The sequence below is a fragment of the Myotis daubentonii genome, chromosome 11, assembly GCF_963259705.1.
Source record: "Myotis daubentonii chromosome 11, mMyoDau2.1, whole genome shotgun sequence".
In the NCBI taxonomy this organism is placed as follows: Eukaryota; Metazoa; Chordata; class Mammalia; order Chiroptera; family Vespertilionidae; genus Myotis; species Myotis daubentonii.
The window spans coordinates 37,221,120-37,509,477 of NC_081850.1; the positions used below are offsets into that span (position 1 = coordinate 37,221,120).

The 288,358-nt window shown below is 42.7% G+C and overlaps 2 protein-coding genes across 2 annotated transcripts; one reads left to right on the forward strand and one right to left on the reverse strand.

Annotated features, from left to right (window-relative positions):
• The first annotated feature begins 19,111 nt into the window (after nt 1-19,111).
• Nucleotides 19,112-193,977, forward strand: PGM5 (phosphoglucomutase 5). Its single transcript, XM_059656830.1, has 11 exons — nt 19,112-19,858; nt 44,586-44,748; nt 47,855-48,001; nt 52,348-52,473; nt 56,387-56,577; nt 57,165-57,319; nt 123,418-123,533; nt 144,689-144,824; nt 148,648-148,831; nt 168,499-168,633; nt 192,472-193,977. The coding sequence occupies exons 1-11, from the start codon at nt 19,598-19,600 to the stop codon at nt 192,559-192,561; spliced, it is 1,704 nt and encodes a 567-aa protein (XP_059512813.1). The 5' UTR covers nt 19,112-19,597; the 3' UTR covers nt 192,562-193,977.
• A 4,559-nt stretch (nt 193,978-198,536) lies between these two features.
• TMEM252 (transmembrane protein 252) lies at nt 198,537-203,036 on the reverse strand. Its single transcript, XM_059656832.1, has 3 exons — nt 202,685-203,036; nt 198,871-199,312; nt 198,537-198,645 (listed from the first exon to the last, which is right to left on the reverse strand). The coding sequence occupies exons 1-2, from the start codon at nt 202,960-202,962 to the stop codon at nt 199,075-199,077; spliced, it is 516 nt and encodes a 171-aa protein (XP_059512815.1). The 5' UTR covers nt 202,963-203,036; the 3' UTR covers nt 198,537-198,645; nt 198,871-199,074.
• Nucleotides 203,037-288,358: the final 85,322 nt, after the last annotated feature.

Here is a 288,358-nt window from a genome sequence, read left to right on the forward strand (position 1 = left end):
TTTTCTTATTTTGAAAAAAGTAATTTTCCATACGTGGGAATAATCTTGTTTAAGCAAGGATAAGTCATAGATGAATCCATCTATGCCTTTTCTCTTGGAGGAATACATCTGTGCCTTTTGGTGTGAACTTCATGAAAAAGAAACAAAAAAGCCCACAAGGCACACTACACACACACACACACGCACACACAGTATGTGTGTGTGGAATTTCCGGGAAACCAAAGGGCAAAATCTTTTTCTTTTTAAAGAAGACACCTATGATACCAGCTAGCCAGCACAGCCACATGGCACAGGAAGGAATTAATTATAGTCCTAAAAGAGGGAAAAATGCATCTGGTGTCAGATTAACCCCAGCAAACAGTTTTGCTTAGTTTGAAATACTCTGACTCAAAAGCATGCTGATTTCAGCGTGAGAAATAGATGTGTATGACGACGTCTCAATAATCAGAATGTAGTGGTTGCATCTTAGGTGGACGAAATACAACATGGATAGGTCTTAAAAACATAATGTTGAGTGCAACAATGAGAAAAATAAGGATTTATGATGCCATTATGTAATCTGAAGCCACATACACACACCAAACATCCCAGCCTATTCTTGTAGAGATATGTGTATATTTACTAGAGAAGTTGCCTAAGAGGTAGGGGGGCATCAGTGTTAGGATCAGAGATAAGAGAGAAAAAAATCTATAATAATAAAAGCGTAATATGCTAATTAGACTGGATGTCCTTCCTTCCAGACAAAGGTGTACCTCGGCAGAGGTGGCAGAGACCCCCGGCCGTGGCGGTGGCGGGTGGGGGGCTGGGGCCAAGGCCCTTGCATGAACCTCTAGTAAAAATATAAGAGAGGGGCTATGCACAGGCTGATAATGATAATGTGCTATGAGTTGAATATGATTTTTAAAAGGAGAAATCTTTTAGTTTGTGTTTTCTTTGTTGCCATATAATCAATCTGATGCAAAGGCAAAGAACTTGCAGGCAAACATGTACTCCTCATGGTAACATGGGTTTCAGGGAATTCCTCAGAGCAGTTTTGGGTGGTGGCTTCCTGAGGGGAAAACAAAGAAGCTGTGGTTTCAGCCACATGTCAGAATCAGGGCACCACCTGCTTTATAACTTCAGGGGACCCCCTTCACACGCTGATGACTGCCTCCTGCCCACCTGGGTGGGACCTGAGCCTGACTCCCTCAGGGCTCTTCCAGGGCTGTATCCCAGGATATTTTTACAACTTACGTTTAGACCTCGTTCTGGTGGAAAAGTTATTTTATGAGAACAAAAACAAGCAATTTGGGAACATTTTTACAGTGAGAGAAATATGATTATATGAGAGCACAGATGAAACACTTTACTTTTTTTTTTTTTGGTTCATGATGGTGAGAAGGCTAAAAAGGGCTAATTCTAAAATCAAGTAACCCTGATATTTTGGGGGCTAGCAATTGGAATCCATGCCAGCAAGTAACCTATAATAAAGTCATTGCCTCCTTCCCAGAAACTGGTCTTGCAGAACCTGTTACAGAGGCCATAAAACTGTGAACAGTGCACTGCTCTGGAGGAGGGTTATTAACGCTGGCACGAGGCCAAACCATCAGATATGGCCTGGAGACCCCCCAACTTCTGATGGCCTTCTTGCAAGGCCCGTGAAAAGGACTGGAAACATAATCCATATTTTCGGGACAAAAGAAGCCCCCTGCATGTTTCTATACTCAGATTTGGAAGCTATTCCCTGAGTCCACTGGTGTAATTAAACAGTGTCCCTCCATTTCTTTAAAGCGTCACTTGGTTTTTCTTGGGTCTTCTGCAACAATGGTGGGATAGGAAGAACCTTAACTCGCCTCCTCCAATGGACTTAACAAATATACAACTATATATGGGACAGTTCCCTCTGAAAGGGACCTGAAAATCAGGTGATCAGAGCCTCCAGAACAAAGGATAAAAGATTGCATGGAGATGGAAGGAGAGGCAGAGATATCCTCTTGCGCAGGGGATGTAGGGGTGTAGGGGCCGGGGGTGACCCACATCCCAGTAGCTACGATCCACAAACAGGAGGGATTTCAAAAATACGGAGGCTTTTCCTGAGGAGAGAGGGAGTCTAGTTCCATACCCCTTAGATTCTACACACGAGAGACAACTCCTCCCCCCCCCCCAAAAAAAAAACACATCAAAAAACAACAAAACAAAACGAAACAAAACAAAGCACCTGGGCTTTGTCTACCTTAACATTTTATAGTTAAACCTTTTTTACCCTTAAGATGCTTGCTTCAACTACAGCTTGTATGTGGGGCTAGAAAAGTTCTTGGAAAGAGTTGAGCGTTGATCTTGTATGGTCCATCTAGCTAGCAGGGATTCTCTAAATGTGGTCCTGGCAACAGCAGCATTAGCATGGAACTTGTTAGAAATGCAAAATCTCAGGCTCCATGGGGATCTCCTGAACCAGAATCTCTGGGAGTGGGGACAGACTATCTGGTTTAACAAGCCCTCCAGGTGGTTCTGTGGCAAAGTTCTAGGATCACTGATCTAGAACTGATCCCTGTGTTTTAATGTGGCTGTACAGCCTTTCCTCACTTGTAACCTGCCATCTTTTTATTAGGACTAAATTACCTAAGCCAAACCCCAGACACTTACATTGGAATCCCTTGGAGGCAGAGCCTAGGCATCAGTATTTCTTATGTCTCCACAGATGGTTCTCATGTACTGAGAACAAATGACTTACCCTCCTCTGGGCTTCAATTCCCTTACCCATCAAATTACAGGACTGTGCAGGCTCTCTTTAGAGAACCACTGATCTAGACCAGGGCTTCTCAAACTTTAATGTGCACCTGAATCAACTGGAATCTTGTTAAAATGCAGAATCTGAATGAGTAGGCATGGGGTGGGGCCTGAGCTTCTGCATTTTTGAAAGCCTCCAGGGCACACTGATACTTCTAGATTGCCAACCATACTTGGAGAAACAAGGATCTGGGAGCAGGGGAAAGAGCATTAGCTGAGGGGTCATGGTTGTCTTTCTGTGGATAAATATTTAAAAAATTTAATAGCTGTGAATTTATTGTTAGGAATACTTTACTTAGAGCAAGTGTTGTGGCCTTTGATAGATAGCAGTGATAAAGCTGGCTTTTAGGAGTAAGCCCATTTAAATAAATAATAATAGAAGTATATGACAGAGCAAAATTATGAAGATAGGATGACTCAAGTTTTGGAAATGCTGAGAAGGCAGATGCAAAAAGAGCTATGATGTTGATTGGCTGAGTGAGACTATATGTTGAATCATTTATGGGGTAAGCATTCTGCAATACTTATGGACTGGGTTGCAGAAGTCATTATTCAAAAAATATTTATTGAGTGCCTGCTTTGCACCAGTTACTTTTTTGGTCACTGGGGGGAGAGACAGAAACTCATTATGTCCACAAGAAAATTATAAGAGGATAAGAGGTCATGAAATAAATGTCTGCACTTTTCATTTAATATTTCACTATAAAAATGAAAAAAATGTCTTGTTCACTAACAGCCAGGAAAGCTGTCTTAACATAGTAATTCATTCATACACAAATCAAAATCAGGGTGAAGGAAAGTTCTGGCAACTTCTCCTGGATAGAGCATGTTTACTGGACATGGGGAAAGGAGTTGGTTTGCTTCTTTCCACATGGGCTAATTTCTTGAACTAGCTAAATGGTCTTTATGTCCTATGCTACCAGGATGCCTTGTGACAGCCCATGTGGACAGAGCTCAATGAGTGTAAAAAAGAAGTCACTGACTCTGATTCAAAATAAAATTTCTAAATAATGAGGCAGGAGCACAGCACAATTCAGTGATACCTGTGATCCTGGACCTCTGTCCTTGAACATGAATGGGAACTGCCAACTGGTCATTTTCCCTCTTATTTCTATACGACATTGGGAACAAATGACTTACCCTCCTCTGGGCTTAAATGCCCTCCCCCGTCAAATAACAGAATTGGGCAGTCGCTAAGTTCTCTTTAGGCATAGCATTTTGATACATATGATTTTAAAGTTGAGAAGGTCATCTAATGGAGAGTATATGGGGAAGACTGGGGGGAGGGCCCTTATTAAAGGTGTAGGCAGACACTGAATTGTAAGAATTGCATTTTACAAGAATATCTTTGCCGAACCAAGGTTTACAGAGAAATAGGCACGTTAAAAATAAAATAAAACAAGACTTTGTTTGAACTTAATAATAATCTGATTCTTTTCTTTGATTTGAGGAGGTTAAGGCTGTTGAGAATATGACCTGAATTAGGTCGACCCAGCCAGAGTGAAGGTATAGTCAGTGTTTGATGGATTTAAATAATGTAGCCAATGAAAAGTATAATTCAACTCTTTGTCACCAACACACATATAGGAATGGACACACACGCACTTCCCAGTCTTAACTGTGAGGCTTGTGGAACTGGAATGCAGCCATAATTGCTTGTGCCTGTCCACTCTGGCTTGCTTGAATGCAGAGGGATGGAGAGGACCTTCCTAGCCACGTCTCCCTTGCTTCTAACCTGCCATCTGGAGACAGAGGTCTGAGATTGATCTTACTTAACCAAGAAGGAGCCAAAGGGAGGATGGAGGTCTGATCGATGGCTTTGTTGCTTGATGTGGAAAAGAAACAGACTGGCAGAATGTGTGTATAATCCCTAAGGAGGAAGTGTCTTTGTGCTGTATTTCTTTTTGACCTGAACCCCCAAAAGCAAGTTAGTTAGAAATTGGAAGAGGCAGTTCCAGAGTCTGGATTTATTTGAGTTGGGGGAGGGGGAGGGAAAGCCTTGATTACAAAGGAGTAAATGCTTTAGGTATATGCACCAGATATAATGCAGGATTTCCTGGTCTGTCTAGGCACCAGGAGCCTCTGATGAAATCAGTTATCTCAATTGGGAGTTACTCCTTATCGTGTAGCAGAGCCTGATATTAAAATTTCCTGCCCAGGAGTTGCTGGAATCCGTGTGTTCCCTTCATGTGATGACAAAATGATTGCACTAGCTTCCTGTCACCAGCATAATCTTTCTGCAGAGACTGAGGGAGGTCAGTCTTTCTGATGAGCCAGGTCCCCAGCTTGCTTTTCCTTGCTGACACAAACCAGCTTGGTTGCACTTAACAGCTCTTACTGTAAGTGGTGCTGTTGGACCATTTCCTCGTGTGCACTTCCTTTTGGTACCATAAGTGCATTCAGAGGATGATTTGATATCAAAAGAATGGTTCCTTGTGACTAGTAGAATAAACTTTCTTCATATGATACTTTCTTCTTACTGTCCCCTTCTAGTTTGCATGCCTGAGATTTCTCTTACGTGCAATAAAAAATTAATAAAGCAGTACAGATGATGTGGTGGTGCCCACTGGAAATGTCTGTGTTCAAGTGTAAGAGGAAAGTGGAGGGCTTGAGGATGCCTAGCAGCTGTGGTAGCCAACGGTGTAAATAGATAGTGTAGGGGAAATTGGGGGAGTAGACTACAAATTACAGAAAGCGAGTTGATCATTTATACATAAAGGAAGTAATAAAAGGAAGCCCGGAAAGGTGCAGGAAAAGGAGGAAAGATTTGCCTTGATGATTAGCCAGGAGAGGCCATTATGGGCTAATTCCACATGGGAAAGCACTGTAGTACGTATGCATGTTTGTGTGTATCTGCATGTAAGAGTATTATTTGTATAATCAAAAAATGGGATTACTTACTTTTCTCTCGTGGCTCCTTTCGTAAGTCACTGTCCCCTGGCAGGCCTGGTTACTTTTTCCCTAACACAGAACGACAGCTGAGCCTTATAACCCTGGCTCTAGGAAGGTTATGCTATGTAAACATTGCATCCGTAAGTAGCTCACTCCTTAGAGAAAGTGTCATATTTAAAAACTGTGACTCCTTTTTAACTTGCATTCTTTATTTCAGAACAATAAGGGACATTAGGCTTTTATTTTATTGGAGGAGTGAGCTTAGTGGCTGATGTAATTGATAAACTTGTTTTTCCTCCATTGTCATCAGCCAAGTTTTTGTGGCACTAATAAAAGGAGAACACTGGGCCTAACTGGTTTGGTTCAGTGGATGGATTGTCGGCCTGTGGACTGAAGGGTCCCAGGTTTGATTCCGGTCAAGGGCACATGCCAGCTTGATCCCCTGGTAGGGGGCGTGCAGGAGGCAGCCTACCAATGATTCTCTCATCGTTGATGTTTCTCTCTCATTCTCCCTCTCCTTTCCTATCTGAAATCAATAAAAATATTTAAAAAAAGGAGAACACTGGATTGGTACCCCCTGCATAGCATACTGGGACCAGTTTTTACAGATTGCAAATGCAGGCGCTTTGGTCTCGGGAAATCTGGCAGGAGAGGGTGGTATACCTCTTTCCTTCTGCCACACTTTTGGTGAAAGGAATTAGACTTTTAAGTCAGGAAATTCAGCAAGATGAGTTAGAACTTTGCACAAAAGCAGTGCAGGAATTGCAGCTGGTTGGACATATGATATGGAAATGTCTTGCTAAATCAAGGTCGGTGGAATGTTGCTCTCCTGGCGGGCTCCATTTCTCCTCTTGCTATCTGTGCATTTCATGTAGAATGGAGCAAGCAGGAAGCATCAGCATCACTTGCTTATGGAAAGACCTGATGATTCAGATGTTTTTCATTAGGAACTGGGTGTGGGCTTTTTTCAAGTTAAACTAAAGCTGCAGTTCTAGCAGGAAGAGCCTCCCCTATCTGTGTTTTCTGTTTCTGGATACTCTTCCTTGGAGAGCCAGATTTCAGCAGGAAGGGTTGTTAATGGTGGGTTTTGTGCAATGGAAACCCTATGGGAAGAATAGGAAAACGGTAGAAACAGGAGGTTATGTCATGGACTTCAGCACTTTATTTAGAAGCAACACATTTTAGCAACACATTTTCCTAATGGATGACTGATTTTTCTGGTTGTGCAAACAGTATCCAAATTATCAGGCAAATATTTGGCTCAGGAACAAATATTTTTACCATATTGAGCCAATCACCTGTGCTTCCCAAGGTAAGGTGACTTTTCCTTTCCCTCCATCTTGTGATTTGTGCCTGTTGGGAGTAAGCTTCCTGTGGGTCCTGCGGATTGGCTTCACTGTTACCCGTAGGAAGCTCTAAACATCCTTTTCAGACAGAAACACACTTTGGCTAATTGTTCCTGAGTTCACATTTGGTTGGTTGGTTTGTTTTTGCCCCAGGATGCATGGGGCTTTCCTGGGGGAGAGCTAGCTTTGCTATATCAAGAACTTGAGGCTGGGGGAGGGGGAGTGCTGCTCAGGACTAAGCATACAAACTGGCAGGTGTTTAGGTGGGCGATCTTGGTTAACTCAGAATCTTCAGATTCTCATGGGGGAGAATTAGCCACCCACACTATGCTTGGCAATGTGTGCCCTTGGTTGAAACAAGACCCAGACTGAATGTTGGATGAAGAGACCAAATCAATATTCATCATCATTTAAAAGATTTTTTTTTATTGATTTCAGAGAGGAAGGGAGGGAGATAGAGATAGAAACATCAGTGATGAGAGAGAATCATTGATGGGCTGCCTCCTGCACACCCCCTACTGGGGATCGAGCTGGTAACCGGGCATATGCCCTGACCGGGAAATGAACCAAGAGGTCATGGTTCATAAGATGACACTCAACCACTGAGCCATGCTGGCTGGGCTTCATTATCACTAAAAACAACTTAGATTGGTTGAAAAAAATCTATCATAGATCTGATCACAAATTAGTGACTGAACCTGAGAGAACAGAGTTAGGGCAGGTTCAAGGGGAAGCCATTAGGTAGGTTTTCTTTCTCATATGCTATCGTGCCTTTCAGTTTCTTATTCCCATTCCTTAAGGATGCCCCCTGGCCACGCTCTCAGACCCTTTCTTCAGTGCCTGGCCTGTGGAAGAGGAACCCACGGTTTCACAGTGTTAGGATATATTTAGCCTCCCAAGATTTCTATTTTAGTTAGGGAACTCTAGGATAAGAGCAGGTCACTCTAAGCTCTTAGTAAAAATCTGAAATGGTAGAATTTCTTATGAAAAGGGGAGATATTTTTGGATGAAAGAACTTTCCAAATGAGCCTGTTTCTTTGATGCTTAAAATATGCCTTCAATTAAATTAATTCTTATTCTTCTTTAATTCAGATAATACATGCCATAGTTAAGAGATTTGAATCCAAAATCTGCCATTAACTAGCTATGTGACCTTGGGCAAGTCACTTAATCTCTCCAGGCCTCAATTTTATCACGTGAAATGGAAGAAATAATAAGCTTTTCAAAGAGTCTTTATAAGCTGCAAATGAGGACACACACACACACACACACACACAATCTCCTTGTTCTGATAAGCATTAGGATATTCTGTAACATTTAGTTTCCTCCAGGGAAATCAATAGAGACTGGGATGGAATACTTTTTGTTTTGTATTTTTTGAATTTTTAGCCATATAAATGTATCACCTACATAAAAAATTAAAATTAAAATATCTATAAATTACTTACCAGGAATTTGTTAATATAAAGAAATGTCACCTTACTGGTGTCTCGTTTATGCAGTACAAGTCACTGATGAGCGAGTGCTTCACAGAGCTGATCTCATTTCATCCTTACACGTGTTGTGTGAAGAAGGTGCTCTAGACTCAGTCTAGATCAGTGGTTCTCAACCTTCCTACTGCTGCGACCCTTTAATACAGTTCCTCATGTTGTGGTGACCCCTAATTTCATTGTTACAAATTGAACATAATTAAAGCATAGTGATTAATCACAAAAACAATATATAATTATATATGTGTTTTCCGATGGTCTTAAGCGACCCCTGTGAAAGGGTCGTTCGAACCCCAAAGGTGCCGTGACCCACAGGTTGAGAACCGCTGGTCTATAGGGTTCATGGTTGGGATATCAAAGTAAGGGGCTTTGGCAGCTGTAGTCTGTATACATAATAACTTTAAAATATTTTTACTATAAAATATTTCAAACATACAGGAAAATATAGAGTAATATTTTTCTGTAATTACTTGGAATGTTCTTAAAGGGTGGCCATAGAACTTATTATCCATATTGGGATACTTTTAAGAGAGAAGGGGTTGCTGTTGATAGTTATCCTGGGATTACAGATGTAAATTCAACAGCTCTGGGCAAACTGGGTGGTGTGGTCACCTGGGAACCAAGCATTGCCAAGTTGAAGTACCCCCTGCGCCTCTTCCTGGCCCATGTCCCACCCCCTTTCCCTGCCCCAGACAACCATGATGTTGATATGGATGTGCATACTGTTCACAGTTTATGCTCAGACTACATATATGTGTTATAAACTATACAGAGTGCTCCTATTTGTGTTTCTAAATGTCCCATAAATGGAATCATATGTTCTCACTTTTTTAAACCGTAAGGCATTTTTCCTTCTTTTCCTGGACAATTAAACAAACTAGGGCCAGGGAATAATGATGTATTAGCTAAGGTTCTTTTGATTGAAAGCAACAGAAACTAATTGTGACTAGCTTAAACCATGAGGGATTTAATGAGGAATATTGGGGCACCTTAAGCATCCATAATTGAGAAAGAGGAGTTTCAGAGTAGCTCCTGGGATATGAGTGACATGTAGCTTTTGAATCGCTCATGCACCCATCATCGATATGGTCAAACCACAGTGGCCCTAGTCTCTGTATGTCTGAGCTCCAGTAGTCAAATTCCAGAGACAGTGAGGGAGAATCCAATTGGGCCAGGCATTCTTTGCTGGGTCAACCCTTTGTATATCATCAGGAATGGAAGATTATGTAATAAGGTCATAACAACTGAGAACTCACCTCACAGGACTGGGACCCCCAGAGATAGGGAAATTGTTAGCTGGGCAACTAAAGAAGTGACAATCACAAGTGAGCAGAGAAAATTTGGAGAGGAGAAGGAAAGCTCTATGGTTATGGTTTCTTCTGAAAAGGAGCAGAGGCAAAGTGTTTCCATTTGGGAATTGCTTCCGTGAATTTCTTGGGAATTTTACATGGACTCCCAAATTCTTGAGAACAGTTGAAATCAAGAAAATTGGATAAAGTATTGTAATTCTCCTGTGAGAATTAAGGCTTATATAATCTGTGTAGAGACCTGACTGGTATGAAGAAATCCACTGATTTGAGATTGAGAGCAAGAGCAGGAACAGTTGATGCACGGATCTGAAGGTCAAGGTCGACATTTCTGGGAACGGGGACAGGAGCAGTAGGAGAGAAGAACTAGTCAGTCTTTCTGTATCTGTTTCTCTCAGTGTGCTTTCATGTCTCTGTCCTCTGCTGATAGCGAGTAAATGTTAATAAGTTTACAGGCATAGTATACTTTTCACAAATCCTGTGAGTGCTGTTGTAAGAAATACCAAGTTTTGGAAGCAAAATATGTCATTAAATTGGCAATTCTGACATCTGCTTCTCTGTGGTGCTCTTACATTTGCCAGGAGACCCAAATATTACATTATTTGAATTCTGTTGGAGAGAACAATTGATGTTTTGTGGGGTTAAGAATTTCATTTAAAGAGTGATAGTCTTTAAATATTTGTGGTATTATCTTCCAATTTTTAATTGATCTTAGCATTTATCTTGTTAGTGTTCATTTGTTTTTCAAAATGTTTTCTATTACACTGTATCTTTATCAGGTAGATACAATTTTTATATGTTATTGGATTTTATAATCTTGTCACAATATGTTGATTCATAGTATTAGCAAACTGTCCACTTGTTATTATATCTTTTCTTAACAGAAGACCATGAAAACTTTTCATATAGAAAAGTTTTACAGAATAATTCTGTGTTTATTATTTTTTTAATTTTCACCCAAGGATATTTTCCTTGATTTTAGAGAGGAAGAGAATGAGAATGAGATAGACAGAGATAGAGAGAAACATTGATGTGTAACATTGATCATTTGCCTCCCATATGTGCCCCAACCAGGAATTGAACCTGCAATCCAGGTATGTGCCCTGACCAGGAACTGAACCCAAAACCTTTTTTTTTTTTTTTAAACAACTATATTGTATTGATTTTTTACACAGAGGAAGGGAGAGGGATAGAGAGTCAGAAACATCGATGAGAGAGAAACATTGATTCAGCTGCCTCCTGCACATTCTCTACTGGGGATGTGCCCGCAACCAAGGTACATACCCTTGGCCGGAATTGAACCTGGGACCCTTCAGTCCACAGGCCGACGCTCTATCCACTGAGCCAAACCGGTTAGGGCTGAACCCGAAACCTTTTGTTGCACAAGATGATGCTCAACCTGTTGAGCCACCTGACTGGGCTGTGCTTATTCTTATGCTTTCCTGTTATTTTTCAAAAGCATGTAAGTAAAGTGTTATGAAATTTCAGAATAACATAAATTCAGGAGGAATTTTCAGATATTTCATTTACTTATCCCATAATCCCAATGATTAATATCTGTCAGAAGTTTGGACAGTGAAAGGGAATACCATCCTCTATTGGATACTTGGTAGAGTTAAATGATAAAATGTTATTGTGAAGCCATTCTCACTAATGATGCCCCTAAGTCAGACATGTTGGAGGATCTCAGATACATAAAGAGAACTGCTATCAGATAAAAACCTGGTTGATTTCAGTTCCTTCTGAAAATGGGGAAAATCAGTTCCATGAGAATTGAAAAGTGATCACTTCCTAGGTTCTGAGGAAACATTAGAAATGGGGAAGAAAAATGCCAAAACAATGAAGGTGCTTTTGGCTTCCCTTTGAAGTTGATAACCATGTTTTAGACCAGGTGTTGGGCAAACTTTTTGACTCGAGGGCCACAATGGGTTCTTAAACTGGACCGGAGGGCCGGAACAAAAGTATGGATGGAGTGTTTGTGTGAACTAATATAAATTCAAAGTAAACATCATTACATAAAAGGGTACGGTCTTTTTTTTATTTTTTTAGTTTTATTCATTTCAAACGGGTGTAGTTTGCCCATGGCTGTTTTAGACCATAAAAGCCCAATCATTGGCACTACTTTTGGGTTAAATTAGTGTGTCCTGAAAACACTATGTTAAAATGCAGTTGTGTTCACTATTTACTTGAGTTGATTTTCAGATTAATGTGTCCTCTGTATATGTGCTCTGTGGAAATGAACCTTTCCTGGAAGAGTCTCATGGAGAAAATTGTTCAGGCAGGGTACATAGAATTGTTGGGACCAGTGTTCCTGACAAATAGGTAAGTAACATCTGAGCTAGGCCTGGGCTGGGCTAGGGACTTGAGGATGGCATGTGCTCACAACTCCAAAACTGACTGGCTTTGATACCGTAGTATTTCACTGTCAGTCATGCAAATTCACCCAGACTTCATAGTTAAAAAAATCCATTCATAAGGTAGGAATACTTATGCTCTGGTTTCTCTTCAGATCGCATAAGGTAGGAATACTGGACTGTACAGCATACTTGTTATTTAGCTCCATGATATATAAAATAGTTTTTAAGAAATTACTTTATAGCCCTGGCCAGTGTTGCTCAGTTGGTTGGAGCATCATCCCATACACCAAAAGGTGGTGGGGTGGATTCCTGGTCAGTGCATATACTCAGATTTCAGATTTGATCCCCAGTTGGGGCACATGTGGGAGGCAAACAATCTTCCTCCCTCCCTCCCTCCCTCCCTCCCTCCCTCCCTCCCTCCCTCCCTCCCTCCTTCTCTAGAGAAAAAAGAAAGGAAAAAAAAGAAAAAAAATGACTTTAGCTAGTAATGCTAAAATATTTATTCAGATATTAGTCATATATTGGGGATCCCTTTCTAAAATCTACCATACCAAAAAAAAAAAAAAACCCAAAGAAAAATTTCACGTAGGTTATGATTGAAAATGACTAATGAAATATAATTTATAGAAAATATATTTCTTTTTAATGAATACCTAAATTGTATTACTTTAACAAAATTCACCTATTAAAAGAGTATAGAGTTTCCTTTAGAAAAGTAAATATTTTTGCCTTTTATAACAGGAGGAACTTTGATAAGGCTTCCTAAAGTTTTTAATAATCTGTTACTATATATCATTGATGGTTCTAGATACTTTGGGGGACACCTGGAAATTAAATCTTCATCTCTAGTTGATCAGTCTTATTATTTTTAGGTAAAACCGAATTAAAAGGAAACTATTGGCTTTCCAAAAACAATATTTACAAGTTAGTCAATTAACATCAAGTGCTTTTCAAAGTTGGGGCCAGTGCATGAAGGCCAGGAAACTACACCCACATTATTTTGCCCATTGGCTTCTTGTGCTGGCATTGGGAGGCTGATAAGCAGTCCTTCAGGATTCCTAGGCATCCTGTGGCACCTCCAAAAACAAACCACACAGGAATGGGAATTCCCATGTGTTAGGCTGACAACTCCTTTTGCACTGTTACAAAGTATTTAAGGGTCAATGCAAATAAATTTTTTAATCCTTAACGCTAGTTCCCTATTTTGCCTATGATGTTATGCTAGAAAATGTGCTGAAAAGGTAGTCAGACATAGTTCATTCTTGCTCTCAAAGACAATACTACCGATACAAAGATTAAGAATCATTATATTATATTATACTATTATATTATTTGTAATTATTATGGTAATAATAAATTTAGTAAATATAACACCAATAAAAATTATTTTTAATAATAATAATGGTAATAACAAAATAATCATTGTAGCAATCACTTATTAAGCCCCTATTATGTTCCAGGCACTGTGCTGAGCAATTTCCACATATTAGCTCTTTGAATATGATCATCAACCCTAGGAGGTAGGTAGCATTATGTCCATTTTTCAGGTGCAGAAACCTAGCTTTAGGGAGAGAAAGCAAGTTGTCCAAGGCCACATATGTAGTCACTGATGAAGGTGGGAAAAAAATATTTGAAGTCCAAGATGTGGGAACACAGGAACAAGTGCACTAGACACACATGAGACAAGGACCTTTACATCACTTGAACATTCCCTTAGTGGCCTTACAATGAAGGCAGTAGAGAAGCAGCAAATTCTGTTGGGATTGCTGTGTGTTATTTCATTTGGACATAGTGAAAGGGAACAGAAGGCTTAGTGGAAAATGGTATTTTAGGAGAAATCTAATGGGCTTTCTCCACCACCCAAAGGTGTTTGGGCAGATTAAAAAGGGAACTGGTGCTTCCTTAGAGGAATGACTGCCTCATGACATTTTCCACCTGCTTTTCTGGCGCTTGTCCTGTACTTTTGGCATTTCTTCGGCTCTTAGAGTCAATGAGTCAACAGCATGTTTTTAGCATTCCCTGTGTGCACTGAAGTAGACTCCAACTCAATAGGAATACTTAACTACCATGACCAAATGTGTGTGCCAGCCTTCTCTGTCAGCCAGGGCATCCGAGGTGGGGGTGGGAGGGTGGAAGAACAGAACATATAAAATTATATATAAACTAGAGGCCCGGTGCACAAAAATTTGTGCACTCAGGGGGGTCCCTCAGCCCAGCTGTGCCCTCTCACAGTCTGGGACCCCTCGGGAGATAACAACCTGCTGGCTTAGGCCCGCTCCCGGGTGGCAGAGGGCAGGCCCAATCCCTAGGTGCAGCCCCTGGTCAGGCTCAGAGCAGGGCTGATTGGGGAGTTGGGGCGCCGCCCCCTGTCATGCACAGAGCAGGGCAGATTGGGAGGTTGCGATGCCACCCTCAGTCACGCTCAGGGTAGGGCCGATTGGGGGGGTTGGGGCACCGCCCCCTGTCACACTCAAGGCAGGGTCGATGGGGAGGTTGCAGCGCCACCCCCTGTCACGCACAGAGCAGGGCCAATCAGGGGGTTGGGGCTCCTTACCCTGTCACGCACAGAGCAGGGTCGATCAGGGGGTTGGGGAGCTCCCCCCTGTCACTCATAGAGTAGGGCCTATAGGGGAGTTGGGGCACCGCCCCCTGTCACACACAGAGCAGGGTGGATCAGGGAGTTGGGCGCCGCTACTGTCACACTCAGGGCAGGGCTGATGGGGAGGTTATGGTTCTACCCTGTCACACACAGAGCAGGGCCTGAGCAGGGCCCGTGGGGGCGGGGGATTGGGGCGCCGCACCCTGTCACACACAGAGCAGGGCCAATCAGGGGGTTGGGGCGCCGCAGCCTGTCATACACAGAGCCGCAGGGCGATCAGGGGGTTGGGGAGCTCCCCCCTATCAGGCACAGAGCAGGGCTGATCAGGTGGTTGGGGTGCCTTCCCCTGTCACGAACAGAGCAGGGCGGATAGGGAGGTTGTGGCCCCGCCCCCTGTCACACACAGAGCTGCAGGGCGATCAGGGGGTTTGGGCGCTGCCACCTGTCACGTTGATCCCGGTGCTGGGAGGCATATTACCCTTTTACTATATAGGATAGAGGCCTGGTGCATGGGTGGGGCTGGCTGGTTTGCCCTGAAGAGTGTCCTGGATCAGGGTGGGGGTCCCCACTGGGGTGCCTGGCCAGCCTGGGTGAGGGGATGATGGCTGTTTTCAGCTGGTCACACACCCTTCAGGGTGGGGGTTTCCACTGGGGTGCCTGGCCAGTCTGGGTGAGGGGCTGAGGGCTGTTTTCAGGCTGGCGGGTGACGGAAGCTCCGAACCGCTCCTTTTTTTCTTTTTTATTCTGGGCCAGGTTTAGCTCTGAGGCTCCAGCTCTTAGGCCTCCGCTGCTGAAAGAAGGTATCTGGTTTGTGTGCGTTCTATAATCGAAACTCTGTATCAATTCCAGCTCTGAGATCTCGGCTCGCTGAAAGCATGTTTCTGGGGTTTTGTTTAGCTTCTATATTTGTTACAATGTTTGAAACTGCAGGCTCAGAGGCCGGCAAGGCAGGCGGGGAACGTTGGTTTCCTCCATCACTGAAGCAAGCAAACCTCATGTTAGTTTCAAGCTGCCTGGCTGCCGGATGCCATCTTGGCTGGCAGTTAATTTGCATATCTCCCTGATTAGCCAATGGGAAGGGTAGCGGTCGTATGCCAATTACCATGTTTCTCTTTTATTAGATAGGAGGATATATATATGTAAGTCATTCTAAGTCTCGAAATCACTCAAGGGTTTATATTTCTTTAATATGTTTTTATTGATTTCCGAGAGAGGAAGAAAGAGGGAGAGAGATAGAAACATCAATGATGAGAGAGAATCATTGATTGGCTGCCTCTTGCACGCCCCCTACTGGGAATCGAGCCCACAATCTGGGCATGTGCCCTGACCAGGGAATTGGACAGCGAACTCCTGGTTCTTGGGTTGACACTTAACCACCACGGAACCACACCAGCCAGGCTCAAGGGTATATTTTTTTAATTGGGTGATTTTACCTGCTCCCTTTTGCAAATTCTAGTAACTTTCTTAATAGAAACCTGACAGAAATTAATCTTTTAACAGTGCTTCATGAGTAAAAAAGAGAATCATTGAATGATTTATCTGGAAGGGACCTGAAAGATCTAAAGTGTTTCATAGAATATTAATGTCCTTGATATGTTTTGGAAAAGGGCCCCAGAGATAAAATTTGGAAAATCTGGGTTAAAGTTGAGTATTCTTTCCTATGGAACTTCAGTCTTTAATATGCTAATATGCTTTGTGAATCTATAGGATAGGGGATAAAGTATGTAGTGTTTTAACACTTATTTTACCCTAAATTCTCTTTTTGGGAAATGCTGATCTTGCTGAACCAGCTAGTGTTTTCTCTACATGAAGGTGCTGGCTGACACCTTTTTTTTTTTGAGAGCAAGGAAGTCCCAAGGGAAAGGGAGGACATATCAGATGCTCCTGTTTCATGCCAAGAATTCTCAGTGAGATGCCTTTCTCTAGACTAGAGGCTCAGAGAAGGCTGAAAGGGATCTCTAGGCAAACAGAGCTGCCCTTCATTGTGACCCATGCTGCCAAGAGCTCTGAGTCAGTTCAAAGGGGTGACCAATCCCTAGAATCAGGAAAATGTATTTATCCCTGACCTAGCCCACCGAGGACACACAAATGGAAAGGGCGATGTCACCACTGTAGTCACAAAGGTAGTCTGAGTCTCTTTCCTTAAGCAAACTGGTCTTGTGAATTTAGGTTGGGAAGCATGAATTTTAAAAAAAGTTAAACTAATGTCTTTTCTGTGGGACCTCTCAGAGCTTTGAATATGAAAATGTGCATTGTGAAGCTCCAAGAATGGGGTAGAATGTGCAGGATTCTAAGAAGTTACTTAGCCACGAAATTCTTGTTTTGTGCAGTATTTGGTAGGCACTCATGTTCTGAGGAAAACCCTTTGAGAAACACTGATCTAATCTGACCTTCTCATGTTACCAGTGAGCAACTATGGGCAAGACATTTCTTATCTATGGGGCCCTCTCAGGTTCCATTCTCTATCACTGTGACAAATTTATTCAAATTAACTGGACCAAATTTGGAGGTAGCTTTGAAGATATTTCTTTAGTTATAAAACTTTCTTTTGTTTCAAGGGCAAATTACTCTATATATCTTTAGTTCCCATTGTCAAAGCCTACAGATTAATTCCACCAATCTTTTAAAATATCACCTATGCCCAAAACCCTTTAAGTACAGTGGTGGTCTACAAATATATAGACCGTAATTCTTGCTACTCATTAATAATGATAAATGCAACATTTATGGCAATAATATAAATACCTAATATTTGTCCAGCACTGTACTAAGTATTTTAATCCTACTAACAATTTATGAGGTAGGGATTATAATAATGCCCATTTTACAGTGAGGACACAAGGTGAGGAGAGGTTAGGGGATTATTCCAAGGTCACATACAGCTAGAGGTGAGAAGATATACGCAGAAAGGTATAGCAACATGGGAAACATTCCTTATTAGTGATACAAAGTGCTATGTGAATTCAGAGAAAAAAATAATTTTCAAAAGACTTGATCAGTGAAAGTGTGAAGGATGTGGTGAACAATTGTGATTTGGTCATCCATTTCTCTTCCCTCTGGAGCAGTGGTCGCCAACCAGTGGTCCATGGTCGTTGGACCACTGGTGGTCCGTGAGGTCCAAAAGGTTGGTGACCGCTGCTCTGGAGCATAGCACCTCCTTCCTTTGGAGGAATCGTTTTCCCTTTCACTGTGGGGTTCTTTTCTGGTAATATAGTTGGGCACATTCCCTTGTGCTGGGCTAATCAGAGTCTTTGGGAATTTGGGGGTTTGAACTAAGCAAAGTGACTTTCCTCTTGACTGGTAAAACTGAAAAGTCTTGTATGAGATGTGCCTGACTTGTCTTTAGATGTGACTGCGCTTTGTTGGGACAGGATGATGGAGATATCAAGACTGAGGCAGGTGCTGAAAGTGGAGAGATGAAGTCCTGGAGGTTTTTTGGGCAACTGTAGGCTTGGGGGCTATGTCTTTACTGGGGTAAAGGCCTTACCACCTTTTCTTCCCTGGGAATAATACTGTCCTTTTTTGCAAAATGAAATGTTATTAGAAAGTGATTTAAAAACCCCACATTATAGAGATATGCACAGATCCTTAGAAGGGCTGAGGTCTGTCTGGTGCTAAGCCAAGGCTCTCTCAACCACAAATTCAGGGGAATGGACTCTAGGGTTTTATTTTTTTTAGTCTGTTCTTTATTTACTCCTATTTTCTATGGGATATTTCTTGGTTTTGGATTTCAGGTGAGCTTTAAGGAGACGGGGCAGACCATCTCTAGCCCCTGCAGAATGAGAGGATCCCTGGAAAGGACCTAACCGTTCCTAGTACCCAGTCCTTATTTAATTTGAGTTTGTTCATTTCTGGTAGGATATTAAAAAGAGCTCAGCAATATGGGCAAATACAGTGTAGGACAAGCCTGTTTCTAAGCATAAGCTGGGCTAGTGAGGGTGGGAAGGGCAAGAAGAAGAAAATGTGTGTCTGTGTTGCTGTTGTTGCAACCACCACAGGAAGAAATGTTTTCACACTGCAATGTGGGCTATCTGGAGATAGCCAGGGGAAAAGTGTTGATGGCTGGGCGGGCCCTACTGGATGGAAGGGCCTGACAGTATGTGATTCCCTGCAACAAATGGTAGTGGTGGAGGGTGTGTACACACAAGCACACACACACAGCACCCAGCCTCCAATTTCATCGCTGGCAGAAGATAACAATTCTCAGCTTGCCTTTCCAGGGTTATTTTTGGCTAGGGCTGTTGCTGATGGCAAAAGTTTCAGTCCCCTCACCCCACCCCCACCCCGGCTCCCTCCCTAGTCCTTGTTACAGCGAGAAACTTGTGCGAGTAAACTGCTCACTCCCAGAGGACGAGGAGACAGGGTTGTTGGTGAAAGGGGAGAGGATCCCAAATCCTCCCCCAGGTCTCACCACCCCCGGGTTATTTTCTAGCGGCGGTGGGCCCCGGAGACAGTCCATTGCTGGGGAAGGCTTGGGTCAGACACAAGAATAGGAGCCGCCAGGGGACGGGGTAGCTGGCACTGGGAACAGGTTTTGGGGACAACACCCCGAAAGTGAGTCCAGCTGGGGGGGAAAAACTGCGGGCCCCTAGGGCCATCCAGCTGGAGAGGAAGTTTGTTGGAAGGTAGAGGCCAAACTTTGCTGGGGCAGCGAGGGGCCGCTTGGAGAGGATCCACTGGTCGGTGCCGCGGGAGGGCGCAGACTGCAGGCGGCTCGGGGAGGGGGCCGGGGCTCGAGGCGGAGTTCGGCGCGCCGCCAGGTTGGTGGCCCCCCCTATCCCCCGGGCAGCAGATTCCCTCCGGCTCCCGGGAGCCGCGGCAGGACCGGACAGGAGCCGCCATGGAGGGAAGCCCCATCCCGGTGCTGACCGTGCCAACGGCACCCTATGAGGACCAGCGGCCCACTGGGGGAGGGGGGCTGCGGCGGCCCACCGGGCTTTTCGAGGGCCAGCGCAACTACCTGCCCAACTTCATCCAGAGCGTGCTGTCGTCCATCGACCTGCGCGATCGCCAGGGCTGCACCATGGTGGTGGGCAGCGACGGCAGGTACTTCAGCAGGACGGCCACGGAGATCGTGGTGCAGATGGCTGCGGCCAACGGGGTGAGTTACCTGGTCGTCCCTCGCTTCCCACTGCTGTCCCAAGTTTTCGCCCGCGTCCCCTTCTGCCTGCCGGCTCGGCACTCTCCTAGCCCAGGTCCTTCCCCGCAGTGTCCCACTGCCGGAAGCCGGTCCATCACCGCCACTCTCAGCCTCCCGGGTGCACCCAGGACATTGCCCTATTTGCAGTCATCTTCTTCCACCCTAAAGTTTGGGTCTGCCAAATTTAACAGTAGTGTTGTCTCAGAGCACACAGCAGTGTTGATCCCTGACGTATTTGGCAAGTTCAAACGGTGAAAGTTTTTAACATCGTTGGTTCATGAATCCAGTGAAATTATTTTATGATTAATTTGATTCGGATGGAAATGGTGTAGGGATCAATTTGATGCTGTGCAGCCTGGGCTCAGTTTCCTGGGTACATTTTTAAATGGTCAGAAATAGATTTGCAATGCCTTTCTTAAAGCATTTCCCAACTTCTCTCCAAGATGCCCTTTGGCATTTGACCACATTTCATGCCTTTTCTCCCTTAGCGTTTCATCCTCATTTCCTCTCCATTCTCTCACGACCTCTGCAGCCTTCTTTTGCAATTGGAATTCTCAGACCCCTCTGCCCCCCTTCCCTTCTCCCTCCTTCCTTGATATCCTACTACTAGAAGCACCGGTTGCTATATCCTCATATCCCTATTTTCTTCCCAATCCAGCGGCCTCTCAAGGACTTTCACAAGAGAGATAACCAATTTCAGAGATTTCTGAATTCTATATGGGAAACATTGTCTTAAATAGTAATTTCAGCCTTGTTAATGTGGTCAGACCCACACACATAGAACTTTCCTTTAAGTGAAATCTCTGCAGATGTATGAGTGCGAACATTTAAAAAAGTGAAACTAAACAATTGTCTGGCATTTGGATTCCTTCCTTCCTTCCCCTCTCCCCACCCCATTGTGTGTGTGTGTGTGTGTGTGTGTGTGTGTGTGTGTGTGTGTATGTGTGTGTCAGAGAGAGAGAGAGATCGCCAGTTGTAGTTGTCCATGCTTCATGTTTGTCTACTATAATTTCCCCTTCCCAATGCTTCAGGGATGAGGAAATAGTTTTTTTTTTTTTTTAAATAACCAAAACCAATTGGGAGAAACATGGCCAAAGGGTGAGTTGGGTTGTGGAATTGTGATTTCCAACCCTTAGCAGACAATGATGCTGGAGATAAAAGACTTGAATTTCTCTCTGGCTCTCACTTGGGATTGGTGAAAATTGGCTAGAATCAGGGATTTGCAAAGAGGTTGACAAATGGTCTTTTACTCTTGCCTGACAAAGCTGTTCCTGTGGAATAATGGAGAGTAATGAGCCTTGGGAGAGCTATGGCAGCTCTCATACTCCTTCCAGTTTTTTCCACGGATGAGAGAAACATAGCCTGTCCAATATTTATTGTGGGTCAGAATATTTTTGAAGCTTATAGTTGTTGATTTGCATGGGCAAATTATTATGCTTTATTATTTCTTGGCACACTTTACTATAAGGATGCTTCAACCTCTTAATACAGTGGTTTCTCTGGTAAACACATTTTATTAACTTTGAACAAAGTTTATTTTAGGGGATAGTTAGCATAAGCTAATATATGCTTAAAATAGAGTTAAATGTAACCTCACAGTGGTTATGAAGAATCCATATAGAAGTCCATCTCTTAAATATTCTGAAAGGACTACTTCTAAGGCAGGTGGGCATGGGTGAAGAGAATGGTGGATATTTATCAAAATTTCAAACAGCTCATTTTAACAGATCTTATCCTTATTTTGTTCAGTTCTTGGGGACTTTTGCTAAAGCGAAGTGAATAATCAGAAGGCTGGCTTCTGGGAAAGGCAGTTTTGATAACTGTAAGCAAAATTGGTCTTGAGTAATTGCAAATTGGTGGGAATGGACTTGTCTCCTAATTTGGACTGTTGAGTTATATTCGGGAACGATGAACTTTGATTCCAAATGCTTTGACCTTTTTTGATTTCTTATGAAATATTCAATAAAAGGCTAGAAAATAATAGAAAAATAGAGTTTCTTCTTTTTAATCTGACTGGAATCTGACGGGGGGCTGCATTCTCTCTATCTGAAAAATCTTGGTTTTTACTAAAAATGTTAATTTTACAAAACAATTTTTTATAAAAAAACAAAAACTTTAGTTCTTTGATTCTATAATTGATGGAGGAGAACAGAAGTTTGGAGTTTATAAAATGATAAACTATATTACCAATGTTTTAATATCTCATAAACTTTGAAATAGATTATCAGATATATCCCTGTACAATTTGGGATTTCCCATTTTTATTATAAAATTGTGAAATTTTTAAACTTTTGGAAAAGTAGAGAGACTAAATAATGACATTCATATGCCCATACCCTAAATTGTTAACATTTTTTCTATACTTATTTCATCTCTTTAGGGAGTAAAGTATTTTAAAGTATACTAAAGAAAATTACATTTTACTTCTAAATATTTTAATATGGATCTCTAAAAAAAAGGAGAACATTTTCTTTGACAATTACACTTTCATTCCAAACAAAATAAAAAGTGATTTCTTTGTATCATTTATTACCAAGCCCAGATTCAGATTTCCTCACTTATTTTAAAATGCTTTTATAGACGGTTTGATCAAACTGGTTTATTCTAATCAATAAACTCACATTGCATTTGGTTATTTGTCTTAAGTCTCTCTTAACCTAGAAAATATTTCCCTCTTTATTTTTATTTTGTTAATGAAAATTACTTGTTGGAGAGACTAGGCCAGTCAATTGTCCTATAAAATCTCCCCTCTCAGCCCTCCCCCCCCCCCCCCACTTTTTTGGAATTTTTTATTTCTTTCTTGATGGTGTCATTTGACTTTTTACTATATTAATTTATTACTATACAAATTTACTATATTAATTTGTACTATACTATTTTATTTGTTGAACTAAAAATTAGTTACAAAGACTTAATTAGATTCGGGGTCAACAATTTTTTTACAAGAATATTTTATAGATGATGATATATGTTCATGTTGTATCACATTAGGAAACATAATCTCGGGTTGTTCCATTATTCGTGATGCTGAGATGATTACAGGGTTATTGTGGTGATTGCCTGTAGCTTCTGTTATTTCCCGTCTTGGGACTAGCAAGTAGCCTGTAGAGTGAACTAAGTACCATGTAAATATTTGTTTCCTTATCAACTTTAATCCATTTGTTTTAACATCCATGAGTGATCCTGGCTTGAGTAAATTGTTTCATTAGGGGTTTCAAAATGTTGATTTGCTAATTCTCCTATTCCTCCTGCATGTTTTAGTTGGCATTTTACTATAGATTGGGACAGTTTCCTCACAACCGGGCCATTTCGTTATCCTGTAATAGAGTTCCCTCTGGAAAGCAGAATATATATTTATTTCTCTCTTTACATCACCAGTTTTCATAGTAAGATGTGGTGAAACAGCAACTTCCATTGTTGTACATGACTTTTGTTTTGTTTTACTTTCACATTTTTAACTATTGCTATGGACACCAGGATTTTTATAGAATCAATTTGAATGGATTTGTGAGTGAAAAGATACTTCTTTACCTGTTTTTGTAGTCTTTATGTGGCTATGTGAATATACCTAAAAATCTCTCTAGAAGTATTTTAATTCCCCTTTAAAAATACAAACAATGTCATACTAAAAAAGAAAAATAATTACTGAGTACAAAGAGTAAATTGTATCATTTAAATGAATTATGACTAAACTTAGTTTGTAACTAGTTGATTTTTTATTCTCTTTCTATTCCCATCTGCTTCAGATCCTCTTTAGGGGTTTAGATTCTCTATATACAAATTTATTCTAATCTCTTATGAGTTCAAGAGCTAAATACAACATAATGGCTACAAGAATGCCTTTGCCCTTCTCTGGGTAGATCCATCTAGCTAAGAGCATTCTCTCTCTCTCTTTCTCCTCTGTGTTATAATCTTTTTTTTTTAGTCCCAAACTACCTTTATTATTGGACAATAATAAAGCCCTGTATCTGCCTCAAGATCTTTCTGACTTTTTCTAAAGTTTTCTCTCTCTGGAAATGACATTGTATATCAGCACTGTCCAGTAGAACTTTCTGTGATGATGGAAATATTCTGTAATCTGCACTGTCCTGGCCACTAGCCACATGTGGCTGTTGAACACTTGAAATGTACCCACTGAAGAACTGAATTTTACATTTAATTTAATTAATTGAATTTTAACTTTAAATAGTCACAAGTGGTTAGTAGCTACCATACCAGACAGTGCAGCTCTATAACTTAACATTTAAAGTACGTGTGTGTGTGTGTGTGTGTGTGTGTGTGTGTTTGTTTAATGGAGCCAGAGTATTACAGTCAAAGCAATAATAGGTTAAGTAAAGGTAAGTCATCAAATACGACAAATACGTATTTGGCAAACCCAAACCAGACGATAGCCTAGGAGATAATGAGGTTTGGTAGAGAAAGCACTGAATCAGCATCTGGAACTCTCCCCTTGATTTCCTACCTCTGCCTTGCAGGTTATAGGACAAATGCTTTAGCTTCTCAAAATACCTAGAAACCCCTTGTTTCTTCCTCTATAAATTGGGTATGACAGCATCACTGAATTATCCTGGGAGTCAGATAGTGCACTGCATAGGAAAGCATTTAGAAACATCCATAGCACTAAGATAATTAGTGGAGTATTATTAAGGTCAACCAAATACATCTCAGGTAATAATAATCTGAATGCGTGTACTGAATAAACCATGCAATGGGCCCCTTTGCAAACAATTTATATCTCTTGTTTCATGTTTTAGTCAAGAGAAAATCCACTTGTTGACTAGCCATATACAGTATTGGGCATATGATGATGAGCAGCAACAACAACATTATTATCGAGTTACAGCATTCAAGAGCTGCTTAATGCCTTTTGAAACCCTTTTGAGGTGCAAGCTGAAGTGCAAGGGCATGAGGAAAGCTGGGTCAGAAAGAGACTTGGGTGTGCCTTCTAGCTAAGATGCTTGCACAGGTTATATTTGATTCTAACAGAACATGAAAAGGTAGTTCCAAAGAATGAGAATACATTTGCCTTGGCATTTATTAGACTACTAGAGGCCCGGTGCACAAAATTCGTGCACAAGTACAGTTCCTAGGCCTGGCCTGCGATCAGGGCCATCTTTCCCAGCTGCCTGCAGCGGGCCCTGCCGCCTGCTGCCACCCACCCCTGGTTCTCCGTTCGCCATCAGGTGATCGGTGCCTGACGGCTGGGCGAAGGGACTGAGAGGTCGGTTGTTCCCGCCTGCTTGCTGGCTCTGCCCCCACCACAGGTGGCCATCAGGCAATCAGAGCCTGCTGGCCAGTGAAAGAGACCAAGAGGTGATCAGTGTGCCTCATAGTGACTGGTCCAGCGATCGTTCTGGTCGTTCTGCTGATAGGGCCAATTTGCATATTACCCTTTTATTAGATAGGATAGTACACGGGTGGGGGCTGGCTGGCCTGCCCTGAAGGGGGCCTGGATTGGGGTGGGGGTACCCGCTGGGGGGTGGGGCCGGCTGGGGCGGGGGTGTGGGCAGTTTGCAGGCCAGCCACACCCCTGGCTTTGTCAGGAATGACGTCTGGAATGATGTCCAGAAGACATCTGGTTTATCCAGTCTAATTAGCATATTATCCTTTTTTTTGTATAGATATGGGAGACACACTTTGGAGTAGAACCAAAGACAAGGAAAATAGGCTTGGAAGGGGAGCAGAGTGGGATATGGTGTTGGGTGGAAAGTAGAGAGGGAAGAAAAAGGAAGCAAGAGAAGGAAACCAGTGCTTCAATACATAAGGCTTCTTTCCTGGAATGGATGTGGAAATCTGGGGTTGGCTGGCTCCAGGTTTTTTTTTTAATTTTTTTTTTATTTTTATTGCTTAAAGTATTACAAAGGGTATTACATATGTGTCCTTTTTTTTCCCCCCGCCCTTGACAATCCCCTGGCCTCCCCTACCCCCCAGTGTCTTATGTCCATTGGTTATGTTTATATGCATGCATACAAGTCCTTCGGTTGATCTCTTACCCCCCTCCCTCCTGCCCCCCAACCCTCCCAGCCTTCCCTCTGCAGTTTGACAATCTGTTTGAGGCAGCTCTGCCTCTGTATCTATTATTGTTCAAAAGTTTATAATGGTCTCTATTATCCATGAATGAGTGAGATCATGTGGTATTTTTCCTTCATTGACTGGCTTATTTCACTTCACTCCAGGTCTTATCTCTTGAAGTGAAAAAGAACTGAGTGGTGATTGCTATGTATTTTCTATTGGTTTTTGCTACAGAATAGGTACAGGTGGCTGGAATGAGCTACTTTGGCCCAGATGTTAGGAAGGTTTATAATCTCTCTATATAAAAGTCTAAGCAACTGGCTAACCGACTGACTGTCCAGTAGCTATGATGTGCACTGACCACCAGGGGGCAGACACTCAACGCAGGAACAGAAACCACAGGCATGGAAACATGGAACAGACTCATGAGTCTCAGAGGGAAGGGGGGAGGGGGAAAGGTGGGAAGAAATTAACCAAAGATCTTATATGCATACTAGAGGCCCGGTGCATGGATTCGTGTCCCTGAGCCTGGCCTGCGGGGATCGGACCGAAACTGGCTCTTCAACATCCTCTGAGGAGTCCATAGGCCAGGCTGAGGGACCCCACCACTGCATGAATCCATGCACTGCGCCTGTAGTACATTAGAACTCTAAAGAGCCTTCCATCACTCTATCTTGCTTCCCTTCCCAAATCCCCATTAGTGGAATTGGGAAATCTATTATATGAGCAGCAGCAACTTTTAGGGAGCCTATGGTTCCATCCATCTATGTTTGGGCCAGTTCATTCTTAAATCTTTAGCCTCAAGTCCTCATTTACTTTTTGTGTGTGTGTGTGTGTGTGTGTGTGTGTGTGTGTAAGTAAAGGGAATGGGAGAGGTTTTGAGAACAGCTGGGCCCTCCCAGTTGCTGGGGTGGGTTATTTTAAGCTTTGTTTAATGTGTCCAGAGACCCAGATGGCATTTTTAACTAAGCTGCTTTAGTAAATCTTCTAATAAAGCATATGATGTTTATTGAAAAGACAGACACACATCAGCAGCATTATGTGTGAAACTTGCCCTGAGAATTTTCTATGAAACATCTGTTTTCTTGGAGCCATTTGTGAACTCTGAAGTTTGCTAGTTTCTGTACAGACATAAAGAGTAGAAGTTGGAACCGATTTTTGAGGAATCTCAGCACAGGTATTGGCTTCACTAATCTTAACGCACATCTCTTGGTCCTTGGCCACTCTTCTTTTAGACAACAGTAACATGAACAAATGCTGTAATAGAATTTGAATAGGATTATTGGGGAATGATAGGCAGGGGAAAGAAGGTCTAAATTTCCCAGGGGTTTTTATATAGAAGATAGAAAGCTAGGGCTACAATGTTCTTTGTTAGCCTACAGCCTTGACAATTAATTGCAAACACTCAAGATTTGGCCAATATGCCTTAACTGTTTATACTTGCATAGCCAAAGGGAAAGTTTTAGGTTCTTTCATCTGACTTGATTCTCATTAGTTATGAATAAAAGGATATTTAGAATATACACAAGACTTGCTAAAATCCACATTTTCTGAGTTCTTGGATATCTTTCATCTCTTACATCTTTAGTGACATCAAATTTTGGACTAAAGTCTGTATTTGTATGAAAAGTTTCAGGAATATTCAATCCACAAAGAAATTCTTTTTATTGGCAAAAAGTCACAGAAGTTTTTCTTTCCTTTCCAAGTCTCTAATAGGTGCTTTGTACAAATATAATATTAAATTATTGCCAGTATATTTTTCTCCTCTGATAAGAGTCCTGTTTTGCAGCTGGCAGAGTTGGGGGAGGGTATCTAGTTTTGCATTTAGGAATTTCTAGTGGAAAGAGAAAAGAATTTGAAATCATAAAGACCAAAGTTTATCCCATTTGACAAAAGACCCCACAAAATATTGGGAGGAGAGTTTTACTACAAATGATTAATGTCTACAATACATGAAAAGAGTTTTCCAATAAGAAAATTCAAACAATTAAAAGAAATATTGTCAACAACACAAACACATGAAAAGGGGATCAACCTCATTAATAAACAAAGAAATATAAATAAGAGCAACCCATCAGTTTGGAAAAAAATAAAAATACTCAGAGTTTGGTGTGGGTGTGGAAAATGGTCATGTATGTACACTGTTGGTGGAAGTTAAATTAATACAACTTTTTGCTTAGGCAGTTTTGCAGTATATATCTAAATTAATAGAGTTCTTGTTTAAAAATTCAGGAGTCCCTTAGTCTACAACTTTATCCTGGAGATATTCCTAATACAAATGTGCAAACGTCTCTGTATAGGAATGCTCACTGCAACATTTTGCTAAAGAAAAACTTGGAAACAGTCTATATGTTCAACAGTAGAAAACAAGTATATAATTTATGACACAACCTCACCATAGATACATTAATATTCATAAGCATAGGAGGTGGATCTATATGTGGCATGAGGAAGATGTGAGTGATAGTTTGTTAAGTGAATCAAAGTAATTAGTAGAGTATCTTGTGTAGCATGATCCCACTTTTGTGTATATAATTTAGGCACAGAAAATAAGGTTGGAAGAAGCACACTCCAAACAGTTAACAGTGAATATATCTGGGGTCTGTGGGTGTGTATGGAGAATTCTTTTCATTTCGACTGCATATACTTCTCTCTGTTAACTAATCATATATCTATATGAATTGCTTTCATAATTAAACATGTCAATAAAGAATAACGAATGCTGGGGTCCAGTTCTGTGTCCATGTTCTCTTGCTAGGTTCTCCAGGTTCTTCAGCCAGGTTCTGTGGCCATGTTCCCTCGCTAGGTTCTCCAGCCAGGTTCTGTCCAGGTTCTCCAGCCAGGTTCAGTCACCAGGTTCTAGTCAGGTTCTCTTGCCAATTTCTGTAGTCAGGTTCAGTCCAGGATCTTTTGCCATGTTCTCTCGCTAGGTTCTGTCTCTAGGTTCTGAGGCCAGTTTCTGTCCAGGATCTTTTGCCATGTTCTCTCCAGCGAAGTTCTTCTGTCTCTAGAGAACGTTCTGTGTAGGTTCTGTGCCTAGGTTCTGTCTCCTAAGTTCTGTCTCTTGCTGTCTTGTTACATCTATATTTATACCAGTTGATTCAATCCTATCAACCTCTATTACAAAGGTTAGGGCGTTTCTTATCTCCATTCCAGGGAGTAAAGATTATGTAGCTTAAGCATGATTGTTCATAGTTAAAGTGATTAATTACCCGCCTGGCACTTACTTAAGGGGTTTTATTCCCTCCCTAACTTCAGGGCAAAATCCCTACCTGGGGAAACAACCTTTCTCGGAGACCTTGGTTAAGACACATAGTGCCAAGAAGGTGAGCAAACATATTAAGAACAGTATGCCATATATGCCAGGTCCTTTGAAACAGCAAGCATGGACTGGCTCCCGGCAAACGAAGAAAAAAGAAGAAACTCTGGATTTGAGTCATGGTACTACCATTGGCAACTTGTATGCCCGTGAAGTCACCTAGCCTTCTTGGGTTTGTTTTCTCATCTGTAAAAATAGGGAAAGTAATAATACTTGCTCCCATATCTTCCAGGATTGTGGGAGGATTGAATGTGGTAATGAATTATTATCAATTATTTTATTCACTCATATTACCAAACTATTTTCCTCTGATTAATGTAAAAGGACATGTGCATATGGGCTTTTTAATCTCCAGAGCTTTACTGATCAGAGGTGCCTGTGCATGTGGTGATCACATTTGCTTTGGTGAGGCTTCCTCTTGACTTTTGGTATTCCTTCCCAGTGCAGGTGTGCACGCACACACAGACACTCCTGCACCCACTCTCTGCCATGGTACTTGAGGGGACAGCTGCTCTGGCATAGACTGTTAACTCAACTTAAGGGACTTATTTTCTTTTTTAGCATGGTCTGTGCATTATATCCTGTTACGAATTAGTAGTGTCAGTGCCAAACTCTTCTACCTTAAACCTTTCTGAGGCTCAGGCTGTGTTAAGAGCATCCCCCCAACCCGCCCAGCCACCCCACTGTCCCCTCCTGAGGCCAGATCTTAGTCTGCTCATTACAGGATTTTTAAGCCTAATGGACTGGGCCATGTGAGAGATTACTGAGAGGAACAGACCAAGCAGGGGCTAAGAGACTCCAGGCTAATCTGCTGAGTAGTCTGAAAATGCACAGCTGCAGGAGTTGGTGATGCTTTAAAATACTTTGTCAGGCTATTTGTTAGGGCGCCTGCTTCTGTGGCCCTGCCGAATGCTTGCTTAGGAGGCATAATCTTTTTTGGACAGGAGCTCCCAAATGTAAAGTGACAGATGCTAATGTGGAATATAATACAGAAGACCCAGCTTTGCTGTCATAAATAACGGTAAATTGTTTAATCTTGCTGAGTTGTAAATCTATGATAGCCAGATGTCTTTAGTTCATTGGAACATACTATAGGAGGTGGGGGCACTTAGCAAATGGGCAGTAATGATTAACCAGCCAGACAGAAAGCGGTCTGATGGAATTTATTTGAAGAGCCATATAAATGTATTTTAATTGATGTGACAACTACTCATGGAAGAACACATAGCTATAAAAAGAGACTTTTGTTTTTGTTTTGGAATATATATATTCTATGTACAGAGGTACCAAAGATACTGAGTTTTTGTTTTGGAATATGTGTGTGTGTGTGTGTGTGTGTTTGTAAAAATCATTACACAGTAAGTTCTCACTTAACATTGTCAATAGGTTCTGTAACTTTAAGTGAAATGACATATAAGGAAACCAATTTACCATAGGCTAATTGATATAAATAAGAGTTAAGTTCTGTGGCGTCTCATTGATGTTATAATGAAATGATATCGAACAAAATGGATGTTATTCTAGGACCTGCTGTATTATAAAATTTTTATATACCTATAAAGGTGCCAGATGTAAAGTATTCTTAAAAATTTAGGTAGTTTTTCAAGTAGCATATGAGTGTGCATCTGTGCATAGGACACCCCTCCACTCCTGCAAAGAGATATATATTCTTCCCTGGATATATTCAGGAGGAAGATAGAAGAGAGTTCCAGATGTCAGAAGTTTTTGAAGGCTTTATAGAATTGAAGGAGGTGACTACATGTTCCCAAATGATCTATGTTTCTATGATAATAAGTAGACTGATGCTAGAGTTGGATGGACCAAGACTAAGAAATATAAGCAATTTAAGTCCTACTGTTCTAGGCAGGAAGCTATGTTGCAAGGAAATCTTTCTGCAGTGAGCTCAACAACATGGGTAAGTTAGCAGGCCAGCCTAGTATACCCCAGTGGACAATGCAAGTCAGAGGCATGGCTGGGGGAAATGTCAGAAGATCCATGTCAAACAAGGATGCAGACATGGTCCTGTCACTCCTTACCATGCACTTCAGTAGTCTCTTAGTGATTAGTTTTGGTGGTTAAAGAAGAAAGAAGCCATTATTGTCATGTAGGCATGTTTCAACTAGTTTTTTTAATTTAATTATTGGCACACTATATTCAGTTTATTCCACAGTATGAGTTCAGTCCTCAAACATTTTTTTAGTTGCACATATAAAAACTTTAAGTGAAAGAACACCTTTTTATTGGTCAATAAATGATAGTACATTTAAATAATGGAAGACTATATAGCCACTAAAACCATGTTATGGAAGAATATTTAGTGATAAACAGATTTTAGGGAAGGGCTAGTTATATTAAGTGCAAGATGTAGGCCACACAAATTTTTTTTGTAAAAAATCATAAACATAAAATGAAAGGGAAGGAGGGAGAGAGAGAGAGAAAGAGAGAGAGAAAAAAACAAAAACAGATAGACAAAAGACAAAGGATACACACAGAGATGTTAACAGTAGTCATTTATAAGTTTACAGATGATTTTTATTTTTCCTCTTATGTACTTCCTAAAGGTTCAAAAAAAGGAACATGCAAATATATATTTTTGTAATTAGAAAAATATTACAAGTTATTAAAACAATAACAAATTCATTCAATTGCTATGAATTAAGAAATTCATAATTAAGAATTAAGAAATGACACCAACAAGGAATGTAAGTGAAATGTATTGAGAGTTTATTGGGTGGCAGGTATTGAACTGGAGCTCAGCTGTATTGGCTTTCATCTTCCATCCTGTGATCATTTAGATCTTATACATAATAAAACTGAGATACAGAGGGATTCAGAGTCTTGTCCAAAGTCACATACCTAATAGGTGGCAAAGTCAGTTTTTACATCCTTTCCCATTGGATACCAAAATCTCAACTTATCTCAGGGCACTGAACTCTGCCTCTTGACCTAGGTAGATTCAATGGTTCTCATCCTGATCCCAGTGGGGTTGGTCAACTCATGAAATGGCAGCAAAGAGGGCCCCTTCTTGTTTTAGTGAACCAAACCCTATACCTTAAGGTAAATATTTCAGCATTTTCCAAGCATTGAATTGCCTTATCACCAGAAGGAACCTGAGCTCCAATTCCACCCCCTCATTTGGCACCCGAGGAAAGCCAGATTGCCTGATCCTTTCAATGATGTTTTGAGAACTGGTGGGCTGATTGAGGAACAGAACTTGGGCCAAGCATCTAGGTACCTGTAAATTGTCTGAACTTGTTCAGATGTTAGGAATCGAGTGTGAAATCCATCTTGGGTTGGGTCAAATGGACTCTTGTCTCTTGCTTCCAGCCCCTGAGTGTGCGTGTAAAGACATCCAGGGGGACGGGAAGCTGAGGATGAGTTTGGGTGCTCCCATCTGGTCTCCATGTAACAAAGCATTTTACAGCACAATTATCCATGAGCAGCTGGAGAAGTCCCTTGGTGTTTGGATAACCACATCCACATCTTGAATTTGTTATGTCTTGAAATTCCACTTAGCCATCACCTGCTTACTCATGTGCAGCACTGCGTAAGGGCTGGCTCTCCTCTTTGACAGCTGGGACAGAAAGGCTGAAGCCTTGCCATCCATGGCAGTTTAGCTTTGGACTTGCCTGTGTGTTTTTTGTTGTTTTTTTTTAACCGAGAAGACAGGAAACAGGCATCTCTGTGTGTATGGCTTTCCATGCACTTTGTAGATGGATGTGGTGGTGGCTGTGTGGTCCTGTACAACACTCTATCTCTGGACCATCAAGGAAGTTTCTGTTTATTGCTCTCTTCACTCTCTCTGTTCTTGTTGGGAATATGACACAATGAATGGAAGACATTGAGGAATCTCATGTTTACTTTTTCTTCTCTGTCTTTGGGACTCTTTTTTAAAAAATGACTTACTTAAAGTGAAAAGGTAATCATCAAGGGGACGTCTTATTTAAGGGAGTTCACACATGAAAAGAGTCCTGCTTTTTTTTTTTTAATATATTTCTCTATTGATTTCAGAGAGGAAGGGAGAAGGAGAGAGAGATAGAAACATCAATGATGAGAGATAATCATTGATTGGCCACCTCCTGCATACCCCCCACTGGGGATGGAGCCCGAAACACAGGCATGTGCCCTTAGCCGGAATCGAACCCGGGACCCCTCAGTCCTCAGGCTGAGGCTCTATCCACTGAGCCAAGCCAGCCAGGGCAAGAGTCCCGCTTTCATTAGTTACTGGGGAAAACTTATCTGGAGTCAGAATTCTGCATATACTCTGAGATTCTAACCTGTGGGTTTAAATTGTACACTGCTGCTCGCTAGGATTTTAATTTGAGCTAATTAAAAACTGAAAACATACTAAATCTAATTTAGAAGAGTAGTTGGTAGCATTCTGAAAAGAAGGATCCATCAGGAATAAAATCATTAACAAAATTAGTTGTATATGTACCTGGTATAAAGAAATGAAAGTGCTGAGAGAAAGCTTTGTGTAATAATTTTTTTCTTTCTCAGGACACTAGTCTGTGGCATGTGGAAGGGCATGTTAATTCTCTCTGCACCTCCTATGCCCACTCATGGGTGGAACAAATAATGGTACAATCTAGGTGAGGTGAAAGGGTTGATGAAAGGCATTGGTATCGCATTAGAAGGATAGACCCAAAGAGATCATAGGGAACTGCACCATAGGAATAATGGTGATTGCATGAACTTGTTCCTACCTAGTCATGACTTCTAAATGCTTAGGGAAGGGGAGACATAGCAGGGAGATTTGCCTTATGTCAGGAGTGGAGCTAAGACTCATATCTAGATCTTCTAACTGCAGCAGCCACAGGAAACCAATATAGATTTTGCATTCCTTTATATATATACTGTTTTAGTTTCCTAGGGCTGCTTTGACAAATTACCATAAACTTGGTGGCTTAAAATAACAGAAACTTATTCTCTTACAGTTCTGGAGGCTGATAGTTGAAATTCAGGTGTCAGCAGAGCCATATGCCCTGCAGAAGTTCCAGGGCAGCATCACTTCATGCTTCTTCCAGCTTCTGATGACTGATACATTCCCTAGCTTTGGCTGTACCACTCCAATCTCTGGGTCTGTCCTCACACTATCTCCTCCGCTGTGTGCTTCTCTTTTGTGTCTGTTTAAATAAAGAACAATGTACTATGACTTTCATAATAGAAAAGGTCCTAGATAATCAACCTGCCATCAGGTCACTGACTGATGACCCTGGGAATGGTGCCATATTAGGGACTCGGTGTTGGTCCCTGCTGCTAGCAGATTGGGCCCTCAGCAGTGGCTGCAGTCAGGTTGGCCTTGGTAATTCTAGAAGTCTATGCTGCTGAGCCCATGTATAACATTCTTCTGCCACAAGGGCCGCTGTATTCCTGAGCTCCTTAGGCAATGACAAGAGTGGCTGGGAAAAGAGGATGACTAGTATTCACAAAACAGATCATTCTATTCGCTTGATTCTTAAAACCCTCCTCTGCTGAGGTTACCTTTTGGTAAGCATTCACATGCGACACAAATACATTCAGAACTTTCCATATCTTTCCTTTGCAGCTCAATCACTCATTCTCCCCTATCTTCTCCAGCACTATTGTGCCTCAGTACCTCTTAACTAGATTTATATATTTTGTCCAGTACTCTTTTCCCCCCTGCTATTTATAGGTTAATGAACAGGTTTGCATAAGTGAAATTTCCAAATAACTAAAATTTAATCTGTTAAACCTTCAATTATAACTAAGTTGTTTCAGGTTAAAATTTTATTCAAGTGTATTTTTCCACTTTAACCTTTCAAAAAAAGAAATAATTAAAATTTAATAAGATAAAAATTTACCTATGGTCTCTTTTACTTAACAAATAAATCATATATACGTATTTCTGTATTTTTCTAAGTTCTGTCCCCAAAGTGTACATAATTTTACCTTCCTGTAATAGCATAAAAGTGACTTTGTATTCTGCATTTTTGATTTAGCATGAAAACGTTGTCTGTGTTTCTTCGCTAACTGAAAGAAAATATAAGCTATTATAGCAAATAAAACTGAAAGGTACCCCATTTTTATTGCCTTAAAAATAATACAAAGTTATTTCTTATTCACATCATAGTCCACTATGGATGTTCCTGGTGGGCAAAGACTCTTGTCTATCCAGTAAGGCAGGTTCCTTCTACCATGTGGCTCCGGCATCTCCTAGAGCCACGTGGTCACCTATATTGAGTCTGTGGAAGGAGAAATAAGCGGTGTAGAAAAGGCATGTATCCTTCACATCCTTAGTTCAGGAACTCATATTACTTCTATTCTCATTCTCACACTAGTTTAACACTCAGTGTGAAAACTAGTCATGTGGCCACACCTAGATGCAAGGGTACATCTACATAATAGAGCCCCTGTCTGGGCAGCTGCTCCTCAGCAACTCTATACTATGGAAGGGATCATAACTTTTTGTGGATTACAAACCAAGTCTGCCACAGCTGCACAAGTTTTATAATTACCCTTTTAAATGGCTGAAGAATATTCCATAAGTCAATACATTATGCTTTATTTAGTAGGTTCTTAATTATTAGACATATATAAAGATTGCTTTTAATTTTTCACTTCTAATGAATACCACTATAGGAAATATTTACACACATATACCTCTTTCTGTTTAAAGATTATATCTTTAAGAATGATTCCTTAATCCATTTTGAGTTTATTCTTTGTATGGTGTAAGAAGGAGATCTAGTTTCATTTTTTTGCACATATATGTCCAATTTTCCCAACAACATTTATTGAATAGACTGTCCTTATTATATGCTTTTGCCTCCTTTGTTAAATATTGATTATAAAAGCATGCATTTATTTTTGGGCTTTCTATTCTGTTCCATTGATCTATATGTCTGTTTTTATGTCAGTGCCATGCTGTTTTGATTACTGTGGCCTTGTAGTATAGTTTGATATCAGGAGCATGATTCCTCCAACTTTCTGCTTCTTTCTCAAGATTACTGTGGCTATTCAAGTTCTTTTTGGAATACTTGTTCTACTTCTATGAAATACACTATTGGTATCTTGATAGGGATTGCATTGAGTCTGTAGGTTGCTTTGGGTAGTACAGAAATTTTAATGATGTTAATCCTTCCTATTCATGAACACAGTATATACTTCCACTTATTTGTATCTTTTTCAATTTCTTTCTTCAATATCTTATAATTTTCCAAGTATAGGTCTTTATATCCTTAGTTAAATTTACCCTTAGGTATTTTATTTATTTTGATGCAATTGTAAATGATACCATTTTCTTAGTTTCTCTTACTGATAGTTATTGGTGTATACAAATGCAACTGATTTTTGGATATTTGTTTTGTATCCTGCTTTACTAAATTCATTTATCAGGTCTAGTAGTTTTTTTGTGGAATCTTTAGGTTTTCTATATGCAGTATCATGTTTTCACATATGCATGTCTGCCTATTGAAATCATACATATGTGGCCTTACAGGAGGAATCCTGGATGCAGAAGATTTCCCTACATCTCATGTGAGAGAATCCCTGAAGTCTTTATGTGTAAGCACATAGAGACCCTTTCACTGACTAGCAGCTGCTCAGCTTCCTTCATCCATGTGGATCGGGATTGGTGGATCCCATCCCTTCTCCATGGACATTAGTGGTCTCTCCAATTCCAGACTATTTCATCAGTGCTCTGCTAGGTAGTCTCAAAAATTCATCTTTGAACAATTGTGCAAGGATTTCTGTGGGGTAACCTCCTAGGAGGAGCACTGCCAGGTGCAGGTGTGCACCTGTGGGACTTTGGCAGGCCCTGCTCACTGTTCTCCCAGAGGGTAGCCTTTCCCCCTTCTCCCCAGGGGACCTGCTGGGGCCTCTGCTGCCTCATTTTTTCCCCAGGGTTGATTGCCACCAGACCAGAAACCTGTCGGTCTGATGGTGACAGTGTTCTCTCCCCAGTGTTGACAGTGGGTGTGTCCCCATCGTGGAGGTCAGGTATCTCTGACAGGTAGAGGTGGGTGCATTGCCTCTCATTGGAAGTGTGTTTGCCCTTTGTCCCTTTAGAAAGCATCCACTTTTAAGAGTTATCTGCACCACAGGAATTTTAAACCTTTCTCTGGCCTTGGGTTGTGAGGAATGCTTTCCAGGTTGTGGTTTGTCTTCCCAGATTTCTTCATTTTTCTCCTTTTAGTTTTGGGCACAGGAAGAACCAGCAGTTACCTGATTGGCTTTTGGCTCTGGGATCACACTTAGCACAGTGGTCTCTACCACGGTATTATACACATACTTAGGAAAAGGGGCTTCTTTCCCCCAACCTCCTACATCTGACCTCAGATCCACATGGGATTTCCCTTTCAAATAACAAAAATGATATTTCAGATAAAAACCAACAAAAATATGTGAGCAGACACCTATTGTAATATTCTATGTATAGGGAACATACAGCACATGTAACAGAACAGAGACAGAAAGCAGACCAGGGGTTTCCAGGGGCAGGAAGAGAGGAGAGTGATTACTGTTGGTGCAGTGTTTCCTTTTAGGAGATGGAACATCCTGCAACTAGATGGTGGTGATGCTTGCACATCATCGTGAATGTCCTTCATGCTCAAGAATGACACCATTTAAAATGCAAACAATTTATTTATTTATTTATTTATTTATTTATTTATTTATTTATTTATTTATTTATTAAATTGAATCACCCCATGGAGAAACAAAGCATAAAAGAAAAATAGAGAAAAAGAAAAAGACCCCCAAATACCCTGAATAATAAAAATTAAAAAATAAAGCTGAATTACCCTATGAGAATAAATAAACAGAAAAAGGAAAGAAGAAGAAAAGGTCAGCGAGGGCGGGTAGCACACGTTTTTCTGAGGGGAGATAGCGAGCAGTCTCAGCCAGCAGCTCTGGAGCTGGCCCTGCTAGGTTTTCAGGAGGCAGCTCCTCCCCTGAAGCAGGACCCAGGGCAGGTTCCACGGAGGGTTCCTCATCCAGGGGTGGTGGGGTCAGTCATGTCTGTAGGTTCTTCCCAGGCCGGCTCTGGCTCCACAGCTATAGCTGGAATAGCTGCTGGAGGTGTAGAGGACCTCTGTAGCTTCCATCAAGCTCCTCTGTCTGGACTTCAGGTGTTACTGTAGGAGCCTCCTCTGCCTCCTGGGCCGGTGCTGGGACTATGAGAGGAGAAAATATCACCCCTGTGCCTGCTTTTCCATATGCCCTTTCCTCCCCCCAAGGACATAACAGAAGCCAGAGCCTTCCAGAGAAGCCACAGCCCAGGACCCACCACAGGACATGCTCCCCACCTGCACTCCAGCAGGTGGGTGGTCTGGAGCCAGGCTTTGCCCCTGGCCAGTCTCTGGGGGTGCTCCCTGTGTGTCTGGCACTGAGCCCTCCCCATAAGCTCGCATGCACCTCCACCTCCTAGCCCACCCAGACCTCCTCACCCTTGGGCTCTGCCCCCTGGGGCTGCAGGTCCTCTGGCCCAGTGTGATTCACATGGGCCTGGTGTTCCAGGTAGGCATCACACATTGGGAACCTCTTACGGAGCCTGGGGGGCTCCAGGAAGGAGTTGCAAAGTGCGATCCGCCTTTGCTGATTGAGCAGCTTCCAGGACGGAGGTCTGCGGAACCTGATGGCCTTCTGATGAGGACTCCATCTCTGGGCACTCAAAGTCCCTGGCTCCCCAGACCCCCAGCTGGCCACATGCACTGCGGGCCTGCTCTGGCCCTCAGTAGTATGGTCCACCTGCCCCTCAATGGTGAAGGAAGGGCTGTGGTCTTCATGGACCAGCTGCTGCTCCTCTGTGACTTCAGTTGAGCTCTGCAGTGACAGTGACCAGCAGCCAATCCAGAGTTCTGAAGGCCTGCCCTGCCCTAGTCGCTGATCCTCCTGCCCACTGGACCTTCTGCTCCTGGATCAGGCCCAGCCCTGTGTCTGCACAGACCTCCACTCAGGGGAAATGAGAGTCACCTCCAGGGCTTGGGATAGACCTCGGGCAGAGGGCGCCACCACACTCCACACCCACCCAGTGAGCCTTGACCTGGGGTGTGAACATGACTTGTCCACCAGGCTTCTGACCTCCCCTACCCCCACCTGTTCCTGCTCCTGGCAGGCCCTTTCTGTGTGACCTCCCCTTCTGTACACACACACACACACACACACACACACACACACACACACACACGGAGGGGACATCGGGCTGCTCATTAGGATCAGAGTGGTGCCCTGGCCCACACAATACCGCCCAGGACCTCCCTGTGTTACCTCTGGCTTCAACCGTGTCAAGGGCAATAAGTGTCTGGGCTAAGCCCTGAACCAGCAGTGACTGCTGTGGAACATACTCTCATCATTGCCTCTCTCGAGGCCCCGGCCTCGGAACATGGGGGGAGACAACATGAAAACATGGTGTCCTTTCCAATGTCTCTATCCAAATGAGATGGGAAGTGGCAGTTATAGAATGTGGCTGCCTGTTACTAGGGGTCCAGGTTCTGTTGGGCATTGTGAAGAAGTGAGGTCACCCCTGGGTCCCCTACCCCAGGCATCTCCTCAGGAAGAGCAGTGACCTCACTTTCTGACAAGATCAGTGACCTCACTACACTGAGCAGTAACCACACTGCACCAAGAAGTACCATGGCCTCCAGAGTCCTTGGGGATCATTTGTGGGAGAAAGCCAGACCCAAGCCTCATGTTGGGCTGAAATAAATTGAAATACATAGTGCACACACTTAGCTAGCCAGGGACACTAAAACTAACTTTCTTTTTTTAAAGAGAGGCTGAGTAGGGGGAAACACATGGAGATTTTTTTAAAAATATATTTTATTGATTTTTTTTTACAGAGAGGAAGGGAGAGGGATAGAGAGTTAGAAACATCTATGAGAGAGAAACATCGATCAGCTGCCTCCTGCACACTCCCTACTGGGGATGTGCCCGCAACCAAGGTACATGCCCTTGACCAGAATTGAACCTGGGACCCTTCAGTCCGCAGGCCGACGCTCTATCCACTGAGCCAAACCGGTTAGGGCCTAAAACTAACTTTTAAATTGAATTTGTTTATTTATTGCAGTGACACTAGTTAATAAAATTGTATATGTTTCTTTAGTACAGTGATGGCGAACCTTTTGAGCTCTGCGTGTCAGCATTTTGAAAAACCCTAACTTAACTCTGGTGCTGTGTCACATATGGAAATTTTTTGATATTTGCAACCATAGTAAAACAAAGACTTATATTTTTGATATTTATTTTATATATTTAAATGCCATTTAACAAAGGAAAATCAACCAAAAAAAATGAGTTTGTGTGTCACCTCTGACACGCATGTCATAGGTTTGCCATCACTGCTTTAGTACAATTCTATAATACATAATCTGTATATTGTATTGTGTGTTCACCACCCCAAGTCAAGTCTCCTTCCATCACCAGTTATCTTCCCTTTCCCCTCTTCTACCTCCCCCAGCATCCTTTCCCTCTGATAATCACCATAATGGAATATTACTTGTTTGTAAAAAAGAGGAAATCTTACCCTTTTACATAGCATGGATGGACCTGGAGAGTGTTATGCTAAGTGAAAGAAGCCAGTCAGAGAAAGACAAGTACCATGTGATTTCACTTATATCTGGAATCTAATGAACAAAATGAACTAACAAACAAAATAGAAACAGACTCATAGATGTCAAGAACAGACTGACAGCTGTCAGAGGGGAGGGGGCTTGGGGGCTTGGTGAAAAAAATGAAGGAATTAAGCGAGAAAAACCTGAGACACAGACATCAGTGCCAGAGAGAAAGTGGAGTTGGGGGAGGTAGAAGAGAGTAAAGGGGGAATAGATGGTGATGGAAGGAGACTTGACTTTGGGTGTTGAAAACACAATACAATATACAGATGATGTGTTGTAAAAAAATATTAATTCTAAAAGATAGGATATATAGAAATCAATGAATAAAAGTTAAAATACTTTTTCAGGTTCTTGAAACCACACACTTGAGGGAAGTTACTAACTTGTATTCATTATTGTATCTGTACGGTCTTCTACATTGTGTGTAATAATAAAATGAGTTGAGTGACCAAATAAATTTTAACAAGAGCATGTAGAACATAATTTATTATGGCTCTGGATAATAATATGAATGTAATTATCGTCCTATGTCTTTCCTGTCTTAATACACGGCACCAGCATTCATCCAAATCTAAAGGTAGAAAGCTGTGCAAGAAATTACCATAAAATTTAGTGGCTTAAAACAATAAATATTATTTTTTACAGTGTTTGAGAGACAGAAGGTGGGTTGTTCTGACTTGGGGACTCTAATGAGGTCACAGTCATATATTGGTGGGGGCTTTGTCATGTGAAGGCTTGACTGGGGGCTGGAGGATACACTGCAAGATGGCTCACCTCCACGCTGGCAAGTTGGTGCTGGCAATTGGTAGGAGGTCTACACAGAGCTTCTTGTGTGGTGTCTTCATGACATGCTGACTGGTATCTTCCAGAGGGAACAATCCAAGAGAGCAAGGCAGAAGAGGCATTTACAGCCTCCTCTAGGAAGTCACACACTCTCCCTCTTCAATGTTCTAATCACCCAGATCTGCCTCATTCATTGTGGAAGGGGACTGCCCAGAGGCATGAATTCCAGAAGAAGGGATCATTGGGAGCTATCTTGGAAGTTGGCTACCAGAGCTCCTCTCTTTCATATTTCATTCCACACACGTCTTCTATTTATTCTCCTTCCAAAAATATATCTCATATATAATCACTTATCTTCATCTCTATTGTCTCTAGCCTAATCCAAGACATTATTCACAATCAGCTCTGCTATAATAGCCTTTCATCTGATCTTTCTCCTTCTGCTCTTGTTACTCTCCAATGCATTTTCCATATAGCAGCCATTCATTCATCATTCACTCATTTTTTTCAATTCATTCAACATATTTATCTTGTACTTACATGCTAAGTTTGTTTTAGAATTTTAAAATATATAGCAGTGACTAAACAAAGTCCTTAGAACTTATATATAGTGGGAAAATACATAAATTGGAAGATATTAGATGATAATATGTGTAATACAGAAGAATAAAGCAGGGTAAAGTAAACAGAGACCTGTATGGGAATTAAGGACTAATGGGTGCTGTATTATATACAGCTGTCAATAGTGCTATCTCTGATTATATTGGACAGAAGTGAGGAGGCATGTGAATACTTGGGTAAGAGTGCTCTAAGTGGAGGAAAAGAAGGCAAAGCCCATGCTTGGTGTGTTTGAGGAACAGCAAAGCAGCCACTGTGGCTGAAGCAGGGAGTGGGAGGGAAATGGCAGGCCATGGGGACCAGATCATGTAGGGCCTTGGAATCTATGATGAAGACTTTGGCTTTACCTTGGGTTGGTGGGGAACAAGAAAAGTCATGGGAATGTTTTGCTGACAAGGTAGAACTTGCTTTTTAACAAGATCATCTGAATTGCTCAGTCCATGATCTTTTAAAATGTAAATGGTATCAGATCACTTCCATTGCTTAATACCGTTTGATGGATTCCCATTGTACTTAGAATAAAATCCAAGCTCCCTTAGCTATTATTATTATTGTTGTTATTAAAATTGACACTCCATTATTTTCTGTCATAGAATTCTGCTGTCTCCCTTCCTATTAAGTATCCAATAATTGTTATTATTATTATATTTATCCTATATAATAAAGAGATAATATGCAAATTGACCATCACACCCTTGCACAAGATGGCCGCCTTCATGTGGTCACAAGATGGCCGTCAGGGGAGGGCAGTTAGGGGCGACCAGGTGAACAGGAGAGGGCAGTTGGGGCGACTGAGCCAGCAAGGGAGGACAGTTGGGGGTGACCGGGCTGGCAGGAGAGGGCAGTTGGGGGCGATTGGGCTGGCAGGGGAGTGGTTAGGGGGCAATCAGGCTGGCAGGCAGGAGTGGTTAGGGGCAATCAGCAGGCAGGCAGGTGAGCGGTTGGGAGCCAGCAGTCGGACATCCCCTGAGGGGTCCCAGATTGAAGAGGGTGCAGGCTGGGCTGAGGGACAACCCCCCCCCCCAATGCATGAATTTCGTGCACTGAGCCTCTAGTTTGTTTATAAGCTGCTGCATCCACTCAAAAATATACTATGGAGATGTTGTGGTATGTGGGTCTTTTCCATACTAAGTCATCCCAAGAGTGCTTTGTTTTTGGAGTTCTTGTGTTTGCTCGCTATAGGGTATATTTTTTCTGTATCTTCCCTCACTGTCATATTTGGCCAATGACCTACCTCTAGCCATGTTATTTTGGATGCCAGGCTAACTGCTGTTGAGCTGGATGCTAAAGCTTGCCTTGGTTTGTGGGCTACATCAATACTTCTCAAACTTTAATGAATGAATGAATTATCTGGAAGGAGGAAAGGGGATCCTGTTAAGATACTGATACTTATTCAGTAGGTCTTGAGTGGGCCTTGAAATTCTGCATTTCTACCAAGCTCATAGGTGATGCTCATGCTGCTGGTGCTATGAGTGATGAGGTGGTTTGATCACATAGCTTGTTTGAGCATTGGAATCACCCCAAAAACTACAAACTCCTGGATACCTCCCTTCTTCCCGAAGGTTCCAATATAATTAGACTGGGATGCAGTATGGTGAATTAGAGTAAGGTGAATTTTCTAGGCTTCATTAGTGATTCTAATTTGTAGCAAAATTTGAGAGCTGCTGGATTGGATGACATTGGGTCCTATTTTAAAACAAAGCATACCAAGTAATACTCTGCAGAGCTGTATTCTTTTTTAAAAGTTAGTTTTATAGCTATAGAAAAAGTCTGGCCACACTAATGGATGACTTAAAGATCTCTGCCTCGCACACGATTGGGTAGTGTCCCCAACATCCTCAGCACAGCTGTCACAAGGTCTAGACTTCCTGCCTTCAGAAGAGGGTTGTTCCAAGTCCAGTTAAAATATGCCCACTGACAACAAGACTATATAAATCAGGTCCCCTCCTGTATGAACTTATGCTGAGGCAGAGAATGGGATGAAGCATAGAAATGCTCCATTTCTTTTTTTCTTGTAATTTCTAGCATGTTAATGTACATTTTTGGAGCCAGCAACTAAGAACTTCTTGTGTGGTTCAAACTAACCCTTTGGTCATCAAAAGCAGATGTTTCAAACTACTGAAGATCAATGAGACAGTTCCAATTTACAGATTAATTATATGACTGCTAGATATGGGTGTCTCAAATGGTCTTGGAGACATTGGGCAGAAGAGAAAATGCCCAAGCTCTGTCTTCTTTCCCTCTCCCCTCACACCTGCCCACTCAGTTCCTTTGGCCAGGTGATTTACTGTGTGTTAGTAGAGCCTGGGGCACTTTCCTGTTGAAATGTACTTCAATCCCATGTATTAGGATTGTTTTTTTTTTTTCCTGGCTGGTCTAGATTGGACGACTGATTATTGGACAGAATGGCATCTTGTCGACACCTGCTGTTTCCTGCATTATCAGAAAGATCAAGGCAGCTGGTGGAATTATCCTGACAGCCAGCCACTGCCCTGGAGGACCCGGGGGAGAGTTTGGAGTGAAGTTTAATGTTGCCAATGGAGGTATGTGGTTCAGAATATGCCTTAATCATCATGATCTCTTTCCTCCTTTATGTTACCACAGTCTTACAATGACCTCCTGATGGTTGACAAACAGGGCAGAGAGGAAGTAGCTCAGAAAAATCTAGTGAGGTGCTTGTATTAGTCAGGGACCTCCAGAGAAACAGAACCAATGGAATATCAAGGATTGGCTCAAGTGATTATGGGGAAAGAAGCAACTTTGAGGGGTGCGAATGGAAGTTTTGGGAATAGTTGCCTATGTCTGTTCGAAAAGAAGTAAGAAGAAAGGTTGCCTGCTAAATTCACGAGGCAAGAATAGAGACGGGTTTTGGGATAAATCAGTGATTCTCAACCTTCCTAATGCCGCGACCCTTTAATACAGTTCCTCAAGTTGTGGTGACCCCCAACCATAAAATTATTTTCGTTGCTACTTCATAACTATAATTTTGCTTCTGTTATGAATCGTAATGTAAATATCTGATATGCAGGATGTATTTTCATTGTTACAAATTGAACATAAAGCATAGTGATTAATCACAAAAACAATATGTAATTATATATGTGTTTTCCGATGGTCTTAGGCGACCCCTGTGAAAGGGTCATTCGACCCCTAAAGGGGTCGTGACCCACAGATTGAGAACTGCTGGGATAAATGGAGATGTTTTCTAAAAGGTACTCTGGGAAATTTGTTGAAGATTCTTGAGAAGTGAGGACCAGGGTGAAGTTAAACCCGCATTCTTAGGATAAGGCAGTCTGTATAACTCCATGACTACCTTCAGCAATGTATGGGAGTGTCAGCAGTGGGAGCAGGTAGGTGTTTGGGGAATGATCAGGTGGGTGGGCACGGCAGAGCATCAAGAGGGCTGGTGGTGGTTAATAGTGTCTGAGCTGACATCAGACAACTAAGATTCAAATCCAGCCTCTGTCAATTAATAGGTATGTGACCTTGGTTAAGGTCACCTCTTCCAATTTCTGTTTCCCCATTTGGAAACTGAGGGTAATAATAACACTTCATCTGCTTTTTGTGAGTGCCAAATTCCATATAAAGTGTGAGATGTGGTATATGTAAATTTCAATAAATGTTGGCTTGTGTTACTGGGCTAACAAAGGCATAGCTCAAATGGTGGATCGTAGGATCCTGCCTGGAATAAGACACCAATGAAACTAGAATGGACTGATGGCCTGGGATTAATTAAGTGATGAAGAAAGAGCAGGCTCAGCAGAGGTACAGAGTAAGATAGAAGGAAGATAAGGAATTTGTGGGGTAAGGATACTCATGTTTGATATTTTTGAAGGAAGGATTTCAAGAGACATTATTACTTAAGTTATGACTGTACCAGGCATCAACTAAAATGAAGAAAAAAATCATTGGAGTAGAAGATGTCAAGGAACTTGGAAGTTGTTAAGGAACACAGGTGGCTGATGAGCTCTGAGGTTATCTGTGTGGGTGACTGGTTGAAAATTACCATCTCATGCGGTAGAACTTGTTTTACTTAAAAAAAAATCAGTGTACTTTGGCACTAAAACTCAAATACAGACTTAAAAACTGACAGAGACAGCACTATAACATGTTGTGGTGTCCCGAAGATGGGGATATTTATGCATTCTTTAATCTGGTGAGCATTAGTTTTGCATAAAAAAATGCAAAAACCAAATAAGATTATTTACTTTTTATGTTTTGTAAAAGGGTAAAGTTGATAAGGAATATGTTTATTACTTTGTGGTCCTTATTTTTTCTATATGACAAAAAGAATGTCAGTACAGTTTACTAGGCTCTATTCTTTCCCACCTACTGGAATGGCGCTATTGCTATTCCTTCCCCACCCCCAGTTTTATTGAGGTGTAATTAATATACACAAAACTTGCACATATTTAATGCATACAATTTAATGAGTTTAGGGACTATTCCTTTTCATATGTTCAATGAGCATTTATTGGGAGGCAGTAACAGTGTTATGCCCTAAAGTAGTACTGTCAAATAAAAACAGGTTGTGAGTTACATATGTATTTTAAATTTTTCTGATAGCCACATAAACAAAGTAAAAAAACAACAGGTGAAATGAGTAATATATTTTATTTAACCTAATATATCCAAAATATTATTATTTCAACATGTTACTATAAAATTATTAATACAATGTATTATAGTTTTCTACTAACTCTTCAAAATTTTGTGTGTATTTTATAATCATAGAACATTTCAAATTAACTATCATATTTCAAGTGCTCAGTAGCCACATGTGGCTAGTGGCTATTGTATCAGACAGTGCAGCTCTAGGATTGGGATATAAAATAAGTCAATAAGTAATTTGTGTTCAGTAGAAAGTTAAAATATAGTTGGTGAATGAAATGAATACCCAAAGCTATCTTAATATCTCTCTCTCCCTATCTGCCATCTATTTCTCTATAATTTATATTTTAGATCTTTCAATCTACTTATTTGATTCTCAGACTTGTTGCAAAAAATGTAAAGTGGCTTGTGTTAAGTCATAAAAGTTAAAAAGACAAGAAAAACTAAAGGAGGACAACTATTATTTTTATGTTCAGTTAATTTAAAGTGGTATTACAACTAATGTATGGGGTATTTTGAGTTAAATTCATTTTAAAAACGTAGGAGTCACTAGAGAGTATGAGTTGGGGAAAATAATTTACCCTGGTAAATTCACACATCCACGAGGCAACAGACCTGGGAGTAGAAATCATATGTTTTCCCCTCTAAGTGCACTTGGGAAGCTGCAGTTTAATTCTGGAATCCCTCACTTCTGTCAAATGCATATCCTGTTTGTGTCTCATATCCTGAATAAAGCTGATTACATAACCGGGCCTCCCTGGCAGGTGTGAAACTATTTTTAGGGAAGATGTATCCTAGCTTAGAAGTAGATTCAAACAAACAAACATGTAGGTTATGCACCTCCATTGAATAGGTGAGGCTGACTGAATTTCTTCCTCAGTGGATGTATACAACACAAGAAATAATTGAACTGTGGACTGTTGTCTGTTTAGAGAACAAATGAATCTTTCTCCTTGTTGGTAGAGGAGGAGGTAATATTTCTCTAATGAAAAATTTAAATAAATTTATGTTTGGTGATGCATGATTTTCAAATTTTAGGTCCTGCACCAGATGTTGTTTCAGACAAAATCTATCAGATCAGCAAAACAATTGAGGAATATGCTATATGTCCTGATCTTCGAATCGACCTGTCTCGACTAGGAAGACAAGAATTTGACCTGGAGAACAAATTCAAACCATTTAGAGGTAATAGACTATGTTCTGAAGAAGTCAGAATAACTCTGTGGGTGGGTTGACTGGTTTCTGCAGGGCAGTGTACATGGGAAAGTGATTGAAGTATCAATCTTTGGAGTGACGCTTGATAAATAGATATAATCTGAATGTAGTGTAGAGGAAAATGAGAACAGCCAAGATATTCAGAACTGGCAACTTTCTAAAACCACTTTCCAAATTCTCCATCATTTTCCACATAGGGAAAGTTTCAGGGCTGACACTTTTTCATTGTTCCAAGAATAGGATGTGAATTGTGGAAAGTTGTCTTTGTTTTTCTAGCACTTAAGGTGGAGATGCCCAAATACCTTAGATAATTAATGGGAGACCCAACATGGTAGTGAGGCTGTAATTTCCCATGAAGATAAAACCATGCAGTTCATCTTGATTCAATGAACAATTACTGGTTATCTGCTCTCTACCAACTCTGTGTTAGTAAATTTTACAAATTCAGTAAGTACCTACTGGATTTAGGCAAGTGGTTCAAAAATTAGAGAACCAGAATGGTATTGTCAAAAATAGTATCCTGTGTCGTTACATGAATAAAACCTCTGACATACTCAGATTACAACCTTTTATTTTATATTGCACTATATAACAGAATTACTGCCATTTATGTGCATATCATTTCCCCCCTCTTATTTTTATCTTGATATTTTTCTTTTTTCCTCAAAGTCATACAAGTAGCAATAAAGCTAATATTTCTTTTTTTACTCATTTGGTATCCCTGTAAGCTTAAATACAGTTAAGATGGTACCCATGTTTTACAAGTAATTTGACTTAGCTAAAAAGATGAAATACCTGGTTCATAGCAGCATGGTATTGTAGGGTCAGAAGAGCTTGAAATGAACTGTTCAAGGGTCACATTTTTGGGCCAACTCTTACATTTTTCTTGAAAGATTTTGAGTTAATTGTTTACTTATCAGAAATCAATGCAAAGCCATATGATACTTACTGGAAGCAACAGAAGCCTGCTTTTATTAATCTAGTTGGGAGCATGTCAAATCAGTGTGTGTGTGTGTGGGGGGGTGCACACACATGTGCATGCACATGTACACCCCCACCCCCCACTAGGCTTGGAAGAACTGGGCAATAAGATGACTGAGAAAAATCAGGCAGTTCCATCAAGAAAAAGTTTTATTGATTGATTGATTGTAACTTCACAATTTTATTTAGTTGTTCAAGAGACCAGGTCTTTGATGAACTCAGATTCATGTCCATTGCCACAGCCACATTGCTAATTTGATGAGTTTTTTTAAAAAATGCTATGGATACCAGGAAGTGGTAGAGAGATCCCCTGGCTTCCCAAAAGCATGTGCACATAATTGTTTGGGATAATTGTTGTGGTATGTTCTTGCTGTTTTAAATGTTGAGCAGGGCTTAGGTTAATTGGAAACAAATAAATCCTTGGCATTTCACCTTAAAGGATCAAGAGCATGAACTTTGTGGAGTGAACTTTTAAATTTCACTGAATTCTATTTGTTTTCTTGTTTTTTACATTTCTGTTTGGTACTGTGTGTTATCTGCTCTAAATACAAATGTATTTAGGCAAGTGGTTCAAGAATTAAAGTACCAGATTGAAATTGCCAAAAACATTATTCTATATTTTACAATGAGTAAAATTTTTACTATATTCAAGACATGACTTTTTATTTTATAGATTAATATTTTATTGTGGTTATACTAGAGGCCTGATGCATGAAATTCGTGCAAGGGGCTCGGCCCTTGCAGCCCTGGCCAGCCCTTGCAGCCCCTCACAGCCTGGCTTCGTCCGGAAGGTTGTCCAGATGCTCATTCTGCTGTTTGGTCTAATTAGCATATTAGTTCTTTACTATATAGGATATATATAACAAAGTTTATCATTTTAACCATTTTTAGGTGTTAAGTTCATATAGATTAATTTTTAATTAATTTATTTTAAGGATTAGTATCTTCTCCCTGTCAAAATGTGATTAAAAACTGTGTTCTTTAAAAGTAATGACATTATATTTGAATGGACCTACATAGTACATTGATCTAAGTGCAAGGAAAAATAATTTTGCATATTTGACCAGAGGAAGAGAGTTTCATGTTACATATTAAAATCTCTTCCATTAAAAATGGCATGTGGGTTTACTGAAAATTATTAAAGGTGGATTGCTAATATTCTTAGTGCATGTTTAGGTATTTCAGGATTCCAAAGAAGCATGTGTTTGAAAACTTTGAAAAACAACACATGTAAGTTTCAGAATTAACGAATTTAAAGAGTTAGGCTCATGAACAAAATCTTAGTGTATAAAAGTCAAGTAGGAGCTTTTCTAGGATAAGTACTTTCTGAGTATTATTATGTAACTAGAGGCCCGGTGCACAAAAATTTGTGCTCGGGGGGGGGGGGGATCCCTCGGGAGATAACGCCCTGCTGACTTAGGCCTGCTCCTGGGTGGCAGAGGGCAGGCCCAATCCCTGGGTGCAGCCCCTGGTCGGGCTCAGAGCAGGGCCGATTGGGGAGTTGGGGTGTCGCCCCCTGTCATGCACAGAGCAGGGTGGATCGGGAGGTTGCGATGCCACCCTCAGTCACGCTCAGGGTAGGGCCGATTGGGGGGGTTGGGGCACCGCCCCCTGTCACACTCAAGGCAGGGTCGATGGGGAGGTTGTGGCGCCACTCCCTGTCACGCACAGAGCAGGGCCAATCAGGGGGTTGGGGCGCTGCCCCCTGTCACTCACAGAGCAGGGCCCATCAGGGTGGTTGGGGCTCCTTACCCTGTCACACACAGAGCAGGGCTGATCAGGGGGTTGGGGCGCTGCACCCTGTCACACACTGAGCCGCAGGGCAATCAGGGGGTTGGGGAGCTCCCTCTTATCAGGCACAGAGCAGGGCTGATCAGGGGGTTGGGGTGCTTTCCCCTGTCACGAACAGAGCAGGGCGGATGGGGAGGTTGTGGCCCTGCCCCCTGTCACACACAGAGCAGCAGGGCGATCAGGGGGTTTGGGCGCTGCCCCCTGTCACTCTGATCCCAGTGCTGGGAGGCCTCTCGGCTCCGCTGATCCCGGTGCTGGGAGGCATATTACCCTTTTACTATATAGAATAGAGGCCTGCTGCACGGGTGGGGGCCAGCTGGTTTTCCCTGAAGGGTGTCCTGGATCAGGGTGGGAGTCCCCACTGGGGTGCCTGGCCAGTCTGGGTGAGGGGCTGAGGGCTGTTTTCAGGCTGGCGGGTGACGGAAGCTCCCAACCGCTCCTTTTTTTCTTTTTGTTTTATTCTGGGCCAGCTTTAGCTCTGAGGCTTGGCTCCAGCTATTAGGCCTCGGCTGCTGAAAGCAGGTATCTGGTTTGTTTGGGTTCTATAATCGAAACACTGTTTCAACTCCAGCTCTGAGATCCCGGCTGGCTGAAAGCAGGTTTCTGGGGTTTTGTTTAGCTTCTATATTTGTAACAATGTTTCAAACTGCAAGCTCAGAGGCTGGCAGCGGCAGATGGGGAACGTTGGAGTCCTCCGTCACTGAAGCAAGCAAGCCTCATGTTTGCTTCAAGCTGCCTGGCTGCTGGCCGCCATCTTGGCTGGCAGTTAATTTGCATATTGGCCTGATTAGCCAATGGGAAGGGTAGCAGATGTATGGCTAATTACCATGTTTCTCTTTTATTAGATAGGATGATCACTAAGTTTGAAAAATGTAATGTATTCTGGTTTTATTTATTTGTCAAATAAATGGAAAAGACGTGTTTTGGATTCCTGGTCATTGGGTGGTGTTGGACACTGGAGTACATTTGTGTTTGATGAGGATTTCTCATATCTGGCATTCACTCTTGAATTGGTACTAGATTGGGCACACAAGAGACTTCACACAAACTCAGGAATATATCCCTCATCCTTAATTTCGAACCTGAGTCTGTTTGGCACAATGGCATTTGGAAAATAGGAGTCACTGCTGAGGTCACTCCTTGATTTGTTTCATGCCAGCTGAGTCATTCTTTGGCCAACCCCATAGGAGAGCCCACTGAGTATGCCAAGATGCCTTTCAGCACTGAGGTGGGTGCAGTTTTTTGGGGGAGGTGGTAGAAACAGGACACAGTTTTAACTACTTTATTCTTGTGGTTGATTTTTTACTTGCAAAGGAGAATTTAAAACTTGATACTATTTATATCCATGTAACCTGAAAAGTTTATAGCATCTTAATGTGTCTTAGTTTGTGATTTTGTCTGTAAATGGACACTTGGCTTCCCACATAATGTGTGGGGTTATGATGGGATTATGATTAGAGATCCATATATTAAGGTAGTAATTCATTTTTATACTTCCAAGTCTTCTTCATGGTCACAGTTTTCCTTTGCTTTTTTATCCTTAGTGGAGATAGTGGACCCAGTGGATATCTATCTCAATCTCCTTCGGAACATCTTTGACTTTAATGCCATCAAAAGTTTGCTAGCTGGGCCTGGCCAACTGAAGATCCGAGTTGATGCTATGCATGGAGGTAAGCTTGGGGGCTTTTACCATTTGGTGGGCAAGAAATGTTAAGGAGACCTTGACCCATGTGGGGTTTCTGGTATTATGAGGAATGGTGCGTTTGTAGGTATTCATATAACATATGTATTTTCAGTTATTTGGAATGCTCTGGTAGACTTCAGGGCTCTAATTCCTTTGTTTGATGCAAATGAAAACAAAGCTTTGAACAAATAAGTCCGCTGTCACACTGTGTTTGCTCCTAATAAGGTAGATCTGCTATACCTGGTTTTAGGAGGGTGCCTTATGTACTAGGTGACCTGTGGGGACCAGTGGCACACAGTCTCCCTGATCATTGAACCCAGTGTTCCATGAGTGTCCGTTGTGTGGGTTGTGTGTGCCCTCCTGTTGTAGATGAGCCTTGATTGCTATTGGCACATCAGTGGGTGAGGTTAACCCTCAGGCTGACTGGCTGTGAAGACTGGCCATGACCACAGGGTATGTATGAGCTGCTGTGCTCAGGCTGACCCTATAGAGTGGGATTTGCCCCAGTGGGCTCTGGTGCCTGCCGAGACCACCGTTTGGGGGTGCTGCTTGTGGAGTTAATTGGATAGTGCTTTGTTGTGGTCTGAAGCCAGCCACGAGGTGTGTTGGTTCTGGGGCCTCTTGGGAACTGCTCCAGTACAGGCCAAAATCAGCTGCTGCCTGTAACTGGCCTGGTGCTACTGGTAGGAGCTACAAAGTGATTCAAGGTTGGTAGCTAGCTACGTGTGCTAGGCCTGGAAGTGCGTGGGAGAAGCCACACTGCTAACCGTGGCTGGCTGCCACCAGCACCATGCCTGGGCCCACTCAGCAGAAGGCACAGGGCACCCTAAGCCCTGCCCATTGCCCATAAGGCTCAGCCACTGAAAGAGTCAGGCAGTATGAGGTGGATCCTGTTAATCTGGAAAATTATGCCCTTTTATTCTGGGAAATTATTTTGAATTACTTCTTGGATGATTTCCTTCCTTCCTTTCCTTCCTCCTTCCCCTCCCCTCCCCTCTCCTCCCTTCTCCTCCCCTCCCCTTCCCTCCCCTCCCCCCCTTCCTTTCCAGAATGGCTGTTGTTTAGATATTGGACCTATAGAACTGATATTCTCATTATCCTGTTCTCCACCGCCCCCCCCCCCCCCCACATCACCACCATCCATTTATCTTCTCTTTATTTTGTGATACTTTCTGGGAAATTTAATCAACTTATCTCCAATTTCTTCCATTAAGTTTTTCAATCCCACTATCACATTTTTAATCTCTCCCAATTGTTTTTGTTTTCCAAATAATTTCTTTTTAAAATAGCTTCTTATTCATGTTTCATGAATGCCATATTTTTTAAATAAGTCAGGTTTGCTGAGGTATAATTTATATATATGCAGCAAAATTTATACCTTGTAGGTATACAGTTAGATGAAGTTTGACAAATATAAATAGTTATGTAACCAATATGACAATCAAAATATAGAATATTTCCCTTCAAAAAATACCTCTGTGGCCCTTTGAAATCAAACCCAGCCTCTAACACTTAGCCCCTGGCAATCACTCATCTGCTCTCTGCCTACATAATTTTGCCTTTTTCAGAAGGCCCCATGTAATATGTCACTTTTTTCTTCAGGCTTCTTTCAGTCAGCATAATGTTTCAGAGATGCTTTCATGGTGTTGTGTGTATTAGCAGTTATTCCTTATTTTGACTGAGTAGTTGTGCATTGTAGGGTAGTACTATTTGTTTATCTATCACCAGTTCATGTAATTAGGGTTATTTCTAGGTTTTGGCCATTATAAACAAAGCTGCTACAAACATTTGTGAACAAGTCTTTGTAGGGAGATAGGATTTCATTGTCTTGGATAAATACCTAGAAACTGCCCAACTATTTTCCAGAGTGGCTGTATCATTTATATTACCAGGAATATATGAGGGCTCCAGTTTTTCTGTGTCCTTATCAATGCTTAGTATTGTTAGTCTTTTCAGTGTTAGCCATTCTAACATAACTTGTTGATCTCTATTAGGATGCTAGAGGCCCGGTGCACGAAAATTTGTGCATTGGAGGCAGGGGCAGCCTGGCCTGCCCCCTCTCACAGTCTGGGAGCCCTCAGGGGATGTCCTACTGACAGCTTAAGTCAGCCCTAAGCCGCAATCTGGCCTCCCTCTGCGGTAGGCTACCATGCTGATCAGGGGAAGGCGCCGCCTCCATCACCCTGCTGCTACTGCCACTGCCGGCCATGGTGGCTGCAAGGCCTAAGCCCTGGGCCTCGCAGGCGGTGGAGCTCATGGCTGCCTGAGCCCCAGGCCTCGCAGCCGCTGTGGCTTTGTCTGGATGGACGTCCTCCCTAATTAGCATATTACCCTTTTATTAGTATAGATTACTGACACATATTTTAGAAGTTTTCTTCTCTGTATAGTTTCTGTTTCCTTCAGATTGCTCTTTACTCTGTTTTAGTCTCATGTTAAATGCATTCCTCAAAAGTTTGGTGATCCTTGGCTCTCTGACATGTTTAGAAGTGAGGTACTAAAAATCTGTTGGGCTCTCTGAGCCCATGTGTGGAGCTTATCCTCCGTGGACTTTAAGGCCTTCTGTCTGGGCTGTTTTGTTCTTTCCAATTAGGCTGGTCATATCCACAGGAAAGGATCTTTCAGGTTCTTTCCTTAGTGTTATCTGGCCAGAGGAAAGAAAGCTTCTCTTTCTAAATAGTTTGAGTAATATTTCTGGGTTTGAGCCTCACTGCCTAGCTATGTGCCCATCTCTGAATCATCATTCTGGCAGAGGAATGAAGGACACTGATTGGGCAGATCTCAGTCACCTCCCCAGCTTTTGGAGAAGTAGGACTTAGCCATACCCAGATCACATGAACTGAGATGGGAAAGGGGTAAACTCTTCCAAGGAAACCCAAAATGTTGCTACTAGAGGAAGGGGAAATGAGTGCTGGGCAAGAAAAATCAAGAGCTGCCTCACTATTTGAGATTTGTATTATATTAATGAAGAATAAATGGAAAGCAATCCTTTTCATAAATTTCAGCTAACAGAATTACCTGCTGGTCTCCAAACATGCTGTGTATTCTGTCTTAGGCTCTATTTCCTTACTGATAATGTTCTTTTCATTTGGATGGCATCTCCTTCCTCACCCCTATCAAATTTATGTTCTTCCTTCAAGTCCATGCAGAAATGCTGTCTCCTTCTGGAAGCCTTACCTGTGGCCATTGTTTTTCTTAAGCCATTCAATCTGATGATTTTATAAATACACATGAATTGTGCTTGTCTTACCATTGTAGTTGCTCACCTGTAGATTTGACTCATACCACTACTAGATTAAGAACCCAGCAATGCAGGAACCATGTGCTTTGAGTCCCTTAAATATGATCCCCTCCATTTCTATGGGAATTTCATGTTAGGCAATCCATAAATAATGTGTTTAACTGGAAAACTCTATTCATCAGCATTTATTTTATAAAATGTGCTTAGTTTTATATGCTTCAGTGGTCTACAGTGTTTAATTATACACTTGGCAGAGTTACAACAATTGCAGAGATAAAGAACATTGCTAGAGCCTTTTAGTGCTTTTGCATATATTTAGCTAAAGCTTTTAATACATAAAAAGCAAAAGACAGTGAATCATTATTAAATAGTTGATTTCTTTCTAACAAAAGTTTGGAAAAGTTTTGGAGAAAAGTTTCATGTAACTGGATTATTGAATAGATCTTCTCTGTGCCTAACAAGCTAACTGGCACGTAGTAGATGCTCAGTGAATAGTAATTGATGTAAATATTATTCTTGTTGTGTCTTGAGAAAGCTGGTAGAATTTATATATATTTGTTGTTACTAAATAGTCATCCTTGTTCTAATAAAACACTCTTGGTGGTGGTGGTTATGGTGGGGGTTCTGCAAAGATTTTACATTGCTGTGTATCTTTTTTTAGTTATGGGACCCTATGTGAGAAAAGTCCTGTGTGATGAGCTAGGAGCCCCAGCCAATTCTGCAATAAACTGTGTTCCCCTGGAAGATTTTGGTGGGCAGCATCCTGATCCAAACTTGACATATGCAACGACCCTTCTGGAAGCTATGAAAGGAGGGGAATATGGATTTGGAGCTGCATTTGATGCTGATGGGGTAAGCAGAAATGTTTTTTGCCTGCTGACCCTTTTGCCATGTTAATGAACCAAGCATTGGAAACCAGAGAATTAATGAACCCATCTGGGGCCGACATGTATGGGGCATATGAACTCTAACTAGCACTGTGTCTGCTCTTCTGTTTAATAAGTATTGCAACTTAGCCATTACTGTTCTTAGTTCCTGGTAAACATTATGTTATGAGAAGGTTGTTTCTTTTAAAAAAATATTCATGCAATAAATCTTTATTTATGGCTGGTTTTGTTGAAAGTACCATGTTAAGAAACCAGCTGGTTTAGCTGTCACCCCTGTTTTCTATTATGTTTGGGGGACTATGTGAATTAGGATATGGAGGCTACTGAAACCTGAGGTAGCCATCCACATTTCAATAGTTGTGACACATTCTTAGTTGCGTCAAGATCTTGGGGCCTACAATATTCAGGGATTTAAAAGAAGGTTTCCCATGCCCTCTTTGGCCTCATTCAAGTTGTTTTAAATATATGATGGCAGTAAAGTGGTGATTATGGGAGTGGGCTGCTAGTAGCAGTTGCATCTGTCTGATCATTTTCATACATTCTTTCCCACAGGATCGTTATATGATCCTAGGCCAAAATGGCTTCTTTGTGAGCCCTTCTGACTCCCTGGCCATCATTGCTGCCAACCTCTCTTGCATTCCGTATTTCCGTCAGATGGGAGTCCGAGGGTTTGGGAGGAGTATGCCCACCAGCACGGCCCTGGACAGGTAAGCAAGGATATCATTGTGAAAAACTTCATGGTAGGCCCTGATATCAATGTTTGCTTTCCCGCTAGCGATGACTCATTCTTCCATACTCTGTTGGGAACTTGTGGAACTTAGAGACAAGTTCCTGGGTAGGAAAATGTAGAACCAGGTGGGCTGAATTTGATTCTTGGTCCTGTCACTTCTTAGTTGTGGGATATGAGGATAATAATAGTATCATCCTTACATAGATTGTTATGAGGTAGGAGAGAGGTGTTTCATGTAAAACATTTAACAGAGTGCCTGGTACATAATAAATACTTCATAAATAAAACAATTAGTAATTAATTATTTAGTATTAAAACAATATGTAAGTGAGGTGTGAAAAGAACATGGGTTTTCAGGTCAGATAATATGTTAACCTGCTGGCTTGTATTCTTATTAGGTTTGTAAAAGTAGGGATGATCAATTATAGGTTTGTTGTGTCTTGTAAAACAAGGAATTTCAGAGTCTAATATTTTCAAGCAGCATATATTAATATGGAAGCAGTACTTGTTGGAAAGTTAGAAGACACAACAAATAAGTAAATGCAAACATCATATCCCTTTCCCTGAGTTACCTATGTTAATAGAAAATGTGTATTTGCTATAGGGTCTCCTTCTATACATATATAATATACATAAGTAATTATAATCATATATAAATGCATAATATATAATATGTGTAATACATCATATAATTGCTTTTTGGTAATACCAAAAAGTGATTTGAAATGCCTGATAACTTGTTTTTCCTTTTCCATCAACAATCTTCAGCTTTGTATTAATATATTTTATGTCACCTAAAACCAAGATTATATTCACATTTCCCCTAGGTGTCCCCAAAATGTCTTTAATGGATTTGTTGCTCAAAGCAAGATCATACAAGACCATACATTGCATCTGGTTGCTATGTCCCTTAAGTCTTTTATAATTTAGCACAATCCTTTTCTCTTGTACTTAATGACAGTGATTTTTGAGGAGACCTGACCAGTTGTCCTGCAGAATCCAACCTTCTGGATTGGTGTGGTTATTTCCTTATGGTGTTATTCATTTATTCATGAGGTAAAATTTACATACAGTGAAATGAGTCATCTTAAGAGTACTATTCAGTGAGTTTTGGAAAATGTATTTTCCAAAGTCATTGCATGAGTTAGTAGTTCATTCCTTTTTGTTGCTGTGTAGTATACCAAGGGATGAATAGATCACAATGTATTTTTCCAGTCTCCTGTTGCTGGACATTTGGGTTGTTTTCAGTCACTAGCTATTGTGAATCCTGCTGTGATGAGCATTTTTATACAAGTTTTTTTGTGGACACATCTTCGTTTTTCCTGGATAAATATCTAGGATTAGAATACTGATTGTAGGTTGACATATGTTTAATTTTTCAAGAAACTGCCAAACAATTTTCCATTTTTACACTCTTAATTGCAGTCTATGAGAGTTCTAGATGCTTTATATCATTATTATCATTTGGTGTTGTCTTTTTTATTTTAACCATCTGGTGAGTATAAGATGCATTTATTTCGGTTTAGATTTGTATCATCTTCATCTCTAGTGATGATGTGCTTATTTTCATATGCTTATTGTTCATTTTAGTAACTCAATGTATTTACTCAATTAAAAAATTGGGTTGTTTGTCTTTTTGTTATTAACTTATAGAAATTCTTTATATATTATGGATAATAAGGCTTTTGTGAGATATATGTATTACAAATATTTTCTCCATGCCTGGTGCTTGCCTTTTCATATTCTTAATGGTATCTTTTGATGTGTATAACTTTTAAATTTTAATGAACTTCAATTTATCATGTTTTTCTTGTTTGGTTAGTATATATTTTTTTGTCCTCTATAAGAAATCTTTTCTTCATATACACAATGGAATACTATGCTGCTATAAAAATGAAGGGACTTTTACCTTTTGCAACAGCGTGGATGGAACTGGAGAGCATTATGCTAAGTGAAATAAGCCAGTCAGAGAAAGATAAATACCACATGATCTCTCTCATTTGTGGATTATAGAGAACAACATAGACTGATGAAAAGGGACAGACCCAAAGACTGAGAAACAGCAATCAGGCTATCAATCCCCACAAGGAAAGTAGGGGAGGGCGGGGGTAAGGGGAAGAGATCAACAGAAGGACTTGTATACATGTATATAAGCCAAACCAATGGACATGGACAACGGGGGGATGGGAGCATGAGTTTGCGTGGGGGGGGGGGAGGTTGGGGGTTAATGGGGGGGATGAGGACACATTTGTAATACCTTAACTAATAAAAAATAAATAAATAAATAAATAAATAAATAAATCATCTCTTAAAACTGACAAAAAAAAAAAAAAAAAAAAGAAATCTTTTCTTACCCCAAGGTCAGAAGATTATTTCCTTTGTTTTCTTCTAGAATCATTGCAGTTTTAATTTTGATATTTTTAAGTCTTGATGATTTTGAATCAATTTTTGTGTGTGGTGTAAGGCAGGAGACAAAAAGTTTACTTTTCCCCCATATCCATTTATTATAACCCTAAATTGAAAGGCATTTTCTTTTCCTTTGGTACCTTTGTTAAAAATCAGTTGATCATATATATGTGGGTTTATTAGAGGATTCTCTATTCTGTTCCATTGATTTATTTGTCTATCCTTATGTCAATATTACATTGCCTTGATTACTGAAGTTTTATTTATTTTTTTATTACTGAAGTTTTAAAGTAAATACTGCAATCAAGTGACTCCTCCAACACTTTTTCTTCTTTGTCCTTAACAAAAAAAAAAAAAGTGTGTGCTCTAGGTCCTTTGCATTTCTGTATACATTTTAGTATCAACTTGTCAATTTTTACAAAAGCCTGTTTGAGATTTTGATTGGGATTGTGTTAAATCTATGGAGCAATTTGGGAAAAATTGCATTTTAATAATACTGAAATTTCCAGTCCAGGAATGTGGCATGTCTTTTAATTTATTTAGTTTTAATTAATTTCTCGTGCATACATTTGAGTTTACTTTTTCATACAGATGTGTTATAGTTTAGTGTAGAGATCTTACCTAATTTTTCTTTAAATTTATTCCTGAGTATTTTTATATATTTTAATGTTATTGTAAATGGAATAGTTTAATGGATTTAATTGTCCAGTGTTTTGCTGCTAGTAATTTAGATATACAACAAATTTTTGTAAACTGATCTTGTATTCTTCCAAAAGATGGGAAAATAATCACACACCTTTTGGATGTCCCCTACTTTATTTCTTTTCCTCAGGTGATAGTGATATCAAGTCCATGATGATCCACCTCAGTTTAAAATTCTTGCCTAGCAGCACCAAAGAGAAGGGTATATGATTCTATGTTGTTGTTGTTTTGTGTTGTGTTTTATTTATTTATTTTTTTTATTTTTTTTTTATTGCTTAAAGTATTACAAAGGGTATTACATATGTATCCATTTTATCCCCCCGCCCTAGACAGTCCCCTAGCCTCCCCTATCACCCCGTGTCTTATGTCCATTGGTTATGCTTATATGCATGCATACAAGTCCTTTAGTTGATCTCTTACCCCCCTACCTCCTGCCCCCCAACCCTCCCCGGCCTTCCCGCTGCAGTTTGACAATCTGTTTGAGGCAGCTCTGCCTCTGTATCTATTATTGTTCAAAAGTTTATAATGGTCTCTATTGTCCATGAATGAGTGAGATCATGTGGTATTTTTCCTTTATTGACTGGCTTATTTCACTTAGCATAATGCTCTCCAGTTCCATCCATGACGTTGCAAATGGTAAGAGTTCCTTTCTTTTTACAGCAGCATAGTATTCCATCGTATAGATGTACCACAGTTTTCTAATCCATTCATCTACTGATGGGCACTTAGGCTGTTTCCAGATCTTAGCTATGGTGAATTGTGCTGCTATGAACATAGGGGTGCATATATCCTTTCTGATTGGTGTTTCTGGTTTCTTGGGATATATTCCTAGAAGTGGGATCACAGGGTCAAATGGGAGTTCCATTTTCAGTTTTTTAAGGAAACTCCATACTGTCTTCCATAGTGGCTGCACCAGTCTGCATTCCCACCAGCAGTGCACAAGTGTTCCTTTTTCTCCACATCCTCTCCAGCACTTGTCGTTTGTTGATTTGTTGATGATAGCCAGTCTGACAGGTGTGAGATGGTACCTCATTGCTGTTTTGATTTGCATCTCTCGGATGATTAGTGATTTTGAGCATGTTTTCATATGTCTCTTGGCTTTCTGGATGTCCTCTTTTGAAAGGTGTCTATTTAGGTCCTTTGCCCATTTTTTGATTGGATTGTTTATCTTTCTTTTGTTAAGTTGTATGAGTTCCCTATAAATTTTGGAGATTAGGCCCTTATCAGATATGTCATTGGCAAATATGTTTTCCCACACAGTGGGTTTTCTCGTTGTTTTGTTGATGGTTTCTTTTGCTGTGCAGAAGCTTTTTATTTTGATGTAGTCCCATTTGTTCATTTTTTCTTTAGTTTCAAGTGCCCTAGGAGCTGTATCAGTGAAGAAATTGCTTCGGCATATGTCTGAGATTTTGTTGCCTTTGGATTCTTCTAGAATTTTTATGGTTTCCCGTCGTACATTTAAGTCCTGTATCCATTTTGAGTTTATTTTTGTGTATGGTGTAAGTTGGTGGTCTAGTTTCATTTTCTTGCATATATCTGTCCAATTTTCCCAGCACCATTTATTGAAGAGACTATCTTGGCTCCATTGTATGTTCTTGACTCCTTTGTCAAATATTAATTGAGCATATTGGTTCGGGCTGATTTCTGGGGTCTCTATTCTATTCCATTGATCTATATGCCTATTCTTGTGCCAGTACCAGGCAGTTTTGAGAACAGTGGCTTTGTAATACAACTTGATATCTGGTATTGAGATCCCACCTACTTTGTTCTTTTTCAGGATCGCTGCAGCTATTCGGGGTCTTCTTTTATTCCAGATGAATTTTTGGAGAGTTCGTTCTAGATCTCTGAAGTATGCCGTTGGTATTTTAATGGGAAGTGCGTTGAATTTATAGATTGCTTTGGGTAGTATGGACATTTTAATGATGTTGATTCTACCAATCCATGAACACGGTATGTTCTTCCATCTGTTTATGTCTTCCTCTATATCTTTTTTCAACGTCCTGTAGTTTTCTGAGTAGAGGTCTTTTACCTCTTTAGTTAAGTTTATTCCTAGGTAGCTTAATTTTTTTGGTGCAATGGTAAACGGGATTGTTTTTATAATCTCTCTGTCTGAAAGTTCACTATTGGTGTATAGAAATGCCTCAGATTTCTTGGGGTTAATTTTGTAACCTGCTACATTGCCAAATTCATGTATTAAGTCTAGTAGCTTTTTGATGGAATCTCTAGGGTTTTGTATGTATAATATCATGTCGTCTGCAAATAAGGACAGTTTTACTTCCTCTTTTCCAATTTGGATGCCTTTTATTTCTTCTTCTTGCCGAATTGCAATGGCTAACACTTCCAGTACTATGTTGAACAGGAGTGGTGAGAGGGGGCATCCCTGTCTTGTTCCTGTTCTTAGGGGAAATGGTGTTAGTTTTTGTCCATTGAGTATGATGTTGGCTGTGGGCCTGTCATATATGGCTTTTATTATGTTGAGGTATGATCCTTCTACTCCCACCTTGCTGAGAGTTTTTATCAAAAATGGGTGTTGAATTTTGTCAAATGCTTTTTCTGCATCAATTGATATGACCATGTGGTTTTTTTCTTTCAATTTGTTTATGTGATGTATCACGTTTATTGATTTGCGGATATTGTACCATCCTTGCATCCCTGGGATAAATCCTACTTGGTCATGGTGTATGATCTTTCTGATGTACTGCTGGATCCGATTTGCTAAGATTTTGTTGAGGATTTTGGCATCTATGTTCATGAGGGATATTGGCCTGTAATTCTCTTTCATTGTGTTGTCTTTACCTGGTTTTGGTATTAGGGTGATGCTGGCTTCATAGAATGAGCTTGGAAGTGTTCCTTCCTCTTGAATTTTTTGTAGTAGTCTGAGGAGGATAGGTTTTAGTTCTTCCTTGAATGTTTGGTAAAACTCCCCTGTGAAGCCGTCTGGTCCTGGGCTTTTGTTTGATGGAAGCTTTTTGATGACTGCTTCAATTTCTTCCATGGTTATTGGCCTGTTGAGATTTTTAGATTCTTCCTGATTGAGTTTTGGAATGTTGTATTTTTCTAGGAATTTGTCCATTTCCTCCAGGTTGTCTAGTTTGTTGGAGTAGAGCTGTCCATAGTATTTTTTAACAATCATTTGTATTTCTGTGGGGTCTGTTGTTATTTCGCCTCTATCGTTTCTGATTTTATTTATTTGGGTCCTCTCTCTCTGCTTCTTGGTGAGTCTGGCTAGAGGTTTGTCAATCTTGTTTATCCTTTCAAAGAACCAGCTCTTGGTTTCATTGATTTTCTGTATTGTTTTTTTGGTCTCTATGTCATTTATTTCTGCTCTAATCTTTATTATCTCCTTCCTTCTGCTCACTCTGGGGTTTTCTTGTTGCTCTCTTTCTAATTCTTTGAGTTGTAGAGTTAGATGATTTACTACCATTTTTTCTTGTTTGTTGAGATAGGCCTGTAGAGCTATAAACTTCCCTCTCAGGACTGCTTTCATTGTGTCCCATAGGTTTTGGATTGTTGTGTTTTCATTGTCATTCGTTTCCAGGATGTTTTTAATTTCTTCTTTGATCTCATTGGTAACCCAATCAATATTTAATAACATGCTATTCAGCTTCCAGGTGTTTGAGTATTTTGGGTTGTTTTTATTGTAGTTTATTTCTAGTATTATGCCATCGTGGTCTGCGAAGATGCTTTTTATGATTTCAATCTTCTTGAATTTGGGGATACTTTGCTTGTGACCCAATATGTGGTCTATTTTTGAAGATGTACCATGAGCACCTGAGAAGAACGTATATTCCCTGGCTTTGGGGTGAAGTGTTCTGAAGATGTCTATTAAGTCCATCTGATCTAGTGAGTCATTTAGGATTGCTGTATCTTTGCTGATTGTTTGTCTATAGGACTTATCCAGTGCTGTCAATGGTGTATTAAAGTCCCCTACTATGATTGTATTGTTGTCGATCTCTCCTTTGATATCTTCCAGGAGTTTTTTTATGAATTTGGGTGCTCCTACATTGGGTGCATATATGTTTACCAGGGTTATATCTTCTTGTTGTATTGATCCCTTTAGTATTATGAAGTGGCCTTCCTTATCTCTTGTTAAGGCCTTCACTTTGAGGTCTATTTTGTCCGATATAAGTATTGCTACCCCAGCTTTCTTTTCCTTTCCATTTGCCTGAAAGATATTTTTCCATCCTTTCACTTTCAGTCTGTGTGAGTCCCTTCTAATGAGGTGGGTTTCTTGTAGACAGCAGATGTATGGGTCATGTTTTTTTATCCATTTAGCCACTCGATGTCTTTTGGTTGGAGCATTTAGTCCGTTTACGTTTAAAGTTATTATTGAAAGGTACTTGTTTGTAGCCATTTCTTTTTGTATGTGTGTGTGGCTGTTTTCTTTCTGAGCTTTTTATTTCTTCTTTTTATACCAGTCCCTTTAGCATTCCTTGCATTGCTGGCTTGGTGGTGACAAACTCCCTTAGCCTTTTTTTGTCTGTGAAGCTTCTTATTTCCCCTTCAAGTTTGAATGATAGCCTTGCTGGATAGAGTATTCTTGGATTCAGTCCTTTGCTTTGCATCACTTTGTAAATTTCAGTCCATTCTTTTCTGGCCTGATGTGTTTCTGTTGAGAAATCATTTGACAGTCTAATGGGAGATCCCTTGTATGTAACTTTCTGTCTCTCTCTTGCAGCCTGTAAGATTCTCTCTTTGTCCTGAACATTTGCCATGGTGATTATGATGTGTCTTGGTGTGGGTCTTTTCGGGTTCACCTTGTTTGGGACTCTCTGGGCTTGTGTGACTTTTTTCTTCCCCACCTCAGGAAAGTTTTCTGATATTATTTCTTCAAGTAGGTTTTCTAATCCTTGTTCATCCTTCTGTTGTTCTGGTACTCCTATTATTCGTATGTTGTTTCGTTTCATGTTGTCCCAAAGCTCCCTTAGGCTCTCCTCCTGTCTTTTAATTTTTTTCTCCAATTGCAGTACATTTTGGGTGTGTTTTGCTTCCTTGTCTTCTAATTCACTAATTCGGTCCTCCGCTTCTCCTAGTCTACTGTTGATACTTTCAATGGAGTTTTTCATTGCAGCTATATCACTCTTCATTTCTTCTTGGGTCTTACTTAAGTTGTTGATTTTTTCATCTGTTTCTTCTAGCTTCTTCCATATGTTATCGAGTTTTTCATCTGTTTCTTCTAGCTTCTTCCATATGTTATCGATTTTTTCATCTGTTTCTTCTTGCTTCTTGAAGAGGTCGATTTTTTCATCCATCCGGTTTATGCACTCTAGGACCCTTATTCTGAATTCTTTATCTGTCATGTTGCATGCCTCTGTATTACTTAGCTGCTTTTCTGGAGAGTCCTCCTTCTCTTTCCTTTGGGGGTTTCTTTGTCTACCCATGTTTGATCTCACTGACATATCTAGATGTTGAGTCGTTCAGTGGTTGCTCCCTGGGTGGCAGTGACTCCTTGGTCTGTGGTTGCTCTTCGGGCGGTTGCGGTAGCTGCTGCTCTTCAGTTGTCAGCAGCTCCTCTGGTGGGTGCTGTTCACAGCTGTGGTGGGTCTTCTGGCTGGTGGGGCGAGGTTTCACGTACAGCTGCTGTTCCTCAGCAGAGGATGTGGTGCTCAGGAGGTTGCTGTTGCTTGGATCTGCTGCATTGATTTAAAGGCACAAAATACAACACAACAAGGCACCACGTACCAGGCACTCTACACAAATATATTCACGATATTAATAACCCCAAATAAAGGTGACCACCTGAATTAAGAGAATTAGGGGATAAGGAAGAAGGAAGAGAAAAAGATAAAAGAAAAAAAAGAAAAGAAAACTAGGGACCAAAAAAAGGAGTGCAAAAATGAAATCGGGAAAAAGGAGGGGGGAAAATAAAAGCAAGAAAAGAAAAAAAAAAAAAAAGAGCGAAAAGAGAGAATGAAGTGGAAGAGGGGAAGAGACTTTTTATATGAGGAGAATACTCCTATAGAACAGCCATTAATCCCAACAAATTCCAGCAACAGCTCCCTGGATATGAATGCAAACTAGAAACAACCAATAATATAACAATGAAAATAGAATGGAGAACACTAATCCCAAAATAAAATAAAGAGAAAATAAAATGGCACTTTAAAAAATGGTAAAATGGTAGCAGTAATAAGACTGGTTAAAAAATAAGAAGGTAGTAATTAAAAGGGTAAAATCAGGTGATGGAAAAAGAAAAAAAAAAAAAGAAGAACAGAAAAAAAAATTGATTTCTTAGTTAAAAAGTGAAAAAAGAAAAAAAAAATGCAGTAGTGAAGGTCCTTCGGTTCTTCTATTCTTCAGTGTGGCTCGCCTTAGACCTTCCAGGTATTCAGGAGAGTGTTGAGTTTCCCTGCGATATACTGTTCCTCTGTGTTGTGAACCACAGTCCTTATTTTAAAGCAGGTCGCATTTATTTCCCAGACTGCCTTATTTTGTGTTTAGCAAAGAGTCAGTTTGTGGGTCAGCCTCTGGGTGGCAGTGTTCTGGGGTTGGCCTCTGGGGCTATAGGGCCTCTCTTTCCAGTGGAAGTTCACTGCCCAGAGCTGACTGCGTAATAGTTAGTTACCGGCGCTATGTTGTTGCTGGGATTGAAAATCCCCCTATAGGCCAGACCCTGTTAACTCCCAGGGACTGATCAGGTTATCTTAATCCTTGATCTCATACAGGGTGGAATCTGGGTGTGGCTGTGCTCCTTGCCTGGGGGCCGGGGGGAGGAGCCTCACTCTCTGGAGAGAGTGGCTGCCCCAGTCTTGGGCTCAGGGGTGTCTCAGCACTCAATTCGCTGCCACCTCTCCCGGCTCCCCCTCTCTCCCCAGTCTCTCCCCAGATTCCACTCCTCCGCACACTTTCCCTCTCTTCAGCACAGGTGAGTGTCTGTATCCGAAATGTCCCATGAACAGGATTCAGTGAAAACAGACAAACAAACGCCGGCCGCGGAAACGGGGAAGGCTTGGTTTCTGTAAGCTTCTTCTCTTACCGGGACTGTATGGTCAGGTCAGCTCTTCAGGCTGCCCCCTTTAGGCTCAGTCCTCCGCGGTCACAGAACCCAGCTCTCAATTTCCCTGGCGGCGCCAGGAATCCCGCGGTTCTCCTTTCCCCCGTCAGGGGCTGTGCCTGTCCCAGGGGATGCGGCTGTCTGCCACGCGGTCTCCCTCCGACTCTCTGGGCTCAGAGGTCTGGCAAACTTTCCTGCCCAAATCCCTGGTTTTTTTTTTTTACCTTTCCAGGGGAGTTCTGCTCTTCCCGGCTGCAAACCCTCTCACCAGCTGAGCAATTTCGCCAATTCGGTGTGGGTGTTACTAGTTTCAGCTGTTCATTCCATTTGCTCTGGGACACGACCTGGGACGCGTCTGCCTATATCGCCGCCCTTGTGTTGTGTTTTATTTTCTATTTGCCTTTGCTTATGCCCTTTCTTTAAAAAAAAAAAAAAAAGATTCAGTAAAACTGTAGAGAACAGGCAAAAGTAGAACCATCTTTAGAAACTAAGAACCCAGGATTATATACATCCTGAGTGTTATGTAAGTTAATTTAACATCATGTAGAAGTGTAGTTAATAATAACCTTCCACTTATACAGAATCTTATAATTTAGAATGACTTTGATACATTTGATCTCACTTGATCTTTGCAATAATAGTGTGGTAATTGGCTAGGCATTACTCTCAACATGTTAAAGATGTCGAATCAAGTATCAGAGAGATTAAGTGACTTGCATAAGGTTGCACAGCTAATAAGAAAGGACCCAGAATTTGTAACTAGGTCTTCTGATTAAAAATATATATATTTTATTGATTTTTTTTTTATACAGAGAGGAATAGAGAGTTAGAAACATCGATGAGATGATCAGCTGCCTCCTGCATACCCCCTACTGAGGATGTGCCCGCAACCAAGGTACATGCCCTTGACCGGAATTGAACCTGGGACCCTTCAGTCCTCAGGCCGACGCTCTGTCCACTGAGCCAAACTGGTTAGGGCAGGTCTTCTGATTTAATTTGCTATTGCATCTGCCCAGTAACTACAACTTGATTAGGATGATCCCTGAAAAACCAACTGAGAATACTACCCAACTTTCCTGTGGGGTAGCCAGCAACTTTTCAAACCCTGGCCCCAGGAGAGGCTGGTTTCATTCTGACAACAAAAACCATTTGTCCTCTTTTCTTGTGGAAATTTCCCAGTAGTTCTTGATTTCACTTTATCCCCCTTCCCAATAAATCTGTTTCAGTCAGAAACCAGAGGCCTTGCTTTGAGATTTCACAAAGGACTTGTTCTGATATGTAAGTGACCATCTAAAAGGATTATTCATGCTTGCTGGTTGAGATTCAGAATTCTGTGGGGCTCTGATGTGGTGATTTGTTTTGGGTATTTGATCTGTTGTGTAGCTCCCAGGTGGATGCTCATGATGGACACTTTCTAAGCTTCTTTCTTCCTATGTAAAATAAATGCAGTTTCAAAATTTTAACAGTGGTTTCCTATGTAGGTTATTTTTAAAACATTAATAAAGTCAGGAATGTGCCCAGAATTGCCAGGCACTGGAAGAACGACAACTGAGTAGTTGGGAAACATTAAATGGTGCATTTGCCTAACCTCCTGGAATTCCAGAATAAGGGGGGCCCACACCCTTGAAACTGATGAATTATTCAGACAAACTTTTATTGTTAACAGATAATCATTGTTCCCTGAGGAAAGACTTTCAGTGTATTTCACTTCTACCTTTACAGTGTCTTTCATTTCTACCCTGTGTCACAAAAACAAGGATTCCATTCACACAGGATAATACAGTTTCAGCCTTGAAAATGACATTCTTTTGGGGCTTTGTCATTCTGAATATATCTGATTTTTGGTTGCAGATGAGTCTATATTGCTGAAATCATTTTGGTTCAAATGATTTGAGAAGTAAAGCACATTCAGAATACATTTGTGGCCTGAGGCCTATCTCCACCCCCCGGGGAGGTATTAAATAATCCTGTGTGTTATCTTACAATAATATTTATGAAGCGCCCATCTGTGCTTGGGGTTCTGCCAAATGCTGTGTAAAACAAGGCAAACACATGCAGACTAGAGCCCTCATTAGAGATATTTACAGCCTCAAAGAAGCTAGCATCCTTGGATATACTGCAAGGGAGCCAGATCTAAAATGTTGTTTTGACTATAAAGGAGGAATTAATGCTCTTCTACCTTGTCTTTGCTTTTTGTGCTACCCCTGTTGTTCACCACTTATACAAGAATTATTTATGAAGGGATTTTTGTGTCCTAGACATAGTCCCTTGATCTGGTGGAACTTAGAGTCATGGAGAAGACAGACAGTAACAAGTAAAGAAAATATATATATAGATATTTTTATAATTGTAAATTGTAACACATGCTCATGGGAAATGAACTTGATGCAGTAATAACTGGTGGTATGGAACATCCTGCTTAAATGGAGTAGCCAGGGAAGGATTCTCTGTGGAGGTTATGGGTAGGAACCAAGTGTCAGAATGATGCAGCTGGGCCTGGCTATGTTGCTGAGTTCAGAAATGGCCAGTAACACATGTGAAAATACTTATTTTTCAGAATGTAGTCTACAGCTATTTGTTACAAACCCTCAGTCTGAAATATGTACTATAGCATTATCTTGAACATATTTAGCTGGTCTTTGGAATCCAGACAGTGTTAATCCTGCAAGCATGTAAGTATTGAGTGGTCTGTGATGACCTCCGTCCTTACTGCATCCTTTAGATCTGTGCTGTTTTGTCTCTAAGATCAGTCATGCCAGACTAAGGTAGTGGGAGAAAGATAAGCTAATATTTAATTAGCCTCTCCATACATTGCTTTTGCTACAGGATGTGAATTATTTTGCCATAGCAGAAAAATATGTTCAAGTGTATCCTGTATTAAAAATTTTTCAAAGGGGAAAAAACAAATACATTTATCACAGGAGTTACTGCCCTGAAATTCTCTGTAGCCAATTTAGTCAAGGTCAAGGCAGAAAAGAGATGGCACCATCAAAAGGGGTTTACTAAAAATAATTCAATAATAGTAACTTAATAATCTGGTCCACAGAAGTATGGGCAAAATTTAAAAAACTTATGCTATACTTTAGGACTCATAATCGCAGAAAGCGGTTAATTCTCCTAGGACTCATTCTCTCTTGCCTGCTATGTTGGCAAGGACTCTGCCACTGTAATGTCTCTAGGAAGGCATGGTTGTTGTCAGGGTGTCCAGCACCCTATTCTCAGCCCTCCCACTGATGCAGCCTCCTGGGCCTGTGCCAAGGCACTGTGGCCATGGGGGGAACCAGCTAGTGCTTAACACCACCCTGGGGGAGTGGGGATGAAAGACCTTTTAAGCAGGGATTTCAGTGACATGCAGTCTAGAGCACAGAACTAAGTGACATGCAGTTGCTCTCCAATGGGAACATTGACTTCATGGCCCACCTTTATTCATATTCTCAGTTTCAGTTTGTCCATTTGGTTAAATAACCTTCGTTTGTTCCTGTGACTTAAGATATTTATACAATTTAAAAATCAATCCCATTCATTAGAAATAAGGCGAGCCCCCAAAACCAGGGGTCCTGGCAGAACACACCAAGGATACTCGGGAGCCAGACAGCAATGCAGAGATCTTTACTCATGCAAAAAGTTGCGCACGCACAGGGCCTGGCAGCACACACCCTGAGCAGCTGTCTGCTCAGTCTTTTATGTCTGATGCCCGTCATCTGTCCCTCACTCTTAATTGGTCAGAGTTTAGGCTCACAGTCTTGTGGGATTGGCTAATTTAAAGGAAAAAGGGAGGGGTAGATCTTTGCCATTTCAAAATGGCGGCCCCCAGGGGAGCTGCAAGTCAAAATCGCGAGCCAAAATGGCAGTTGCCTAAACTCCCTTCTTTGACAGAAAAGATTACTTGTTTATTATCACACATTTATTGTTGCAAAGAGCCATGAGGTAACTCTTTGGTTTGGGCTGATAAAAATATCCTATATCTTAATTATGGCAGTAGCTACACAACATAGTTATACAACTATATACATATATTAGAGGCCCAGTACATCGATTTGTGCACCAGTGGGGTCCCTTGGCCTGGCCTGCGGGAATCAGGCTGAAACTGGCTCTCTGACATCCCCCAAGGGGTCCCGGGTTGCAAGAGGGCACAGGTCAGGACAAGGGACCCCACCTGTGCACAATCTAAGCTGGGGAGGGACGCGGGAGGTTGGCCAGCCGGGGAGGGACACGGGAGGGCTCCAGGGCATGTGCAGCCCATTTCGCTCAGTCCTGACTGGCCAGACCCCAGCAGCAAGCTAACTTACCAGTTGGAGCATCTGCCTCCTGGTGGTCAGTGCGTGTCATAGCGACTGGTCGAATGGTCAAACGGTCCGAGTAACAATCAGCACATTAGGCTTTTATATGTATATACTAGAGGCTCGATGCACAAAATTTGTGCATGGGAGGGGGGGGTCCCTCAGCCTGGCCTGCACCCTTTCCAATCCGGGACCCCTTGGGGGATGTCCGACTGCCTCTTGCAATCCGGGACTGCTGGCTCCTAACCACTTGCCTGCCTGCCTGCCTGCCTGCCTGCCTGATCGCCCCTAACTGTTCCCCTGCTGGTCTGATCGCCCCTAACCGTTTCTGCCTTGCCTCGCACCCGGGACCCAGGATTCCCTCCTCTGGCTGGTCACAGGCAGCCGGGACCCAGGCTTCCCTCCCTCTGGCCGGCCACAGGCACCCAGGACCCGGGCCAGCTTTGCCCGGGCCAGTCACAGCCACAGGGGACCGTGGGCGAGTGGCTTTGCCAGGGCTGCAGCCTCAGGTGCCCAGAACTGTGGGGTGGGCAGCTTGTCCCTCTCCTGGGCTGTAGCCTGGCTGGTCCCCATTACTCTCTCCCCAGTATTGTCTAAGCTGTTATGACGTGATGGCCATTTGCATATTAGCTCTTTATTATATAGGATTATATAGGATACTAGAGGCCTGGTGCACAAAAATTCGTGCACTTGAGGGGTGGGGGTGGAGGGGTCCCTCAACCCAGCCAGCGCCCTCTCACAGTCCAGGAGTCCTCAGGGGATATCCTACTGATGTCTTAAGCTGCAGTCTGGCTTCCCTCAGTAGGAGGCGATTGGGCCAGCCGATCAGGGCATGTAACTGCCCCATCACCCCACTGTTGCTGCCTGGGATCCCTCTGCGGGAGGCGATGGGACAGGCTGATCGGGACGGTGCCAGCCCCCCCCCCCCCATCACCCCTCCGCCGCCGCTGGTCACCACCCCCCTCATCACTGTTCCCTCCCTCTGCCCGCTGGCACGTGCTTTGGTTGGCCTGCCCCTGCCCCCCACTGACTGGTCACCCCCTGCCGACTGGTCGTTCAGTCGTTTGATCAATTTGCATACGCTTTTATTATGAAGGACTAGAGACCTGATGCACGAAATTCGTGCAGGAGTAGGCCTTCCTTCCCCCAGCTGCCGACACCAGCTTCCCTCTGGCACCCAAGTCCTGGGCTTCCCTCGCAGCCCCAGCTTCATCTGGAAGGTTGTCCAGAGGAAATCTGGTCTAATTAGCATATTACACTTTTGTTATTATAGATGTATATAGACACACACACACACACACATATATATATACATAGTCTTGACATACAAATTGATGAATTTTATTTTATATAAATTATTCCTTGGTAAAAGTGATAAAAATAATCAAAACCTATTTAAGCACAAAACAAAGCATCTCCCTTTATGACTGAGTTCAGGAATCCTCCTCCTCCCTGAATAACTAGTTCCCAGCCTGGAGGCTTGCGTTGACTAGATCATCAGTAAACGTGGTCCAGGTTCAGTGGAGCTGGGTGGCTTTGGAGCTGCTGCCCACTTTCTTCCTCTCTGCAGTGACCCAGAGCATTAAGTTACTCCCTGCAGTCTTGTCCTCTTTGAAAAATATTTACATGTAGAGTCAGAGGCTCCAAGATTTCAAGGTCATTAGCCAACTTATTGGTGGCATAAAAGATACAAGGAAGATATGATAGCCCAGCATACCTCTGAAACATAATGCTTGGCCAGGCTGCCAGGTAAGCTTGGCACTCAACAGTGCTTTTAATTGAAGGAGGATAATGATAAATCATCCTAGGCCTGAGGATCTTTCTGGAGTAAAAGAGCATGCACTTTGAGTCTATGCTTCATATTTTAAAGTCAATCTGGTAACTCTAACAACAAAAAGAAAATTTTTAAATGAGTTTTAAACCCCAGCCTTACAGGGTGGTGTTCAGCTAGGCCTGTGGGAACACTACTTAAATGATTGCTAAATATCCTCGGTTTCACTTCACCCATCAGGCTGGAAGAATAGTATCTAAGAAAGATGCACAGGGTGAATCAAGAAGCTGCCCCAAAGTTTTGCCTGCTCAGAAAAGAGTAAGAGGATACATGTATTTTTGTTTACAGTGAACTCTATTCTAATATCTTGTTCGATTTTCACACAAACCCTCAAGTATTTGAATTGGTTACTATTACTGTATTGACATTCTATTTATAGAGAAATTATGATATTGAGAGGTTAAGTAACTTGCCCAAGGTCACACAGTAAGAAAGAAGCAGTCAAAACTGGTACAGTGATCTGATTCCAAGCCTTATAATTTCTTTGCTGTTCCTTATTGTTGAGAGCAGGAAAATGTTCTGATTGTACCTTGAGTGAAAGTCACTAGTGTGGGTTGGTGTGTGTGGGGTGGAGTGGTGGGGAGAACTTACATTGCCTAAAAGGTGGTGTATGACATCAGACAAGCATAATTAACTTTAACCCCAAGGTGTTCTGTAATTTTGACTTTGAAAATCACTGCTTTAGCAAAGCTCTGGAAGAAGGAAGTGGTTTGCTGGCTTTGACATAAAATTTCCAGGAAAATGTTGACTTGGAGTTCAAGGTAAGATGTGCATTTTATAGCCTTGCCCCAGGATCTGCTTGAGGTAGTTAAGATCACTAGCAGCGGCTAGCAGCAGCTGGGCAAAAAGCATTTATCAGGTTTCAGCAGCTCTTCTCTGTGACATTCTGTGTAAACTGGGTTAAGCAGATACGATTCCTTCACTCTAAGAGTTTTTAATCTCAGAGTACAGTGATGACCAGAAACATGAAAGGTACCGATTAAGTACAATGATTTCCTTTAGTAAATAATGCGTTAGCAGTTGGATTTAAATAAGATGTCCATGCTTAGGGACAAAAAAAAAAAAAGAAAATAAATCTTGTTAGGCCTTGTCTAAGGTGAGGGTGGAATCAGACTGAGGGATCCATTTGTCTCATCTCTGATCAGGTTTCAGCCTGAGGTTTAAATTTGTCATCTGAAATTCCCAGTCCTTTATAGAGTCCCTGATTGCATCAGTGGTTTGTTTTCTAGTAACTCACTCTTTGGTGAGTTGGTGCCTATATTTAAGAATGTGTGATCTCTATCCAGGACTCACAGAGATATTGTATCAGTCAGGATCTTTGTGCTGCAAATGGGAGAAAACCAGCTGAAATGGGCCTAAATAATAAAAGGAATGTGTTGGCTCCCATAACTGAAGAAGAGTTGGCTGCAGGTGAACCTTGCTCCAGCTGCTCACATGATACTACCATTTGACCTGGATATTCGCACTCTGCTCTGCCTTAGAAGATGTTACTCTAATCCTCGGCCTCCCTGCCCCTGGCTCTTTTGCTAGAGGACTATAACAGCAATCCTCTCGTTGAGGATTAAATGAGGTAATATACAGACAGTACTAAGAACAGCACCAGTCCACAGCAAGATCTCAATGAGGTTAGCTATTATCAGCAAATCAAAGGGTAGACAGTGGACTCTAATGACTGGTCTCCAGTTTTTTCACACTAAGGAGCTGAGACTAAACCTTAACCAGTAGCTACACTTAGATCCTTTATCCCCTATGTAGATAATAGCAAGTGGGTGGTGCTTTTTGCTGTGGGTTCCTCATATTTCACAGTACAACAAAGCTTTTGGGAGAATATCTGTATTTGCTAGTTTTTCAGATTACTTTGTAAATCAGCAGTTCTCAACCTGTGGGTCGCGACCCCTTTGGGCGTCGAACGACCCTTTCACAGGGGTCGCCTAAGACCATCGGAAAACACATATATAATTACATGTTGTTTTTGTGATTAATCACTATGCTTTAATTATGTTCAATTTGTAACAATGAAAATACATCCTGCATATCAGATATTTACATTATGATTCATAACAGTAGCAAAATTATAGTTATGAAGTAGCAACAAAAATAATTTTATGGTTGGGGGTCACCACAACATGAGGAACTGTATTAAAGGGTCACGGCGTTAGGAAGGGTGAGAACCACTGTTGTAAATAATGATTGTTAATTTTCTTTAGCTCTTTTGTATGTGAATAATGAATCTTTCAATTAGGGACCCAGGATTAGGCCCATTGCCATTTGATTTTTTGCCTTTTTATTTAAAATTGTTACAAATTAGAAGGTTTCTTAATTAACTTTATCAAGTGCTTCCCTAGAAAACATATTGATACCATTGTAATTAGCTAGTTATTAATAAAAAAGCAAAGGGAAGTCCAGACATCATAGGTATGTCATTTGGGCAGCTTCACATTCCCCAGGGATCCAACAAAGGGAAGATAGACCCATGCCCAGTAAAGCTGGATGACACCTGGGAACAGAGGTCATTGGCCAGAATGGGCGTGGCCACTGCAAGCGTGTGAAAATTTGGTATATTTAATCCTCTGAACAAAGAAATTCACTCTCTTGATTCCTCTTGGCATGCTTGGCTCATGGCTCATGCTTGGCTTCCTGGCATTCTCCCACGTGGCCCACGGCCATGCGGACCCACACACGCAAGAGACTAATAGACTGCAACTAGCCTGAGGGTATACTTGACCCTGCTCTAGCATGGAAGGGAAAATTTGGACACTGGCTTTGATTTTAGCTCTAATGAAACCCCAGTTACACTTCTTCTATGACTGGATTAGGGAAAATGGGACTTTGGAAACCCGGGGTACGATTCCATAGAAATAAAGCTTTCTACCATGTCGCATCTTCCCATGGGGGCCTCCAGAAGTGCTTATTCCAGCAATTCCCCAAGAAGCCCACTCCCACTAGCAATGAGGGAAGATGAGGCATGTTCCTCTCTGGTATCAATATTGTGCCCTCGAAGCTCCATTTCTTTAGAAAAATTATCTTTCTGAGAAAACAGAGGGTTTTCCTTTTTTTCTTTTAAAACACATTGTGCTTTTCTGTATGCTGGCCAACCCCCATACAGAGCTCAAGGATTTTTTCCCTACCACTAATTCTGATGATAGAAATTTGACTTTGCATTATATACACATCCCATTAAAAGATGTAATGTGATTTGTGTGCATAATTTAAGCATTTTCCCATTTCAAAATCTGTTTAGTAGTTCAGCCAAAAACTAAAGTAAGTAAAACGTACTCTGTGCTATATCTGTGTGTGGGAATGAAAAGACAGAGGAGAGATTCCAGAGGAGAGAAAAGTGGCTTTCCTTGTTACTCTGTTACTAATGTAACACTAGCTACTTCCTTTCTTAACATTAACATCTCAATCCCAATTTATTGTTGTAATGATTGTTTCCTGCTTTGATAATCACTTTTAAAAATTTATAAGCTCCTCTGGAGTCCCTTTATCTGCAAACGCATTAGCCAATTCCTCTGGTGCACTAAGGAGAGACTTGGGAGATGGAAGGGTGGATATTCCTTTGCAAATGGGGTTTATTTATAAGAATCTTATCAAAACAGGTGGGTGCCAGGAGCATGAGGAATTTGAGAATGAGAGCTGACTTATACAAGGCTGTTTGGATTTGTGGACCAACTTTTGGAGTAGGTTATAGACCAGAGGTTGGCTTGTGGCTCTGGGTGGGCCTGACATTGAGCCAGGTTGAGGCTGTGATTTGAGTGTGTGATCGTGTTGGTACATCTGACTTTACCACTGATCATCATTCCTTTTCAAAGCCTGTATCTCCCCATCTAGAAGGGGAGTGGTCAGGGCTGGTATAGTGGTTCTTTTATACAGAGCTCCAGGGACCACATTCCTTCTTCCTTGCTGGGGTTCTTGATCCAGCATCTAGAAGGGTTCAGAAATCTGGAGAAGGCACTGTGTGTAAATTAAATAAGAGTCCAGAAACTAAACATAATTTTGAAAGGCATTTGGGGGGCCAGAAGAGCTTGGCTAAAGAAACCAAGTACTCTTTGTCTCAGTACCCCTTGCTCTTTATTAACACAATTTGTCCTAAGGCAAGGTAGATATACACATCAAAGGGTAAGATTTTAGTATACAGAATCCATTGTCAGATTGGGGAAAATGCCTATGGCTGCTCAGGTGTTTTGGCCAGTAGGAGGCAATAACATGTAGATTGAAATGCCCTTAGCTGCCTGGCAGTAAGCAATCATTTTATGCATCCTTTTCAGGTTTGGGGAAATGCCCTCAGCCATTTCCAGATGATTCAGCCCTGCTGACATGCTGGAACTGGCTTCCAGCACTTCCTCATTGCTCTGCCTCCCTTGGGTGTAGCCCTTGTCTTCATTTTTCAAAATAGCAGGAACTCCAACCATCATGTCTACATTTTAGGCAGCTTCTGGAGCAAAGGATAAAGAAGGGTGAAGGGAATAGATATACTATCTATTTACCTTTCAAAGGTGTTCACTGGAAAATTGATATTTTTGCTTATATTCACTGGCCAGAACCTGCTGATAATGGCTACCCCTAGCTGCAAGAGAAGCTGGGAAATGGAGTCTTCATTTTGAATGGCTGTGTGCACCACTCAACATTAGGGGTTTTCCTATCAAGAAAGAAGAGGAGAATGGTTATGAACGATAGCTGTCTGTCTGTGCCATAGGTTAGATGATGTTCTAAACATTTGTGTAGAATATTGTAGGCTATGTAGCTATAAAATAGGTTTCTTTTTAATTTTTGACATGCTGAAATCTTTTGTTTGTTTCTTTGGACTAAAGAACTTAGGTTGATGACATAAACTCTGATGATGATGATATTAATGATAATGAGGAACAAGAGGATTTTTTATTTCTAAAATGAACTCTCAACCTAATCAGAAAAGTATTATTTTACATATAAGTAAACTGATGCCCAGAGTAGGAGAAACACATGGACGTAACACTAGTCCTTACCTTTGGAGTCATGGCAACAAAAATTGGGAAGCAAGCTATTTGGGAAGGTATAAGGTGATTTTTTAGTAGCAAGTAACAGAAAACTGAACTCCAAAGGATATAAACAGTAAGGGAAAGGTGTCTCTCACATATTAAAACATCTAGAAAGAGCTAGCTCCAGTGCGATTGGGGTGGGGAGCTATGTCATTGCATCTGCATTGTCATTAGGAGCCAGAATCTGTCATCCTCAGGGTGTGGTCTTTGTCCTTGGTGAGCATTCCTCATGGGAAGGTCCAGCAATTCTAGCTATTTGCTCCATAACTGAAATGCTGTAATGGAAGAAAATGGACTGTCTTTTATTTATGTGTCTTCTCAAAGGTAAGGAAACCATCCAGGGCATATTTGTCCTGATCTATAATACATTCACGTTTGCCAAGGATAATTAATAAAGTCATGGTTTCGTTCAAGAGGAAATGAGCATGAATGGGTGAGCAACTGCTAGCACCTGCTAATGTATGTAAACTATTTCCCCACTATTCTAGATTTATGGGTGTTTCCCTGAAAATGCATTTGACATCCCTTGCTGATTACAGTTTGCTCACTTACTCATCAAGAAACATTTATTGAGTGCCTTCTTTGGGTTAGATAGTGTTATAAGTGAATACAATTCACCCTCTCCCTCAAAAAGTTTATGATTTAATGAGAGAGACAGGTATTCTGAGCAATGCTTACAATGCAATGTGAGGAATGCCATAGTAGGCCATGAGCATGCAGAGAAGAACCACTTACCTTGACTTGGATCAGGATCAGGACTTGTGGCTGTAATGGAACTTCCTTCTCTCAGGTTCTGAATGAGTTTCTTGAGAACAGGTACCACATTTTATTTTTTATCTTTGTTTTTAATATAAATACAATGCTTTGACCATAGTAGTTGCTCAGTGTGATAAGCAGGGATGAGTCAGGTTAGGAAAAGAAAACATTCTGGAGCACACCATCTACTAGTATTGTGAGTAAAAATGTGATACAGTGTGATGACAGTATGTGCTTAGAATTCACAAACACCTGAGTCCAAGAGAGAGCTCTACCCTGCTGTTTAAAAGTAGGGAAGTCACTTAACCTCTCTGTGCCTGTTTACTCATCTGCCAAATGAAAATTAGAGTATTTAACCTCATCAGGTTATCATGCAACTTTAATAGGATAATACATGTAAAGTGACCAGCACAGAATAAGAACTCAGTGAATATTAGCTGTTATTATTACTTAATAACATAGAATACCTTATCTTTTATCTAAATCTTCAATTTTACTGAATTGTTTGTTGAGTAAAGTACTTTCTTTAAATCAGAATGTTTCTGGCAATTGGAAGGGAACCTTATACATGTTATGCTTCCCAATGTCTAAGTTGAGAGCCATAGAATTAACAGGCATTTATAGTCTGATTCTGACAAATAGCACATGCTAATATTTCCAACAGTCTGTTGACTCGGTGCTCTCCACTTCCTAAAATAGGAAAGGGTGCATTGTTGAAGAGCTGCCAATTTTTTTTTTTTCCACAAGAGGCTGGGTTTTCCTTAATTGATGAAATCACCCTTTGTTGATGAGTCCCATTTCCACAGGAATTTCTAGGGCTCATACTCTGGGTACCGCCCCAAAGGTGTTAGGTATTTTTAAGCCAAGAGTGTCAACTGGTCATAGCTGCCACACACCAGAGACTCTTATCTCCTCTAATTGGCTTCAGAGGCCATTTTCTTAATAGTTTCTTCCTCTTATAAAACTGTGTGCCACATTCCATTTCTGAGAAGTACAGTTTGTCAGAGCATGTTAAGGTTTTTGGGGATAACTGACCTAACCACTGGAGGAGTGAGGTTAGGAGAAATCCAGTTGCATGGAACCCCTGGTCTTGTGTGTGGGGTGAAGAGATTGAGGATGCTGATGTGTTCTTTGGAGGGAGAGTCACAGTTTGACAGGAAACATCTGTTTTAATCTGCTCCAGTATCAACACAATGGCTGTGGTAGGAAACCTGTTGTTACTGTGTGGGTTTCATTTCTCAAGCCAGGGTTTGGCCTGAGATCGGCGCTGTTTGGACAGGCATCAATGTGGTCCCATTTGTCAAAATACGGACATAGCAAGCAGCTTATTGGATAGTGTTCTGGGGCTATTTTTCTATTTAAAGGAAACCATTTTTCTTCTAAACCTTTGTGACTGTCTCTTCATTTCTCTCTTTTCCTTTGTGTTTTCTCTTTTCCTTTGTGTTTTCTCTTTTCCTTTGTGTTTTTTCTTTCTCAGCACATTTCCACCTGGGTGTCTGTTATGACTGAACACTTCTTAACCTTAATTCTGCATCCTCTCTCATGAGTAGGAATGGCTCCCCATGTGAAGTATGATTCTCCTCATGGGTATCCAAATATCTGGGAAACAATTGTTCAAACGCTCAGACTCACATATACTCACACTCACAACATTTTTGAGATTGTCATCTACCCCTTAAAGTATATCTGCCTCCTCTCCCCATCTTCAGCATCACTGCCTAGAATTAATTAAAGATGATGTTTCTTTAGCTTTATGGAACTGATTTGCAGGGAAACCCGCCTCATTTTTCATTATTCAAAAGCGTATAGTTGTTATCTGACACTTAAAATTTGCTCTGGAGAATTAAAGGAATTCAAAGAAATCTTATTATATCTGTGCATCTGTGTTACTAATCACTTAAAACTATGACACTGCTAATGAAATGTGCAGTGTGGATTCATAGTACTGAGCTCACATTACCTCCACAATCATTTTTAAATTCTAATATCTAGAATGCCCTAGCCATTATGAACAGCTATTAAAGGAACATGGGAGCTGATGTTCATAACAAAAACCACAGTGACATTCAGATAAAATCAAGGTCCTTTTTTAATTTAAGAGAAGAATACAGTAGATTGATTAATCAAGAGATATTGGCAAGGCCGTGTATTGTATCATGGGAGTTCACTCACACCACCAGTTGAAATGAATGAATCAAGAAGCTTCCAAGTTATTTTTTATTGTCCTTGGCAATGGGTCCAAATGAAAGACAATGGAAAGATCTCCAACTGATTATTTTATTCTCTTTTCCTCCTGCTTCCTATCTAATGACTTGAATGCATATGTGTTCCAGATGTTGGCCTCATCCCATGTGGACAAATTCATTTCCTTTCTTTTAACCAACATCCTCTGCCCTGGTCAGGCTGGTGTCTGTACTGCTCTGAGCCAGGTATTACGCACAATATGGAGGGCAGGTCCACAAGGAAAAGATAAGACACACTCTCTACCTTAGAGAATCTCCAAGCCCAGGAGGAGTAAGTAAACAGACAAGTAAACCAATGATCACAGAAATAATAGTTATAAGGTAGGTGGCACAAAAAAATGAGAAATCAACTTTGCTTAAGATTGGAGGATGCTGGGCAGAGATGACTTCGGAGAGGAGGGGCTATTTGAAAGTGTGTTGAAGGTCACATAGATTTGGAGAATAAGAATTTGTTGGCTAGACAGGAAGGAGAATTGAAAGGACACACCAGGGAGTAGATAAAAATCAATAAAAGGGTGTGAGGCACAATTTATCAAGGCACATAAAGAGACTGCCAAGCATGACTTTTCTGGAGCATTGTTTCAGGACTTATGGAGGCACACATAATAAAACAGTGGAAACAGTGATGCTGGAAGAGTTACTGAGGGAAGGTCCCCATGGTATGTGCTGGGACCCGATCCTTCATGTAATGGGAAGCCAATTCTTTTCTGGACTTTCCCACATTCCCTGCAAAGTCTGTCTGGATGTATATTCACTTATTTGCTGGGCATTCAAGACCTAAACTGTCTGGTATCTAGTTGACTCTCACATGCAGATGGAAAACCTGGGCCAGATTGAAGTCTGAAGACCTAGAGACCTGGTTGAGCTCTGGGAAGTATGGGATGTACCTACAACCCGGAAGGAGAGGAACTGGGGTGCATGTTCTGAGAGGCAGTGTTCAGTGAGATGCTGAAGGTAAAGGCTGGCAGGTGGGTATACAAAAGGGCAAAGACCTGCAAGGGAATTCAGGGAAGAGCTTTAGACCACAGTTGGGAAGATTTAGAGCACAGTCTGCAACCTGGAGGAATCCTCTGAGCCACAGAATGTGGACAGCTGAAGCCAGCTGTGGGCTTGACCATGAGGAGAGAGGTTGCTGTTAGGGATAGAACCAACTTGGCTTACAACTAACTCAGAATCATTTCTCTAAAATGTTCCCTTCATTTTCATCTGGTTGGAATTTATTTATCCCTCCTTGGTAATGAAGAGCACTCTGTTTATGCTTTTAGTAATGATATTATGCCATATTTTATGGTATATTTTTACATTTCTGCCTTAACTCTTGATCATAAATTTGTTAAGGCAGGGAATGTGTTTTTCTTTCAAATATCTATCTATCTGTCTGTCTGTCTATCATGCCCTAAACCAGAGGCCACCGACCGGTGGTCCATGAGGTTCGAAAGGCTGGTGATCGCTGCCCTAAACAGTATTTTAAACAGAGCATATATAAATACATAGATGCAATTTTAAGTTAAACTTAACTGATCAAATTTCATCCTCTTTTAAGAATAGAAATTGTGTGTTTTCCATATCTAGCAACTATTCCAAAATAAGTTAGTATTGTTGAGATTTAAAAATGACTGGCTGAAAAAAATAAATAAATAAAAATAAAAATGACTGGCTGGCTTAGTCTGTTCTGGCTGCTGTAACACAATACCACAGATTGGGTAGCTTGCAAACAACAGAAACTTATTTCTCACAGATTTGGAGGCTGGAAGTCTGAGATCAGGATACCAGCATGGGCAGGTGACAGCTCTCTTTCAGGCCTCAGACTTCTCATCATATCCTCACATAGTAGTAAGGACTAGGGAGCTCCTTGGAGTTCCTTTTATATATAAAAAAGCACTAATCCCATTCATGAGGGCTCTAAAGACCCCATTTCCTAATACCTTTACTGAACTGGGCATTGAGATTTCAATATATGAATTTGGTGGTGGGGGAGACAGAAACATTCAGACTGTGATATGCATGCTTATTGGGAGATGTAGAATCTGTATTGTTTCTTTCACAAATGCTCTGTTATTGGTTAGTCATTGACCTCCTGCCATCCACACATACAAAAAGGAAAAAAAAAAGGAAAGACCCTGCTGGGCCAGTGTTGCTCAGTGGTTGAGTGTTGACCCATTAACCAGGAGGTCATGGTTCGATTCCTGGTCAGGGCACAGCTGGATTGCGGGTTTGATCCCCAGTGGGAGGCATGCAGGAGGCAGCTGATCGATGATTCTCTCTTATTGTTGATGTTTCTATCTCTCTCTCCTCCCTTCCTCTCTCTGAAATCAATAATAATAATGATAATAATAATAAAAACAAAAACAAAAAACCCCACCTGACTAGTAAGAGAAAATTCAGTATTCGGTACAGTGCTCTGAGCCTGATGGAGTCCACACAAGGAGTGATAGTTTGCTCCTTTGGGATTCCTACAGTGTGTGATGAGAGTTGGTGTGAAACCCCTAGCTCAGGGGTGGGCAAACTTTTTGACTCGAGGGCCACAATGGGTTCTTAAACTGGACCGGAGGGCCGGAACAAAAGCATGGATGGAGTGCTTGTGTGAACTAATATAAATTCAAAGTAAACATCATTACATAAAAGGGTACAGTCTATTTTTTTTTTTAGTTTTATTCATTTCAAACGGGCCGGATCCGGCCCGTGGGCCGTAGTTTGCCCACGGCTGCCCTAGCTCCTTTTCCCCTCGGGGATTCTGAGGCATGTGTTTTCATGGGTGTCTGTGCAGGAGTAGGTTTCAGTCATCTGTTGTCGTAACTGCCTTGAGAGCCCACCTTTATTAGTTTTCTTCTCTTTCTCCTTTCACTTCCCTTTCCCTACCAGAGCTCTCTCCACTCTCCTCATCTCCCCACTGACCACCTATGTGCACTAGAATCCTTGTTTCCCAATTCAAGTCTGCTCCTGGGGAACCCAAACTAAGACATCAAGTGTATTTATTCTCTTCTTATTTGGTGTTGATATATTTTAAAGCCCCAACCATTTTTCCTAACTATTCAGATCCAATTATTTGTGCCTGGATTAGGAAACATCGGTAATGAGAAAATTAAGGCACGCAGAGAAATTTTACACAATTACAATGGGAGAGCTCAGAAACATGCCCAGTTCCAGGGCATTATCTCAGGCCCCACTCAGCAGGAAATCTCAAAGGGAGTGTTTTTAGCTTTTGTGATTTTGTTATTTTATGAAATCCATTGCTCTGCAACTCTGTTGAGGAAAGACACTTGATAAAGCTAAGTATACATCCACCACAAAGAAAATTTTATCTCAAAACTGCTATTTCCTCCTCAGCTCAGAATGTTGATAGTTTTTCTTTCCTCATGGTGTTCAACAGGTTAGCTTGAAAGCCAGGATCAAATACCAGTGGGAGGTGTGAAGACTGGGCAAACTCAGGTTTAATAGTACACCTTCCTTTTGCTAAGTTCTCCATCCTGATAAGATAACCACCCTCTTGAGGGGTGTAGGCCTGCTTGGTATAGGTATACTGTCTGCAGCAAAGCTGTAGGAAGTCGCTACAGCTTTTAAATAGGCCCCATTCAGTGGGTTTTCCTTGGCAAGATAGATAGATAGATAGATAGATAGATAGATAGATAGATAGATAGATAGATAGATAAATAACTTTTAAAATGGAGTGACATAGTGACAGAACTGTATTTGGAGGTCCCTCCATTGACAGTAGGATAGTTATGCTTTTAGCTTTCAGGCTAATCCATCCCCCTGAGAAGCACATGTGGTAAGATTCATGAAGCTCTTCACGCACCCTTAGGCCCCTGCCAAACCTGGGACCCTCAAGAAGAAGCTGTGAGAGTCAGAGAACCAGGGAGTGAGCTCTCCTGGGCTCTGAGGGAGTGTGAAATGTCTGTGCTGTGTCTCCATTTGTGGAAAATTTTGACCAAGTGCCTAGAGCAGTGATGGCGAACCTATGACATGCGTGTCAGAGGTGACATGCGAACTCATTTTTTTTGGTTCATTTTTCTTTGTTAAATGGCATTTAAATATATAAAATAAATATCAAAAATATACGTCTTTGTTTTACTATGGTTGCAAATATCAAAAAATTTCTATATGTGACATGGCACCAGAGTTAAGTTAGGGTTTTTCAAAATGCTGACATGCCGAGATCAAAAGGTTCGCCATCACTGGCCTAGAGGATCCATTTCCTGGAAAAGTGAGTTACACATCCTCTTATTGCCATCACTCACGGGATATTCAAATATACTATAAGCATTTTTGTACTCAAAGTTGTATTAAGAAGTGACATTTCCCTGGCCAGGTGGCTTTGTTGGTTGGAGTGTCGCCCTGTACACCAGAAAGGTTGCAGGTTCGATTCCCAGTCAGGGCCCATACCTAGGTTACAGGTTCAGTCCTTGGTTGGATACATGCAGGAGGCAACTGATAGATGTTTTTCTCTCACATCAATGTTTATGAGGGCCTTCTCTCCACTTTGTCCTCTCAAATCAATAAACATATCTTTGGGTGAGGATAAAAAAAAAGTGACATTAATGCTAGAAAGGATACGTGATACATCTAACCCAGCAGGAAGGGGTAAAGAGCATATAAAAGCTGCTAAATTCTAGGTCAACACCTGTCTTCAAAACCGATTTCCTTCAACCTGTTTACTTGAAACTTTCCTCCTTTTCCTGGCTGTCATGAAGATTTCTCTCCTGTGTTGTTTCCAGGATTTGATGGCATGTGCTCGACCTTGGAGAAGGCCAGGAAAAGCCTCTTAGCTCTGCCTCAGTTGGACCATGTCTTTCCCCTGCTGTTGGCTTCTTGGGTTACTTGAATTTCACTTTCTGTGTTACAGAAACCTCCGAAGTAACTGTCCCTGCCTGGCTTCCACTTCTCTTGAGACCCACAGTTGCCCTCTGATACGAGGGAGCAGGGAGGTTAATTCTCCTGCCTTCCATCTCTCCCTTTTGTCCTGATGAGACTCAGAGCTGTTCTTCTAGGATCACTGAGGGCCTTCTCTCCACTTTGTCCTTCCCTCTATCACATCCCTGGATTACAATCTGACACCCACCCGCTTGCAGGAGCCCATGTTTTGTTTGCTGAGTTTGACCCAAGCCACCTCAAGCTTATTTAAACTACAGAGGTCATACCCCATTTCACTGGGCACATCAGCTGGACTGCTTTCTTATCTCTGAGACTCAGAGAAAGGAGTCCCCAGCGGATTTGTCCCTGGGGTTTTTGTCACCTCCCACTCTGCTTTGGCTAAGACGAAGGCTCTGAATAGGACTCTGCCTCTGTGCTCAGCTTCACAGACAAGTGGTATTATTTTTAGCTCGCAGACCTTTCAGTTGACATCCTGTAGTGTTGAGGGTGTGAGAGAAAAGTGCTTTGGAAATCAGACCCTGTCACTGATAGCTTGTCCCAAACTAAAGGGCGATAGGAGAAAGGATGCTTTGTGTTCAAGAAAGAAGAAAACTCGGTCCAGCAGTTGCCACTGTTTTTCTCACCTTGCTCTGCTCTTTGTCAAAAGGATTCACTGCTCTGGGAGGTGCTGTGCTTTCCCACTTAATCCTGTCTGAGCCCAGGGAGCCAGTTTTATCAGCCGGCTGCAGCGGGAGTGGGCATGACCGCACCCTTGTCAGGCTCCTCTCCCCTTTTCCTTCAGGACCCCTCCTGCCAGGGTGTCTGCCTGAACCCCCTCCTGTCATCCCACGACCTGTTGGTTTGAATGTCAGAGTTGGAGGGAGGAGGGAGGTGTTGGGAGATAAGTTCAGAGGAAAAATGATATTGTGTGAGGAACCAGGCTTATGTGAGCTTTAGTGCCGATGTTGGCATCAATTGAAAAGAGAGAATGTGGTGAGGATCAGGTCCCCTGTTTTACAATAATTGTAACTGTTACTTACTGCTTTACCAGGTACTCCCCCAACTCCCCATGTGTATGTAGAACTAAACTTCTGTTTTGGGATTTTGACAGAAAAATCCCGTTAAAGAAATCTCATGAAATCCATTTGATTTAATATAACACAGTTGCTCTCAATCCCATAGCTCATTATTATTTTTTAATTAGGAGGGAGATATAGGCACTATGATATGTCTGAGAGATAAGATGAACAGAAGATAATATATCTTGAGGTACTTTTTCAATTTTAAAACTCTGTAACTGCTGGTAATATTCAGCAAATATATGGAGTATCCATCAGTTGGACATTTTATGGGTAAAGCAGCAAAACACAAATAGATTTAATGATTAGCTCCCAAACCTGACCTCCATTTCCACCAGTAGCCAGGCTCTGGAAGAAGGCATCCTTGTTGGGAGGAGTTGGTTGTGGGTTGACATACTCCTGGGGGAATTTGGCCTCAGCCAGAGGAGGTATTGCTTCCGATGCAGCTGGGCATTTTGAAGCTGATGTAGAAAAAGCCATATTGAAAGGTACAGGGGGAGGAATCAGGACAGGCAGGGTGGGGTGGGATCTCCCAGAGCTCTTCTGCAAATCACCTCCTCCTTCCTACACTTCGCTTTGTTTAGAAGAATTTCCTGGGAATCAGATCCATTTCTCTTTTGACTTAGCATTTAAATGCTCCGAGTCTGGAAATGTCAGTTGCCCTATGAAAGCTCACCTTCTAAATATTCTCAGAACCCAAACAGAACATTTTCATGGTAGAAGTGAGAGAATTCTCAGTGTTACACCTGGGACAGATGTTAAGTTTGTTTTGAGACAGACGATTCCCCTCCCATGAGAATCCGCTCAGGGTCTAACATTGTTGAGAAATCCTCTCTGTTATGCTGAGTGCTGGTGCTGCATGGGATGTTACAATCAGATTCCAGTCTCACTGTGATGCTCCACACTGAACAGTGTGGCTGCCTTTGATCTGTAGTCCCGCCTAAGGACAGTTGCCAGAGGCATGGAGAGTATCTTGACCCAAGCCTTTGAGGTGTCATTGTTTGCAGACTGAATCAAGTTACCATCAAACCCTTTATGCAAATGTACACCAAGAGGAATCCCAGCTATTGAATGTGATCAGCCAATTTGCTGCACTGGTGGCCGGCACCTCCCAACCCTCACCTGGGGACTCTGAGGATCCTGGAATTGTGTTACTCCCAGAGACAAACCTCTGAAGGGTGCTGTGTTGCAAAAAGAGTCAGAGCTGCTTTGTTGTCTGTGGTTTTTGTGGGTTAGGAAAACAGTCGGAAATAGATCACATCTGAAGAAAGCCTGCTAATTGTGATCTTGAGTAAAGTGAAGGAAACATATCCCTTTGAATTCATGCAGTAGACCATAAGATATATTTTATCGATGAGGAGTAAAAACATGCCCCCCCTGACCTTGAGCTTTTTAACCCACAATGCATGTAGGTTGGATAAGAGGTAGTTACCATGATGTATTTCAGGAACTGTATTAGATCAAATGGGGAGATAGGGAGGCACTTTGGAAATTGTCATGCACTATGCCAATGTTTGCTGTGATGCATTTTTCTTAAAACGGGTAACTAGAAGCATAAAGTTGATTAAGAGAGGTTGACTATTGCCTGTGATTAATTTAGTTCAGCCTCCTTTATTAGCCTGTGGCCAGATGTGGGGACTTAGAGCCCAGAAATCTTACTCTGCACACCACGACCTTCAGGCATTTATCAGTAGGCAGAACATTAAAGGGTCTGGCCTTGGTGCCTGAAGAATCTAGGACTTCGACCTGATTCTGTGATGCATTAGTTGGACACCTTAGTCTCTTAGAATGTTTTTGTTTGTCAAATGAGGGTGTTAATTCATGGTAGTTGGGAAAACTAAAATAAAAATCCATGTTATTTATATCTCAATTAATAAAAGGCACGGGTGATTTTGAGTGTGCTTTGAAACAGTGAAGTGTTACAGAAGTATAAGATATTTTAATGATCATAGGGATTTTGAAAGAAGTAATATTAACTTAGGTTCATACTTTGTTTCTTGTCTGGAAGGCAAGGCTGAGAAAAGATAGATGAATGAGTAATGTGGTGTGTGTGCGCGCCGCGCGTGTGTGTATGTACGTACATGTGCATGTGCACATATGGGGCCTGTGCCATGTTGGGGTACATAGTGTAAGGTTAGATGTGTTCGAGTCATTTTCACTTTTGCATTCAGATCCATCCCCTGCCCTTCCCCCGCTCTGCCCTGTATCTCAGGGAGCTACATTTCCCTGGGTGCCTCCTACTGCCAGCTGCCTCTTTCACCTCAGCGTTAAGGAACTAGTTCCTGTCAGATGGTTTCAGCATCTCGGCTCCTCTTGTCCCTGCAGCCATAGAGTTTGTGGCCCATTCCTGATGCTGCTAATCTCTGGGTGGTCTCACTGTCTTCTGTTTGGCTGCGTATTCCTCCATCTCCTGGGTAACTGATTCTCCACATTAAATTATTTCTGTTTGAAATGCTTAGAGTTGATTCTGCTTTCCTGACTGGACTCTCACCAATACAAGATGTTTACTTCATAGATGGATATTAGATTAAAACAGGGGCATCAGCAATTTGTAGAGAAGAAAGAATTGTAATCAATGTTTAGCAAACTTACTAGTCTATAAATTTGATTACCCTATTTTAAAAAATGTGACCATGTTTTGAGTATACCCTGAACCTACTTGAAGACTTAATTAAAATAGCAGTTTAGCAAAGTTTGGGGTCTAATATTCTGGAGTAGATTTGTTTAAGTTAACAAAAGTTGTTCTTCCTGAAGCCCTTTCACTACTTAGAGTAACCAGCGATGTTTTATAGTGCCCAAATTTGTCAGGCCCCAGCTTGGATCTATAAAATGGAGTAAGATCATTATCGTCATGCAATATGCATGAATGAAGTAAAAACGCAAGCTAACTTTTACAGAAACCATACTGGAAGATTAATCTAAATGTGGGTCTTTTAATATTGTTTTACATAGGATTAATTCTGAGTTCTACTTATGAGTTATCTTACTTGAGTCATTGTTTTGTCATTATAAAATTAAGAATAGGAAGGAATTTCCCAAGTTCTTAATCATGAAGGGATCAGGGATGCTTTTAAATGACTATACTGGACTAGGTGACTAATGGGGTTTCCAATTCCAAAAGGCAGTTGAAATAGCATGTTGAGAATTCTTTGGCTCTTAGAAAGTTAGACAGTTATACATTTGCTTTTTTGTCTCTTAGATCTTAACATTTCAGTTACATCTGTGGGAAGGCTTAAAAACATCTGTGGTGAGGTTCAGAACAAATATAAGATCAAGTGATGAGTTATAACTTAGTTTACATTATCTATATTAAGAGTGGAAATGAGCAATAAAAGACTGTTGATGAAATGATTAAAATGCCAAGCTTTTAAAGCATTGCTGTGCAACTAAAATTACTGTTAACCTTCTTTTAAAGCATTACACTCTGATTATAAATTTTTGAAGTGTAAAGCAGATTGTTCAGTGCCTGCATATTGTAAGTACTCAGCAAATATATGTTGAGTAAACCACAAATAGAATTAAGACTGGGAAGTATTCCTGCCAAAGCATGAAAGAAAAAAGCAATAAAGTTGAGTCCCTATGGCAGTAATAGATAGAATTAGCGAAGGAGTATATGATATGAAGAAAGTACAGAGGGAGATGACAGAAGAAAGTCCCTGGTTTGTGTCCATATTTATATGTAAATGAGTTAAACTGTTTTGGAAAAGACAGAGTTTCTCAGAATGGAGTTTAACGGTTAAAATTAACAAGTTGGTAAAGATATATAAAAGTTATAAACAAAAAGAAAAGAAAAAACCAAGGATAGAAAATGTTAAAGCAATGAGGAAATTTTTATTGATTTTTTTAATAACTCATACATATGTATCAAATAACAGCATCAACATATATAAGTAAGTGATTCTTATATGTGAAATAAATTTTTTATAAACTTTATAGTAGTTAAGGAACTTGCTGCAATTCTCCTAACTTTCGACAGAACAAGTATGAGGAAAAATCCCCAACAACAAAATAATGATTTGATGACTTGACAAGGTAGTTAATAACATTAATTGGCTCCAAAATGTCTGTACAGGGGGTTTTAAGTATCATAATCTTTTCAGAAGGAATCTAGAGGGATTGTTTTAAAACTCAATTTGGATACCAAGAACTCATTTGTTGTTCATGTTTAAATTATTGGGAGTGATTGGAGGAGGTTACGGGGTGGGGCTAAAGCTACTACTTCCTCTCTCTTGTTACCACAACTGATCCTCAAGATTCTTACCGTGCTCTGATGCTCCCTATTCACCATTTAGGAAGTAAAAATGGTATGCATAAATGAGATAATAAAATAGAATAGAATAAAATTAGCACATAATAGGAATACAAGTAATAGGAGAAAAGCATGCTGCAAAGGCAAAAATATGAAAGAACACAAAAGTAATCTGAATTAAAAAGGGTAAAATGTCCTCTGGTGGCAAAGTTCCTTTGAATTCTTAGAGAATTCTCTAAAACGTTTTGCAATCACGATTTGGGGAGTAATAAAATTTCAGCCAGTCTCCTCCCCTTCTATTCCCTTCCCTCCCATCCCCTCCCCCTCTCTCCCCTCCCCTTCCCTTCTTCCCTCTCTGAAGGCTGAGATCCTTGAGGACCCTCTAGCACTCTGAATAGTAAGATAGAGCTCAAATACTATACTACATTTTGAGTGGAAAAAGTGTGGTGTGTGTACATATACATAATTCTATCTCCTTTTTCTCTTGCTTCTCTCCTTGCCATGGGAGGAGTAGGGAGTGGATAGGGAAATAGGACAGCATTAGAGAAACGGAATTAACTTAGATGGGGAAGACTGGGCTGAATTTGAGAAAATTGAATTTTATTTTCAAACCCATCTAGATGTTACTGCCACCATGTCCCTTGACAAAATGAGTAGACACAATCTATGGCCATTTCTCTTCTAACTTCATTTCAGAATTCTTCTCACTCCTTTCTTCTCACATCTTCTTCTCAGGCATCATGACCTCACCATGAACGAGGATACTGATGTGTCTGAGAATGTTTTTTATGAGGAGCTGTGACAAAACCTGAGATGTTTAGCATAGAAAAGATTCAGCTTTGCATTTCCTGCATAGTGTTTCTTAGAACAAACATTTCTCATGAGAAATGTTCATGGTGTTCCAAAATAGGGCAGAAGGGTTCCATAGGCTATACAAGTTTGAAAAAGGATGAAATAAAGGTAGAATATTAAAAATGCACCTTTATACAGCCTTTAACAGGTTGTGCTTTTCCAATAGAGGGCTTTAGAATACGATGTTCCCCAAGCTTATTTGAGCAAAGAACCTCCAACCCTGTTGCGTCTATTACATCTCTTAGAGCACTAGGGTTCCTTGGGAACCACTTGGGAGAAATCTTAACCTAAATCATCAAGTGGAAAAGCAGTGGTTTTATTCTGTACTTAATCAGAGGGTAGATGCTGGTAGAAGTGTTAGGGAAAGACAACATTGACTCAGGATAAGGGAAACGGTCACTATTAATGCTGCTCTACAAAGGACTTAAATGGACATCCCCCAAAAGGAAGCTCTGAAACCTGCAGAAGTTGGTTGGCTCCATTGTCATGGATTTTACAGGAGGGATTTTATATCAGGAGGAGGTTGAAGTGTTGTATTTTAAAGCTCCCTTCCAAAATGTGACTCTATGATTTCAAGTTGCCCTCCGTACACAGGCCTATATTCTGATATCTCAAATCAACCTTCTTCCTTCTTTATCTGAAATTAATATATTAATGAGATTAAACATATTTCTAGAAAGACAAATTTGATGTAAGTCTCTATCCATTAAAAAAATGAATTTTCTTATTCCAAATAAAAGAGTAATTCAAGAATTATAATGGGAGATCTTTATTGAGGATTTTTCCATATTCTGTAAGTCTAGGTCACCTCATCCTTATTTTCTTCCTGTTGGCAGGCAAAAGGACATGTTCATGAACAGGCCAGGGTTATCAAAACTTCCATAGCAGTGAGAAAAAAACAGAGCAAGAGGAAGGCAAGAGACGCTACTCCTAGATGGCATGGTAGAAACATCCAAATAGTTGAATTGTTTTCAAAAGATGGTAGGCAAGGCTCAATGTAAAAGTGTCCCATCTGGTCAATGATGTTAATAACAGTCCATTCATATGAAAGGGAGAGAAAGAGGTGAGGGATAGAGTAAAGATGCTAAGGTACTATTGCTGTTAATGGGAAGTTGTAGAGACATTCAATTGTTTATGTATTTTGAAGGAAGTGGACTTGTAATTTTGCAAAGGTATATTATATTCCTTACTATACATAGCCAAGAGAAAAAAATCAAAAGAGTACTCTCAGTGGATGTTGAAGTTGGATCAGATCCTATCCTAAGCACATCTTATTTTAGAGTTAAGATACCTAAATTCCAGAAATATCTTTAATTCAGAATAGCTGGGGCTAGACATTTGGATTAAATGATTTTCTACTTGGCATGTGGGAGGGGAGCCATCTTGAAGCAATTATTTTCATTGGTCAAAGTATGATAACACCTTATCAATTTTTAGTGATTGATGCATTAAAGCAAAGTAACTTTTATTGTCAGTACACCCTAGACATAAAAAGTGACAAGGGATGCACATACTGGCTTTCTACAGTTGGGATCAAAATGAATTTATATAGAAAGCAGAATGGGATTCACACTGTCCTTAGTTTCAGTTTTAGATGAAAAAGAAACACTTTCTGGTTCTCAGCAAACTTTATTTTTGTTTTTATTTAGTGTGTGAAACCCTCTCTTCTACTCTAGCTATATTTTAAAAATTATTGCTGAAAGCATTTTAAATCATGGAAAGCAAAAGTTTTATCTATGCTAGCCCAGCAACTATTTTGATTCTCTAGAAGCAGAGTAGTATAAAAGAAAGGATTTGAGATTAGATGTCTTTCTTGTGTTTAAGTTTTCTGCTCTGACCTTGAACAAGTCATATATTCTCCTGAATCTCCATTCCTCGTGTGCAAAAAAAAAAAAAAAAAAAAAAAAAAAAAGTAATTCATTATCACATTACTTATTTCCCAGGGTTGTTCTAAATATTCAGTAAGAGAATATGCAAAAACCTCTTAACCTTCAGGTTCCTACAATTATTTTTACCTCCTTTCAGATCTTTGTTTATGTAGATACTAGAGGCCTGGTGCATGAAAATTTGTGCACTGGGGGGAGGTGGGTCCCTCAGCCTGGCCTGTGCCCTCTTGCAGTCTGGGACCCCTCAGGGGATGTCTGACTGATGGCTTAGGCCTGCTCCCTGGGGGAACGGGCCTAAACTGGCAGTCAAACATCCCTCTGGCAGCCCGGGAGCCCTCAGGGGATGTTTGACTAATGGCTTAGGCCGCTAAACCATTAGTCGGATATCCTTAGCACTGGTGGAGGCAGGAGAGGCCCCCGCCACCACTGCCACACTGGCCAGCCATGAGCCAGCTTCTGGCTGAGAGGCGCTCCCCCTGTGGAAGCGCACTGACCAGTGTAGTTGAGCACCTGCGCCTTGGTGATCACTGTGCATCATAGCGACCGGTCGTTCCTGGTTGTTCTGCCTTTAGGGTCAATTTGCATATTACTCTTTTATTATATAGGATGGTTCCAATCACAGTGCCTTATACAAATTTGAGTTCCACTTTTCACCATCTAACATTATGGTTGTGCTGTAATGACTAGCTTCCCCCCATTGATGGACATTTAAATGGTTTACAGTTGTTTCCTATTATAATAATACAGTGAAAAACATCTTTGTACATTTAGAATTTGTTTTTAGACCAGTTTCTCTGGGACTAGTTCCAGAGAAATGATTATGGAGTCAAAGTGAACGAACATTTTTTTTTTATCTATCCTGTCTTTTGAGGTTTTTCCTTCATCCAAACCCCTCTCCCTTGGTAACTTTCCTAGAATGTAATAGAATGCTTCAAGTCCTCTTGAAAGCATCCACAAGATTCAGAATGTACATTTGGCGACCATATTTCCAGCTTTAGGCTCTATCAAAACCACTTGCCTATGAGGCTTCCCCTGAGACTTCAGGGTCCTCCAGGGCAGGACTGCGCCTGAATCATCTTTGCAACCTAGCATGGCCGGGCCTGTCACAGGTCTCTATGAGTGATTGTTTAATGGAAATAAACTGAGCAGGTGGCTAACACAGAATAGGCTCCTTACAGTCACCTGACTTGCCAAAACGTTCATTTATCAAAGAGTTACTAAAAATGTCAGGCAAGAAACAGTACTAGAAACCGGATCTAGAGAGAGACACATACAGCACAGGTGGCTTCATCTCCCTAATAGCAGAGTCCCCAATGGTAGTGGGAGACTTGGATCTTCAGTCTGTGAATTCCTAGAAATGGGGTTAAAAGGTGGAGCTGGCCTGACCCATGTAATATGATTTCAGGGAAGGCCCTTGCTCTGGTCAAATATTTTAATCTTCTACTCTCTAATATCTGTCATTCTGTAACCAAGATCTTGTTACAGAGTTTGAGATGACAGAAGGGGCCTCTGTCTGTTGTTTGATAAAGATATCCTGTGTCAAAGGACTCCAGACTGTATTGCAAGAGCCAGGATGTGAAACAGAGTTCCTTGACACAGCAGGGGTAGGGAGGGTTTCCAAATCCCCTCTGGAGCAGAAAATCCCTGTTTATCCTATGTGAGCATCACAAGGCCACCTGCTGTGGGCATGGACACTGGGGGCCTCTGGCCAATTCAGAAAACATCAGACTTCTGAGCTTTTGGCTTGTGTATGAATAAGTCAATTTCTAAACACTATATGTATCCCACTTGCCAATTGCCAAGTATACTTTGAGTACACTTAAGGGGAGCAGAAATTGAGCAAATCACCCTAAATAGTTTTTTTTTTGGCCTTAGACTCAGGGTTGCTTTGCAACCTATTCCTCAGGATTCTATGTAATTTTTGGAAGGCTAGCTGAAAACCAATATTGGGTCTTACTCTGAAGCCTGTTGTAGGGTTGGCTTATCTCAGACTCTGAGGGCTCAGAGAGTCAAAGAGGGCAACTCTGCTCCAGACTTCTAATTACTGTTGTTTTCTGTGGAAACTCTCAGAGAACTCTGACAGCTTCTTCAGATCTCAGATTGTTTTATGTTGGACATTGCACTATTGAGCAATGACTTGGAATTCTCTCTATGAGTTAGAATGTTATGGTTTTCCTTTTACAACATTCTGTTAAAGAGTTCCCCAAATTTGGCTAAAAAATTATACACTTTTTTGGGTATGTATCATCTGTATAGTTTATAAAACTGAATGCACTTGAACTTACAAATAGGTGAAACTCAATTTAGTAATATTTAATAGTTCTAATTTGACCAGAAAGATATTATCTGCCCAAGATTGCCTTTTAATGAATAGTCATCTCTGGGATAAAGAAGTTTTCCTGTGTTTCAGAGTATTAAACATCTGCAAGTTTGAAATGTCAGTTAGGAGATGGATCTCGCACAGTTGTATTGCATGGGATATTGGTTGCAATTTCCTATGTGCGCATATAGAGGTTGGATAGGTGCTTGATTTATGTCTGGCTACCCACAGATGGTTTTATTACCCCAAATTTATATTGATGAGCAAATTCTTTTGAACTTTTTAATTTCAGCTCCTATTTCAAAAGTGTATTTTTTTCTTTGTCTCTCTTGACTGGCTTTCAGGCAGGCTTGCTAATTCCTGCTTCCCCTGAGCCAAGATCATGTCTGGTGTTTCAGCTGCAAGCTAATAACCTGTCAGGAGTATGGAAATCCATATCTGGAGGTTGTGCTTCTGCTAGGAATCAGGAGTGCCTGTGAGAGGAAACCCTGCGCTGTGCTTCTCAGTTCTTAATGTTGGCGCTCAATGTTAATTCAAAGCAGCTGCAGGAGACGCAGTTTCCCCTGGAAGCTGTTATCTCTATCTTTCACATTCTGCAATCTCACATGTGCACCCATCCAATGAAACTTAATTTCTATGAGTATTTGTGTGGTGTTTTTTTTTTTTTTGAGAATGCTCCCCATAACTCAGATTTCCTGTGTAAAATCCTTGCCACATTACTGGGGAGGTGGTATCAATGGTGAAGTGCTGGGTTCAAGTCCAACTAGTTACTTACTCATTGAATGGTCTTGGACAAATCTTCTAACCTTTCTGTCTTTTGCTTTTCTCATCTGCAAAATGAAGGTGAAAATTATCTTGGTTTAGATTCTTCTAGTGGTCCAAGATATATAGATAGAATACTTTAGTGTCTGCTCTAGTAATTGTACTGTTATAAGGGTTATATCAGTCTTGTTATAAGTATTGTAGGAAGTAATGCTCTAAAGCATTTATGACAGTTCCTAGAACATAGTAAGCTTTTAGCATGCATTAGTTATCATTATTACCTTAAGAATCTCAAAAAATATTAATTCTCTGCCTCTGATATAGGACAAAGTCTAATTAAACTAAATGCATGCATACTGTTGGAAGTTTACTTTTGTCCTCATTTCTAGATTTGATAATGTTAAAAATAATCAGCCAACCAACCAAGAAACAGCCAATATCCAATAAGCCAACAAAAAAATCAATCCAGACACTAAGCAGTAGAGTGACACTTAATTGTACTTCCCACTAACATGAAGTTCATAAAGCACAAACATATCAAAGAGTTAATCCAAACTTCCAATTAATTCTGTCCCTTCAAGAGTGTTTGTGGCTTTTATATCCCACAAAAGACAAACCTCAGCCTGACAATGGCTTTTGTCAGGGTTTTTGGAAGTTAAATGAAACAAGTATATTTTGGAATGAAATAGTATACTATGCAGTGAAAAATTTCCTCATGTATAAATTTTTATTGGGTGAAAGAGCATTCATTTTATTTGTCCTGACATCTGAAGAATAGTCCTTATTTTTTCTCAGGCCTTTATCCCAGAATTTAACAGCTGTCACTGTTCAGAAATCATTTTTCAGAGATAATCTATTTTGTTGCAATTTAAGACAGTTTATTTTTTCCTATCTTCTACATTCATCCTTTAAGCAACAGCCAGGAATGGACTTGAACCTCACAATCCTGTTACATGGAATTGAATAGCAGTGATCTAGAATACCACTCAGTGTTTGTGTTGCTCGGAGGAAGAACAATAACTGGGTATCTGAGGTTGGTTATTATTTGATTTATCTCCTTGTCACCTTTGGGCTCTACTTGAAAGGCATGAGCTCAAGTGAAAAACTGCTGTTATCTTGGATGTATTATTTGGAATATTGAAACACTGGAAAATAGGCATACATTATTGAAATAGCTCTAAAAATTACCATCTTTGGAAATACAGTCTCCTTTTGTCTTCTCTACAGTTTTGAAATTTAACAATGAGACATTTGTCAGCATTCTGGCCTTTATGACCAAGTCTTGGGGCAGTGTGACATTCAAAGAAACAACCAAAAGCATATGAAAGTGGTTCTAAATTTTGCTTGCAGTTTTTTTTTTTTATTGTCTAAAGTTTTACATATATGCTTGCAGTTCTTAAAGTACACTTAAGGGAATCTAAGTACAGATCCTAGCCCTCTTGTCTAAGATTGTCGTTATTCTGTTCTCATTTCTTCATTGCTGGAGCCTGCCTAGAGCCCTTCTCCTCCACTTTCTTGTTCCCACCACTTCTCAATACTCTCTACTCGTTTTTCGTCTCTTGGATTCTGTCTTTCTGTTCCAACCTCTTTCTTCCCATTCTCCCAGTTCTGTATCACAGAAACCCAGCAATTAAGTTGGAAGATAAAATATTTCTTTAGAGGGTGGGCAAAGAGGAGACACTAAGCAGGCATAGACGAAATTATCTTTATTGGAGTGCAGACGCCAGGTTTCAGTGTGTGGCTAGGAAAACTCAAATAATAAATTTGTCTGTCTCAGAAGCATTTTATAAAAAAGAACACAAGGATTTAATGTAGCTATTAAAGTTCTTGCTTTACTTAGTTTAGGTCAAGCTTTCCAAAAGAGGCAACCTGTCCATGGTTCTCAGGCCCAGGCAATGGAATGTGTGCTTGGAGAAACCTCAGATAATATTTACAATGTTCTTTTAGAATTATAACACAGATAGAAGCAAAATGCACTATTCAGATTCTGAGTCTATTCCATTCCATAAAGAGGGTATATTTTCCAGCACTCTGTGCTGTCTGTGCTTTTTCAGAATTTCCTTCTAGGAATAGCTGAAGTAGGCAGCTGGGTGGAAGAGGAGTGCTGGAGACAATGAAACTTGGGTTTAAATAGCACTTTTTGTTAGGTGAAGAGAACATCCTTTTCCACATTCTGTGGCTGCTGGAGAACAATGCAGAGCCAAAGTCTCCCCTGTCCAAGCCACCCCTGGGCGCCCCTACTGCTCATGCAAGAGCTGTTTGCAGCCCATGAGAGTTTCTTGCATGTGGTATGCCTGATGTTATTGGCATATGCATAGGCTATTTCATTATTCTTGTGGAGGTCTTTTTGTCGTATTTCTTTTTGTTTTTAAAAACCCCACTTCTTTGCATCACACACACACACACACACACACACACACACACAGTTTTAATTTGTTTTTTTTAGCAAACAAAAAAAAATGAGGTCATACTTGTTTTTTGACCTGAAATTGCCTTTTTTCACTTTACAGTTTGTCATGAATATCCATGTTAGGACATTTGACATTTAGATGTACAGTATTCGTTTTGACAGCTCTTTTATTCCATTGCACAATGATGAGCTCAATATTCCCCTATTGTTGGACATGAAGGTTACTTCCAGTTTTTCACTCTACAGATAAATGGTGCAGTGAATATCCTAGTATATATTATTTTTGCACACGTGTACTAGTATTTCTGTACTATTAATTCCTAAAAGTATAATTTCTAGGACAAAAAGAGTGTGCTTTCAAAATTGTAAATGCTGCTGCAGAATTAACACCTCTCTCCAAAGAAAACTATTTTGCCCCCAAAGGCATGAGTTCTAATCTGAATTCTTCTGCTTCCTAGTTGTGTACTTTGAGTAAATTGCTTCTTCCCTTCTCTGTGTCAGCTTCATCTCTGTGAAATGAGGGAAATGGCTCATGACTTTTTACATAACAAATTGATATTGCCTAAATTCAGAAAATTATCTAGGACTGTTCCAAACCCATATGGATATCTATTCTTTAAAAGACTGGCGAGAGCCGAGCTTATTTAAGTTCATTCTGATTTAGCTTTGATTAATAAACAAATCCATTAACCTCTGGAAGGTTCTTTTGAGACATTCAAGCTGTGAATTTTTCTTGTAGGGCTTTGTGAAAGCAGAGAGACACTGCTGTATAAACTCCGATGTAGGCCATATTTTGTTTATTTTGTTCAGTTCAAACCAGTCTGGTGACTGTGTGTTTATGTGTGCTCTTAAACGCTCTTCAGTGCTTGAACAGGTCACATTTGACCTGTTGGTCATTGAACAAGTTTGGTTTTAATCAAATCCCAAGTCAGATACAGCATTCATGTGATAATGATCTTTCATTTAAAAGCCATGTTTTGATCACTGTGCCTTGTAAAAGTCAAATACATAAACAAAATGAAGAGGTTGGGAAAGATTTTGGTTTGGTTTCTTTCAACCTTTTGCTTATTGAGGGCTCAGAGCCAAAAGAAGGGGAAAGGTAGAGTGATGGGGATTTTACGCTTTACGTACTTAACTGAGCAAGTCTGCAGATGTCTGGAACCATCCTCTGTAAAATATAATATTCACCGGTTCCTTGGAGTCCCTCAGGAAACAAGCCAGGTTTGACACAGCAAATATCAAAGTGCAGATTTGAAATCTATTCAAATCAATATGTGTATGGTTTAGAATTTGCAGTGGTGGGATGCTTTTAGGCCTACTATACAAAAGATTATTTGTGAATAATTTGTGTGCTAGTTAGACAAAGGTATGAAACCTGGTGTCAGAAGTTAGATCCCTCTGTGATGTTGCATTCTAACCAGGGCGAGTGCACATCTCAAATAAGTTATTACTATTCATATGCCAAAGGGTGGTATTAATTTGATTTTTTAAATAAATCTGAGTCATAATAGATTAGGCCAAGTATTGGCCACCTGCTGAATTGTGACCTATTCACAGACAGTATCCTTTGAAATAGAGCACAAAGCTCTTCACAAACAGAGAATTACTAACACTACCAGGTTCTTTTTAATAATTCTTGAACTTAGTAATTTGAATATGCAAGAGCCCAATAAGAATCTTTAAGCAGGAGCAGAAGCTTGTGGATAGAAGGATTCTGGTGGGGGTCATGATGGTCATGAGTGATGGAAATTATAGATAGATAAGTCAGAGTAATGAGAATAGAGAATCTAGCAGATAAAGTAAAAAATATCCATATACAGTGCAAGGTGAGGAAGGCAGGGAAAAGGAATAGCTGGGTCTGGGTGATGACAAGCCACATGATAAGCCATATACCCTCCCTGGATTCTGAACAAGGGATTCTGAGGGGCCAGGTGGAGGGGTGAGTCAATTGCCTGAGTGACAGAAGAAGCTTCTAGTTAGGATGTTTCCCCTATAAGTACTGCCTGGCAATTCCACGCCTCGCCCGGACTGAGGGAGCCATCTTGTCCGTCAGTCTCCATTTTGTATCTCTGTCTCTATCTGTGTCAATGTGTCTGTGTTATCATTGTCTGGCACGTTTCTTTTTGTGTGTGTTTGTTTGTTTGTCTTTTTGTCTATACCTTCCAGGGCCTTAGATTCCTGGATTTCTCTTTTTAAATATATTTTTATTGATTTCAGAGAAGAAGGGAGAGGGAGATAGAGATAGAAACATCAATGATGAAAGAGAATCATTGATCAACTGCCTCCTGCACGGCCCACACTGGGGATTGAGCCTGCAACCTGGGCATATGCCCTGACTGAGAATCAGACTGTGACTTCCTGGTTCATAGATTGACGCTGAACAACTGAGCCATGCTGGCAGGCCTTGGATTTCTTTTACGTCTCTATGGTCAGAATTTCTATGTTCCCAATTTCAAGTGTATTCTTACATACTACTTCATCTCACAAAATCCTACCCTATTATTTTGGGGGAGATTGACTTGAGACTTTGTTCCTTGCAAACCAGAAAAGCTGAGTTAGAAACTTTTATTATTAATTGCATTTTACAGATGAAGAAACCAAAGCTCAAGGTCAAATTCTAGTAAGTTAAAGAGCTGGAATTCACATCCAGGTCTATGTGACTCCAAGTCTTTCCCTCTGTGCTGGGCATGCAGATATATTTCCTGACACATTCAGATGTTTAACATTTTTGTGTTTTAATAGTAATACGCTTTTGCAACATAAAATAATTATAATATTTGAGATTTTTCTCTCTTTTACTGATTTCTTCCCCTTGTTTTATTTCCTCTGGGTTCTTGTTCAAAGAGGAAGTTTTGTTAAAGGATATTGTTAGTGGGGAAAAGGTAGCTTGGAAGTGTCATGAAAAGATGTGCCTTAAAGAGAAGGGAATTCTGAGTGGCACTTCAGGGAGTTCAGTTCATAGACAACCATCTATAAGTTAGTGACTATCTTTTCCCAAAGGGTGTTAAATTTTATACATGTTGCTGCACCACAAAGTGTTGCTACATGTAGGGCATTTCCAGGTGTCTCAAAGACAGAGAATAATTTTTCAAAGGGACACACATGCGTGCGCCTGCGCTCACACAGACACACACTCACGCTCAATCATATGCTGTACATATACAACCGAATTATTTGATAGAAATGCTACCAGTTTCTCTTTGGACCAAAATAGCAAACTGATGCCCTGAAGTTTTATTTTTGAATTATTTTGCCAACATTTAAACATTAGGAGATTTTATATAAAAACCCAGAATGTTGTTGTTTTATTGAAAAACTGCAGTTCTGACACTACTGGGCCTGCATCTCCCCATAGAAATAGTTGTTTGGAGCTTAGTAGACATTGCCCCAAACAGACTCGGATTCTAGTTCACCACTGTATTCATCAGTCCCTAAGTCCAACGGGTTGCTTAACCTCTATATTGCTTATATGACCTGTGGAGGCATTTGAGTTTGCAGTTTCTGATTAAGGATCCAGATTTCTTTTCTTCTTCTTTTTTTAATCCTCACCTGAGGATATTTTTGCATTTATTTTTAGAGAGAGTGGAAGAGAGAAATATCAATGTGAGAGAAACACAGATTGGTTGCCTCCTGCACGTGCCCCAACCAGGGCCCAGGCTGGGGAGGAGCCTGCAACCTAAGTATGTGCCCTTGACTGGAATCAAACCTCGGAGCCTTCGATCCACAGGCTGATGCTCTATCCACTGAGCCAAACCAGCTAGGGTGAGAATCCAGATTTCTTGTCTGCTAATCCTTATCAGCATGATCTGGTGCAGAATCTGAGCAGTTGCAGGTAATCTCTAGCTGTTTGGCCATATTCTAAGAAATGGCTTTCAACTGCAGATGTACATCAACATCTGCTGTGGTGCTCTCCAAAAATCTCTATTTTGTCCCCCACTTTCCAACTCATCTAAGATCTAGAAGGTGTGGTGTGGAGCCAGGGAATCTGAATGTTTAAAAAATTTCCCTCTTGGTTTCCATTTTGGAGTATGCATACTTTATCTACCCTATTTTTCATGAGTGCAGCTATAAAATCTGGACAAGATGTATGGAACAGCTATTTGGGGACTCTGAAAAGTAGCAGACAGCATGAGAAGAAAATCCACAATGTAAAGGACCACCAAAGAGGTGATGTGTTCAGCATCCTCCAGTGTGAACGCAATACAGCCTGAAACCTGGAACTAGATATCAGCACAGATAGGACTCCAGAGAAGTCCTTTGTTTTCTTAACAATCAGAGAGAAATGTGTAAGGAAATTTTCCATTTTTCTTTTTTCCTTTCTTTTCTCTGTTCTCTTAATCTCTGGCACCCAAGCAGTCCTGGGGTAGCAGTGACAGTAGAAGTAAAGTAGACAGTGGGAGCCAAAATTTGGAGGAGAAGAAATATTCCTCTCCTTTGGAGAAGTGCTTCCAAGAGAGTAGGGAAAACACTGTTGCTCTTTTTTTCTTCCCTATCTTCCCACTGCTTTTCCTCCCACCAGAAACATGGACAGACATGGGAAATATGTGGCAGAACAGAATAAACAAAGCGCTAAGCTTCTGGTGAGAGTATTAAAAAAGAGTCTTGGGGAAGCCAGAAAGTGTCAAGGATTTCAAAGAAAGGGTAAAGTCAGGGAAAATGACCCTCAGAGTTACGTATGAACTACTGGGCTTATCCTTGAGCTGAGCATGCATGGATCTTCCCCTAAGCAATACACAAAGACTTTGAGAACTCAGCTATACTGCAGAGTTTTTGAAAACTGAAAATATGTTTGGTCAGTTTACTAAAAAGACATAACAATGATAAATGTATATGCTTCTAAAAACAGAGCTTTAAAGTACATAAAACAAATATGGACAGAATAGAAAGGGGAAATAAAGAAATCCAGAATGATAGTTGGAGACATCAATAATATTCTCTCAGAAACTAATAGAATGAAGACTCAACAAAGCATAGGTGTCATTTATCTTCAAATTGATCTATAGATTTAATGAAATTCCAAAATATTCCCATAGAACTGAGTTAGGTTTAGACAGATTTATTCTAAAATCCATATTGAAAGGCAAAAGAACTAGAATACGTAAAAACAGTTTTGAAAAAGAAGAATAAAGCTGAAGTACAACTTAATTGGAACCATCAATCCAATTAAAAATGCTCAGAAGACTTGATTCAAAGAGCATGAATGGATGCCAGATAAGCACATGAAAAGATAGTCAACATAATTAACCTTTTGGAAATGCAAATTAAAAGCAGGGTGAGAGCCAAAACCGGTTTGGCTCAGTGGATAGAGCGTCGGCCTGCGGACTGAAAGGTCCCAGGTTCGATTCCGGTCAAGGGCATGTACCTGGGTTGCGGGCACATCCCCAGTGGGGGTGTGCAGGAGGCGGCTGATCGATGTTTCTCTCTCATCGATGTTTCTGACTCTCTATCTCTCTCCCTTTCTCTCTGTAAAAAAATCAATAGAATATGTTAAAAAAAAAAAAAAGTAGGGTGAGATACCACTACTTAACAGTTAGAATGGCTAAAGTAAAAAACATGGGTAATACCAAGTGCTGCTGCTGATGTACATCACCTGGAGCTCTCATACATCACTAACGGGAATGCAAAATGGGACATACAGCCATTCTGAAAAATAGTTTATGAATTGCTTAGAAAAAAACAGATGATTACCATATGACTCTATTCCCCATCCTATGTATTTACTAGAGAACCAAAATCATATGTTCACACAAAAACCTAGATACAAATATTGATAGCAGATCAGTTCATATTATCCCACAAATTGGAAACAACCCAAAGTCCTTCATCAGGCAAGTGGATAAACACTGTGATATAGTCATACAGTGGAATAGTATTTGGCAATAAAATGGAACTACTGATACACACATTTGATGAGTCTCAAGTGATTATGCTGAGAGAGAAAAGAGCCTGATTTAAAATGTGAAATAACGTGTGATTGCACTTATGTGGTGCTCAAAAAGACAAAACTCTAGAGATGAAAACAGGGCTTACCAGGGCTAGGAGTAGGGGACAGGTGTCGTTGTATGAGGGTATTTTTTGAGGGTGAAGGAAATGTTTTGTCTCCTGATTATGGTGCAAGTTACGTGAATCTATACATATATCGAAATTCATAGAACAGAAAACAGCAAAAAGTCCATTTTATTGTAGGTTAATTTTTAAAATTAAAATACATTCTGAAGTTTCCCTCTTATTGCGGAGGTGCTCTCTGGGTTCTATACCTCTTCTCTGCAGCAACAACCCAGCGGTGGGCCCCTTAAACAGAGTTTTTGAATTCCCCTAAAAAAAGTTAGAACTTGTTTTGGAGAATCATAGTAAATAGGAAATAACTAGCAGGAGACAGGCAGTCATTTCAAAGCAAGAGCAGTAGAGAGTCTGAAAGATTGCCTTGTTGCCAAATCAAACAGAAAACACAAATATTTGTATAGCTTTGTAACAAAAGAGCCATATGGGTTTTGGCAGAAAGATCTCTTAATGGCACTTGTAGCTTTAAAATGACTGAGCTTTGCTCCTATTACTCAGAAATTGCATGCAGATGTACAGCATGTCAGGGACCATGTGATGCCCTGGGGAGAGGACATTAAAGATAAAACTCAGACTGACAAGAAGGAGAGTGTGTCTACTTGTGCAGATGTGGTAAGCCCACTAACTTCTTGGCACTGGATATTGAGATTGCATGCACTGCTTAGAAGAGTCATATGGATTACTTTGCAGTTGTGGATCCATGGCTAGTTCTACTTTCATCTGCACAAATAGAATCTTAAGCCTTTTAGTTTGGGGTTGAGGTATTTGGGGATCAAAGACAAAGACTGAGCTTTTTGGATTGAGTGGAGTGGTGGCTATTGATGCAGACTGGGGCTGCCAGTTCTGCACCCCCCACCCATTCCAACTGCAAAATCTCACAATCGCTCTTTCCAGAAAGGAGATACTTAATCCCAACTCTTGTTCCCATAGGGTTGAATCAGATGCTTGCACATTTATGGTTTTGGGTTAAGGAAGTAGGTGTTCTTGGCATATAAATAACAAGGCCAATTTTAGGGTACTTAAAAGGAATGCAATGGAAGGAATAAGAGATAATGCTGAGGATTAAGGGAAAAGCATGTCTCAAAAAATACTAGGAATCTGGGTGGCAGGAATTATATATGGGCAGCCTCTTCAGAGAATTGCCTTCCAGATCAAGGAAGAAACTGAATATATTTTTCCAATTTTAACTTAAGATATAGCATGTGCTTTCAGTGTAGGTTGAATAATATGCTTGCTCTTTAGCCAGGGAAGACATGACATGCAGTGGGGAAGGGACTAGTTCTATAAAAGTAAACCAAAGTTCTGATTCCTTGAGAAGGGTTTGGATATTGGGCAGGAAGAAACAACAGTTTCTAGATCATCATGGTGGGTTATTCTGCATTTCAAATGAAATAGCCCTGGGGACTGTGTGGATAGGTGTGGGTGCAGTGCAGGGTTGGGTGGGGAAAGCGCTGCGTATTATGGCAGAACAAGCAATAGTCTAGGAACTGGACTTGGCCCAGAACTCCCAAAGGACTCTGCCACAAGCTGGCAAGTAAGTTACTCTGCTTGGAGCTCTGCTCTCCTTATTTAAAGGATGAAAGCATTGGATTAGCTATTCCTTCAGATCCTGTTTGGTAATAGCCTAAGAGAAGATACTTCAGGCCATGATTATATTGCTTAGCTAGGTATAAAACTGTGTTAAAGTCAACAGGAGTTTTTGAGTGCTTATAGTAATGTTTCTGGGGTATTAGAGTGCTTAAGAATTTTATGGGGGTTGGGGTGTGGAGATGTCCTTGTCAAAATGCATATTCCAAGGCCCCATCTTCTGCTATTTGTATTCAGTCATGCTAAGGGGAACCCAAGAACCTGGATTGAATCAAATGCTTAAACAAAATGGCCAGGTAATTCCGATGCAGACAGTCTAGCCTACAGACTTGCATATCTGCTTTTCAGTTCTCAATTCCCTAGAAGGAAACCTTCTCAGTTGGAGCTGCAGGTATTTAAAACTATTTTAAGTTAGGCAACTGGCATGCCCCTAAAAGCTCCTCCTAGGCCCCTGAGATAGTGAAGGTGCTGTGAAGACAGTACACACCATGGCAGCCAAGGTCACCCAGCAACCAGGTGCCGGGGTCCAACCCCAGCGGGTCCAGGGGTCCCCAAAGGTGTGGACGGAGTCGGCGAAGAAGGAATGACACGGAGACAGCGTTCAGTTGATCAGCAGCCTAGCCAGGATCTCCAGCCAAGTTCTGGTCTCGATCTCCAGAGAGGTTCTGCTCAGGTTCTCCAGTCAGGTTCAGTCACCAGGTTCTAGTCAGGCTCTCCTGCCAATCTCCACAGTCAGGTTCAGTCCAGGATCCCCTGCCATGCTCTCTCGCCAGGCTCCGCCTCCAGGCTCCGAGGCCAGTCCCTGTCCAGGATCCTCCGGCATGCTCTCGCCAGCGAAGTTCTTCTGTCTCTAGAGAATGTTCTGTGTAGGTTTTGTGCCTAGGCTCTGAGTGTAGGTTCTGTGTTCTGAGTTCTGTCTTCTGAATTCTGTCTTGTTACATCTGTATTTATACCAGTTGATTCAATCCTATCAATCTCTATTACAAAGGTTAGGGCGTTTCTTATCTCCATTCCAGGGAGTAAAGATTATGTAGCTTAAGCATGATTGTTTGTAGTGATTAACTACCCTCCTGGCACTTAGTTAAGGAGTTTCATCCCCTCCCTGACTTCAGGGAAAAATTCCTACCTGGGGAAACAACATTTCTCGGATAGGTGACCTTGGTTAAAACACACAGCACTAAGGGGAGCAAACATATTAAGAACAGTATGCTATATACGCCAGGTCCCTTGAAACAGCAAGCATGGACAGGCTCCCGGCAACCAGGGTTCCTGCATTCTCTCTTCACATCTGCTCACTCTTTCTGCTTTGGATGTAGCCATGTGATAAAGCTGTGGGATGGAGAGAGTTTGCATGAGTACCCTTTGAGAGAGAATTGTATGAGGATCTTAAATGACACCATTTTAGGCGAAGGCATCTATTTGGGATCACCAAGGTCTGATTTCTAAATTTCTAGTGTCAAGAAGTTGAATATCCATGCTACACTTTCACATTAAATATATCTCATTTTGGTAGTGATACTGAAGGAAGTGTGTCCTTTGTTTTCTTGAGTATTGCTATTTGTGCTGCACCTTTATTTGGGGATTTCTTAAGTGCTTTTTAAAGTATTCAGTTTCATATCAAGCTGTTCCTTGCATACATGTCACTTGTAAATGGTAAAGGAATACATTTGGTGTGTATAAAATGCCCGAATCTTTGTTTACTATCTTGTACAATGTGCCATTAAAACCTAGAGTGGATGCCCAAGGGTGTCCACTTACTTTCTGAGGCAGGATAGCAGAATTTGGTCATTCTAACCAGCATGTACTCCAAATAGATTCAGAATCCTGACCAAATGAAAGTGAACGATAGCAAGAGTGAAAATAGTTTAAATAATGAAAAGAAACTTACTGTGTATTAAATGAAAATGAATATTAATTTAACAAATAATTCTAGGAGAACATTACTACACTGAATTAAATTTGAATATCATATGATTTATGATGTACAGTGCACTTTCCCATACACTCCCATTTGATACACCCTCTTGTCTTTATTGGTTCCAATCATAGGACAGAGACTGGATGAGAATACTTGGTCTGTAACCTCTAACAACATGGCTAAGGCCCTTTATAGATAAGAACTGTTTGTAGTTGACTGGTCCCTGTCCTATTATGTGTTATGTTTCAGATGAAATTGGCCTTTTTTCCAGATGCTTGGCTGGTTGTGTATATGGGGTGTGTGTGTGTGTGTGTGTGTGTGTATTGGAGAAACAAAGGCTAGGGCGAGAGGGGTAAATATATGAAGGATAAATACAAGTTTTTATTCTTTATTTGTTTTTCTCTTCCTCTGATACTTAGGGGGAGCTCTGCATATTCTTTGGCTTTAAAAAATGTTGATATTTAAAGAACAAAAGTGTTTATTCTTCAGAATTAAAAAAAACTCAGCAAGTATGGATTCTGTTCCATTTGATCTTGTAAATCCTTATATCTTCGCTTTGGTGAAACATCCCCACATCTCCTGATGGACATTCCTCCACTCCTGTGTTTCATAAATTAGCAGGGAGGCTGCCATTGTAACACTTGACCATATAAGGGGAAGAGAGGCCCTGCTGTTATTTGGTTCTGCCCTCATGTCAGAACTGTATATAAACTTGAGGCCATTTAAGGGAATGTGGTGCGTGCAGGGAAAACATCCCTGGGCAGTCCATCCATTTTCTTCACTACTGCAGCCTTGGTGCCTGCGAGCTCTGTGTCATTTGGAAACATAAATCACGAGGGGGTTGCTGGTGCCAAGCTCCAGGGAGGAAAACCTCAGAGGGCCACACTCACTGCCTAGCGCTGTCAGCATCTTAGTTTTCATTAGAAGCCTATTGCACAACTTGGCCTTGTAACTTTTAGGGAGAACTTCACAACTTACACATCCTGACATTCACTTGGTCACCCCCTCCTTGTTATGAGTAATTATGGCTGCAGTGAGGTGACCACAACCTCCTGAAGATTTCAGATTAGTCTTGTGTAGGCTTTAGTGTTTGTCTCTGTACAGGTCTGGAGTTTAGAGAGAGCTGGCTTGGGACCACAGAGCTTTCTCTTCCTAGCTCTGAAACCTTGGACAAGTTAATATAACCTCTCTGAGGCCCTAGATGGTCATCTGAAAATGGGGAAGATAGATGTGACAAAATTTGTTTGAAGTGTTTAGCACAGTAATTAGCACATAGCAAATGCTTAATAAATGCTAGCTGTTTTATTACTATTGCTGCAAGAAGACAGCTATAGTCCTGTTTTGTTTTGTTTTTGCACCAAGTATTCCCTATAGCTCCCACTACTAGATCTAGCACACTTTTTACAGATTTTCTTTATAGGCGGAACACATTCAGAAATATTCTTAGAGGCCCTGAAGAATGTCTTGGCACAATTCAGCATACAGAGCATGGGTTCTGGAACTAGTTAGGTCAGGGCCCAAATCTCCACCCAGCCACCTATAGTCTACAGCCTTGGACACACTACTCAATCTCTTGGTACCTCAGTTTTGTAGTTGGTAGTCTGGTGATAATGATTGTTAAATCCAGGCATTTTGGTTGTCATGGGCAGAAACAAATCAAATCAGAGCAAGGACAAAGAAAGTGTTGATTGCAAACCTATAGAGATTTCACAGAAATATTGTGCTTAGGAGGTCTCCTCATTGCCACTAGAAAGTGAGATGGTGACCCTCCGGCTCTCTCCGGGACTGCATGGCTCAGACTACCTGGGGGACATCCCATCCAGCCTTGGGTCCATCAGTCCAGACCACTCGTACAATAGGACCTCTGGGCTGGGGCACTGACTCTGCATGGGAAGCAAACAGTAGAGTAGGAAGGGTGGTGGGGGGACTCAGTGTGTGAATGTGTGGAAGCACCCAGCACAGTGCCTGGAACCAGTTGGATGCTCACTAAATGTCAGCCCCACCCACCGCATCCCTATTCCGTCCTTTAAGAGTAGACACTCGACTCAGAGCTAGCACACCCAAGAGCAGGAGGGGAAAGAGAGCATGGATGCCAATTCTGGGTTAAAATTCAAAGTTGGAGAAGAGGGGAAAGGGAAGTAGGTTTCAAGGAGAGGAGGAGTTTCTACTTGTAGGTACATAGATCACCTCCTCCCATTGCAGCTAATCCTACACTCATTTTCTTCTTTGAATCCACCCTCTTAATCCACATTTGATCTGCAAGATAGGCCAAACTAACAGAAATGTGGCATGTGTGTCCTTTGAGTGCCTGCTCTTCTTTTCTAGAACAGGTCCAACAGCAACCACACTGTCCCCAAGGCAGCCAGGCAGCCAAGTCATCCAGGCCAAGTGAGTGTTGGGGGAGACACTTAAGAAAGCCTTCATGTTACCTCCCTCCAGGCCCCTGTACCTTTATTGCAGAGCCCTGGTTCCACCCAGAGGCTTTCAGCCAGCACCTCGGTGCCCTGGGCAAAATAAAAAAATCAATTATTAACATTTTGAATACACACACAAACACATATTAGGTTAACTGTTGCCTAGGTTAACTGATTACTGACATTTGCATGTAGTTTATCTTACCTCAATGTTTTTTATAAATCCTCCTAGAAATAAGAATCTCCTAGAAATAAGAAACACTATCTATATATATAAAAGCCTAAGCAGCCATCTCACTGTTCAACCGTTTGACCGGTAGCTATGATGTGTACTGACCATTGGGGGCAGACGCTCTACGCACAGGCATGGAAACATGGAACAGACTGATGAATCTCAGAGGGAAGGAGGGAGGGTGGAGGGTGGAAGAGATTAACCAAAGATCTTATATGCATACTAGTTAGGCAAACAAAAGAAGAAGGAAACCTTGTCTAAGCTCATGTGCTAGGTTAGACCTTAAAGGACACTATCTGGGAATTCCATAGATATTGCCCTTTTGTGAGTTTATAAAAGTCACATCATATGAAGTCAATTTAGCTACTTTTATTTGGATTGAATATATACATTTGGTTTCATGAGGAAAAATAACCCAATTGTGATATTTTATCCAGCTAGAAAATCTGTTATAAGTGGATGATCATTTCTTTTTGTGAACCTTAGAATATTGATTTGGGATTTTCGGAGAAATGTAGCCAATAGCCTAGTGCCTGGTTAGTGTGCTAGGATTGCATGTATCTGTGTCTGGTTTTCCAGATGGGCATAATTAACTGCATTGGCTGTTGGCAGAGAAAATGTGAGCTAGCTGAGAGAATTTTGGAATGGAATGTCCAGAAATAAAGTTGTAGGATCTTCTGAAAATAAGTATAGTATATGCAGAATGTTGTGGGGATAGAGTAAAGGAAAAGTTGAAGCAGTCTCCCTGAAACCTTATTGTGCAAGAAACTACCTAAGTTTCTGACATGTGTTACAACCACCATCCCTTGCCCCCAGCACTCCCCACACACACATGTCCACATGCAACAGGGTCATTTTGTCCCTCACTGGCACTCTTAGCCACTTGCTTAGGGCCTTTGATATTTAAGGATTTAAAAATAGAGACCAGAAGGCAATTATTAACCGCAAAATGAAGAAAAATGCAAGATCAATATGACTAACTGCCTAGTTTAATGTGTGTAAAATTCAACATATTGTTACTTTATTATAATTAGTATCCAAGAAGCCATCATAACACTTTAAAATAATGTGTAGAATACATTTTTTTTTTTCATTTTGAAAGGATTCTTGAGCATGCATGATCAGTGAGAAACCATTGCCCATTGTTAATTAAACAAGGGCCTTGTGGGCTTATTTCAGAAACAAAATTATAAAAATCCTTTCAAGATTCTTTGGGAGCAAAAATTAGATTTTGTGTGAGATTTGGATGTATTTTAATGTGTTTGGTATGATGATAGGCGGTGGGGCCTCACACACACAGGCACATGCACAGTCACCACCGAATGCTTTTGGGCAGGGCATGTGGTTGGAGTAAAAGAAAATGTGCTCTTCAAAGACTGTGAAAAGCTTTGGGTCCACCCTCAGTCATGTGACCACTGGAAGGGTGTGGCTACCCCCTGCTACATCAGGAATATGCATAAGGAGGTGGCAGCTTCTGCTCTGCCTGAATTCAGGTGAGGCAGGTAGAGTCAGTGCATCTTTACACAGGATGCACACTATGTAAGGGAGGGCACCACGTTTCAAGGGGGCAATGTTCACATTGAAGACATCTACCCTGAAATATTTATTATGATAGTGTTTCAGTAGATGGCATTAAAGTACTCTTTTCTAAGGAAAGTCATGTGCTTCCACACCGTTTGGTAGCTGCATCGGGTCCTGAAGAGGGCGGGTGTACCTTTTGCACAAAGCATTGCCTGGACTGCTGCCTTGGGCTGACAAGGAGTGGTGCACTTAGGCTCCTTGGTGTCATCCTTTCACTGTAGAACATGGGATCTTCATCTAAAGAGAATTATTCCTCTCCAGGCTGTGCCCCTGGGCCCTGAGTGGTTCTCAGGGCCCAGAAGCCATCATGTCCTCTCCGCAACGAGGGTTTTGCTAAGCTCCCACTTAGGCCCAGGAGTGGCCTCTGCATGGAATGGATCCACACAGGTACTGTTCCCTCACTTTGCAATCTCTGAGAAGGGGAACAGGGCAGTCAAGTGGACTTATTTCCCTGGAGAGTCTGCTTCTCCAATTAATTTCAGAAACTGTGTGTTCTCACCAACCTATTTTGGTTCCCGTCCCCCAGAGAAGGCTAGGCCCCCTGAGAGAGTCTGTCTCAGCTGGGGCTGGGCTGCACGGGTCACCCTGAATGCAAACAGCTGCTTTTCCCACTTCCTTCCTCTGCCCTTAACTGCCTCCCTGGGGCCTGAACCCCAGGACCAGACTCCTCAGGGGAAAAGAGCCTGATTCAGATACCCAAGAGCCCTGCTGTTAACCACAGCCACTGGTCATGCCCCTGGGTGTCCCTGGGAGGCCAATCTAGGAGCGGGCCCTGAGGCTGAGCTCCCCTCTGCTGCACTCAGAACTTTTTGCCATACAGGACTTGGAGGAGGTATTTTTGCTTCCCTGGGATGCCCTTCTAGCTTCTCTTAAGCCTCTCTGGGAAAGGCATCTTGCTGAGAATCCTGATGTGATTTAAGAGTATTTGACCCATTCCTTCTCCCTTGCTCTTCAAAGATGTCCAAAGGGAGTAAATTCCTTTGAAGTCCACCCCTGCCATAATCATATGCAGAATATATTTCTCAGTTAATCTTAACCAGTGTTTCCCATGTGCTAAATGACACCTCAGCCCTGTGAGGTGCACCTTATAAATATGAGCAGTATTTCTCTACCCTCTCCTCTAAGTTTTACAGTGAAATGAGCATTTAGTTCTGAGAAATTCCACAAAGATAAAGAGGTCAGTTTTAATATAATGTGCAACTTTTTCACAATAAACTTAAAGCCTTGCACTTGGTAAACTGACGTACCCTTAATTAGAAGTAAGGTTATCAATCTTTTCAGCCAATCCTTGGTATAATTCCATTTGGAAATTCATCCACCATAGCTTAACTTTATCCTAAGCTTTTAATGGTCTCATGTACTTGCTCCCACATGTACTTGAAGGACCTCATTCTGGAATCTAAATTACCCATGTAGGAGGAGTCTGTGATGCTTGCATAGAATTAACCAATATCTCTAAGCACTTAACTCTGTGCCAGGCAGAGCCCTTGCCTTCCAGAGGCACAAAGATTACTAGTAGAGAGAGTCAGGTGTCCCAGCGTCTAATGCAGTATCCTGCACTGAGTGTGTGACAGGCAGGGTTTGTAGTGGCAGCACAAAGAAGGGAGGGGCATATTAACATGACAAGTCAGGAACCAGTCTGATGAAGAGTGCGCTGTGTATCTTCCATTTGCTCCCAAGACCCTCTTTCCCTCCACTTCCTGCTCTCTGTCCTGCAGGCTGACCTCTATGGACTATATCAACTGGCTCACCTTCCTTCAGATTTCAATTTGGTTTGGACAACTGGTGTGGCTTGGCAGTTGAGCGTCGACCCTCGACCCATGCACCAAGAGGTCCCTGATTCGATTCCTGGTCAGGGCATGTGCCCAGGTTTTGAGCTTGATTCCCAGTAGGGCCGTGTAGGAGGCAATTGATGTTTCTTTCTCATCAATGTTTCTATTTCTCTCCCTCTCTCCTTTCCTCTCTCTCTAAAATTTAATAAAAACATATTTAAAAAAAGAATCTTAGGCATTGCCCAGGCTAATTAATTACAGCTAGTGTGCATGGACTTGCCTTCTGCCTTCAGAGGCATAGCTATGGGACAGGGTAAAGCTTCCAAGCTCCACTGTGGCTCTGGTGGCATCAGCAGCTTCTGGCTGGTTCTCTGAACCAAATGCTGTTGCATCTCGTCATTTTGGTCATTTAGTCCTATTAATTCTTCAGAGTTGCAAATGTCTGAAACCTGTTATTACAGAGGAGGAATCATATCCCACTGGGTTTTCAAGTTGAACTAGTGAGGGAGAAACTGTGATTGGAATAGCTGGGGTCTACGATAATCTTGCAAGACAGAAGTACAAACTTAATTTCTTCTTTGTGGCTCTTTTGCCTTCTATACTTTGGAGCCCTTGAACCATGGTTGTTTATTTGCCACTGTATAAATAAACCACAGCTTGTCTATTCCCCTACTGAAAAACAGGTTACTTTTGGTTTTACTCTTTTTCTCTTTCGAAAATAGTCCTGTAATAGACATCCTTGAATCACAACTCCTTGTGCACATGTACCAGTTTCTCTGGGACAGATACCCGAGAGAGGGCCTTGCTGGGTCATTGGGCCTGGTCAGCTCTACTAGGAATTTTCAAATTTCCCTATAAAGTGAGTGTACTCATTTACAAACTGCCATCAATCTTTGGGTTTCTGATTTCCCACCACTATGTGGAATTATTAGAGTTTTTATTTTTCATGTGACAGGTGTGACGTTATCTATTCCCTGATTACTATATATTTCTATATTGGCCAGTTAATCTTTCTCTTCTGTGAATTGTGTGGGTTATTTGAGTTTTTTATCCTTGCTTACAGGACTTTATTTAGGATGGCGACTAATTCTTCAGTTTTCTGCATTGCAAATATCTTATTTCAATCTATGGCTTACCTCCATTTTGGGGGGTTTTGACAAATAGACATTTTTACAAATTTTAATGTGGTTAAATTCATCAGTCTTTTCCTTAACTGTATTTAGACCTAAAATGTGGAATACTCTGCTCATTCTTCTTAATCCTCCCCCCCCCAAAAGTCTTACTTTAGTTTACCCATGGGGGTAGACTGCCAATACTCTACTGTCAAATTTTAGACTGAAAAGGTTTAAATTTAACATTTTTGCCTGGCCAGTGTAGCTCAGTGGTTGAGCATCCTGCACGTCTCCTACTGGGGATCAAGCTCGAAACCCAGACATGTGCCCTGATCTGGAATAAAATCTGTGACCTCGTGGTTCATGGGTTGATGCTCAACCACTTAGCTATACTGGTTGAGCTATTGTAGTTCTTTTTAAAATTTTTTTGGGAAACTCCATACTGTTTTCCATAATGGCTGTACTAATTTATGTTCTCACCAATAGTGCACAGGGGTTCCCTTTTTCCACATTCTCACCAGCTCTTATCTGTTGTCTTTTTGATGATAGCCATTCAACAGGTGTAAGGTGATTTCTCATTGTAGTTTTGATATGCATTTCCCTGATGATAAGTGATGTTGAGCAAGTTTCATATACCTGTTGGTCATTTTAATGTTTTTTTTTTTCTTTTTGGAAAAATGTCTATGCAGATTCTTTGCCCATTTTTTTATTTGATTGTTCTCTTGTTATTGAATTGTAAGAATTCCTTATATATGTTTTGGATTTTAATCACTTATCTGTATATATAAAAACCCAGGGACTAGAATTGCAGAACAACCAGAATGACCAGAACGACCGGTGGCTACGACGCACACTGTGGCAGCCAACCAGCCTGATCAAGGCCCTGATCAGCCCCCTTTTCCCCCCATGCCAGCCCGGCTCCTGATCGGCCCCCAACACCCCGATCGGGGGCCAACCGTCCAACTGCCGCGGCCCCTCCCCTGGCTGGCCCCACCCCTGATCGGCCCCAACACCCTGATTGGGGGCGGGGCGCCAGCCTGGCTGGATGGGCCCCCATTGGGGTGGGCTGGCCAGACCCCACCCACACACCCAGCTGGACCCCACCTGAATTCATGGATCGAACCTCTAGTTGGCTATAGTGTTTGCAAATATAATCTCCCATTGTATAGGCTGACTCTTCATTTTGTTGGTTGTATCTTTTGCTGTGCAGTAATTTTTAGTTTATATAGTTCCATTTGTTTAATTTTGATTTTGTTGCCTGTGCTTTTGGTGTCAGATCTAAAAAAAATACCTAAACCAATATCTATGGTTAATTTTGTCTATTTTTGAAGTATAAATGGAAATATACAAATATTCCTCTATGTCTAACTTCTTTCACTCAATGTTATGTTTGTGAGATTCATGAATATTTTTCTATATAGTAGCAGTTTGTTAATTTTCTCTGTTCTGTGCTATTTATTTTTGTAAATACATCACATAATACCATAATCGGTATTAATTGGCATTCCTTTAGCAATACATGAGAGTTCCAATTTTCACCAGAACTTGGCAATACCACTCTTTTCAACTAGTCTTGTGGGTGATATCTCATTGAGGTTTTAATTTGCAGTTTCCCAGTCTCTAATGAGGGTGAGCATCTTTTCATATGCAAATTGCTCCCTGGAATATTCTCTTTTTTAAGATGCCTGTTCAAGACTTTTGCCCCATTTAAAGGTTATCTGCCCTTTTATTGAATTATAGGAGTATTCTTAATATATGTTTTTATTTCAAAGAGGAAAGGAGAGGGAGAGAGAGATAGAAACATCAATGATGAGAGAGAATCATTGATTGGCTGCCTCCTGTGACCTCCTGGTTCATAGGTTGATGCTTAATCCCTGAGCCACGCAAGCTGGCCTAGGAGCATTTTTAATTTAAGTTGCATGTGAAGTCTTGTGTTGAATATATGTGATACAAATATCTTCTCCTTGTCTGTGTAATTGGGGCTTTTCAAAAAGGGGCTGAGAGTTCAGTGTGTAGGCAATAAAACCGTGAACCCTGCTTGGCTCTCAAGAAAGTGGACATTTGAAGATAAATCAAAGGAAGAGGGACCTGGATCTTGTCCTCTTTAAATCTATTACAATAAGCTTGAAGTAGGATTCCAAGAGCAGCTGGGTATGCTCCTGCACTTGATATAATCAGTCATTATTTATTTGCTATTCTTTCACAAGCTAAAGAAACCTTTATCCTCAATCCTCTGATTCTCATTTGGTCACACCTTAATTCTTAAAGCTCCTGTTTCAAAGAATGCCTTTGTCATCTTGATAGCCCCACTACCTGGAGAAATTCTCTTTTCTTACAATGACTAATTTAAGTAAAACATGCAGAAATGAATTATATATTTAGGAAACTACAAGTATAAAATAGAGATACATACCCTCCTGATATCCAACAGCACAACTTAAATAATAGATATTAGTCAAATGAAATCATACAGAATTTTTTGAGGGCAGGTTTGACTGGTGCTATATTATCCTAGATATTTAATAACTATAAAGGTATATAAGATGCAGTAGTCCCTGCCTCAAAGAATTTCTGACCCATACCAAGTTAGAGGAAGCTCACTGGCAGGAAGGGTTAGTTTTTGTGTGTTGTGATTTGTTTTGTTTTGTTTTTTGCTAATTTATGCTTTTTAATATCAGTGAAATCACCTGTTGCTGTCCATTGGTGGTCCCCAAGCCTCTGAGGGAGAGAATGTGGCCAAGCCTAAAAAGAGCCTCTTCTGGGAAAAGCTGTGTCCCATGGGGACACCAGCCATGTGGCAGGTACCATGCCGAGGGCTATGCAGGTGTCCTCTCAAAGATAGTCCTTCATGGGCTTACCCACCTTCCAGGGGGAATTCCTCCTGCTACCTAGCCTAAATGCACAGGCTGCCCTGGGCTGACCAGGAAGGGTTACTTTGGATTGATTGTGGCAATAAGACAAGGGTTGTATTAGTTAAGATAATGGAGTTTCTTTTACAAAACTTATCCCCGTATATATAATGGATCAAACATAGCAAAAGTTAAAAAGTCAGTCATCAAAAGTTAAAAACAGATGTTTTTGATTGGTAATTCTTTCTGCTCAAAATATTAATTTAGAGATTCAGATTCTTCCATCTTGTGGGTCCACCATCCTCAACATATAGTTTCTGGGATTGCTGGGCTTGTCCACATTAAGCTGGTAGAAGGAGAAAGAGCATGGAGGATAGACAAGGGTGTATGTCATTTCCACTTGGGTTCCATTGGCTAGAACTCCATCCACTATGTGGCCACTGCTAACTGTAAGGGAGGTCAGGAAGTATAGTCCAGCTGTGTGTCTAGGAAAAGGATTTGCTACAGGCTTCGTGATGGCAGGGCATTTAAGATAGGTCTTGATGCCATGTGAAATCTTTTGACAGAGATTGGAAAGGAGGATTAACCTAGGTAAAATGAAAAGCATGAAGGTCTCAAACCTAAACAGAAAAAATGCAAGAGCATATTTGAAAAACAAAAGATAATCCAGTTTTTCAGAAGCATGTAGGGAGTATCATGGGAGAAACTGCTAGAAAGATAGGCTTAAGGCTATTTCCAACCTGAAGCCATATTTTTTGAAGTTTTTAAATCCATACTGAGGAGCTTATATCTACTTTTTTTTTCCTACTAGGGCTCACTCCCACTTGCAGGAGAACTGTGGCCCAAATTCATTTTCTTTCTTTTCCTTCATACTCTGGCCATTCCTAGAAAGTGAGTTCTTATGTTTGCCTCCGTAACTTGGTGGAAGGAGTCAAGGAGCGGGGTGCGGACCCTCAGCATGAGCAGCTTTATTTTGAGCTTTTGCACCACAGGGTTTCAGAGACTCTCTAGGGGCTTCCTGCCAAAAACCAGTCTAGGGAATGGCACCTACTGAATGCTGTTTGGGATGAATCCCAAGTTCAGCAGAAGGAGGAGGGAGAGGAATTCCTTTCTAACTCTAGGACACAATCAGCTCACGCTCAAGATTCTGAAATTTAACTGCCCACGTTGTTATCTTAGCTTGCATAGCTCCAACTGTGGCTCATAGTTATAAACATATCCGGTCCTTTAAATTCCAACCTCATCTTTCAGCCTGATGACCTCCCGACAGTGATTTATTGGAAAGGGTGGGAGCTGGGGAAATCCTTTTCCCTCCCTTTAGATCTGCCAACTTGGCTTTGAAACTCCACGAATGTTTTGGCCAAATAATACACATCCCCACACCCTCTACTCTCACCTCTGCTCCATTCTCTATTTAGTAATCATATGCATTCAGATGTGCTAAATTAATTTTGTCCCAGGCTTTAACTAGGTGCTGCCCCTGGAAAGCTTCTGTGTGAATTATTCTTTCTTCCTTGAGCTTCAGAGCATGATACTAATGGCTTTGAAAATTTACCTTCGATCTACAATTTGGGGAGGATTTGTTTCATTGTTCCTACCAATTTATAAGCATACTTGTCTATCTTTTTTAGACCACTGAATAAAGTGAAAACTGACTCTGAGGTAACATCAAAAAGGTGCTTCTTTTTAAAGCAAACTTTAAAGAGACTTAGCCCATATTTTTTCAAGATCCTGAACACATTAATTATATTTGGATTTTACAGAAAGGGAGGTGTTTATTAACCTGTGTCAAGAGTTTCTAGATATGCCCTGGCCAGTTTGGCTCACTGGATAGAGCGTCGGCCTGCGGACTGAAGGGTCTCGGGTTCGATTCTGGTCGGGGGCATGTACCTTGGTTGCGGGCATATCCCCAGTGGGGGGTGTTCAGGAGGCAGCTGATGGATGCTTTTCACTCATCGATGTTTCTAACTTTCTGTCCCTCTCCCTTCCTCTCTGTAAAAAAATCAATAAAATATATTTTTAAAAAAAGAGTTTCTAGATATTTTTTTTTCTTCTAGGTGGCCAGAACCACACTTAAAGAAATCATCATTACATTGTGTTCTTTGTCCTATGTGCATCTTCCTTCCTCTTTCACTAAGATACCTTTGCTGGTCCCTCTGCATGGCCATCTTCTACACTTATGGCCTTCAAATAACTACACCTTGCTAGTGACAGGCATTTGGTGTCTTTTTCTTTAGGGTGCTTGCATATGAAAAAGGTAAAGTTCCTCAGGCCAATGTCTGGGTACCAGTTCATTCCCCAGCATACTTTGAGATCTATGTACCTCTTGAAGCACTAAAACATTTGGGGAGACAGCATGGTGTAGGGAAATAGAACATGAGCAGAAACTAAGCAGACTTGGGTCCAAATTCTAGCTTTGCTTTTTTACCTCTGTGAGACCTGAATAAAACCTTTAACCTCTTTGATCTTCTGAGCCTGAATTTTTATAGCAGTGATTAGTTTTAGCTGTTTTTGAATTTTATCTAAATGAGACAATGCAATATATATTTGTTTGTTATTGGTTTCTTTTTTAAAATGTATTTTTATTGATTTCAGAGAGGAAGGGAGAAGGAGAGAGAGATAGAAACATCAATGATGAGAGAGAATCATTGATTGGCTGCTTCCTGCACGCCCCTACTAAGAATTGAGCTCAAAACCTGGGCATGTGCCCTGACTGGGAATCGAACCATACCTCCTGGTTCATAGGCCGACACCCAACCACTGAGCCACACTAGCTGGGCTGTTATTGGTTTCTTTTACTCAGTATTATGTTTGTTAGATTTATTTAAGTTGTTGCATATATGAATAGTTCATTCAGTGGAATTTATGGTATTGTGTTATAATTGTAAATTATTTATCCATTCTACTTTGATGGACATTTGGATTGTTTCAGTTATTATGAATTGAGATTCTATGATAATTTTTGTAAAATCTTGTGTACACAAGATTCTGTTGAGTAATGTCACATCCTGTGTAAGCAGCTCTGAGATTTGCTTATAGGAAGTTTATTTCTTTCTGCCATCAAGATCAAAGTTGCCCTTGAGATCACCACCAATGGGGGAGTAAGAAAGGAGGACTGGACACAGAGAGAGAAGTTGGACTGAGATGCACTTGCAACAAAGGCCTCAGTCAACCTATAGGGAACTCTGGAGCTGAAATGGCCCTATAGAGTTGTGCCCATTAAAGGCAAGGAGGCTGGACCTTTACATATCCCTCATTCACCAGTTATTGGATGTGGACTGATCCAAGGGGAGTGAGCATGGTTTTGAGTGAGATATCTTTCTTTCCCAGAGAGTGCGGCCACATTTGTGAGCTGTCATCCATCAATATTCTTAGCAGTTGGTAGAATGAGTGTTCTAATCCTAAAAATGTTAAAATATGGGCATGTGTGTATGTTTAGGGTGAAGCTGAGCAGTGCACCACAGTGTCCATTACATTGTCATTAGTAATTTCTAGGAGATGAATTTCTGGTCAATAGGATATGTGTATATATTCATTTTTAGTAGATACTATCAAATAATATTTAAAAGTGTCTATACCCAAATACCATCTTAATTTAGATTCTGAGATTCCCCAAATCAGATCTCATCACAAAGATAAAGGAACATTCATAGAAGGGAAACATAAATGTGAGACTATTCTCTATATTAATATGTTCTATATTATTGGGAAAGAAAACTTGAGAGCCACTGGAGTAGGCTATTTATCATTCTCTACCTTATGGCTTGACATCCTAAAAACTGTCAATATTGTTCAGGATGTTTTGAAACCTAAGTGTGGGATTAATAGAGCCTAAAGACATACTTTTGTGCTGAGAGAAGAAAAGAAAGGGGATATATGAATTGACTGTTGCCCTGGATTTCGTTTTTCAGAGTGGCCAAGTCAATGAAGGTCCCTGTATATGAGACCCCAGCTGGATGGAGATTCTTCTCAAACCTGATGGACTCAGGACGGTGCTCTCTGTGTGGAGAAGAGAGCTTTGGCACTGGTAGGCTTTGTTGGGTTGGTGTTTCTAGAAGGGGTGGCTGTAGCACTCTGTGACCCCATTTTGGAAACCTGTGAGCCCACCATGAATCAAAGGCTAGAGGCAGAGTTAGAGGCAAATAGGTAAATAAATAAGGAAGGAAGGAAGGAAGGAAGGAAGGAAGGAAGGAAGGAAGGAAGGAAGGAAGGAAGGAAGGGAGGAAGGAAGGAAGGAAACACCTAGTGGAATGTGTGTTATGATACACTTACCTCATCTACCTATTTCTTCTTTTTCTAAAAAAATAAACTTCCATTTCTTTAAAAAATTTACTGAATTTTAAAAAATTCATGAGTAGAGAGAATATCATATTGAATTTCCATATGTTCATTAGTTTCAACCATTGTCAACTCATGGTCAATCTTTTTTTTTTTTAATATATATTTTATTGATTTTTTACAGAGAGGAAGGGAGAGAGATAGAGAGTTAGAAACATCGATGAGAGAGAAACATCGATTAGCTGCCTCCTGCACATCTCCCACTGGGGATGTGCCCGCAACCCAGGTACATGCCCTTGCCCGGAATCGAACCTGGGACCTTTCAGTCCGCAGGCCGACGCTCTATCCACTGAGCCAAACCGGTTTCGGCAACTCATGGTCAATCTTGCTTTATCTCTTCCCTTATCCACCTAGGGAGCCCTCCTTCCTGATTATTGTGAAGCAATCCCTAGTGATTCTTTAAATATAATGGCTATCGAGAAAAAAAAAGTATATAAACACAGTATCATTATCACCCCTAAAAAAGGTTAAAAAATAATTTTTTGCCCTAGCTGGCTTGGCTCAGTGGTTAGAGTATTGGCCTGTGGACTGAAGGGTCACAGGTTTGATTCCAGTCAAGGGCACGGACCTTGGTTGCAGGCTCAATCCCTGGCCATGGTCCTGGTGCATGTGGGAGGCAACCAATCGATGTGTCTCTTCTACCGATGTTTCTCTCTCATTGTCTCTCCCCTTTCCTTCCACTCTCTCTAAAAATCATTGGACAAAATATCCTCGGGTGAGGATTAACAAAAAAATAATAATTTCTTCTTTCAGTATTTTAAAGATATTACTTCATTGTCTTTTGGCTTGTTTAGTTTCCAAGAAGTGAGCTCTAATTCTCATTTCTGTTTCTCTCTATTGAAATTCCCCCCATCTCTGGGTCTTCAGTATTTTATTTTTATCTTTTAATATGTATTTTGTTGTTGTTGTTTTTTGTTGATTTCAGAGAGAGGAAGGGAAAGGGACAAAGATAGAAACATCAATGATGGGAGAGAACCATTGATTGGTTGCTTTTTGCGTGCCCCCCTACTGGGGATTGAGCTCACAGCCCAGGCATGTGCCCTGACCATGAATGGAACCATGACCTCCTGATTCATACATAGATCAATGCTCAACCACTGAGCCTTACCAGCCAGGTTCTTTTTATCTTTTCTTTTCAACAGTATAATTATAATATTTCTAGGTATGTGTATTTTTTTAAAACCTTGCTTGGGGAATCTCTGGGATTCTTGTTTGTTGTCTTGCATTAATTTCAGAAAATTCTCAGCCATTTTCTTTTCACATATTTTCCCCCAATTCTCTTCCTCTTTTCCTCCTGGGACTTTAATTGCACTTATGTTAGATGAATTGTGACCATATGTTGTTTCAGAGCTCTTATATCCACTGTTTGGTTTTGTTTACTTTTTTTCCGTTTGTGTTTTAATTTAGATAATCTCTATTGGCATATCTTTAAGTTACTGATTCTTTCCTTAGCTGTGGCCAATCTACTGATATCAGAATTCTTCATTTCTGATATTGTGTCTTTATTAATAGCATTTCTTTTTGACTTTTTAAAAATAATTTTAATCTCTCTGAAAAAATTCTTTTTATATATGTTGTTTATATATGTTTGTATGTGATATTTATCTTTTTCATTAGATCATTTAACATATTAAACGTAGTTATTTTAAACTCCCTGTCTGATAGTTCTAATATCTAGTTCATCTTAGTTTCTGGTTTTCTTGATTGCTTTAACTCCTAATAAAGAGGTGGTTTACTCTTTCTTGCTTTTTATTCAATTTTTAATTGAATGCTGGACAGTATATCTATATCTATATCTATATCTATATCTATATCTATATCTATATCTATATCTATGTCTATATCTCAACAGTAGGACTCAGGCAAATAATATTTATACACATTAATGGGCATACCAATTCTTCTGTTAGGTCATTATTATTTAAAGTTAAGTTAATCTAGTCAGGAGTTGAGCTGGATTTTGGGTTTATTATTTGTTATAATTTTTATTGTACCATAGGCTTTAATTTCTTCCAGAAGTGGGATAATTTTTGCTATGTGCTCAAAGGAAAGAGAGTGCCAGAGGAGATTTTTTCAGTGTTTCTATTTCATTTCAAGCTTCCAGCAGTTACTGTGATTTAAAAAAAGACTTCTGTCACTAGATGCTTGACCATTCTTCAGTGGCAGCAGAGCTCTGCTTAGTATTAATGTGGAATTTGAGGCTCAAGAAGGTTTCCTACCCTTTCTCCAGGAGCAGAGGGTTTTACTTCAATCCTATTCCAGTAGCAATGGATCTTTGCCTGGGCCCTTTATAAGAAGGTTTACAGCTTGTACATTCAGGAGTTTAAGTTTTTTTTTCTTGTGAAAGAAGGGTGGGGAACTGGAAGGGCTCCATGCTTGTCCTCAGCAGCAGCTGATCATCTCCTGCATACCAGTACCAGCAAGTCTACCTCTTTGTTTCCCGTCCTTCTTGTGAGCAGCCAGGGACTCCTGATTATTCACTTATATGGAAGTGTCCTCTTTCTCCTGTGCTCTGCCAAAAGTGAGACTGTTTTCTGTCTTGTCTCTCCTCAGAGGGGCTTGTCACTCTGCAGTTCACTTTACTTTATTGCCTTTTGATTTAGGATCTCTAATGAGTGCAAGAAAAGTTATGATTTTGTAGGTTTCCTGGCCTTTAGTATTGCTGGGAGTAGCATTCTCTTGCAGATTTTCATATTCTAAACAGAAACGCAGAAGTGGAACTACAAAATTAATTTATTAATAATTTCTTCTATTCTCCACACCCCACAACTTATTTTTCCCCCCAGTTAGAATCCAAAAGATCTTAACATTATAACTTGTTGATACTTTTTAACTCTTCTTTTATCTGCATTTTTTTCCTCCACGTTTTTTCTTTCTGGTATTTATTCGTTGAAGAAACTGGGTCATATGTCCTATAGAGCTTTCAATGTTGATGTCCTCATTTTCCTTTTTAAATTGTTTAATGCTTATATACAGAGAAGCTTTTGAATAATATGCCTTTTCTCTGGTTTTCGACCCCCTCAGTACATTCCATTAATTATAGCATTTTATTTTCTAGAAACTCTACATTTTCTTAGGATTTTTTTTAAGGAATATAATTATACTAGAGGCCCAGTGCACAACAATCGTGCACTCAGCGGTGGGGAGGGGGTCCCTCAGCCTGGCCTGTGCCCTTTTTTGCAGCCTGGGAGCCATCAGTCAGACATCCTTAGTGCTGCCACGGAGGCGGGAGAGGCTCCCACCACCGCTGCTGCGCTTGCCAGCAGTGAGCCTGGCTTCTGGCTGAGCGCTGCCCCGCTGTGGGATTGCACTGACCATCATGGGGCAGCTCCTTGCGTTGAGCATCTGCCCCCTGGTGGTCAGTGCACGTCATAGCAACTGGTCGTTTCCCAGTTTGGTTGATTTGCATATTACCCTTTTATTATATAGGATAATCTATTACTAAAAGATTTTTTGCTTTCTTTTCTAATATTTATACCCTTTATTTTCATATTCTAGTGTATTGTATTAGCTATAATCTTCAAAATAATATTAAATAATTGTAATACTTCCTTATTTTAATGGAAATTGATTCAATATTTTACTCTTTAGTTTGATGATGGCCTTTTAATATTGGTAAAATGTTTATCATGTATACATAGCTATTTTTTCCTCTTCTCATTTTACTTAGAGTCTTATTAGAAATGGCTATTGGATTTATTAGGTACCCTTTCAGAATTGGGTGATATATATATATATATATATATATATATATATATATATATATATATATTCTTTCTCTTTTATTCTGTGAATGTAATAAAATACTATGATTGCTTTGCTGATATCAAACCAACCTTGAATTCTTATTTAGAATAAGTAAATTTTGGCCATGTTTAAATAGATTGAAGTAAAACCACTCTAACTGGTCGTAATGACATTTCAGGCTATGTTGGGTTCCTGAAGACATTTCCTCCTAAGGAATTTTATCCTGTTATCAAAATCAGTTAGACCCTAGTTACTGCTAATGGTATAGGAGGGGTGGTATGCATCAAGCTCTATCAAGTACTAGTGTTTGAACTGAGAGTGTATGGATGACAGCTCTGCTTAGAATAGTCAGGACTGTTATACCTTATCCCTGCTAAGACCTAACAAATTAAACAGCTTCCTTCCTTGTTGGGGTTTTTTGGGTCTAAACCAGTGACTGACTCAAAAAAAATCACAGATTATAATAATTATGCCTCCTAGTTATTAAAATAACACAAATATAACAACTGGAATAGAAACTGGTAAGTCCAGGTTATCCTTTCCTCTTCATCTTTGTCTTTATAAGCATTTATTGAGTGCTTACCATTTACCATATAATTATAGTCTCTAAAATTAAAGGATAAAATATTATATGTATAAACAATTTTATATCTTAGTAATAAATATTTGCATACTTCAATAAACATTTACTAAGTACTTACATTGTATAAGGCACTGTATTATATGGTGTATATAATACAAAATGCTTAAGATCATGCCCTTAAGGAACTCAAGATCTCTAGGGTACATAACAAGAAAAATGTACAGATGACTGTTATACAAAGCAGAAACTTTAAAATTCTACAATAGAGTAATAGACAAAATACTATCGGAGATAAGAAAATGAGAAAATGCTTCAGCCAATTTTATAGAAGAGATGGAGGTTGGGCTAGTTCTTAAAGAATGGGAAGGATTTATGCACATAGAGGTGAAATGACAGGGACTTGTCAGATGGAGGGAACAATGACAAGAAAGGAATAGTGGTGGGAGAGCAGGGGATGTGTTGTGAGTAGCCAGTTGTTCACTTTGTCTAAGCAGTGCTTTCCTAATATAAATCAAGATTCATTTGGGGTCATGAGAGTAGTATCATGTCATGAACAGCTTAAAAATTTTGTTAATTAACTAGAAACTATCAGAATACATTGCATTCACCCTAGCTGGTTTGGCTCAGTGGATAGAGCGTCAGCCTGCGCACTGAAGAGTCCCGGGTTCGATTCTGGTCAAGGGCGATTCATGCCCAGGTTGTGGGCTTGATCCCCAGTAGGGGGCATGCAGGAGGCTGATCAGTGATTCTCTCTCATCATTGATGTTTCTACCTCTCTCTCCCTCTCCCTTTCTCTTTGAAATCAATAAATATATATATATGAAAGAATACATTGCATTCAGTAAAAGTAAATGTTACTTAGAGAAATATGTACATATAAACATGCACACAGGTATTTATGTATATAGTAAGTTTCATTGTAAAGTGTATATATATATATGAGGTAATGTTCTGAAATGTCTGAAAAAGACTGATCTCTAGCAGGTGTCAGTCCACAAACTTTTTCTATAAAGTGGCATGCCGGGGTCCAACCCCAGCAGGTCCAGGGGTTCCCAAAGGCGTAGACGGAGTCGGCGAAGAAGGAAGGACACGGAGACAGTGTTCGGTTGATCAGCAGCCTAGCCAGGATCTCCAGCCAGGATCTCCAGCCAAGTTCTGGTCTGGATCTCCAGAGAGGTTCTGCTTAGGATCTCCAGCCAGGTTCTGTGTCCATGTTCTCTTGCTAGGTTCTCCAGGTTCTCCAGCCAGGTTCTGTCCAGGTTCTCCAGCCAGGTTCAGTCACCAGGTTCTAGTCAGGTTCTCTTGCCAATTTCTGTAGTCAGGTTCAGTCCAGGATCTTTTGCCATGTTCTCTCGCTAGGTTCTGTCTCTAGGTTCTGAGTAGGTTCTGTCTTCTAAGTCCTGTCTTCTTAGTTCTGTCTCTTTCTGTCTTGTTACATCTGTATTTATACCAGTTGATTCAATCCTATCAATCTCTATTACAAAGGTTAGGGCGTTTCTTATCTCCATTCCAGGGAGTAAAGATTATGTAGCTTAAGCATGATTGTTCGTAGTTAAAGTGATTAATTACCCGCCTGGCACTTAGTTAAGAGGTTTTATTCCTTCCCTAACTTCAGGGGAAAATCCCTACCTGGGGACACAACCTTTCTCAGAGACCTTGGTTAAAACACATAGTGCCAAGAAGGTGAGCAAACATATTAAGAACAGTATGCCATATATGCCAGGTCCCTTGAAACAGCAAGCATGGACCGGCTCTCGGCAAATCCGGCTCCCGGCAGTGGCAGATAGTGAATAATTTAGGCTTTGCAGACTAAGAGGTTATGAATGGTCTTTTTCAAAATTAACTCAACTCTGCCACTGTAGCACAAAAGCAGCCACAGATAATACATAAACAAATGAGTATGCTGTGTTCCAGTAAAAATGTACTTACACAAATAAGCCTAAGTCCAAATTTGGCCCGTGGGCTGAAGTTCACTAACCTCTACCTGAGGTAGAGGATAGGGTAAAGAAGGGAGTATCAAGCAACAGGACTGGACATATGAGTGCCGTGGAGACAGTTTTTGAAGCCCTTTGCCTGCCCAGCTTAGATGTTGGGACTTGACTCAACTGGAAATAGGAAACCATGGTCTGTGCAGGGGGCAGTCTGCTTGCACTTTTCAGCAAGATTTGCTTTCAGACAATTAAGCTGATTGCAACATGTAGAATGGACTAAAAGGGAGTTTTTAAAGTTTCTCATTGTTATATTTGCTTATCATTTTCCTTTCAAGGAACACAAGAGATTTTTCTATATATATAAGAGCCCTAAAAGTATTGCTTCCTCCACCATTCTTCAGGTTCAGATGACACTAGCATGATGGGACAGATGAAGCCCTGAGCCCAAGAAGTGGTTAAGTGGTTCAACCAGGGTCCCATAGCCTGGGAAAGAACTCCACTTGAATTGAGTTACAGCTGAATTAAAAGACAGGTCTCCTGCATACAGTATATGCGGCTTTCCACTGTGCTGATCAATCTTTCTTTCTTTCTTTTTTTTTTTTTTTAAATATTTTATTGATTTTTTACAGAGAGGAAGGGAGAGGGATAGAGAGAAACATCATCGATCAGCTGCCTTCTGCACACTCCCTACTGGGCATGTGCCCGCAACCAAGGTACATGCCCTTGACTGGAATCGAACCCAGGACCCTTGAGTCCGCAGACCAACACTCTATCCACTGAGCCAAACCCGTTAGGGCTGATCAATCTTTCTGATGAAAGCAATGACTAAAAATTCCATCTCTCAAGCACTCAGCAGTAAATGACTGTTAGAAGGCCTGAGGAACTGGACCACTCAGTTTTGGAAGGAGAGAGTGGCTTCATTCTGCTCTCAGGCTGGGTCTTATTAATGCCAGTTCCTGCACAGGCATCAAGCTGGCTGCATCAGAATTGCCTGGAAAGTGTGCTAAAAGTACAGATTTTCTATCCTACCCTTACTTGAAATTCCTGGCAGGGTGGAGCCAGAGAATGTGCATTTTCTATACTAATAAAAGGGTAATATGCTAATTAGACTGGGAGACCTTCCAGACGTCCTTCCAGACAAAGTGAGGCCGAGGCAAAGGCGTTTAGGGGCCATCAGGCTGGCAGGAGGGGCAGTTGGGAGTGAGCAGGCCAGCAGAGGGGGGCTGCTGGGGGTGAGCAGGCCAGCAGGCGGGGCAGTTGGAGGCGAGCAGATTGGCAGGGGGGAGCAGTTGGGGTTGAGCATGCTGGCAGGGGGGGCAGTTGGGAGCGATCAGGCCAGCAGAAAGGGGCAGTTGGGGGCGATCATGCCAGCAAGGGGGGGGAGGCAGTTGGGGGTGATTAGGCTGGCAGGGGGTGCAGTTGGGGTGGAGCAGGTCGGCAGGTGGGGGCAGTTGGAGGTGATCAGGCCACAGGCAGAGTGGTTAGGGGCAATCAGGCAGGCAGGCAGGTGAGCGGTTAGGAGCCAGTGGTCCCAGATTGTGAGAGGGATGTCCGACTGCCGGTTTAGGCCCGATCCTCCAGGGATAGGGCCTAAACTGGCAGTCGGCTATCCCCTGAGGGGTCCCAGATTGGAGAGGGTGCAGGCTGGGCTGTGGGATACACCCCCCCCCCCCGTGCACGAATTTTGTGCACTGGGCCACTAGTCTAATCTAATAATAGACAAACATGGTAATTGACCATACCTCTGCTATGCTTCCCATTGGCTAATCAGCAGGATATGCAAATTAACCCAGCCAAGATGGCGGCCTGCAGCCACGCAGCTGAAGCGAGCAGGAGGCTTGCTTGCTCCAGTGATGGAGGAAGCCAAGATTCCCTGCCTGCCGCAGCCCGGCTCTAAGCTCCGAAAGCAACAAAGTTTCAATTATAGAAGCTAAACAAACCTGATACCTGCTTTCAGCAGGCCCTGGCCTCGGAGCTGGAGTGGCAACAAAGTTTCAATTATAGAAGGTAAATAAATCCCAGAATTAAAAAAAAAGAAAAAAAGGAGAGGTTGGGAGCTTCCGTTGCCAGCTTGGCCAGCCTGAAAACAGCCCTCAGCCCCTCATCCAGACTGGCCAGGCACCCCAGTGGGGACCCCCACCCTGAAGAGGGTGTGACCAGCTGCAAACAGCCATCAGCCCCTCATCCAGGCTGGCCAGGCACCCAAGTGGGACCCCCACCCTGATCTGGGACACCCTTCAGGGCAAACCAGCCGGCCCCCACCCGTGCACCAGGCCTCTATCCTATATAGTAAAAGGGTAATATGAAAACTGACCCTAACAGCAGAAAGACTGGGAATGACTGGTCACTATAACACACACTGACCACCAGGGCGCAGATGCTCAATGCAGGAGCTGCTCCCTGGTGGTCAGTGTGCTCCCACATGGAGGAGCTCTGCTCAGCCAGAAGCCAGGCTGATGGCTGCCAGTACAGCGGTGGTGGTGGGAGCCTCTCCTGCCTCCTCAGCAGCACTTAAGGATGTTTGACTGCAGCTTAGGTCTGCTCCCTGCTGGCAAGTGGACATCCCCCGAGGGCTGCCGGGCTCCCAGAGGGATGTCTGATTGCCAGCTTAGGCCCAATCCCCTGAGGAGCAGGCCTAAGCCAGCAGGTGGTCATCCCCCGAGGGGTCCCAGACTGTGAGAGGGCACAGGCTGGGCTGAGGTACACCCCCCCCCGAGTGCACAAACTTTTGTGCACCGGGCCTCTAGTATAATAATAAAAGCATAATATGCTAATTAGACCTGACGTCCTTTCAGACAAAGCTGGGCCTGCAAGAGAAGCCTGGGTCCCTGGTGCCTGCCGGCGGCCACAGCAAAGCCCAGGTCCCAGGTGCCAGAGGGAGGCCCAGGTCCTGCGTGCCAGAGGGAAGCTGGTGCCAACAGCTGAGGGAAAGGAATGCCTACTCTTGCATGAATTTCATGCATCGGGCTTCTAGTTTTAAGTGTCCTTCTATAATTCTGATGTGCAGCCAGGAGGGGAAAATCAGCATTTTTGTTTTCCATTAGGCATGATAGAAAGAGTGTGCCGGAGATGCTCTATTAGCTGTGGTCCAGGAGGTCTAGAGGCCTAGGAATGTGAGGCTGAGGATCATATTCACGACCTATACCTGCCACTTATGGACAAGCCATGTGGCCTCTCTGACCCTCACTTCCATCCTGTGAAAGTCAGCTGATCACAGGATCTTCCTTTTTACCCTGGGATATGGTTTTAAGAATCAAGTAATTTATATAATTAAGGCAGAGAAGGTGGAGAGATGGAAAAGTTTTAGACCTGGGACTAGGGAGGCACTTCTAAAATTTAACTAGACTTTCTTGAGTGACGCCTTTTTTAGTGTCCCTGAGGCATGGAGCGGTGTACCAGCTAGGAATGCACACTTTAGTGCCAGGAAGGCTTGACATTATGGATCTGCCTCATGCTCAAGAATGCCAAGCTTTTGTCCAAGATGAGCAGGATATATCTTGGATAAAAATTTCCCTTGCTGGCTTGTTGAGCACCCACAGCTTTCCAATGTAATGAGCTGGTGATAGTATCATAGTTCTGGTTTATCTCCCATGGAAAGGTCCAGGTCCTAGACAATAGGAAACCTGTGTTTATTGCTCTGTCAAAGAACCAAGGTTATTTAAGAAGTCAGTCATCCTTTGTGCTAGGGCCATCTATTCACCCACTTCCTGGGAAGGGCCCTGGACAACTGCTTTACAGAGAGAAAGGAGAATCCAGTATACTAAAAGGCTAATATGCAAATTGTCCCTTCGACCGGGAGTTCTACCAGGAGGCGGAGCTGGCTGGCCAGCCTCCCACATCCCCTACCCCTGGTCAGCCCGCCCCGATCAGCCCCGATCAGAACTGGCCGTTCGGACCCCACCTGTGCACAAATTTGTGCACTGGGCCTCTAGTATTTTATAAATCCTCAGATTTCAATGTAAGGACACTGTTAATCTCAATGACGTTCTGGCTACTTTTCTAAAGTTTTGAATTTGAAGAAATCTGGGCTTGTTCTATATAGAAAAGGGGATGTACTTAAATACTTAAACTTAAGATGAAAACCAAAATCTTTAAAGTTTTTTGGCATTTGTTGATGATGTGCTACTGGTTCCCATCATTATCCGTTTTCTAAGAAGTCATACAGTTTGGGGAGTGTATGAATTGTTATAGGCCAGAGGTTGTCCCTTTACAGGTAACACTGAATAATTACTGTTTTGTGAATACCTGGTAAAGCTCCAACCTTGCCCACCATCTTGAGTATTACTATTACTTTTATAATTTACTAAAGGCCCAATGCACGAAATTCATGTGTGTGGGTGGGGGGCCCTCAGCCCGGCCTGCACCCTCTCGCAGTCTGGGACCCCTTGCTATTAACCACCCACCTGCTTGCTCCTTACTGCCCACCTGCCTGCTCCTAACCACCCGCCTGCTTGCTCCTTACCACTTGGCTTGCCACTCCTTAGTGCTGCCGCTGAGGCAGGAGAGGCTCCCAGCACCGCCACTGCGCTCACCAGCTGTGAGCCCGGCTTCTGGCTGAGTGGCACTCCCCCTGTGGGAGTGCACTGACCACCAGGAGGCAGCTCCTGCATTGGGCATCTGCCCCCTGGTGGTCAGTGCACATCATAGCAACCGGTCATTTTGGTCATTCCACCGTAACAGTCACTGGGTTTTTATATATATAGATTTTTAAAAAGCTAATATCAATTGACACACAAATTTGCTAAGTAAAATCAGGTAAGACAATTTTTATTATTTGAAAGAGACTTTCCTCTGCTGAGTTTTTCACAATGATAATAATCTTTTTAGATGAGCACTATATGTGCTGAGGTATTGCTAAGCCTTTTGTAAACATCCATCCTTTTTTCTGGAAATTTGGAATTTAATCTATGTCTACTGGTACCAATATGACTTGTCCATCATTGTCACACCGAGTTTTCCACTCTGAACTCTGGAGTACAGCCTGGTGCTCTTGAAGTTGGCTATTTTCCCAGTCTCTAGCACAAAAGCAAGAGGCATTGGGTATGTGTGTATTCCATGTCATAGGAAATCTCAAGCATCTTTCTAGTCTTTTAAGATTTGCTGGGATCCCTCTGCTTGCCATGCAGAAATTGTAAGTGCTCTGAGGATGAGGGCCATGTTTCTCTCCTTCACCTCTTTTCCTTGCTATATGGCAGGCTTTGAGTGTTTGCAAGTTGGATGGAAAGGTGGAAGGAAGGAAGGAAGGAAAGGAAGAATGAAAGAAAGGCTGGAACAATGAATGGAAGGTGGATGAATGAAAAGAAAGAAGGAAGGAAGAAACAGAAACTTTTCATTTTGGTATTTCTTCTTTGCATTATTAGTAGTTATATTTTTATCATTCTTGAGTGAATGTATTTTTGGAGATCTGGGCATTAGCATATCTCAAATTTTGGAGGACTCATAAAAACAAAGCCACACAAATGAATACCAGTTGGGAGAGGATGAGGATGTTATGAATTACAGTAAAATCTGAATTATATAAAATTTTAAAATGAAGTTTTGATATTTTTAATCATCATATAATTATCAGCACAAATTAATAGCTAACAAAACACTTCTAGGAAGACTTCTTCAAGAAAACTGCATTAATGAGCAGATTTTAAATTTCAAATACTGTTAAGTATTTGTAATTTGTTTTATTACCTTGATTATTTCCTATGTGGTGGTTGCTGACAATTACCTGTAAATAGCCATATTTAGAGGTGGGCTAGGTTTCAGCTCTAGTGATCTTTTGTATGTACTAAATTCTTGTGGCCTTTAGCATAGACATTCTCAGCTCTGTTGTATTATGTTTTATATTATTGACTTATTTTCTGGTTGTTTTGTGAATGGATTTTTATTTCCCCTAATAATTATACAGTTTATAACACTTTCAGGGTCACACCTCTTTCTTTATATTTCACACATGGACTATATACAGCCTAGCAAAACATTAGATTCAGAGTAGTGCTGTTGAACAAATATTGAATACATTTAGCTGTCTCTTATTTTATACAATTATTTTATTAAATACTGTATGTTTTAAAAAGGTAAAATAAAGGAAAATTTTTAGTCCATTCCCTATCTCAATGATCATGAACTCTACATGTGGCTGTTTCAATATCTGTCCAAGTCTCTAGAGAAAGAGGCCCATGTGTTTGTGAATTCCAGGTTATTGAGGTTCTACAGCATTTCTTTTATTCCCGGTCAGTTGGTGTAAATTTGGCTGGGTAGCAGATGTGACCTGGGGAAGCAACATCAGTGCTAAGGGAAGCAGAGTCTCTGCAGGGCTGGTTGAAACAGGCTGTGCACATGTGCAATTTATCTAGGCTGGGCCAGTGCACAGAGGTGCGGTGATTGACATCCCCAAGTGCATCCTGTAAAGTTCGGAAACTGAAACTCCCTTCTGGGCCTTCTACAAACTATTAACCCTGGGAAACAGACCTCCCTCCTAGAGTGGGAAGAATGTCTTTAGCACTTAAGATCCTTTCCATGGGGTCTTCATGGTTCCAGTTCCATTGGCCCTTCAATTCATTCTCCAAGCTGATGAAAAGTGGCAAGGGAGGCTGTTGTTTGACACGTAAGTGTGGAGCAGAAACAAAAGAACGGGGCCTCTGAGGCTGTGTCCACACTTAGCAGTGCCTTCTGGGACTGGGAATCCTGGGAAAGCGTGGCCCTTTGCTACAGATTGAAGAGTTCCAAACAGACTGATTCTTCTCACCATGTCTAACAAGGGACTTGTAACAATGGGGCGCTCCCCTTGGGATTTAAGATGCAGTCCCTGAAATCATGCTTTGAGGCTCCTCCACCTGCTCTCTGATGGTTTCTAGGTGGTCCCACTATAGAAAGACTATGGAGTGACAGGTCCTCAACCTTGTGGTGCAGACCTTAAACCTACTGGAGAGATTTCTTACACTGTATGTCCTGTCTTAGAGTTGTGTTGTCCCCATCAGCAGTGGTGACAAAGAAACTAGATGGGATGTATGAGTTAGGAGGTCCCACTGTCCCTTAACCTTCCTGTACTGGTAATGCTCAGGTGAGAAAAGTGTGTCGGCTAGCCAGCCACAGTATTTTAATGTCTTCCCCTCCTCTGGGTGGATGGCTTGACTGCCTCAGGACAGGTGTTAATGAAGTAGTGTTGATACTTGTTATTTATTGAGTACTTTCTAGTTACAGATACAATGGTTAGGGCCTCCTGCACATTATTTCACTGAGACTTCTCAACAGTGGACCATACTCACCCTCATTTTACAGATGAGATCATTGTGGCTTAGGGAAGAAGGTCAAGCCATTGGCAAGATCATATTGGCAGAGCCAGGATTCAAACTTAATATTCCTGGCTCCACAGTACTCTTTTGCCCCTGTTCAAGAAAATGCCCAGGGGACTTGGTAGACTGGTGTCATGTAAACAGCACAGCACCAGGAATAGACAGACCTTGCCCCAATCTTGATTCCTCCTCTTCATGGCTGAGCTACCTTACAAAGACTGCTTAACTTCTCTGGGCCTGTTTCCTCATTAGTGGGATGATCTGTGAAGATTTTTCTAATGGAATATTCCATGTTGCTTCCAGCTAGCCTCTTTTAGTGAGGAGTGAATCTGATGCATTATATCAAACTTCATATTAGAGTTTCACTCACTCACTCATTTATTCATTCAGCGAACCTTTACTGCACACCTCCTATGAGCCAGGGCCAGGATAGGGTGGTGCATAATTTCACACATAGGCTCTGTCTTTTTTAGACCACTGAAATGAAGTGAAAACAGACTCTTTGGGATAACATCAAAAAGGTGCTTCTTTTTAAAGCAAACTTAAAAGAGACTTAGCTCTTCCCTCAGGGAGCTTACAGGGTGTTGCTGTAGTCAGGATATTAGCCAAAAATCCTGTAGCATATTTGTGTCAAGCATTATTATTATTATTGTCATCATCATCAACATCCTTATGGGTACCATCAGATTTATTGTTACACAGTCTTATTATTGGGAGCTATATTGCTCACAGCACAGGACTAGCTGCATCTGTCAGTTACTGCCTTTTTTAGCAAGCAGTACAACCTTTCTGAGCTGACAACTGGCTCTGACCTGCTTTTAAGCAGCATCACTTTGTTCTCCAATGGGTGAAAATATTAGTGCACTTATTTAAAAAAATTATTTTTATGTATGGAAAAATGACTTTTCCCTGAGTCTTGCTTTTTGGCCAGATTTTAAAACCTGAACTTAAGAGGTTTGAGACATGGGGGGGGGGGGGGGAACCTGTTACAATTCTTTAGCATGTTCTCCAATCTCAGATTCACTTGCAAGATGTGTCTCCCAACTTTCCCCTTATAACTGCTCTTTTTAAAAAAACATCCTTGTCTTGAGTAGATAAAAAGAGGATGGGATGAATTTCACTTCAAATTAATGAAACCTTGATTTGCACATGAGAAGGGTAAATTGATATGAGAGAAGTAAAGGGAAATTTGGCAACTTTCCAGCTTGTTTAGTGTGAGATGGAAGAAATGCACATTTACTGCCTGAATCTTCAGAAGGGCTTTCTGCTTTATTGCATCTCAGGCCCGTGGTCCTTACCCGGCTATTCTAGTAGTGGGAAAGTCATAGATGTCTGAGCCAAACTGCCCAGGCTTCAGTCTTCTTTCCACCATTTAGTCACCATGTAACCTCACACAAGTGCCCCAACCTCAATCTTTTATCTGTAAAGAAGAGCTATCATTGTGAAAATTAGATAATAGATGTTTAACATATTAAGTTCAGTGCCTGGTGCTTTACTATTACTCTTCTAAGAATGGAATTTATCTCACTTTGCAATTCTGCTTCAGGAGCAAGTTTTGTATATGTATTTCCTGTCATATCTGGCTCCAGGAAATGTGTGTGCTAAGGTTTGTGCTGAATGTGCACATGTCCTAAACACCACCAGGAACCTCTTTGAGGGAGGGAGGGAGTGAGTGAGTAGCCAACGATCCTGGCTTGCTTGGGACTGAGAGGTTTCCTGGGATGTGGGATGTTTAGTGCTAAAACTAGAAAAGTTACAGGCAGACCAGGATGAGTTGGCCACCCCCAAATTGACAAAACCCTCACAAGTTTTCTAGATGAAAAGGACAGGCACGATACTGAACCTGACTCCATCAAGAGCTACCCACCTGGGCAAGGCCAGTGGCATCTATTGAACTAGAGACCAGTGGCTACTTTTCCTCAACACTAAATTTAAACAAAAAGAGGAAGAGGTCTAATTCACTACCCCTAAGCTATCTGCACTGAATTGGGAACATTGTGAATTTTCTTCATGTAAAGCAGTGGCTTTCAACCCTGACTGCCCGTGAGACTCACTCAAGGAAATTAAACAAATACAGCTGCCTGGGGTTCATTGCCAAAAATTCTGAGAATTGGTATCTTTTAATAAGGTCTTTAGGTGATTCTAATGCAGCCTAGTTGAGAACCACTAACCTATGTTCCAGCTTGGAGTCGACAGCAAGTGCAAAATGATTTGTATTTTCCTAACTGGCAGATCCAAACTGTCCTGACCTGAGTGTCTGCTGAGATGACTTAATGGGTTAGTAACATGTGTGATGTTTATTTGAGTTGATTGGCCCATGCTGGGATTTCCAGTTGAAGAAAATGCAAACGGATGATTGAGTACTGTTTTTATTTCCCCCCTTTTCTTTTGTGAGGTCACCGTACTTACTGGTATACTACCTCGCTCAAAGTAATAATGGCTATAAAGCTTGAGAAAATTCAAAGCTTAATTTGGGTGGAGAGGGAACAGGGGTTGTGTCTGATGAGAAAAAAATAGACCCTCTCTTTTGTACCAATTTGCTGGAGTCAGGAAAGAGCTGAGCACCCTCCTTCTGGTATCTGGGTGGGGACTGCTTCTCTGGGCTGTTCAGAGTAAGTCTGAGTGAGCTTCAGGCTGGGCTGGCCTCTGTCCAGGTGAGTGTGAGTGGTACTTAGAGGCTTTGGGAGTCTAGGTAAAAGCTCCTTTCAGTGTCCTCAACCAAGGGGCAAGCTCTGGCTGCACTACCAGCCAGGTATCCAGAGGAAGCAAGCTTCAAAAATTGTACAGATGTTATTCAGTGCTAAAAAGAAATGAGCCCTGGCCAGTGTGACTCAGTAGTTAGAGGGTTGACCTGCGAACTGAAGGGTCACAGGTTCTATTCCCAGTCAAGGGCATGAACCTGGGTTGCAAGTTTGATCCTGGCCCCACTTGGGGCACATGCCGAGGGGAGGCAACTAATGGATCTGTCTCTCTCACATTGATGTTTCTCTCTTTCTTTTCCTATCTCTCCATCCTTCCCTTCCACTCTCTCTAAAAATCAATGGAAAAAATATCCTCAGGTGAGAATTAACAAAAAAACCCACAAAAATAAAATAAATAAAATAGGGAGTTACCATTTAAAAAGTAATAATAAAAAAATGAGCTATGAAACCTTGAAATTCATGGAGGAACTTTAATGCATATGACTAAGTGAAAGCTGTCAAACTGAAAGGCTCCATACTTTGAGTCCAACTACATGAATATCTGGAAAAAGCCAAACGAGGAAGAATGATAGAAAGATTAGTGGTTGCCAGGGGCTAGCAAGGAGGGAAGGATGAATAAGCCAGACACAGAAGATTTTTAGGGCAGTAAAACTATTCTGTATACCCTAATGATGGATACATGTTATTATACATTTGTTAAAACCCAGAGGATGTCCAACACCAAGAGTGAACTGTAATGTAAATTGTGGACTTTGGTGATAATGATGTGTCAGGGTAGGTTCATCAGCTATAACAGATGTCCCACTCAATTGGGGGATGTTGATAGTAGGGGTGGTAGTGTTTGTGTGGGGATAGGAAGTATATGCTAACTCCCTGTACTTTTTGTTCAGTTTTGCTGTGGAGCTAAAACTGCTCAAAAAATAGTCTATTAAAAATTGTACTGGCAATAATGTGTATAAATGCTACGGTAGAATAATTTTTTCTGGGATCTCATGTTTTAAAAACAAAGCAGATATGAACATATGAAGTGAGGAAGTAAAGAAATACCTTATTTCCCCCCAAATAGCTCTTTTTTATTTATTGAAGGATTTTAGAGAGAGAGAAAGACATAACAGAGAAACATCAATTTCATTATTTATGCATTATTTCTGTTGTTCCATTATTTAAGCGTTCATTGGTTACTTCTTGTATGTGCCATGACTGGAGATCGAACCCACAACCTTGGCATACTGGGATGACACTCTCACCAATTGAGCTACCTAGCCAGGGCCTCAAAGAACTCTTTAACTGTTCACAGAATGTTAGAATTTTGCCTGGTAAAAAAGGAGTGAAATTCAGGCTGGGTGAATCCCCTTTCCACATGGCTGTGGGGGCTTTTGATGTGAATCTGAAGCTTTGTTCTTACTACTAGGGTTTTTCTGTGAGATAAACAGGGCCCGTCCTCCAAGCCCATCTTTCCCCAAAGTCAACATTGACAGCTTAGCTGTGGACTTCCTTCCTTCCAGTCCTCACATCCCATGTGATACTGAAGCCTTACAGGATATCCTTGATCCTAATCCTAAGACCTGTGAGACCCACAAGGAGGGGGAGGGGGTCATATTCAGCCTCTGTGCTCTACAAAGGTATATTAGTTAAACTAAGAAATGGGATCAGTAGGTTCAGAGTTCATCACCTGTTCATAAGTAGTATTGATCCCTTTAATAACCCACTAACTCTGTAAGATACCATAAATGGAAGTAATGTTTTAAAATGTGAATATGGTATTAGCAAAAGAAGGAGAAGGAAAACATCTACCACTTCAGAGATAACTCTTATTAATGGTTTGTTGTATATCCCCTCCAAAGCACACTGAGAGAATCCAGTGGAAACATCTGTGTAATTGCACCATCATCAGTGTCTCTATCCCCACATCAAAAAGCTGTAAAGAGCACAGTTAATTTTACCTGATCACTGGCCCCTTAGGAATCTTGGCAAATGTATAACTTGTAGGCAAGTATATCCCATCCAACTCACAATCCACTTTTCAGTGGGAAACAAATGGTTGAGGTGTAGAGATTTTGTAAATCCTGCTAAAAGAACTTTATGTCTCTTCACCACTAAATTATGACACTTTATCTCACAGTTAATAGCATCTAATGGCTGTATCTCCAGGTAATGTAATCCCTCTGGACATGCAAAGTATGCAAAGCCCATGTTTTAGAACAAAAGGGTATTTTTCTCTTGCCAGTAAATAAAAGGATTTTTTAGCTATAAAAGGACAAAAGGTTTTAAAATTATTCCACTGGGCAAGGTTTTCTAGACTTTTTTTGGGGGGGGGGCAGGGGGGGGGCACTTGGCCTTGGAGCTAGCCCAGCACCTTCAGTCTCCTTCCATTTTTGTAGCAGCGTAAAGAATTTGCTGAATGAGACTATAGTTACTCCATGGTGTGATGATTAAATCCCAGGGTCGTCTCAGTATACAGGCAGCTGCCACCAGCCGTGTAGAAGTGTTGTCAGCAGACCACTGATCAGTGTGTAGAACTAAAGACATTCCTTTTCCTTTAAATATCTTCACTGCCCTCTCAAGGTTATATGTTTTTCTTTTTGAGGAAAAACATTTACTTTTTAACACTAATTGTAGCAGGAAGGGCAAAGCTTCACTAAGAAATTGTCAAAGATGTTTAACTTAACTAAGGCATTGTTGCAGCATTTTCCAGGTTTAAATGGCTCTGTAACACCAGGCCTCCCTTTTTTATTTTCTCTATATGCTTCATAGCCCTTAAACCCAAGAGTGCTGTTGTCTGCTGTAGTTGCTCTATTGCAAGAAGAAATGGTCCACTCCCTGGTCCCGTTCCCTTCTTACGATATTGCCATTGCCAGAGACAGAGGAAAAAGTTATATGAATAATTGAGAACAGTTTGCCTCGAAGTGTGTATTGAGGAGTCAGCACAATGTCAGTGCTTTAAGTCAATTGTCAGCAACAAAATCAACAGCAACCACTTGTGACATCCCAGTCACTCTTCTAAGTACCTAGGCACATTTAGTCGCTTCATTCTGACAGTAACCCCAGGGGGTGGGGGTCATTACTATGTTGCAGATGATGACAGAATGGCACACAAAGGTAAATAGCTGAGCCAGAATTTGAATATGAACAATTTGACTTGAGAGCCTGCCCTCTGAACCTAATTAAATTGATAAGACGACCCTGAAAGATTGGTGTCTCCATTTTACAGATGAGAAGTTGGGGCTCAGAAAGATGAACATCTTTGCAAGAACTTCTCACACCTGGGAAGTAGCAGAGTTTGGTTTAAAATCCTTATTCCAAAGTCTTCCCACGTTTCTCATACTGTAACGTCTTCCTTTGTATTCAGGGCTTTATTCACATCAGAGAGAGCTTATAATTGGCCTATGACATATTTTTCTGGATTCTTTCTGTACAGGAAGCTACCTGTTCAGATTGTACTCTTCATTCATGTAAATACCACAATATGAACTGCATCTCTTTCTATATAAATAGCTGTAGGATTAAGCTTCCCAGTTTATTCCTGCCTCAAGGACTATGGTTGCTGTGCCTCCGCCTGGAATGCTTTGAACTGAGATCTTGACTTGGCTGACTCATTCATCTCAGGTGTTAAGCTCAGAGGTCATCACCTCAGGGGGCTGACCCTGACTACCTGTACTGGTTTCCTAAGGCTCCAATAACAATGACCACAAACTGGGTGGCTTAAAACAATAGAAATGTATTATTCTCTCATAGTTCTGGAGGCCAGAAGTCCAACATTGAGGTTTTGGTAGGGCCATGCTGCCTCTGAAGGCTCTAGGGGGGAAACCTTTCCCTGCCTCTTTTAATTTCTGGTAGCTTCATGCATTCTTTAGCTTGTGGCAGCATAACTCCCATTTTTGCCTCTCTCTGTGACTCCTCTTCTAAGAATACTTGTTATTGGATTTAGGGCCCACCTGGATAATTCAGGATGATCTCATCTCAAGATGCTTAATATATATGCCAGACTATTTCTCCAAATAAGGTCACATCTAAAGGTTCTGGGTGGACATATCTTTGGGGGGGGGGGGGGGCGGGGTGCCATTATACCCTACTCTAGGTAAACTACATTATAGTTAAAGCAGTCTTTGCTGCAGTCACACTCTGACATCATCACCCAGTTCATTTTTTTCTGAGCCCTTGCCCTTATTTGATGCATCTTGTTATCTTGTTATATTTGATCTTAGTGAGATCAAATCTTTAATCTGCCTACTCTCCTTTGTTACCTGTCTCCAGCTTCATGAGTGTCACTTCTGTGTCCTTAGTGCCTGCACCAATGCTTAGTATAGTGTAAAAATCACCAAATAATTACTGAATGAATAATACCATTGGACAAGTGTGCTGTCAACTTGGCTCCTTTCAACAATCCATAGGATTTTTAAAATATTAGTGTATGTTATTTGAATTTCAGTTACATGTTTTTTGAAATGTAGTATATTATGGAGCATGTATTTAACACAATGAATAAATATATCCGGCCATTTGAATGTAACAATTGCTAACTGGTCTTCCTGGTTCGTTTAGCTTTTACTTTACTCCAGGAACAATCCTCAGCAGAATATTTCTTTCTCCCCTAGGCTCCGATCACCTCCGGGAGAAAGATGGCCTGTGGGCTGTCTTGGTCTGGCTCTCCATTATCGCTGCCCGGAAGCAGAGTGTAGAGGAAATTGTTCGAGATCACTGGGCCAAATTTGGCCGCCACTACTATTGCAGGTGAGAAGGGTAAAGGTCTCTGTGTGGACACTGGGAACTACTCTTAGAGAAGGTTTCTAAAACTGGTGGCCTAGGACCTTAAGAAGGAGGCATCTTTGAGGAAGATCTGAGGAACACAGAGGATAAAGCTGGATAACCCCTGAGAGGTGGTTGGGGTGGAGTCAAGGACTCCCAAACTGGAGGGTTCAGATTTCCTCTCTCCCAGTGCCATCCCTCTGTAATCTTTCCATCAGTGCCTATAAGGTGGGCAGTCATCTCGAGAGGGAATCTGAACTGCAGAGCCTTAGAAAGTTGTTTGGTACTCATAAGTTGTACAGTCAAACCAAGGGCTTTTCTTGTTGGCTCTCCACCCATAATTATCAAGAAAGGGGGCGGGGGGCAGGCAGACAGAAGCCGTGACGGGGCAGGGTGCTTTTGTAATCCTCTCCCTACCTTTGTCTTGTCTCCCACTAATGGTCCACACCATGTCTGAGATGCCTGAGTGGCGCCCTCTGTAGGAGCCACATGATTCGGAAGTCCTAGATTTTGCTAAAGTTTGATCCCCATAAAAGGAGGCACAGAAAAGGGAAATACTACCCTGGTATGGAGGAAGGGAAAAGGTCAGTGGCTAAAAGCTTTGGGTTGGGGGTCTCTACCACTTTTCTGTTGTTGAAGTAAGTGAGGGGACAGTCTTCTCGCTGTGTGGTTGCCTGCTAAATGTGTGTCCCTAGTACTCAGCCATGGTTCAGAGGAAACTGGTAGGAAAGGGTGTTAGGAAAGAACATGGGGATGGAGCAAGGGAATTCTTGGGTAGTCTCACAGGCTCTCTGTATTAAAAACAGACTGTGGCTCATTTGCTTTGCTTATGAATAGTTAATTCCTTTGGATGTTTGATTGTGTTTCAAGAGCTTGAGGGACAGAAAGAAAGCTTTAGACTTCCCTTATAAGGTGATTGTTTCTTCTCTTTAAGAGGTCATTTACTTAGATAAATATCAGAGAATAAGGAAGGCTGTGATTGCACTCATTAAAGTGAAAGAAACTACGCTGCTCTGACAAATGTAGACAATGCCATAATATTTTTGGTTCCTGTTTAGTCAAGAAGGGTAAGGATGTAAGAATCTGCAAACCATCTCAAATTATTCATTGTGTCGTAAAATAAGGACTCTCAAGACAGGTGGGAACTTGTTTTACCCCCTAGTATTTCTAACAAGTGCCCCAAAACCCTGCTTCTTATGGACTTTTTCTTGGCCTACTAAGGAGCTAATTGGCACAGCAAATCCTTCAATTGAATAAAGCTGTTTTTTAAAAGTCCAACCTGATAAAATATATCATGATTGCTAACCTCTGGCTTAGTGAGATTGCTGTGAGAGAGGGATGTGTTTCTCATAATTTGTGGAATGATTATCTAGTTTTTTTGCCAGTGTTTTGAAGACATGGTGTTATGATAAGTGTATATAATATAGTTCACGTTTTTGTGGCCAAGAGCTTACGTGATAATTACCTTTTTCATAACCAATACCATATTAGAGAATATAAAGCAATGGAGATTTGAATTCTTGTTGGACACTGTTTTATGTTTTAGGTTCTGTCCAAAAGATCATAGAGATAAAGACAGAGGGAGGAAAGGTAGAATGAAAGGTGAACATTTCCTTCAGCCTCCAGCTAATCCAGATTGAAAGGTACTTGTGAAATAAGATGGTTTCTAGCCTGTTTTCTTAGTGGGGAGGAGATAGTCAAACAATTTTGGTTTCATTAATACTGAGTCTGAAGTTGTATCAGAGAACCCAAATTATTTTCCTTATGTGAATTGACCCCAGCAGTTCTTCATTTAAAAGTTTCTTCCCTTGAATATGTGTTAGTGATGGGGTAGTCAGTGGGGGTTGTAGTCAGAGGGGAAGGACTTGCTTGTGTATGACGATGAGCATTTGGGCTGGCTGGTCTGATAACTTCAGCCATAGACTGACTTGATCTGTTACAATGTTAGTGGATTTTCTCAATTTCTGAATCACTTTCAATGCCTCTTTATCTCCTAAGAGATTCTCTTAGCCCAGTGGTTGGCAAACTGCGGCTCGCGATCCACATGAGGCTCTGTGGTCCCTTGAGTGTGGCTCTGCCACAAAATACCACGTGCGGGCTCGCATGTACAGTGTGATTGAAACTTCGTGGCCCATGCGCAGAAGTCGGTATTTTGTGGAAGAGCCACACTCAAGGGGCCACAGAGCCGCATGTGGATCGCGAGCCGCAGTTTGCCGACCACTGTAGACTTGGTCCATCATCCCACCCCTTTCTGCTTAGTCTTTTACCTTCCCCAAAAGACTACCTTTAAGAAAATCTAGGCTCAGAATGCATGCAATGATGAGAAAGAATGTTCTGAGTTCCATATTTTTTTGTTTCTGAGGTTGGGGAGGGCACACCTTGTGTTAGGAAGGAGAGAAAAAAAGATATGGTTATAGGTTCAGGGGACCCATTGTTAGACATGGTATCATTTCATGTTCTGAATTTTGGCTACTACCCTGATCTTTACTTAAAAGTATTGGGTAGAAAAAAGTAGAAACAACCATTCAGATATTCCTTGTTTCATTTCACTCTGAGAATTCACATTTTCCCCTGTGTTACAGGGAGCCCAAATATGAGGTCCCAATACCACCACTTGAGCATAGCTGCCCATCAAAAGGGCTTGCTTCTTAAACAGAACATTCTGGTTGTGCCATCAGACATTGAGAAAGACTTTACAGTTTCTATATGGTAGTGACTAAGAATAAAAGTAATTAGCAGTTTAAGCACTGGTGTCTGGCACTGTGCCAACTACTTGGTATCCATTATCATATTTAACCCTCATAACAAGAAATGAGGTTGGTGTTATTTTTAGACATTTTTTTGCCTAATCATGTTTCAGCCCCATTGTTACATTTGATTGATTGATGAATGAGTACTTTTGGCTAAGAGGACTTTTTTCTTTTCTTTTTTTAATGGAAAAATAGTGATATTTCTTCCAAGTTTCTAGGAGACTTTTATGGTATGTTGAACTCCCTCTTTCTCTCTTTACCTCCCTTGATTCATCTCTCTCCTTCCTTCCTCCTCTTCCTCCCATCTTTTATTCCACTACTCACAAAGCACTTACTACTTATCAGAAGCAGCCGAGAGCAAAACAGGTAAGGACTCTGCCCTCCAGGAGCTTATAGCTTTTGTGGGCAAGGACAGACAAGAAATAATAAACAAACAATCAAGGTAAATACAAATTGGGATAACTACTAAAGAAAAGTGAAAGGGTGATGAGAGAGAGGGGCATATAGAGGGAAGCTATCTCAGATGGACCTTCAGAGAAGGTTACTTTCTGGAGGTGACACTAAGTTTGAAAACTGAAGGAGAGAATACTAGGTAATTTGAGTAGCTGGGGGAAGAATATACTAAGTAGAGGGAACAGACAGCAAGAGCAAAGGCGAAGAGTGCAGTGTCTCTGAGAATGGAGAGAAGGCCAGTGTGGCTACAGCATAAAGAAGAGGGAGAAAGTGGGACAAAGTCACAGTCAGGAGGTGGGCAGGGTCACATTCCCTTATAGACTATGGCTAGGGTTTTGAGTCTTGTTCTCAATGTGATGGGCACTTTTGGAGGAATTTAAAAGGAATGGAGTGACATGACGATTTTTACACCACCACTCTGACTGCTGTGTGGAGAATGGATTATAAGAGCCAGGTGGAAGAGGGGAGATTAGTTTGGAGGTACTTTTCTGTGTGGTTTTTCCTTGAAAATAAAACCAATCATGAGATGACCATAAGAGGTTCACTTAATTGCTCGTTCTCGAATTAAATTTGTATTCATCCTGTGTCCTGCCCTCCCTCACCAGGTTTGACTATGAGGGGCTAGAGCCCAAAGCGACATATTACATCATGAGGGACTTGGAGGCCCTGGTCACAGACAAGTCCTTCATTGGCCAGCAGTTTGCCGTGGGGAGCCATGTCTACAGTGTGGCAAAGACAGACAGCTTTGAGTATGTGGACCCTGTGGATGGCACTGTGACCAAGAAACAGGTACTTGCTAAGAAATCATCAAAACAAAAATCATCAAAATATCAGGCAGAGCCAGATGCCAAAATGTCCTAGTGTTTAGGGATGATGTACTCTGAGCCCTTCATTTTATAGATGAGAGCCCTGTAGCCAGGAGAGGGAAAAGCCCTTGGTGAAGGCTACCTACCTAGTGAGTGGCAAAGGGCAGTTTAGAGCATGGGGCCCTGAATTTCTGTCTGGTATTCTTTCTACTTGGCAACTAATGGGCCAATATCTCAAACAGGTAATAGACCCAACACTTCTTTCTGAAATGTTTATACCTGCAGGCTCTCTATGTGGTGGCCATTACTGGTGATGGGGTTCAGTTAAGTTTCCAGGAGCAAAAGATCCTTTTCCTTGGGAATGATCTTTTATCATTGAGGAATGAGAGGAGCTTAGCCAGATGGGTTTGTTACTCCTGGTAGGGGAAGAAACAGTTAGAAAATTTGCCACACCAAACCCCAAAGAGAGATTTATGGTTGAGAATTATTGATGGTTGAGAATTATTATCACCATAGATAAGTGGTGGAATTAAGCACAACTTCTGTTATGGTCTCATCTTTGTGAATTGTGTAAAAAAAGTTGAAAGCTATTACAATTATTTTCTTCTCAGTTTTGTTTGTTTATTGTTTGTGGCAAATACTGACTGCTTTCAGTAAATTTTAACATTTACAGTCTAAATAAGATACTCTGAGTAACATTAAGAGAAGTTCCACTCTAAAATCCCCAAATTCTTATCTTCTTATACATTCTTCATCAAGTATAGATGACAAAATAAATCAGAAGCTGTAAAGTTTTGGGGACTAAATATAATATTTAAGTATTAATACTATTTTAAATATAGTAATATTAAAGTAATAATGCTATTTTTATTTTGGCCAATATTTCATTCGTATTTGTTCCTCTAGGTTATCCTGACTTGCAAATGTTCCAAAATTCAATGTCATCCTGTTACTCTCTTGGTATTCTCTCTCTGGTCTGCTTCGTTTTATGGTAATTTTTCATCTCTATCAAAATGTCAATCTTTCATCCTTAGAAGGCCTCTTATAGCCAGACAAAAAGATTACAGTCTTACTTTGGAAAGGTCTAAGGTAGTGAAGAAAATGGTGGTTACGAAGTTTAAAGACCCAGAATTGAATTCTACCCCTGCCAGTTACTAGTGTCTGACTTTGGCAAAGTTGTTCGATTTTTTTGAGCCGCAGTTTCTTCCTAATCTATAAAATATCTGGCTCAGAATTGTTTTAGAAATGGAATGAAATAAACTATGCAAAAGCTCATAGCTATCCTTGACATAGGGAGTACACAGTACATTTTTTGTAGCTATGTTTTGTTTCACTCCAGGATGCTTTCTTGACTGGTTTGAATTCTCTCCAAAATAATACCAGTGATTCCCTGGAAATGTGCAGCCAGGAGCTCAGCACATGGCGTCTTGGAGCCTCTATGCTTTGGATAAGTCCTTTCCAGTTTTGTACCACATTCCCACTTGAATTTTACATAAGGACCTTGGGGCTTTTTTTTCTCAAAGCCAGGGCTCATTTTGTTGTTACTGTAAAATTTAAGAGTTGTAAACTACATGCTTTCTAAAGTATCTTTGGATGGTTTCCATTCACCCCTGAGGAAGGCTTGCACACCATCCCTTGAAGGGATCATCTAGTCAATGCTGGTTCTGGATTTTATCTGCTCATATAAAGCTTGTCTGTTGAGCTCATTTGTTTTGCTCTTAAATCCACTAATACTCTACCATTTTCTTCTTCAGTGCACTTAGCATTTGGATACTTTTCCCCTGGCTTTTCTTTAATTGTTCACATCAGGCTAATTGCTCAGTGAAGTCTCAAATTTGGACATTTATTTATTCCATATCCCCTCCCCTCTAACCCTGAATACTGGTTTCCATTTTCACTCTGGAATTTATTGATATTTTTTCTTTCCACACTCTTTCATCTGAGCTCAGATGTGGCCATAAATAGATAAGTGCTACCAGAACCTGCTCTCGGGAGCTGCTCTGAGACAGAAGGAAGGTTCATCTTTCCAGATTCCAGGATCCATGTGACATCTTCATTAGCTAGTGGCCCTGAGTCACACTGGAGCTTCTCCACAGATCCGGATTTGGCCCAGTAAGGGTTATGAGAGGCCACTAACACTCAGTGGTGTCCCGTGGTCAGTAAGTCACAGGTGGTTCTTTGACCACAATTGGCCCCATTGGTTTAGAGGGGGATTCCTGTATTGTGCGGTTGTTGCTAAACTTCCACAGTGGAGGCCCACATCTCAGCATTCTTGGGATGGCAGTAATTGTCAACATTTAATTCCAGGGACAGTTGAGTCTAGGGAACACTTTATGCACCACTGTTGCAAAATAAACTACTCCTAAAAGATATATTTGAATTTAAACAAACTAGCATTATTTTAATATAGTCATAAGGTACGTTGGTGCATTTATTCAATAGGTATTTCTTGAGAGACTACCCAGTGCATAATATTAGTGGTTTTTTTTTCATGGTGCAATTTTTAAAATACAAGTATATAACAGCTTTATTGAGATATAATTCACCTACCATATAATTCATCCATTTAAAGTGTACGGTTCAATGGTTTGTGGTATATTTATAGAGTATATTCACTGCCATCAATTTTAGAACATTTTCATCACTTCAGAAAGAAATCTACTTTCTGTCTCTATGGATTTTCCTGTTCTACACATTTCCCATAAATGGAATCATACAATATGTGCTCCTTTGTGACTGGCTATTTTGTCTCAGCATAATGTTTTCAGGATCCATATATATATACCTATATATTCACATTGCACTAAATATCAATACTTCATTCCTGTTTATTACCAAGTAATATTTCCTTGAGTAGCTATACCACATTTTGTTTATTTACTCATCAGTTGATAGATGTTTGGATTGTTTACTCTTTGGGCCTAGCCTATATAATAAAAGGCTAATATGCAAATCAACTGAACTGGAACAACCAGTTGCTATGACGTGCACTGACCACCAGGGGGCAGATGCTCAATGTAGGAGCTGCCCCCTAGTGGTCAGTGCGCTCCCACAGGGGGAGCGCCGCTCAGCTGGAAGCCCTGAGCCAGGCTCACGGCTGGTAAGTGCAGTGGTGGCGGCTGGAGCCTCTCCCGTCTCCACGGCAGCTCTAAGGATGTCCGACTGCCAGCTTAGGCCCGGGGAGAGCAGGCCTAAGCTGTCAGTTGGGCATCCCCTGAGTGTTCCTGGACTGTGAGAGGGTGCAGGCTGGGCTGAGGAACCCCCTTTGCACCAGGCCTCTAGTTATGAATAATGCTGTGTGAATATTCATATAAAGTTTTTGTGCAGAGTTTTTCAGTTCTCTTGGATATACATCTACAAGTGGAATAACTGGTCAAATGGTAACTCTTTGTTTAATCTTTAAAGAAACTGCCATATGGTCTTCAGAGCAATTGCACCATTTTACATTTTCACCAGCAGTATGTAAGATCCCAATTTCTGCACACATTCTCCAGCCCTTGTTATTATCTCTCTTTTTTAATATAAAATACTCTAACTTTCAAATAACTTAGTATATTATGGATTATTTTAAAATTAAGATAGAAAGAGATTTAATCTTCACAAAAAGAAACAGAAGTATGCCTCACCTAACGAAACCCAAAGGATGTTAACATATGCATGAACATCTCCATTTGCTGAAAGAGGCAGATGGCTGTGGTCTCTCCAGAGTGCTATTGTGTTGGAGTCAGATAGACGCAGATTTAAAGTCTAGCTTTGCCACTGCCTAGATTTGTGACTTTGGGCATGTTACTTAACTTCTCTGAACCTCAACCTGGTGGTGGGGGTGGGTGATAGTAGTAATAATTACCATAGAGGGTTATGAAGAACGTTTGAGGGCAAAGTCCCCAGACACAGTAGCTAGTACCCATTTGATGCTTGAGAAATATAAGTTCCTTCCCGCTTTGCAGAATTCTTCACTTGCCTGAATATCAGTTTGCAGAAAAAATGTGAGTGGTGTTTAAATGTACAGGCTTGAAGTCACAAAGTCTTGGGTTTGAATCTTAGCTCTGCCTCCTCCCTGCTGGATGATCTTAGATATGTCATTCAACCTCCCTGTGCCTTCCTGTCCTCATCTGTGAAAAGAATAGTGATTGTGGTTACCTCATACAGCCATTGGGAGAATCACAAGATAATACAGATAAAGTCCTGGCACATAATAAACATGAATAAATGGTTAGCTAAACTAAGTTTTGACATTGCGGATGAATCACGAGAATTCTCGTGTTTTCTGTTCTAAGGCTTGTGGCCAATCATGAGAATTCTTTAAAAAGATATTAGCTTGTAATAACATGTAATAAATAACTTCAAAATGCAATGGGTATTTAATTTTAAATCCTGCCTTGAACATTTATGTAAAACGTTTTTGTATTCATTCAATAGAATCTTATCTGGCCACTAAGTAAAGCTAGCAATAAAACTACCGGTCTGCAATGTGTTAAAAGGAGGTCCTTGGGAAAGAAAGATTTCAGTGTTTAATAAAACATATGATAAGAAAAGCATGAAAAAGCCATGCAGCCTTGCAGGAGATCATGTAAAGACCTGGGAGGGCCTCTGCCTTCTCTGAGTTATCTGTGAATTTACTTAAAGTCACATTTCTCTGCCTTCCCTTATGACCCACTCCTTCAACTCCCCCAACTTCTTCCTACCTCCACTTCCACCTACCCCCCTACCTCACTTCAGAAAGGAAAAGTTCTTTTTAAGGCAGCTCAGTCTCCTTTTCGTTCTTGATTCGAGGTTGGAGTCAGGAAACAGACCGTGGAGAAAAAGCTGTTTTACACATATCTTTCGAGATAAAGAAGAAAAGCTTCTCCGTCCAAAACGAAATTAAAATCCCTATCATCTCCTGTCCACCCCACTGCTGTGGAAATGTTCAGCAAAATCTGTCTTTCCAGTGAGACCCTATGGCGGTCATTCAGGGAGCAAGAAGGAAACCCCTGAAGTACTCAACCCCTGACATGAATTCCCAGGGACCTATCTGGCTTCACTGTGGCCTGTCTGATCTCACGGCATGCACTATGGCTGCCTCCAAATGTCTGCATTTTTGTCACCTTGGGCATCAAGAGAAAAGTTGATGTGTGCCTTCCATTAAGCAGGACCAAAGAGAGACCCTGATCTAGAAATACCAAGTTAATGACGCATAGTTCAACAACTGCACTTTGTCCTTCTGTTGCTCCCATGAAGATATGTCGCTGTTTATTTTCAGGTAAAATCTAGGCACCATGAATGAATGATAATGGTTTCTTTAAACATGAGTAAGAAAATAAGCCAACAGTTACCTGAGAGTAGAGGAGCAGTTTGACCAAATTGTTGACTAATTTAAGAGGTTTCCAATTTTTGCCTCGTAAAGAGATGGGAAAGATGAGGGAAGATAAGATGACTCCCTAAGGCAGTGATGGCGAACCTTTTGAGCTCTGCGTGTCAGCATTTTGAAAAACCCTAACTTAACTCTGGTGCCGTGTCACATATAGAAATTTTTTGATATTTGCAACCATAGTAAAACAAAGATTTGTATTTTTTATATTTATTTTATATATTTAAATGCCATTTAACAAAGAAAAATCAACCAAAAAAATGAGTTCGCGTGTCACCTCTGACACGCGGGTCATAGGTTTGCCATCACTGCCCTAAGGCCTAAAGGTAGCTCATTCTTTCCTCCAGGATGAATTCTTTCTGCAAACATCCAGACTTTCCATGGTGCTAGGCACTTTCTCTTTCCTCCCACCATCTATAGCCCAAGGAACATTATCAATTCCCAGGTTAGCTCTTACCATCATTCTCCCCATCTCATCCTTTTAGCTTAAATCTCCTGGCATCACCACTCTGTGCCCCACAATTATGAGACTCTCCCAGTTCTGATAGAAGGTGTATTCCGAGCTGGTGTTGTGAGGGACAGTGTGACGATGGCGCTAGCACTCGTCGATGGCATCATATAGCCTCTATGGTGCATCAATACAGAACTATGACCTATACTTTGAAAATTAGCTTTCAAATGAGAAAACTTGACATTTCAGGGACAAAATTGAAGCAACCAAGTCTCTTTGACTTGTCCAACTCCTGAATTTCTATTTAACGAGGTCAAAAATCATGACATTCTACCAGTGCTGTAGTCATTTGCAAGTAACAGTTCAGCTGATATTTAAAAACCTGATGTAAATAAATGCATACCAGTTAGCTGATGTGGAAAACCAAATCCAATTTGATTATGTCAGGCTAATTCTGAGCTTATTAACACTCCTTCAAGTTATGCAGGCCATGTGGAAAGATTTTGATGTCCTCAACCTGGAAAAAAAAGAACCATTTGAAACTAGTTCAGAGAAAAAGCACACTTTGAAGACTGATTCTAAAGTCAGTGTGCTTGTAGAGTTGTTACTTTAACATGAAGGAAGGTTCTGCAGTTTTTAATTTCAGTATTTAAAAATAATAAAGTGAATTGGTAATCTTGAAATCACATTTTAGTTTGGCATGTGGTGCTTTAATATTGTGTAGCCAACCCCTGGTCAACAGATACAGGGAAGTTTACTGAGGCCTCATCTCTGGAGGTGTCAGGTGAAGGCAACTGGAGAAGCTGGGGCTCCAGGATTGCTAACTGGTCAACCTTCAATTTCAACTTTTATCCTAATCAGTGAACCAACTAAGAGACTGTCATTAACAATTTATTATTGTCCTGTAATATGCCACTTGCTGGAGAATGGTTTGAACTATAGAAGTAGAATTTAAAAAATAATTTTAGTCATAGTGATTATCCCACCTACAGACTTCAGTTAAATCTGAAAGTTAGTGCCTACAAATAGTCCTCCTATACTAGTAACAGAAATGTTTAGGGAGTGAGATATTATCATTACATGTATATTGTGATTAAATCTGGGTTAAAAAACTCTTTCTGTTGCAAGTTGTGATGTTGAAAAAAAATCTCTATAGTAAATACACATTTCTTTCCTATGTTAGCACAGTATGGTGAAGGTAGTTGAAGTTTGATTCATTTGTGTCTTAATCTATTCAATGAATATTTACCAAACACTGCTGTATGCTAGTCAGTTTCCTGGGCATTAAGGATACAACAGCACACAGTCTATCAGGGAAGACAAACTGGTATTAAACTTGTAATTGCTATAGAGTTTATTGAATAGCATTACAGAGAAAGAATTTATGTGGGGGTTCAATATCAGGGGGGAAATAACCAGGACTTAGGGCGTTGGAAAGTTTTCTATGGGGAGGTGATATTTAAGCTGTACCCTGAAGGATGAGTGGGAGCTGGCTCAGGTGAAACCATCTTATCAGACTACATTCTTTTCTTCAATCAAATGTACTTATACCATTGTTCAGTTTTCCAGATAAAGAGTTGGCATTTCTTACAGGCAATAGCATTCTCAATGGGATATTACAATACCTATGATTATGATTCTTAAGTTCAGTGCTCATTCTACAATACTGTAGTTGTAAATAAAGATAATTGGGCCTCTTCTTGGTAGGACACCTTGAAAACCATAGATTAATTTTTTTTCTAATAGCTACCTTTCCTGTGATATTTCTATTTGTCTTCCAAGGATCACATATTTAGTGCTTTATAATGACCTGTTGGCTGATTTGAAAATAGAGAGAGGGAAATACTGTTTCTAATTAGTTGGGAAGTTCTTATTCCCCTGCTTCTGATTCATTGGAGTTATAATAAACTAGAGGCCCAGTGCATGAAATTCATGCGTGGGTAGGGTCCCTAGTAGCTGCTGGTTGCCAGCTGGGGCCTCCCTTCCCTGGGTGCTGGCTGTGGGTGGGCCTACCTTCATTCTGCGCTGCCCCCTAGTGGTCAGTGCACGTCATGTCGCATGATCGAACTCCCAGTTGGTGGAACTCCAGAGGGGACACTTTACATATTAGGCTTTTATATATATACTAGAGGCCCTCAGCCCGGCCTGTGCCCTCTCGCAGTCTGGGACCCCTCGGGAGATAACAACCTGCTGGCTTAGGCCCGCTCCCGGGTGGCAGAGGGCAGGCCCAATCCCTAGGTGCAGCCCCTGGTCAGGCTCAGAGCAGGGCCGATTGGGGAGTTGGGGCGCCGCCCCCTGTCATGCACAGAGCAGGGCGGATCAGGAGGTTGCGATGCCTCCCTCAGTCATGCTCAGGGTAGGGCCGATTGGGGTGTTGGGGCACCGCCCCCTGTCACACTCAAGGTAGGGTCCATGGGGAGGTTGTGGCGCCACCCCCTGTCATGCACAGAGCAGGGCCAATCCAGGGGTTAGGGCGCTGCCCCCTGTCACACACAGAGCAGGGCCCATCAGGGGGGTTGGGGCTCCGTACCCTGTCACGCATAGAGCAGGGCCCATCAGGGGGTTGGGGAGCTCCCCCCTGTCACGCACAGAGCAGGGCAGATCAGGGGGTTGGGGCGCCACCCTCTATCACCCACAGAGCAGGGCCGATCAGGGGGTTGGGGTGCCACCACTGTCACACTCAGGGCAGGGCTGATGGGGAGGTTATGGCTCTACCCCATCACACACAGAGCAGGGCCCATGGGCGGGGGTTGGGGCTCCACACACTGTCACACACAGAGCAGGGCCGATCAGGGGGTTGGGGCACCGCACCCTGTCACACACAGAGCCGCAGGGCAATCAGGGGGTTGGGGAGTTCCCCCCTATCAGGCACAGAGCAGGGCTGATCAGGGGGTTGGGGCGCCTTCCCCTGTCACGAACAGAGCAGGGCGGATAGGGAGGTTGTGGCCCCGCCCCCTGTCACACACAGAGCTGCAGGGCAATCAGGGGGTTTGGGCGCTGCCCCCTGTCACACTGATCCCGGTGCTGGGAGGCCTCTCAGCTCTGCTGATCCCGGTGCTGGGAGGCATATTACCCTTTTACTATATAGGATAGAGGCCTGGTGCACAGGTGGGGGCCGGCTGGTTTTCCCTGAAGGGTGTCCTGGATCAGGGTGGGAGTCCCCACTGGGGTGCCTGGCCAGCCTGGGTGAGGGGATGATGGCTGTTTGCAGCTGGTCACACCCCCTTCAGGGTGGGGGTCCCCACTGGGGTGCCTGGCCAGTCTGGGTGAAGGGCTGAGGGCTGTTTTCAGGCTGGCAGGTGACTGAAGCTCCCAACTGCTCCTTTTTTTCTTTTCTTTTTTTTAATTCTGGGCCAGCTTTAGCTCTGGCTCCAGCTCTGAGGCCTCTGCTGCTAAAAGCAGGTATCTGGTTTGTTTGGGTTCTACAATCAAAACACTATATCAACTCCAGCTCTGAGATCCGGGTGGGCTGAAAGCAGATTTCTGGGGTTTTGTTTAGCTTCTATATTTGTAAGAATGTTTCAAACTTCAGGCTCAGAGGCCAGCAAGGCAGGCGGGGAACATTGGTTTTCTCCATCACTGAAACAAGCAAGCCTCATGTTAACTTCAAGCTGCCTGGCTGCCAGCCGCCATCTTGGCTGGCAGTTAATTTGCATATCTCGCTGATTAGCCAATGGGAAGGGTAGCAGAGGTACGCTAATTACCATGTTTCTCTTTTATTAGATAGGACTAGAGGCCCGGTGCACAAAAATTTGTGCACTTGGGGGGGGGTCCCTCAGCCCAGCCTGTGCCCTCTCGCAATCTGGGACCCCTCAGGGGATGACCACCTGCTGGCTTAGGCCTGTTCCCCGGGGGATTGGGCCTAAGATGGCAGTCAGACATCCCTCTGACAGCTCGGGAGCCCTCGGGGGATGTCCACTTGCCAGCGGGAGCAGGCCTAAACTGCAGTCGGACATTCTTAGCGCTGCTGAGGAGGCGGGAGATGCTCCCACCACCACCGCTGTACTGGCAGCCATCAGCCTGGCTTCTGGCTGAGCAGAGCTCCTCCCATGTGAGAGCGCCCTGACCACCAGAGGGCAGCTCCTGCATTGAGCGTCTGCCCCCTGGTGGTCAGTGTGTGTCATAGTGACCAGTCATTCCCAGTCCTTCTGCTGTTAGGGTCAGTTTTCATATTACCCTCTTACTATATAGGATAGAGGCCTGGTGCATGGGTGAGGGCTGGTTGGTTTGCCCTGAGGGTGTCCCGGATCAGAGTGGGGGTCCCGCTTGGGTGCCTGGCCAGCCTGGATGAGGGGCTGATGGCTGTTTGCAGCTGGTCACACCCCCTTCAGGGTGGGGGTCCCCACTGGGGTGCCTGGCCAGTCTGGGTGAGGGGCTGAGGACCGTTTTCAGGCTGGTGGGTGACTGAAGCTCCCAACCTCTCTCCTTTATTTCTTTTTTTTTTTTATTCTGGGATTTATTTACCTTCTATGGCTGTCACTGGAGCTGGGAGCCGGCTTTAGCTCTGAGGCTTGGCTCCAGCTCTGAGGCTTCTGCTGCTGAAAGCATGTATCTGGGCTTTGTTTAGCTTCTATAATTGAAACTCTGTTGCAACTCCAGCTCTGAGGCCCAGCTGGCTGAAAGCAGGTTTCTGGGGATTGTTTCGCTTCTATAATTGCAACATAGTTGCTTAGAGTGCAGCTCAGAGCTGGGCGGTGGCAGGCGGGGAACCTTGGCTTCCTCTGTCACTGGAGCAAACAAGCCTCCTATTCGCTTCAGCTGCCTGGCTGCCGGCCGCCATCTTGGTTGACAGTTAATTTGCATATCGCCCTGATTAGCCAATGGGAAGCGTGTCGAAGGTACAGTTAATTACCATATTTGTCTATTATTAGATAGGATAGATTACCTTCTCTTGACATAAGCTGATTGCTTTAGGACTATCTTCTAAAGTGTTGGGAGTAGAATCCTGCTAAGATGTGTAAACATTCTGGAGTGGTATCACATTTATTCCTACTGAAATACCAATGTCTGTGCATAGTCTGGTGGGTGACCCTTACCAGGAAACATAAATATGATAGGAAAAAGCTGTAAAGGATCACAAGGACTAAGGGAGAAAACTACCCCTGTTGTCTGGGGAAAGTGTCTGAATCTAGAGTGTCTCAGAACTGGGGCTGGTATTGAGTGAACAGGAGACCAGCCGTCATTTTTTGGCCAAAGCCATGGGGAAATGGAATGTATATGATCTAGGTGCATTGTTCCAAATCTGATAGTTGGAATCTGAGTGATAAATAACTACAAGTCTTCACTCTCCAAGTAACCCTCTCATCACCTAATATGGTTTTTTGCAGGATGGATGTTTTAAAAGTGGGCTGAAGAAGCCATTTGACCTTGATTTCCCTCAGATAATTGTTTGCAATTGTTGGCTTCCACAAGTGCTGGTTGGGTAAATCAAAATTGCTTCCAAGAGTAGTGCAGCTAAGTATGGCATTATAGCAGTGAACTGTACAAAGATATGGCCTAATAGGGGAGGGAAAGTGGAAAGTAAGCCAGCAAAGAGGAAGGATGCTTTTCTATAATTTGTCCACCTGTTTGTAATTTATACAAAGGCATGGTATGGACTAGCTGCTGCCCTTCTAGCCACTTTTGAACTCATGCTCACAGCTAACTATGACTTAAACAAACAAAAATGGGTAATTCTAAGTAATTTTTTCATGGAGAGATATGGCTCTCCAATCCAAATCTCCTGCTATATAAACTGTGTTTTTTGTCTCCAAAAATATGGTGCAGATGTTACACAGCAATATTTTCACCTTGAAGCTTTCCAGATAAATCATTGGGATTTCCTGTGGGAGATAACATCAGAGTTAGGCTCACGGGGTCTTTCTCTTGCAAGCCTGTCCTGTCTCCAGGTTTATATGCCTGGTGTGGCCAACTGACTGTGTGACATTGTACCAGATGTCAGGGCCATATGCCATTTCCCTCTGGAAATCATCCTAAGTCAGTATTTGATGAGGTATAATGCTGCCAAGTAACTGTTGGTAATGTACAGTTCCTCCTTCCTTGCCTGGCTGCAACATGTCCTGTAGTCTCCAGAAGAACATCTGGCAGCTGTGTGTGTATTTAGCAACTTGCAGACTTCCCTGCATTGATTTACACAAGGGCTTTAAAAAGGTATCAACATGTACTTATCAAACATTTAATGCATACATATTTTACATAAGGCTCTGTGCCAGTTTTGGGGACCATACAAATCCTATGAGATATTGTTCAACTATTACACTTGAGAAGCAATGTATGACCATCAGCAGTTTCATATGGTTCAACCTAAAATAATGAGTCTGCAGCTAGAGGACCTAGACCAGGGGTGGGCAAACTTTTTGACTCGAGGGCCACAATGGGTTCTTAAACTGGACCGGAGGGCCGGAACAAAAGCATGGATGGAGTGTTTGTGTGAACTAATATAAATTCAAAGTAAACATCATTACATAAAAGGGTATGGTCTTTTTTTTTTTTTTAGTTTTATTCATTTCAAACAGCCGGATTCTGCCCGCGGGCCGTAGTTTGCCCACGGCTGACCTAGACTGAAGTCCTGGCTCCCCCATTTACTAGTTGAGTTACCTCGAGCAAGTTCTTTAATTTGTTCTTTCTTTTCAGTGAAATGAGGAAGTAGCCTGAATGGCTCTAAGGTCCTTCCTTCAGGACCTTAAGTGTCTAAATTGACCAACCTGGAAGGAGTACTTTTTTTTTTTTTTTTTGCCAAAGAAGCCAATTCCGTGGAAGGTATGGAGAAGATAAATGGTAACAGACCCCTTGAGTTTAGCAATGATTTCAGAGGACATGGCAAAGTTCTTAAAATGAAATTCATCTTATTTCTGCCAAATTTAAAAATAAATAAGTATGTACATGGCATCACAAACCATCACCATTTAGGTTTTATTTAGCAATCTTTTGCAAAATCTGGAAGGTTGGATAACTTAGAGCCTAGCACCGTTTTCATTAAAATAATAATAAAAATATTTATATAGTGACTTACAATTTTCAAAGCATACATTTTCTGATTTGATCTCACAGCAACCCAATAAGACAGGCTATTTTATTTTTCATTTTCTCTCTCTCTCTCTCTCTCTCTCTCTCTCTCTCTCTCTCTCTCTCTCTCTCTTTTTAGGAAACTAAGGCTTAGAGAGCTTAAGTGAATTAACACATTGCAGATGGATCACGAGAATTCTCGCTTCATATTACACTGTTTTACAAAGTATCTTACTTTAAAAAGATGTTAGCTTGTAAGAACATGTAATAAATAACTTTAAAATGCAATGGGTATTTAATTTAAAGTGTGCCTTTAACATTTATGTAAAATGTTTTTTGTACTCATTCAATAGAAACCTATCTGGCCACTGGGTAAAGCTAGCAATAAAACTACTGGTCTGCAATGTGTTAAGGCCACTGGCTAGAAAAGTTCCAAGCCAGAATTCAAGCCTGGGTTTTATAATTGTTATTCCTATGTCATTTCCAAACTGACTCTATGAACAGCAAAACAAAGAGGAAGAAATTTGGGAAGAAGAATACATGCTAAAGAGAGAACTAGAAGCAGGTTTGAAGGTATTTGTGTGGAGATACCTGCAGGGCACACCTAGCCCATTAAATCCTTCTTCATTGGACAAAACTAAAGTGGGCAACACCCTCATCACTGAGGCATACAACTCCGGCACTCAAGGGGAAGAAAAATGCTAGGCAGGAGCTGAAATGCCCTTTGGATACCTCTACCCCATAATTAACATTTTCTTCTGATGGATAAGAGCATCTTTTTCCTCCTTTAAGCTGTGGCAGACATTCCAACTCCTATAGCTGCTATAGCAACCAAGGCATCATAGATTTCTTCATAGTTGCTTCAAGAACTTCTTAGGAGATTGTGCTAAAAACAATCAGTGTGAGATGGCTCAAGAGGAGATACTACTAATGATTCTTCTGCTGACAAGCCATGAAAAGGAGGCTTTCAGAACTCAGCAAGATGATGTTTTATTATCCCCCCATGTTATGGCCCTCCTAAGATCCCAGTCCAATGGTTGTATATTCATGAAACCTTAGCTATGAAAGGAATCTCTTTAAGACTGTCTTGTAGCATATGTAAGATAGGAGTCACTCAAGGACTTAGGCAGACACAGAGAGCAAGCAGAAGGGACGTTTATTAGAGGGAATGGGGGATGGAGCCACAACCGGGGAAGATTAGGACTCAGCCTCCACTGTCCTTGGGGTTGAATTTTATGTGCAAAAACCTCAAGGGGCGGAGGCTGGGGGATGTAAGTGTTCTTAGTCTGATTAGATGGAGTTTGTTGTCCTTCAGTCCGATTAGTGCTGGCCATTGAGGCTGTGGGCTGTAAGCGGCCGTTGTTATCGTTGGCCTGCTGTCTCACCCTCTGGTGCGGCTGCCTCCTTATTGTGCTGGATAGGGTGACCATGGGCTGTTCCACAAAATGAGGCTGGGGCCACTCTCTCCTTCGGGACTTTCTAGTTTGCCTGAACCAAATGTCCTCTGCTGGCCTGTTAGTATAGTCCAGTCATTTGATAGATGAAGCAGATGATCCAGAGAAAAGAGGCCACTACACTGGTGTCCACATTTACATCAGAATCACTGGGGAGCTTTTACAATCCCGATGCCCAAAATCACACTCCATACAAATAAATCATAGTGACTGGGGGTAAAAGCCAGGTATCAATATTTTTTAAAGAACCACACCCCGTCTCCCCCGCTGCCCCGTCCCCCCTCCCCCCATACCAGCTGATTCCAGTGTCCAGCAAAGTTTGCAAGTAATGGCTTATGATTTGTCTAAGATCACACACACGGTCGGACAGGAACCCACCATGTTCAACTCTATTGATTTTAGCCAAAACTGACTCTTGCCCTGAAAATGTAGGATGAGTAGATACGGAACAGCTGCCATAATGATGACATTTCATTTGGCCTGTGAGTCCTTCCTAAATGTAGGAGGTCTTCCAGTGGTGCTTCCTCCAGTTGTTGGACATACCATGGCATTTATTCAGGTGTTTAAGGGAAACCTACTGTGTGCAAGTGTTGGCCTTCAGTCTGCAGGCCGACGCTCTATCCACTGAGCCAAACCGGTTAGGGCTGTCTGCCCAATTCTTAAATCAGAAAGTTGAGAAACATCCATTTTTCCTTCTTTATCTTTCAACTTATTTTATATGTCACTAAATCTTCATGATTTTACCTTCTGACAGTGTGTGAAATCTAGTCTTTCCTTTCCTTTCTGCTGTCTTAGGTCAGGCCCTCATTATTAGTCCCCTAGATCAGTGGTCAGCAAACTCAGTAGTCAACAGAGCCAAATATCAACAGTACAACGATTGAAATTTCTTTTGAGAGCCAAATTTTTTAAACTTAAACTATATAGGTAGGTACATTGTTATTAACTTAATTAGGGTACTCCTAAGGCTTAGGAAGAGCCTCAGTCAAGGGGCCAAAAAGCCACATGTGGCTCGAGAGCCGCAGTTTGCCAACCACGGGCCTAGGCTATGTGGATAAATGGTCAGTAAGGAACAGAAGGCTTTGAGCTCCCAGAGCTTATCAGCTAATGAAGGACCAAAGACATAACTCAGCAATTCTGAAGACGTAATTCAGCAATTCCAACACTTAAAGAGTTAAGTCTGTGATGGAAACTTACTTTATTCATTTGCACTGGCCCTAGCTTTTTCTAGAGGATTTGTGGCTGCAAAAATACACATAATGAAGTTGTTAGCATATAAATAAGAAACAGAAATCAAGACTAGGGAAAATATAAATAAGTGTAGAAAGTTGAGAACAGAAGAAAAATGTATAATTATGCAAGTCATAAAGATCTACTTGGGCTGAACCTCAACTTTGGCATTAGGTGTCCTGGCAGCCACATTGGAAAGGGAGCTATGGTTAGTTATAAAGTTCTTATTGTCAGAAAGACCAAAAAAAAAAAAAAATACCAGTACCTCAGGGAAGGAAAGGCTTTCCTAGCACTTGAATCTTGAGGTAATGTCTCATGTGGAGTTCCAAATGGTCACCAATAATATTCCTATAGTGATTTGCAAAATTGGATTTTATAACACGGTGCCTTGAGGACCTTGCAATAAAATAAAGGATATAAAATGGTGAATTTGTGGCATGAGTAGGTGGTCAGGAGTAAATTGATTTGTGCCAAATATATATACAGGTAAATCTGTGGCTAGGTAGACTATCTGGGGGAATGGATGGATTGGATACCCTTAACCCCTAGAGTGCCGGGGAGCGCAATTGCGCTCCTCCTGTCTTTCGCCAGAAGTGCTGGGAGCACTATCGCACTCCTCCTGCAGTGTCACTATTAGATTCTAGGAGTTCACTCTTTATTGACAGATGGCACCTAAGTTCAGATTACTTATGATGCCGAATGTTTGTAGTTCTAAAATTGACCACTGGCATTTATCTGCCTAATTTTTTACAGGTACTACGATTTTATGAAGTTTACTCAGATTTTGTAGCCCTAAAGCAGGGGTCCTCAAACTACGGCCCGTGGGCCACATGCGGCCTGCCGAAAACATTTATCCGGCCCGCCGGGTGTTTTTGCCGCCACTGTGTGCATAGGAATTTGTTCATAGTTTATTTTTTTAACTATAGTCCAGCCCTCCAACGGTCTGAGGGACAGTGAACTGGCCCCCTGTTTAAAAAGTTTGAGGACCCCTGCCCTAAAGCTTTGAAATGGCGTCCAGTTCTAAGTCTGCTTTTATTAGTGATGATGATATTGCTAAATATGTCAATTCTTGCTGTGAAGATGACGATTTTGTAGAAGATATTGGAGAAGGGTGTCCCTCTATTTTAACACTATATGTTTTGTTCAAATTTTTTTTTCTACTAGTATTTTATAATACAATCAGCAAACAATATATGTCAAAGATGAAAACAAATGTAGTCAAGGTTTCCTTAAGTTTTTGAATATGTAACTTCATTTACTTGCGATTCATAATTTTTTTCCTAAATTGCTATAAAATCAGCAAAAATGCCTTGGCAATTTTAGCATAGTTCCTAGGATATTGGTTGGCACTAGAAGTGTTAAAAAACAGTCTTCATAATTTCTCTCTACTGGGATTTTATAAGGTAGATGGTCTTTTTTTTTTTTTTTTTTTTCAATTTTCTGGGGTGAGAGTGAAGGGCAAGTATTCTGTGTTGTAGCTAATTTTATGGTTCATACCAGGGGTCAGCAAACATTTTCTTAAAGGGCCAGATAGTAAATATTTTAGCCCTTGTGGGCCAGATGGTAGCTGTCATAACTATTCAGCTCTGTGGTTGTAACACAAAAGGAGCCATAGACAATACATAAATGAGTGGAAATGGCTGTGTTCCAATAAAACTTGATTTACAAAAACAGGTGCCAGGCCAAATTTGGCTAACAAACTGTATTGCCAATTCCTGGTTTAACATTGAAAAAAAAAAAAACAATTATATTATTGCTATTCTTTTGTTGGAATTACAGAATGTTTAAAAACTCGACAAGCCTTGGTCAGTAAAGTAGGTTTGACTTCATAATTTAATTGATAGTAGGTAAGATATATGCTGGAGAGAGCATGGCTCATGTTCAAGATTCAAATTCATTACATTCATTGAAGGAACATGCGGACCCCAAAGCAATCCAATATAACTAGTCACACATCACAGTGACACTCAACAGACATGGAACTAGACTTGTTGCAGCACAAAACTGGGCTGGGTCTAAACATTTTTTATTTCATGTGAAGAAGGAGAATTGTGTTTCTCACCTGGAGGTCTCACAAAGCAACATGCATTCTCTATTAAGATCTCCTGGTTGGTCCCTTAGGAAAGAGAAAAGATGTTGGATTCTATCCAGTAGGTGTGTGCTATTTACTCATTCATCATCTTTTCAAGTGCAAAATCTATTCCAGGCTACCAGATGTAGATTCTAACAAGTCTTCTGTGAGCACAGCCAATAATACAGCTGCCCTTAGGAAAAAATAATGATTTCACTGTAAAAAGGCTTAGTTACGAGCAGATAATGCATGTTGATGGTTTGCTGTGATCTGGATTTTTTAATACCTCCCACTGGCCATAAACTAATCTGAGGGGTACATTGTGTAATGGGAGCTACCTTAAAGGGTTAATTCTGGGAGGTCATCAGAAGAGGTGGCCTCAATTGATTTGGAATCCAAAGCAGTGGGTGATTTAGGTCTCCAGCCTTAGATACTGCTTTAACTAGTTTATGGATAACCCATGGTCCTGAACAATGAATTATGAACTCACACATGCCATAGGTAGTGACAGTGAGAAAGTAAGCCTTAGACAGACAGCTTCAGAAGAGTTTGTAAAATCATGGAATACAGTTTTGAAACCCTTGGGTCTTCGTTGTCAGTTTGAGCATAATTTGATATATCATTCTTTCTGGATAGTCAGGAATGGTTCCTTTTGCTCCATTTAGAATTTCCTAACTATTCACATATCTAGCAGCATACAGTGGTTAAGAAAATGGTTTCTGTTCATTGTAATCACTACCCTAGGCCTATAGAGAACAAGTACTGTGTCTTTATCTTTATCTTCTCAGGCATTGTCCTGTACCTGATCCCTAAGGGCCACTCAAAAATGGTTGCCCAGTGAATGAATCCTGGCTAATATCATCCTGTTTGCAATACTAGCATCATAGAGTGGTGTAGTGAGTTGCCAGGAAGGAAGGTGGCTCCTTTTTGTTGCACAAACTGTGGCAAACCTTGAACTCCTCCAACAGAGACTTAAGGCTTTTTGTTTAGGGGCTGGAATATGCCTATAGACTTAAAAAGCAGAAAAACATTCATATGGAGTCACAGTGCCTCCCCCACCCCCCCATAAATATCACCAGATGAGGGTGAGGTAAAGGATATATAGGGCAGGCATGAAATATTTTTAATAATGGATTATTCTTAACAAGCAAGATTTGAGACCAGAGAAGTTTCAAGTTTAAATTTCTTAAGGAAAATGCCTGATACCAGTCACCTGAGATTTTCACTTTTTCAGAAGTATCAAGTGACCAGACATACTATTTTATTCCCTCCTCTTTCCTCTGTCTCTTGCCAACATGATTATTAATAACAATGACTTTATCTATTGTCTTAAGAAAACAAATTTCCTTTGGCAGAAGTTACAATATGGTTTTACAGTCATATCTTTAAAATATCCTTGCCACTAATAAGGAAGACATAGAGAATGGGGACATTTTGAGCCAAAACCAATTTAATATTGGGCAGCACTGAGATGCAGCACAGTTCTGTCCCCGCTCCACCCTGGTGGTCAGGTCTTGCCAGTAAGAAGGGGGAGAGAGCCAAGAGAATGGGGATGTGTACAGGAGCTCTCAAAACCCAGCTGGGGCTCTAGCCCTGAGCATTTTATTGTAGGGTTCCCCTGCTACCAGAGGAATGTGGGACCAAGGAAAGAAACAAAGATGAATTTAAAGCAAAGCCTAACTCACATGGGTAGTTTGTCTTACTGTAATATATAAATTGTTCAACTCCATTGCATCTAGGTTTATAAGGGGTGAACTTTGGCCCCAGGACATTGAGTATCTTTTCCTCCTTATTACCTCCACTCACATCACAAGACCAAGGAAACCTGAGCATCTGTTTTGCTCCTGACCCTCCCCTAGCATTAACCACAAGGCAACATAAATAGAATAAAGAGATTAATGGATAATTTTAAGTAGCCGCTAGGTTCACGTCATACTCCCGCTTGGGTTAGTGTTGAGAGTCAATTATAAGTTGTCATGACCCTGAGTATCTTTAGGTCATAGAAATATGCAGATCTCCAAAGTAGATATTAATTACTTTTACCTGTGCATTCATCTGTTCACTGATCCATTCTAACTGTTCTTGGTCTCAGGGCCTGAGGATCATTTTCTCGGATGCATCACGGCTCATCTTCCGGCTCAGTTCCTCCAGTGGCATGCGGGCCACCATCAGACTGTATGCAGAGAGCTATGAGAGGGATCCCAGCGGTCATCACCAGGAGCCACAGGTACCAAAACAGAGCTGTGCTCCCAGCACTGTGTGTTTCACTGCTTCTGGCAAATTCTGGGAGCTCCTATATGCCTTTAGTGGGAATGATTATATTCTGGAAAGTAAATTTCATATTGATACTTCCAGCTGAAGGACAAACTTAGAGTGACTACAAGCAAATTTAATTCATTCATCACAGTGTTTGCAACAGAACAATTGTTCTCCAGCATCTATGAGACTAGCATTTCTCAAATGACTTGCCTCTCTTGATTGCTCTGCATTTTGTTAATTGGGGTGACATCAGGAAGAGGCACCTTGTATAGATAAGGAAATTTCGAGTTAGAGTCAAACTGGTCAAACTACGCAGAGCCTTGACTATGCTCATGTAAATTATGAGTCTTCGGGTGTTTGGAAAACTCTGGGTTGAACCATGACCTTGAAGTGCCAATATAGATGCTACTCTAGGCTTCCTCTCTGAGATTGCTGCCCAGCCTAGCATGCAAGGAGGGACTATGGCTGGCCTGAATTTAAAGTCAAGGGAAGACACTAACAAGGCTAAGCCAACCAGTGTTTGGCAAAGCCCCCTTAATAAGTCACTTAGAAAAAGAATAAATAGCACAAGCATAAGCCATTCCACTCCCTTATTCATTCAAGCTCCAGGCAACATTAATTAATACCAGTAAGGACCCACTATAATGTTGGGTACTTCCAGCTACACTGTTTGCTGCCCCCTCCCTCTTGGTCTTTACTTCAACCTGGGTTTTGAAGCAAGGTCTTTGATAATTTCTTGAGATGAAAACATTGGCTCCATCTGCAATGCTTCTTTTGTGGAGAAGAGAAGTAAAGAAAATGTCACTGCTTCTCATTTTACAGTTGCTCAGAATTTCCAGTTATAATTGGCATAGCTGTTCCCTGTATGGAAAAGATGCCAGGGAATGTTTTCTTTCTTTAGTGGGTTTTTTCATGACACTTTTCTTTGGAGAGGCTCAAGGAACTTTGGGAAAAGGGTACCATACATAGATCCTTACACCTGACCCTGCAAGGAGCAGATCTCTCTGGAGTAATATGATCTCAGGTGGGGAAGGAGAGGCCTAGGAGGTGGTTATCAGGGCCACTGAGAGCATGAAGGGGCAGAGCCAGCATCATGCCCTTAGTCCTCCTCCCTCAGGATCACAGGCTCCCCATGCAGGGATGGGTCTCACTCTGCCACCATGGTTTGTTAGTGAGTAAATTTCACCCAGGACAGTACAAAATCATGCAAAAATTGGAGGCTCACCCTACCTTCCTATATAAAACTCTCATCTATATCTCATGTTTGGGAAACAAGATTAAAACAAAGACCTGAATGTTCAGAGCTTCGTACAGGGTGAGGAATGATATTCCTGGCCTCACCAGCTCTGAGTCACTCAGACTCAGGGCTATTTTTTCTCAACATTCTTTTCCCTATTTGCACGTAGTAAGTGGTTATGATATTTGCTTATTTTTACTTAACTTCTTCACTGGCTGCAGGAGTATCTTTATAATGTCTAGAGGCCATTAGGCATGTGTGAAAACAATCCGATACACACATTTTCCTCTACCCTTCTAAGTTTTTCTGGATGTTCTAACAATGAAATTGACATGAGACAGATAAGCAAGAGAGAAAAAAAAGTTAGTTTAATAATGTGTAGACCTCCTATATACATGGGATAGACCCGGAAAACTGAGTAACTCTCTGAAATGGCAGAAGCTACCACCTTAAATAATGTTGCCAGCTTATAAGACAAAAGATTTTGATGGTGGGGGGGTTGTGGGAGGCACCAGAACAAAAGCCGAGTACACAAGGGTAAGGTTATTGTGCAGATCTCAGTCCTTGGCTCTCCAGTGATAAGAGTTTCTAGAGTTAAGGTCATCCCCCTCTTTCCAGTAAAGTGAGGGAGACATCCCTACAAATAGAAATTTCCCTTATACATGTCTCTTACTACGGGGGAACTTGCACTCAGTTTTTAGAGCTTTTCCTATGTCTGCAATTTCTTAAAAATAAACAGCCTAAAATAATCCTTATGCAAAGAGACATATTTTGGGGTGGCAAATGTGCTCTCCTACAAGTCTCTCTCTGAGATGGTTCACAAAACCTAAGGGGCGCCCCCTTTTTTAATGCTTCCTTTGAAGCCGAAGCTTCCATGGGCCTGCTGCTGGAGGGCTGTGTGTTAAGTATGCTCAGGGCCTGGGGCAGGCTGCCCCCAAATATTCCACAATGGCATAGTGATTACTTTGAATTAAAGTTACTGGACCAGCAACCTGTGCAGGAAGGGCATGTTGACCCTCCCTGGTCTCCTAGAATGCAGGGAATAAATCTCCCCTGTAAAAGGTGTCCTCCTTGATCCAAGGGGGTGAAGAGAGACACCCATATCGATAGAGTTAAGGAATCTAGAGCCTAGAAGCCTGTGTGAGGCTTATTTTGTCTAATTTAATACCCAGACCTTTTTTTCTGTTTAGATTCCTTGCAAATGAACATCCAAAACTAAGTTTCTTTGTCCTGTCAAATGTTCACAAATTTATTGTTTCTTTGTCTAAAAAATGACACAGAGGTGGGCTGGTTCATCATTTCTCTGAGTATTATTTATGCTCGCCTATATGCACACATTAAGTTGGTTTTTCTTCTGTTTATCTGGTCTTTTTCAATTCTATTATTAGTGGAGTCATCAGAACTCAAGAAGGGTAGAAGGGAGAACTTCCCCCTCCCCTACAGTATATGTACTTCAGTCTGTGGGTAAAGTCACCATTGCTGTATATTTTGAATGGTTGGGGGACCCTTTCCTTGATACTGTTCTTCTGATTGCTGATAGTCTCTCCCTTTCTAATCATAAGCAAGGGTTTTCCCTGACCTGGGTAGGTGGGCCTCACAGTATTTAGCATAGGGCCTAGATAAAAATGTTATGTTAAAGTAGAACTTCTTATTAAAATACTACACATCACTGACTCACCAACTTAAGCCCTATTGCCTAGTACATTTAAATCAAGATGTAACTTGAATATTTTTAAACCTTACATCTATAACCCTAAGGAAAGGGAGAAGATTCTCTCAGTAGGCCCACCTGTCTCAATTACTGCGGCCCTTGGACCATGGAGGGCCTCCTAACAGCATTGCTTTCCAGGACCATCTGCTTCTGCCTTACAAGATCTCTGGAAAGAAAGGCCTTTGGTTAACTGTTAACAGAGATAAAAAATAAGGCATTCTCCTGAAGCTGCAAGTGTTATTACTGACCCAGGGCCTGACAGGGAAACACCAGCTTATGTTGCTTTCTCAGCCACAGAGAAAAACCTCTTCCGCCTTTCTCATTTTTTCTGATTGGCAGCCCAGAAAACAGAGAACAAATAGCCACCTCGCCCACCCCACACTGGCACCTGTACTCAGACACCAGTTAAAGTACCTCTGTACCTGGCAGAGATTCAATTAATAATCTCATTCCAATTCAACAGATTTTTTTTTAATGCTTTATCCCCTCTAACACAATGCCCATCTACATTCAAGCTATTTAGCAAGAAGACTGGAAAGTTCCCTTCAACTGGCTTTGTTAGCATCTGTTTTAATTAAGTCAACAAACATATTCACCTTCTTTCCTTGTCCCTTTCAACCTGTGGGTGGAGTGGCTAATGAACAATAAAGGAGTCTAAAGGAAAAGGAAGAAGAAGTTTTGTTAAGGGCTGGGATAATCACAGACTGATAACCAGCTCCTGGCTAATCAACAGTTGGCTTAGGTACTTTAATTGCAGAATATAATTGCACCCAACCCCACCCCTAAATCAGGAAGGAGCCTGATTTTCCCAACCTTCTTTCCCACTGAGGCAGTGGTTCTCAACCTTCTGGCCCTTTAAATACAGTTCCTCACGTTGTGACCCAACCATAAAATTATTTTCATTGCTACTTCATAACTGTAATGTTGCTACTGTTAAGAATCGTCATGTAAATATCTGATATGCAGGATGGTCTTAGGCGACCCCTGTGAAAGGGTCGTTCGACCGCCAAAGGGGTCGCGACCCACAGGTTGGGAACCGCTGCACTGAGGGACTTGATGTGTGTATTTCTGATAAGCTGCACATCAAAGTCTTTAAGGACTAATATCTAAGTACCAGGAGTCCCTCTATATTGGATTCATCTGTCAAAGCAAAGGCCATCTGTTATTTTGCCCAACCTGTTCTTAGTATGACTTTATAACCCAGAAATATAAAGTACAGAGCCATTTTGTGTTTTGTTAGGAGACCATATCATTTATCATCTAAATCAGGATACTTTTAAGAGTGAAAGGGGCACTAATAATTATAGTAAGACCCTCCCCAATAAACCAGGGCAAATGGTTACTCTAGCTACATGCCTTTGTGCTATCTTAGATCTGTACGTCTCTTTAGAGAGGGGTTTCCAGAAGCACTACTAACATAAGCCATGTAGAACAGAGGGAACATGCAGGAGTGAAGAATTAGATCTGTGGTTCTAACCCAGATTGTACACCAGAACGATTTGGGTGGCTAGTAAAAACACACAGGCCTGGGCCCCACTCCCAGGCATTGTATTTTATTGTTCTATGGCAGAGCCTGTATTTTTAAAGCACTTCCCAGGTGATTCAAATTAGAGAAGGGCCTCTAAACTTTAAGTCTTCCTTAAAACTTCAAGTCTGAGGAAGGTCGGAGTGTCTGCATTTCTCACATGCTCCGGTGAGATTGCGTTGCTGGTCTAAGAGTCACACTTTGAATAGCGGAGAGTTATACGAACTGTGAAACCCTAATAGCAGGACCTTGACTTCTTTAAAATCATAAAAAGGGCAACACCTGTTTTTAGTGCCCTTCCATGCATGAGCTACTGGCCTCTAGACCAGTGGTTCTCAACCTTGGCTGCACATTAGAATCACCTGGGAATCTTTTTAAAAATCCTGATTTCTGGGCCTCATCCTCTGGAAATTCTGTTTCTTTGTTACTAATGTTGTGGCTCCACCCCATAACAAACAGAATTTCCGGAGGATGAGGCCCAGAAATCAGGATTTTAACAAGATTCCCAGGTGATTCTAATGTGCAGCCAAGGTTGAGAACCACTGCTCTAGACTCACATCTCCAGTTGTCCATTGGACTCCACTTGAATGTCTTCTGGGCATCTTTAACTTGACGTATGCAAAACTGAACTCCTGTCGGTCTCCCAGGATCCTCACCCTTCCCCCTTCCCCCTGCTTCTTTAAGTTCTTCATTTCAGTAATTGATGGCTCCATCCTGTTAGTAGGTTTGGCCAAACACCTAGAATTCATCCATGGAATAATATTCTTTCTCTCATGCCCCATATTCAACAGCAGATCCTACCAACATGACCTTAAAAACACAACCAGGTCTGACCTCCTCTCACCACCTTCATCATTTCTTCATTTCTATGCAGGGCCAAGCCTCTTTTTTCTCCTTTTCATTATTGCACTGGTCTCTTCACTGGTTTCCTTCCTTCCACTCTTGTCCACTCCCTATCCACACCTAGTCTCAGAACAGCAACCAGAGTGATGTTTTTAAGACATGTTAGATCACCTCATTACTCAGCTCACATCATCCAGGGCTCTTCATCTCACTCAGAAAAGAGCCTAAACCCTTACCATGGCCCCAAATGCTCATTGGATCTACCTCCGACTTCATCTCCCACCTCTCATTCCCTTTCCCTCTTCACTCCAGCCAATGTTCTAGGCTTGATAATTTGCTAGAACAACTCACAGAACCCAGGATAGCTCTTTGCTTATGACTAGTGGTTTATTATTAAGGGTACAACCCAGGAACAGCCTAGTGGAAGAAATGCATGGGGCAAGGGTGTTTACAGCTTCCATGCCCTCTCTTGGCCCACCACTGTCCCAGCAGAGATTTAATTATGTAGGAATGATTAATTAATTCATTGACCATTGGTGAATGAACTCTACTGCCAGCCCTTTTCCCCTTATTCCTGGTTGGTTCCTCTGATTATAGCTATCAATGTAGGGGTCCACAAAGAGTTACCTCAGGAGCATAATCTTAGATATGGTTGAAAGGGTCTTATTATGAATAACAAAAGGCATTCCTATCCCTCGGGAAATTTAAAGGATTTTGGGAGCTCTGTGCCAGGAACTAGAGACAAAGATCAAATGTATTTTTTATTATACCACACTTAATAAGTGTGGGTAAGTGTGTTTTGAAAACAACCAGTTTTCTCTCCCTTAATTTGAATTATCAGTGAATATGCTTTTAAAATGATTAAAATAATGTTCTAAATACATATTGGTTATATTTTATAATTAATGGGACATCTAAAGTGACTAGGAGAATAAAATTAGAAATTGAAATAATATGTGTGATATAGAATAGTTGGAAACAGAGTGGAATTCAGAAGTGACATATAAATAGACTATCACTTAGACATTCAGTTTTCATGACAATATGAAAAAGTATGTATGTATGTGTATATGTGTGTATATATATACACATATATACATGGTTTTGGAAACATACTAGATAAATATATAACAAAAACATTATGTTGTTATTTTAAAAAACCTGCATAGGAATGTATTAATAACCAGATATGCAAGGACAATCATGAGGAAATACATCATTTTATTTTACTTCTCAGAGTTTGATCTGTGTTGCTGTAATTTGGAAATATCATGGAGGATGGAGTAATATAGAGAGAGTTTAGAAAAGAAATAAATGGTTAAAGAGTTGAGATGTAAATGCTATGGTCAAGTTCATAGCTGGCTCATTTTGCATCTAAGAGAGGCGTTGCCTGAGGTCTTCAGGAATGTAAAAACTAATATGAGGCCAAGAAAGATGACCAGTTGTTCTCCACAACTAATGAATATGTAATTTCAGTAAATAAACTCAAGCTGAACTGTAAGGGACTCAGATTGACTATTAGAACAATTTCAACTGTGAGGATGCCTGCCCAATTGAGGTGGCTGGTTTTCTAGACCACATAGGTTTAGATGATTTTTAAATATGGGCAAGGGTGGAAAGGAACTGAGCAAGATAACATCAGCCTTTTTAAAAAAAAAAAGAAACAAGTTGTGGTCAGGTGGGTTAGATTTCCCTCTAGTGGCATAGAAAGGAATTTAGTACAGCTTGGAGCTGAATTACAGTTGAGAAAGAAGCAAAGATGTATAGGTTTTCTGTTTCTACTCATTTAGGTACACTACCCCCTGGAAAATCAAAATGGTAAACAGTCCTTCTTTCCCTCCTTTCAATATTGAAATGTGGATCAGGCTGTGTTACTGTGGATGGTGCTTTCCCTGGGACTGAGAGCAATACTCCCTTGGGCTGGGAATGTGGCAGGTGTTTCACAGGCTGATGACTCTCCCAGTCCAGGGCTGCTGAGGGTGTGGAAGACAGTGGGACTTTGACCCGTGCTGGGTCTGAACTCTCTTCAGGGTACTGAGTGTGTGCTGGTTCAGGGTAGGGACATTCTAGGACTTGTGGGAAAGCATGTGCCTTGATGACAGTGACTTTAAACTACTCATGTCAGTCCCACCATACGTGCCTATTTTTGGAAGTATGCACAAAAGAGACCTTTATGCCAAATCTTCAAAGACTATCTTGGCCGTGCCAATTTCTCCCAAGAGCCTAGTGGCCTTAGGAGGCAGAAGAGCTAAACGTTGTGCCTTCATCCTGGCTTTGGCTCAATTGTGGATTAAGGTTTAGAGACCTGAAGCTCTGAAAAAATTATATTTCCCCTCCCCACTTCCCCACCTGTATTCAAAATAAAAACACTAGCTTTAAAAATAAATCTAAGGAAATTTTACAAAATGTCATTCTCTCCCCCGCCCCCTCTTTTAATGGTATTCATTTTGGTGCCTCTGCTTTGCTGTGTCCAAAGCACATGCTTAACTAGCTACTGGTTAACCTGACACTGTTTAAGTCCACAAATCAGAGTCTTGCTGGATCTTGTTTACTCAGCCTGAAAAGGGAGCATGAATGAATTTGCCTTCATCACACAAATACAGAGGGTCATGGGCCATAACTTCTCTCGCCAGATGAATGGGTTTGACAGGTTGTGGCCAGCATAATCTGGCTTTCCCAGCATCCTCTTTGTTCCAACACAGGTGCACAATACAACCAAGTTTCCATGCCTTCCAGCACAAAGGTACACCAGCTCGTGAGTTGGTGGAGAGTTATGTTTCTTAGAAGCAGTGCCCTTCTTTGGCGGATAGTAAATCATTTGCCTTGCTCATAAGTTATGGTGTATGTTGGTGAATGAATACTGATGGTGAATCTGGAGATGGCCTGTGATCTTCAGAAGAAGGCTTGGGACTATGCCATGCAGTCAAGTAACACAAGGGAAGGAAGGGCCTGGGCTCCCTACCATGGCCTCACTGTTTTTTCCTGGGGAACACAGGATCCAGGGAGGATGTGGCTGTTTTAGCTCCACTATCTGCTGCTCTTGGCTGATTTTTTAATTGATTTTTTTTTTGAGAGAGAGAGACATCAATTTTTGTTGTTCCACTTATTTATGCATTTATTGGTTGATTCTTGTATGTGCCCTGACCTGGAATTGAACCACCAACCTTGGTGTATTGGGATGATCCTCTAACCAACTGAGTTATCCAGCTCTAGGCTGATTTTAATTTTGACACTCTAATTCTGGAATGAGAAACCCTACTTAAGATGCAGGTGAGGAAGTTCCCCATCCTTAGTTTTTGCCTCCCAGGAAACCTGGGAGGTGTGATAAACTCCAGAACAGCATCATCTCCATACCAGAATACCTTAGGGCAGGAGGGAAAGCAATAAAAGTTTATGAAATTCTTGTTTTATGAGGGCTTTTTGTTTCCTTTGAGCATTTTTTGTTGGTACAAATCATCATGTGAGGCATTGCTTGGTAGGTTGTATCCTCTGTCTTCCAAACTTAATGATAGACGACTGGGAGGTAAATAAGGTTATGAGAGGGTTTTAGAATGTAGGTTTTGTTAGTGTTCAAGTATAGTGAGGCCAACCAATTAGGAGACAATTGCCATTGAAAAGATAGCGTGTTACTCACTGTTCCCAAGAGGAGGGGACAGGCCACACCATACCCTGCAGGGCCACACAGGGAAGCCCCAGGATCCCTTATGACGCAGAAGTGGGGGGAAATGTGGTTCCTGTGGGAAGAAAGGGTGAGGCAGGATAAGAAGCGACTGGTAAGTTTGAATAATTTCAGCAGGCTCTGGGACATAGGGACCAGCCTTTGTTGTCTGGTATTTGGCCCTGGGGTGATGAGAGCTGGTGGACAGTGGCCTGAGAGTGAGAGCTCAATAAAGGGGGTGTTTGGTGTTTGCCTTGGTCCCTCTGCATATAAAAGGTGTGCTCCCAGAAATTAGCTAGCCTTGGAAGGTCCCTAAGTGTCAGCTCATCATAATAAAAGACATGCTTAATACAAAACGACAAAGACAAAACCATGGTCACTTTTTCAGGTGGATAAAATTATTTGGCACCAAAATTTTGTTTTGTCATCTACCATTGAGACTAAATGGTCCACTGTTCAAAGGTTGGGCTTTAGACTCATATATCTTTGGTGTTGAGCCTCTCAGTTCTACCGTTTTTCAACTCTACAACCTTGTGCAACTTAATTTCTGTAAGCTTCAGTGCTTTCTCAGTCAAATGGGAGTACAAATACTTTATATTTCATAGGATTGTTGTGATGATAAATGAGATAGTTTCTAGAAAGTGTTTTGGACAGTGCCTGGCACATAAAAAGTGCTTATAGCACAATGCTAATGTGCTCATAGCACATTGCTAATAACAATATAGATTAGTTTTCTGGTCACAGGAGGATCAAAGAGTCTCAGATAATTAGCAGTTTTTTTATAATGGCATTAACCTGCCTTGTCATATCTTCTCCCATTAAATGCTCCTAGAGCCAACTGGATCTATGGGAGATGTCCCAACAGAACTGGCAGCTGTGATGTTACTCTTAAAAAGGGTGCCAGGGCCCTATGACATGGTGTCTTATATATATATACCACACTGTATTAAAAGGTTCAAAAATAAAGTCGAGAGTCTCTGTCTCTCCATTCTCCTCTCTTTCTTACTCTTCCCATCTTTAGAATCCTTACATCAATGGAGCTTGTGGGACAAATTTTCTCTCCTCCTAGGTTGAAGCAAGAGGGACAGAGATGGAGTTGTTCATTAATTTTATTTTATTGAAGGTAATGTGCAATTGAAGGTTGGTTGTTTCCAGCTAATTTTCCAGAAAGGTTTTAAAGACTAAAGTGGCTGTGAGACAAAAGGTAGGCTTACTGAAGATACCTGGAGTCTCTGTTGTTGGTTATGAGGCATGTGCATGCTGACTTCAAAGTGTTAAATGCAAAAAAGTAGTCCCGTGGAATAGGTATTAGCAAGCTTCTTTATGTAAAGGGCCAGATAGTAAATACTTTAAGTTTGCTAGCTGTCGTAGTTTGCCAGAGCTTATGTAACTAACTGTCACAGACTGGGTGGTGCAAAGAGAAATTCATTGTCTCACAGTTTCTGGAGGTTGAAAGTCCAAGATCAAGGTGTTGGCAGGTGGGTTTCTTGTAAGAGAGGTGAAGGAATGATCTGTTCTAGACCTCTCTTCTTGGTTTATAGATAGCTGTCTTCTACCTATCTCTTTACATCATCTTCCCTCTATGTGTGGCTGTGTTCAATTTTTTTCTTCTTATTGAATTAGGGTTCACCCTAATGACCTCATTTTAACTTGGTTGCCTCGGTAAAGATTATCTCCCAAGGTCACATTCTGAGGTACTGGAGGTTAGAACTTCAATATAGGAATTGGCAGGGTGGGGACACAATTTAACCATGACACTAGCCATATGGTCTGTGTTAGAACTTCTCATCTGCCATTGTAGGTTCATCTTTGGACGCAATGGCCACATCACCTGGATGCTTTTTAGAAATGCAGAATCTCAGTCCCTACCCCAAACCTGCTGAATCAGATCCTACATTTAAACAAGATCTCCAGGTGATCTTTGTGCACATTCAAGTGTGAGAGTTCCTGCTATGATAGCCTTTGGATCATTATTTCTACCTCTGCTTAGCAGGACTGACTCCCCCCTGCGCCCCACCTGAACCTCCCAAGAGCCATTTAAATCTTTCTAATGCCAAACTGCTACAGAGCATTTATAGGATTGACTGGCCTCTGCGATTCTCCCCTTCTGGAAAATTACAGAAAGTGCAGAAGATAACCCAGAAAAAGTGTCTCAAGACCTTTGAATACCTGCTTTCTGCTTGCCAGAACAATGAATAAAAAGGGAAGCAAGAAAATCAGATTCACTTTGCATCTCCATAGAAACCCTACCTCAGTATCAACTCTGTAGTGTTAGACTGTTTTCTTCTCACAATTATACTAATCAAGCTGAGAGATTCAAAATAACCCAGGGATAAAGTAAAGTTCTATTTTAAAATTGAATTTATTGGGATGACATTTGTTAATAAAATTATATAGGTTTCAGGTGTGCAATTTTATAACACACTAGAGGCCTGATGCACAAAAATTTGTGCACTTGGGGGGGGATCCCTTAGCCCGGCCTGTGCCCTCTCGCAGTCTGGGACCCCCTTGGGGGATGTCCACCTGCTGGCTTACGCCCGCTCCCCGGAGGTTCGGCCTAAGCTGGCAGTCAGACATCCCTCTGGCAGCCCGGGAGCCCTCGGGGTATGTCCATTTGCCAGCGGGGAGCAGGCCTAAGCTGCAGTCGGAAATCCTTAGCGCTGCTGAGGAGGTGGGAGAGGCTCCCACCACCACCACTGTGCTGGCAGCTGGCAGCCTGGCTTGTGGCTGAGCAGAGCTTCCCTTGTGGGAGCACACTGACCACCAGGGAGCAGCTCCTGCATTGAGCGTCTGCCCCCTGGTGGTCAGTGTGTGTCATAGTGACCAGTCATTCCCAGTCATTCTGCTGTTAGGGTCAATTTGCATATTACTCTTTTATTATATAGGATCATCTGTATATTGTGTGTTCACCACCCAAAGCCAAGTCTCCTTCCATCACCTTTTATCCCCCCTCTACCCTCTTCTGTCTCCCCCAACCCCACTTTCCCTCTGGTAATACTGATGTCTATGTCTATGAGGTTTTTCTTGCTTAATTCCTTCACTTTTTCCACCAAGCCCCCAAGCTTCCTCCCCTCTGTTCTCAGCATCTATGAGTCTGTTTCTATTTTGTTTGTTAGTTTATTTTGTTCATTAGATTTCACATATAAGTGAACTCATATGGTATTTGTCTTTCTCTGACTGACTTATTTCACTTAGTATCATAATCTCCAAGTATTATTTCATTATGTAAATATACCACTGCTGTTTTATTCACTTATCTACTGATGGGCACTTGGGCTGCTTCCAAATTTTGGCTATAATGCTGCAATGAACATAGGGGTGTATATGTTCTATCGAATCAGTGTTTTGGGGTTTTTTTGGCTATATTCCCAGAAGTGGCATCACTGGGTCATAAGGCAGTTTCACTTTTAATTTTTTGAGGTAACTCCATAGTGGCTGCACCAATCTGCATTCCCACCAAAAGTGCATGAGGGTTCTCTTTACTCCACATCCTCTCCAACACTGGTTGTTTGTTGATTTATTGATGATAGCCATTCTGACATGTGTGAGGTGATATCTCATTGTGGTTTTAATTTGCATTTCTTTGATGATTAGTGATGTTGAACATATTTACATATGTCTATTGGCCATCTGTACATCCTCTTTGGAAAAGCATCTATTCAGGTCCTTTGCCCATTTTTCAATTGGATTGTTTGGTTTTTAGGTGTTGCATTTTGTAAGTTCTTTACAAATTTTGAATATTTTTCACCTTATCAGATATATCATTGGCAAATATGTTCTCCCATTCAGTGAGTTGTTTTTTCATTTTGTTGATCATTTCTTTTGCTGTGCAAAAGTGTTTTAGTTTGATATACTCTCATTCATACCATGCTGTTTTGATTACTACTATGGCCTTGTTGTATAGTTTGATATCAAATATAGTGAATCCTCCAACTTTGTTCTTCTTTCTTAAGATTGCTGTGGCTATTTGGGGTCTTTGTGGTTCCATATACATTTTTGGAATATTTGTTCTAATTCTGTGAACTACAGTATAGGTATATTGAAAAGAATTATATTATCTGTATCTTCCACCCTTCCTACTAGTCTTGATGTGGCTTCCTCTGTAAATCCTTGGTTATAAGACTTCTCTTCAGCTTGCCTTCAGTTGGTTATTCAGGTTGATTGCTCTATATTTTAGTTATAATTCCAACTTGGTCCTGGGAGAAGATGAGTGTAACAGCCACCTACTCTGCCACCGCTTTGTTAAACCTGAATTTGATTTTACCAAGATAGGAAGCCTCACTAAAATTGTGGGTAAACAGTTTAACACTACTAGGCAAAAAGGTTAATAATATACTTAAAATACTTAAGGGTTATATGGCAGTTGTACCTTAAAGGCAAAGTCCACAGAAGAACATGTTCATTTGTCAAAAGTGGAAGAAACTCCCAGTCACTGCACTCATAAGATATATATTAACTGTCCATAAATTCCACGGTTAGTTTTTATATTGCAGGGAAGAATCTCTCTTTGAGTAGAGGGCTCATTTCTATCTCCTTTGTGCCTGGTGTTAATGATTCTCCTGCTGTACTGCCTCTGCTGTATGACCCAGGCAGCCTTCATAGCAGAAGTTTTCTTTCCACTTTGCTTCTGCTATTGCTGCTCAGTGTGGCTGTCCTAACTAGCCATGAGGAATGTGTCCCAAGTGCAATGATGTCTATTCCTTGTGTTTTCAGCATTATCTTGTCCAACTGCAATCTGATCATATTCCCTCCGGCTACATAAATTGGTCCTGCAAAAGGAAGGCTGGCTTTTCTGAGGCTGAGTATCTCACTGACACAGAGAGATCTTATTTCTGATTGGAGTGGCTTTGGGCTTCTTTCATTCAAAGAAAAAAAATACTTTTGATAGTCTTAATTTTTTTTTTTACTTGAACTTCCATCAAAAAAGATAGTGTGGCTCTTTCCCCCTCCCCATGTGTGAGTCTGTGTTGTGAAATTCTTTCCTCTTCCCCACGTGGGAGTCTGTACTTGTTCTACAATAAATCTCCACCTTTGCTATACCATCTTCCTCCGTTGATTCATTCTTCGACTCCTACAGGCAAAGAATCTGGGAAGCCATCCTGCCCAGCAGAACGCTATGTGTTCCAGTCCAAAAATCATGTATCACTGAATGGATCTGTAGTAAACAAGTTCCTATACTCTCTGTTCCCCTCTTTGCAAAGTGAAGAAAGCAGCAAACCAAGGCTATGTGCTCACAGGAGAACAAAGCTATGGGATGCTGGAATGCAACTTCTAGATCAGAAACCCATTCATTTGGAGCATCCCTTTGTAAGGATTGGACCATAACAAATCACAGACTGGTCCAGATGCAGGTGTCTCTTTGAATTTACCTAATCCTCCAGTATCATCCAGTGTACGTAATTCTGCTGAAAGTCCACCACCAACACAAAGAAACTGTTGGTTTAAAAGAGCAGCAAGAGGAAGTCTATCAAAAGCTTCTTTACAAGCTTCATAGACGCTTTCTGAATATTTAATTTTACATTCCTGCTTAAAGGTAAAATACTCAGTAAAAAAAAAAAAAAAGAAAAGAAAAGATAGTGTGAACTTCACTTTATGGGCAAGGAAGGCAAAGCTGAAATAGTTGTTGTCTATCTACCAAAGGTCAGTCTGTTGGGGCTAGAATGCTGGTTCATTCACTTCCACCTACTATTCTAGCAAGCTAGGCTTCCTGCTTCAATAATAATAATAATAATAATAATAATAATAATAAATAATAACAAAAACAGCAACATTCAGTAGCATGTATCATGTGCCTGCCTGTCGATGAGCTAGGCCAGCCGTGGGCAAACTACGGCCCGCGGGCCGGATCCGGCCCGTTTGAAATGAATAAAACTAAAAAAAAAAAAAGACCATACCCTTTTATGTAATGATGTTTACTTTGAATTTATATTAGTTCACACAAACACTCCATCCATGCTTTTGTTCCGGCCCTCCGGTCCAGTTTAAGAACCCATTGTGGCCCTTGAGTAAAAAAGTTTGCCCACCCCTGGGCTAGGCAGAATATTATGCATTTTTGTATGTGTTATATTTAATTCTTATCACCATCTAATGTGATAGATGCTCATCCATCCATGTTTTATAAATGAGGAAACTTTGGCCTTGAGAATTGAAATAACCTACTATTTCTAAGTATAGCTGGTATTTGGGCCTAGACCAGAGCCCATAGTCTTAACTAGGGGTTTTACTTGTGCTATCAAAAATATGGGGATGCGCACCCACCTATGAAAGGGCGCCCATTTCAGCCTGACATGCCCAGCCCATCTACTAAGACTGTTCTCAAATGCAATTTTGAGTACCACAATTCCAGAGTAGTAGGAAGTGTGGTCTGTCTTTCAGACTTCCTAACCACATGTATGTCCTCAAATCCCTTCCAAAGGGCTAGTCCTGTCTAAGAGGGCTGCACCCTCTAGGATCTGGAGAATGCCCCAATGCTGCCTGTAACCAGTTGCATCAAGTGGGCTGTAGTGGCAGTTGTGGGAAGTGCAGAGAGACTGTTAACCTTTTCCCGGGAGGAGCAGTATTAGCACCCTGGGATGGGCTTCCACCATCTGGCCACTGAGGAGCCCTGCTAGGCCTTGGCCCTTCTTCAAGGTGGGAGAGGAAAAGAGCTCATCCTCTGGGGGCTTTACTCAGCCAGGAGTTCTCCCTGCCAAATGGGTTGGGGTTTTAGCAACCCTGCTCCTTGTTTTCCTTTGTTTGCACAGCTGCTTTGCCAGGCTCCAGTGTGCCCCTGGGAGGGCTGGGTTGAGAGGAGACAGTTCGTGGATTATAGTTTGTGTCTTAGTCATGGTCAGCTCAGTCCATGCTGAGAATTTGAATCTCAGGAAATAGGATCTCAACCCCTTCACTGCTTCACAGTCTTCAGTCTCCTCATAGTGATAATCTCTATTTCAGAACAAGAGAAAAGGAATGTGCTAGAACTATCTGGAAAAATGTATACTCACTAATATTGAGATCTTTTCACTGTTTCTATTACATTGTTGCCACTTCAGTGCTAGCCAATTCAGATGCTCACCTAAACAGGCAGCAAATCCTTGACTGGTGCTAGTTAAATGGGAACTCAGGTGATACTCAGCCCTCTCCAGTTACTGCCCTATTAATAATATATGAGCTTGGAGTTGCCAGATTTCCTGAATTTTCATATGAAGTTTGATTTTTAGGCATTGACAGCAAAATTATTACCAAAAAGAAAAACTGAACCCTGTCTGAAGGACTTCTAGCTTCTAGGAATGGTGGACTATGTGATTCAAACTAACCCTCCCTCTGAAAAGAAAAATGTGAAAGAAATATATAAAAACATTGTTTGAAGAATATCAATGACCAATAGTAACATGAATAGGAAGACAGTTGGAGCTCAGGGAAAATGAGCCTGAGCTCTTTCTGCCCTGCAGCATTGTTCATCCAGGAAGGGTGCTAAGAATGGCAGCTTTGGGTGAATTACACAAGTGGGGCTTCAGGGTCCTGCTGGTAACCACTATCACACACTGCCCGCTCTAGAGTATGTAAACAACACCTTGTAAGAGTGGTTTCCAGACCAGGGTGTGCATTGGAATCACTTTGGGAGCTTGTCAGGGACACACCATTCCTGCCTCGTCCCTTACTTCATCCTCAGGTAGCAGCCCGCTGACCAATCATTGTTGATGCTTTTCATTCATCTCTGAGGACATGGCTTTCTGACTCAGAAAACCAAGCTGAATCACATTATTGTTCCAAATGTAGGAGCCCGTTTTTAAAAAATGATATGAGGACTGATAACCCAGCTCTTGGCTTCAGATGAGGTTTGGGAACAGAGGAGACTGAGGAGGCAGGCAGTTATAAGGAGAATTCTTTGAGTAACAAGAACGGGAGAGACAGTGGTCCTTTTGTTTCCATAACCTCTGCTTTCAACCTTGCAGTTACATTTCTGCTAACAGTTTTGTAAGTGGCAGGGGTGGGCAACTCTAGGTGCCCACATGAAGGAAGTTTGATGTCTGTTGTGGATGTCCCGAATGAGAGGCATAGGGACATTTGAGGAGGGCAGGCAGAAATTGTGATTAACTGAACCAATTAGCCATTTCCAGTCCTTTCACAATGTTTTTGGTGGCAGACGGGAGGAAAGAAATAGTGTAAAGAGGAAAAGGGAAAGGGAAAGAGTGATCAGAGAGCAGTTTTATGAAGTTTAAGCTGTAAACTCGGCAGGTCGGTTTGTGTTTGCTCAAAGGGCAATGAAAGGGCACAGAGATTCTGCCCACTGTTTTCGGTTGTACCTGCAGACATGGCCACACTCTTGCTCTCTCCCCTTCCCCATCCCCACACAGTACTTCCTTATTTCCCAGTGTGGAGCCAAATTGAATAAAGAGGAAAATTGACTTCATGCCTCTTCCAGTTTATTTTGGATTTGCAACCTAAGTGCTACCTTTCACCTCCTAAAATCCAAATCAATTGCAAAAGTGGGGAGGGTGGTGGAGCAGGGGCAACCCTGCCCAGCCAGTGTGGTTTCCCTTAGGCTGGTCACTGTATTCCCAAACGCTCGTTTAGTTTTGGGTTTGATTGAACTTTCTGGGGTAACATTTCATCCGCACTTTTCTTGGAATATCTTTTCCCCTCACAAGAGAGTTTTTGTGGAGCAGTTTTTATTTTTTCTGATATTGACAGGATAAATGGGCTCCCTCAGTGTTAAGCTCAGAATACAGATTTATCTATACTAACTTTTCATATTCTGTATTTTGGTTAATTTTAGGTCTATTTTGGACCAAAATAGATAGGTAGGTGTATTACATGGAAAGGAGGTTAAAATTAGGACTATGGTTGTATGTATTGTAATAAAGAATAAAATGTTTGTAGTGCTTAGCATTCTCACTTAATTTACATTAGAAAGATGTGTTGGATTTTATTTCAATTTCAGTAATAATTTTGCTTCTATATGCTTTCCAAATGCATGTAAAGTAGCTAATCATTTTTGTTACCTAAAATCTGGACTACAGTAAACAGGGCAGCATCTAGCCTATACAGCACCTTTGTGCAAATTAGGAAAGGTGCCTTCAGTGGGAATACACAGGAAAGAGAGGCTGGAGGATGGCCTCTTTGTGAGAAGACAAGGGCACCCCTTCCTCCAGGAAGATGCCAGTCCTTGCCAGGCCTCCTGGCTTGCTGAGAGCAGCTGAGGATATTCCACCCCCACTTACCGGCCTACTAGAAGGTAGCCTGAGGTTACAGACCCTCGTACTTGGCTCTCCTCTGTTACATTATAGAGTATTGGGGTTTTGAAGGGCAGTGTAATCAGAAACCTTCTCTGATACTGAGATACTTTAGAAACAAAGGCAGGGGATGATCTTTAATTTATAATCATAACAGGTCTGAATTGCTCCACAATTCATGGGAGGCAAGAATGTCACATTTCTGTATTGTATGGATCAAACTATTTCTAACTCAGCCTCTCCTGTCTGACTTGGCAAGAAGCTCAGTAGTGGCCATTTGGGGCCCCCACCTCTTTCCAGATTATCCATGACAGCTCCCAGGGCCCAGAAAGGGTGCATATGTCCAGGGAAGAATACAGGTCTCTGTGGTTGCCTTCACCTCTACGTATTATCCTTACCATCTGTCTGGGGCGTTTATTATCAGTTTAAGGCAAAATCTGATCAGCTGGCTCAGGTTTTGCCCTAGGCTATGTCTCAGTTACTGATCAACTATGGATTTGGTGCCTATAGGTGAGGGACCCACTCCTGGTCCAATCAGCTATGGCCTTAGAGTGAAGTCATGTGATAGAAACAAGGCAACCTAGTATTTATCTAGAGAAAGAATTTCACAGGCACAGTAGTGGGTAACCTTAGAGCAGTGGTTCTGGAAGTGTGGTCCTTGGACCAGCAGCATCCGCACCACCTGGAACCTGTTAGAAATGCATTCTTGGGCTCCACCCCAGATCTCCTGAATCAGGGGCTTGAGGGGAGGGGGCCAGCTGTCTGCATTTTATTAGATCTCTGAGATGGTTCCAATGCACGCTCAAGCATGAGAACCATTGCCTTAACCTAAGCAAACAACACATAGATTAAAAATGAACTTTTCAATGAAATCATGAAAGAAAGACAGTTCAGCTTTAACCAAAGTGGGAGTGTTGCTGCAAGTTGCCCCTAAGGATCAGGAGAAAATGGTGTTTGCTATAAATACTGATTTCATGGACGTCAGAATATCAGTGTTTTCTGGTGTTGAATGATCTGCATTCTCTGGATTGTAGTACCTGCCCAAAATCACGAGCTAGGATAAGTACTATCATCCCCACCCCTCCTTCCCACAGGACACTTTCCTGACCCTCCCAGTGCACACTCCCAATGCAGGCTCACACCACAAAGTCTGACAAATCTTACTTAATAAGTGATTGTATCTCTGGTTAGGATTCTGTTTTTCTCCAAAAAAATCAGTTAACTATTTACTTCGAGTCTTGTGACATTCGGGTCATTTACACCTCTCCTGTCTATTGCTGGTCAGGGTAAGGAGTTCAGTTTGTTAGGGGTTTGTTATTGTGGCTCCAGTTTACATGATCATGGATTAAAACAACAACCACATGAAGCAAGAGATAAGATGGGAAAGGAAGTGAAATGAGAAACCTTTGTCTTCCCAGGGGGTATAAGGAGGCTAAAACCTAATACAGGGCCAGGATTAGGGTAAGGTGAGCAGGGCATAAAATTTAAGGGGGTGCCAAAATTTGGTAATCAAGATAAATATTTTAATACAATATTTTAAAAAATAAAAATCAATGCAAAAAATTCATGTTAAAGTATCAAAAATTAAAGTACAGGCCCCAATTCCCTCTTTAGCCTGGCAGTTAATAAACAAGGCGACAACAGCAAAATTCACCCAACCTTGGAGCCATGAGAACTGTTGAATGGACATATTGCCAACTTGGTTTGTTGCAGGATGAGCACTTAGTGGTCCCTACAATTGAGTGTAGAAAAGCTATGTCAGGCATTCTAAGAAGTACTGGAATTAGAAAAAAAGATACTCTATTCCTAATTGAAGTCCCTACTAGTTGACTTCCTTTATTCACAAAGAATCATCTTGAAACTTCCAAAGCATTCACATAGCTGGGAATGCTCCCGTTCCCACCGTGCACCTACCTGTTCTTGGTCAGTGGGATGGCTTGTCAGGCCTGTCCTCTACTGTAGGCTTGTTTGGCGCAATGGGATGATGAGACTGCCATTTCTCCTTCCCCTCTCCTTAGGCTCATTTATTCGCCATTTCTCTATCACTCATGGGTCTCAGAATCAGAACTGTGTAATGGAAGAACAGCATAGGAGGCATCACTATGTTCTTTTCCCAGCTTAGCCACTGAACACAGGTGACCCTGGGCCATTCTTGTCTCCTCTTTAGACTGAGTTTCCTCGTCTGTGACTGGAAGGAATCAAACAAGACCATTCCCTGTTCCTCTCCGCTGCTCAAGCTCTGTGCTTTCCGTTACACCTGAGAGACTTCACATCCACAGGCTTCTCTCTCTCTCTTTTGTTTTTAAATATATTTTTATTGATTTCAGAGGAAGGGAGAGATAGAAACATCAATGATGAGAGAGAATCATTCATCAGCTGCCTCTTGCATACTGGGGATCGAGCCCACAATGGGGGAATGTGCCCTGATCAGGAATCGAACCATGACCTCCTGGTTCATAGATTGAGCTCAACCACTGAGTCATGCCAACTGGGCAGGCTTCTCATTTTTAACTCCTCTTCTCACTCCACATTCTGAGACCCTTTCTAATGCCTCAGAGAAATTAACTTCCCTTCTCTCTTTTTCATAATACATGGTTGATGATATGAAAGAAGTATCTAGGATTCACATGTATCAAAGCTGTGATTTCTAAAGAAAAACATAACAGTAAAGATCCACTACTCTGACCCTTCCATTCACCCAGGGTGCCCTTCATAAATGGCCATGGAAGAATCAATCTGCCTCATCATTTTCCATTGATCAGACTGATACAGCATCAGTTTATTCCACCAATATTTATTGAATACCTTCTAAGGAGTGGGCACTTTCTAAGCCCTAAATTAGACAAAGTTCCTGCTCTTATGGTGTGCCCATTTATTCTATGTATACATGTATATGGATGGGTAAAAGTAGACTCATGGTTGTTTATAAGGAAAAAGACATGCAAGTTATGATTATTACAATAGCTTTATTAACTCAAAAGAATGTCACAATGAAACTGTAAACCAACATTTGTTCAACCCTGTATTTACACACTCAGGCAAGAAAAAAAATACCTCACTTTATGATCCTTAAATTAATTATGTTTTGCAGCTCCCATTTCACAATGCTGGCAACAATTCAATCTTAGGCATTTTTAGGGACCCCTCCCAGAACTCCTCAGGGGCATACAAACATCTAGACTAGAGACTCTCTGGGTTCCTGGAAAATGGCTCAGTGGACCTCACTAGTGTTCAGTCCATGGTGAACATCTCTGATGTCCTTCTTCCCAAACCCTCACGGTCCCCTGAGGGCATATGGCTCCACAGCTTCTGTGCCAGGTTCGCCTGGGGCACTTTGCTCAGGGTGTGAGTTCCTGTGCTCAAGATCTTCCTCATATAAAGTTTTCAAAATGTGCTTCCTTCTCTTTGGTTTGCATAATAACCATTAAGCCTTCTCCTCTGACATGATTAGGACAAGGCGCAAGTACTTGGTTCACTAATCCAGAAAGAAGGTTATATTTTTAGCACAAATTATTAAATGAATACTCATTTGTCAGTCTTTTAATTTGGGTCCAAGACCTTATCTTTGAACATGAGCATACTGTTTGGTTGTGGTTATTTTTTTAAAAGATTTTCATTCATAATTCATTATCTGTAATGCTCACCTTTAATTTCTTTCTTAAAAATTATTGATTTCAGAGAGAAAGGGAGGTAGAGAGAGATAGAAACATCAATGATGAGAGAGGGTCATTGATTGGCTGCCTCCTGCATGCCCCAACCTGGGGATTGAGCCCACAACCATGGCATGTGCCCTGACTGGGAATTGAACCATGACCTCCTGGTTCATAGGTCAGTGCTCAACCACTGAGCCACACCAGCCGAACCACCTTTAATTTCTTTATAGTCTGTGGGAACTTACTTGTGAAGTTATATGAGGAAAGAATTGTTTATATATTTTTTATTTCTCCCAAATATATTATAGTATCTAATTTGACAGGATTAGCTAATGTCCATTACCTAATTCTTTCCAAAATAATTCAACTTAACTTATCTAGAAAAAAAACTCCTCTTATTTATATTTACATTTTATTGGTTTACATATAATTTAATAATTGCATAGTCTAAATAACAAGCACAATAGGCATTAACTGACTCCTGGTAGCCTCATAACTTTTCTGCTGAATGCAGAAATTAGTGAGCAAGTTAGAGAGCTCAGAGAACTCCTTCATCTTCCATTGCCTAAATCTAAATCCTTCACCTTTACTCTGGCAGTTTAGGTCCCTCTAAACAAGGTTTGCTCAGTTATCATTCTGGATGGTCTGTGTCTACACTCCACTCGGGACACACTGTGCTAATTGTACCCTGGGCATTTGCTGGTGCTCTTGTCTGATGAGAATGTATGCATTCTCTACATCCCTGTATCTGTTAGGTACAGGTAAGGGTTGCAAGTGAGAAAACTCTCCCACCACTCTCCAAAATTACAGATTTTATTTTCCTCATTATGGTATCTTTTTTTCTTCCTTTATTCCAGCATTTCCCAAGCTTCTGTTATATCAGTATCTCTACTTAGGATTTGTCTTTAAATGGACTCACTTTGTTTTCACTTAGATCTATTTACCACAGAAAATTGTATCAGTGCTCTACAAGGAAAAACACATTATCCCTTGATAAATAAAATGGCACCATAAAAGGGAATTCAATAAAAACATACAACGTGTCACCTCCTCCCTAGGTTATCTTTGCCTGAGGTATGTTCTGTTTTGGTAAAGTGTTAAAAATTGCCAGCAAAGTTTCTCCTTGATGAAATCAGGAGAATTGAAGAAGAATGGAGAATAGAGTGACTTTCTCATTGTTTTTTAAGTCACACCATGTCTGTGCACCACCTAAAATAGTCTCCTGTACCAACTAAAATCATCTTGAATGATACATGCTCCACACTTTGGAAAACAGTACCTTATTCCTATGAAATGATAAGCAGTTAATGGGCAAGAAATGATTCTTATTCTTCAACATATCTTTGTTATTCCTAGAATCTATTTCTTAGGCCTCTAAACCACCCTACCTCCTTCTAGGGCACTCTGAGGAGCCTCAGGGACCACTGTGTTATTTCATGAGAGAAATGAGCAGTTCTTTCTGCAGCTCTAGCCAGTGGATTGGCCTATCTTCTTTGACATTTTAAGATAGTAGGTTCTTCAGACCCATGGTCTTAGGATGGACAACGGTTGTTTTTCCTCAAGCTCATGTGTGTGTGTGGTGGGGGGAAGGGGCACACATGTGGGGGAGGGAGGATAGCAGAGGAAGACAGATGTTTTTGGAGTTCCCTGTGTCACAAAGCTCTGTTCATGAAATGCTCCAGTGCTCTGGAGGTTGGGTTTTGCAGTTTCCTATCTTAGGTCAGTGTTTCTGAGAGTTGGATGAGACTTTGGAGATAATCTTCTCCCCCTCCTCCTCTGCCCACTCCAATCTGCTTGCCTGAAAGAGGAAACTAAGGTCCAGAGAACAAGTGTCCTACCCATGATGGCGCTGCCAGTAAGTTGTTAATTAGAATCACACCTAGATGTTTGAAATCAAAGTCCATCACAGCAGCTCTCCTGTGACTGACCTGAGTTGTTCAAAGACTGTCTTTCTCCTTTTCCAGGCAGTGCTGAGCCCTCTGATAGCCATCGCACTGAAAATATCCCAGATTCACGAGAGAACCGGCCGGAGGGGTCCCACTGTCATAACCTGAAGGAAGAAACCATGACTCACCAGGCCCAAAGGAGAGCGGTCTGCGGGAGACACGTCACCCACGCCTTCTTGCTACCTGTTTGTGCCTCTTATGACTTTGGAAAACCCCCACAAAAGATAATTTGCTGGTGGGGGTGGGGGGTGGGAAAATAAAAAAATCTGTTTTGTTTGGGTTTTGGTCAGCTCCTCCCAATGCAATGGGGTCTTTAATTATCTGTTAAAGCCGCACTATCATTTTCCTTGGTATGTTATCACACAAAGGAACCTCCCCTTTTGAGAAAGAGTAAGTGGGCTAGGAAACTGTTCATTATGACATCTGGGCATCAGTGGTGCCAGGTGAGAAAAGGTTCTGAAATGTAATGGAGGAGAGTCCAGTGCCAGAATTGAGCAGACCCCAAGCCACAGGGACCCTTGGGCAGACCTAAGAAGACCCTCCTCAGCATGGAGGAGGATTTAGCTTTTCATCCAAGGCCAGCTTTTCCATTAGGGAATTTATAGACCTCCCAATAGTTCACCTTATCCCACCAACCACTCGATGACCCACTTTCCCACCTTCCATCTCCAAAGTCCCCGTGCCACCTTCTCTCACATCTTCTAAAGCTTTCTACACATCACAATGGCACACCATCAACAAAACATATCAAAGGGTGTTCTCTCTTATTTTGTAGATATTATTTTAACTATTGAGCTGGCTGCATTTCTTCAAATTCAGCCATTCATTATGTAGGTGGGAAATCATTTTTTGGCAGGACTCCACAAATGCATGTTTAAAATTTTCAGGCCCTCCCTTGATCACATCACTGAGGGTGATACATGGGTTTATACTCATTCCTCCTGGGAAGATAAAATATCACCACGTCTGTGATCTCTGACGTTTTCTCCGCTGTCTTATCTCCCAATAAGGGCCCATTTTGATGCACTTGTTTGGACACAGTTCAGCTCTTACTTATAATGACTGTTAAAGGAGACAGTGAAACGCTGTGAAAGTAGGAAATGAAGTGGATGCTGGAAGCAAACCTTATTGGTGTGGTGGTACAGTTATGGGCCTGATGAGATGCCGGTCAGAGCGGGGACCCCTGCTGGAGAGCATAGGGTCACAGCTGGCTGGCTGTGCCCAGAAAAAGGGTACCGCAGCCTCAGCAGCCTCCCTCTGACTCAGCCAGGACACTTGGCGAACGGGACCTGTTTGCGTATGTTTTGCTTCCTTGGGAACGGCACTCTCACTTATCGTGTCATTTGGACTGATGACGTGGTGTGCTTTGACTGTTAAGCCGTTTGTTATTGCTGTAGTTAGGATTAGTAAAAGCAGGGAAACCTTCCCACTAAGGTTTTTGTTTCTATTTTCTATCTATGCCTGTCAGAAACTTACTAGGACGTTTAGTTTCCAATAAAAAAAGGAATTCCTATTTCAACCTTATGCAAAGATTGTGGAGTTTTGCTTATTTGTTTGTTTTTCCATTTGAGAAACCCCAATAGTGGTCACTATTCTGATAAGTCTGCCTTTCAGAACACTAGCAAGGGCTGGTTTTCATTATCATGACTTTAGGAATTTATTAAATAAATGGAACAGAAAAGACAGATGAATTGCTCAAAACTGTCTCTGGGAGTGAGCAGAAACTGAAATGGCATTTGATCTTTCATTGTAAGTATCTTCACTTCAAAATAATAAGAGGGTGGCTTTGGGCTAAGAGTCTAAAGAACTAGTTATGAAATCCAGCAACAGAATACAATTTGCCTTATAGCTTTGGTTCTCATTGTTTTTAAAGTGATGGTCCATGATGGCCATTTATTCACTACTCAGCTCCGTGTTGGTCAACACAATTAGTACATTCTTAGGCTTGCCTGCCGGTAAGAAAATATTTTTCCTCAAGTTGCTACGTTTAATCATCTCTAACTTTCCATGTTCAAATGCAAATTAATCCTCGTTTTAAAATTCTACTTTATTTCTCTACAGAGTCATGTGTGTCCAGCAGCCCAACTATATATTAATTCATCTAGCAAACAATGATTGAACAACTCTATGCAGAGTCCTGGTTTTGGTGCAGCAAGATGTATAAAATGTTATTCCTGCTCCTATGAGTATGTGAGTTGGAAACAGGAGGCTATGACAAAGAATCAGATAGACATGAATGTTACGGTAGAGGCACAGGCAGCGTGCTGTGGAAATTCATAGACAGATTGACTCAGAGAAGGAAGGACTCGGCACTTGAGGGGTTTCCCAAAGAGTGGAGTTTCCTGAGACTTGTAACCATTTACATAATTTCACCAGGGGTAACCATAGCAAGAACAAAGTCTAGGAGTTGAGAGGTGGAGGGCTGGAGAGCAGGCTTGCTTTGGGTCCAGTGAGGGTGGCTTAGACGAGTGGGGTTGAAGCAGACACAGTGTTATAAATATCAGGTAGAGCAATGCTTGGGCCCAGTGATGGCAAGCAGCAGCTGCACAGCCACCTGTGTTTACAGAGCTTCTCAGCGCGGGTGCAAAGGGAAGGTCCTGCAGTGGCTCTAGGATGCAGCCTCTCTCTGGAACCTGCTGGCATCACATTGCCAAGGTACTGTATCTGCTTCACCTGAAACCCAAGCTTCTATTGCTGAGCTATGCATCCATGTCCTCTTGCCTTATCCTCAAAGAGTGGGAGACAAGAGGTCACTCCTCTGCACATAATGTGCATTAGGCTCTTGAAGACAGAGCTCCAGCCCTCCGTTTTTCTTCAGAGCAAATGACTGGAGAAATCTGAGAAATTTGTGGGGACCACAGGAGACAGTCATAGAAGAGACAGAGTCTGGAAAATGCAAGGGCCACTCCTGTAATCAGCTAATATTGAGGGTGCACTCACGACACCATGCACCTCCAGAGCAGTGACAGCAATGCTATATAACAGTATATACAATATTGCAACGTGTTGTTCCCAACCAGGCTGGTAGGGGCTTGGAAAGGTGTGTGCACATGCCAGGTAGGTGTTTAGTGGAAAGGGACCAAGGATGCTAAACATCCTGCCCGGTGTCACTCTGTCCTTGAGAACAAAAAGTTGTTTTGCCCCCTCCGTGATTCTTGAGTTTATTAGTTGACTTTGAAAATAGGTAGGTAGCCATTACTAAAATGAGATCATTTATCTGATCTCACTGATCCGAAGCGCAGTCTCCATCCACAGTATTCACGGGACAAATAGTGTTGCATGACACTGTAGGTCGAAGGGCTTGGACATGGCGGGAAGGCTTTCTGCACAGGGAGCTTCAGACTAATGACCAGTCCCATGGTGCCGCCCTGGGCTGATAGCTGGCTGCCCTGTGCCGGTGCTCTCTGCAGGTAATACAGGCAGTGACAGGGGTAATGGTTGGGGACTTCTCACTGGCCAGCTGTGGGTCAGTGTAAGGCATGGATTCACTTTGGTGGCAATATCCATCAGCCATGGCAGGTCTGGGGAATTTGAAGAGCACCTGGGGGCATGGGTAGTAACGTTAACAGATGACTCCATTTTATTGCTTGGTCATGCACTGGGTATTCTCGAAACACATGGCCACTGGACACTGATATCCCAGCCACCAGCCTTGAGGACATTCCATTCCTGAGTGGAGAAGGGTCTGAGAAATCTCGCACCTTTGGAAATGATGTAACTGCCAGTAAATCAGTCTACAGCAGTTACAACTGGCCCTTCAACAGTTACAAACAGCAAGAGATTATCTGAGGCGTCAGAGCTTAGCAGCATGCCTGCGCCACTCCAACCAGCTGGAGGCCTTATCAGTGGGCCCAGCTCTGCAGCTGACAGCCCACCTGGTATGTGAAGCAGACCGAGTTGCTGGGGAGCATTTTAGGATCCAGTGAGGATATGCATTAGAAACCCATGTCTTTATCATATTTCCATGTCTTTTAGCACCTAGTATGTGCCCTGCAATGTAGGTGAACTGGGGATACCTCACTAAACACTGTGTTTAAGTAGAATCCTGAAGGATTGTCAGTAAAAGGACTTGTGAGTTTTTTGTGTGGAGGATTTAAAAATACCCACGCTACATCTCAGGTATGCAAGAGACTCAGCATGAGCTACTCTGTAACTGACCTTATCATGCTCACCTTCTGGGATGGGGGGTACTTAAACTTACGATTCAGGGAGACATTATAAGACTAAAATACCTGGAGAGCCATCACCTCTGAATATTGCCCTTCCCCAGTGACCTGTGAGATTTTCATTCACATTTGAGAAGAGGGAACAAGCAAAGACACTCGCCTTAGAGGTTTGCCTCTTGTTCACTTTCTCCCCTGTCATTCACGGAATCCGGGTTCTCAATCCATCTCCATTAATTTTATCATAAGCTTATGGAGGAAGAGGGGATAAATGTCTGTTTCCCTGAGTGAATCCTCCTGGGGTGGCCAATGAATTCTTACTAACCACATGGACACTTTTGTCTGACTGGCCCAGTGGACTTTAACTGCTGGGCTTTTCAAAGGTGGACTTTGTTTTGTGTAACACCCATGTTCTTGATGCTTGCTTCAGAGTACATATGGGTGTTTCTTAAAGTCAATAAATGCCTGTTAGTAGTATTTCTTTTCAAAAATCGCCTGCCTAATTTCCTGAATCAATAGTTTTTCTCAGTAATGTTTGGTTTTGCAAAGAGATTTACTCATTTGGATGCTGTGTTAGGTCCTCATAGAGAATGAAACTTTGACTTATGTCCCTCTATTGATCCCCCCCACCCCCGATACAAAACAGTGGCAAAAAAAGGGAAAGTTTAAGTACAAAATTTATTGCAGTAAAGAGATTAAAACAATTTTCTTATGTAAACCAAAATTAACATTTGTTTCACAGGACTACCAGTAGTTGGAAAAACTATCTATTACAATTGCACAGTCTGGCTGAAAGCCCAGCGATAGAGCTTGTTCAGGTCAGTGAGTGTGCTCAGACCCCAGGGAAAATTTCAGGACTACTGGCTCAGTAGAGGGAAAGAGACAATGAGACAATTGCATTGCTTACAAATAATCACCTTCCTGTTTGACAACCTGCATATCCAGTTGTGACCTTGATGTCAAGAATTCAAATCACAGATGCCCAAATTCATGCTTCTTGTAAATGGACCAGGATTTCCTTTTATGTGGCTTCCTGTGTATTTTTCAGCAATAACAGGGAAGAGAAGGCCAAGGGGCCCCATCCCATCTCAATACCCCTCTTCCTCCTTGAAAGATCTTCATCCTTCTTATCACTGTCCAAATCCTCCTGTGCCCATTCACCAGCTGCTGCCTGTAACCACTAGGAATCATCTTCCATCATCAGTATGATGATCAGATGAAAGGGAACTACACCAAGAGGGGAGAGCCAAGCTCCTGGGCAGAAAACCTGGAGGCCGCGTTTACATTTTATTTTATTTTTTTAATATATTTTATTGATTTTTTACAGAGAGGAAGGGAGAGAGAGAGAGAGAGAGAGAGAGAGAGAGAGAGAGAGAGTTAGAAACATCGATGAGAAAGAAACATCGATCAGCTGCCTCCTGCACATCTCCTACTGGGGATGTGCCCACAACCCAGGTACATGCCCTTGACCGGAATCGAACCTGGGACCCTTCAGTCTGCAGGCCGACGCTCTATTGGCTGAGCCAAACCGGTTAGGGCCGCGTTTACATTTTAAAGGAAAATCCAGAAGATGAACTCTAAAGCAACCTCTGCTGCCTTTTCAGGGGCTTTAACGGATTGCTCCACTTCCTGTTAGGGCCCACTTTCTGAAGGGGAAGAGAAGTCCAAACTGCTCTCTGTGAGGAGGGAAGTAAGACTGGGTAAATAGCATAAAAATTGGAAGTAAATGCATCCCCCTCTATGGACCTTCCTTCATCTTCCTGGAAATAACTGTTATTGGAAAAGTTTCGTAACTTCTCAAAGCCTCAGTTTATGCATGTGTAAAATGGGAATAACCATTGCACACATCTCTGAAGGCAATCGGGAGGGCTAAATAAAATCACAGAAAGTTCATAGCACAGAGCATGCCATATAAAAAGGATTCCATAATGGTTAGCTATCAATCCCAGCGTAAATCCTTCACTCGATAGAGGAGAAAACTGAGGCCCAGAGAGAGGAAGATTCTTATCCAAGCTCTAAAGCAGGGGGCCTCAAACTGTTTAAACGGGGCCAGTTCACTGTCCCTCAGACCGTTGGAGGGCCGGACTATAGTTTAAAAAAAAACTATGAACAAATTCCTATGCACACTGCACATATCTTATTTTGAAGTAAAAAAACAAAACAGGAACAAATACAATATTTGTATTTGCATGTGGCCCGCGGGCCGTAGTTTGAGGACCCCTGCTCTAAAGCATCAGGCTGCATGTCTTTCCACACCCTGCCATCCCACTTGTCCCCTTATAGTAAAACAAAATATAATGAAGCTGACGAGATTTCTTAGAGGCTCAAGATCCCTTCAGGGTGCTCTTGCATGGGGTCACGGACATGGCTTTTCCTCCCACAATCCCTTGCCTGCTTTCATTTTTAGCAGCTGTGTCCCATGAGAGGACGTCTTGGGTGCCAGAGAGCTTCCCCTGCTTCAGCACTCTCGGCTTTGCGTCTGGGCATCTTTCCATGGTGTTGCTGCCACCACCCCGTCCACTACAGACTCGGCATAGGATGGTGGTGCCTCTTGGTGAGCACCACTTTCAACCTCAAATCCAAGGTCCATCTCTGTGTACAGAGGTGGAGGGATATCCACGGCCTCTCCCTCTGCAGGACAGGTTTGCTTTCCAGCATCCAGACTTTCTTCATAAGCAGGAGGGTAAAAATCTGGCCTGGGGGACAAAATGCCACAAACATGTACATGTTATTCAAGTGGTTCAGGCCAGAGAGGCATATGATTGCCTCTCTCAGATCACACTGCAAAGTGAAACTGTTAAGAAACATTGATTTTGAAACAGATGTATTTCTTCCCTGGCACCACCAGTTTTTAAAAAACATGTCGCTTTCCCAGCAGAGCCCTCTCTCTCAGCCATAAGATATGGGTCCCTGTAGTCACACTTTCCCCAGTGGGTTATTCCAGGTTATCCCCTCTCTCTTACCTGTTGGAACCAAGACTTCCAGAGTGAGATCCTTAGCAGGGATAGAGAACATGAGGGCCTGAACTGTGGAACTTCTCTACCCAATTATTCAGTCCATTCACATCCTATCTCCATTCACACATAGAATCATCTACTCAATTGCACTCACAGTCTCAGATCCTCACAGCCAATAAAATAATGAAAGTAAACCAGTTCCATGAAGTTCCCAGCATTACATCAGATGCTTGTCTCTTCCCATTGCTTTTTCAAGTCTCGGCAGCTAGTTAAAAAAACAAAAACAAAACAACTAACTTCCCAAGCGATTTAAACTGAGAACTTTATGTAGATTTCAGTTGCAACTTTTTTCCATACCATCAGACCAATGGCTAACAGAGCTATTCATGTCTGAGCTGGTAATCTTGCCCAGTGTTGCTAATTGCTGAATCCTCCCAGCTTCTCCATTATGAATGGGACTGGGGGGTGGCATGGAGGTGAGGAAGAGAGAGGGTGAGCTTGGTTGAGCGGTGTATTTAGAGAGTGAATTCTTCCAGTGCCTGCAGGGAGTGTTTGTGATAGGTAACCACAACAGAACAGGGACTGCCATTTGTAGGCACAGCTCCCTTCCAAATGTAACCAGGCCCAAAGCCAAACGGCTGAAGCCACTGTCTACTGTACAGCCCACATCTCAGCCTTCACTCAGAATAGCCAAGGCTGTGTCATGGGGCATATGTGTTAAGACACCGAAAACAGTAAGGTGAGCTGTCCCCTAAAGCAGCGGTCGCCAACCTGTCGGGCCTCACAGACCACCGGTTGGCGACTGCTCCACTAAAGTGATTTGAGAGGCTCCAGGATGACTGCTGCCTGCCCCCCAAATCCCATTCACCTCTCCCAACCCTCCTCACCTCCAGCAGTTTCATTCCCAATGCCCTGGGTTCTACCACTGCAAGCCCATTTGCTTTTATTTTTTTAAATTTTTTTTTATTGATTAAGTTATTACATATGTGTCCTTATCCCCACATTACCCCCCATACTCCCCACCACTCATGCCCTCACCCCCTGTTGTCTGTGTCCATTGGTTAGGCCTATATGCTAGCATGTAAGTCCTTTGGTTGATCTCTCTCCCTTACCCCCACCCTCCCCTCTGAGGTTTGATGGTCTGATTGATGCTTCTCTGTCTCTGGACCTGTTTTTGTTCATCAGTTTCTGTTGTTCCCCATTTGCTTTTAATTCCTCAATGTGGGTACCCATTTGAATGCAAATGCTTCTGGGAAATGTAACTTTCCATTGGCCAACTTGCTGGCCATTTTGACTGAGCTGGGCATCTACTAGATGCAGTAGGAAGAGACAATAAACAGGGGCATCATGCTGTCTATAATTTAAGGCATTTCTGCACAGTGTGATGTTATGTATGTATTAATAAATTTAAGCTACACCCAAAAGGTAATCAATTACTCTTATCAGGAATTTCAACTCTGGAGGCAATTATCTAACATTTATGCAAAATAAAATCAGCATTCTAGATGCATCTTCTAAAATCACTTCAGTTATCTCAACATTTTATCAAACCCAGAGTCCTTGCTGGTAAGTATAATAAACATCGGAAATGGGCTTGGATTATTATAATTAGTATCATTAATTAGCATAATAATGTCAAAAATCAAGACATGGGTAAAATTGCACTACTTATTCAAAATACACGGAGTAGCAAAATATACAGAGTAGCTAAAGTAATTTAGATGAAGAGGGTAAAAGAATTTATGGAGTCTTGCAGCCCGTACCTTAAGGAGGATGCCTGATGTTTTATCCCTAAATGGTCCTGCGGTCAGCCAAGAATTAGGAGGTTTGGGGTTGTCATATACTAACCATGAGGTTAACTGAAATGTTTTAATGTGGTAAAATATATAACAAAATTTACCACATTGGCCAGTGTGCAGTTCACGACACTAAGTACATTCACATTAAATGCACCCATCACCACTATTATCTCCAAGTGCCCATTAAACAGTTACTCCCCATCCCCCGCCTCCTGCCCCTGACAACCACTGTTCTACTTTCTGTCGATGAATTTGACTTCTCTAGATACTTCATGTAAGTGAAATCATATACATTTGTATTTTTGTGTCTGGTTTATATCACTTAGCATAATGTCTTCAAAGTTCATCCATGGTGTAGCATGTGTCAGAATTCCTTACTTCTTACGGCTGAAAAAAATACTCTATTGTATGTATACACCACATTTTGTCGATCCATTCATTCACTGATGGCCTAGGTTGTTTCTTCCTTTTGGCTAGTGTGAAGAAAGCTGCTATGAATATTGTGTAGATATAGCTGTTCCAAGTCCCTGCTTTCAGATCTTTTGTTTGTATACCCAGAAGTGGAATTGCTGGATCAAATAGTAATTCTGTGTTTAATGTTTTGAGGAACCTCCATATAATTTCCCACAGTGGCTGCACCACTTTACATTCCTACCAACAGTGCACTAGGCTTCCAATTTCTCCACACCCTTGCGTTTTCTTTTTAATAGCTATCCTAATGGGTGCACTGTGGCCGGGTTATCTGAATCTTACCCCTGGAATATAATTGCTTTCCCTCAAATGAATCTTTCATGCAGAATATGCTCACAATACCTAAAAGGTCACTCAGCTGGGACTTCCCTGCGTTCCTAGTGCAGGACTGATTTATGCCTCCGTGCTCACTTGCTGTGTGGCAGAATTAGGCTCTGGACTTGCTTTCCTTACAACCTGGTAGCCAGATTAAAAGGAATAACTACCAGCTTCTAAGGATAGCTCCCATCATACAACAAAAGAACCTTAGAGTCAGGCCTCTTAAATTGGCTTAGGTGGGTTTTCAATGTGTGTGTGTGTTGGAGGGGGAGGAGGGGGGGAGGCAGCAGGGGATGGAGTCTCTGATATAAATTGCATTTACTTCATGGTTTTCCCCAGAGACAGCACCATTATTCCTATTAACTAACCCCAGAGTAATCCCCTGATGATAACACTTTGGTTCTAGACATACAGGCCCATGAGACATGTCAAGTGCTCCACAGCGGGGTTAGAAGTCACTCAGCTTTTCCAGAACTCAGGCCCATCTCAACCCTCATCAGTCCTCTGGCTTATCAGCACATACCTGTCCACTGTGGCTGGGGCCATGGCCCTGTGAGCAAGATGTGGTCTGAGCCCATGGCTGAACATCCCTTTGTTTTCACTCGCCTGGCGGTAGGTGCTCCAGAAAATCCCACTCAGAAGGATCACAAATCCCAGAGGCAGAAGCAAATAGGCCAGGATGAGGTTCCACCGGCAGCTGAACGTGGAGCCTGAGGAGATGAAGAAGGCCCCCAGGCAGATGATCAGAAAGCCTGTCAGAAGGGCAAGGGCACAGAGGACTGCACCGGTTCTGTTCCGCATCCCTGCTTCTTGGGAACCCGGCTCCCTGACCCGGCCCCTCCCCTGCTTCCCCTGCTCAGAGAGAATGCTCTCATTAGCCAGCTCGTAGCTTTATACCTCTGGGACCAATTGGCCTTTGGACAATTAAATGAAGCAGGCACTTAGAAGGTACTCATTAACCATTGAAAGTAACTATAATGTATATTGGAGGATTAACCTAAAAACACAGCACTGTGTACTACAGGAAGGAGTGGCTTTTCGTAGCTGCCTTGTTCTTCTGAGCTGGAGAGGACCCTCTGCTGACACCAGTTATTTGAGGGGAGGTCTCCCACCATGGATTACAAGAACACTGGTGTCTTAATCCCTACTGTGGGTAATTCCCCACGAATGCTAGAGAAATTGGCATTCCTTGATGAACTATCTTTTTTGTGGCTTAGCAGGAAGTCCTTGATTTCTTACTGCTTTCTCTGTACTAAAGACTTTTTCAAAAGGCCCTTAACATGTTCGTCTTGCCTCTCTCACTGACTCTCCCTTATTGCCTTTGTACTATGATATTGAAAAAATTCCAAGAGAAAATCCCTTGGAGTGAACTCCCTGATTCCTTCTCTTCTGACAAGCAGGAGGGGAAGAGTGCTGGAGAGAATTGTAATAGACAGAGCTTTGGGAATTGGGAGGGATTTCTGTGAGTAGTTGTAAAAGGTGATGATGTGGTGACTTCTGCTCTGATTCTGATTTTGTATCTTTCCCATTGTTGGTGTCCAAATGTTGAGATCCAAGGGTCATTTCTGCTTATCACATAGGTGTTGGATAAAAATATTATGCTATTGCCCAACCACTGGCCACCATTCTTGGCTTAGAGAAATATTTGAACCAGTTCCCACCCATCCTGCTAAAAAAAAAAAAAAAAAAGCCACAGGCATTTGATAAAAGAGCATTCTCTGAAATACACAGCATGTTACCACCTCCACACAAAACAAATAAATACTTGTGAGAAGCTCTGCCTAATCAAACCACACTCTCCCTTACACACATCTTAGGGCCTCACAGAGCATACTAACATACTAAAGGCCCTGAAAATCCTGTAGTCTTCTTCCCCTCATAAAATATATATTTAAAAACTATGTTTTGATAGATGCTGCTAAAAAATGTTTCCTGCCCTCTCCCCCATACTTTTGCTCTATGTAGTGTTGCCTCAAAAAATCTTTCTAGAACCCACTTCTCTTTTTTTATTCCAGAATGTGTTTCTTCCATCTTGACTGTCTTTAGTTGCAGACACCCTATTCTAGATCTGGTTCATGCCCTAATTCTTTCATTTTTTATTTGATGTATGTCCCTGCCCAGGGGAGTCTCTGGGCCACCTCTGTCCAGAGAGGTTATCTTCAGTTCCTCTTTGATTTTTATCTACCCCCCTATTCTATTACCATTATTTTCCACTTACCTTCCCAGTGGAGAAAGCAGTTCTTTGCACAATAAATACGTGTAAAATTAAAGACACTGGTTCGAAAATGCTATAAGGTACGTCTAACCTTCTAACTACCTTCTAACGTCTAACTTTACTAGCTTCAAACCTTATACCCTGAACTACTTTCATCTTCTAGTCTTGTTATTATCCTTGAAATCTTAAAACAACTCTTTCTCCCTCCTTCTCTGGTTGGTCTTGAGGTTGGCAAATTTCTAAGATGACCCCCAGGGATCCATGTCCTTTTGAGTGTGGACTGGACATGGTGGCTCAATTCTAACCAAAAGAATATGGCAAAGGTGATGGGTGCCACTTCCATGAATAGGTACAAAAGATTGTGACATCCGTCTTGCTAGCATTATCTCGCTGCCTCATAGCTTGCACCCTTGAGGAAGGAAGTTGCCATGTTGGAGAGGCCATAAGACAAAGAACTGAGGGCAGCTTCTGGCCAACAGTCAGTGAAGATCTGAGGCCCTTAGTCCAGAAACCAGTGAGGAACTGTATCCTGACAATGGCCACGTGAATTTGGAATCAAATCCTTGCCCAATTGATCCTTGAGGTGACTGTAGCCTAAGCAATACAGTGATTGAGAGACCTTGAAGCCAAGCACTCAGCTAAGTCACGCCCAGATTCCTAACACATGAAAACTGTGAGAAGGGAACTGACTGTGTGCTGTTTTAAGCTGCCAAGTTTTGTGGCATTTTGTTAGGTAACTAATACGGTTCTTTAGGACTTGGAAACCAGAAGACACAATCAATGTTAAATGTTTACACAGTGCCTGGCACGTAGAAAATGCCCTATCTACGTTAGCTAGAATCATCCTCACCGTTATTGTTACTTTTATTACTGTTGTGATTCCAAAAAACTGGGGAAGACCCAGGATTTCCAACTATAAGGGGTGCCCTAGAAGTTGGGTACCAAGAACAGGTAAATGGCAGGGCCCCAGAGATAAGTGTAGAGGAAGGAGGGACAGCACTCTATCAAAACTGCTCACCCAAAGGGTTGGGCTTTTTTGTTTTAGACCAAAACTGGGGGAGGAGTGAATCAGACTGGGCTTTAGAACAAGTCAGGCCTGGTTCCTGTGATCACACGAATATTTGAGCAAGCAAGTCTCTGTACTTTCCCTCCTCTAGTTCCAGTAAAGGATAAATAGTGCCTCATAGTTTGTCAGACAGATTCTTCACTTCCATATCCTTTAAGGAGGACCCTGTCATTCCAGAGCAGTGGGTTTTGTTGGTGGTGGTTTTTTGTTTGTTTGTTTGTTTTGGTGAGAAACTGGGTAGGAAAGAGCAAGATCCAAGAGCTGGCAGGAGGATGAAAGGGAGTAGTGACTTTACATGAGATCCCTGGGCTCAGAATATTTGAGGAGTTTATCTTGAGTGGATGGGGCATCAAGGAGAAAGTATAGAAGAAGGTGTAGGATATGAAGAGTAGATGGGGAAGGGGAAAAGAAGTGATATAGAAATAGCAAGTATTGCTGGGAGCCACCTGTCTCCTTCATGACAATGGTTGAGACATACCCAGGGATGATTAATGTTACAGTTATTTTGCATGTTTGTGTTTGTTTTATAAAATATATAAATTATTAAATAATAAGATTTTTTTACTGTGACTCAGCTTCAGTTCTGAACCACATCCACCCCTGCTGCATGACCATTATTCCCCTTTGATGCCTCAACAATGACCAAGGATAACTCAAACCAGTTGTCTTGGAGTTTTAAATACTTTTTTTATTACTTGTGGTTTCCCTGTTGTTTGTGTTGTGGTATACCCACATTCCCCACAACTACTAGCAGTGAAAAGTCTTTTCGAAAAGTAGAAAATGAAAGTAGATTGGTGCTTGCTTCAGTGACCATGAACGAGCACAGGCATTGAGAGAAAGCACCCTGGCCTTCATCAGCCTTGAAGGGGCAGAAACCCAGGCAGAATAGCAGGCCAGAACCTCGGGGCTGGGAGAAAAGAAAAGGAATCCAATAGAGAGCCGGCTAAACACCAAAAAGTCACCCCAGAGTCCGTTTCAGGAGACCTGAGGGCTTTTGCCTGGGCTTCCTGTGTTCTCCCCTATCTGCTGGTCTGCCTTCGCTCCCAGGCCAACTTCCTACCCTCCTCCACCTCATTACATACCCAGCACTGAGTGTGAGAGTAAAGGGCCAGGAATATTGACTCCACTTAAAGGTGAAGAAACTGCAAGAGACAGCGCTTGATGATTCATTGAAGTTCATATAGACAGTGTGGGACTGACGATGAATGGGTCCTCTGGGAGGAATATGGACAGAATCCCACCTTCGATAGAGGAACATTCTGGGACCCATCAGAGGCCAAGCTAAAGTCCTCTTATCCCAACTCCCATCTCTTCAACAATAAACCCATCTGGGAAATGATGTTTTTCCTTTAAACCAGTTTATTTATTTATTGTCATCATTCTTAAAAAGTCACCAATCAGCAAAAGTGCCTGGCTTGGCAGTAGGCAGTAACATGTTATTTGGTTGACAGCCAAACTATCTTAACACATAATCACTCTTTCAACACTCTGTTCCTGTGAGCATGACCACCCCATGGGTGCTGTTCTGAACACTGAGTGAGCCGTGTTCCAAGCACTGTGCTGCCTTCCACGATGGAGCCCCTGAAACCTCCCCCTCCTTTCAAAGGCTCCCTGCAGTATGTAAATGCTGTGGAACTTCTAATGGCCCTCTGCCCTGCCTTTGTTTGCTGGACGCTTGGCCCGTACCCTTCTCTTGAAAACAGGAAAAGCGTATTGCATTGGGTAAGAACTCAATGGGGACTTTGGAAGGAAGCTAATGGTGTGTAGAAGCTGTTGCATAGGAGGGGCATGGGGCCAAGAGCTGAGGTTGAGTGGCCAGATTTCAGAAGGTCACTTTGCTTCAGGAAGTGAGGCTTTGTGGGAGATGGGGAAGGTGAGCGTGTGCGTAGCGAGCGATGTCAACAGGGTCTGGTGATTCCTGAGTGATTTCTGGATTAGCCTTTCACACGTATGGGTTCATTGAACACCGGCCATTTCCTCCTCTTTTCCTTTTTGTTTTCTCTGCTTTGGAAACTCCCCCCTCCACCACCACTACCACCTCTCCTTTTCCCCTCACTTACTCAAGGAGGCATTTTTAGGTTGACAGAGTACAGACAGTTTCTCAGAGAACGTTTAGCATTGTGAAGTAAGGTGATATTAGATACCACACAGGACTCACACTCACCCTTGAATGAACGTAGTGGATCTTAAATAAGAAGACAAATTTTGTTCTTGAATAGCTCGGCTTCCAATTTAAGCCACGAATAAGCCAGAAGAGATTTAATTTCTTCGTGGATTCTTGGAAAACCGGAAGGAGACCATATTTCTGTGGCCACTTTGGATCAGAGCAGAAGCCTCAAGCCAGGGCAGAACTGGACTGCCTGAGTTTACACTAGTTGGCATGACTGCCAGTGACTTGTGAATATGAAGTAGGTTCTGTGTCCCACCTCAGGAAATTTTCTTCAACATTGATCTTCTATCTCCCATCTACAAATAAATCCTAATATACATTTAGTAGTCTCATTGTTAGTAAGAATGTAGAGTATCCTTTTCAAGTTTTTATATGCATATTCTAGGATGAACCAAATAGATTAATATCAGTACAGACCAAAATTTTCAGCATGAGATGCACAGCAAAATCAAGGAAGATCTGTATCATCTGAAATTTTAGCTTGAAAACGCATTATGAGTTCATAATTTATTTTTCTTTTGATGAAAACTGCACGTAATCTATCACTGAAAGGCTTTTAGAAGCAAGGACAGCCCAGAGCAATGAGCATTCATAGCATTCAGGTGATGGTTTCTGTCACCAATTCCCACCCCAAAGCCAAGCATCTTTATAGAAATGGCTGACTAGGTCTCAGGCAGAAGAACTAGGAGACATAATTTTGAACCAGAAAGCAAGGAAACTAACAAAACTCCAGAAGTTATGCTAAGAGGTGTAGGAGCCAACCTGAAGGGCCACCCACTAGCCCAGGGTTTCTTATCATCAACATTATTGATATTTTAAGCCAAATAATCCTTTGCAGTAGGGGCTGTCCTGTGCATTATGTGCTGTTCAGTAGCAATCCTGACCTCCACCCACTAGGTACCCAGTAGTCATGGAGATAAAAAATATATACAGTCATGGCTCAGTGGTTGAACATCCACATATGAACCAGGAGGTCATGGTTCGATTCCCAGTCAGGGCATATGCCTGGGTTGCGGGCTCAATCCCCAGTGTGGGCTGTGCAGGAGGCAGCCAACCAATGATTCTATCTCATCATTGATGTTTCCATCTCTCTCTCTCCCTCTCTGAAATCAATGAAAGTATATTTTAAAATAAAAAATAAAAAGGTCTCCATACATTGCCAAATGTCTCCTGGAGATTGAAATTGTCCTTGGTTGAGAACCACTGCAGAAGCCCAAGATAGGACAATTTGAGCACCAAATTTCAAAAACTAAAATGACTTGAAACAAATAAAATACATAAGAGTTTATGAGTTCCTAAGGTTTCTTCAGCACTGAAAACCAGCCTTCCCTGCCTTGTGAATGCCATTCCATCTATTCCCTTTGCTCTCTTCATTGAAAACTCTTTTTTTTTTAATTGGGTTCCCAAATACACCTTTTTTTTGGGGGGGGGGGTATCTATTATTTATATGTTTTTATTTATTTCAACCACTGAACCACACCGGCCAGGCTCCATTACAAACTCTTCAGACAAATGTAGGAACTTCTGGGAATCTCTTCCTCTCTTTGCACTGTGTTCTGGCAGAGATCTTTGGCCCAGGATTCCAGGTCACTACTTTAATACTCATCTGTGCCCATTTGGATATTCAGCCCAATTTTTAAGTAGCTGGTGATTGTATTGTCAATAATCCAGAAGTCTGATTATGTCTTTTGCATAGCTGCTTTCCTGTCCCATGGCTGCAGTAACCATTCCAGGGACTGTAGGTTCTTATTACAGCTGGCTCCGAGGGTGTGTGGAATAGAACCTTGTAGGTGTGCAGGCGATTGTCTTGGTGTGGGAGTTCCCTCTCCCTGGTACAGGTCTGGGAACCTCTCATCTCAGAAGCATCTCACGGTGTCCTTTTCTGGTCACTTCTCTCCGCCCCAGTTCTTGTTGTATGTGTAGAATGATCAAGCTGTGCTCGGCTCTCTGTCCAGAGAGAGCCCTTCTATGGGAAACCCCCAGGTTTACTGTTTAAAGCTGTTACTGAGGTTTTAACATGAGAGCAAACAGCAAAGGAAGGACACGGGTGGATGGTGACAGGCCCAGCAGTTCATAAAGCAATCTTTTAATATATTGATCGACACCACCCATTGGAGTTCCTCTGAACATTCGTGTACAAAACATTCGTGTACAAACGAATGTTTGCAGTATCCGTCTCCTGTCTTTTTTTCTACTCTTTATTGCCTTGTCAATCCAATTTGACCTTCTTGCTGTTTTCCAGGAAATCTTCAAATTTTCTGATCTTTGATTATAACTACTTTTTTTGTTTGGCATTTTCATGAAATTTTGGGAGGGGGAAAAGTAGACAGGTGTGTTCAGCCTGCCAATTTGATCCCCAATTCTTTCCTGAGGGTATGAAGACATGAGTGGGCGTTATTTACAAAATTAGGATCACACTGTATATATCATTTAGTGTTTTGCTTTTTTCACCAGGACAACATGTTTTTGAAAACATTATTTTTAATGATTGCATATTTTCAATGAGCCTTCATAGTTCATCATACTGGAGTATAAATACTAATGTTCTTTCATTTCTGCAGCACTAGATAAGGTCCTTGAGAAGAAAGGAAAATGTCAGCTTTGTAGGCCCTGAGATCAATTGAAATGTCTGGCATGTAGCAGCTCTGTGAGTGTTCCTGATTCAGTCTGATTCCCCCACCGCCACCCCAGTTAAACAGGTGAGAACCAAGGCACAGATTTGGGGTAGAGGTTAGAGGGAGGAAGAAGGGAGGAAGGTTGATTTGGGAGTAAACAACACTAAATGGGTGCCTTCCTGCCTTTTGATTTGATTTCACCCTCCTTCATTTTTGCTGCTATTGCCGAAGTGGATCCGTGGTTGAACAGGGAAATAGGGATGTTGAGATTTTCCTTCCTCTTATTAGAGCCTTGGAAATAAGAATCTATCTTTGGAACACAATGTTTCTTCTAGCACATATCACAATATGTACAAAATACTTCAGAAGGGATGTGTTCCCAAGTTCCAGGGGTATGAAGAAGTATAAAGAAAGTGTTGCTCTACCCACGTTGCTCCTGCCTCAGAAGGATGACTCACTCTCTGTTTATTTTTGAGGGACTCAAGTTATGTCCCCTCACAGCTAGGAGTGTAACCAAGTTGTGAATGTGCCACAACAGAAACTGTAACCTATTATGGGCCTGTGACATTCAGATGATTAGAAACCTTTATTTTATTTTTTAAATATATTTTTATTGATTTCATTGAGAGAGGAAAAGAGAGGGAGAGATAGAAACATCAATGAGAAATACACATCGATCAGCTGCCTCCTGCATGCACCACACTGGGGATCAAGCCAGCAACCCAGGCACATGCCCCGATCAGGAATTGAACAATGACTTCCTGATTCATAGGTTGAGGCTCAACCACAGAGCCACGCCGGCTGGGCCATAGTGTCTCTCTTGACACCTGAGTTTAAGAAGTCATTTCACTTTATTAATTTACTATTGGTAAATATTAATTGCTGCTTCTAATGGATTTTTTTAAATTATAAACTCATAGCATTCACTGAGCACCAGCCATTTACAAGTGTATCGTGGGTATGAGCTGGGTTTTGCTTTGTAGCAAACAACCCCAGACTTAGCGACTTTGAATAACAAAAGCTTATTTCTTGTACTCTGGCTCTGCTCATCATAGGTCAGCCTCAGGTGTGTTAATTCTTTTAACATTTCCTCTTAACTTTATCCCCCAATCCTTTAACTAAATTTATCCTTTTGTTTCAAGCCCTCTATGTGTCTTTTATAGTCTCAGAACCTCAAACACTGGACAGAACTCACTCAATGAAAGCTTATCCCAATACTTTTACTATTTGCTGGGTCCCGTGGAGGGGGTTAGCTCCCACTGCCTGCGTGTGGAAATTCTCATGCAAAGTCTGAAATCCTGTGGACTCAGTGAAATGATTTGGACTATACTAAAAAATATATTGTTTTGAAAGCACACAACCCCGCAGATCCTGCCTAGGACTGTTAAAGAATATGTAACTTTTCAGTAGCCAGTTGACTTGTCAGCCTGGGTTAGAAGCTCACACCTCATCAGAACAGGGTGATCTGGAGGAACAATATTAATGGCGTGGGCTGGCCACAGCCGGAAGCTCACTGTGTTTATACAAAAACCTGCTCTGCCTCCGTGTGCAGAAATAAGAAGGAACCCTTTTGGAGTAAATTAACACATGGCAATGCAATGTGAGTGCTCCTCCAATCGCACGTGCCTGGGAGTCACCTGAGGCTCTAGAGCAGTGGCTCTCAACCTTGGCTGCACATTAGAATCACCTGGGAATCTTTTTAAAATCCTGATTTCTGGGCCTCATCCTCTGGAAATTCTGTTTCTTTGTTACTAATGTTGTGGCCCCACCTCATAACAAAGAAACAGAATTTCCGGAGGATGAGGCCCAGAAATCAGGATTTTAACAAGATTCCCAGGTGATTCTAATGTGCAGCCAAGGTTGAGAACCACTGCTCTAGAGACCATGCAGATCCGGGTTCAGCGGGCCTGGGATGGGGCCGGAACGTCTGCATCGCTAAGGAGCTCCAGGTGTTGTTGGTCCCTGACTCACACCTTAGGTAGCAAGGTGTCTACGTGACTGCTTCCCCTCGCCCCTCCCGGGTTAGGGTATTGGTCAGGTGTCCGCCCTCCCCTGTGCTAAACCCTCCCAGCCCCACTGGGGATGCTGTTGATCAGCCTCAGCCAAACTTGCTAAACCTGCTGCCTTTGCCAGTGATTGGATGGGGCCTGTCCAGTGGCCCAGCCTGGTCAGGGAGATGAAAGGGAGGGCCGCTGGGGGCTTCCTTGCTTTAGAAAGGGGCGCAAGGTGGAGACTTGCACTTGCTGGCTTTGGAGATGACCTGGTGCGGACGTGACCTTGGGAGCTGCTGTTTTCATCTCACAAGTGTCAGGAGAGCCCTGCTGGCCCCCGGGCCTTCCCACACCTCTCCATCGGGGCTCTCAGCTTCTGTAAGCGCCTCCTCCTCTAGTTGAGCCCTGAACAGTGGAATTCCCCAGGGCTCTGTGCTGGACCCTCTTTTTTTCTCGCCTTGCACTCTGAGTGAGACTTTTCTCACTGTGGATAGCAACGCATTGTCAGGCCACTAAGTCAGCACAGAAGGTCGTGACCGGCATTGGGAGGAAGAACAGAGGGTCGCCGAACATTACACAAGACAACGGTAAGCATTTTCAGGGTGATTGTGCTTGGGGCATGTGTATGTGTGATGTAAAATACATTTCTTGTTGTAGATCCTCATTAACAAGTCTGAGAACTCCAGATTTATATCATCTCATTTATTTGTTTGGGTCCCAAACCTTTCTCTACCTGCATAACTGATGAGTTCCAAACCTACATCTCAGCATGTGCACTCAGAAAGCTCAGAGCGACTCATGCTCACAGCTGGGCCTGCCACCCAGTCCCAACCTGCTCCACCTCCTGGTCTCTTGCATCGGGAGCAGACACTACCATCTACCCCACCTAGACGAACGCACCCTGAGGGTCATTCTTGGCCCTTCACATTCAACATTCTTTGCCTCTAAATGTTGTTTATTTCACTCCTGTAAATTGTTCAAAAAGGTGTTTTGAAATATCTTTCACCCTCTCCTTTATATGCTACCCATTCTGATCCAAACATTGTCTTTAAATAACAAAAGCTTATTTCTAACTCCCCTCTCCACCTCATCTTATCCCTTTTCAATGCACTCTGCCGCCTGCAGACAGAGGGTCTATTAACGTGTCACCTCCCTACTGATCTCAAAGGGTAAAGCCACACATTGGTAGCCTAGCTGGGAAGGCACTCTGTGGCGTAGCGGGCCCCTGACCCTCTTCCCCCGCCAGCCTTCCCTGCTCCCCTTCTGGGGCTGCTCTCAGCCTTTCACATGGCCATTGTGTCTCATGTTTGGGCCCCTGGAGATGATCTCTCTTCTCCCCTCATCTCTCAGTGTATCCCACGCTCCCTTATTTGTGGAGTCTCAGAAGGCTGTTACTTCCTTAGGGAGGCCGTCCTTGGCTCCTAAATAAGATTAGGTCCTTGCAGCACAGCACACAGCACACTTGTAATTATTTACTTGTTCTAAGGTCTGTATCCTCCAGGAGACAATGAACTCCATCAAGGCCAGGGCTGCTTTTGCTTTGCCTCCTTGCCTTTACACACAGCGCCAAGCCCGGGGTCTGGTACACAGCAGTGGCTCAATCATTCTTTCTTGAATGGATAAAAGAAGGAAGCTGTGTTTAAGATATTTCTGTAAATTATGGTGGCCAATTGCAATGTTACATATTGAAAGACACACATGATTGCTAGAAAGTGGATTGCTGCCATTCGAAATGCTCTGGGAGGTCTGGACCCGTTTAATAATCCAAGTAAGGGATGCCAGTGCCAGCTGAACATCATCTGTCTACCGGAAGCACATGTGCCCACCAGCAGCCGGATTGTGCCACTCATCTGAGTGCGAGATGCTGGCGAATCGGAATGGTTCTCTCCCAATCTGACTTCTTTGTATCTTCAGTCATCAGAACACACAAAGTTGTGACTGAGCGACACATGTGCAGAGGGTGATAGTCTCTCACACTTGTACTGACAATGGTTACTTTTCTGTCTCTTCTGCTCCCCTGACAATGTCAGACCCACAGACAGACAGGAGCCAGCAAGGCCGCAGGCCTCTGATAAGAGAGAGGCCTCACTTATTTTATTTTCCATGCCCTTCAAGACGTTATTCCTTAATACATCCCCAGGGGATTCTACAGTAATCCCCTTGGCCTTGGCCTCTCTTTGAAGTTGAAAATTAAAATGCGTTTTCTCCAGTTGCTTCTAAGTAATATAGTTAAATATTACAGCGTGGTTGACCCCTGCCTCCCCACGTCTCCCCTTTGACGTGATCTGCCTTGTGCTGACCAACCTGCTGATCAGCAAACGTGCTGAGCTGCGGGAGGGGGCCGCAGGGAAAGGAACGTGTTATCCTTTAATGAAAAAGCAATTTCATGTTCCCCAAAGCAGGACAGGCTGTCGAGGTGCACGTCCTGCCTCCTGTAGACCTGCAAAGGCCAAACCTGGCCCAGGTCCTCGCCTCTCCTGCACCCGCCAGTGCAGCGGACGGTGTCAGGAGAGAGGCCTTCCCACTGCAAGTGAAGAGCCCAGGCGGCTGGCGCTCTCTCCTCACTGGGCTGGCTAGGAGTCACAAGGGGGTGCAGCCTGGCAGCTCCTCCTGCCCGGGCCATAGCTGGGACTCCGTCAGCATCTCCATCACCTGTGGCTCCAGCACTGCCCAAGAGGGAGGAAGCGCGGGCGCATGCAAAGGAGCACTCATTCCCCCATCGGGCTGTGGAGGCCTCTGCTGGTGGAGCAGTTCAGTTTCATTCAGATGAAGTCCCTGGCGGGGCTTCTTGTTCTGTCCACTCAAGCTTTGGGGAGACAGAAAAGGCTGAGGTGGCTGCTGTGTCTTCCTGGCTCTTCCAATGACACCTGCTGTGGGGAGTCACTGTGCTCCTAATGACCGTCTGCTTCTGGGTACTCTTCACTTCCCCTGCAATGAACATTCCACGTGGACTCTCCCGTTGTTCTCCCGTCTCTTTTACTTTGCCCACATATTTGGGGTTTTTTTTGTATGTATGTATGTATGTATGTATGTATTTATTTATTTTATTGCTTAAAGTATTACAAAGGGTATTACATATGTGTCCTTTTTTTTTTCCCCACCCTTGACAATCCTCTGGCCTCCCCTACCCCCCAGTGTCTTATGTCCATTGGTTATGCTTATATGCATGCATACAAGTCCTTCGGTTGATCTCTTACCCCCCTCCCTCCTGCCCCACAACCCTCCCCAGCCTTCCCGATGCAGTTTGACAAGCTGCTTGAGGCAGCTCTGCCTCTGTATCTATTTTTGTTCATAAGTTTATAATGGTATTTATTATCCATGAATGAGTGAGATCATGTGGTATTTTTCCTTTATTGACTGGCTTATTTCACTTAGCATAATGCTCTCCAGTTCCATCCATGCCGTTGCAAATGGTAAGAGTTCCTTCTTTTTTACAGCAGCATAGTATTCCATCGTGTAGATGTACCACAGTTTTCTAATCCATTCATCTACTGATGGGCACTTAGGTGAATTGTGCTGCTATGAACATAGGAGTGCATATATCCTTTCTGATTGGTGTTTCTGGTTTCTTGAGATATATTCCTAGAAGTGGGATCACAGGGTCAAATGGGAGTTTCATTTTTAGTTTTTTGAGGAAACTCCATACTGTCTTCCATAGTGGCTGCACCAGTCTGCATTCCCACCAGCAGTGCACAAGTGTTCCTTTTTCTCCACATCCTCTCCAGCACTTGTCGTTTGTTGATTTGTTGATGATAGCCAGTCTGACAGGTGTGAGATGGTACCTCATTGTTGTTTTGATTTGCATCTCTCTGATGATTAGTGACTTTGAGCATGTTTTCACATGTCTCTTGGCTTTCTGAATGTCCTCTTTTGAAAGGTGTCTATTTAGGTCCTTTGCCCGTTTTTTGATTGGATTGTTTATCTTCCTTTTGTTAAGTTGTATGAGTTCCCTATAAATTTTGGAGATTAGGCCCTTATCAGATATGACATTGGCAAATATGTTTTCCCACGCAGTGGGTTTTCTTGTTGTTTTATTGATGGTTTCTTTTGCTGTGCAGAAGCTTTTTATTTTGATGTAGTCCCATTTGTTCATTTTCTCTTTAGTTTCAAGTGCCCTAGGAGCTGTATCAGTGAAGAAATTGCTTCGGCATATGTCTGACATTTTGTTGCCTTTGGATTCTTCTAGAATTTTTATGGTTTCCCGTCGTACATTTAAGTCCTTTATCCATTTTGAGTTTATTTTTGTGTATAGTGTAAGTTGGTGGTCTAGTTTCACTTTCTTGCATATATCTGTCCAATTTTCCCAACACCATTTATTGAAGAGACTATCTTGGCTCCATTGTATGTTCTTGCCTCCTTTGTCAAATATTAATTGAGCATATTGGTTCGGGCCGATTTCTGGGCTCTCTATTCTATTCCATTGATCTATATGTCTGTTCTTGTGCCAGTACCAGGCAGTTTTGAGAACAGTGGCTTTGTAATACAGCTTGATATCTGGTATTGAGATCCCACCTACTTTGTTCTTTCTCAGGATCGCTGCAGCTATTTGGGGTCTTTTTTTATTCCAGATGAATTTTTGGAGAGTTTGTTCTAGATCTCTGAAGTATGCCGTTGGTATTTTAATGGGAAGTGCGTTGAATTTATAGATTGCTTTGGGCAGTATGGACATTTTAATGATGTTGATTCTACCAATCCATGAACACGGTATGTTCTTCCATCTGTTTATGTCTTCCTCTATCTCTTTTTTCAACGTCCTGTAGTTTTCTGAGTAGAGGTCTTTTACCTCTTTAGTTAAGTTTATTCCTAGGTAGCTTAATTTTTTTGGTGCGATGGTAAATGGGATTGTTTTTATAATCTCTCTTTCTGAAAGTTCACTATTGGTGTATAGAAATGCCTCAGATTTCTTGGGGTTAATTTTGTATCCTGCTACATTGCCAAATTCATGTATTAAGTCTAGTAGTTTTTTGATGGAGTCTCTAGGGTTTTGTATGTATAATATCATGTCGTCTGCAAATAAGGACAGTTTTACTTCCTCTTTTCCAATTTGGATGCCTTTTATTTCTTCTTCTTGTCTAATTGCAGTGGCTAATACTTCCAGTACTATGTTGAACAGGAGTGGTGAGAGTTGACCACATATTTGACCCTCATTCCTTTCCCTTATTTTTTCAGTTGAATTATTTTGGTGAAATTAAGTGTTTTTATTTTTCACATGCTTCCTATATGGGTGCAATATCTACTAGAATATATACAACTAGAGCAGCCTTGGGCTAGACTGGGTTCCCTGGAAACTGAGATGAAGTGATGCATGCCACAGGTTACAGGGCGTTCTCTAGGGAGTGACACCAGGAAGAACATGAAGAGGCAGGCTGGGCCCTGGCTGGGTGGCTCGGTTGGTTGGAGCATCCTCCCATACACCAAAAGGTTTCGGGTTTGAATCTGATTAGGGCACATACCTCAGCTGTGGGTTTCATCCCTGGTAGGGCATGTGGGGAAGGCAGCCAATCAATCTCTCTCTCTCTCTCTCTCTCTCTCTCTCTCTCTCTCTCTCTCTCTCATTCTCTCTCTTTCTCTCTCTCTCTCTCTCTCTCTCTCTCTCTCTCTCTCTCTCTCTCTCTCTCTCTCTCAGGTCATTGAACATATCCTCAGGTGAGGATAAAAAAGAAAAAAGAAAAAAGAAGGCGGCAGACTGGGCAGGTGGGGAAGCTGACCCTGAATGGGGTTGCAACCGAGAGGCCTTAGGAGCTGATGGATCCCGTGGGGAGCTCTGGAGCTGGCACGCCCTCCAGCGTGTCCCAGATGGAAGTGAGAGGCCAGGCCTTCGTCGCCCTGCATCATGCAGTCATCGGCCACTGGCTGTCCCTCGGAAAGGAGCTTATTCTTGGGCCAGGCTGCTCCTTCCATGGAGGGCACTGCCGGGGACGGGTGTAGCATCACAATTCCCATAGATGATGTTCCCAGCAGCCAGGGAGGGACGCCTTGCCTCATCTCAGGGTGTCCTCCGGTTCACTTGATCCTGCCTGGCCACTGTCTCACCCAGCCCGGCCACCTGGACATTTGTTTGCTGTGAAAAACTGTAAGAAAAAAATCGTTTCCCCAAACGGGATCCAAATCCCTTCCCGAGAAGGGTCCCAGGGTGCCTATGAGCATGGATATAGCGCTGAACACCGCGTCACAGCCAGGACCACGTTCCGAGTCCTTTCTCCGGGGCCTCACTCCTCCTCTCCTCGCCCAGGCCACGAGCTCCCACCAGCCCCTCTTGCTGAGCGAGGCTGGGGCTGCTCTTTCCTCATTTGTCTTAGAGCTTAGTTGCGCGCTCAGCGAGGTTTTGTAACCTGTCACTCACACCCTGTTCGTTCCCCCTCACTGTCTGCCCCCTTTGGAGAGGCGCTGCAAAGGCCAGGCCACTTTCCGAACCGTAAATCAAAATTCCCTCGAGACAGATGAATACCTCCCCCCCCCCCACCCGGTCCCCCCGCCAAGTTGAACTGCTTCCCCTTGGTATGGATTTATTTTTGAAAATTTGATATAATCAGGACTTGGCACAAAGCTGCTTTTTTTTTCTTTCTTTCTGGTTTTCTAAGAAAGGATCCAGACGTCTTAGCAAATTAATAGATAGGGCTGAAGCCAATAATCACTTTGGAAATGACGATCCCGGGCCCAGCCCATGGAAATGTGGGTTATAGGTCATCAGTGCCTTCCCGCTTTCAGAGCCAGAGCGGCTTGGTCAGGGGAAGGGGCAGCGGGTGGGAGGAACAGTGTGGTTTGGGGGGGTCTGGGCTCAAACTGAAGGCGATCGGGGCCTTGGGTCCAGCTGAGGGGCCACAGGCAGGTCCTGCAGCCAGAGGTCATGGCCATGACTGAAGGGGAACTGGATTCTGTGATCTCCCTCGTTTTGCAACAACTTTAAGATACTCAGCTGTGTAGCGTCCTCTCTCTTCTTGCCACCTCCATAGGACCCCCAGCAGATGCGCAGATTCCCCCTGTCAGCAGCCTCCCCAGCATCTTGGCTTTGTCGATGTGAATGCGAATCGCCACACTCACCTCTCCTAGCTGCCCTTGCTCTGCCGAAGCGAGAACACGGGAAAGCCCATCCCCGTGCTTCGTAGGAGGCACGGAACTGAGACCCGTGGCAGGTCATCTCTCTGCCCCTGAGGAGTGACCGTTGTTCATATGCTTTATTGAGTGCTTACTGTGTGCCACTCGTGTATATGCGATGTCTAAACTTTTGAGGTTGTTCTCGTTTTAAGATGGAAAACTGGGGCTCAGGGCAGTCAGATGACACAGGGCGAGGAAGGAACAAAATCGAGTCTGGAATCCAGAGCACATAATAAAGTACGTTTAAAAGTCTTTCTTTTGTTATGATTATGTTAAGGAGACTCTCTCAAAAAACTGAAAATGGAACTCCCATTTGACCCTGTGATTCCACTTCTAGGAATATATCCCAAGAAACCAGAAACACCAATCAGAAAGGATATATGCACCCCTATGTTCATAGCAGCACAATTCACCATAGCTAAGATCTGGAAACAGCCTAAGTGCCCATCAGTAGATGAATGGATTAGAAAACTGTGGTACATCTACACGATGGAATACTATGCTGCTGTAAAAAGGAAGGAACTCTTACCATTTGCAACTTCATGGATGGAACTGGAGAGCATTATGCTAAGTGAAATAAGCCAGTCAATAAAGGAAAAATACCACATGATCTCACTCATTCATGGACAATAGAGACCATTATAAACTTTTGAACAATAATAGATACAGAGGCAGAGCTGCCTCAAACAGATTGTCAAACTGCAGCGGGAAGGCCGGGGAGGGTTGGGGGGCAGGAGGTAGTGGGGTAAGAGATCAACTAAAGGACTTGTATGCATGCATATAAGCATAACCAATGGACATAAGACACTGGGTGATAGGGGAGGCTAGGGGACTGTCTAGGGCGGGGGGATAAAATGGATACATATGTAATACCCTTTGTAATACTTTAAGCAATAAAAAAAAAAAAAAAGAAAAAAAAATAATTTAAATTTTATTTTTTGTTATTTGTTTTGTGTGGATATTTTGGTTTCCATATATTTTAATACCTCTGTAACCCCTGCTTCTTCCCACTTTCCGCCTCTTCTCCTAACAAAGAACAAGCCTCTGACTTTGGCAGGCAAGAGAAGCAAGGCAGAAGCGAATACCATTGCGTTTGTCCATTGCATCCATTTTCATAGTTGCCTCCTATGTATGGCAAGTGATACTGATTTTCCATTTACAGTTGGAGACATGAAGTCTCCTTTGGAAGTAAACTTAAGTTTGTTTTTTGTTTTTAATTCATCACGTTAAAAAAAGAATCGGCACCTCACAGCCGACGTGGTACTTGGGTATAACAAATACCAGGAGGGCACGACCTTGCCACAGTTTTCCTGGGATAAGAATAGCATCTCCTCCCAAGCCGGTTGTGAGGATTTAACAGCTTAGCCGGTGTCAAGGGCAGAAAGCAGTGCCTGACACAGAGTAAGCACTACCTGAATGCTGAACCGTGTTGTTATCATGCAAGTACGAGACGGGAGAGAAGGTTCTCATGTGGTTCTTGTGCGGCAACCAGGGGCATGGGATTTTTACACGTAGACATTCGTTGGCGAAAGCTATACCTGCTCTCAGACTCTTCTGTAAAATTGCAGAGTTTGGGGAAGTTTTTACTATCATGTCTGGTTGTTAGCATGCACTTTTTCTTTTTTAATATTTGAATTATGTTTATTACCATGAGGAACTGACAGCCTTTGAAGTGTTTATTTTTAACGTGCTTTCCTGCCACCACCCCCTCCTCCACACACCCGGGACAGTGAGGACAGGAGTCGCTCTGTGCAGACGCCTCAGTAATCATTTACCACGTGCAAGGCTGGGTGGACAAGTCCAGGACTTCTCCAGCACGTATTTTACTCAGCTGGGGCCTAGTTATGAGGAGGCGAGCCTTTGCCTTCCAAGACACTGAATGGCAGGAATCGGAAGTGGCACCTACGTGCAGAGGTGAACTGGTGAAGAGCTCGTGGAGCCTGTACCTAGGCTCTCAGGTGTGAGACACTCCGTAGTCAGAGCCACAGTTAGGTCCTCAGGAGGGAAAGTAGAGATGCACCCCATACTTTTTAAAGAACAAGGACTCCAAAAGGGCACAGAAGGAAGAGCGTCCACGACAGGTGGCTGTTATTGCCATGGGGAATGATGGGAACAATTGTCCAGGGCAGTGCGGTCGCCTGGGAGAGGGCTCTCTCAGCCCTGCCCCTCAGAACTACTGGATCGGGGACTCTGGGGGGTGGGGGGTCCCAGCAGCCTGCATTTTAACAAGCTGTCCAGGCGATGTTGATGTGCATTAGGATGTGGTAGAATCACCCGTTTAGAGGAAAGGCAATTTCTTTTTTTTTCTTCAAGAAAAAACAGTTTTTAAATAATATTCCCAAAATTGTACTATTATAGTATAATATCACAAAAGTTGTAGGAAATATTAAAAACCTGCGAATAACAGGATTACTTCTATTATATTCTAAAATATTTTTTTCCTCTGGCTCTATTTTTGTTCATCAGTTTGTGTTGTTTATTATATTCCACAAATGAGTGAGATCATGTAATATTTACCTTTTTCCGACTGGCTTATTTCGCTTAGCATGATGCTCATCCATGCTGTTGCACATGGTAAGAGTGAGGAAAGGCAATTTCCACTGTGCACATTGCATCTGTCTAGATATAATTCTGCCGTCTGCTGACCACAGACGTGAGCAAGCACAGAGTGAGCATTCGCTCCTTTTTCCTCCTTCCCTTTGCATCCAGACGAGAATAAATACAATCGTCTTCCAGGCCAAAGGAGGACAGATTTCCACAATGACTCAGCTCTCTAGGGACTCTGTGCTCTGGCGCCCAGGGCCTGACTCCAAAGCAAAGAATAAGAACATTCCGGTTCTTCTCTTAGCAACTCAGTACACAACAATTCAGGAGGTAGGACCTGACACAGAAGACGATTCCCTCTAAAAAGGATGGTTATTCTACAATGGTCCATGATATGATCCTAGACAGCTCACAGCTCGGCCCTGAGGGAAGGCATGCAGGGAGAGGGGTCCCTTGCTTTGGTGAGGGTGTTGCATAGAGGCCAGGGCTGGGCACCCACTCAGTGTACTGGTGGTTCTCACCCTTCATGGCTCGGCAACCTGTTTCCTGGATGAAACTCTCTGTCTCTTCCCACCTCTGGTCTCGATAAAAGAAGAGAACAGAAATCATGGTGATTTAGCCTCACCCCCCAGGGCAAGGGAGCCTGCCTTTCTTCCTCACCACGGCGTCTGCAGGCCCGGAATGCTGCCTGCTACATCAGTGGCAGATATTTGGAAAAAATCCACGAGGCTGGTGGTGGGGTTTGTTATAAAGGTGGAGGGCGGGGCAGGATTTCCCCCTTAGAACACCAGGCGGGAGGCAGACCGAGGCTGACACTCCTTAGAGAGCACCTTGGCCACCCAGGCCATCAGGAGAGGTGGGGCATCCACAGGAAGAAGCCGGATGGAAACTGGAGACAGTCAGGGGTCAGGGTCTGGGCAGAGCTGAACTGAAACGGGGAAGGAAATGAGGCAGAGATAGGCCTTTGTCCATAAATGGCCTGCTGTGGGAGTAGATGAGTTTGGCTTGACATTATGCTAACTAATATTCAACAATGTGGAATCCCTGTTGTGAGCCAGGTACAATTGTATTCTAGGAGGCACTTGTGATTTTGCAGGAAACAAAACAGGCAAAATCCCTGCAATCACTGAGCAGGTAGCAGGGCTCCATAGGGAATATTAACAATAGCTGCTTAATGATTTAATAGCAGCAATGATTGCTTCCCATGCGCCAGGCGTTGTCACTGTTACTCACGTAGACCTCACAGCCATGAGGAAACCGTTTCTGTGCTGATCCTGACTCCCTTTTCCAAGGGTTATCCTTCTTTAGACCATCACCTTGGGACACAAACCTCAGGAGTGAGTTAGGGCGGAGCTCATGGCCTGGGATGTTACATTTCAGCTCAGTTACTGGCACATAGGCAGTCACCTCACCACTTACCACTGGTTACCAAGAGACTGAATAACATGACTGCATTCGTGTAATGACATGAGGCTTGGTGGGATGCTTATATGAATAAGTAAAGGAAATGGTTTTGTTTTTTATTTTTAAAAATATTCTAATTGATTTCAGAGAGGAAGGGAGAGGGAGAGAGAGATAGAAATATCAATGATGAGAGAGAATCATTAATTGGCTGCCTCCTGCACCCACCACACTGGGAATCGGGCCCACACTGGGGCATGTGCCCTGACCACGAACCGAACAGTGACCTCCTTATTCATAGGTCAATGCTCAACCATTGAGTCATGCCAGGTAGGCAGGAAATGGTTTTAAAAGAATGAGCATCAAATAATTTATCTCATGACAAGCTGTCAGATGAGCATTAATAATGAATGAGTCTATAAATTCTCTCCGTAATGACTTTATAGAAAAATATTCAGTTGATATGAGTTTGGTTAAAAATTTCAGATGGTGGTTATTTTAAAAAAATCCTTATCTGTTAAACATACATACATGCTCTTCTGTAAAAATTTCCATCATAAAAATTAAATACGCACATGCACATGAGCACACACACACACACACACACATCCAACCAACAGTGCCTGTAGGACAACAGTATTCCTAAATATCAAATAAGTTCTTCAGGGGTTTTCAACTTTATCAAGGGGTTCTCATTGCCTATCTCATACCTATGTGTAGAGAGTTAAACTGACAAATGATTATGAAGCGTCTATACTGTCCGAGGTGATGGGGACACTCAGGAAACAAGAGAGAGGCAGTTACCATCCAGCAGGAAGACAGATCCCAGACAAGTAAATCTCCAGTGTTTTAAATTATTATACAAGGACACCCCCGGATACCACCTCAGGCTCCCATCAGGGCAGGAGAGACAGGGACAGGCAGGGAAGGGAAGGCAGGCTCTGCATGAGTCCGGGGGCATTCGGCGCACACCAGGCAGAGGAAAAGAGCGGCCGGGAGAAAATGGAGACAGCGATAGACAGGCGTGAGGCATCACTGACGGGCCCTGGCTTCTGGCTGTGCACACCCTCCTCATGGCTCTTTTGGTTGTTTCTTTGTTTCTTTCACCAGACCGTGAGAACATCTTGAGCCCAGGGACCAAATCTTACTTGTCCTCTTATCTCTGGCATCCATTACAACATCTGTACCGAAAGAATAAATAAAAAATTCATAATGTGAGCAAGGGATATAGCCTAGAACATAAAGCCACTTGGACTCACAGTTGTGCCAGCCCCATCCAGCTTCCTGGATGGAGGCCTGGCCTTTTGCCGTGTGTACACCTTTCCATGCATTTCTGGGGCTGCGCCTGGTGAATACTTCTGTGTGAGAGGGAATAAAACCTGGTGGTTATGGGCCCAGCTTCAGGAGCCAAATTGCTTAGGTTCAATTCCTGGCACCGCCACTTACTAGCTGTCTGATATTAAGCAAGTTATTCAACGTCTCCATGCCTCACTTTCCCCATCTGTACAATGGGATAATAATAGTGCATCAGTGATTAGAAAGTTTGGGTGTGTTAATAAAATGCTGAGCATGGCCTCTGACCCATAGTAGGAGCTACTGGTATGTAAGGGACTGATATTCTCTCTGCCAGTCTGCCCGGGCTGACCTTTGCCCTCTCAGCGGGCCCTGGACCATCCTCCCTTATGAAGGCTGCCACCTTCCATGCCAGATCATCTTCCTTCACTTTGCTGCCGATGTCCCTTCCGCCCAGTCTCACCCCAGAATCCCCACAGCCCAGAAGAACCAAGGCACACTGGTGCCTTTGGAGGAAGAGAGTTGCAGCGGTGCCTTCCCTCTCTAGCACGGGCGCACACCCACTGTGAGTTCCTGAGCTCATTGCTTGGCCCTGGCCTTTTCATGTGACCAGAGGCAGTTCTGCCCAGACGCCCACTCTGGGCCGCCCACACCTCAGAATCTGGCTCACCTTAGGCCAAGGCCCTCCCCTGCGGTGCCCACGCCCTGCCCCTGGGTTGACCATTCCCTAGGACGGCTGAGAGGGGAAGCACCCCATCCCTCCAGAGCAAGCCCCACTGCACTCCCACACCCAACAGGATCGCCCTAAGACCCAACAAGACCGTCCCATCAGGGTGTGGCTTAGAAGTTGTTGGGAACATAATTGCATGTGGACCCTCACCAGCCACACCAGGCTCCTCCTCAAAGTCTTAGGGTTCAGTCTCACCCTAGGGTCACCGGCAGCCAGAAGAGCTTGGGGTTCCAAGAGCCCCAGGTGCTGTTTGAGCGTTTAGAGTTCCCTGTTCTTTCCAGAACTATTTTAACTATATTATAGTTTAGGAAAAATTCCGGCATCCCTCTGGGAACTTAGCTCTATTTATAACATGGTTTGTATGGGAAAAAGTGTTTCAAGTTACACTCAATTTAAAACAGAATTCTTAGAGCACAGCCTGTTCATTGGTGGGGGACTGTTGGCACTTGTCTCTTCACTTGTAGAGATTACGTTGAAGTTTCTTTGTTTCTTAATGCATCTAAATAGAACAAGAAAAATGCAGGAGTTGCTCGAGTTTTTTGCTGAGTTTTAAAAATTGAGTGATTTTTTAAGGAAACAATGTTTATTTCAAGAGATAGCATTTATTATTTTCTGGCCACTGGCCACTGAGTTCAAGGCTGTGTATGTGTCATCTCATTTCATCCTCACAACCATCCTCTAAAATAGTCATGGAGGATCTGACCCGTGTTGACCGATAGCTGCTCACAGCTTTCTGGTCCCCACCACACCCCTTGTCTGGCCCCTCCTCTCCGAGAGCTTATAAAAAAGCCCAGGCGAGCCCTCCTTCCTTGCTGAGGGGAAAGTTCAAACTATGTAAACCCAGCTCCAATCCTACCCCTCACTACCATAAACCCCCAAAGCCAGCGTCCTTGCCCTGCTCCCCTAAACCATTCTTGAACCTGCGGGCACCGTCCTCCCCCCGGAAAGCCTCATTATGTGAGCTGGGAACTTTCTCAGGCCTTCTTGTTGTCCGGGGGCTTTCGGTCTCAATATCCAAACCAAATGCTGGGGAAGGAGTTCATCTCACCTCTGTGAGGTGATCACAACAAGCATCAATGTTACTGATGAGACACTGTGCCCCGGAGAGATTAAGTTGCTTACAAAAGCTCATAAAGCCAGATACTAGTTTCGCCTTAACCAGTCTGCTCTTTCTCTCCTTCAGGTCACATGAGTTTTACCTTTGGAAAAGTAGTGAATAAAGTTGCATTGAGGGCTCATACCTCTTGCTAATGTTTAACCCGTAGGAACACCTGATTTGTTGTAAGCCTTTTCCATGCATTAACTCAAGGTATCATTTTAACAACTCCGTGAGCTAAATACCACTGTTCTCCCTCATCTTTATAGATGAGAAATTGAATGACAGTAAATATAACTTACGCAGGATCAACCAACTGAAAGCTGGCAGTGCTTGGGTTTGAACACAGGAGGTCTAGCTCAGAGGGCTCCAGTGCCTCTTACATGGAGTATAAATAAAGAAGCTGATGAGTAACCTGGTTTATAAGAATTGTATTTTTGACATTGCATAGGCGGACAGCACCTGTTTAAGAAAGCCCTGTATTAATGACATATTCACTCGTTTCATTACCTTATCCGTTCACACTTCATTCAATACTTTAAGTGCCTAGAAAGAAAAGCCAGGAATTTGTTGTCTTTGATATCCCTTCCCCCTCCTCCCAATAACTAGGAGGCAGCATTGTTAGGGGTCCCACCAAAGGCCAATGAATAGCTTAACATCTGTGGGTGCTGCAGAAAGAATCTCTGCATTTTCACCTCTGCCCTAGATACCGCTCTCCAAGCACATCGTCGCAAATAGGGCAAGACTCTCCAGCAATCACCATGGAAATGCTCTAGAATCCGTCTTCTCCGTCTGTGCCATCTGTCTGACTAAATTTATGACAAGGAAAACCTTGTCTCCAATGTCCCATAGGAAAGTACCCCAGTTCTCTGGGGAAGATGATTTTAAAAAGCCATCTGTTTTCCCTTTAGGCTTTCCAGCAACTTCTTCACCGCTGATAAATAAACGGTGTGAAAACTTGCATGGCTGGTTCACCCTAATGGCTACTGGCTCTAGAAACCCAGTAATTGGGAAGGTTAGGATGACACGAAAACTATGAATCAAATAGAATCAACATGAATGACAACACTAACAATGGGAACACATTTTAAAACTAGTCTCTTCTTTCCCCACTGGAGGCAGGGCTTGATGATTTCAAATCTTGGCCCTGACATTGTCTCCCTCGAAAGCCGAAAGCCGAGGGCTAATAGGTTTAAATTTTGCCCGCAAACAAAGTGAACTGCATAATGGCTTCCATGCGGAGACAAAGTCTGTGAGGGTTTTGAAGAAGAAAGCTTAATGGAATGAAGTGCCAAATATGGTCAGTCTTCTGAAGAAATAGATCAAAGCGAGAGGGGGAAGTGTTTGAGTTGGAAGGCACTGCGTTCAGTTCAGTGGTTCTCAATCTGTGCTCTGAGGAACCCCGGCATTCCCTCTGATTTCCCTCTGGAGCTGCCAGAGCTAAGAGGTGAGTGCAGTCTAGACGCACCGACCCAATTCCTGCAGAGCACCTCTACATTTATTCAGCTTTCATCTGCGGATTCTCGTGAAATTGATTTTAACAAAGGACTCCATGGCTCAAAAATGGTTTGTGAAACCCCTGATATAATCCAGCTCCCTCTTTTTATAGGGGAAAAAAAGGTTAAGTGATTTGCGAAGGCCTCAGAGGTACTCTGAGGTGTAGCTGGGACCAGAGGAGTCCCTGACTCCCCCATCCACTCTTCTCTCGGCAGTTTTGGGGGATGGAAATATAGCGCTAGTGCGCACCTGCCACTCAAAGATAGAGTTCTGAGCTACTTTCCCGCCTGCACTCTGAAACCCATCTCTGGTCTACTAACCTCTGGTTTTATTTTTGTCTGGTCATTTGGGTTGCTGCCTAGCATGACTTTTAGCAACAACAACCTATTTGCTCTTCAAGGAGATAACTAAGTAAATGCTTATTTCCTAACCATTCCCAGTGCACAACGTCCTGGGAGAGAGAGAGCTGCGGAAGCACATCAGCGACAGGCTGGGTCTTGGCATTGCCAAGAAACGGTACTACACGTGATCCTCTTCAACGGAAACACTGTTTTTATTCATGCAGTGGGAAAACCATTAACTTCTCTCTGGCATTAAATAACAACAATCCTGAAGGTCTCCCAGGAGAAATATAATAATAATAAAGGAGAAGAGTCTATGTTGTCTTCATTAATGGAATGCCGGGGTCCAACCCCAGCAGGTCCAGGGGTCCCCAAAGGCGTGGGCGGAGTCGGCGAAGAAGGAATGACACGGAGACAGCGTTCAGTTGATCAGCAACCTAGCCAGGATCTCTAGCCCGGATCTCCAGAGAGGTTCTGCTTCGGATTTCCAGCGAGGTTCTGTAGCCATGTTCCCTCGCTAGGTTTTCCAGCCAGGTTCTGTCCAGGCTCTCCAGTCAGGTTCAGTGTCCAGGTTCCAGTCAGGTTCTCCTGCCAATCTCTGTAGTCAGGTTCAGTCCAGGATCCCTTGCCATGTTCTCCCGCTAGGCTCTGTCTCTAGGCTCTGAGGCCAGTCCCTCTCCAGGATCCTCCGGCATGCTCTCTCCAGCGAAGTTCTTCTGTCTCTAGGCTCCGTGTAGCCTCTGTCTTCTTGATTCTGTTCTAAGTTCTGCGTTCTGAATTCTGTCTCATGATTTCTGTGTTCTGAGTTCTGAGTGTTTCTGTCTTGTTACAACTGTATTTATACCAGTTGATTCAATCCTATCAATCTCTATTACAAAGGTTAGGGCGTTTCTTATCTCCATTCCAGGGAGAAAAGATTATGTAGTTTAAGCATGATTGCTCGTAGTTAAAGGGATTAATTACCCGCCTGGCACTTAGTTGAGGGGTTTTATTCCCTCCCTAACTTCAGGGGAAAATCCCTACCTGGGGAAAACAACCTTTCTCAGAGACCTTGGTTAAAACACATAGTGCCAAGAAGGTGAATCCATGGTTTCCATAGTGATCATGATCATCTTTACTATTGCTACCATTTCTTACTATGGACCAGGCAACTTTATAAGCATTGTCATTTAATCTCCGTAACCACTGTGGGTTTTATTATTCTTCCCATTCTACAGATAAGGAAACAGAGGTTCAGAAAAGTTGAATGTCACAGCCTTGCACAATTACAGGGAGCATCATTCCCTTTGTTTTCTATGTAAATGGAACCTCCTAGACATCAGTGCGGTAGCCCTGGGTTCAATGACTCCCAGCTTCACAAAACTGGTAAAGGGGAGATTCAGGAATCACACTGGGACTGTCCAGGTACAAAGCCCATGTTCTAACCACTTATCCAAGCCTCTGCTTCGAAATACATGTGTGTGCTCAGACTCTGTGAGTCTTTTATTGAAATAACAATTATTATTGACTAGGGACCCAGTGCACGAATTTGTGCACCTTGAAAGGAACTGTGGGCTTCAAGGCTGCAATGGGCACAGGGTGGGTCTCAGCCCATCTTCTCCACCCCTGCCCAGCCCCTCCTGCTGCGGCCTCCAGTCCCCTCTCTGACGGCAGCCCCGTTCCCACTGTCGCCGCTCCCACATGCTGACGTTGCCAGCCCCACTTGCTCCCGCTGACAGAGTGGAGTGATTGGGGCAGGCGCCAGCAGCCGATGCGAGTGGAGCCAGTGCTGTCAGTGGGTTCATGCAGCGGCTGCTGTCCTGATTGCCCCTCAGGAGCAGGGGGAGGTGGAGAAGCCCTCAGAGGTGATCAGGGCTGGCAGCCACTGCTCACACCCACTGACGGCGCTGAGCGATTGGGATTGGCACCAGGTGCCGGCTGCAGGTGCGAGCAGGGTTGGCACTGACAGTGGGTGTGAGTGGTGGCTCTGGCACTGGCTGTGGATGCGAGCAGGGCTGGCACTGGCAGCAGGTGCGAGCGCCAGGCAGGACCACAGCACACAGGAGCAAAGAATTTTCAATAACCACCAGAGGCTTGCCCTGAAGACAGTGACGGGCACCCCGCCTTGGTCTGGTGCCTCCCCTCCTCTCCCCCGCAACTGCTCCACCATTCTGCCATGGCCAACGCCCACCATGTTCCGCGCACGCCCCCTGGTGTCAGCGTACGTCATAGCAGCCAGTTGTTCAGTTGTTCGGGTATTCTGGTTCCACCGTTCGGTCTATTTGCATATTAGCCTTTTATTATATAGGATAATGCATTGATGACAATGAGTCAAGAAGGAAGTTGGCTGTTCAGTACTGAGCCTGACTCAATTCCAAGACAACTACCCATGGAGGCATTATTCATACTGGTTGTCTTTTTCTTTTCAGATAAAAAAATAGTTTTTTAATTTTTATTTTGGAAGAATCTCAAACTTACAGAAAAGTTGCATTTAGAGTAAAGCACTCCAAAATATGTGTTACCCAGATTCATCAGTTATTAACATTTTACTACATTTGCTTTATTATTTATATTCGCTCTCCCTCTGAAAATATCAGAAGTTCTTGGGGTGGCACTCAGAAATTTGTGTCTTAATATCCCTCCAGGGAACTCAGAAGTTCACCCAAGTTTGAGAACCACTGTCTTATGTAAAAACACTAGGGGGAAATTATTCTAAGCACTTGCCGTTTTTCTTGAAAAGGAGAGAAGTTGGGAAAAGTTGGGGAGTGTTTTTCTAGGGTTGACCATGACATAAAAGAATTATTGTTGAATTGTTCTTCATCCCACTGAATTAACATAAAGGGACTCCATGGGCTAAGGAAAGTTTTAGGATTAGTGCTTTAATTATGTTTCAAATATAACTTTCCAAATGACTGCCTGGGGTGGATTCATTTCTGTGTACTCATTCCCTCTGAAACTCTTCTACCCTTACTGCTCACACTCATACCCCAAAATCACACAGAAATGCAAATACCATTGTTATAGAGAAGCTTAACGATTATATAAATTACCATGTTCACCAAAGTGGCTTCTTTTAATTTTCAGAGGATGAGTTTGAATTGAATCTACCCTTTCTAGCAAGCAGGTTAATAAAGTTGTCAAACACTGAGGTAACATGAAATCATCAACCTTGTGAAAATTTCATTTGCCTTTACACTTACAAAACCATCTTTCTCCCTTGAAATAAGGACTCAAGGTTTTACAACCTGCAAAGTAAAGATTCTCAGCTTCAAAGCGTATGAGAGAGAGAGTGTGTATGTGTGTGTGTGTGTGAGTGTCTGTGGGAGTGTGTGTGTTTGCTTGCAAGTGGAGCCTGAGTCTTACAGTAGGTTGACATGGTTACCAATGATTATTTATTCCTGTAGCCTGGGCCAGTTACCAGCCATCATAAAACAGGCTGATCATGATTGTGTATACAAAGCAAGGGATAAGCTTCCATAGAAGGAGCACTGGAAACCATGTGTTTGGGCTATTAAAGTCTGGGTATATTTCTGTGAAGTAGCTCTTTCAGGGAGGTTTCTTCTTAATTAATATGACAAGTCAAATTATAATAAATAGTTTACATTTCAAAGCCTCTATGATGATCCATTTATTTCAGCCAGAAGTCAGTTAAAAAGAGGAGGAAGGTCACAGAGGAAGAGGGAGGAGGAAGGCGAGGAGATCGAGGAGGAGGAGGAGGAGGAGGAGGAGGAGGAGGAGGAGAAGGAGGAGGGGGAGGAGGAGAAGAAATTGAGGGTAGTTTATATTTAGATGTTTGAAATGAAATCTGCCCTGTATTTTAAAATTGGGGGATGGAGGAAAGAAGGTTTAGTATTCACTTCCTTGGAATTACAAACTATGAAATTTTTAAAAAAGATTGCTTGTTAATTGGTAAAGGAAGAGGAAGGGAGAGAGAGAAACATCAATCTCTTGCCTCCTACATGCCCCCTACTGGGGATTGAGCCCAAAACCCTGGCATGTGCCCTGACCTGGCAGCCTTTCTGTGCACCGGAGGATGCCCAACCTGGCCACACCAGCCAGGGCACAAATTATGAAATTTTGATAGTATTTATGTATGTTTATCCTAAAATTTCAGAAAGCTCCATCTCACAGCATCTCAGACAATAAAGATGGGAGATTAAATGAACAAAGGACACAACCCAATAATATATTTTGGTTTTTTTTACTTCACCCCTACAGGCAAGACAGTTTTTGGAAACTGACCATTCTCAATCATCTCCTTGTAATCTTGATGCTGTGTATCACCATCATTTATATTTATGGGTCTTCCAACCTCCTCCCACACCACTTGGGCCCCATTTGACTCTGTCTCCTTATGATTCACTTTGAAAGTTGGCAATTCCTTTCTCCTTTCTCTCCCAGTAACTTCAAGCCCAAGATCCAGCATGTGAAGTCCTGCCCCACATATTACATTTCCGATGTGCGATTGCTGAAAATGTAGCAATTTAATTTTTACGACAGTATAATCACAAGGACTCTGAGGTTGGGATCCAGAAACTTGGATTTGAGTTTGGGTTTAGTTACTCATACGTTTATAGCCTTGAGCTCATACTAAAGCTCATTGTTCTCATCTGCAAAATGAAGCAATTGGAGTTGGTGAACCAGAAAATACCCTTGACCATTCAACATCCAAAAAATTTTCCCCAGTTTTATTGAGATATAATTGACCTACAGGACAATATCAGTTTAAGGTACATGGCATAATGACTTACATATATTGTGAAATGATTACCACAATAAGTTTAGTTAACATCCATCATCTCATATAGATTAAAAAAAAGTTTTTCTCTTTTGATGAGAACTCTTAGGATTTACCCTCTTCCTAACTTTCAAATGTACCATACAGCTGTGCTAATTATAGTCATTACGCGGTACGTTACTTCCTTACTACGTGTTTGTCTTATAACTGGAATTTTGTACCTACATCCCATTCTTCCCCCTCCCACCCTAACACAAATCTGATCTCCTTTTCTGTGAATTCCTTTCTTTCTTTCTTTGTATTTCTTTTTTTTTCTTTTCTTGGTTCCACGTGTCTAACTGAAATCATATAGTATCTGTCTGTCTTTCTCTGTTGGACGTATTTCACTTAGTATAATGACCTCGAGGTCCATCAGTGTTGCAATTGGCAGGATTTCCTTTTTCTTTATGACTGAACAATATCCCATTGTACATATAAACCACACTTTCTTTACGCATTCATCCATTGATGGGCACTGGGGTTGTTTCCGTGTCTTGGCTGTTGTAGATAATGCTGCTATGAAAATGAGGGTGCAGATCTCTCAGACACACTGTTTTCATTTCCTTCAGATATATTCCCAGAAGTGGAATTGCTGGGTCATGAAGAAATTCCATTTTTAATTGTTAAGGAAACTCCATACTGTTTTCCATTTGGTTGCACCAATCAGCATTTCTCCCAGCAGTGCTCTAGAGCTCCCTTTTCTCCCCATCCTTGCCAACACTTGTTGTTTGTTGATTTATTGATGTAGCCATTCTGGCAGGTACAGGTGGTATCTCATTGCGGTTTTGATTTGCATCTGAATTAGTGATGTTGAGCATCTTTCCATATGTGTACTGGCCATCTGTATGTCTTCTTTGGAGAAGTGTCTATTCAGGTCTTCTGCCCACTTTTTAATTGGGTTGTTTGTTTTTCTGGTCTTGAGTTGTCTGAGTTCTTTATTAATCTATAACCAAGGAAGCAAGAACATACAATGAAGTAAAGATAGTCTCTTCAATAAATGGTGTGAGAAATATTGGACAGATACATGCAAAAAAAAATGGAACTAGACCACCATCTTACACCATATACAAGAATAAACTGGAAATGATTTGAAAACTTAAATGTAAGACCTAAAGCCATGAAACTCCTAGAAGAAAACATAGGCAGTAAGGTCTCTAATATTTCTCTTAGCAATATATTTTCTGAAATATCTCCATGGGCAAGAGAAACGAGAGTAAAAATAAACAAATGGGACTACATCAAACTGAAAAGTTGTTGCACAGCAAAGGAAACCATCAACAAAACATAAAGACAATCTAATGAATGGGAGAAGATATTCGCCAATGATACATCTGATAAGGGATTAATATCCAAAATGTATTGAGAAGTTTTACATCTGTTTTTCTCAGGGACATTGGCCTATAGTTTTCTTCTCTTGGAGTGTCCTTTTCTGGCTTTGGTATCTGAGTAATGCTGGCCTCATAAAAGTGAGTTTGGGAGTGCTCTGTCCTCTGCTTTTTTGGAAGAGCCTGAAAAGAATTGGCATTAGTGCTTTTTTAAATTCACAAGTAAAGGCATCTGGGGTCTGGGCTTTTCTTCATTGGGGGATTTTCAAGTACTGATTCAATCTCCTTACTAGTAATTGATCTGTTCAGATTTTTTTCTTCCTATTCAGTCTTAGCAGTTTGTATGTTTTCATATAAGGTGAAGGCCTGGGGCAGGGGGTGGGGGGTGGGGGGTGGGCTGCAGGGGGTCAATGGGGGACAAAGGGGGACATTTGTAATACTTTCAACAATAAAGATTTTAAAATAATAAATGTAGGGAAGAAAAAAAACTTAAGTAAGCAGGAGTTGAAAGGAAACCATTTTTATAGCACAGTGCGCCAGAAGCTGTGCTAAGTGTACTTTTATGGATCACCTAATGTAATCTCTATTAACAATTATACAGGATGCTTGGTTTTATCTGTCTTTTACAGATAGAAAATTGAATTGCAGAGGAGATAAATAATTTTCCAAGATCACATGGTTTAAAAGGACCAAATATGTCATTTGAACTACTTGGGCTTTAGATTTAAAAGTTTTGATTCTATATTTATAATTTATTAACACAAGTTACTGTGTGTGAGTTTTCTGTGAATATATATTTTCATGTGCATATATTAATGAAGGACAGTTTAGGAAGGAGGGCCAGGCACCTCAACCATTTTAGAGAGTGAGAAACTTAGCACAGAAAAATAAGTAACCTGCCTAAGGATTAATTTTCTGGGTTGTAGAATCAGGAGGGAAAGAGATTTTGCATAAGGTTCTTCTTGGGTTTCACAAGAAGTCAAAGATTCCACACTGGGCGTTGTAAAAACTATGTAGCCATAGCAGTCTTCTAGGGAGACTGACAAAATGTGCACCTGAATTAAGCTTTTAAAAAAAGTCGTTACTTCATACGTTTCCAAAGTTTATTTGGTGTCGTATGAGAGACACCCCTCCAGGGATGTGTGGATGTCATTCTCTGAGCTCCCTAACAGCCACACATATGCACTGGGCAGTGTGGATTGGAGCATTTAATCCACAGGCGGCATGTGGCAAGGCTGTTACTGCGTGAAAACGGATCGTTTAAAGGTGACAATCATTTCCCTAAGACCAGCAAAGAACGCTGTGCAAATCCCGTCTGCCAGCAGGAAGTGTCATTACAAAATGACAGTGTCAAAGGAGATGCTCCTCATGGGAGAAGAGCAGCCAACAACATGCACCTGTCCATCCCCCCTGGGTCCCCGGTCTCTGCGGGAGGCGGGGTCCCCGTCTCTGCGGGGAGGCGGGGTCCCAGTGGGTTACTTAAGCAAACAGGCCCACGCCACCGAGTTACCCAAGTCAGTGCCTTATGCCTGCAGGAGAGATTCATCCTGGATAAAAGGCCCAGGTGTGATGACTCCTAGACATTCTGATGGTTGAATTAATAGTTTTCAGAAAGTTAGAGGATAATAGCTGCCCGTGCTGACAGCTGTAGGGTTCTGTAAGAAGTTTGGGACATTTTGGACTTTGTTTTACAATTGTTCTCATTAGGGTTGAGCCTCTGTTAATTCTACCCCCAGCGGCCCAGAAGCAGTGTGTATTCAATCACAAAGAAGCATCAAATAAATATTATTTAAAATCAATGTTAACTTTAGGTTCTCTGGGTTCTTGTTTTTGGCATAAGCAGAAGGAAGAAAGTAGACTCTTTGGGGGAAGCTTGGTAAAATCACGTTTTGAAATGCTTTCTTTTCTGATTGTGATTTATATACACAGTTGGACCAAATGACTGTTCCTCTTAGAGAAAGAACCTCCAGCCATCAGCTGTAGAGAAAGCCCTAAACATGCTTCTTTCATTTTTGTCTTTATTTCTTCCGTTCATCCATTTATTTACTGACTCGCTGACCACATAATAAAATGGATGCTGTGAAGGACAAAATGACAAGCATAGCTTTTGTTCTCAGAAAGTACAAATTTGGCTGGCAAAGGGAGATGGATAAATGAAGAATTACTAAAATATATGAAAGAGAAACTTAGGTGAGGGGGGGGGGAATGATTCTGAGGAAATGAGGCATTGACCCAAGGGAAGGGGAACAGAGGGAGAGGAGGGAGTAATCATGGCAGTGAGGTTGCTGGGATGAGCCACGCAGACATGGGGAAGAGGAGGGAGCGAGGATGTTCCCCGGAGACTGGGATCGTATCCACGGCCCCTGGTCTTCTGTTTCACGTGGGCCAGAGAACCTACAGGCGGAAAAGGAGGAGAGCCGCAGCTAAACCCGAGGGCCATTGTGGTGCCCACGCTGAAGAGAGCGCCCGGGAGCCTGAAGTGGAAGACCAGAGTCCCTTCAGAGATGAAGAGGTTCAGCATCGAGAATGAGCTTCCAGGATAGGAAGAAGGAACTACAATGCCTTCAACTCTTTTTTTAAATCTTGAGTTCGACTGGTGACCTGGGATGGGAACAGCAGTCTTTGTCCTTGAATAACAGCTGTTGGCGGATAGAGCATCATCCACTGGCAGCTTTGCCACGAGCTCCTTGTATGACCTTAGATAAGTCATTTCACCTTCCCAGACCCCAGTTTCTTCACATCCAGAAATAGAAGTTGGATCATTTCTTTCAGCCTTAAAGTCAAGACACCAAGAGAACAACTTTTTCCATTACAGATTCACTTCCAAGTCACTTCTTGTGCAAGCCACACACACACACTCACACACTCACACACGTAGACCTTGAAGCAACTAAGCAACTATTTTAAGACAAAGTCATTCACTTTAAGCCTTAAGCCGATAGCAGAGTTTGTTTTGATAGAGTGACATTAATAGTTTGACACTAATAAACAATTCTCTGTGACCATGTTTGGCCATAAACATGTGGGACTTTTACGTCTGAGTTGAAGTTGTGTTTGGGCGAGGCCCTTCGCTACTACTTAGCCAAGTGTCCCATCTTTTATTGTCCTTCCTGGTCCTTCCTTCTGGCTCTGGTGTCCTCGTTTGCTCTGCTCAACCTCCCTCTTTTTAACCGCATCCCCTGGAGTCTTAAGGGGTCTGGATACCTGCCTTGCTGAGGGTCAAGGTTTAATTCTCAGCACGTGGTTTGGTGAGAGACAGAACTGTTGGAGTTTAAATAGTTGGGTGGAGGGGGAAGGTTATAAGAAACAAATGTCTTCTCAAGGCTAAATCTGAAATCCGCAGCAGTGAGGTCTGGGCAAATAAGCCAGGCGTGTAGGATTGCGAAGGAACTGACAGGTCCTCCAACAACACCCTTGAAAGCGTCTCCTCCATGTTGGGCCTCAACCGAAAGGTATTGGTGGCACCTCCAATTGGCTCACTTCTCAGCACTCCTCCTACTTCTGCGGGTCTGGGGAGCAGCAGGAAGTCTGAGAGGGTGGTCCTCAGTCCCAGGCACACTAGACTCTAAGGGAAGCTTTGAAAAATATTGATGCCTAGGCACCCCTCCTCCCCCAGAGATTCTGAATTACTTGGCTAGGGGGGAAATTAAGAACTAGGTGATTCAAATGCACAGCTAAGGCTGAGAATCACTCCTCTAGGATGCCAGCACTGCAGATTCACTCTAATAGCTGTCTGTGAAAGAAGGGATGGTCTACATCAGAGATTACACACTGGTGGCCCTTAGTTAGAATTTGGACTACAGATATATTTTGTTTAACCAGAGGTGGTGGTGATGGTGGTGGTTTTGATGGTGATGGTGGTGATGGTGGTAGTGGTGGTGATGGTGGTGGTGGAGATGATGGTGGTAAACAGGAAATTGCTGATAATCTTCCTAAAACTATGACCCCTCCCTCCCTTGGGTCCCCTTCCCTGAGCACAAACTTTTTGTAGTTGGAGTAGGGCTCTAATTACGTGAGAGGTTCCCGCCATTCCCATAGAATGGGCCGATGTTAAGGACGTTAATTGGACTGTGGAGCTAGGGTTCATGCAAGGGAGGAGTGAAGCTCTGACTCCACTCCGAGGAAGCCTCTCTTTGGACCCTTGGTTGGTACAGTCAGTTGGGTCTGGGCAGGGCCTCACAAGGGGTTGTTTCTGCAGGCCCCCCAGCAGCATTTGTTGGCGATGAGAAGTATCCTGCAGTGTTGAGGGTGGGGACGTTGCCTACATACAGAAAACCAGAAGATGTGATGGACTCCAGGCTATGGCTTTCCTACCCACTGCGCTCTTTCTGATTACGTAGAAATTCTCTTTCTAGAAAACTACCAACCCCTCCTTTCACAAATTTCCAACACAAATAATGGTACTAATTCATACTAACCCGTCATTTCTACCACAGACCTTTACTTTTGTTACCTGGGGACCAGAGATTCCATCACACAGTTTCTGGCTGCGGCCCTGCTTGCACACCACTCCCCCCGGGTGCAGAGCAAGGCAGGTCACAGGTGTCAGCGGATGGTTAACGGGCGAGTTCATCTTCAGTTCCATTTTGCATACTCACAGGCTGGGCTATAACATTCCAAATTTCCCTTGGCGATAGCACATTACCGCCCGTGGTTAAGGCTCAGAAGTAATAATAGTGTGGATTAGCTGTGCTTTTCAAACTGCAGAAGTCAGCCCAAGTTTGTGGTCAGGGCTTCTATTTCTGCTTCCTTTAGAGGGTGTGTTCACAGGGTCAGCTCAGTGCTCGACTTAAGGCTTTAAGAAAAATGTGCACCTGTCCACAGGGAAGAGGGCACACGAAGCAGATGGACCTTCGTAAGACGGTGGGAGGGGAACGGCCTGGGTGCCCCTCTGGGGCATCGAGCCTGTGGCACCTCATTCCTCCCGAGTTCACTCCCCCTGAATCCTCAGCCACCGGGAACACAGTCGAGAATCGGGATGTACTATTTTTGGTTTCCTTTTTGTTTCTAAGACTCTAAAACACAGACTTTTGTAACAGAGTCTGTGTACCAGGATCTTCTTTGGGGGATGATGTCTATTGCTATTTCTGCCCCGTCTTCCAGGCTGGATGCCATGGATGCTCAGGTGATCGCCCCCCAAATTCACTGCAGTCCCACCCCCTGCAGCCCCACCCACATCGGGGGCCTTTAACAAGGCAGGAGGAAGAAAAGGACTTTGATGTGAACATAACTACCTCCCTGCAGGCAAACATAGCGCTTCTACCGAGTAACCTGACATGCCTCACGTAGCGCGAACGTGGTGAAGGGGTCATTCTGCTTTGATTCTTCACTCCTTCCCCTGGAACAGTGGCTAGAAATGGGCTTCTCTGTTCGTGAGCAGTGAGGACAGGGCCATCTCGTATTTTGAGTTTTGGGGCTTTCGTATGCCCTTGTGATCCTTTAGTCTTCATGCAAGAGGTTTACTGCCATAAAATGATGCTGTCCACGGGTTATGCCTGCTGCTGACCTGCTGCTCCTCCCACGATGTTCGCAGTGACCTCGTCTTCCTCCCTCCTCATGTTGTAGCCACTGTCTCCTCCCCATGCTGCCCTGTATATGGACTTGCAGGGTCTCTTTTCCTTTTGGTCGTGTACTTAGTGACAGGCCCGGGTCACGTGGGACCCCGTACTATCCATTTTACTGCCAGGTCCATGACCTCATCGGTCCGTCTTCCTCTGAGGACACTCGACATGCACTGGCTATTGCAGTTAGTTCGACTCTCAGTCACCAGAAGGCCGAGGCCTAACCCCACGGTCCTGGATGAGCAAACCTTAGCTCTCTGGCCCCGGAATGCTTCCTGACCAAACCTGGTCCAGAAGCACGAGGTGATGGGGATGTAAATACAAATGTACGTGGTAAACGTATATAAGTTGTATGTAAATGTGTATTACTTTTTTGTGATATAAAACAAAAAGGGTGCCCTACGTGTCTCTGCAGAGGGACATTTGAGGCCTTTCCCCATTCGTTGATTCAGTTATGTACCTCATTTCCCACGTGGCGCGATGCTTTGTAGCACAGTGCTCTTGCATTCAGACTTTGTTAAGGTTTGGGTTTTTTTATTCTAATGTGCACAGTGTGACTGGCAGAGTGAGTTTCAAGGCTTTAAGAGTGATTAATTGCATGCAGGCACCCATGCTAACTTCACTTCTAGAACTTGACTGATACCTTCATGTACATTTCCATCGAGGAGTTTTGGCGGGAAAGGCGTTCCTTCTCCCGAAGTCACGTGTATTTAAAGTCTATGCAGTCACTTCTAATTCACTTGCACTGTTTGGGAAATGCAGGTTTACAAAAGTACGTGTTTGGAATAAAAGGAAAAATGGCTGCACATGAAAAAAAAATGAGGACCCCAGGGGGCACCATGGAGACCCTTCTCAGCTCTCCGCAGCTCCCTTGTCTGTGTGCCCACACCCCAGCTTTTGAGGGCTTCGCTGCTAACCCCTCACAGCTTTGCCCTTCTTCCCACCACTAGGGGGCAGCGTTTCCAGCCCGGGTAAAGGAACCCAGGCACCGCCAAGGATGCAAAGCTCAAAAAAGAAGGGCTGCTTCCAAAGTTCCCGGCACATGATTTCCTGTTCATCCTGGGAAACGTCCTTTGACACGTCTATTCTTTTAAATATTTACTACTCACTGGGTATAGATCACACAGGACGAAAAGGCATAGAGGTATTCAGAGAAGAGATTGTGTGTTTTGCTAAGAGAGGAACCGTTCAGGTGTTTGGAGTCTAAATTTGTTGCATATGGCAGAGTTCTGAGGAGCTGGTACCTTATTTCTGACGGAAAGCAGGTTGAAAGAAGGGTGGGTCGGCGGTGGTGTGAGAGATGGGCAGCGAGGGCGCGAGGGAGCAGGTAAAAATGGAAACAGAATAAGAGCTCAGAAAGCACTGCAGGCAGATCAGATGCAGACCCTCAGCTTGGTGAACAAAGGAGGAGAATCGTACTCAGATTTCAGCTGCTTCCCAGCACCTCACTGCTCTCATTAGCCCAGAGCTGGTTTTTACAAGGAAAAATCTGAGTGTTCCACAGAACGGTGAGTGTGGTCATGGTGCTCAGTTTAAGAAAGCACCGAAGAATGTAATCACCTTTCAAAATGTCCGCCTTCCTGGTCAAGTGGAAATAGTTACCACTGGCTAAGTACCGTGCGCTGGGCACTGTGCCAAACACCTCACATGTTCGCCTTGAATTGTCACAACAACTCTGCAAGAGAGAAACCAAGGTTTTTAATTTTTTATTATTATTATTTTTTGTTAATTCTCACCGGAGGATATTTTTTCCATTGAATTTTAGAGAGAATGGAAGAGGGAGGGGGAGAAAGAAACATCAATGTGTGAGAGACACATCAATTGGTTGCCTCCCGCAGGCATGCTGACAGGGGCCATAGATTGAGCCTGCAACCGAGGTACGTGCCCTTGACAGGGAATCAAACCCGAGAGCCTTCATGCATGGGCCCACGCTCTAACCAATGAACCACAGCGGCCAGGGCTGGAAACTGTGATTTATCCTCATTTTACAGGAAAGGAAAGTGAGGTTTTGAGAAGCAAAGTCAAGGACCTTCTGCCTCGCAGTTAGCATGTGGCAGGACCAGCATGGGAACTAGGTATGTCTTATCAGAGCCCAAGTCTTTAGTCACTATCTTCCATCTACAAAGCCTGGCACCTGTTTTAGCGGTTCAGGGGTTACACCATCAGTTCTCTAGAGCATGCCCTTCGTCCACAGGCCATGTGTGACAAATGCTACAATACTGTATTTCTTGAACTGGCTAATTCCAACAGGATGTTCCAACACAACAGGAGAAATAGAACAATAGCAGAAGGTAGTACAAAAAAAAGACATAGAATCCAGTCATCCTAAAGAAATGAGAACTGATTCATTCTGCTTTTAGGAAATCTCTGAGGGAAAATAAACCCGCGAGCTCGGGTGGCGGTGACTCGGTGTTTGTCAGCCCCAGCCTAGTTTACCTTTGCCCGGCTACTGGCTTTCCCCTGCCGTCTCCTTCTCAATCAGCGGCCTCCCGCTGCCGTCCACAAGAGGGCGCCGGGTTTCCCACTATAGGACCCGACTAGTGCCCAGAGACCCGACAAAACCGGACATAACCACGAGAGGGCAGCAGTGAGCGCCTTCTGCCTCATTCTTCCGTGAGATTCAAACCCATTTGTTTATAATGCCATCATTTCAACGATGCTTTTGTCTAAGATACGTACTTGATCGTGTGCGGATGGGGGCCAGTGGAAAATGCGCTCTGCATGCCATGGGGCACACTTCCGCCCAGCATTGCCGCCGCCTCAAGGCTGGGCTGATGTCAGCAGGTAACTTCGTGGGAAGCCCCAGGGACAGCTTCCCTAGTAGAAAAGGCATAGTCTGTCGCTCGGTCTGCACAAACATTTGCCGGGATTTATTAACTCCATTCAAGTTTGCTCTGTTTCGAGAATTCGTGTTGATCACAAACAACTGCAAAAATATTTGATTTTTCTTCTTCCCCCCCCTTTTTTTTTTTGAGGGAGTTGGAGGGGTCAAGTCTGGCCAGAAGTAGCCCACACATTCCCCAAATGAGTCATCCGTGTTCTGAAGGCGCTGTGCCGCCTGATGGCACCCCCTAGGGACTGGGAAGACTGAGACCCCAGTGGCTCTGCCAGGGGATCGCGCTGGAAAGAGCCCCCCGCTGTGAGCATAATGGCAATAATGACGGCTCTCGGGCTTACTTTTCAAGCACATGTGGCTGAGAACAGACTGCTTGAATGAACGCACGCGTTTTCATACAAATCGTAGTGGGGGTTAGAGAAGGTTCAAGATGTTCCGCACCAGGGAATAATAGCCAGCCACTTAAAACGATGCCAAGGCGTATATTTAATATGGAAAGACAGTCACAATTACTAGTATATGATGCTTTCCAAATGGGTTCTAAAACAGTACGCGCCCATTTGTGGGATATACGTTTATATTCATGCATTGAAGCGTCTGGATCATATATTGACTACCTCTGGGTGGGGGAGTTATAAGTGATATTTCTTTGTATTTTTCCTCCTTTGTGCTTATCTGTATTTTCAAACAGTTCTGCCCAACCATGTGTTTATTATCTGCATAATTTTTATAGAGTTAACTGTAGCATGCACATTATAGCTTTTTCATGTTAGGGTTTGTCTGGGTGGAGCCTTGTAATACTTTACACAGGATGTTCTCATACTTTTCATCCATCTGTTACCTGGATACACATGCTGACTTAAGAACAGGGCAGATAGGATGGCTGCTTTCATGTCATTTCTCTCTCTCCTTTGTTTGTTTGTTTGTTTTTTGTTAAACCTCACCCGAGGATATTTTTCCCATTGATTTTGAGAGAGTGGAAGGGAGAGAGAGAAAAAGAAAGAAAGAAACATGGATGTGAGAGAGACACGTCAATTGGTTGCCTCCTGCACGTACCCCGACTGGAGCCGGGGATCAAACCTGCAGCCCAGGTATGTGCCCTTGACAGGGGATCAAACCTGCAACCCAGGTATGTGCCCTTGACCGGGAATCAAACCTGCAGCCCTTCGGTCTGTGGGCCGATGCTCTCACCACCGAGACACGGGCCAGGCCACCTCACGCTCTCTCTTGCTTTCCAGATGCAGGGCCACGTCTCTAAATGTCCCTGTGAGAGTCACTCTGGCACCCCAACCCCACCGGGTCGCATTTTCCTGCCCAGCGATTCTACTTCCCAAGCTCTGTTGTGGGACTAGACCTTTTCCTCTTTCTTCTCCATCCCTGCATGTGCGCCCAGGCCTTTGCTCAGTTGACACCCCACTCCCCCCCACCCACCCCCACACACACACCTGGTATACCTTCTGCTGGCCTCAGCTATCCACCCTTCCAGGCCCAGTTCAGCTGCCTCTTGGCTGGGAGCCTCTCCTGCAGCCCCCAGGCCGAGCTCTCCGTGTGCCAGGGAGGGAGGGGGGGGGGGGCGGTGTGCTGAGGGTCCCCTGCCTCGCCCAGGGGCCACGGAGTCCGCAGGAACAGTAATCACACCTGCAAACAGCCAACAGGCCCCCCTCACCCCACGGTCCAATGGGTATTTATAAGGTCAAGTGGCATATTTTGGCCGAAAGTACATACGACAAACAAGAACTGGTCTTTTACCAACATGCTCTGTTATGACTCAGAGATTGTTCAGGAGTAAGAGTTTCCAAAGCATCAGAGCATACCCTTCCCTCTGGACTCATTGACCAGCTTTCTTCAGAAATGGCTCCTGGCTGCGGCCGGGAAGATGGTCGGGCACGTCCCAGGCAGGGCCCGGGGCAGCTCCACTCTGCAGGCCCGGGGCACCGCCGGCCGCAGGCACACCCGCCTCCATGCTGTCCTGGCTGAGGGACACGGGCAGTGGGCAGGCGGCTCCTGCTAGGCGGCCGCACCCCAGCGGATGTGGCCCTGTTTCCTGGCTCTGTCCCACAGCCCACAGCGATACTTCCATTTTCTCCCCATCTCCAAGCCCCTCCCAGCCCACCCTCCTCGGCCTCCCTCAGCCAGGCAGTGGGGGTGTCAGGGGATGTAAGCGCCCAGTGAGGGCAGCTATCAACGGCTCCTGGCTCCTCAGACCTTCCACGTGCTTTCCCTCTCTCTGCCCCAGTGTCCACGCCTGTACCTGCCTGGAGCCCTCTATCTTAATTCCACTCCACCTCCTGCCCATCTTCCAAGGCCGGCTGAGAGGTCTCTGCTCCCCTAGGGCTCTTCTTGACAGTCCCGCCCCAGAGCGCCTGTCCCCTCACACTCCAGCAGGGCGCCCCTGCATTCGCCCTGAGCAGGGCTCACGCTATGCCTAAGCCCACAGGCTGCACAGTCAGGCGCCGGTTCCGGCCTCACTCGCCTGCTTGCTGGCTGTGACTCTGGGCAACTGACTCAACCACAGCTTCCTCCGTTTTCTTATCTGTGCAACGGGAATAGGGAATAATCATTGTCCCTAACTCATAGAGTTGTGGGAATTAAGGAACGAGGCCGTAGTTCTGAAGGCTGAGTAAGAACTTCAAAAATGTTTATTTTTCTCTGGATAGCGTGTCTTTTTCAATTTAGTGTGTTCTCACTTAACTCTCTGTAGTTTATATCTTGTCTTCTTAATGAGATTGTAGGTGCTGTAAGTGCCATGACTGAGCTGTCTAGCTACAGTGATTTTTGTAGTCTTCAGAGCATCCAGCCAGTAACCTACATACAGGAGGTGCTCAATAAGGCCTTACTGCTCGACATAGAAATGCAATATGGCAACAGCAGTGCTTGTGGTCTGAGAAAACGCAAGTCGTGAGTCCGCGTACCTAACTCTCAAAAGCACCGTTTCAGGTAGACTCTGCCGCAAAACATCAGCCTAAAGCAAGGTGGCCCCAGACAGCGGTGGCCCACCCCCTCTCAGGATTCTGCGGGTTGTCTGGGGAGCTCTGCTGGTCCAGAGCATTCAGCCGGATGGCCAGTGGGGCTGGAAGGTCAGGTGAGTTGCTCACTTCTCAGAGTTGGTGCTGGCTGTTGGCTGGGCTTCTTAATTTCTTCTCAGTTTGACTGCACACCCTCCATAGGCTAGACTGGGCTTCTTCCCAGCATGGTGGGTGGTCTCAGGACACTAAGACTGTTGCAGTCAGAGCTATAGTACCCTCGAGATCTAGGCCTGGACCTTGTGGTGTCACCTTCACCATATTCTGTCCATCAAAGCCAGTCTCAGGGCAGCCCAGAGGCAAGGATGGAGAAACAGGCTCCACCATTTGATGGGAGGAGTGGCAGGGCCCCACTGCAAAAGGGGAGTGAACTCAGGGAGGCCTGACCCATTGGGCCATCATAACCATCTACCTTACATCTTTTTACTCAAGGCCAAGACTGACCTTTGTCGGGGAAAAACAGCCCTGTCTCTTGCTAACTTCAGGTCATGTCAGACCCGCCCTCAACATGACAATCCAGCAACTTTGCAAGCCTCTTGGTGGCTAAGCATGAGACATGCTCCTCTTTCCTCCCCACCTCGGCATGTGCCATTCCCTCTCTCCGAAAGCCATTTCCATTAAAGCCACCCTGCCCCACCCATATCCAACTTTCCTAAGTAATTCTGCTCATCTTTCACGTCTAACCTGACCAGCTCTTTCTCCTCAGAGCCTTCTTAGGCCCCCCACCCCCACCCCAACACCGCCACCGCCACCCCAACACCACCACCGCCACCCCAACACCACCACCCCCACCCCAACACCGCCACCCCAACACCGCCACCCCCACCCCAACACCGCCACCCCCACCCCAACACCGCCACCGCCACCCCAACACCGCCACCCCCACCACAACACCGCCACCGCCACCCCAACACCACCACCCCCACCCCAACACCGCCACCCCAACACCGCCACCGCCACCCCAACACCGCCACCCCCACCCCAACACCGCCACCGCCACCCCAACACCGCCACCCCCACCACAACACCGCCACCGCCACCCCAACACCACCACCGCCACCCCAACACCGCCACCCCCACCCCAACACCGCCACCCCCACCCCAACACCACCACCACCGCCACCCCCACCCCAACACCGCCACCACCACCCCAACACCGGCACCGCCACCCCAACACCGCCACCAGAGTAAGTGCCTCTCCAGCACGCTCCACGGCACACTTCGCAGGCACCTTCCCCATCGCAGTATCCCACGCGGCGCTGAAAGGACCCCTTTGCTTGGTTCCCACTAGACTTCCAGCTCCACAGAATGGAGTGGAGGAGGGGCGGCGTCTCTCTTGTCCACTACCATCTTCTCAGCCATGCACAGCTCCCGTGGTGCCCGATAAGCACTGTGTTGGTTGTGAACTCGAGCGTGGATGAAGTCAGCCTTTGAACTCAGGCCATTTGACTCCGCGTTCCTTGCGTTTCCTTCCACAGGTTCCCATGCCGTCCGAGACCATTCTTCTTCCTAAATCTATAAATTGCTGGCAGAGGGTCAGGTGGGCTGCACAAGTGCCCCTAAGGGGGGGATACCGGAGAAGAAATTTAGAACTGGGGGGCCAGATTATAGGAATTTCTTTAGGTTCCTTGTGTCTGAAAGCCATTTAAGTGCACTCTTGGGTCTAGGCGTGCGTGTTCACAGGACAAATCTGTATTGTGTCACAAGGCGGGGAGGCAGGGCTCAGCTGGGGCGTCCCGTCTGTGGGCACCTGCCACGTGCAGCTGGGGCAACGGAAGGCACATCTGGAGATGCTGCAGAAGCAGTTCGCCATTCTAGAAATGGGATGGCAACAAAATGGAAAAGGTTGACGTTAATGCCGAGAGATTAAAAATAGTCTGGGGTTACTTTGAAAGAATGTGCCCTCGGTTTTCGACACGCTATTTGAGACCAAAAGTGAATTTGACAGATCCCGACGGCCCTTGCCTATGACTCAGAAAAAGGCAAAAACCACTTTGGTTTTTAAAACACCTATAGCGACTCTGAGTTCTAAGCAGAATAACAAAATCCTGAATGTAGGAACCCAACAACTTTGTTCTGCGTTTACCGGTGTCACTGGTATCCCCTAAGTCAGTGGTGTCCACTCTAGGACGCAGCCGAACGATCGAAGGGCTGGTGAGGACACAGGTCGCTGGGCCCCTGCTCAGACTTTGGACTCACTGGTCTGGGTGAAGCACAAAATTTACTTTCTAAAAAGTTCCTGGAGCCAAAACCGGTTTGGCTCAGTGGATAGAGAGTCGGCCTGCGGACTGAAGGGTCCCAGGTTTGGTTCCGGTCAAGGGCATGTACCTGGGTTGTGGGCACATCCCCAGTAGGAGATGTGCAGGAGGCGGCTGATCGATGTTTCTCTCCCATCGATGTTTCTAACTCTCTAGCTCTCTACCTTCCTCTCTGTAAAAAATCAATAAAAAAATATATTAAAAAAAAAAAAGAAAAAAAGTTCCTGGAACCATAGACAGGAATGAAGTACCAAAACCTGCTCTAACTTGGATGGATCTCCCCCAAAAAGAAGCCAGACACTAAAAGGTCACACGTTGCATGATTCCATGTATATGTGATGTCTGTCCAGAAGAGGTAAACACATGATCTTATTTGGCCCTGGGACCTGACATCGTAAGATTTGAGTCATGTGAATGACATGTAACGTGGTCGAAGAACATGCAGTGTGAGAAGACACACTTTGCTTACCTGAAACTCATGTTGGAAGTCAGTTCGCACTTGCAGGAATAATATCTTTTGAAAATGATTCTTCTTAATGGTGATTGATAGCTAACTGTGAAGAAAGAAGACCTTACAAGAAGACTTTTTAAAGGTTAGTACAAAACACACCAATAATGACTCCCAGGCAATTTGGAATATGCATTAAAAGCCTTAAAACGGTTCATAACATTTAACCCAGGATTTAAACTCAGGAAATGAAATGTGAAATGAGTGCAAGGTTTGCCGCTGCAGCGATGCTAAGCTATTAGCAAAGAGGAGGGAATGAACTCCGTGTCCAGGAAAAGGCAAGCAGTTGCAGGTCAGTAAAAGGAATAGTGTAGACCAGGGGTGGGCAAACTTTTTGACTCGAGGGCCACAATGGGTTCTTAAACGGGACCGGAGGCCGGAACAAAAGCATGGATGGAGTGTTTGTGTGAACTAATATAAATTCAAAGTAAACATCATTACATAAAAGGGTACGGTCTTTTTTTTTTTTTTTTTTTTTTAGTTTTATTCATTTCAAACGGGCCGGATCCGGCCCACGGGCCGTAGTTTGCCCACGGCTGGTATAGACCCCTTTGAAAAATATTGCAGGAGAATCTCTGAGAAAAATCGTCTGTCAAATAGGATGCTTTCTGTTATAAGTAACAGAAGGTATTGACAGAATAAACAACCAAGCCTTTATCTTACCTGGCAAGACCATCTAGGGATGGCTGTGAGGTCGGTTAGTTCAGAAGCTTAACAGCGGAGCAGCAGTCCTGGCTCCCACAGTCTTTTATTGGCTGATCCTCTCAGGCTAACCTCCCTCCTCAGTTTTGCAAAATGGCAGTCATTGTTTCAGACACATCCAGGCATGAAAAGGGGAAGTTTCATTTTGCAGATCAGCTTTGCTTGTTTGTTTGTTTAGAGCAAAGATACTTTTCCCCCAGAAGCTTCCTTCAAACTTCTCTCATGTTTCTTTGGCCAAAATAATGCCACATGCTTATTCCTAAGCCAATCACTGGCAAGATGACTGGAATGATCAAGAATGGCCTAGACCGCCCAGCTAGGGTGGCTCAGCTGGCTGAGCATCGTCCTGTGCACCGGAAGGCTGCTGGTTCCATTTCCCGGTCAGGGCACATGCCCAGGTGCAGGCTCTGTCCCCAGTGAGGGTGTGTGCAGGAGGCAGCCCATCGATATTACGCTCGCACATTGATGTTTCTCTCTCTCCCTCTCCTTTCCTCTTGCTCTAAAAATAAAAATATTTTTTTAAAAGAAAGGAATGTAGGTTTGTATCATATGATCTCACTCATGTGTGGAATCTAATGAACAAAATATACCGATGAACAAAATAAACCCAGAGACATAGGACCATGATCAGAATGATGAAATTCAGAGGGAAGGTGGGGTTGGGGGCAGGGGTTGGAGGGGGAGAGATTAACTGGGGAACTTTTATGCATAATCCATGGACACAGACAATAGTGTGGCAAAGGCATGGGAAGCGCAGATGCAGGGAGGAGGGGGTCAATGGGGAAAAACAAAAATAAATATCTGTAATACCTTCGACAATAAAGATAAATTTTAAAATATATATGTTTTTTTAAAAAAAAGTCATGGCCTGGACCAATTAATTTTCATTCCCTCAGGCTGGAGAAGGTCCCAGCCTTCCCCAGGCACATGGCTGTCCTATATCTGAACAAGACCAGGGTTGGGTGGCAAAGCAGAAAGAAGAAACATGTCTGTTAGCTGGGCTGAAGTCAGGTAACACAAACAATGAATATAATATAATTCAATTTTTAGGAGTTAAAGTGAATATAAATAAGCTCAGAAAAAATGAATGAAAGGCCCTAACCGGTTTGGCTCAGTGGATAGAGCGTCGGCCTGTGGACTGAAAGGTCCCAGGTTCGATTCCGGTCAAGGGCATGTACCTTGGTTGCGGGCACATCCCCAGTAGGAGGTGTGCAGAAGGCAGCTGATCGATGTTTCTCTCTCATCAATGTTTCTAACTCTCTATCCCTCTCCCTTCCTCTCTGTGAAAAATCAATAAAAATATATAAAAAAATGAATGAAAGGCTATATGTTTTCAAATGTAATCTCCAGTTGGCTTGATTAGAATCTTTCTTATTTATGACCACAGCCAGAAATATTTGGTGACTAGTACTAGGTACCAACCAAATGATAGAGCCAGAATCCAAATCTTTCTTATTCCAGAACTCATGTTTGTCATCTACTTGAAACTTCCTCTGTTGTCACTGATAGCATAGTAGTATTCACTGGTTTGTCCATTCATCCTTTTGCCCATCCATCCATCCATCCATCCATCCATCCATCCATCCATCCATTCATCCATCCATTCATCCATCCAACAAGCATTTACTGAACCTCAGATGTGTGGGAATCCTATTGGTCTAGCATAGAGATGTCCAATAAGTATTTGTTGAACTACCAGGCACTAACAGGTATGCTAGCATGACACCGTGGTCCTGAAGGAATGAGACACAGGATAGTCCACTTTTGATTGGGAGTAGAAGGTAAAGTCTAGAAAACAGTGGAGCGGTTTGGAGCCAGAGTATAACTCTAGGTGACTGCTGGAGCCATGCCTAGGACTGTCAGTGCAGAAAAGGGGAAAAGTCCTGAAGTGGAGAAGGTGGGCTTTGAAGAGAAAGATGAGAGGTTGCCAAGATACACAGCAGCCTGAGTAGGAACATGGAGTTAGACCTCTGATAGTCCTACATTCCAGGCCTGACTTTGTGATGTTAGTCAAGTTGCTGAAACGGTTGGGGCCTGTTTTACCATTTGCAAAATGGGAACAGTAACACTTAATGTCTAAGCTTATTATGTGAATTAAATATAATTATATTTACTTATAATGCATCTCAAACTCTTCGAATAGTATCTGGAACATAGTAAATGCTCAATCATTTTTTTAATGTTATAATTAGTCATATTTTATTATAATTTTGCCTGATCCTCCATATTCCTGAGAATTTTCTAATACTTATGAGTAATGTGCCACACAGAGTTTCAAGTCTCTTAAATAAATCAAGGGTTCTGGCCTAAGGAGAAACTATCTAAAATGTAATTTGACTTTCTAGAGAAAACAATAAGCTGAGCTTTCATATTTCCCTTTCCACTCAGTGATGGCAAAGGTTTTTCACAGCATGTTTGTCCTGAAACCATGGACACGACTTAAAAATAAAAGCATCCGGCTGTCCTGGGCATCGGGATGCATGTGGTGGTCAGGACACATAAGTAAATATATCTAATATGTTTCCCAATATCTTTTCTTTCAAGATAAAATTAATGTGGAACCCACGGCTCCTCAAGCCTGTTGCGGGTCATGGTGCGCCCTCTGGTGGCCCATATTTTTCAATGGCTTCACCTGCCTGATGAACAAACTTGAAAGAACTATTTCCTGGTGAGTACTTGTCTCTTCAACTAAAGAGGAGGGTCCACAGTTTGGGGGGCAGCATTCTACAAAGTTCTGGAAATGGCCAGGCCAGAGCTGCTGCCATGATTTCCTAGGAGAAGTGTGCATATGTGTGTGCATATTGAGGATATGTGTGTGCATATTGAGGATGTGTGTGTGCATATGTTTTTTCAAAGTCCCATTTCATCTATATGTCACCTTGAGTCTGTCTTGATCTGTCTGGCCAGACGTGAGGCCAGTAGGTAAGTAAGAGGTGGATGGAAAATATCACTGGGAAATGAGCCAGCTCTGTGGGAGCCTTGCATACCATGTTAGGGAGTTGAGACTTGTCACTTTATCCAAATGATCCTTGGCAGTGTGGAGCTACCAGAGGGTTTAATGGGAGGGGAGGAAATGGGACATATCAGATTTATACTAAAGAAAGGCCACTCTGACCGAAGCGAGAAGAATAGATTGCAGTACATAAAACCTTGGAGGCAGGAGGACAGTCAGCAGGCGATAGCAGAAGAGCAGGTGAGAGATGATGGTGGCCTGGACCAGGTGATAGGGCGGCTGGTGAGAAGAGGATAAACAGTTGGAGGTGTTGGAAAGTATCATCACACAGGGCGTGGTTGTGGATTAGATGTGGAGAGTAAGGAACTGTCAGGAGTGGAGAAGTCTGCCCAGATTTTTGGCTTGGGCCGCTGGGTAGATGGTGGTGGCATTCATTGACAATGGAATTCTGGAGGAGGCACAGGTTTGAGGGACTCAACCCCGCAAAGAAGTTCAGTTAGGACATGTTCATTTAGAGGGGCCTGTGGGTCGATGCTCAACCACTGAGCCACATCAGCAAGGCCAGAGTTTATTTGTGCATTATTATTTATTAATTATTGTATTATTTTCTACATGAACAACTGGAAACTCACTATTGCCCTGCCCTGTAAATAGTCTGGGAATCACATTAAGATACAAATTCAGATTCAGTAGGTCTGGGCGGGGCCTGAGATTCTGCATGTCTCCTGAGCTTCCGTGTGATACTGAATGCCACTGAACTTGGACCACAAGGCTGTAAAGCAAGCCTGTCAAACTCAAAGGCTAACATGGGCCAAATAAATGAGGCATGCGACCCGTGGCTGCGAGTTTGACATGCTTATGGTAAAGAATTATAAAAAAAAAAAAAAAAAATAGCCCGGCCGGTGTGGCTCAGTGGTTGAGCATTGACCTATGAACCAGGAAGTCATGGTTCAATTCCTGCTCAGGGCACATGTCTAGGTTGCTGGCTTGGTCCCCAGTGTGGGGTGTGTAGGAGGCAGCTGATCAGTGATTCTCTGTCATCATTGATGTTTCTATCTCTCTCTCCCTCTCCCTTCCTCTCGGAAATAAATAACACATATATTTTAAAAAATAGTTTGTGGTATCAACAGCCAAAAGAAAAGAAAAAAAAAATAGAGGGGCCTGTGGACTTGCCAAATGGAGATGCCAGTTCATCTGCGGATCTGACTCTCAATCCAGGCTCTTTTTGTTGAACCATAGCTGTCTCATCCTCCAGGCATAGTTCAAACTCTGGAATGGTGGGGAGCAAGTGCTGTTCGGCACTTTTAGTCATATTAACCCAAATGGTTTGCCTGGAGTATCCCTTTTGGTGTTGAGGGAAGAATAATTAAGAGGGGGTACAGGTAGGAAACCTCAATATTATAACATTCCCCTTTCCCAAAGCATCTACCTACTATAGTAATATTATACTGGATTCAAGCAAGGAGCATCAATGGACACTATAACCAGCTTGTTGGTAAGTAAGCTGTCTACACATCTAAAAATATCTCTCCACAGATTATTTATTGCAACTAAGGGAAAAACTACCATCAGAGTGAAGAAATATGGGTGACACCGCCAATGTCTACTCACAGAGTCTTAATTATTAAAAGAAAGATTCCCCTAAAGCGGTGAAATGACCTGGAAACCACTTAAACCCCATGGTCAAAGTTAACATCACCAATAAGGGGACGAACTGATGGCAGGTGCCTCCTCATGTGATGTCCTGAGGACACAGCACCTGCATGATTTGAACCTCGTCCAAAGGAAACGCCAGACAAACCCAAATCAAAGAACATGCTAGACATCCAAGGGCTTGTGCGAGCCTAGAATATCAATATCAGAAAAGACAAAGGCTGAGGAACTATTCTGAGATAAGATACGAAGGAAGCATGACAGCTAAGTGGAAATTTGCAATTCTAGATTGAGGAAATGTGTTTTAAAGGACAATATGGGAAAGACTGGCAAAATTTGAATATGACTATATTCAGTAATATGGATGTTAAATGTCCTAAATGTGATCATAATTCTTGCCCTTGTTCTTAGGAGATGTTTGCCCATATGTTGAGGTGGGAGGGCTCCTGATGTCCACCACCTACCTCAGGTGTTTCCTGTCTTAGTCCACGGGTTACAAAGCACCGTAGGCTGGGTGGCTCCTGAGGAACAGAAATTTACTTCCCTCAGTTGTGGGGGCTGGAAGTCAGGATCACGGGCCAGGTCGCAGACTTCTCCTTGGGTCCTCACCTGGGCAAGGGCCCAGGGGTCTGTGGGCCTCTTTATGAGGACACTCACTACTCCTCATCCTGAGAGCTCCGCCTTTATGACCTGATCACACCCAAGGGCCACACCTCCTAACACCGTCACCTGGCGGGGGAGAATTTCCACATGAATCTGAGGAGGGGGAGGAACATTCAGCCTATAGCAGTTCCTGCCAATGAAGCTCATATATATACAGGATGTCCACCCAAAACATGTGCACACTTTACCAGCTGATAGCTGTTAAATGAAAATGAAGTGTATTTTACTAAACACTGCCTTTATAGTTATTCAAAGTGTGGGTATACATTTTGGGGAATATATATATTTGGAGAGAGAGAAAAGCAATTATGTTAATTGGTGAATGTCATTAAGATATATAGATGTTCAATGTATTCTTTTTGCCATGTTTCTGGGAGTTATCTCTTTTTTTCAAGATAAAAAAGAAATACATCTATCTAACATATATACAAGTAGAGGGGATCCTGAACACTATACAATCCAACCAGTGTGTCTTTCATAAGGTCAAATATAACAATGGTATCTGTCATAGCTACTAAATTCCATCTTGATGAAATGTCAAAATAGGGAACAGGTGAGGGAGTCATTTCCTGCCCTGCCAGGCTCTTCAGAAGGCACAGTATTTGCTGTCAGCGTGGAACCTGCAGTGTTTAGAGAAGAATTTGTTTTGTTTTACATGGAGGCACCTACACTGCAAGCTCCCCAGGTCCAGAGAGCAGCTGGGACGGGCACTGCCCCTGCAGGCATTCCTGTCCGCCGCCAGGGGAGGCCCAGAGTGGCTCCGGAACCAGCCTGGCTGCACGTGCACTGCTGCTCCTGCTGGGGGTGGGGGTGGGGGTGGGGGTGGAGAGGGGGGCCATTTGGATGCTCCCATTCCCAGGGCTCCTCCTGGGTCTCGCTCCCTGCCCAGGGCGTGCACAAGAAGTCAGGGAATCAGAGCGGTGAAGTGGATCTTGGAAGACACACTGTCCAACTCTCCCACCTTCCATCTGTGGCTTGAATCTCCTCTCAAATGTCCCAGCCACGTGGTCCACCAGCCTCTGCCTCAGGGTGGCTGGTGGCTAAAACTCCTAGACAGCCCTCCGTTTGTGAACAGCTTAACCATCTGAACATCCTTTCCCTTAAGAACAAGTGTCATAGCCCTGGCCCGTTTGGCTCAGTGGATACAGCATTGGCCCTCGGACTGAAAGGTCCCCAGTTTGATTCTGGTCAAGGGCATGCACCTGGGTTGCAGGCTCAATCCCTGGCCCAGGTTGGGGTGTGTTTGTCTGTGTTTACAGAGAGCATGTGCAATTTTCTCATTAAAACATTTCTCTCAATAATTAAAAAAGAGAGAGAGAAATCACTTAAATTGAGCCAAGGCAGTGGTTCTCAACCTGTGGGTCGCGACCCCTTTGGCGGTCGAACGACCCTTTCACAGGAGTCGCCCAAGACCATCCTGCCTATCAGATATTTACATTACGATTCATAACAGTAGCAACATTACAGTTATGAAGTAGCGACGAAAATAATTTTATGGTTGGGCCACAACATGAGGAACTGTATTTAAAGGGCCAGAAGGCTGAGAACCACTGAGCCAAGGTATCGTTACCTGAAGTTTGCATTTTGCACTGCACTCTGGCCACTGGAAACAAACCTCTTCCTTCATGCACGTGGCAGCAGGTCCGCTCTCTGTCGCCACCCCGGGGGGTCCCTGTTTCTCTTCTCCACGCTCTCCGTCCCCACTTCCTTCAGCTGTCACTCTGCTGACAGGGTTTCCAGGCTCCGTCACATCCTGTCACCCTCCACTGAACCAGAGACGATCAAAGGGACTCAGAGAGAAACCCACTGGGAAGTTCAGATGGCAGTGGGGCATCTGTTGAAAATTGGCAAGTCCGTGGTCCCAGGGTGTGCGCACTGACCTGGCCTACCTTTGTGGGGTCCCAGGTGCTCGATTAAGCGCCTGCATCAGTGACGGGCGAGAGCAGGTCTGCAGGGCCCCGTGCCGTTCTTATCAGCATACGCCATGCTCTCACAGCCCTTATAAACCTGGCTGACAGCAGTGCCAACCCGGGACATGAACAGCAGGGTGTTACCTGATGTCCTACTCAGGCTTATCCAGAATAAACTGTATCATAGCTTGAAGATGCTAGTCCCTGTGCCCATTTATCATTAGAGGGACCATGCCTTCTGCTTGTATCTGTTGAATCTTTGTTTCATGCCAGGTTGTCAGGGCATGATTATTAATAACTCCCCCTTTTTCGCTTAAAAGGATTGCAACTTAGATGATGAGCTATATGGTCAACCCACTTATCATATACCCAATCATAATAAAATTTTAAGGTTAGAATTGATGCATGCAATATGGATGAGTTTAAAATTACCTTTGGATTCAAATTAACTCTGTTTTTATAAAAATCCCTTATTGCAAAAATACTTGGATATTGAATGTGTATATTCTGGTTAGTGGCTGATTAATAGTTGCTTAAAACTTTCCTTAAAGTATCAGCAAAATAAATAGTAGCCATGAAAAAAATTTTTTTAAAGGAAAGAAATCAAGTTTGGTACTCAAACTTTTGAACTGAATCATCTATCTATCTATCTATCTAACTATCTATCTTATATTTATTTAGTCCCTTCACCATTTTTTACATTCCTATCCCCCTATCTATTTCCCCTTTAGTAACCATCGGCTTATTCTCTATTTGTATGTATATGTTTCTAGTTTGTTTTGTTTATTCATTTGTGGATTTTTTTAGGATCCACATATAAGTGAAATCATATGGTATTTGTCATTTTCTGTCTGACATTTCAATTAGCATAATGCCCTCTAGGTCAATCCATGTTGTCACAAATGAAAGATTTTATTCTTTTTTTATTGCTGAATAATATTTCTTTATATATATCACATCTTCTTTATCCATTTATCTACTGATGGACATCTAGGTTGTTTCCATATCTTGGCTATTACTAATAGTGCTGCAGTGAACATAGGGGTACATATATTTTTTTCAAATGTGTTTTTTAATTGAACTTATTGGGGTGACATTGGTTCCCAAAACCACACAGGTTTCAAATGTACCATTCAATAAAACCTCATGTTCACACTGCATCCTGCACCCATTGCCCCAGGCAAGTTCTCTTTCTGTCCCATTTCTCCCAACACTTTGCTACCTCCACCTACCCTCCCATCCCCTTTCCCTCTGTGTCTGTCTGTCATGTATGTCTGTTTTTTTGGCTCTGCCCATTTTTTTAATTGGCCTGTGTTTATTGGTGTTTGTATGCCTTGCCTGTCCTTATATAGTTTGGATATTAATCCCTTATTGGATGTATTACTGGTGAATATCTTCTCCATTTTAATAGGTTGTTTTTTATTCATAGTTTCCTTCATTGTGCAAAAACTTTTTAGTCTGATATAGTCCCATTCGTTTATTTTTTTCTTTTGTTTATTTTGCCCGAGGATCATATCCAAAAATATACTGCTAAGAATGATATAAAAGAGTTTATTGTCTATGTTTTCTTCTAGGAGTTGTATTATTTCAGGTCTGACACTTAAGTTTTTAATTAATTTTGAGTTTATTTTTGTATGTGGTGCAAGATAGTGGTCCAGTTTTATTTTTTTACATGTATCTGTCCAGTCTTCCCAGCACCCCTTATTGAAGAGACTGTCTTTACCCCATTGTATATCCTTAAGTCCTTTGTCATAGCTTAATTGACCATATAAGCCAGGATTTACCTCTGGGCTCTCTACTGTATTTCATATATAAATATACTGTTTCGATGACTGTACAGTTTGATATCAAGAAGCATGATACATCCTACTTTGTTCTTTCCTCAAAAATGTGTTTGCTGTTCAGGAGCTTTTGTGGTTCCATATAAATTTAGGATTAGTTTTTCTAATTCTAAGAAGAATTCCATTGGTATTATAATAGGGATTGCATTGAATCTGTATATTACTTTATGTAGTAAAGACATTTTAACAATACCAATTCTTTCAATCCTTCCATTGGTATATCCTTCCATTTTTTGTATCTTATTCAATTTCTTTTAAAAAAATATATTTTATTGATTGTTTTTACAGAGAGGAAGGGAGAGGGATAGAGAGTTAGAAACATCGATAAGAGAGAAACATCGACCAGCTGCCTCCTGCACACTCCCCACTGGGGATGTACCCACAACCAAGGTACATGCCCTTGACCGGAATCAAACCTGGGACCCTTGAGTCCGCAGGCTGATGCTCTATCCACTGAGCCAAACCGGTTAGGGCATCTTATTCAATTTCTTTCTTCATTGTCTTGTCATTTTCAGAGTACAGGTCTTTCACCTTTTTAGTTAAATGTATTCCTAGATAATTTATGGAGACATTTTTTTTAACATTAGAAAAGGAATTTATCTCTATCTTCAGATAAATCCAAAGCATTTGTGAACATTTCAGATCCGCAGTAGCCACATTTCAGGGGACGAGAGCTGCTAGCATGGTTTTTCCTCTCTGAAGCTAACATGACTGTCTGTGAAATGGCGGCCCCTGAAATTCATACTGGGGGACCAAGAACTAGATTCCTTGAGACAACTGATTTCAACTGTGCCCTAAGGGTAACAGAGTAGCCATGTTACATTTTATCTTTCCCATCCCACTTCGCAATAGGATGAAACTTCATCCCCACCTGGCTCCACCCAGGGACATGCATTCCCCAGGAAGAGGAGAATTAACAATGGCACAGCCGAGAGGTGCACACTACATCAGCACATGCCAAACAGGAGAGCCCAGGACAAAGAGGTCACTTAGTTGAGCAGGTTCCTTAACCACCCTGTGCCTCAGTTTCCCCCTCTTTAAATGAAACTGGTAGTGGTTCCTCCCTCACATGGCTCACAGGAAGTCTAAATGAGTTATGATTCTAAAACAGTGCCGGGCAGGCAACAGGAGCTGCCTGCGCATTTGGTAAACAAAAGGTAAATGCGGTAACTTGACCTTGATTCCATGCTTTCAGACTAGAATGGCGGGGAAGACTGTAAACAAGAGGTGGGTGAGTGGATCCGCTTGGCAGGGTTCAGCATTCAACTGGGCTCTGTTTAGGAAACATCACCAAAGAATGGAGTTCTAGCAGCTGAAGCATCCCACCCGTTGCAAACACGGGGGAAATTGTCCTTTCATTGATTCATGCTCCGGACACCGGCCTGCCTGCCATTTCCTCCTTGTCAATAAAGGCTGAAATAGTGCAACCTCTAAAGGCTGAAATAGTGCAACCTCATTAGTGCCGGGAGGACACGAGCAAATTCAATGGTTGCTACACCGAATCCTGTAGAAGGTGCAGTGACTAAGGGGAAGCACCACCATTCCTCGTTACTGCCATTCCTTCCTCTCATGCGGCCCCAGTGAATGTATCTGGGGCACACAGAGCCCACTTTCCTATCATTTCCTCCGAGAATGTATCGTCGATGTTGGTGCGCAAGGCAGACTGCCTGCTTCAAGGAGCCGGAGTTCTCATTATGCTGCACACAACAGAATACACATTCTTTCCTCACTAGGCTGGCATCCCCGCCCCCAGCCCTCCCCTAACCACCAGGCAGCACAAGCCAGGCGTTGCCAAAACCCTCCTCTTCAAACCTGCCTTCCCCCGGGTCAGCAGTTATTTCACCCCCTTTCTTATCACACCTCCCTTTCCTGTATTTGCTAATATTACAGATTTTCCTACAGTTTTATGGCTGCTCTTGGAGGTTCCAAGGATATTTGAGTCTGTTTCATTAGTTCAGTTTTCAGAGTGAAGGGTCAATCTTGTCTCCCTGTTTTTAGGTCCTGAGGGGACACTTCCCTGGGCGTCCCCCCCTCCCCCTGTGCGTGCGCACACACATACACACACACACACACACACACACACACACACACTATTTACATTAAGGAAAAGTAAATCAAGAAGAAAAAACTGCTTTTTCCCTGAATTTAGAACCAGGCTCTAAATTCCAGGTCCAGACTGACATGCCCACAGGGAAATGAGGAATATCCTTCCATAAAGTGTTTCCTCTTTGATTTCTTTCAGATGCTTCAAAACAGTCAGACATTGTAGGTCTTTCTTTGGCCAAAGTCTGGGGCAGGTAGTGTATGTTCTCTGTGCCGGAGAATGGGGTGGTCTAGGGTGAACAAATAACATTAGAAATCTAGTCTAACTAAGGTTGCCAGATTTACCAAATGATATTTGAATTTCAGATAAAAAACAAATACATTTTTGGTGTGTCTGTCCCATTCAAATTGGCAAAGTTCGCAATATATGGGACATACTTACATCAGCAAGTTATTTCTTACTTACCTATAAGTCAAATTAACTGGATGTCCTATATTTGTTTGGCTACCCTAATTCCAACCCACAAGGTCAAAGCCATGTATCAGTGGCCCCCATGAGCATATACAGATCTCCCTCTCCCTCTCCCTCTCCCTCTCCCTCTCCCCCTCCCCCTCTCCCTCTCCCTCTCCCCCTCCCCCTCCCCCTCTTCCTTTCCTGTTAGTCTCTGGGCGTTGTAATGGGTGAGGAGGATATTTTCTGCAGGACTGATTTCTGATATGTAAAGCCTGAGTCCCAAGCGCTCCCCAGGGAGGGAGGAGCATCTGTTAGATCCCTGTGGTCTTTCACTGTCACCTCAGCATCTGCTGGTGGGGACCAGAGAGGAGGAAGGTGAAGAAAACCTTTCTCTCACATGTGCTTATGGATCAGGTTTGAGGGTTTATGGCTAAAATATAGTATATTGGGACAAAGTGAAAGTGTCAACCAGGACATAAAATAATTTATCTGGTAAATTAGAGATATGTATGTATTCATTATTCATAAATGGAAATGACTTTGGAGACAATCTCCTCTCCTCTCATCATTTTACAGAGACTCAAAGCAGTTTCCTTTCTGGAATGAGACGGAGGAGGTGTGTGTGTGTGTGTGTGTGTGTGTGTGTGTGTGTACGTATGTGTTGTGGCAGAAGTAGTCATGGGAGGAGAGGGGGAGGAGGAGGAGGAGGAAGAAGAGGGTGGAGCTAAAAGTACCTGAAGTCCAAATACCTTTTCACCATTCCCATCTTGCCACCAGTTTCTGTGTTTCTATAACTTTATTTCTATAACCTAAAAAATCATAATATATGTTTTTTGGAGAAATTTCAGAAATATATAAAAACAAAAAGAAAACTCTCTTCCATAAACCCAACACACAGATATTGCTGCTGTTACCATTTTGGTATCTGAAGGAAGCAGATTGGTACGGGTGGCCCAGCATTCACTCTGTCTTCTTCAGGGGCCACACCCACATTTTGCTCTGAGGAGAACCCCTCAACCAGTGGAACATCCTTTCTAGCAGGACTGCCAGCCAGACGTCAGGTTCTCCACTGACACCGCGGTAGGAGGTGAGCAAGGGGATACGCCAGTGTCCAGCCAAGGAGCCTCAGGGACTGAGCACTCTGGCGTTCCTCCCTCCTGAGAGGAGGTCACCCTTTAGTTCCCATCACCGGACACCTGGAGCATCCCTGGGTTCTAGCCCTTTGAGAACTAATTCTCCAGCCTCTCCTTCAATTCTATTGTGGAAAATTAATTGCACTGATGGTCCCAGTTGGTGACCTCCATCTCAATGTCCTTCATAATAAGCGGAGTCCTGTGAAGAGGTGGAGTCCAGTCCCACAGCCGTTGGATCTGGATTGCCCGCGACGTGCCTTGGCCAGTGGACTGCAGGGGAAGGGGGGGAGTGCCAGCTCAGAGCTTAGGCTCCCGGAGGCTCTCTGTGCTCCACACTCTCCGAGAGCCCTGACTCGACTCAAAGAACAGACCGGACCAGACTGCTGGGGGATGGGGAACCTTGTGGAGGACAGCCCAGGGCCCTCAGCCCACGCACAGAAGCAGAGCCACCCGGTGGACTCACAGCTGCCCTCAGCACATGCGGAAGACCATCCTGCATTACAGAGCCAAATAAATTGATGTTTTAAGCCACTAAATTTGGGGTGGTTTGTTATGCAACAATAGCTAAGTCATATTTCGGTGAAATTCCACATCCTTCCAATAAATTCCATTACTTGCGAGCAGAGTGAATTTCTGTGGCTGGAGAAAGAAAAAAGAACCTAATGGACACTCTCCATGCTTTTACCAGAATGTGATTATGATCAAACCCCACATCTTCCTTTGTAATCTACCTTATTTCACTTAGCAACTGAGCTGGAGCATCTTCCCCGAACAATAAACGGCATCATCATGAAGGAGAATCTCCCAAGTGCCACAGCTGACACTGTGGCCATTGGCCAAATTGCCCTTTAGGTAGGTCTGGCATGGTCTGTTGTTTTCAGCAGGAAGAGCCTTTGCCCTATTTCTCAGTAAGAGTATCGGACAACACAATGATTTTTCACAGCTTGATGACCACGACAAGGGCACAGTCATGCCTCAGAGGTAAATGAGATCATTAACATTTCCAGTCACTGTTTCCCTCTTTGGCAAAAGAAGGTCGTGATTTCATTCAAAAAATGTTCTATTCTTTTCTAAAGTATAAGACAGGTGAAGAGAGAAGACAGAAAAAGAGATGGATATTCCCTCTGCGGACTTTATTTTCTGAACAAACACTGAGGGATGACGCTCTCCAGTCCTGTCTTCGTGGCCATCATCTCGTTCTTTCCCACCAAATGGTAGCTTAGAGTAGAGATGTTATTTGTTTAGAAAGAAGAGCAGGACGAGGGGAGGGTGTGATGCTTGCTTAATAATCCTAGTCTTTATGCTAATGGAAATGTGGCCCCATTTCCCAAGAAAAACGAGTGTTTGTCAAAGTGGCCCCCCTGCAACTCGGCACATGTCCCAGGGGAGGGGCCGTTCTGAGTGCATTGTGTGCGCGGGTCCCTTCCAGCAAGATGCACGACTGGAAATCCGGTCTAATCTGGATTGCTTTTCCTTTGCATCTGATCTTTTTGCTGATAATAACAATAGCTACCACTTATGACCCCCCTATGGCATTAATCTCACTTACCCCTCACAAAGACTCCATGAGGTAAACATGGCTATTCCCCAAGGCTTCCGAAGGCAAGTAAATGGTGCAAGGTAACAAGTATCAGAGCTGGGATTTCAACCCGATTGTCCGACTCCCAAGTCAGAGTACTTTAACTGAGTGTATATGGCCTCATTCACATGGCGTTTTAAATAAAGACATTTTAAAAAACCACATGAAATCACCAATAGTAGCCTTAAGGAATTTCTTTCCGATCCCAAGAGGGTGTGATGTTGAAATGATGCCTGATCTTCCCTGTCTCTTTCCACCCTAAGCAACCTCCCCAGAGTTACAAACACAACCTGTATCTTACAACCTGATTCTGGAGGGACCGAAACAAAGCTACATTTGGAACAAACTCAGAATCTCCGTGATGAACGCCATGCGTTTTCCTTCTCATTCCCATCACAGCCAGGGCAGGTCCATTTCAGAGACTCTGATCGGGACCCATTGCTCCGGTCCCCAGTGGCTCTGCATCTTCTCTGACATTTCCCTTCTCTGCGTTCAGCTGCGGATGGAGAGAGAGAGAAAGAGAGAGAGAAAGAGAGAGAGAGAGAGAGAGAGAGCCAGGAGCCCTGGGAGAAGGGATTTCATGGGCAAGGCCTGGCAGCAGCGACAGCAGGCTTGCCCACGTTCCATTGGCAGAACTCAGTCATGTGGCCCCTCCTGCTTGCGGGGGAGGCTGGGGAATGGAGTGTGGATGTGCACCCATTGCAAGAGGACATGGCATTTCCTGCCACTACAATTTACTGAGATTTTGTAAAACACTGTCCAGGCCAAAGAAACCCTGGCTTTGGATCAGAGTCAGCTCGTGGGCCACCAGTTTGGAGTGTCTTACCCACACTGTCCCCAAACTTGACAAAAATTGCCAGCAAGTCACCCAAGGAGTTCTTAACTTACACAGGAAAAGTGTGACACGCTCTACCCAGTTCTGGGATAACGTAAGTGTATGGGAACCGAATCACTTCCTCATTGACTAATTTTATCATTTTAGGGAGAAACTTAGAATTTCATTCTTGAAACTTCTTTCACGAATAGTGGCCCCACCATGATAGCTGTCTTCCCTTCTTGCATTCTCTGTGAAGTGATGATGTATCTGTAATAATAAAAGCGTAATATGCTAATTAGACCGGACGTCCTTCCTGCCATCCTTCCTTCCATACAAAGCCGCAGCAGGCGGGGCCGAGGCAGAGGTGGCGGCGGGCGGGGGCGGGGGCGAAAGCCCTTGCACGAATTTCGTGCATCAGGCCTCTAGTCTCTAAATAAAAGACCATTTAAATGTAGTCCTACTGCCACTTCATCTTCAACCGCTCTCCCCCTTCTCTCTACACTCGAGCCAGGCTGTTTGTTTCCCAAACTTGCCAGACTTTTCCCTACCTCCAGGTCTTTGCAGATGTTGTTCCCTATGCTGGGTATGTGTTCCCTCCCTCGCCTCTTCCCCTCCCCTCTGCCCACTGTAATCCTCGCTTATTCCATCTCTGACCGTTTGAAACCCCATCTGTGTATTTCCTATCTGTCTCCTCGGAGACTGCTCACCTCAGCACCTCACACACGGCCCTTGGCACGGTGCCGGGCACATTGCTGAGATTTGTGGAATAAATACATGAATATTGAAAAAATTCCACTGCTTGAAGGAATTCTGTGGGAATACCTTTTATAATTAAAATAACATAGCCCCCTCTATTTTGAAAGTTTACTTAAACTTTATTGGGATTTAAGAGAGAATAGTATTTGTATAGTGAATGCTGCCTGAAGCAACAAAATAAAGTCAAAATTCTTTCTTTATCCTAGAAATCCATGAACTTAATCTTTTCTAAAACTAGCCTAGATAAAGCGCAATGTGATCATTTATGTCCACAGGAGTGGAGGGATGAGAACTCTTTGGAAAAGTGAAAGAGGCATTGTTACAATGTAAGGGGTTATTTCCTAAAAGCACGATTGGCCTAAATAATCTGCCAAGTTGCTCAGAGAGAAAAAAGTTAGGAGTTAACCTAGATTCTTCCCTTTTTCTTTACTCCGCATATTCCAACCCGACTGGTATCACTCTGATTTGTACTCCCAAACGTAGGCCCTTCTCCCCCAGACAGTGGCCTGCATAGAAGTAAAGGAAGGACGTTACATTAGAAGGTTGCGGAGTGTTTTGCTCTTCATGCCTGTGGTACATTTTGCCTTCATCTGTTCTAAAATGGTCCAAGGGTACAACACAGAGGCAAGGAGTGAGCTAGTCGGACCACTTGATGGCAGGTCCAGCGCTCGCCAACTGTGGTGCCAGGCATGTCACCTGGTTGGGTCTCAGCCCAGATTCCTCACGTGTAAAAGAGGAATATTGGTGCCTCCCTCATAGCATGGTGATAGCCACGAATGACTATTGAGGACAATATGAGGACACATTAACAAAAAGAAGAAAGAAAGAAAGAAAGAAAGAAAGAAAGAAAGAAAGAAAGAAAGAAAGAAAGAAAGAAAGAAAGAAAGGAGAAACCTTACCTTGAAATCACTGTAAATTAGTTATGTATTTCAGTACCTTAACCTCCTGGGACTCACCTATGTTTTCTGAAAAACCAAATGCAGGGGTGGTGGCTTACAGAACCTCTGTTGTGCGTTAGTGGTGGCATGCTACAGTTCGAGGTAAACAATAAAAAATCTGGGGGTTGCACTTTTGCCCAAGAGTGTGTCACTCCAAGCTGCCAAATGCCTAATGAAGCTGTGTGTCTAAGAAGTACGCTTATTCGTTTAGTTAGAAATGTGATTTTTGGTTTTCCGTTTTCGTTTGGGAGCGATTTGTTGCCAGCTGGTGAGATTTAAAAGCATTTTCCCTATAGGAGGCAGATTTGGAAGTCTGGGGCTCTTTTGGAAGCTGAAACTAATTAAAATATTTATGTTAGCACCGTAGCTAAGACACTGCAGGGGAGAGAGTCCAGCGTTCATTTTTATGAAGGTGTAATTATATCCACCAACCTCCCATGTGTCCCAACAGCATGTGCCCGGGGCCACCCACCTGCTCAGACACCTGCCTGGTATGTGTATGCGGTGGAACAGTATTTAATGCCTGACCTAAGAGCACCCGGGTTCCCCACTCCACCAAAGAACAATGCAGCCTCACTCCTCCCACCTTTACTACCTGTAGACTCACCTCTGTGTGAAGTACTTTCCTAGTTTCACACTCAATGAGATCTATAAAGATGCAGAAAAGAAAAAGAGAGAAGCTAAAAGATAAAGTAGTTGAGTGTCCATTTGGAGGATGTGATACAATTGAGAAAGATAGAAAATACGTAAGAGTCCTCTGTACTTCCTGAATGCTTACAGAATCCTTGAAGTCTCCTGACAAGACAAAGCTAATGTGCGCACTCAGCGTTTTGAACGGTGAAAACTAATAATGACTGAACTTTAACGAAAACAAGTGCATCACAGGGTGAGGCTGTGGCAGACCAGGAGCTGTGAACACACACCACGTCCACCAAGCGCGGCTCGATGCTTCCCTTCCACACTGCTCCTCCCTCCTCTCCATAGGTGTACCTTTTTCTGTTTTTGAATGTTTTACAAATAAGGAAACTGGGACTCCGTGAAGTTCAGGGACGTGGGAAGCAGTCATTAGTGGACTGAGAACATAGACGGAGTCACACAGACTTCCAAGGTTGGAGGCCAGGCTCTGCCAATCACCAGAGGCATGACGCTGGGCAAGTTACTGAATCTTGCGACACCTCCATTTTTCAACTTTGAAAGAGGGGGTGGGAATAGTTAATGAGCTACCTTTCTTGTGAAGATTAAATGACTTAACACATGAAAAATGGCTGGCACATCATCACCTGTCACGGGAGGCATGATCAATCGAGGTTTGACATCATCATCCCCAAAGACCACACTCAGCGAGCTGGGGAAGTAAGGGTCTGTGCGCCCGAGCCTCTGACTGGTGTGACTCAGGGGTTGATCGTGGACCTATGAACAGGAGGTCACAGTTCCCTTCCCAGTCAGGGCACATGCCCAGGTTGCAGGGTTGCAGGCTCAATCCCCAGTGGGGGATATGCAGGAGGCAGTCAATCAATGATTCTTTCTCATCCTTGATGTTTCTATCTCTCTTTTTCTCTCCCTTCCTCTCTGAAATACATACATATCTATACGAATAAACGCCTATGTGGTCGTCACGCCCTCACGCCGTAACAATCCATCACCAGGAGGCTGCGTGTGCAGCGGGCGTGCTCAGGTGGGTGGAGACTTGATGCTGTGTGTGTGGCATGGAGGTAGGACCCCCCAACTTCGGCCTACCTTTTTGGGGCAATCCATCCAGGAGCCCCGGATGGGTGGGCGGGGCCTACCCCTTTGGGGAGATTGATCGCGGGGCTCACGCACTGTGAGCGGGCACAGGCCAGGCTGGGCACTCAGTTTTCAAAAACTAAATTCAGAGAGAATAATTGGAAGTAGAAGAGGATGGACAGGGAGAACAGACCTGCAAAGAACCAGGCCAGTCCTGCTTCTGGAACATACCCATATACGGAAAAAATGTAGGAAAAAAATCTCTTTGATGAGCTAAGAAGTATTTGTTTTTATTAGGAGCAGCGACTCTGCAAGGCTTCTGGAACTCCCATCCTTGATGATGAAGAGAAATTACAATGTACAGATGATATTGTTACAGGTCAGGTCCCATTTTCTTTTCCCCAAGACCTTCCTCACACCCTTTCCCCTTCCTCTTCTTCTCAAGCTCATGGCATGAGCCTCATTCTTCCAGGACCTACCGCCTCTCCATGATTCTGTTCTCCCCTTTCTCTGGAGGCTGAAATATTTATTTTTAGTGTAACATTTAATTGATTTCTTTGTTTCCTATGGACTAATCTCTCTCAAATAGGTCATGTGCTGCCTTTGTCTACCCCATAGGGTTTGATACTAAGTTGAAAACCTAGCGGCTCTAAATAGACATGTGCTTTGTAGACCTTCTTGTTGAGAAATGGGCTGAGTATGGCAGCTGTGAAACACCCACCTGGTAGCCATGACCGGACTGTGAACTTGGCACAGATTTTAAGACTTGGTCCCCACCCTCAAGGTACTTTCATCCCTAAAGAGGACAGAGCTCACAGCATGTTGCACCTGGGAGGCACTGTGACAGAGAGGTTAGCATCAGAGATTCTAGCGTTTCTTAATTTCCCTTGCCTTTCTTAACAGTAACATGGACACAACAGTAACACCTACTTGATGGGGTCTTTGTTGGCTTTAAATGAGATAATGCAAGTCAGCCTCAGTGTAGAGCCCGGCAGAGACTCAGCGCTAAGAGTTAGCGACGGGTAAGCCCAGAAATGAAAAAAGCATCTGCTCACAGGCCAGGGTGCAACAAACATCTTATACTCAAGAGGCTCCCCTGGACACATTCCAGGCGCAGCTCGAGCTGCTGTGAAATTGTTGTTATGGCGTTTTATGCTAAGGACACAGCTCCCAGTGAGAATGACACTTCTCTCCCAAGCCGGTTTCCATGCAGTGGGGGCGGGGGGAGGACAGAGGAGCTAAAAGATTGCCAAGGAGCTCACCTCTGGGCCTATAAAGTCCCAGAAAGAGGTGCCTCCGGAAGGCAAAGCCACGCATTGTCCTCTCCTGCCTGAGTCACCGTGATGGGTGCACTGGAGGATAAAGTGCTAGAGCTCCAGGTAGTGACCTGGAGGCGCTCTGTGGCGATGTGTTCTGTTCTGAGGGGAGTGGGTGGGGGGGGGGCGCGGAGTGGGGGGCTGTGTGCGCTGCGGTAGAACTGTGTTACGTTTCCCCACAGAGGCCCCCTTTCCACACAGGCGGCATGTCCTTTCTAGACTGCTTTGAGGAAAACAAGCAGGCAGGTTTGATTCCCCTGAGCTGGAACGGCCAGCCCCAGAGGCCTCCCGGGGAACAGCAGCCTGGCTCTGGGAGCAGCTGTGTCCATCGCTGGCACAGAGGAGGGGAGGTGGGCTCTTTGGGGAGTGACCGGCCCACGTGAATGTGCGCTCCTCCGGAGTCCTCCGAATGGTACCGGCTTGGCTTCTGGTGGTTGCTGGTCCTGTTGGGAGCACGTACACACTAAGATGAAACTCCCCCAGCAGCCGCACTTAGCCTACGGGCGCCACAAATAGCAAACGGGGCTTCTGGTTCAAAGGCTCCTGTCCCAACTTTAACTTGTGTTTTTGGTGAACTTGGTGGGGTGTGAGGGAGACACCTGCCAAGAGGGTCTCGGGTTGGCCCTCTTAATGCGCAGCCCGGGGGGAAGTTGCAGTGCTCAGCTGCACTTGGACGAACTGTGGTTTTGAATGTGATCCTCCTCCTCGCCTGAGTGAAGAGAAAAGAGAACCACATGCCCCTATAGATTCAAAGGAAGCGCCTGTGGTAATACGTGCAGGGAGCTTGGCAGGCTCAACGATGATGAGCTGGCAGTCCTTTAGGAGGCGGTAAGGCGGACTCCTAACAACAACAACGCTACGGGGAGCCTGTTCTGTCTGCTCCCTCCGTGCGCTGTGCTCCAGACCGTGATGCATCATCTCGTCCTCGCTGTCACTCTGAGGTAGGGACTACGATCTTCCTTTCGGGTGGAGGTGCCCGAAGCACTCCAGGCCCGCCTCCTGCCCAGAGTCACACACCCAGAGAGGCACAGGCCGGACGTGAGCACCGATGTCCTCATTCCAGTCTCTTCTCTTTCCATCCAGCTGCCACTGTTAGTCCCTCACAAGGCTGCACTGACACCAACACATATTAAACACCTGCTGGGTGTCGGGCAGCGCACAAAATCCCCAGGGGGGTAGGGGGAGGACGGAAAACTGGCAGCAAAATGGTTCTGAAAACACTATGAGCTATTTGTGTGCTTATCAACTGGATGAGAGTAAGAGCCATCTCCCAAGGGAAATAGTAATGCTTCCTAAGAAAGTAAGGCGGAGACCGTATCTGCTTCCTACCCCCAGTGTGAACGTCTCCTGATGCCGACGACAGGGTCAGGGTGTCTGCGGACAAACCAGGTCTTGGGACTGAGGGTCCCGAATGACGGTCCCAGCCCTGTCCCAAACTAGCTCGGTGCCCTGGGCAGGCTACGTCACCCCTTCGGGGCCCAGTTTCCCAGTTTATAGAACAGGAATAACAAAAATGAAGAGGTAATGTACGCCCTGGCCCAGTGCACAGGGTTCAGGGGAGATCACACGAAGTCTGTAAACATGCTGTCAACACTTGAAGGAAATTCTTTATTGAGTTGTATGCCTTGGAAGGGCTGTGGGGAGTCAGGGAAGGGCTATCACATGAAGTGGGTGAAGGAAATGATAACATTTTCTGGATTCGAGAAGCCTTAAACTGGCCAGTTCTCGTTTCATAGTGAATCATAATCATGTTTAAAGCCAGGGGGTGAAGGGTGGGGTCCAAAATTCTGCCCGGCTCCGGGTTCCGTGAAAATGGCTTTGTGCATTCAGAGTGGGTTTGCACCTTTGCCTCCTGCGAGCTTGGCTGGCTTCCTCCTCCGCATGGCTCTCCACACCTAGCGAGTGGCATTCCCTGGGGGCAGGGTAGCATAATGGTCAAGACCCAGGGTCTGGATGGGAGTTCTTCCTCTTATGACAAACATTTTTTCATCACTCTAAACCTGTTTTCTCAGGAGCTGGGCAATAAGTGTAGGTTATGAATACTGTTATTATATTTATAATTATGACTACTACTAGAGGCCTAGTGCATGAAATTCATGCATGGGTAGGGTCCCTAGGCCTGGCCGGCAATCAGGGCTGATCAGAGCCTTCCAGCTGCTGGCCAGGGCCTTCTTTCGTTCTGTGCCACCCCCTGGTGGTCAGTGGACATCATAGCGCGCGGTCAAACTCCCGGTTGGTCAAACTCCCGAGGGGAGAGTTTGCATATTAGCCTTTTATTATATAGGATATTTTCCTGGTCTTCTACCAGCCTCCTCCTCTGATGCACTTATTTTCGGTGAATGTTCAATGTCCCAGAAAGAGATTTTTTTTAAAAAATATATTTTATTGATTTTTCACAGAGAGGAAGGGAGAGAGATAGAGTTAGAAACATCGATGAGAGAGAAACATCGATCAGCTGCCTCTTGCACATCCCCCACCGGGGATGTGCCCGCAACCCAGGTACATGCCCTTGACCGGAATCGAACCCGGAACCTCTCAGTCCGCAGGCTGACGCTCTATCCACTGAGCCAAACCGGTTTCGGCAAGAGATTTTTTTTTTTTTAATTTAAAAAAATATATATTTTATTGATTTTTTTACAGAGAGGAAGTGAGAGGAATAGAGAGTTAGAAACATCAATGAGTGAGAAACATCTATCAGCTGCCTCCTGCACACCCCCTACTGGGGATGTGCCTGCAACCAAGGTACATGCCCTTGACCGAAATTGAACCTGGGACCCTTCAGTCCGCAGGCCGATGCTCTATCCACTGAGCCAAACCGGTTAGGGCCCAGAAAGAGATTTTAAAGCCTTGGGAAAGTTAGTGAAGTCAATGAACTAAAAAGGTATAAGGTAAGAAGGCAGAAGCATCACCTTCCCTGGATCCAGGCTTTAACCCAATAATCTCAATTGAAAAACATATATCAAAGCAGAGACCATCTGCCTCATAAGATATGAATGTTCATATATTCTATAGCCTCTCAATTGAGAGTCTTAGAGCAAAGAAAAAAAATATTTTTGTGAAGCAATCGCTATCATTTGTTATTAATTGCCTTAAATTTCTAGACTTGCAAAATCCAAAAGGTAACCCCTTGACACCCGCCAATAAAAGCACACTGAATAATTGCAGGCCTTCTACAGTTTCCTGATTCAACCTCCAAAGGCCATGAATTCCTTCCAACCAAGAAGCCGAAGTGAAACAAGAAGAAGCCTCAACAAAAAATACCCATTTTTGTTGTCGACAAAAGAATATCCAGCCAAACCGACGACAATGGCTAAGAAGCAAAATCTCAGCTGGTTGAGACAATGTCCTGGAGGATGGCTGTTTCACTGCTCACTTTATTCCTTAGATTCCAAGGAGAGGGATGGAGGGTTCCGTGGAGCCCACTGGTGGCAGATGAGTGAGGAGGGAGGAAGCTAAGTGGGGAAATCTCTGAGAGTCACACTCTCTTATGTTGGTGGCACAGGATCGTTAACATTTAACATGTACTGCACTCACAGATGGTACTTCGGCAGCAAGGTAACAATGAGGTTCCAGTGATCTTGTGCTCCATGGGAGGTTGTGCCCTTAGGGGTCTCACATTCCAAAGATATGCTATCATCTATTCTAATAAAGGGTAATATGCTAATTAGACCGGGAGACCTTCTGGACGTCCTTCTGGACAAACCATGGTGGCAGGGCCAAGGCAGAGGCAGTTAGGGGCGATCAGGCCAGGAGGGGAGGGCAGTTGGGGGTGATCAGGCTGGCAGGGGGGCCAGTTGGGAGCGAGCAGACCAGCAGGGGGGGGCAGTTGGGGGTGAGCAGGCCGGCAAGGGGGGGCAATTGGGGGTGAGCAGGCCAATGGGGGGAGGGCCAGGGGGGGAGTTGGGGGCAATCAGGCCAGCGGGGGGGGGGGGAGCAGTTGAGGGTTATCAGGCCAGCAAGCAGAGTGGTTAGGGGTGATTAGGCAGGCAGGCAGGTGAGCAGTTAGGAGCCAGCGGTCCCGGATTGCGAGAGGGATGTCCGGGCCTAAACCGGCAGTCGGACATCTCCCGAGGGGTCCCAGATTGGAGAGGATGTAGGCCGGGCTGAGGCATACCGCCCCCCCAATGCATGAATTTCATGCACCAGACTACTAGTACTACATAAAGACAACAGACAGGCTCAGTTAAGGTAACGATTGACTTTTGTCAAGGGAGATATCAGCCTAGGACAGTGGTCAGCAAACTGCGGCTCGGCAAACCATGGCTCGCGAGCCACATGCAGCTCTTTGGCCCCTTGAGTGTGGCTCTTCCACAAAATACCGACTTCTGCGCATGGGCCTCAAAGTTTCAATCGCACTGTATGTGTGCGCCTGCACGTGGTATTTTGTGGAAGAGCCACACTGAAGGGGCCAAAGAGCCGCATGCGGCTCGCGAGCTGCAGTTTGCCGACCACGGGCCTGGGACATGAGTACCCACCATGACCCACTCAGTTAGGAAGTTTTCATTTCAGACCATCCTGTGAGGTGACTCTAGGCCTCTGAGGTTGTAAGCCCACCATGCAGGCCTCCCCTGAGCTTGTCGGGTGTAGTATGTGGCCCCTTTTTCATCCACAGTGTTATCTCATTCACTAGCTTCAGGATTTATAGGTTTGGGGAAGTTTTCTTCTTGGGTGGAGCAGGGGGAGGGGAGAAAGGACGCTAAGAAGCATTTCTTGGATTTCTAGAAGGAGCGCTGGAGAACAAGCCCCCAAGAGGCGTCCTTTCTCTCTAGAAAACAACAACAACAACAACACAGCTTCTGGGGTTTCCCAGGAGGACCCGCGGCCTCACACAAGCCGGCGATGTCTGTCACTCCTGCTTTGCTGGCGGGTCACTGGAGCTTAAAGAAGAGGAAGCCAATTGGTGCGCACATCCTGCCACCTCTGGTCGAGGGTCACATTTCACTGAGGCCTATTGACAATGACCAGACACCTGCCCCTTTGAAAAGCCCTGGGCAGCATTGTGTTCCACAGAAGCTGCCCGGATCCATGTGACCTAGTTCCCCCTCGGCCTCGTTGAGGATGGCACTTTCTTGAAATAAGCGAACCTCTCTGGAAGAGACCACAGGACAGAGGAAAGAGAAGGGCCCTGGGGAAGCAGGAACCGACATGGCCTTTCAGCCCCTGCGGAAACTGCCCTCAGGCTGCCCAGTAAGGGCCTGGAAACCCCAGAACAGCGACCGGGGAGTCCCACCTGGTCCCCGTTTGGCTGAGCATTTTTACGGTCAAATCGACACTTTCCTTCTGTTTTTGTAGATAAACCTTAAATAAACATGTTCCCTTCGGGGGTGGCATTTCTGGTTTCATTTCTCTTCATTTTTCTTCCCTTTCTATTTCGTAATCATTTCCGTTCCCTCTGACACTTCAACAAGAGAAAATCCTAATGGAGGGAGGGTGCTGTGATCGCAGTCAAGCCACGAGCAAGGTGTTCGCCTGAGGTGGGAGGACCTGCCGCCCTGCGGGCTGGTATCCCTGCTGGTTGTCAGTCAGCATCCTTTCTGGCGAGGCTGTGGCCCACATGGCAGTGGGAACCCTGCCGCAGGCAGAGGACACTCGGAATACTGTTGCTACCACTGAACAGGGATAAACTCAGCCCACTTATTAGCCCCTCTAAACCTCTATTCCTGACCTGCAAATCTGAGACTACAATAGCACCCACCTGACATGTTAGCGCAGCGGTTCTCAACCTGTGGGTCGCGACCCCTTTGGCGGTCGATCGACCCCTTCACAGGGGTCACCTAAGACCATCCTGAATATCAGATGTTTACATTATGATTCATAACAGTAGCAACATTACAGTTATGAAGTAGCGACGAAAATAATTTTATGGTTGGGTCACAACATGAGGAACTGTATTTAAAGGGCCAGAAGGTTGAGAACCACTGTGTTAGAGGGATTACATGCTTTTATTAAGGCTCATTAATCCCTTACTCCAACTACGGTATTTTATTGAGGTCTCGTTGAACTACATGCCTCTGAGAGAAAAGATGAAATGGAAGTGCCTGCCATTTACGGCAACTTTAATGTGTTCTGCACTTTTTCTAAAGATAACAGTGCTCCTGTGACTTCTGTTTCCCCAAGATGATCTTCCCTGGAGAGGATAAGGACAAGATGTTGAACAGCACATCCCATCCCTGGCCCCAGATCCTCGTCTAGCCTCCAGTTTTAACTCTACCTTCTCTTCATCCTCATTAGGGTCACCCCGTGACCTGTGCTTGGGATCCTAAACTCTCCCACCTTCCTTAAAAAGACGCCGTGTACGTATCCATTATCTCTTCTCGCCTCTCAACTAGGTCCTCCCATCAGTGTTTCATCTCCTCCGACCCCTCCGTGGCAGAAAACAGCCTCCCTGGGCCTCATCCCCTCTCCGGCTACTACCCCACGTCTCTCCTTTCCTTCAGAGCCAGCCTGTTAATGAATCGGTTACTCACGGCTGCCATTTTTCATTCCTCATTTACTCCTTGGCCCATTATGATCTGGTTCCTCTCCCGAACATTCTTCCAAGAGTCCACACTACGATCCCTACTGGTCTCCATGTTGTTAAACCCAAAAGACAGTTTCAGTCTTCAGCTCATCGACCCTCGTCAGCATTGCACGTGGTCCCTGTTGCTGGGATGTCCTTGGCTCTGGGACCTTACATCTTGGTTTTCTTCCACTTCTCTGGCTGCCCCTATTTTGTCTCCCTTTCTGGCTCATTCTCCTCCTCCTTTTATTAAATGTTGAAAATCCTCAAGTCTCAGGCCTAATCCATCTTCTCATTTTTTGTGCTCTCTCTGGGAAATCATCATCAGTTATGATTTCAATTATCATCTACACATCAATAGACGCCAGCGTATATATCCAGAACAGGCTGCCTCTCTGTGGTCCAGACCTAGGTGCCCAACTACCTATTACATCTCCAGTCGGGAGGCACTCCTCACCGGCCTGTCCAACGTCAAGTTTGTGACCTTTCCCAGCAAATGTGCTCCTCCTCCTGTGTCCTGTATCTCAGTGAATGGCACCATTATCCACCCACCATGTACCATCCTCGGCTCCTTCCTCTCCTCACTCACCATGCCTGATTTATCACCAAGGCCTACTGTCTCTTTCACTTGCAAAATCTCTCTCAAAACAATCTCCATTGCAGTATTTCCATAGTCATCCCCCCAACCCATGCTGCCATTCACTCTGCTTTCCCAACCCCACGCCTTCCACGCTGCAGCCAATCCTGTCCCCTCCTTCCATAAAACTCGTCGATAACTTTCTATTGGTCACAGGAAAATAACCAAAATCCAAATGTGGTGTGGCAGAAACTGCCTTTCTACAATAATCATTTCCCTCTTCTTCCTTAAAAAAATCACATATTATTGGGATGGCAATGTCTTTCTCTCTCTCTCTCTCTCTCTCTCTCTCTCTCTCTCTCTCTCTCACACACACACACACACACACACACACACACACACACACTTCCTAACCTCCCTTAGAGAGATGAATAACCCATGAGATGTAAGCAGAAGTTGTTATATAGTGTGGTTAGGCAAGTCCTTTTAATTCTTTGTGCCTGAAGTGCAGGTGTGATGACTAGAACTCCAGCAACCACTTTGAGACTTCGAGAATGGAAGCTAGAACCTCATCCCCTCTCATTTAAATCTTGAGCCTCAGCTCAAGTGAATTGCAATTTTGAGATTTTTTTTTCAACTGCTCTGTAGCCATCCAATATATATATTAAAACGAAACAGGCCTGCTAGGGACAAAACTCTTTTTTGTTGTTGTTGTTTATCCTCACCCGAGAAGATTTTTCCTTTGATGTTTAGAGAGAGTGGAAGGGAGGGGGAGAGACAGAGAAAGAGAAACATCGATATGAGGCACATTGGTTGCCTCCTGCACATGCCCTTGACCGGGAATCAAACCCAGGACCCTTCAATTTGCATGCTGACACTCTATCCACTGAGCCAAACCGGCTAGTGCACGGGAAGAAACGCTTAACATCACACACAACCCCATCCAAATCATGGTTTCTGTAACTAATTCAATTCTCCTGACCTAAGATCCCAGGTGACGGTGAGGCTGCCGGTTCAGGCACACTTTGAGAACCACTGTTCCAGAGGCTGCTCAAGGGAAGGGGGTGTGTTTCTTTCAAGGAGCCCAGCAGTGGGCAGATTTGCTGCTCTGCGTTTTTAATAGCAGCCCGCAGAGCTTGTCAACGTGGGTGTAATTTCTAGCTCACCCAGGGGAAAAGCATAGAGTGGTGACGATCCACTGAGCCGCTCACATCACCCTGTGGGTAATGAGGAAGAGAAGCCATCAGACCTCAGCCGGAAAGCCCTGAGCTGGTGGGCGGCTTGCCCAGACTCCTGAGCCCACCCTCTTCCTGAGACTGTGGGTCTTAGGAGACCAGAGCAGCTGCTGTGTGGTCTGAAGGAGCCTGCACTTCAGTCTCCGATTCAGCAGCTCCACGGGCCCAGGCCCACGAGTGCTGGCCCTCGAAATACAAATAGCATGAGGAAAGCAGGATGGAATCTCCGCCTCCGCTTTAACGCTGCCGCTGGCGTATGAAGTGGACTTGTTTCTCCTGTGATCCTGGCCATCCACCCCGGCCTGATCCCTTGGCCCTCTTAATGTCTGTGCCTTTTAACGTTTCCTCCCACCCAGATGCTTGTGTTTCACATGCTCATCCTCTGTTTCCCTCCTAGAATGTCTGGGTTTGTTCCGAAAGTGTGGTTGTGTCTACTTTCGTGATTGATTTTGAAACCTCTTTAGGGTGTAAGATCCAGGACCAAGATAAAGACTACCTATTCCTTTCATCCAGTCGAAAAATCTTTGTTCCAGGCTATGGGAGGTACCGCGATAGACAGCAGACACGCAAAGAAAGAAAAATGTCTATATTGCTCTGAAGGAGCCTCTCTGAAGCGTCAGTTTCCTCACCTGAAAAAGTAACAATAATGACCCCCATGTTGCACAGTTGTTGTAGCAGTTAAATGAGATAATATATATCAAGTCTTTGGTAGAGTGCTCGGCGCACCCAACACAAGCTTGTTGTTGTTCAACTAGATAGAAAGATAACAATACAAATGTTTCCATCGATAGGCAGAAATATATTATGGCTTTATCATGATTTGGGGAAAAAAGTACTCAAAGAAAGTGTAAAATTTTATTACACCCCCCCTCCCAACATTACCATTCTCATATCTGCTTATGCAAATACCCCAGGCCTTTGCTTAAGGTAATTAGCCTCTTGCCTATCAACCAGTATAAGTTGTGTCTTTACAGCATTACTCTCTGCCACGGGCATGATTACTGTCGAGTAGTACTCACTACTAACCCTTTGTGAGCACTTGCCATGCAGCATGCACTGTTCCTAAATGCTTTAAAAATATAATCTCATTTACCGCTCTAGACCACACTGGAAAAGACATACTATTTTTCATCGCCCTTTTACAGGTGAGGAAACTGACACCCGAAGAATGTCACATGGCTCTTTTTTTTTTTTGTCACATGGCTCTTACCACAGCATGCATGAACCTTGTCAGATATGCACATATGTGAGTGTCAGGAGGAAAACTATCCAGCAGGGGTGGGCCCGGGTCTGACAATGAAGAGGATTCTGGTTCTACCTGCTCCCTTTCTTCTCCTTCTCTAACCTCTGAGGACGGTCTCAGTTGCCAATTCGTCTGTTATGTTGGAGTTTTGTGCTGGAAAAATGGGTGAAACAAATGGAGGGAGAGAATAATAAGCAAAATTTGAGTTGGGATTGTAGGCGGAGCTTGAGGAGTGTTGAGAAAAGAAGTGTGGGAGTTGCCACCGTGTATGTCGAAAGAGAACAAGAGATAAAGGAGGAATTTTGAGAGGTGTGCACTCTAATGTGTTCTCAAAAGACAAGTACGGATCTCGAGTTATTTTTGAATGATGTGTTTTTTGGATGCCAGACTGTTTCTTTGATCCAGAGCCTGCTTTGAAACTAGACAAGGAGGCCGAACAACTTTGAAACATTATGGGTGCATATTTAAAGCATTATAACTTTATCAAAGTTCTGCTGATTTTATGTGCATGTTTGCAATATAACATATGTCTGGCGACAACAGATTTTGAAAAACTTTGTTTCTTTCGAGTCAGAACACCTAGAAATTACAGTGCCCTTTGCAGAATGCCATGAAGTACTGACATGTCTAATTCCCTCATAGGATAACTTCAACAAAGTTACCTAATTGGCTAAAAATAGATGAGTGGAACTTGAGAGCAGGAAAGTACCTTAAAGGGATGGAAACACTCAAGATCACAGGAAAGTTTACTTACGGAAGTGAGACTTTACTACGTAAACTCTGTGCAGGTCTCTGCACCTTCACAGATAAGAACGCAGTCAGGTGATGGGGATACGTTTTGAGAAATGCTCCGTTAAGTGATTGTATCGTCCTCCAAAGGTCACAGAGTGCACTTACACGAATCTAGATGGTGTACTGCTCACCTAGGCTCTATGGGATAGCCTATTGCTTCTCGGCTACAAACCTGTGCAGCGTGTTACTCTATAGGATGCTGTAGGCAATTGTAACACAGTGGTAAGTATTTGTGTATCTAAATTTATCTAAACATAGAAAAGGGACTATAAAAATATGGTTAAAAAGATGAAAAATGCTATACCTGTATAGGAGCTTGCAGGCCTGAATGTTGCTCTGGGTGAGTCAGTGAGGGAGTGGTGAGTGGCTGTGAAGGCCTAGAACATTACTCTCACTACTGTAGACTTCACAAACACTGCACACTTGCTACACTAAATGTATAAGACAACACGAGAGGTTAACACGAGAGAAAGTGATGCAGTTAAGAGACGTGGTAAACATGAAGTGTTTGAGGCTGATGTCAGTGTTAATACTGCATACTGTGTTACAGAAAACTTCTTTTTAAATAAATAGAAACAGTACACTCTAAGGATAAAAAATATAGTAAATTCATAAACCAGTAACATAGTCACTAATTACCATTATCAAGTATTACCGATGGTGCACAATTGTATGTGCACCACCAGCAGAGCAGTAGGCTTGTTTACACCAGCATCACCACAAATATGTGAGTAACGCATTGTGCTATGATGTTAGGGCAACTATGACACTAGACTAGATGATAGGAATTTTTCAGCTCCATCATAATCGTACGGGGTTACTGTTGTCTACGCAGTTCATCACGGACCAAAATGTCATCATATGGTGCATAACTATATACACAATATACTTGACATATCAAGTTTATGAGTTTTTCTGACACGATAAGTTTCCCATTAATTCATCTATTTTTAAGTAGTAGCCAACAAGTAATTCTGGGGTTCACAGATATTAGACACAAATGCTGTGGGGAATTTTTTAAAATAAAAAAGTGGTATTCATCAGGTAAGAGTTTTCTGCAAATTGGGACTCCGTTGTTTTATAGTGGTGGCAGAACATTTTGGTTCGGATCGCTGAAAGCGAGTATTCCGCGGGAACATGATGAGAACGCTTTTGCTAGAAACAAAGAGAGTCACAAAGAGGTAAATGGGGAGCTGTGCCAGTTGAACTCAGGTACTGATGTGCCATTCGTCATATAAACGTAGTCAAGAACCAACGTTTTCCCTCTTGAGAATCCATATAATTATTCTCCCCATAGGAATTCTAATGTCTAATTATCAACCACCAATCAGAATACCTGATCCACATGGTCCATCAATATTTTTCCAGTCAAAATCTTGACATTTTGACTAGTTGGTTGATTTAGATATTTAGACTAATATGGATTTAGATAATCTGTTTATAAAAAGTAGACTGTCGGTTTTGGAGAACCAAGATGGCGGCATAGGTTAATGCCGGAGTTTGCTGCTTTGAACAACTACTTCAAAAGTGAAACCAAAAAACGGAAGGGACATCACCCAGAACCACAGGAACGCTGGCTGAGTGGAAGTCCTACAACTAGGAGGAAAGAGAAACGCACACGGACACTCAGAGGAGGCGCAGTGCTGAAGTCAAATTCTGAGGTGCGGAGTGTGCGGAGCGGGCTGGCGGCGGAGGGCGTGGTTGGCGTTTTCAATCCGGAGGGAGTCGCAGACTCTGAGCTCCAGATACAGGCGAGTCTTTAGGGACCCAGACTCAAACGGGAGAAGCGGGACTGTCTGGCTTCGGTCAGAGCGAGTGCAGCTTTCTCTCCCAGTTTTGCAGCGGGTGCTGGGACTCAGAGAGGCAGAGCCCCTGGGGACAGGACTGAGAGCCTCCATAACTGCTCTCTCCGGCCCACCCTGTTGATCTTGTGCGAGCCGCCCCGCCCAAGCCCTGCACAGAGGCATTTGCCGGATAGCCTCAGGCAAAGGCTAGATTAGCACCTCCCTAGAGGACAGAAGTTCTCTCACTGCTGACACTCATAGCTGATTCTCATAGCCACTTGGCCTGGAGGTCAAACCCTCCCTGGAATTAGCTACAACAATCAAGATTTAACTATAAGACTTCGAACAAAGACCACTAGGGGGTGCACCAAGGAAGCATAACAAAATGCGGAGACAAAGAAACAGGACAAAATTGTCAAAGGAAGATATAGAGTTCAGAACCACACTTTTAAGGTCTCTCAAGAACTGTTTAGAAGCTGCCGATAAACTTAATGAGATCTACACGAAAACTAATAAGACCCTCGATCTTATATTGGGGAACCAACTAGAAATTAAGCATACACGGACTGAAATAACGAATATTATACAGACGCCCGACAGCAGAACAGAGGCGCGCAAGAATCAAGTCAATGATTTGAAATGCGAGGAAGCAAAAAACATCCAGCGGGAAAAGCAAAATGAAAAAAGAATCCAAAAATGCGAGGATAGTGTAAGGAGCCTCTGGGACAGCTTCAAGCGTACCAACATCAGAATTATAGGGGTGCCAGAAGATGAGAGAGAGCAAGATATTGAAAACCTATTTGAAGAAATAATGACAGAAAACTTCCCCCACCTGGTGAAAGAAATGGACTTACAGGTCCAAGAAGCGCGGAGAACCCCAAACAAAAGGAATCCGAAGAGGACCACACCAAGACACATCATAATTAAAATGCCAAGAGCAAAAGATAAAGAAAGAATCTTAAAAACAGCAAGAGAAAGAAACTCAGTTACCTACAAGGGGATACCCATACGACTGTCAGCTGATTTCTCAACAGAAACTTTGCAGGCCAGAAGGGAGTGGCAAGAAATATTCAAAGTGATGAATACCAAGAACCTACAACCAAGATTACTTTATCCAGCAAAGCTATCATTCAGAATTGAAGGTCAGATAAAGAGCTTCACAGATAAGGAAAAGCTAAAGGAGTTCATCACCACCAAACCAGGATTATATGAAATGCTGAAAGGTATCCTTTAAGAAGAGGAAGGGGAAGAAAAAGGTAAAGATACAAATTATGAACAACAAATATGCATCTATCAACAAGTGAATCTAAGAATCAAGTGAATAAATAATCTGATGAACAGAATGAACTGTTGATTATAATAGAATCAGGGACATAGAAAGGGAATGGACTGACTATTCTTGGGGGGGAAAGGGGTGTGGGAGATGTGGGAAGAGACTGGACAAAAATCGTGCACCTATGGATGAGGACAGTGGGTGGGGAGTGAGGGCGGAGGGTGGGGCGGGAACTGGGAGGAGGGGAGTTATGGGGGGGAAAAAAAGAGGAACAAATGTAATAATCTGAACAATAAAGATTTAATTTAAAAAAAAAAGTAGACTGTCATTCTGGGAGCTTGGAGGAGAAGGGTCTCAGTTACTTAGGGTCTTGTAGTGGCTTTAGAGTTCTGCAAAGTGGGGAGCTGCAAGTGAAATTCCCCTTAAAGCAGGACTCTGGAGGGCTGTAACTCTACCTACTGGCACAGGAAAATCACCAGAAAACTTCTGGGTTACAGTCTAAGTAGATAGATAGATGATAGATAGATAGATAGATAGATAGATAGATAGATAGATAGATAGATAGATAGATTTTATAGTGACATACACACACACACACACACACACACACACACATATATGTCCCCTAAGAATTTGTAATCATTTGTAATCACACATGAATTAGGCATGGATTAAATTTACATGACTCATACAATTCAGGAAACCTCAAGCTGAGAAATAAAAATGAAAGTGGTTTTGGGTGGGTCATATGCCTGTAGTGACTGGAAAATGCATCTGCAAATGCTCTCTGGAGGCAGGATGAGACTCGTAGTCTCAAGTAATGGAATTATCCGTTAGTGACTATAAAACCTTTTTAAGATAATTAAGACTTAAAAGAAATAAAATATATGAAAAGAACAACTATGAAATGTGAATAAGCTGAATTGAAAATTGACAAAAAGAATTTCTAAAAATATAAATGTAGTCAATTAAATTAGAAACTTAAGGAAACAATAATAGAAGTAAAATGCTGATAAAAAGAACATGAACAAAATAGAATGTAGACCAGTAGAAATTACTAGAATGGAGCACAAAGACAGAGATTCAGATATTAAAATTAGGATAAGAAATAGTGTTTATAGATTGAGAAGTTCTAACATACTTCTAATAGGTGTTTCAGGGGGACAGAATGGAGAGTAGGGAGAGGAATATCCAAAGCAGGACACTTAGACACAACTTTGCGTAACTGTAAAATGTCAAAGGCAAAACTGAAGGAGCCAGAGATATTCTGTTGACTAAAAATGCCAAGAAATAATGATAAAAATCCCATCACAATACATAAGTACCCCAACATGCTTTTTGTTGTTGTTAATCATCACCTGAGGATATCTTTTCCATTGATTTTTAGAGAGTGTAAGGGAGGAAGAGAGACAGAGAAAGAGAAACATCGATGTGAGTGACACATCAAAATGGTTGTCTCCTGCACACGCCCTGACCAGTGCTGGGACTCGAATCTGCAACTGAGGTACGTGCCCTTGACTATAATAGAACTCTCGACCCTTCAGTCCATGGGCTGACACTCTAACCACTGACTTAAACCAGCTGGGACACATTCATTTTTTTTTAATGCAGAAATACCAGTTTTCACTAAAATAAACCAGGCTTCCTTAGAAACATAGCTGATTCCAGATTTGTCCAGGACATATTCACAATGAATCTGTAATGTAGTATCATACAGACCACAAGGAACTATTGTGTTAAAATGACTGGCCAAGATGAGACTATTTGAACAAGAACAAGGATGATAAGTGAAGTGAGTTAAAATAGATCTAATGTATTAAAATCTATGACTTCATACTAACACTTCAAACAAAAACACACCCAGTGATCACCTTGGAGGATGCCAGGACATGATGGTAGACTTATAGACCAACTACATTATCTTGAAAACCAGTAAACAAAAAGAAAGAATCTATCATTTATCCTAACTTTCCTGTAGGAAGCGAACTTGGGGTAACCAAAAGTATTTACAGCCCTACTCGGCTTTAGCTCAGTGGATAGAGCATTGGCCTATGAATTCAAGGGTCCCAGGTTTGATTCTGGTGGAAGGGCACATGCCTGGGTTGTGGGTTCCATGCCCAATAGGGGCCTGAGGGAGGCAGCCAATCAATGACTCTTTCATCACTGATGTTTCTCTCTCCCTCTCCCTCTCCCTTCCTCTCTGAAATCAAAAAAATATTTTTTAAAGTATTTACAGAAGAATTTATAGAAGAGTTTAGCTAATAACTAAAAAATTAATGATAGGATTAGAATATCAGCCTTTTACACACCTTAAGGAAATAATGGCTCTAGACATTATTCACCTAAAACTGCTAATATCACAAAAAGAGAGACAACCAGACATTTGCCTCCTCATATAAACACAACACCAACTGTAGAGGAGTCTTGCAATACACAAAACAACATAAAAACACAAATGCGTCAAAGCCTCTAGATCTACTACTAACTAACAAGAAATAGAAGAGAGAGAGGAAAGTGTTAATACATTGGGGATGCAATCAGCAAAACCCAGATTGTGGGGTTCTACAGAACAAACAAATCACTTGGTTACTCAACAAGAAGTTTTAAGAAGAGAAAACAGAGGAGAAATGTATAGATTAAAAGAAATTCAGGAGACCTATGAACCAATTATAGTGAATGGATCATATTTGTTTCCTGAGTGTGAAAAATGTATATAATGCCATCAGAAAAGTGTGAACTTGGTCAGAATATTTGCTGATATCAAGGTATTATTATTATTACCTTTAGCTTTCTTAATTTATCTTGGTTGTGTTAAAGTGTACACACACACACACACACACACACACACACATACGGAGGCAATCCTTAAAATAAAGTAGCCTGGCTGAGCATAATTTGTTGCCCAGTTTGTTAAGAAACCAAAGATACCTATGAAGTCCCAAACAAGGCAGTGAGAATTGATATGCATCAGGTAGAACAACGTATGATGACCAGTGGAAGTAGTTGTTGCTCACATCAGGAACAGCATTGAAGAGCTGGCTGGATTCTGTGCTACTTGGGAACACAACTGCTGGGGGGAAATCTCTTCAACTTCTCAAATTGCACTTCAAGTGGGCTTAATAAAATTATGCTTTTGACAAATGGTAGTGAATGATAAGGAAGTGGACCTTTTGGCACTCAACTCAAAATCCTTTCAAATCATGATCAGGAAACCTACAAAGTCACGCTGATAAGCCTCTGGAGTTTAATGAATCCTTTGCTAGGGAAAAGGAATACAAATTCCAGTTTAGGACCATTTTATTTCCAACATTCTATAAAATACTAACTTTAAGAAACTAGAATTAGCCCTAGCCAGTTTGGCTCAGTGGATAGAGCACTGGCCCTTGGACGGAAGGGTCCCAGGTTTGATTCTGACCAAGGACATGTACCTTGGTTGCAGGAGGCAACCAATCAATGTGTCCCCATCAATGTTTCTCTCTCTCTCTCTCTGTCTCTCCCCCTTCCTTCCACTCTCTCTAAAAATCAATGAAAAAATATCCTCAGGTGAGAATTAACAAAAATAAATTTAAAAAAATTAAAAAAAGAAACTAGAATGATTTAAAATATTACATTAGGGATATCATGATGGGAAAATACCATTTTAAAAGTATTCAAGTAAGCACAGCAAATTGCAGAGATTACCGGACGTAAAGTGTGGATTCTGAGTTATGAAAACATTGAGATTGCCTCTAATTATTTGGGGTTGATATGTTAGCAGCCAGATGTTTAGGTTGCTTCCTTGATTTTTCTTTAAATTCCCCTCTCTTATAAAGAGTTTTTTGTTTTGGAATTGAAGGTTTTTAAATAGTCATCATAAAGCATAACCTCATGATGTGCTATTATTCAGAAATAAAATTAAAAGCACTCTTATAAACCAGATTTGGAATTATCGATGAGTCAACAAAGAAATTACAATGGAAATTAGAATTCTTTAGAATTGAAAGATAGTCGATAAAATTAAATATTCAAGGGAACATTACTACAAGCAAATGCAACTGAAAGGAACATGAAGTCATCCAAAGGAGGAAGGGAGCACATAATACAAAAAGAGCACAAATTAATGAAATTGAAAACAAACGTTGTTGGGGTTTGAGAGAGCCAAAGAAATGACTTTGCTGTTTCCTCTCAAACTCTGAATCCATTGAAAGATCAACAAAGAGTTATAGATTGGACGATCAAATGATTAGCGTTATTCATGATTAACTCTTTGAGGTTGTGACTTAGAGCAAGAGCCCGAGAGGTCTACTAGTACTCCCTGCCCACCCTCCATTTGTAGAACTTGGAACTACACACACTAGAAAGAGTCCCACGCACCTGGGATGATTACCTAACACTGGTCTGGAGGGTCGAAAGAAATCCAATGTGCTTAGGATGTTTGATGGTTTACATTCACCCAATCAATAAATGAGGACCAGTAGCTGTAGCCCAACAACAGATATTGAAGTGCACCTTGACGCAGAGGGTCAAGGAAATGGGAAAGAAGTCAGGACTATTTAGGGAAACCTATTCACATGTAAATCATGGGGCTAAGGAATTAGTATTTTCTACTGTGAAACACAATGGAGAAGATCAACAAAAAAAAAAAATCTTAATTTAAATAAAATAGATACATTTGGGGTAGAATTAGAAAGAAAATAAAAAGAGGAAAATGCACAAGTAAACAAGTTAAGATAAAGCCGGGAATGTAAACTAAGATAAAGCAGATATTAAAATAATAAAAGAATAATGTAAGTTTTATACAAAGAAATTTGAAAATTTAGACAAAATGGGTAATTTCCCAGGAAAATATAATTTTCCATAACTTAGTTAGAAATAGAAAACCATGTGAACTTATACCCATTAAAAAAAGAGAATCTATAATTATATATAAAAAATATACCCAACCCCTTCCTTGCCCTCACCCCTGAAAAACAGAAGAAAGAGAAGGTAGAGGAAGAGAAAGAGGAGAAGGTGAAAGATCATCACCAATTCAAAATTATTTTAGTGGTGAGTTCTACCAACAGGCAAATCCAATCTTATACAAATGGTTCCAGACAATTTGATCCACCCAATTTTTTTTCAAGGATGACTTAAATTTCTTCTCTACGGGGGAACAATTTTGTTTCTCTTTAAATTTTAAAATTTGTTTTGTTAACTTTTACTCTACTTTTGTTATATGTACTAAAGGAGGAGAACAGGCTGTAAAAATATTGTTTCTTCATTATTGGAAGAATGGCCAAGGTGAAATGGGAGCTGTCGTTGCTGGTGGAAATGTAAGATGGTAACAGCCACAGGAAAGACAGTTTATTGGTTTCTTACAAAACTAAATGTACTCTTACTGTACAGTCTAGCAACTGTGTTCCTTGTTCTGCACCCAAAGAAGTTGAAACTTATTTTCATTCAAGAACCTACACAATGTTTATAGCAGCTTTATTCGTAACTGCCAAAACTTGGAGGCAACCAAGAGACCTCGCAGCAGGTGAATGGTACTATACAATAAACGGGTACATCCGGACAGCGGAACATTTTTCAGTGCTAAAAGGAAACGAGCTGTCAAGCCATAAAAGGACATGGAAGAAACTTAAGTGAAAGAAGCCAATCTGAAAAGGTTTCTTACTGTATGATTCCAACTATATGACATTCTGGAAAAGGCAAAACTATGGAGACAGAAAAAAGGTCAGTGGTTACCAGAGGTTGGGGGCAGAAAACAATGAATAGGCAGAACACCTAGAATTTTTAGGGCAATGAAACTACCCTCTATGATACCATCATGGTAGATACCCATCATTGTACACTTGTCCAAACCCATAGAATGTGAAATGAATAGCAAGGGTAACCCTAATGTAACTGAGTGATAGCAGCGTGCCAATGTAGGCTCATCAGCTGTAGCAAAGACACGGCTCTGGCTGTGTTGATAATGGGGAGGCTCTGCCTGGGTGGGGGTGGCAGGGCTATGGGAAATCTCTATAACT

What these genes read in the sequence shown, in the direction of transcription:
- PGM5 (XM_059656830.1), top strand. Translation starts at nt 19,598, where the DNA reads ATGGAGGGAAGCCCCATCCCGGTGCTGACCGTGCCAACGGCACCCTAT. An exon ending in AGATGGCTGCGGCCAACGGG is followed by an intron (nt 19,859 to 44,585) that starts GTGAGTTACCTG and finishes TGGCTGGTCTAG; the next exon opens with ATTGGACGACTGATTATTGG. An exon ending in CTGCATTTGATGCTGATGGG is followed by an intron (nt 56,578 to 57,164) that starts GTAAGCAGAAAT and finishes TCTTTCCCACAG; the next exon opens with GATCGTTATATGATCCTAGG.
- TMEM252 (XM_059656832.1), bottom strand. Translation starts at nt 202,962, where the DNA reads ATGCGGAACAGAACCGGTGCAGTCCTCTGTGCCCTTGCCCTTCTGACA. An exon ending in GCCCCAGCCACAGTGGACAG is followed by an intron (nt 199,313 to 202,684) that starts GTATGTGCTGAT and finishes TTTGTCCCCCAG; the next exon opens with GCCAGATTTTTACCCTCCTG.